Consider the following 249,802-nt stretch of genomic DNA (forward strand, 5'->3'; position numbering starts at 1 on the left):
ATGGTGTTCATATGCTTGCCTTTTCTGCAGTAATGCAATATGTCCAGATTGGTATCAATGTCGGTGTAATTATGGTTTGTGTCTATCAGATGGTTTGCGAATGCAGATTTGGTAGATTTTTTTGACAGGTGTTCCTTGAATCTTTGCGTAAACGAGCGAGCTGTTTGTCCAATGTAGTAGCTGGGACAGTCATTGCATTTAATTTTATAAATTCCTGTCTTATCAAAATTAGCAGTGTTTTGTACAATTTGTAGTTTTAGGAGATAAGATCATTTATTTGACGTCTTAAATGACATTTTAAAATTGTTTTAGTCATTTCAGATTTAAGGCTGTTGTTCAATACTGTGCCATATTCAGTGGAGACGTATTTCTGCTTCTCTTTTGACACCTTAGGCCTACTTTCATTTTTATGTTTAATTACTATCTTGTCTATGATGGAGCTTTTATATCCATTAGATACTGCTATGTGTTTTATGATGTTAAGTTCCTCGTTATAACTATCTTCATTAAGAGGTAGAGAAATAAGTTGGCGAACAAAGCTATTGTATGCGGCCATTTTATGACTGTACGGGTGATGAGATGAAGAATGGATCGTTTGGTCAGTTGTGGTTGGTTTCCTGTAAATATTGAAAGTGAAATTGTTGGGATGTTTTGTTATTGTTACGTCCAGGAAATTAAGCTTGTTGTTGTTCTCTTCCTCTAAAGTAAACTTTAAATTCTTATGGATGGAATTGAGATATGAGTTGAGGATATTAAGCTGTCTTATGTTACCATTAAAGAGAAGGAACGTGTCGTCGACGTAGCGGCAATAGAATATTATCTTATCTTTCTGGCGGTTCTTATCAGACCAAAGGTGTTCTACTTCGATTTTGTTTAAAAATAGCTCAGTTAGTACGCTGGACAAAGGAGATCCCATGGCCATGCCTTCGTTCTGGATGTAATATTCATGATCAAACATAAAATAGTTCTGTTTTAATACTGCTTCGGTTAAGATTAACAATTCTTCTTTAGCGTGATCTGATAACGTGGAGTTTTTATCAAGATTATTCCTTAGAATATTTATTGTTTCGTTGATTGGAACATTAGTGAACAGGTTAACAATATCAAATGAGGCCATGCTGTATCGTGGATTGTAATTGATTTTTGACAACTTGTCGACTAACTCTAAGGTGTTTTTAATGGAATGGCTATTCTCTAACTTAGTTTCTCTACGAATGATTTTGTCGAGAGTCTTAGCTATTTTATAAGCGGGCGAAGGGGTGAAGTTAACTAAAGGCCTGATCGGGATATTAGTCTTATGGATCTTCGGCAAACCACGTAAAATTGGTGCTTGTGGTTTTGTCACTTTTAAGTATTTAATTTCGTCTGCAGTTAAAAGGTTGGTGCTGAGTGAAATAGTTTTGTTTATGTCCTTTGAAAACGAGGAAGTTGGGTCATGGCTTAAAAGTTCAATGTTGTTATCGTTAATGAAATTGTGGACTTTGTTGACATAATCATCCTTGTTTAAGATAACAATACAAATTCCCTTTATCCGCTTTGGTGATAACTGCGTTGTTTTCTTGTAGTTTATTTCTGATTGAAGTAGCCGTGAATGACAAGTTCTTATATTTTGCGGCATATTTATTTCTTGGAACAAGGTTTTTTAAAACATTCTTAATTTTATTTGAAATGACAACTCGTGAGATGTCACGGGCCTCAGTGGATTCAAGGTGTTTTATTGTTGTTTTGGCATTAAGGAGCTCAGTTATTAAACTGTAATCAAACTTAATCAAACTGTAATCAAACTTAATCAAACTGTAATCAACTTGTAATCAATAGTTCCATGATGTATTAATATTATGTTTGTTGTTAGATTCATGACCAATTTCTCTTGTACAATATTTAATAATGAATACGGTTATTCATAGCCTATAGTTTATAACAGTTTATTTTGGTTTTAAATTAAATACAAGTATTGAAGAACTTAAAAGCAAATCAAATTTTATCACCAATAAAATAATTTGACACAAAAGTACAAAAGGTTCTATTTAAATATATTAAATTGGTAGTCTACAATGTTCAAAATAAATTACATAAAATTTATACATATGTATAATTCATAAATGTAAATGACAAAGCAATGCTTCTAAATGATCTGAATTTTTATGTGTATATATAAACTAGAAGTAAGTGGTTTATCGTACAGCAGCAAACAGAAAAAGTGAATGAATAACAAAACTACTAATTTATGTAAACTCAAAATGTGCTATCTAAGACAATAAAACAATAATAATTTTTGTTTGAAATTACTGTACAAGAATATGCAGATTTTTGTCTGCTGTGCTTTTTAGGATTTGACAGGAGAAAATATTTGTATATTGGCTGGTACAGCATATTTTTTTCTCTAGCCCAGGATCCAGGGGGGGCAAATGCTCCCCTGCTCCCCAAAATGACGCCCCTGATTCAAGCGCACAGCTGATTTCTAGCGTTGAACGTCGATGCCTCCATAGAGGTATATTTTTTCAAGTTAAGCACTCAATGTTATTTAAATGGGTTTCATTACATCACCGAATGAGTTTTTTTCAACTTTACATCACTCAAGAAGTATGGAAGTTGTATACATCACGCTTGGGATAGGGAAGTTTAACATGGCGGGTTAGGTAAATTATATTTATTTGTAAACATTGTAGTTCAAAAAGTCTGACATTGGCCCACTTAACACCCTCTGGGGTGGAGCCCTTTTGACGGATCTGCACCAAACTTCACTCAAACCATCCTTAAAAGATTCATAGTAACGCCTGAAAGTTTCATTACAATCTGTTGAGCGGTTTCAGAGTCCATAACGTATATACATATATACACACATACATAGTTCCTCTTTTATAGATATAGATTTTGATCAAACTTGGCAAATTTATTTTTGTCAAGGACAATCAATTATCCCTTTAAGCTAGAAGTCAATGTCTGTTGATAAATGGTTTATATTGTTGTATAATTACAGTTTGACTTTGGTGCACCGCTAAGCAGGAAACTGACAGTAGTTGGTTTATACCAAGGCTCCGTGGACTGCACTCAGCCAGAAACTTACCCTGCCCTTTATGTGGATGTGTTTTTTTACAAGGACTGGATAAAAGAAACCATAAGTAACTGAAAGTTGCAAAAAATATTACCATATTTTTTACTGTTTGTAAATAAAAATAATTTACCTATTTATAAGTTTGTTTTCATTTGCCTAATACTGTATTTTATCAGGCAATAGAGTTAATCCTAATTTAAACCTAGTTTAATCCAGGCCCGCTTTTATAAACGGGCAGACTGGGCATATGCCCAGGTGCGCCGGTGGTTTAGGGGCGCCCGCTGGGTGCCCCCAAACCACCGCCAGCCAGTAATAGGAAATAAGGGGGCGCTACTCTTGGGTTTGCCCAGGGCTCGATTGACCCTTAACGCGGCCCTGGTTTAATCCTTCCAGTAGACAACTTGGGTAAACTCCTGGTTTGGATCTGTTTATTTTTCACTTCGGGTGGTTTAGAATTATTAACTTATATGGCTGTGTTTGTACCACCCAAACACTCACACTTTTTTTTAGCTTTCTTAATTTGCTCCCTGTTTGTATATCACTGTTTAGTAAGTTATGCAGCGCTGTTATTGATTTTTCTTGATTATTATGCACAATCTTAATGGAAGAGACTCTCCTGTAGGTATATATAGTCAATGCTGACATATACTTTCTCCAATAAGCTTGTAAAAAACCTTTACCACGTGTAAGCAGCGGGAGTAGGCCTAACTATGATATTGTATAGGAATGAATCACAAAAGTTGCAATAGCTTTTCAACAGTAAATTTTACAGCAATGCACTATTTTTGTTTAGTACTATAAGGACCATAACACATTAACTTTAATCAAAGCCGGTTTTTTTCCTAAAATCTGACAATACCTTTGGAACAGTAAATTTGACGGGAATGGAAATTGTACCATTAGGTTCAGATTTTAAAGGACTTACTAATTTTGATCAAAATCGTTCGGCCGTTTTTGAGAAAATCTGATTTTTCCATTATTTTATATATTAGATTACCACTCAAAATAAAAAGTTTGAAAAATGAAAAAAAAATGCCTGTAGATATAATTGATTAGTACATTATGTACCAAATTTCATCAAAATCGGATAACAGTTGTGGTTTGTTGTAGTTCTGTACACTTACAGACATCACTTTGAAAACCACTTTTTTGGGTTCAGTATACACTCAAAACTCAAAAATTTTGATGAAAACAATACCGTACTTTCTCCATGGCATATACTGTGGATAAGGGAGAAAGAAAAAATCAATCACTTGAACATTATACTTCTTTCTTCCTGTGTACAGTGTGAGCATTTTACTATAAATTTGACCCTACCTTATATTGGAAACCGCTGTATACTGCCAGTTTCAAAATGTGCCCATCCAAGGCACTGCTGTGCACAGCCACGGGTCTAGAGCAAGGAATAGTTTTTGCACTGTCCAACACCGAACAGCTGCATTTGAGAAACTTCCTTCTCAAGTAGGTGTCAGGCTCCTTAACTGTCTTCCTGAAAGGCTTAAAAGTTCTTATCTATTCTAAACGAAACTGAAAAATCAGGCGTTCTATTTGGTGTATGAGTACAATGCGCACTGTTGGAGATAAGGGCACAGTATTACATTCCCCATGGGTTAATAAGAGTTAAATGTTTTAAGGCTTTCCTGATAAATGTACAATGTTTTGTAGTTTTCCTCCGTTTCTTTAATATATTGTTTTATTTGTTAAAAGTTAACTTTTATTTAAAGTGTAATTTAATAAAAAAAACCTCTATGTAACTATAAGTATTAGAATAACTATGCTACACAATGTAAAAATTGCCAAGAGCAATAAATTTAAATAAATATCCATCTTACAGTGGCGGCGATAAGAGCCCGCGGGCCCCCCCCGCAAGTTTGTTCACCGGGCCCCCTCCCAATAATCTTAAAAAATATTATATCACATGTATTACCGCCTAAACTTGCACTTTAGCTTGGTACGGCGTCTCCCGAGGCGTCATCATCGTCTTCCATGATCGCGGCAAAATTACCTATGACATCATCAGATAACAAACAACATTATCGTCTCCTACTATCCAAATTTTACATGATTACGATCAGCGACCTTTGAGTTATGCCTCCCTGAAGGCAGCGATGTCGGTGAGGATTGAGTTGAATGTGCGCTAGCTCCCTGCCACATGTACGCCAAGTAGGTATACAGCGCGCTGCAGCTGTTATGTTAGGTTGCGTTATCATAAATATGTTTGTAGGACTTTCCTAGTTTCATTGTGAATCGAAGGATACTAGATAAGTTCTCACTTAGGACACTGGACCAGAAACAGGAGGTGGACAGGTTATGCACACTTCGGTCAAAGACCTGACCTTGGCCTACTTGGAGGGGATTTGGCGGGCAAAAGTATGTCTCATTTGGTATTGTTTGATTCATAACAAAACTAGGAAATTCCTACAAACATATTTATGATAATTGATAACCTAACGTAACCGCTGCAGCGTGCTGTATAAGGGTGGCATCCGTATAATACAAAAGTACCCAAAAAGCTTTCACATGAGACTTTATTTTGCTTTTGAATATAAATCTAGTTAGGAGACTAGATTTTAATTTGAGCAAATCCCATGATGCTCTATATGAGTGAAATTACTGGAATAGTTTTAATTATTCAAAATTATATTTTTTTACTTTTATATTCATTTTATTTTATACACAGCTACAATTTGGTTCCTTGTAATGGTGTTAGAGACGACGCCAAGTTTTGTGCAGCTTCTTAGATATTTCAACAGTGTCTCCTAAAACACAGCAATAATACCAAAATACATAATAGATTAAAATATTTATTTATAATTTTTTTATTCAGTGGTGGACGAAATAAGAATCAATCAGACACAGACTAAGACTAAGGCTACGATCACATTGCTCGCACGTGCATTAAGTGACTCGAGCTCGCACAACTTGCTTGCACGAGTTCACATAACTTGCACCTACTAACATATAGCTGGCTGATGCAAAAGATGGAGTCATGTGATGGTGGAAAGTAGTGTTTTCAAGTTCTTGGTAGTGGATAGCAAACGATTTAGGGGAGAATAGGTAAACGATTACTTCGTTGACAGAGAAGTAGCACGAGAATACCACCGCATTTTACCAGACATTTTGAGGCATCCGGAAAAATGTTAAACTTCTATTTCTCTGTTGGAATGTTTTCATCACTTTTATATTGGTCTTTTAGCACGGACTAACTCAAATGAAAGTTTATCCATCTATAAGAAAGCAGAAACTAGAGATAAATAACCCTGCCGCAGCAAACCTGCCGACTAAGCGAATTTCCACTTGTCTGAATTGATTTTCAATTAAATCTATGTAAATAACATTAGGTTTAATGAGTAAATAGGTTTGCTGCTACAAGAAAACTAATAAAGTGTATTTTTTAGTAAAATAATAATAGCTTAGTATAAAATAAATCAATTTGCCAAGTTTGATCAAAATATATCCATAAATAAGCAAACTACAACATTTTACAGTATTCTCCATAAGAATAAGATGGGAATTTTAAATTTACAATTTTTAGAATTTTCTCCATTGCCAATAACAATTAAAAACACTTTGATATATTAATTTTTTTTGAAGCTCTCTAAAATGGTTTAGTTGTTTTCCTAGAAATTGGAAAATGTGTTTTGAGGGTCAAAAATGAGAAAAACTGTTTTTTACCCCATAAAACCCCCCGTAAAATCCCGTTCCCATGGTCCGATCATGCTGGTTCACGAACTCATTTAAGTTTATCCCACCTTACTCCTTTGAACCAAATTTCATCAAAATCGGACAAAAATTACTTAAGTTATCGTGTTCATGGACGTATATATATATATACATATACAAATTTTAACGAATAGTGTTTTTGGCCTCTGGGGACATTAAAATGAAAAAGTAAATCGGTCCCGGTCCTAGGTCTTACTGTGCCACCTACGGTAATAGCTTTTTCCCTATAGGGAAATTCGCTAAAACATGTGATATGTTATATACTAAACGTAGCATGAACGTACTCGCTTAAAAAACAAATAAAATTGGTGTATGTAGTATGATCACCCTGTACGGGTTTTAATTTGTTTCCTTGTTTTTCTGAGCTATTTTCTTTTCTCTTGCACGCAATCGCGAGCTAGCGCAACCACTATACTCGCACGATCCTGCATGCAATGTGATCGCACCCTAACACTTCAGTTGGATGAAATAATCAGGTGAAATTAAGCCTTACCTATCATACATTTATCTTGACTATAGTTGCTCTGCCCGTACGTCACAACGGAGTGAGATTTGCCTGTATTATTTGCATTTTAAGTGTGTGAAACTGTTTTTACAGTAGATTTTGACACTCACATTATTCTCTTAAGTATCCTTACCCAGTTGCATACCTTGAACTGAACGAATAGTAAGAATCAATAGCTTAAAGGTCGATTCACACACATCAGTTACGGCACGTCACAGTAAAGTCACTTCAGGCACGTCACAGTTAACAAAAATATTCTTTAATGGATTTTCTATTGCGCTATCTACACTTATCCGTTGCAGTCCCGTCAGTCGCTCTACCGGCATCCGTCAGTCAATTTCAGATTTCTTTCCAACGATACTTTTTGATTGGTCGGACGCCTGACGGAACTGTTTGAGGTTAGAAAATAGTGTTATTGTTATTTAAATGGTTGCGTTTGTATTTTGAGTACTGTTTGTAACAATCAACAAGATGGACGATGATAATTTGATAGAATATAGGTTTATAAATTTAAAATTTGGACTATAAATTACTGTGAATTTTAGAGACGGAAGACTGACTGAAACCAACTGACGGACAATTGACTGAGAAATTGCGGATGCAACTGTGACTGGACTGTAACTGGACTGTAACGGAACTGTGACTGGACTGATGTGTGTGAATCGACCTTAAATCAGGAAAAATATAAACAAACAATTAATTATAAAAAAAAAACTGACCATATCTAATATTTTTTAAACTGATTAAATTTAACCTTTAAATTAAAGTTCGTGCCCTTGCAAGAGGGTTAATCAAGGCCTAACATTAAATCATGCGGTTGATAGCATACTTTATTATAAAGATGAAGTTGAACTTAAGTCTAACTCCATATGCGAGGCATAATTAAATGGCTATTATTAGGTTAGTATAGACAATTGTTTTATAGTTGACCAAATGCAATCAGTAACCATTAGACTTATTTAAAATCTGTTGTTTCGATGATATAAAAAGGAAAAAAACTTGTTTACACGTTCATTTACACCTATTTTAAAACTGTAAAATTATGTTTTTAACAAAGACACTGTCAAAAGCACTAACAATCAAACTGTCAATAATTTTATAATAAGTCATTAAAAATTTAACTTACCTATTTCAAATGTTGGATAGAGGTCTTTTCTGAAAGTAAATGGTTGCTCGATTTCATTAAAAATGTAAGTACTGACTGACTTCTGGTTGAAGGGACTTTTTTCCGCAACTGCCTTTTCTAGGGCTTCGAAGAAATACTTCCACCGAGGAATGTAATAATTTTCCATAAGATCTAAAATTGTAAAACCATTAGTAGTTTTATTTTAGTTTAAAATTATCTCAAACAAAACTATATAAAGGCTATTTTTATGTTTTTTTTTGTCTCGTTAGAGTACACCCTGACCAGCCATATGAAATTCACTCAAATATAAATGGCCTTTGTAAATAACTTACATCAAAATCGAAAAACAGAAAAAATTAATAAATTTAATGATTTGAGGAAACATAGGTATTAGTCCTGTAGTATTCATCTTGAATATGGATTTAAGTTAATACATTTAACATATCTTCTGAATTTCAACTCCAGAAATATTGAAAGTCACCAATCTTGGGCCAATTTTCCAATTAAACTTCCTAAAACTTTTTTTTCATAAATCATAAATATTTATTGGTCATTCAATTGAGTTACATAGACCTCGTCAACAATGAAAAAGGTGCTAAAAAGGGCCATAGATTCTAGATAGTTTTTATAAACACAGCCATTAAAACCTCAAGACTGACTCAGGTACAGAAATCTAATGTCACTGACTTAGCCTGAAATGTATGATACGTAAATAACATAGAAATCCATATATTATTATACCCAAAGTACCGAAATTATGCATCAAAGTAGTTAACTTCTGAGAAAACTAAAAGTCACACCCCCATAAACCATATACTTAAAATATTCGTCATGACGAGAAACCTTGCGCAAAACTATCCATTATTGCCCTATAAGGTTGTAATGTTAAAAATACCTCAGCTGTACTTTTTTGGACGTTATTCTTTCAATTATTTATTACCTTATTAAAATCAGGTGTGATTATTTGTTTGTACAGTATTACTATATTCTGTTTTGTTTATTTCAGCTTAACTTAAATAATCAAGAGTATTATTAATACCTATGAAGTCAAACCGTGGGTAACAGCTTGTTAACATTTAATTTTAATTACTTACGAGCCCACTGCTTGCATGCATAGTCTCTAATTTCTCCATTTGGACCCCACAAAGTAATTTGGTTCCGAGCCATTTCTTCAAATTGCTCCCTTTCCTATAAATTCAAATAGATTGAAAAATATTTTCTGCAGAATAAACAGTAATGGTTATTTGAAAAAGTTTTAATCTATTGAAAATTTAAAAAAATCATTTCATCACACTTTTTTATTGTTTGATAGCAGCATTAATCTTTGAACAAGTTTGTTGAGGGACCTCCGTAGTTTAACAGTTTCCCCTTAAAAGAACCTCTCAATAATAAAAGAAACAAAAGTAATAAATCAACACTTGCAAGACAAAGGGACATATGTCCCTCCTTCTTCCAAGCAATGAGATGTACTCCAAATATTGTATGTTTAAAACTTCTCAAACGAAAAAATACCTTATTTAAACTATATGCAGCTCCAATTAGACTAAAAATAAAAGTTTTGAAATATACAATCGCACCATTATTTGCTGGTTTACTTGGTTTTTATGAGCCTATATTATAGTTTGTGCGTTTCTTCGTGAAGCCTGGGTGTGAGGGGCTGTAGTGGCAAGTGGGGAGCCGAGCGCGAGAGGGGAAGTTAACGTCATCTTCATATTCTGCTTCTAGTCTGACTAAAGACATTTTTTGGAGTTCGGACCACGATGCAGAGACGGTTCAGGCTGCTCGCATGAGTTGTGTGATCAAATTAATGTCTGCTAACTAAGGGTTCCATAACAAAAACGCGCATTTTCAATAAATATCTAATTTCTTACCTCATTAAGAGGAATATAAAAATGTTTTAGAACAGAGAATAGCATATTTTATAAAATTCTCGACATCAAAATTTAGAGTTGGCTATTTTTAATACTCCAAAAATTACTCTTTAACGAGCCAGAGATTTTTGGTGGGCAAAAACAAGTACAAATAATGCATTACTAATATACGAAACTATGGCTTAAACATACCTAAAAAAATTTATTTTCAAACCACTGTATACTTAAAAATAAACAATTCAAGTTTTAAGATAATCGAACTGACATCCCGAATGTTTTTGAAAAAGAGTGTATCCGCTATGTAGCTCGGACAGGATGAGAGCGCAGATTGATTTTCGACGTACCCCCACCCCTACAAAAACGGTCAAGAGCCACTATAACCCCCTACCCCCAGGCTTCACCAGGAAACGCACGAGCTATAGCATATTTGAGGGAAAAGTCTCTTCTGTTCTGTTGCGCTTTTTATAAGAGAACGTTCAAAACACAGGTCTTTTGGCAATCTAACGTTGACCTTTCGACCTTATGACATTGGGCACCATTGATTGAATTGCTTCTGGATGTACAATTAATCCCACTCTGCGTTAAACCGTAGCAACCTTCAGATTTTAAAGTGAGCATTTAACTACCCAGACAAGAGCTTATATGCACAAGAGGTTCTGCATGGTCCACTCACTCAATTCTTTGCTTATCCACTATAGCTATTAAACTGTCAAAGAAAAAATCAATTGATAAATTTGTGTGATATTAATCCTGCTTCTACCTGAGGACTTGATGCTCTTTCTTTAGCTGACTCAAGCCAAGGGCCCAATAGAAACCACTTGTTTGAGGCCAACAGAGAGTTCAGGTCGTCCATAACAGCAAGAAACGTTCCAGTTGCATTTCTGAAAAAAGAAAATGGACCATTTACATTTAGGAGAATGACAAAATGTAGTTAGGTCTTGTTGAGTATTTGAACCTAAATATGAGAATATGAGTGTAGAATGAAGTGATAATGTTTGAGGCTTTGTTAACAAACTAAGATCAGCTGTTGAAACAAATCCAATGATTAACAAAAGTTGGGTTCAGTTTTTAAAAAGGACTTTTTTACTTGTTTTGACTACTTTATTACTGTATACCGTTCCTTCTTTGGGGTTTCTTTTGAAATTTTCCAGCTTTGGCTAGGTTTGTATTTAATAGTGTTTTATTAGAGGTGCTTTCTCACGGATGCAATCAAATTCCAGATCACTAACTGTTATGATAATTTGTTTAGTCGTGACGAAAAATTTCAGCAACAATCCTTTAAATTTAAATACCAAAGCACCTGAGGTATGCAAGATCCTTCTTGTAATATGCCTTGAGAACTTGACTGTACATGAAGTCGACCTTTAGTTGTAGAGCTTGTCTGGTTAGGTCTGTTAGGTCGTGTTTGAATGTTGGCGACTCCGCCAGTGATTGAGCGGACTGTACAGCCATCAGAGCTTCGTCCCATGCCTCCATCACATCAGTAGTGTTGTACCACACCTGTGAAGTGAGAAGAACAATCAGCCATCGGTGGGGAAAGAAAAGAAGTACCTATATCACTTCACTAAGACATCGACATAAGTAAGCTGAGTACAAATGCTAAGAGTGCAAATGTTAGTGTAGAATTGAGTGGATGATCTGTGCGTTGTTACTGACTAAAATCAGGTTTTTACTAAGCCAGGACAATTTATCGAAAGCTTCATGATGAATGACTGCTGAGTAGGAAGAGTCAATGACATTGTAAGATATGTGAGAGGCTGAAGTTAGGGCCCGAGGAGATAATGGTTGAAGGTATGCTCTAGAAGAAAGTTCCCAGATTTCCATGACCACCTTAGAATATGACAATCCTTTCCCAAAAAAATATGTAATGCAAAAACTATGAAGCACAAGAAAAACACATTTGTCCCTGGACCCAGCACAGTTAATAATTAAAAAAAAGTAAAATAATTAAGTTCAAAATAAAATAACACCTTACGTTTGGTTGAAGTCGCAGGGAAGGGTTTCTTACAACAATGTATCGTCCGTGATTCTGCCATACTGACTTGTAGTCGTACACGCTATCCTGTTAAAAGACAACAAATACTTATATCAAAACGTGAGATATTTTGTTCTATAACTTGTCAAAATTTAGGAGGGACGACTATAATCAGAGAAATACTGAGTACAATTCGGTTTGTCGCAAATTGTCTTGAAAATGAACTCATAGGAACAATTAATTTTGTACTAGTGGCTTGTTTGACAATGTCTATTGCACAACTGTGTCTAATGACAATAAATGATTCTTATTCTTATTCTTAGGTACCTATTTATAACAATTCCAATACCAGTTGTTAAAAGTTACTAGAACTTATAAACTAAATAAAGCAAAAAAATTATAATAATTGTTGACTTTTGATAACACTTTTGCTATCACACAAGAAGACTATGCTTTTTTCAAAAGAAATACTTTCTGACATTCAAACAAGTGTACCTTGAGTAGTTGCCACATAGTATCCAGATGTTTATTGTCCAGACCATAGCGGCGAGAGGAATAGTTTCTGAACCTAGACAACATTATCTTTATCAATCTCAGAGAGAAAAAAATCATATTAGTTTTTAGAACGTTGTTTCAGCCCCTAGATTATCAATGTATTTATAGTTAGCTTATAGTATAGCTAATAGTTAGCTTATGGCAATCATTTGCTGTGGTGGTTTTGGCTCCTAACACCAAATCCATCTTCCAAGGCATGAGGAGTTGATAATAACTACTTCAACTGATTATCGTTATTGTTGGTCGTAAAACACCATATACAACCTCAACACAATTTATTTGCGTACTTCAAGAAACATGCACACAATTAACAAAACCCCAAAAAAGTAAAAAAATCCAAATAATAAAAACAATATAACCATCAGGCTATGAATGATGATTCACTAACCACTGAGAGAGGTCGGTTGGTTCTACTCTCCATCCCATCTCCATCATAAGGTCGTACATGACATAGTTCTGTTGTATCCCCTCCATAGTCAGGCCAATACCAACCATTGAACTGTTAGCTGCAGCTCTAGCTTTGAACACATTCTGAAAAATAAGGACAGTGTGTAGATTCAAGCAGTTTTTAGGGAAAAATTGCAATATTTTATAAGCTTTATCCCTTGAAAGGCAAACAGCCTAAGAAGGTTCTAACCGCAGACAAAGAATACGGTAAGCACTTATTCCTTTGTCTGTGGTTCTGACACAGCATTACCAGATAACTCAAATCATTGGTGAATGTTAGTACAGTATTTTATTCCAGGCTTCATGACGATTGTATCAAACACATCTATAACCTTGTACACCAGTTTTTCAACAGTTACCCCTTTTATTGCAATGTTAAAAATATGACATAATTCTGCTTAGGGCTTGTTACCAACAGCTTGGTTAGCTTATATGTCATTCTCTCCTAATTAAGTTACAGACATTTTTAATACAATTAAAAGATAACTAGTGTACCTGTTGCTCGAATTCGAGCAATTGCGAAGCATTAAAGGCGTTATTTTAAAACGAATAACAGTCATAATTTCCGATGACTTTATAAGAGTGGACTCAAAGATTATGGAAATACTCACGATGTGTACAGTTAGACATAATCAAATTTTTTTGTAAATATCTTATCTTTTTTCAATAGTTGATCTTGCTTTTTAGTGTTTTCTACAAATGTTACCCACTCATAGCCGCTTAGCCCGCATTAGGTTGTCTGTAATAACGATTATAAATATAAAAAAAACATTTGTATTTCTTGTACTTGGTTGTGTTCTATGACTTTTCTATGTTTCCATTGTTTGCAAATCGGCTCTTTCAATGATTGATCAAGAAATGTAGCACAGTGTTAATTCAGTTTTATTTTTAGTAGGCTATACAGTATCAAATTGTCCAGAATTTCTCGCTTTTTTTCCATTGTAATAATTACACCAACCCAATTATAGTCTACAGATGCAATACGCCAAAGAATATCACCTACGTACAATCTCCAAGAAGTGGTAAAAAAGGCAGAAACCAACCCATACAATAAAGTTAACTTCATAAGAAATAATCTTAAGAGTTACTGTGATATTTTCCACTGATTTGGTAATAGAACATTATATAGTATTGCAAAACATGACACGATGCAAAATAAAATCGATTTTAAAATCTGAATAAAACATTGCAAATATTTCATTTTGACAGATTCAGTAAATCACAATTTAAATATTAACAGCTGTTTCATTAAAGAGTAGTGAAAATTTATGCATATGGTCGTAATGTAAACAAATCTGAAGAGGGAACTTTAAAGGCCTCTGGGGCAGAGCCCCAAGGGAATTTAACTCGTTTCTCTTTTGATGGCTCATCTACAGACCAAGACCTTTCTTAAGAGACCCCTACCAAGTTTCTACACCCAGCCGTTCTCTGAAATTAGCTGTGACAAAAGCCCGTTTTTCCTCCATAAGAATAACATGGGATGGGAATTTAAAGGCCACTGGGGCAGAGCCCCAAGGGAGTTTACCACGTTTCTCTTTTGATGGCTCATCTACAGACCAAGACCTTTCTTTAGAGACCCCTACTGAGTTTCTACGCCGAGCCGTTCTCTCAAATTAGCTGTCACAAAGAAAAACAGTTTCAAATTAATATATAGATTGCAAAATTTAGTTTCAAAATTCCATAGTGAGAAAAGTGAGTAGTGTGAAATTGTATTTGCTTACCTCATTCACTCTTCTGGCTGTACCATGCATGCCCAAAGTCCCTCCAAAGTTGTGAAGCATGCACCAAATATAAGGCTGTCCAAAGTATGACTCAAGCCTTTCAAACTGTGGATTCAACTCGGACATCAAGTCCAAAACCAGCATTCTACCCTGAAATGTTAATGATATTAAAAAAACCATAAAAATAGTAGATGGTACATGCATAGATAAAGTAATATAATATTATAGAAGAGGTTCTACCCGCGAATTCACGGGTGAACAGAATCCACCATTCAAATAATTTAATCAACTTTGACTTTATATTTCATTTAAAGGGCCCAATTTCGAGAAATTGTCATCTGAAAGGATGTTAAAAGCAGTGGAACCTTCATACCTTACGTGTTAAGGTTGGCCGAGGTTGTACCTGAACACGCAGCTCTCTTTCACGACATCTTTAATACTTATACTGGGAAGTTACCACATTATAAATCGCAGAGACTTTATCATTGTCTCCTTGCGATAGTAGCAAAATTGTATTTTTCATTGCAATCTTCTCTATCTTGGCAGACTCTTTTGATGAATGCGGGAATAAAGACTCATTCCAAAAATCAAACCCCCTAACAGATTGTTAGGGAAAATAATTTTTTAAGAGGGGCCCTTTACCAGGCTGAGGCCTCTAGTAATAAATAAATAGTAAACTTGAAAACCCACAGACAGAAATAAACCATTAAAATTGTTTTTAGCTGATCCATAAGATGATAAACCTACAAAGGAGTAGGGTTAATTCATAAAACCCACTTTTGGTTTTTAAAGGATGTGTTTCTATTTCTACTTTCTCCCCCTAAACCACAGAGAAGTAAGGTACAGAGGAAACATGGACACTAACAATACATACAGTACACTTAAGTGGTGTCTAGCACTAGTGGTGTATACTTGAATGATTCTGACTAAAATTTTGTTTGTTATAGTCCTTTTAACCTTAAGCCAAATGGAACAACCACACCTTTAATAAAAAATTACGGTTAAAAGTTATTACAAATTTGTAATATTTCCCAAAATCATCGTTACTCCTACCGCATGATAAGCAATTTTAAGCTATTGGGAGAGGTATGTGTCAGATTGCTGATAGGTACCATTTATTTATCCATACCATAGTAAATTGTTTGGAAACTTACTTTTGGGACTGACGTTAGTAAAGCTTTAGTTCTCTCTTTGGTCCAAAATAATATTTCATGAAAAAACAGCCACCCTTGCATCATCCTGACAACAATGAAACAAAATTACTCACAATTGGAACACTCTTTAACAAGGCCTCTGCTCGATCCATGGTCCAAAATGCCTTCTCATTGTAGAAAAGCCATCCTTGCATCATCCTGACAACAATGAAACAAAATTACTCACAATTGGAACACTCTTTAACAAGGCCTCTGCTCGATCCATGGTCCAAAATGTCTTCTCATTGTAGAAAAGCCATCCTTGCATCATCCTGACAACAATGAAACAAAATTACTCACAATCGGAACACTCTTTAACAAGGCCTCTGCTCGATCCATGGTCCAAAATGTCTTCTCATTGTAGAAAAGCCATCCTTGCATCATCCTGACAACAATGAAACAAAATTACTCACAATTGGAACACTCTTTAGCAAGGCCTCTGCTCGATCCATGGTCCAAAATGTCTTCTCATTGTAGAAAAGCCATCCTTGCATCATCCTGACAACAATGAAACAAAATTACTCACAATTGGAACACTCTTTAGCAAGGCCTCTGCTCGATCCATGGTCCAAAATGTCTTCTCATTGTAGAAAAGCCATCCTTGCATCATCCTGACAACAATGAAACAAAATTACTCACAATCGGAACACTCTTTAACAAGGCCTCTGCTCGATCGTTGGTCCGAAATGTCTTCTTATTGTAGAAAAGCCATCCTGACAACAATGAAACAAAATTACTCACAATCGGAACACTCTTTAACAAGGCCTCTGCTCGATCTTTGGTCCAAAATGTCTCCTCATTGTAGAAAAGCCATCCTTGCATCATCCTGACAACAATGAAACAAAATTACTCACAATCGGAACACTCTTTAACAAGGCCTCTGCTCGATCGTTGGTCCGAAATGTCTTCTTATTGTAGAAAAGCCATCCTGACAACAATGAAACAAAATTACTCACAATCGGAACACTCTTTAACAAGGCCTCTGCTCGATCCTTGGTCCAAAATGTCTCCTCATTGTAGAAAAGCCATCCTTGCATCATCCTGACAACAATGAAACAAAATTACTCACAATCGGAACACTCTTTATCAAGGCCTCTGCTCGATCGTTGGTCCAAAATGTCTTCTCATTGTAGAAAAGCCATCCTTGCATCATCCTGTATTTAGTTTTAAGAATTTCAATTATTCCACAAGAACTATGGACTAGAAAATCAATTTCACTAAACATAATTATTGTGAAAAAAAAACTATGTCTATAACTTATATTTTGCCAAATAGTTTATTCACCAAAATTATTGAAAATGTTCAACTATTACTGTGTTGAGTAGGATGTTTTGTAAAGGGCGTTTTTAGCGAATTTCCCTATAGGGAAGTAGCTATTACCATAGGTGGCACGGTAAGACCTAGGCCCAGGACCGATTTACTTTTTCATTTTGATGTCCCCAGAGGCCAAAAACACAATTCGTTCAAATTTTTATAGATATATAGATTTGTGTATGTGATTGCGATAACTTGAGTAATTTTTGTCAGATTTTGATGAAATTTGGTTTAAAGGTGTAAGGCAGGATAAACTTGAATGAGTTTGGGAACCAGCATGATCGGACCATGGGAACGGGGTTTTACGGGGGTAAAAATTGGGTTTTCTCATTTTTGACCCTCAAAACACAAAATTTCCCAATTTATCTCTAGACCTTACTAAAGAGCTTAAAAAAATATTTAGTATATCACAGTGTTTTTGTATGGTTATTGGTAACAGAGAAAATTCAAAAAATTGTAAATTTAAAATTCCCATTTTATTCTTATGGAGAATATTTAAAATGTTGTAGTTTGCTTGTTTATGGATATATTTTGATCAAACTTGGCAAATTTATTTATTTTATACTAAGCTATTCATATTTTACTAAAACTCAATTTATTAGTTTAAGTTTCCTTGTAGCAGCAAACCTAGGTACTCACCTAATGTTATTTAAATATATTTAATTGGAAATCATTCAGAGAAATTAAAATTCGCTTAGTCGGCAGGTTTGCTGCGGATCTTTAACAGCCATAAAACTTTCTATTAATATTATAAGAAATCACCTATATAACAATTATTATAATTAGGTTTAAACAGACTTGCAAAATTTCATGTAATATTATTCTTTGTTCTACAGCAGACTACAATGTGTAGTATGATTTCAATTTTTTAAATAAATTTGAATTTATATATATTGACATGTGATGTGTATGTTTAATACGTAAGTAATAACAGTTGTAATAATTTTTAACGAATAACTAACTCATTTCATTACCAAACAGCGTCTTTGTCCACTTGAGTCATAGAATCAAAAACAGACTCTCCGACTTTCCTGAGAAAGTCTAGATCCCCCTGGGCTGGTGGCATCTCATTGAATGTGTCACAGTTGTAGATGTGGTTGGTTCCAAACTCTTTGATCATCTGGAACATATATTCAAGGTCTAGGTATGTATGACTGTACGAGGATGCATCCCTACTTCTGTTGAAGCTCCGACTCCTCCTGGAGTCATGACTTCTGGAAGGCTCTTGTCCTGGCAGCTCTAGTCTTGAATTAAAATGATTTTAGAATATTGATATGAACCATTTTCAATCACTACTGTGGAAAGCGACCTTTAGAGCAAGTAGTACATTGGTTCCAGAGGTCCTGAGTTTAAATTATATCATGCCTATCATCAAAGGATGTTATCAAAGTGATGACACCTTCTAGTAGACTTAGCCTGAAACAGTGTTTAAAATGGTTCCTGACTTGTGCCTTGCGTCCAAGTTGTGAAGATGGAACATAAAAAAAATCTGGGAAACTGATACTTTGCTTATGTCATAGATAAAACATACCTTATAGGCTATTATGTCCTGTCTTTAATTCTATAGTTGACATTCAATAACTTCAATACTGACCAGAAGTCTATATCAAGGCATTTTTCATCTAATTCATATGAATTTAAAACTGTTCATAAGTTTTGTCGTGTCGTCCTATCACAATAAATTTTTGACTCATTTTTATTTTTATTGTGTAAACAAAATTTTGGTATCGTATTGTAAATCATCACCTTTGAAGTATAGTCCAGTTAGATAAAAAAGTACAAGGGAAAATGTGTACAGGTCTTCACGCAGTTGTATCACAGAGAAGTAAGGTAAAGAGGATACACGCTCATGAGATGACCGTGGACTTCCAGTTTCTGGTATGTTGACCTGGAAATATACTTATGTGATAAGCGAGGAAGAGCCCAAGCAGTGAGCACTGAGCAGAAATTCCTATCGCACAAGGTGAGGAGCTTACCACACCATCTCCTCACCATGAGAGATGTAGTAAATGAAGGGGAGGGGGCAGACCCGCTTTTATAAACAGGCATAGACTGAGCATTCTCTGTGGCTGTACATCAATAACTAAGTTACCATCATGATTAATTGGTAGTATATTTATGTTATTCTTAGGTTGTCGGCTACTCATCACTAAAATAAATTAATCACAATTTACTAAAAAATGTGGAGGTATATTTCAAGTTTACATCAAAACTCATCTTCAGCCTCTCTGTTTTGATGTAAACTTGAAATATACCTCCACATTTTTTAGTAAATTGTGATTAATTTATTTTAGTGATGAGTAGCCGACAACCTAAGAATAACATTAATAATGCCATCACGAAGGAAAAAACATACCGGAATGAAATAGTATATTTATGGCATAAGCCTCTAGTGTCTTTCCAACCCTCTCTCTCATTTTCCGACACTTCAAATTATTGCTAAACAACTCACTTTAGGGAATAGTGATGAAAATACTATTTATCTGGGTTCCTTTTTAACCTAACTTGACATGCCTTACCTCTTGTAAAAACATGGATCCAATATCCTTGAATAAGGGGTCTTCAGGAGATAACAGGTAAGGACTGAAACATAAAGTATGTCAAAACACTCCATTATAGTTCATTATCCTGATAGATTAGCTAAAAAAAATGTTAGGGTAGATTTCTTTCTCGCATATTCGGACTCGTAGCCTTTATAGCAAATTTATCCTAAAGAGAAGAGGCGTAAGGTGACAGTGTAAGGACCTACACCTGGGATCGATTTACTTTTTCATTTTGGTGTCACCAGAGACCAAAAATACTATTTGTTAAAATGTAAATATATATTTGAAAAGGGGTGCTATGAAGTGTTAGATTGTTTCAAAAATTGGGTTTATAACATTTTTACCCTTAAAACCTGTAATGCAAAATTTACATTACTGCCATTGGGTTTAAAAAACAAAATTTTCTAGCTAACAATTGAAGTGTTGTTTATTTGTTATTAATTGTTACGGATAAAACTTCAAAACACATTTTAATTTCCCATAATCTTCTCATGGCGAAAAAGTATCTTGTTAGTTTGCTTGTTTATGGATTTATTTTTGCAATAAAAAACTAATTTAAGATAAAAAATTTAATTTAAACATTAAAAAAAAAATTCCTTCCCTGTAGCAGAGAACTTACATATTGCTGGTCGGTTAAGTAGGATGGGTGAAAAAGGGATGTTAGAGAGAAACCCCTTATTGTACTAAAAGTTAGATGTTAACTCATAGGGATGGTAACCATTTAATATACGGTAACATATAGAATACAGTAAAGAGAAACTAAACTATCACAGATTCATTCTAACACAGTAGAAACTCACCAACAATACTTGTCTTCAAAATTGTTCCATCGTGTAGCCAAAGTGAAATTTACATTTGGGTACAGCCTGCAATAAAAAGGTCTTCTAATTTACTGTTCAAATTTACTTCTTAACATTAGTAGTTTTCATCACTAGGAGTGAAAGTGGGTATTTGGTATGCAATCGTGTTTTACAAGCAAGGTGAAAAAACTATTAGGAAATACAAAAAGGCACTTTAGCTTCGTGTGATGAACAACTATTTTTATCATACTTTAGAAATAACCTTCTAATTGTTTCATAATTAGATCACAGAATTTTAGGTTACAAGAAGTCGTCATCAATGCATACATTTTGTTGTTTACAAACATGATATTTTAATCATGTGATTAGCAGCGTTTTCAAACAAATTTTGAGGTTAGCGAAGCGACCTGAAAAACTTACCATATGTGATGATTTTGCAGACGATTTAGAGAACTAAAAACTGGAGTTTTTCGGACCGTATGATGAAAAATAATTCTCAATATTCTGAGTACTAATAAAAAAATAAAGTTTTCAATCTAAAATCTTTTGTGTGCAAATTGTAGCAAATAATAGGTAGATTTTAGAACTCAGCTGTACTGTAATAAAAATATTGGAAAACTTTCTTTGGAATTGAAGACAACATTTTTAGAGATAGTTGAATTCCTTATTGGGTCTGACAGTTATCTGAGAAAAAACTGAGTTGAGATAAGTGTAACAAATTTATTAAAGCTATTTTTTCATTAGTCGAATATTTGTGTCTTTACACGATCATTATAAGTTGCAAACATTTCATGTTTTGGATTCTGTCCTGTCTTATAGATTAGACCACCGATAAATGGGCACAAAGTTGAGTTTGCTGGAAGAGTTACCCGCCAGGTTACTGGTAGTACACAATAAAAGAACACAAAACATAATGGATGTCACTGATATTTCGTCCTGATGTAGGATTTCTTCAGAGTACAGAACAACAACACAACACAAGAGTAACATTTCTCTTCAATCTACTCTCTGATGCGTTTTATACATCAGGACGAAACATCATATTGTCGTCATTATTCTTTTACTGTGTACATTGATGTCGTCACTGATACGCGATTCACAATTAATAGTGATATCACGGACAATATTATATTAGGAAATGACAAAATGCTAGATTAAATTTAGCAGAATAAAACTGAGCTTGTGTTCAATGCAGAACAAAACAACAAACTAAACTTTATTTACCTTTCAAACAATTCAACATATGACTATACATTTAAATATCAAGACAAAACAGTCTTTTAGAAATAAATAAAACCAGTCCTTTAGCAAAGGTTAATTTAAATGGATATTGAAGTTTTAAAAATAATAGTCAGTTAGGCACAATACGACAATTATCCCCCCTAAAACCTTCAATATCGATTTGAAAAATCTTTAGCCTAGACCGTTTTTACACTTGGTCTTCTTCTCCTTCTTCTTTTTCTTCTGGGGACTTGTGTATTTCTCTGCGAAAGTTTTTTTCCTTCCTCTCCCACTACCTTTCTCATTTCTATCAGATTGGTTGATCTGCTGCTCTATCTTCCAACTTCTGAGCTGACTGAAAATGTCTTCAGTTTCTTTGGCCTTCTCTTCATCTCTTACATTTTGTCCGTTGTGGTCAGGAATCATCTTGCTCCTGCGCGTGATCTTCTCCTCCTGTTCCTTCCCACCTTGCCTGTCCTTGACATTCTTGAAGCAATCAAAGCACGCAACATTGATTGCAGAAAACAGTTCCTCACAAGCGGTGGTTGTCGTTTTCCCAGAAGTCTCCAAACGACGCGGGATCTCGTCCAGATCACATATCGTCTCCTCGTCATCATCCCCTTCGTCCACACCACAAGTCGTCTCCTCATCGGTATCTCCTTCATTCACACCACAGGTCGTCTCCTCGTCAGTATCAGCCTCGGCCACATCACATGTCGTCTCCTCATCATCATCCCCTTCGTCCACACCACAAGTCGTCTCCTCGCTAGTATTCTTCTCGTCTATGAATAGTTTTTCAGTCCTAAACCTGTACATCGCACTCACTTTCTCGTTGAAGGGCGTAGAGCCAGAGATTGGCCCAATGTCCAACACGGTTTGCTCCGTGGAATCCATTCGGTGATCCGCCAAGTGGTCCAAGACCATACTGTCCTTCTCCACGTCATCCTGCCTGCTGCTCAGCATCGTTCCAATGACATCGATTCTGATCTCCAAACCACTTGATTCATCAGTCACTCCATCTTCCAGCTTAGGATCTTTGATAGTTTCAATGACAGCATCTGACTCTAATGGTCCAACTCTTGTATTTAATTTTGAATCTTTTTGAGTAAATTTTCTTATTGAGGACGTAATTTTATTGTCAATATCTGCCAAATAAGTATCCATTTTTTCTGACTGAGTCTGTACTTGTGTTAAAATCTTCTCTAGAAAGAAACTCACCGGGTCCGCTGCTCGTGGTTGCTGTACCAACTGCGTAGTTCCTCCTACCAGTTGTGGCAACTCGCAGGTGTCACGGTCTTCACCTTCATCTTTAAGGTCCAGACGAAGGCGCCTCTCCAAGTCACCTCCGCCTCCCGAAGCCGTTAGCCTACGTCCTTCCAGAGCTTTCCCCTGCATTGCCGTTGAATCTACTAGTTGATCTTCTAGTTTTGTCATTTCTTATGTCCTGTCACGGTCGCCAATTGATGTCGTCACTGATACGCGATTCACAATTAATAGTGATATCACGGACGATATTATATTAGGAAATGACAAAATGCTAGATTAAATTTAGCAGAATAAAACTGAGCTTGTGTTCAATGCAGAACAAAACAACAAACTAAACTTTATTTACCTTTCAAACAATTCAACATATGACTATACATTTAAATATCAAGACAAAACAGTCTTTTAGAAATAAATAAAACCAGTCCTTTAGCAAAGGTTAATTTAAATGGATATTGAAGTTTTAAAAATAATAGTCAGTTAGGCACAATACGACAACATTAGCCCATGGACTCTAATTTTCTGAAAAATACCATATTAGTCACTTTGGTTGTTCCAGGGCTATTAATGCATTCAATACTTTTACACTACTAGCTTACCATTACCATAATTAACTTAAAGAAATAATTCAAGCTACAACACTTCATGATTCTGAAGTACCTTTTCAAAGCGTGTGGAACATGTCCTGCAAATGCTGGCAGCACAGGGACTATGCCCAAGGACCTCATCCTCTCCAGGATCATCTTCTGTAGAGTGAGTGAGCTGTCATGCCAATCCTGACTGAGAGGTCCTGCCCACCCTCGGATATTCCCCATTCGTCCCCTGGAATATATCACTCAATTTGGTGCAATGTACTATCAATTAGTTATCACTATAACAGTTTAAAATGCAAATAAGCCGTGTAATCCCAATATGTGTATAAAATATGCGTGTGAGAAATGAAATGACACCTTTGTTACTGACTAAAGATCAGCAGTTTTTGTAGCCAGGCGATTTATTTACTACAGCAATCTGCACCCGAGAGAGAGGCGAAACCAGTCAACCACATTAATTACCGTAATCAATCAATCAAATCCTTTACTGTCATAGGCATTTTACAATTATTGACGATGTCAATGAGCAGAACATGGTTCATTGTCTTAATAAATAAATCAGTAAATTATTAATACATAATAATACAGGGTGCGGCAAAAAAATTATACATTTTCTGCAGAGCACTGTTCAGTGGCAGGTCGTCTGAGAGTGGTGGGAGTAGGCTCGTTGGAAAGTCTAACACAATGCCTTTTTTTGTAGTCATAGAGCAGTGGTCGCCTGAGCTACGTGCTGTTGTTATGGTTTTTAAAAGTATTGAATTCATTCGTTGCAAATCAGCGGCATTGGCAGTTTCATGCATTCTTTCAATTCAGGCGACATGGAGAAGTTCCGTTGCGTATCACAATATAATGCGGTGGGCTACTAACTTTAGGACAACGGCTTCTGCGTTAAAAAGAAAGCTGAAAGACCGTCCAAAGTCAGATCGGATGCCAGTCAACTAACATTCGATAGAGTTCGTGCTGCTGTGAAAGACAGTTCTCATAGGACCGCCCGAAAACAAGCGGCTGCCCGAACATGTCTCACTGCTCAGTTAAACGAATTTTGAGGTAAATTTTCATCCCTACAGATTAATTAGAATAATAATCTGTTTAATTGTGTTATCCATACAGATAATCTCGACGGAACCTCTCCATGTCGACCTAATAGAATAAAAGCACGAATTGCCACTGATAGCTGCAATGACTGATTTACTACTTTTTAAAAACGACTGGATAACAACCGCACGTAGCTCAGGCGACCACTGCTCTATGACTACAAGAAATGGCATTGTATAGGCCATCCAACGAGCCTACACCAACCGCCCTCAGACGGCCTAGTAATCGAATCCATTAGTAATTTAATCCATCGGTATTTTTGCCGCACCCTGTATTATTTTTGCTACACTACTGTGAAATGAACTGTTTTAATTACATGTTTATCCCCTGCGAAAATGCATTATTATTGTTTACTACATGGCAAAAGAATTTACTATGCAAAAGTAATGTAAACTACTATATCTTTTAGCAAATTTTCCATATAGGGAATAAGCTACTACTGTAGTACTAAATAAACTCATGTAGTAAATATTACTCACGGTAAGACATAGACCTGGACCGATTTACTTTTTCGTTTTGAGGTCCCTAGAGGCCAAAAACACCATCCGTTAAAATTCATATATATATGTGTCCGTTAGCACGATAACTCGATCCGATTTTGATGAAATTTGGTATAAACGTGTAAACCTACATTTATTCAAACGAGTTCGCGAATCAGCATGATGATATGGGAACGGGGGTTTATGGGGAGTTTTATGGGGAAAAATTAGTTTTACCCATTTTTGACCCAAAAAACATAAAATTTACCAATTTCTTTCCAAACCATTTTAAAGAGCTCAAAAAAAAATGATTTAGTATATTGAAGCATTCTTATGCGTCTAATGGTTACGGAGAAAATTAAAAAAAAATGTAAATTTAAAATTCCCATGTTATTCTTATGGAAAATAAGGAAACTGTTGTAGTTTGTTTGTTTATGGTCATATTTTGATCAAATTTGGAAAATGCATTTATTTATTACTAAACTATTACCTTTTACAAAAAAAAATACACTTACCCTCCCTGTAGAAGCAAACCTAAGTACTCGTTAAACTAATTCTATTCAAATAGGGAATAAATGTGATATTTTTAAGAAGACATTTTTAGTTCCAATATTAGTTCCATTATTAGTAAATTCAATCAGGAAAATGGAAATTCGTTTAGTTTGCAGGTTTGCTGCGGCGGGGGTATTTTGCCGACATAAATACAAACAAAGATTTGTTATTGTTTTGTCAACTGTTAACTTGTTAACCAAAGTAAATATTAACTTTTAATTGAAGGCATAACTATAAAACGCTATGAGTCTTGTCATATGTTCCTAATTATTGTCATGAAGAAATATCCAATGTCTGTATTATTTAAGAAAATAATATTAGTATTTGTAGTGTAGCGAAAACCAACGTTCAAAACACGAGTAAAAGTATGGGTCCTATACATATTCTCGACCATTTAAAGTTTTCAGTAAATCTCGCACTTCAAACATGGTCTCAAAAATGTAATGACTCACTTTCCACTCTTGTTATGAAATATACTATTCTTGTATTTTATACATACAAAAATTCACATGTGCCTACTTCAAATTTGGTATAAAAATTCAGGAGCAGGATACAAAAATTAATTTCTACATCCTGAATTTTATATTTTTCTTCAATTACAAAAGTTTGCACGGAGATAGTGGAGTTTAAATTACAACTTGCTGACCCTTTTTGCTAATCCAGTTTGTTCAATAAATCAATAAAATTCTTAAGAATAAAAGAATCTTATCAATAAAATCAGTAAATTAATAATTTTTTATGTGGACCAGAACAAACATATACTGTACCCAGAAATCTTTCATAATATGTCAAAGATAAAAGCGTACCAAGAAAAGAACGCAGGTCCAGTAAAGTGCTCATCAATCTCTTCCTTGGTCAAGTCAAGTCGTTTGTAAACCCTTTGCCAGATTGCCTCTTGACCATTGAATGCCAACGCCAGGTTTATACCGTTGAGCGCCATCCAGTCTATGTGGCGCTCCCAGTGGCGCCAGTCCCACCAAACAAAACTGTAACTTGGTGTGCAGACGTTCTGGTAGTAGCGGAACCTGTCCATGTAAATATTAGGCTTCTTGTACAGTATTTTTCAAAATATTTAAGAAATGTATGAGTTAGAGTTCATCGAGCAAAGTAAGAGAGAAATACGTTGTTGGAATTCAACTACCAACAAGACGTTTTGGGAATGTTGCTGAAAGTCAACAGTCCCGGAAGATCAAATAATTTATACCTGTGCCGCTAGGTCAAAAACTACAATGTTTGCAGTGTCTGTAGATCAAAAGTCCCAGTAAGTCAAATAGTACAGTCCGAGCTAAAAACGTGGTCTATGTTAAAGCAATTGACTTATTGGGAATTTGACCTAATGCAACAGCAGTTTTAATATAACGAAATACGGTAAAATACAAGTTCAGTTTCGCTGAGTCAACAGTGCCGGAAGATCAAAAGCAATAAAAGTGAACGTCGATTCAGTGTAAAGTAGACCTCCTGCAACGCATACTACACCAACAAAACCTGCTTTTAGTTACTTCGTGTTTTGTCATAATTAGAATAGAGCTAAAATTATCATATTTGGTACATAGCTTATCTATTAATGCTTCTTGCCAACTGTTTGGTCAACACTGTAAATAGGTATAGTTTATGTAATGAAAAGCCTTTCGTCAAAATTTGTGGCATAAAATACACGCAAGGACGATCTGAAAATTTCTGGTTATTATATACGTTTGTAAAAGGAGATCCATTTAATTGTAGAACTATTTTATGAGTTATAATGTAGTCTACATATAAACTGTGTAAATGTATTACGCCTCGGAAGGGTTGAAACCTGTCCAAACTATCATATATATTATTAAAACGTAAATGGGGTTTTTTCACGATTCTGAATAAACCAGACGATGGATTTTCATTAGTTTTGTGTTGAAAGAAAGACAATTTTGAGAACTAGGGAATGTTTAAGCCATAATTATAATTAATGGTCCCAGTTTTTTTAGAAATTAAGTTTTAATTTTTAAAAACTCTAGCAGCCGACGCTAACCTTCTAAGCTAGCTTTTAGTACAATATAATTTGCTTAACATAACAGCTGTAAACATTCAGCATTTGTGACACAAATTCAGCATTTGGAAACAAATTTAAAGACATATTTAGAGTTGACTTATTTATACTATGTGTAATGCTGACCATTGATACATTCAATTACTAGGTATGAGGATGGCAGATTATTTAAATTTGCATAGAAAAATAGTAGGATGTTCAAATTATTTTTTAAAGGAATCTTTGTAATCATCAATTTGTTTTAGTCCCATATAATTTGTTTTAACTAACAGCTGGTTGAATGTAATATTGTTCTATATAACTATTAGGTTTTTGGCGAATTTCCCATATAGGGAATAAGCTATTACCGTAGTACTTATGGTAACACTTGGACCCGGGACCGATTTAATTTTTCGTTTTTAGGTCCCTAGAGGCCAAAAACACCATCCGTTCAAATTCATATATACAGGGTGATCAACTCAAGGAGGCCACCATTGGGAAGTCGGAAACGGTAAGAATTAGAGAAAACATTAAATGGGGGACATTCCTTTATTTTTTGTGGCATTTAAAAATATGATTTTAGTTTTTTTATCATGTTTTCGGATAGAATATGCAATTTAAAAACTTTTTTAGCCTTGACACTTTTTCGATAAACCCACTCGTTTAGGAGTACAGCCTATGGAAAAATGACTTCCGGTGTACATTTTACATCATGTAGCTCCTAAACGAGTAAGTTTAGAGCAAAATTGCAAAAAGTAAATTAGTCTTAGAATTGCATCTTCATTCATTAAAGACTATAAAATAAAAAGTTTTCCACTTTTCAAGTTTGCCGCCATTTTTTTAAATAATATAATTTATATTTTTAATTAATTTTATGGTCTTTTTGGAATGTGGATGCAATTGTAAGACTTTTTTACTCCTCGTATTTTTGCTTTAAACTTACTTGTTTAGGAGCTACATGATTTAATATGTACACCGGAAGTCATTTTTCCATAGGCTGTAACTCCTAAACGAGTGGGTTTATCGAAAAAATGTCAAGGATAAAAAAGTTTTAAAATTGCCTATTATGTCCGAAAACATGATAAAATATAGGGTGTTCGATAAGAAATTTCAAATTTGGTCGCCATTTTGGGAAATGGCGGCTGAATTTCAAACGACTAAAATCATATTTTAAACTGCCACAAAAAATAAAGGAATGTCTTCCATTTTAAGTTCTCTCTAGTTTTTACCGTTTCCGATATCCCAATGGTGGCCTCCTTGAGTTGATCACCCTGTATAGCCTATATTTATTTATTTATATATTTTTCCTGGGGGGAACCCCAAGACCCCCTCCTTTTTGGGGGGTATTCCATACCCCCCAGGCCCCCGGTGACCCCCCCCCCCAAAATATATGTCTAGGCCCTTGTCTTCTTTACCTATAAAACACATGGGATCCCTACAGCCTTTTCTTCACTGATCACGTAATGCGTGATTTTCTATAAAGTCTTGGAAAAATAAAAGGTAAAATAGATAGAATAAAGGTGTACTGTATGTGGTTTACACACAAATATTCATCAAACTGTGTGATATTTTGTTATTGCAATGAACAATTTGGGAGTATCGTATTGTTTAAGTCGATGGAAAATCTCTGTTGATCCTGTTTTACAAGCAAACCAAAAAGATACATTAGTCACCACTCTATGCGACATATTCTAACCAGAAAATTGTAATCGTATGATTCTATAAGCATTGATAGGATTGCAAAGTACTTCACAAACATTTCAAGGGTAATAACAGTCACAATTTCCGCCGACTTTAAAAGAGTCAACTAAACTACTATACTAATGGACACACAACTAAATGAAACAACTAATGGAACAACTCACGATGTACATATAACAGTTCGATATAAGCATTGAGTATACACGTCAGTGGATACGTGTATACCGTACCCAATGATATAAGCAACGGTTCTTGCAATTTATTGCTTATTGTTTTTTAGAGTTGTTTTCGGACTTACTCTGTTTCGGACGTACTCACACTGGTATAAGGTTGTCCACGTTTGTCATTGATAATGTAGCCATGTTACATGGTTACACCCGTTGTCAAGAATATGGTTACAAGTTTTCCGTCTGTTTTTGAATAGCGATACATATTTTCACATACTTAAGAACCACCTGATTTCGTGCATTACATGTTCGTCTCAATTTTAATTGCTTTAGTAGGCATTATGATGAGGACTTCAATCGGTCCTTTCAATGATAGCTCATGAAATATAGTACTTTGTCCATTAATTTTATTGTTTGGTAAAATGGATTAAATTATCCTGCAAACCCAAATAGAAATAGTAAATATAGTATTTGAAACAAATCAGTAACATGTTAATAATGTAACCTACATTATTTCCTTGAATTGCATAACAGCAATTAACTGGGCTGATCCTAATATAAATAAATCGATATGTTCTTCATAGGCATAACATGGGTTCATATCATGAGCCGCTGGGGCTGAGCCCAAGGGATTTAAAAATGTAAGGTTGGTTTGCAAATGTACGTGACACGCTCTTTCTAATGAGACATGAATGGTCAAAATCACCTAAGAAATTCGGAGGAGTTCAACGGAAAAATTTCGTGTTGGCGTTATACAGTATGGTTGAAAAGTCCTGGATTGGCTATATTTTTTTAACAATATAGATAAAGTAGTGAGACTTGGTATATCAATAATATAATAGCCATAAATATCTACTAACTGTCTTAAGCTATTATCACTGTTTAATCCCTTAAGGGGGATGGACCACAAAGACTAAGACAAAATTCTTATATAATTTTAATACAATTTTACCTGTTTTTGAAATGGCGACCATACAAATGTATGCATTTTAATCCAAGTATGAATGGAGTTGAGTGTGTGATGAGTGGAGCGATCTTGTTGTCCTGTTAGTGACTAAGGCCGACGTAATCCTTAGACACAGCTGTTAATTAATAGTCCATACAGTCAATTAATAGCAGCAGAGGTCAAGTTTGGTATGTATCAAATTAAAGGTTTTAATTATAAAAATACATTGCCGCAAACCCAAACTCAAACGATGATGATGATAATAATGTTAATGATGTAGCTAAAACGTATCGTTTGAAATTTAACAGCTGAAAATAAGTTAAATAGAAAAGGTTTTGGTTAAATCCATCAAATTGTTATTGGACACTAGTAAGTACTAGTGCACTTTTTTATATTGATTATATGATTATATTGATTTACTTTGGATTTTTAAAATGTGAACGTTTTATTTTATTTAAGATTTATGGTGATACGTAAATATTGTGGTGTAGTAAAGTATATTTTATAGTAGTTAAGTGTTAAATTTTGAAATTTTAGGGTGAATCGAGATGAATCTTTTTTTATAACATGGGTCTCTCCTACCTACATACCAAGTTGGATACATACCAAGTTTCATAAACATCGGTTGGAAAAGTGTAAAGATAAATATTTGTATGTAAAAAATACAAAATGGCGGATATCTGGTTAACGAAACGATTTTGGAAAAAATTGTATCCTTCATTTTCTGTTTATTTTGACCCAAGGAATTACTAGGTAAAGTATCTCCACGCTTATTTTTAACACCCTGTTTATGATGTATTCTTATAAGTGAAAAATGTAAGCTGGTAATACAGAAAGATGTTTTATAAATAATATGAATGTAATGGTGATCTGTATATTCATCTTTTTCTTGTTCTTAGAACTGTAAATTAAAAGTCCACTCAGCAGTCGCATCGTACGATGTAGTTCTTTCCATGCGTTGCGAAATGTTAAATTTGCCGTCCTCTTCAACCCAAGTTATCTATTGAACCACTGATTGTAAAAAATTCAAAAAAATATATTTTGCGCATCACACTTTTGGCTACAACTTTGCCACAGACCAAACCTCCTTAACCCAAAAACAAAAAAAAATCTCGCATGCTAACTTTTTCATGCTAGAAATCACGATTTAAAACTATTTCACCATACATATCAATTTTTATTAATTAGATCGGTAAATGGTTTAAAGTTCCAACAAAATAGTCATCGAGTAGGACTAACCAAGAAGCTCTGTGCCAATTTTCAAAATTTTAGCACAACTTTAAGTACACCAAAACACGAAATTATTGAAGTCATGCGTCGAGAGGACTATCGCTGTTTTTAACAGATTATACTTTTGACCTTCCGGCACTGTTGACTTAGCGAAACTGAACTTATATTTTATCTTATTTCGTTATATTAAAACTGCTGTTGCATTAGGTCAAATTCCCAATAAGTCAATTGCTTTTACATAGACCACGTTTTTAGCTCGGACTGTACTATTTGACTTACTGGGATTTTTGATCTACAGACACTGCAAACATTGTAGTTTTTGACCTAGCGGCACAGGTATAAATTATTTGACCTTCCTGGACTGTTGACTTTCTGCAACGCGTCCGATGTTTTAACTCTAGAAATATTTATACTGAAGAAGTTTATATTCTAACCAACAGGATTACTTCATGCGATTATATAAATTGATGGTTGTAAACGGTGAACAATATCTTATCTTACTAATATTATAAATGTGAAAGTTTGTGTGTTTGTTTGTTTGTTTGTGTGTTTGAAGTTCAATCCCGCATAAACCACAGGAAGGATTGGGCTGAAATTTGGCATGATGATAGCTTACATTCCCGATTAACATATAGGCATATTCTTATCTCAAAAATCCTTTCGGGCTCCGCCCCAGTGGCTCTGTAATTCCCCATGTCAACCTTATGAGTATTCATATTTAAAGGGAATTAAAGAATTTAGTCAGCTGTTTCAACTAAAAAAGTTGGTTCTATGATATGGAAGAGCATTAAAATGTTATACGATTTACCAACAGGGTGCAGCACTATATTTTTTTTGCATTTATGAAAACAGCTAATTTGAACTAAGCAGCAACAAAAAACTGTGATCCGCAATGAGAACTGTCAAAGTAGGATTGTTTACAGTTATGTTTATGTTTTTCATTTCATGGATAATTTGTGATATTTTGCGAATTGTTGATTATTTATTTTCTCTATTGTTTAGGTGAAGTGGTAGAACATTATGGCTATGGTAGATGTGTAATACTATAGATACTGTAAATTTAAAAAAGCAAATTTTATCAAACTGTGTCCTCTCCTCCCTTATTGCAAACGCAAAGCTTGAGCATAACTGCAATAAGCATTTTATACTTATATTCCAACCCCGTACAGGACGGGGTACTCTGCTAGTTAAGCCATATATTAAACAGAAAAGAATGAGTATAAGTTTTCTATGGTTTGTTGGAGAGCAATTAGGATAAAAACGGTAGTTAAATTTACCACGCTAGAGTTTACTGATAATTTAGAAACGTATGAACAGCACACAACAGAATGTTGTAACCTAAAGTCGTGACCACATAAGTTTGCAGTTGAGGGAGGAGCCTATTTACCACATGGTTTTGAATGAACCAATGAGAACGGTGCACTGTTGCCAAATCTAATAATTGAGCGGAGCGAGCGAAGCTCTTATACGTCGACTTTTATGCATTTCGTAATACGCAAACTCCTCCTAGACGGCTGAATCAATCGTTTTCAAATTTTGGATGGTGGTAAAGACCATATCGGTGAGTGCCAACATCTATATGGCGTTAAAAATAACTCTCAGGAGCCCCACTGGGTCTCAAAGTTTCAATGTAATCCTTATGGAAGCAGTATTTGACACATAAACAAAGACATATGATCAGCTGTTGACTTTTGAATGCAGTAGATAAAGAAATAGATGATAGCATTATTCCACAGATATTAGAATTGAAACGGTGTGAATCACAAATATAATCAAATGACGACACTAGCTTGAGGTCCGTGACGTAGGAAGTGCTAAAGGATGTACTAAAGGTGAGCAGTCTGGAGTGTGGAAACTAATTATGACGATTAGATTTAGGTATTTGCATTCCAAAAACTAAAAGGGAAAGGAGGAAAACGGGTCCGCGACGTAGGAAGGGATGATGGCAGTAGTCAAGGCGAGCTGTCCGGAGTGTGGGATCTGCTTATGACCATTATATTAAGGTATTTGCAATCCTATGATGCTATGGGAAGGGAGGAAAACAGGTCCGTGACGTAGGAAGTGGTGAAGGAAGTAGTAAAGACGAGCAGTCCGGAGTGTGGGAACTGTTTATGACGATTAGATTAGGGTATCTGCAATCATAAAATGCTATGGGAAGGGAGGATAATGGGTCCGCGGCGTAAGAAGAGACAAAGAAAGTAGTAAAGGCAAGCAGTCCGGAGTTTGGGAACTATTTATGACGATTAGATTAAGGTAACTGCAATCATAAAATGCTGTGGGAAGGGAGGAAAACAGGTCCGTGGCGTAGGAAGTGGTGAAGAAAGTAGTAAAGGCGAAGTGTCCGGAGTGGGGGAACTGTTTATGACGATTAGATCAAGGTATCTGCAATCCTAAAATGCTATGGGAAGGGAGGTAAACACTAAACAGGTCCGTGACGTAGGAAGTGGTGAAGAAAGTAGTAAAGGCGAGCTGTCTGGAGTGTGGGAACCGTTCATGACGATTAGATTAAGATATCAACAAACATGAAATGCTATGGAAAGGGAGGTAAACAGGTCCGTGATGTAGGAAGTGGTGAAGAAAGTAGAAAAGCCAGCAGCCTGGAGTGTGGGAACCGTTCTTGACGATTAGATTAAGATATCAACAAACTTAAAATGCTATGGGAAGGGAGGAAAACGGGTCCGCGATGTAGGAATGATGAAGGAAGTAGTCAAGGCGAGCTGTCCGGAGTGTGGGAACTGTTTATGACGATTAGATTAAGATATCAACAAACATAAAATGCTATGGGAAGGGAGGAAAACGGGTCCGCGACGGAGGAAGTGATGAAGGAAGTAGTCAAGGTGAGCTGTCCGGAATGTGGGAACTGTTTATGACAAATAGATTAAGGTATCTGCATTCATAAAATGCTGTGGGAAGGGAGGTAAACAGGTCCATGACGTAGAAAGTGGTGAAGGAAGTAGTCAAGGCGAGCTGTCCGGAGTGTGGGAACTGTTTATGACGATTAGATCAAGGTATCTGCAATCCTAAAATGCTATGGGAAGGGAGGTAAACAGGTCCGTGACGTAGAAAGTGGTGAAGGAAGTAGTCAAGGCGAGCTGTCCGGAGTGTGGGAACTGTTTATGACGATTAGATCAAGGTATCTGCAATCCTAAAATGCTATGGGAAGGGAGGTAAACAGGTCCCTGACGTAGGAAGTGGTGAAAAAAGTAGTTAATGCGAGCAGTCTGGAGTGTGGGAACTGTTCATGACGATTAGATTAAGATATCAACAAACATAAAATGCTATGGGAAGGGAGGAAAACGGGTCCGCGACTTAGGAATGATGAAGGAAGTAGTCAAGGCGAGCTGTCCGGAGTGTGGGAACTGTTTATGACGATTAGATTAAGGCATCTGCAATCATAAAATGCTATGGAAAGGGAGGGAAACAGGTCCATAGCGTAGGAAGTGGCGAAGGAAGTAGTCAAGGCAAGCTGTCCGGTGTGTGGGAACTGTTTATGACGATAAGATTAAGGTATCTGCAATCATAAAATGATGTGGGAAGGGAGGAAAACAGGTCCACGACGTAGGAAGTGGTGAAGGAAGTAGTCAAGGCGAGCTGTCTGGAGTGTGGGAACCGTTCATGACGATTAGATTAAGATATCAACAAACATAAAATGCTATGGGAAGGGAGGAAAACGGGTCCGCGATGTAGGAATGATGAAGGAAGTAGTCAAGATGAGCTGTCGGGAGTGTGGGAACTGTTTATGACGATTAGATCAAGGTATATGCAATCCTAAAATGCTATGGGAAGGGAGGTAAACAGGTCCTTGACGTAGGAAGTGGTGAAGGAAGTAGTAAAGGCGAGCAGTCTGGAATGTGGGAGCTGTTCATGACGATTAGATTAAGGTATCAACAAACATAAAATACTATGGGAAGGGAGGAAAACGGGTCCGCGACGTAGGAAGTGATGAAGGAAGTGGTCAAGGCGAGCTGTCCGGAGTGTAGGAACTGTTTATGACGATTAAATTAAGGTATCTGTAATCATAAAATGCTATGGGAAGGGAGGAAAACGGGTCTGCGACGTAGGAAGTGATAAAGGAAGTAGTCACGGTGAGCTGTCTGGAGTGTGGGAACCTTTTATGACGATTAAGGTATCTGCAATGACGTAGGAAGTGGTAAAGGAAGTAGTAAATGCGAGCAGTCTGGAGCAGTCTGGGAACTGTTTATGACGATTAGATTATGGGATCTGCAATCAGTGCCGGATTTAGGGTACTTGTGGCCCTAGGCCAAATTACTTGAGCGGCCCTCCCTCTGTGGTGGAAATTCCTTGCGATCGCGGAAGTAATAGTGAATATCTCCTATGCATCAAGGAGATATCATCATCAACACCCGTGATCGTGGATGAAATCGTGGACATCTTTCTTAAACCAAGTCAAAGCCATCATAGGTATCCGTGACCGCGGCAAAATCGTAAACATCCCCCGTGGGCTGCAACAAAGGGACATCATCCTCAGCACTCGCAACCGCGGCGAAATCGTCATCATATTCTGTGAGCTGTGACCTTGAGGACATCATTACCGTCACCCGCAACCGCAGTAAAATCGTGAACATCTCCCGCGGTCCGCAATCACGGGGACATCATCATCGACACTCGCGACCATGGCAAAATCGTAAACACCACCCGCGAAGCAGCAGTCACGGGGACATCATCATCGACACTTACGAATGCGGCAAAGTCGTATTGAAAACATCTCTTGAAAACTGAGATCATGAGGACATCATCATTGTTACCCGCGGCCGTGCCAAAACGTAAACATCCCACTCGGGATTGACACCTTTAGCCGCGGCGAAATCGTTAACATCTCCCGTGAGCCGCAATCACGGGGACATCATCATCAACGTTTAAAGTTTCTGTATCCATGATTTAAATTTTGTTTTGTTGTATATTGATGTAATTGTTAAAATATATGTGTTATATTTATGATAGGTTAAGTGTAAGAAAGGTCCATGTGGCCCTAACTTTTACAATAAATAATAATAATAAATCTTTATTGTCGTTTAGTAATATAAACATTAAAATAGACAAGGTCAACATGTTTTGTTACATATGTTATATAAAATATGAAATATTCTACAGAAAATGTTAAATAAAGTTAAAAGAATCGACACTCGTGACAGCGGCTAATTCTTGAACGTCTCCCGCGGTCTTCGATCATGAGGACACATTACCGTCACCCTCGGCCACGGCTAAATCGTGAAAGTCTCCCGCGGGCCGCAATCACGGGGAAATCATCATTGACAACTCGCGACAGCGGCTAATTCTTGAACGTCTCCCGTAGGCTGCGATCATGAGGACACATCACCGTCACCCGCGGCCCGTGAACGTTTCCCGCGGGCCGCAATCACGGGGAAATCATCATTGACAACTCGCGACAGCGGCTAATTCTTGAACGTCTCCCGTGGGCTGCGATCATGAGGACACATCACCGTCACCCGCGGCCCGTGAACGTTTCCCGCGGGCTGCAATCACTGGGACATCATCACCGTCACCCGCGGCCACGGCAAAATTGTGATCATCTCCCTCGGTCCGCGGAGACATCATTATGGTCACCTGTGATTGCGGCAAACTAGTGGTTTAAATTAAATAATTTTTTTATGAAAAAAATGTTTTTCTCAATCCTCTGCGGCCCCTTTTTGCTTGCGGCCCTAGGCCGGGGCCTAATCGGCCTAGTGGTAAATCCGGCACTGTCTGCAATCTTAAAATGCTATGGGAAGGGAGAGAAAAGGTCCGAGACGTATGAAGTGGTGAAGGAAGTAGTCAAGGTGAGCTGTCTGGAGAGTGGGATCTGTTTATGACGATTAGATTAAGGTATCTACAATCTTAAAATTCTATGGGAAGAGAGGGAAACATGTCCGCGACGTAAGAAGAGGTGAAGGAAGTAGTAAGGTGAGCAGTGTGGAGTGTGGGAACTGGAAACCGTTTGTAGCGGTTAGTAATGTATCTGCAATGCTGAAATGCTATGAGAAGGGATGGAAGCATCCCCACGACATAGAATATGGTGAAAGAAGTAGTAAAGGCTAGCAGTGCGGAGTGTGGGGAATGTGTGTGGCAATTAGATTAATGTATCTAAAATACTAAATTTTTATGGAAAGTGATGAAAACAGGTCCACGATGTAGGAAATGGCTTAGAAAGTAGTAAAGTATGATCATAGTGTGAAAACCGTCTATGGCAGTTAGATTGATTTATCTTTAATCCAAAAATGCTATGAGAAGGGAAGGAAACAAGTCTATGACGTAGGAAATGGCGAAGGAAGTAGTAATGCTTGCATTGCAGAGTGTGGGAACTGTCTTTGGCAATTACATTAATGTATCTGCAATCCTAAAATGCTATGGGAAGAGAGGGAAATATGTCCACGACGTAGGGGGTGGTGAGGAAGTAGTAAAGGTGAGCGTGTTGAGTGTGGGAATGGATTAATGTATCTGCAATGCTAAAACACTATGGGAAGAGACTGTAGACTGTAAATTAAAATAATTACGAAGCACGAATCGATACTTATTTCGATACATGCAATCGTTTATAATAGTAATTTACAACTGAGTTGACAACAGCTGATTTTTACTCCATAGAGGATAAAAACTATTTTTACTTCCTAAAGAGTAAAAATGCTACTTTAGACCCGCAACGCATGCATGAAAAACGACTGGTATTTCTGCAGTATGACCAAAACAATATAATATAAACCCTTGATAACTCCGCTCAATTTTGTGGATGCCTCTGCAAACGCCACCTAGTACCAGCTGATTTGAAAATATTGCTTTGTATATTCTAGTTAGTGTTGTCAATGGGCGATGTGGCAACGTCGCACTAGCCTTGTCTTGTGATTGGCTGCCACCAACTGCAAACTTACGTGGTCCCGACAATATATATTTAGTTTATTTGATCAAACCTGTCATTGGAGGTGATATGAACATCTACAGAAGGCAGTTCTGTCGGAAGGTTAATTTGATTGTCATTCCAAGACACATGAGAGTTGCAGAAGTATTTGAGGTAGTGATGGAAACCCCAAGCTGCTGCTACTCCTGTAGAACCCTCAATGTCCACTGTCTTACTGCTTGCCGATTTGAAAATCTGTTTATAAATAAGTTTACCAAAATACTTTATGGTTTACAAAAAGTGTTTATGAGGATATAAATTAAGTATGTACCTTCATGTTTATCTCCACAACCATTAGCCATTCAATGCTATTTTATGTTCATGGTATTAATACAAGTAGGTTCATTTCACCAATTCAAAAATAATTTTTGGCAGTAACAGAAAGATAATACTATTAATTTTGCAAGGAAATATAGCCTACATATAAATAAAACATTGAGTATACCGAGTGTCCAAAAGCACCCGAACACCCCTTTATACAAACTAAGGGAAACCTTTTCTTAAAACAACAAATAATACAGAACTAAATAAATTAGGCCCAAGGACTTTTATTACAGGAACTGGTGAAAGGGGGCGTCTACACAAAAAATACTTAATGTTGACACATTGTTTGTAAAAATCAGTCCATTATTAACGGAGTAGTGTTTTGTAGAAATCTCCCTCATTATAGGTATAGGATTATAGGTAATTCATCTGCCAAAGTTACTTGAAACCGTATTAGAGAAAAATACCCTCGCCGCAGCAAACCTGCTGACTAATCGAATTTCCGAAATTACCTGGCTGGATTTCTACTAAAATATTCCCTAACAATTGTCAGATTTATTTCCTAATTAACATAGCTAACATTAGTTTTAGTTACATTTTATTTTCAACTTACTACGGTAGAAAAATTTATTCTTACCTTAAAAACATCTTTACCCTCTTTTGATAGCTGTGTATTAACTATTACGTTAAACTCTTCACTTCGATTCCCAATAACTCTATTAATTAAACCTTTGACTGCTTCTTGCTGTGTTCTCTGTTCAGTGGAACATTTTATTTTTGACAGGAACTCTTCATTTTTGCACCTAACTGGAATATAATGCAATAATTTAACATTTTTTCACCAATGTTAACAGAAATAACTTACTCTCAATCTATGAACTGGGATGGGTGGCATCGTCCTGTAATCCAGCTACTAGGAGGTTAAGAATTGTGGATATTTATAGGCGTGCACTGTGGATGCATTACTCCCTGGTATGGATTAACGTCCGCACGAGTGAGTACTACGACTATCCGCAGTGCTATCCAGAAATTTAGACCAATTCGTATATACCAAGGCAAAAATGTGGTTTGGATTCCACTATAAACTGTAGGTCCCTTAGTTACCATTAGCTGTATGGGCTATTAATTAACAGCTGTGTCTAAGTCGACCTCAGTCACTAACAAGACAACAAGGTCGCGCCACTCATCCTACACTCATCTCCATTCATACTTGGCTTAAAATACCTACTTTGTATGGTCGCCATTTCATTGTAAAGTATAAAGTACGGTATATGTTTTATTATATTGTTATTTATAGGAATTTGTCACTACATAAACAAACCAGATTAGGTTAATGAAGGCACAATGAAGGTATCTGGTGAGACAGTTGGTCCGTCAGAAACAGGACAGAGTACAGGGGTTTGCTTGCGATTATGTTGGTTCGAATACTGGTGTTTGCCACAAAACAGAACAGTTCAACTCTTGTACGGTATAAGCTCACCCCACACCTTGTTTTGCTGGATAAGTTCCACCCACAGGCCTAACGACTATGTGGACGGGGAAGTATAAAGTTAAAAGAAGCCATCAACTTCTTTAAACAAAATAGATGTAGTGGCATACCTGCAATGCAAATGAGAGAAAAGTTCTCTTTGTTAACGACACCAATCCTTTCTTTATTTGTAACCATTAATAATTTCAAATCAACCATGGAACAGAACTAATGGTTTACCGTCTACTACTATAACAATATTGGTAAACACAACGCTTATGCATGTAGTAGTTCTAAGAAATGCTTCCAGGTTGCAGAAAATGTCAGAATAATCAGTTTTCAGCATATTTATTTTGGCTGTGCTTGCATAGACAGCTTGAAGGGAAGGTTTGATTTGTAACTCTTTTTGGCTGATTGAACAGTATTTGTGACTCAAAGAGTTATATAAGACTTGCAAATATACGACTGTTCCCTTTCCCCCAAAAAAGACAAAAATATACTCTAGATGGACAACTTTAAAGAGCCATAGTTTCACCAACTTCATCATCAGTAGAAAACTTTGTAATGTTTACTAGCAGCCTGCGTCACTTCGTGACTTCATAATCCGTGATATATATAGTGATAAGGGTGAAAACGATTATTTCTCATCAAATCCCTATTATTTTCATTGTGTGTGCGATCCCTTCAAATGCTAATGAAACATTAGTATGAAAACCCAAAATCCTATCAGAACACAAAATCCAACTTGTAATTTTCTTCTTTACATTTTATATAAAAAGCATTACATTATTTGACTTAAATTGACTGAAACATCACCAACTCCAGATAACCCCATATTTTCGTATTGATATTTACAAAATTGTATTATGGCCATCTGTTTTGATGTAAACAAATGTAAAGTTGAAACAGTTCAGATGATTGATGCCAGAATTCAGCAAAAACTTAGCAGCTATTTTTAATCCTCAAAAGTTACTTTGTTGTGGCATGAACCAAGGCCCCACTAGAAAAAGCAGGCCATGCTGCAGGATCCATGACGTCACACTAGTGGATAGATTTCATTGATAAATTCATTGCCATCACCAATCCCATATGTTTTAGGTAAATAAACAAGCTGACTGTACAATTTTAATGGTAAGAGTTTAGTACAACTATCCACCACTGTGTCGTAGTGTTGCGCTACCCGCGCTGCAGCATGGCCTGTTTTTTCCAGTGGGGCCTTGCATGAACATATTTATAGAACAGATTGTAACCTAAAGTAAAAAAAATATGATGGATAACCCCATTTTTTTAAGGATGTAAACAAAATTGTATTATGACCATCTGTTTTGATGTAAACAAATGTAAAGAAGAAAAATTTCAGATGATTGACAACAGAATTCAGCACAAACTATGAAATTGTAAAAGCCTGTAGGAAAGGGCTTTCACGAGATATCATCCAAACCCGCAAAGGCACATCTAGAGGATAAGAGCTTTCAATTGATACCAAATATGCACATAAAAATAAAATATTAAGGGGTCGATTTGTTGCAAACAAAAATCCAATAAATTCTTTTAATAATATAGATTTCTGTACCTAGCTTCCAACATTTACTGTTGTTAGAATTTAGTAGCCGAATCCTCAATGACAATACATATATTGTCAGCTTTGGCAGGATCAGATTTTTTTAAATGGTTTGATTGCCGCAGAATATGCTTTTTGAAAGTACCGTGTATCTCAAATGACTTGTTTGTTCCCTATTGTGTTTTTTATTGTTTTGTTTTATGTAAGTCCATTAACAACTGAATGTAGAGGTTTGCACGCTTTGTGATCTGCCATTGACTCATTAAGTACATGTAAATGATGTGAAAGTAAACGATAAATAGGTTTACATTCTCTTTCCAGTTTCTAATTTCTTTTATCCAACAAGCTTTTTTTAAAAAACACCCCACAGATTGGCTGCTAGAGAGACCATTCTACACCGAAAAAGAATTCATCGCATGACCTTAAAATATGAAATAATTCTGTAACTCACCTGTAAATATGACGCTGTACTATTCTCAACGAATATGTTAATAAGGAATATTGTCTTTTGTCTAACATTTTCGATTGTCATTTAAAAATTTTAACAACATTTGAGTAAGACCGTATACACGTTATACTCAAAATGGTAAGACGGAATACCAGCAATTTATAATATGATAATGACATGACCAATAAGTTTAGATGCTACTTTGTATTGGGAATTTCCCTCTACAAAACCACATATAGGTTTAAAATCCAGTCAAATAAAAGGCAATACACTGTCATTTGATGTCAAGCAGCACCAGTATAACCACTCAATATTATAATTACACAGTAAATTACTATTACAAATCATAAATAAAACTATATGAATAAATGCATTTAAGTGGTATCATAGATTATTGGATTAATACACAATAGAAATTTAATGCCATAAATTGCTTGACAATTTGTTTCAGTATATTAAAAATAAAATTTGTTATTTTTTGTAAAAAGTTTAACAACTAAATGGAAAATGTACAAAATCAAACTCATTTCTCACAAAATTCAATAAACTCACCTGAGTCCAATGCTAACAGAAAACATAAAATATTAAAAGTTTTTAATAAACAGGACCTCTCCATCTTATCACTGCCACAGCACTAGAGAACACAGGAAGTAGTTGATAACATGATGTTAGCAGACAAATGGTCAAGATGACAACCAAACAGAGATAGCAATTCAAGGCCAGTTCTCCTACTTCCAGACCTATGGAGGGGGCTACAAAAACGGGGGGGGGGGAAGTAATCAGCTGTGGACATCCAAATATGGTCATGTTGTACCATCAACTTTTGGACTCTGAAGTACCTATCTCTGGACCCCCAATTTCCAATTAAATAGAAGATAAATTCATTTTCCTACAGTTACCTAACAATGTACATGTTCTCTCACTGATTTGAGAAAGCAAAGTGGCCAATTCGCTCATCAGTGAGACAATGTTAACATTGTCTCACTCCAGATTTGCAACGTGAAGGCACGAAATAGTGAGCGCGTAACATGCAGGCAACGTCGTATGCGCGCGAAATACGTTGGCAGCACTGGCAGTAAATCAGCTGGTCAGCTGTTGTACTGTTGTATTTGTCACTTCACATTAAATGTTATATTAAAAGTTCACTTCTGTGTAAAAATAGGTTATGTTTCTTCACAAATTTATTTGTTTTATGGTAACTGTAGGAAAAGTATAATTTGCAACTCGAGTTCAAAGTACAATTGCCTCACTCGAGAAACCATTCCTCACTCGCCTACGGCTCGTGAGTAAGGATTTCTCTCGAGTGAGTCAATTGCTCACTTTTCTCACTAGTTGCACAAATAACTATTCAATAAATTTGGTTAATATTTATCCCTTAGTTTAGTTTTCACTTTATCAATCTACCTACTTTTGATTGTTACAGTAAAGTGGCATGAATTATGCTTTAAAGTTTACAAAAAAATTGATCTTTCGGTTTGGCCTTTTTTAAGTTGGTGTATACAGTATACTTGAGTAATTGACACCGGGACAATATTGGCGGCTAAATACAACGTAAATAAATTTTAATCTACAATTGGTTACAACGTTAACATGGGAATAGGATGTCTAGTAGTTCTATCCAGCATGCTCAAAGGTTGTAATTTACCTTATTTGTCAGAAGCAAAATAAGTAATCAATTGTTGATGATAAAATGGAAGGTTCCGTTTTAAATACCGTAGTTTAAATTCATAGCCATTTTAATAGGTATGTATTTATGTATGTGAGTGGTAGAGAGCGCAGGATTTCGGTCCCTGGCGTCCTGGGTTCATATGTCATCAGAACACAAAAATGGATTTTATCTAATTGATAATGCAACTCCTAGGTAACGTAAAAAACAATCCAGAGCTAGAACTCATGCATCATAGGACAAAAAAGTAAGTACCTACCTATTTGTTTTTGGATTTGGTCTCAAAGTTTAACAATCTATATATTAATTTGAAACTGTTTTTCTTTGTCACAGCTATTTTGAGAGAACGGCTGGGCGTAGAAACTCGGTAGAGGTGTGTAAAGAAAGGTATTGGTCTGTAGATGAGCCATCAAAAGAGAAACATGGTGAATTCCCTTGGGGCTCTGCCCCAGTGGCCTTTGAATTCCCATCCCATGTTATTCTTATGGAGGAAAACAGGGGTTTTTTCACGGCTAATTTGAGAGAACGGCTGGGCGTAGAAACTTGGTATGGGTCTCTAAAGAAAGGGGTAGGTCTGTAGATGAGCCATCAAAAGAGGAACGAGGTCAATTCCCTTAGGGCTCTGCCCCAGAAGCCTTTAAAGTTGCCTCTTCAGATTTGTTTACATTACGACAATATGCATAATTCTACACTACTTTTTAATAAAACAGCTGTTAATGTTTAAATTGTAATTTATTGAATTTGTCAAAATGAAGTACAGTATTTGCAATAGGTTTTTCTGATTTTAAAATGGATTTTTTTCTGCATCGTGTCATGTTTTGCATATTAATTTGAAACTGTTTTTCTTTGTCACAGCTATTTTGAGAGAACGGCTGGGCGTAGAAACTCGGTAGAGGTGTGTAAAGAAAGGTATTGGTCTGTAGATGAGCCATCAAAAGAGAAACATGGTGAATTCCCTTGGGGCTCTGCCCCAGTGGCCTTTGAATTCCCATCCCATGTTATTCTTATGGAGGAAAACAGGGGTTTTTTCACGGCTAATTTGAGAGAACGGCTGGGCGTAGAAACTTGGTATGGGTCTCTAAAGAAAGGGGTAGGTCTGTAGATGAGCCATCAAAAGAGGAACGAGGTCAATTCCCTTAGGGCTCTGCCCCAGAAGCCTTTAAAGTTGCCTCTTCAGATTTGTTTACATTACGACAATATGCATAATTCTACACTACTTTTTAATAAAACAGCTGTTAATGTTTAAATTGTAATTTATTGAATTTGTCAAAATGAAGTACAGTATTTGCAATAGGTTTTTCTGATTTTAAAATGGATTTTTTACTGCATCGTGTCATGTTTTGCAATATAATGTTCTATTACCAAATCAGTGGAAAATCCTATTATCAAAGTAACTCTTCTCTTTCATGGAGTTAACTTATATCTATTGTATGGGTTGGTTTCTGCCTTTTAGCATTTTTAGCGAATTTCCCATATAGGGAATAGGCTATTACCGTAGGTCTCATGGTAAGACCTGGACCCGAGACCGATTTAGTTTTTCATTTTGAGGTCCCCAGAGACCAAAAACACCATCCGTTCAAATTCATATATATATATAATATATATATATATATGTGTCCGTTAGCACAATAACTCGAGCAAAAATGATCCGATTTTGATGAAATTTGGTACAAACGTGTAAACCTACATTTATTCGAACGAGTTCGCGAACCAATTTTACAATTTATTTTCACACCATTTTGTAGAGCATAAAAAAACAAATAATTTAGTATATTGAATTATACTGTGTGTATTATATTGAATTATTAAATTCTACTGAATTATACTAAATTGAATTAATTTGAATTACTTTGGCTAATTTGTCCCAAGTATTTGTGTTTACCCACAGGCTAACAGTAGAATTTTTTTGGGGAACATGATAGTTTCTGTCTAAATTTATACTATTCAGGTTTCATTCATGACGCAGAAGCGACTAGAATAGGTCTATAATTGAGGCTGAAGAGGCCCCCCTCGACAGTCCCATCTATGTTGTGACTGTAGTAACATGGTAGCAGTCTCTAGCCACCCTTGTCACTGTCTCATGTGTGTAGGATTTGATGCACACAAGCAGCCGGCATTACACTTTTTCACTTACTGAGTACCTGGCCAGAACCATAAAGACTCTTGTCAGCAGTTCGGCCACAGAGACGTAATTAAGGAAAAGAGGGTACACTCAATGGTACACATAAGTGGTGTCCAGCACTTCGAGACTTCGGTCTCCCACCTGCCTGTAGCTGTGGTTGTGACTGGAGTTCTTCGGGCTCGTCCTGCCTGTTGTGTACGACTGACTTTTTGTGAGGCATATCCTCGGCTCTGGAAGTAGCCTCGTCCTGGGAGGTGAAAAATTGGGTGAGTTAGCCCCCAAAGGGGAGGTAACTGCTCGGTGTCGGAATCGGCATTGCAAGTAGGTCATAGTTATGGACGACTGGACAAGCCAGCCTCTTTGGGTTTACCCAAAGTGAGAGTACCCAGTGACATTTCCCCATCCAGGTTATGGGGGGTGTTCAGCTCTGCAAGAGGTGGAAGTGCGCCACCAATCTATCATCTGCCTGTAGCTATGATCCTTTGGGCTCCGGCCCTCTTGTTGATGTGCGACCGGCATTCAGTGTGGCAAATCCTCGACTTTGGAAGTAGCCTTCCTGGAGGTGAAATCGGGCAAGTACCCGTCAGTTCACGGGGACACTCTAGGGGAACGTAACTTTCCGCAGTGTGAGGGCAACGGCTGGGCGCACTCCATCAGCCAATCCCTGTCTCTGAGACCGGAAGGTATGGTTATCTAGAGTGTGGGGGGTTCTCCCTGGAACCTCAATTGAGCAAAGGGTGTCGCCACCTTTGGTGGATAGGTTCATCCGGGTGGGACCCACTTCTATTCCTGCCTCCTTTTGGAAAACCCTGACGGCCTGGCAGTGATGTTGGGCTTGATGGGCAAATGAAGTAGATCGGGTGCTGGGTTCAAGCCCGCTGGGGGTGTTCAGGGATCTATCGCCTTGGTCACCTCTGGTTTCCCAGCAACTGGGTAAGGCCTCGATCGGGTAGTGGTGTAAATGGGTGGTTGGGGTTCCCCCCATCAGCTTGCTGGTGGTCCCCTTCTTCCTGGCTTTGATGGCGGGTTTTGCCTGTCAGGGATTGGATAGGTCCCGAGTGTTGCTTGCACTAAATGCGTCAGGGCATTTCACTATGGTCCTTCTGGGTTCCGTACCTGGGGGAACCCAGGTGAAGTGACGCTTAAACAAGTAGCCGGTATCCCTGGTTAGGATTGAGGGGCAACCCTCTTTCCGAAGGGTTGCTTCGGCAGCCGGTGAGCTTGATGACCTTAAGTCATCCTCCCATGGTGTACCAAAGGTCGGTGCGAAAGCTTCGGCCTACATCATGGGGCCCGGGTATGTTTAATTATAGGTACCGGGTTAGCAGTCAGGGAGTTTCTTGCTCTCATGACAAAACGAAATGGAATGGTGTCCAGCACTTGTGCTTGATGAGCCTAGGGCAAACTCCAACACCACTCCTGGGAGGAAGACCCTGTGCCTTGTGCGATAGGAACCAGGCTTAATGATGGTTGGCCACTGGATCGTTAAAATTAGCACTAATAAGGTTTATGTTACCTGGCTTCTGTCTCCGATCCACGGTAGTTTTAAGAATAACAACAACAACAAAACCGGAATCTATAGATTAAAATGTGACAACTGTCCCAGTTTTTATATAGGACAAACTGCCAGATCTTTCACAACCCAATTTAAAGAGCACCTACCGAAAAAGAACTCTAAATCAGCTTCTTCCAACCACCTAACAGCCACAAACCATAACTATACAGACATTCACAATAATCTAGATATTTTACGCTTTTGCAATAAAGGACGCCATACGATAGAAGAATACGAAATATATAGGGCATCAAAAGAACAAGCACATCATATTTTGAACGAAAAACAGTCCTTTGAGTCTAATATAATTTACAACACAGCCATCCTGATATCTGATTACCAAACAAAAGAAAGAATAGATAAGGATAGAACAGGGGTAGGGGTCAGCGCTGCCGACACGTGACAGTCGCGACTTACACTTCACCGGCGCCGTATCACGTTTCGCAGTCGTTCCTTAATTTAGTGTTTAAATGTTTCGTGCGTGTTTTCGTGTGTGTAAATGTCTACATGTATTTCGTAAAACCATGACGAACTCAACACCGAGGGATATTTTATAGAAAAGCTGGTGTTCACCAAACCTGAGGATGTGCCAGTAGAAGGCACGAAACAGCTGTAGTTTCTTAAAACTACCGTGGATCGGAGACAGAAGCCAGGGAACATAAACCTTATTAGGAACCAGGCTCTTCCTTGCTCATCACAAGTATTTTTCTGGCACAACACACCAGGGCTGAAAGCAAACGGTTGTTCCATAAGCACGTTGCCTTACTTTTCTGTGGTACTGCAAACCAATTTTTGTTGACAGAATTTTTTTCCTTTTGAAAAAACTAAGCTTTTAATGTTTGAGGTGAGAAACAGCTAGTCCCAAGGTATGGTTTGTACACAAACGTTTTTAATATTTTTGACAAAACTTAAGCCGTCTTCAAAGTTTTTAATATTCCTGCATCTTGTCAGACACCAAAGAAATGAAGAATTTGTTTTCTTTAATTTTTGTCTGTCACCATAGACTATTGACCTGTGAAGTGATCTAAGACAGCAAATTACCATTTACAACAAGCCAGTGGTCACCTCAGTAATAAGATAATGTTAACAGCTGGTATTGAACCAGCAATGTGTCTTATCAGCTGAAGCTGCTACACTGAGCAATGTTCATTAAATGTAAAGAAATTTTATGTCCGTTGAAGTAAATTAGTGGTATTTATAACCGCGCCAAAGAGTTTAGACCGCTTTCCCTAAAATTTAAATTCTGCCATTAAAAATTCCACTTATTAGACACTAATCCCCTTTTTTTGTCTAGCTGGGCTAAAGTCGGGTCTCGAGCCGAAATTGGGTCTGACCAAAATCGGCATGCAATCTTTGAAAGTATTTCCTTTAAAATCTAGCAGCACACACATCTCTAATACCAATGACCCGACCGAGCTTGGCCCAAAAATTATTTCTGTTCCGGACCAATCTATAAGTCAACAGTTGGCCCGGCATGACCCATAATTTTCTCCATGAATCCTACAGACCCGTAGTGGACAGTTAATGGTATATCCAGGTTCTCCTGCCTAGCTATCCTTATCCCTATTCATCCGAAATTTGACCTCAAAGAGAAATAATTCAACTACTCTGTTAACATTATCTTGAAAACACTTTATTTATAGACTACAGTATTTGATACAATTTAAAGAATGAAACAAGATTAACATACCATGTATTTCACATGCATGTACTTAACATAAAATAACATCTATACCCAAATTGGTTTCACAGTACAGGAAATCTTCATTCTACTAGACTTACATAAAACATTAACGAGCAGCAAGATGCCGAAATACATAATTACAACAAGAAATTACACCTAAAAATTATTTTACTAAACATAAGTTATTTTTATAAATCACTCTTTTTGGTTGTGTGTATGATAGTTTATATTTACAAGGGTTGTGGTTGAAAGAGCTCACACTTTTATCTTTGTTTGAATATTGATGATACTTTTTAAAATTTCCAAACATGAATAAGATAGTATTTAGTATTTGGGTAATATTTATTGACCAAAACACAATCATTTTTAAGTACTTTACAATTTTTTTGCGGTTGAAATCTATTGGAAATTTCCCTAAAAACAGAGAATAGACAAATAACTGGATATTAAATGTCGTGAATCTATTGCTACCCCATATTAAGAGTTTTACAACAAATTTTACCAAACAATTTTTGTCAAATTCACTTTTGAGATCTATCAAATGTTAGCAGGGAAACAAATAAATATGTCATTTGATGCTAAATAACGGTTTGAAATGTCATGGCAGATTTTTTAACATGCCTTAAAACCATAATATGCCAACTAGCTTCTAAAATGAAAACTAAATTGTAAATTTAAAGCTAATGATTTCAAACAGAAAAAACAGTGTATTTTGATTCCAATAAACTGTTTCTATTCTGTTCTATGTTCCTTAATGGTGCTGTTGGACTAAAAATCGGATAATTTTTTTAAAATTTATATTTTAATTGATATATAATATTAATTTGTATTTTGCAATTATAAAGTATATACCTAATATTTCTCTAGTTATAGTAAAATATTATAATTTTATGATTATAAATTATTTTTTCAACTAACTGCACTTTTTTTTTGTTTTAAAATGTAGTTACGATAATTACAACGCCTACAGTAAACAGAAACATTTTTAAATCAATTCATATTTCTACACTACATTTTAAACCAAGCTTACTAATTTATAAATCTTAAAATATTTAACCATATAACATCTAAAAGCTAATGACAATTAACTACAGGTAAAGCATGTCAAACATTTAAATTTTATTAATTTATATTTTTTTGAACACCGCATAACATCAACATACAGTAACAAACAGTTTGTTTGGATGCATGAATGCATCAAAACGCATATTGCAAAGCTAAACATAGTTTAGTCATTGTCAAATGTTCAGAGGGGAAATAAGAGTGGAAACATTGACAGACATAGCTAGGAGTCTACTGATCTACAGCATATGGTAGATGATGTAGCGCACAACGCAAGGTAACTCTAAACTGCACGTTTAGCACAACATATATTGCGTCAAAAACATATAATATTCGATCAAAAAATATTACGCGGTGATAAAAATTAATATCCATCTAAGTATAATCTATTGCAATGTTATGTTATCACATGTCTAACTCACTTAAAACATTATAATGTACAAGGTAACAGAATGACCTAGAAAAGGCATTCAAAATATATTTGACCATTTCCATCAAACCGTTGTAAGAGGCAGAGTAACACCTCAGAAGCTACGACATGTTCCAACACAGTCAGCTAGAGTAGGTAGGCTACCTACGCCTCTAACACTAACGGCTCTAAAATACTTCCCATCCCGATTAATCCCCAAAATATACCTCCAGGAATATTGTTTATACAAATCCAAAAATGTGATGCAACTCCTGAGTTTTAGATGAAAAAATAAAACTATGTGGTTTATATACAACATCTTTTTGTTATAAATATACAAAACAAGAACCTCAGAAATATTTAAATCAAAGTAAATATTTCTGACTAAAACATAACAAAATCTATAAAACTACTGTACTACTTAATCAGATTTGTATATAGTAATAATTAAAATATCTTATATAAAATTAAGTAACTAACAAAGGGATCAAAAATTAATTTAGTCTGAAGATGTGCTCAGAAAAAATTGATGGTAAACATATATATAATAGCTGATAACTGTGATGTTAACTAATAATTGTGCAGCGTCTAGGTCTGACTGGGTAATAGCAATAAAATATAAAATTTACAACTATATATCTCGTAATTGGCTTATCTTTGAGGACACTTAATTCACAGCTGAAAGAGAGAAATCTGCGGGTGAAGAGCTCAGCACCAGAGAGTTTTCCACAATGAATTTCCGCAGCCGAGGCTGGTTACGGTCCCCGACGGAGACACTGCGTCTGAGATTCTGTCGTCTGCTGGTTAGTCGTAGCACGCTACATCCTCAGCTGCCTAAATCTCCGTCGTGTACTTGGACAACCTGTCCCGTAACGTCATGTTTTCTTTCTTGAGTCGTTCCATCTCCTGCCGAAGCCCAAGGTTCTAAACATAAACCACAAGGTATTAAATCCATGGAAAAGAAATTTTCACCAATTCATTTAATGGTATTTAAATAATTAGGTCTATGTGTACCCGTCTCTAATATGCTATTACTAAATTATAGTAGTTAGTATTTTCTTCCTGCGTCCTCTCTGAAACTGTGGTCTTCTATCTGACCAAACGTAATGTCGTTATGACAATAATCCGTGATCGAGGCCCTATCAAGATCATCTCCTGCGATCACGGCACAATTTTTAACATCCACGGTGATCACAGCAAATGAGAGCATCTACCACTCCCACAATCAAGAAAGACACCACCATTGCCTCAGTCACACGCAAGAATGGCTTAATTAAGAGCATATCTCACGGTTGCGAAGACTTTGTGCTTTTTCGTTGAGCAAAGCTATCACAGCAATTTGTTTACATTCCCTGCTTTCTTCCCTTATCTTGACATTTCTCTGTGGTCAGGGCAAAATCTTGACAATCCCCAATGTTCGCAAAGACATTATCATCATATCCCACGATCATTGCTTAATCAGCAATTCTCGCAATCGAGAAGTTATTGTGCTGTTGCAACAAGCAAATCTTAATTACAAGTGTTGCTACAGTGTATGAATTTAGAAAAAATACTTATTATAAAAACTTTATAATTTACCAATATGAATGTGTATTGTAAAACCCCCAAAAATCCCAGTAACACAAGTACACCACTATTCCCTCTCTGGGCACCCCTGGTAAAAATAGAAAACCATTTTTGTGCCCCTGTAAAACTTCACCAATGATATGATGGACGTTATGATTGCTCATACACACCTCTTTCTCTAAGAAGCCTGCGCGGAGAGCTATTTGGTTTTCTTTAAGCCTGCGAGCGTCGCGTGATCGCTTGGCGGCCATGTTGTTCTTACGTCGTCTCGCCCAGTACTTCTCATCCTTTAGCCCATCAGGAACAAACTGTGAACAAATGTTAAAATTAGTCTAATAGATTAACTACATACTCTAAAGTATCACTAAAGCTACCTACTCTATGTACAGATAATTTATGTGGGAGTTACTTCAATAGGGTTTTATGAAAACTTAAATTAAAACCAACACTAATCTGTATATATCGAAAGGGACTAAGGCCTGTGACTAAATTACTCAAATGTTTACTTCTATTAATATAGTTTCCAATGTTTAGAAAATAAGGCACTACTTTATTCATTTAACTTTTGTGCTTTGATAAACATAACAAAATATACTATGGAAGAATGTTAATTACGTGTTAATTAAATTAAATTAATTAATCATTTACATCAGAATCTTGAGAAGCCGGCCCGAGTCCCTGCCATGAAAAGGTGCTTGAAGCTTCGTCCGACCCCCCTCCCATTTCAACCTGCATCATACAAATTTTGGACGGCTTAAAAATTTTACATTTTAGTCACAGTTTTATGTTTTAATTTTAGAAATAGTAAAATATTTTCCTGAACAAGATCTGTTGTAAAATAACAACAGTTTTTATTCATAACTAAATACAAACAATTAAATACCAATATTCTTCAACAAATTAAAGGTGCCCTAAATCAAGATAACATCCTCTTTCTAAATTTGTCTTTAACACTATCAACAATTAGATTTTTGCAATAGCAATATCGTTTGGAACGAAAATGATGCATTTTGGAACGGAAACTACAAAAAACATTGTGTATAGCAACTTTATAATAAACTATATGCATTTTGATATGACTTTTTTGTATTATAGTTGTATTTTAAACTATATATGCATCAGAGGATAGTCAAATCTAAACATTTTAACGAACCACTACTTAACCACACCTTCAAAAGTTTCCAAATGTGCATCACTATAAATAAAACAGATGTATACAATTGAGATTGAAATTCTTAAAATATCTGATATTTTACCAATTCTTTCTTAAATATCAAGATTAATATTAAATAACTTCTTGATCAGCATTGTACGTGTTATTAAATTTACAGAAAGTAAATAAAAAGTAATGTCTTTTAGCACTAAAAACATATATTTATGCTTATACTGTTACTCACAAGACGGTAAATATACTAAAAAGATGGTAAGTGGTAATCATAAATGGTAACCACTTAATATCTTTTTTGTATATTTACCGGCTTGTGAGTAACAGTATAAGCGTAAATATATGTTTTAAGTGCTATAAAACGTTTATTTTATTTACTTTCCGATTAATATTAGTAAAATCAATGCAATCTGAGTGTAGGGGGTAAATGAATTTAATTGTTTTTTTTGCATTTGTCATTATGGAGATCAATTAGTTATAAGCTAACAAATAAATATAATTTAAGAGCATTTTATGAACGATTGTTTACGAGGGTTGTTTATCAATTAATGGCAAGTGAGCTAGTTCATATCTGAGACCAACGTCTAACTGGTAGTAGACAATAATTTACAGACAACCTTCATACAAAAATTTATTATTCATAATAACTTTTCTTTTTTACTACACTAAAGGATATTTTTAACTAAGCTTGAATACTAACGGATTTAGATATGTCTGTAAAATAGAAAACTTTGTGTGTGGACTATGTCCCATTTTAAAATAGTTTAAACATTCAGGTAATTGTTTTACTAATACTTCCTCAAAATTAGGCAAAGTTTTTTGGTAAACAAATTTTAAAGGTGTGGAATAGTAGTGTACTATTGTACGCATCTATTTTACAGCTAAGCCTTAAGTCTAATGGGAATTAAATGTAAGTGAAAAACCCCATAACCGTACACCGTACATGCAATGACTACATGAAATGAAATACCGTCTCCTCTAAGCTAGCAGGAGCTGTTTAGAACTACCTGCTTCTTGTAGGAGGTCGTGGACGAACCAACGGAACTGTAAGACTCAAAGGCTACAATGTTAAGGTTATACTCCAGGAGTAAGGGGGCGCTCTACCTCAAGTTACTTGTTTTCAAACTGAATTTCGGATATGTTGATTGTTAACTAAAATTTTCGCTTGTTTCAGAAAATGTTGTTGTGGGGTATTTAGCAATGAATTATTTCCCTTATTTTTTACTTTTGGGTTACCGGTAACAAAAATACTAAATCTCTTTTATTCACTGGGATACTGAAAAATAATTTGCAATTTCACAACTTTATTGGATGACCTGATTGTTGATTCAACAGCATAAATTTTTATTTGAAACTTACTTTGATAGTTAAACTTAGCCATGAGAAAGTTATCATATGAGTTTTGCAAATTTAGTATTTGCAAGGCATGTCAGAGGTAGAGCGGAGCCTTAAGGTTTAAACCCAGCTCACATATGAAAATAACAATGATATAATATAATGAAAATGTTAAAAAAATGATTGGGATTAAGTTGATAGTATGAGCTAAATCAAATAACTAATCGAAGATGTTCTTTCAATGAACAGAAATTGCTTTTAACTTTACATTTGAATTACTAAAACGAAACTGAAAATAGACTACCACAACCGTATATAAAAATTAATAAAATACAAAGTCCTCAAAAATATTTGTTACTATACAATTAAATTAAATTTGTTCATAAACCATAATTTACCAGCAATGTTTTTATTATTTTGAAATATTTTGGATAATGGATACTTTGGAAAATATCCTCCAAAAAGGTGGATGATTTATTTCTAAGATTAGTTACAAATTATTTGCTCCTTTTCAGATTGTATTGATTCTGAATTTGTCTCAAATGTTGATTGGTTCTTCTATGTACTTTCTTCACAAAGGTTTTGACATGATATAAGTAGTTTTGTAAAGTGTTCACATGAAATGCAATGAAATGAAACAGTTATCATATTAAGTTTTGATACATGACAGAGATTTGAATGCATTTTGAGACTTTCAAGTATGATTTTATTTGTTACATACCTGCTTTCTTGACTTTTTCACCATAGGTTGTGGCTTAAGTTCCTCGTCTGAAAACGCTCTTGTTCTCGGGTCAAAATCCCTACTGGACGATGCGAATGAGAGTGCTGTAAAATAATGTTGTGCATTAGACAAAGCAAGTCAAAATTACAAGTTTTTATTATTTAACCTTAATTGGTAAGGCTCGTAAAAAAGTTTTTTTTTGCCCTGGGAGGCTGTATTGTATTAGAATATGTACATTATGTTTAATTTTTCTTCTGGATGTAAGGTTTTATCACAATATGAGTCATAATGAAATTAGTAAAAAAATTCTTGTAGAACTGCAATACAACCAAAACATGTTGCTAACAGAACCATTTAAAAGCTTCTCAAAATCATTCCACCATATGAGGTATGGCTTATATGTTAATACTTCTTTCTAATTGTATTTTCTTTTTTTGATCCAGTACTAAGAATCCAACTTACAAACTAAGCTATATAGGAATATGACTTTTATCTTTATCAAATATGAATAGAGATATGTCTATCCTCCCTCCACCAATTAATATCTGGTGTGGGTTCCTAACAGATGATCTAGACATTAACTAATTAATTGAAGAAAAAAACCATAAATTACCACAGATATTCTTTCTTTGTTATGTTACATCAATATTTTTATTTTTGTATCCTATAATCTTTCTTCAATTAATTATGAGACTTTTAATTGTTACAGCAAAAGTTAGGTTTGTTAATATTAGTTACCAATGCTTTTAAACTGTACAACTTCCTTTCATTTACTTCATTGTTCATGCACTTGCAGCCTTTTTTAACATGCAGATCTGTTATATTAGAACCGTGAGTGTTATGGTGTCGCACAAAATGAATTAATTCTATTCAGCGACACTAACTTCTGAAAATTTTAATGGTAAAGAATTTTAACTAAATTCATTCATAAACTCAGGGAATTACAAAGAGATAGTGACAGTGATAGTAGAAGGCTTGGCCAGGTGTTAGTTGAAAGTGAAGCTGGGGATTTCCTGCTAGCCTTGCTCTTTGAAACCTGTTTGTATACCAGAAGTTCTATCCTTGGCTAAGACTCAAGTAATGTGACTTTCACTAACATTTTGGATGAGCTTGAACAAATAATCATCAGGACAAATTTTATTTGAAAATTTTCACTAAACGTTAGTGTGATTTGAAATGTTGACTATTCAAGGAAAATCGCAAGACTCGGCAACTTTTATTTTATTAAAAGGAATTAGAATTGTACTAACCTATTATTAATATACTTTTATATCCAAATGTAGTACAACCTTTGACTATTGATACAACTAGACATTCCATCACCATGTTTAAGTTGTCGCCAGTTTTTAAAATCCAAATAGTCCTAGTTGTGAGCCACCACCACCAGATGCTATTTAAATTACTGATTTCTGTCGAATACACAAACACTTTTACCAAGTTAAACTGATGGAACAACTGATTGTTAGCTTTAGCAACTTTTTATAACCCATTAACTATTTCAGGAACAATAGATAAGGTAGAAATAAATATAACCATAGACTAACCAACACAAGTAGACTTCTCATCCCATTGTAAATTTTGAAGCACGTTTTTCGTGTCTAGTTCATGTACGTGACACATGGGCGCTAGTGTCGACGAAACTTTGTTTCTATTATTTTAGGGTTAATTTCTTGATTTGTGCTTTACTGTTTGGTTATATAACTAGGGGACAGGTTATTGTTTATGATTAGATCATATTATTTGGTTAAACGAGGTTTTAAATGGCTATAATAACGGGAAACAAATTGTAAACAAAACACGACCTCTACATAAACCGTACAGAACTAACAATAAAATTGTCTTCAGCTGTTCCATAAGGATGAGAAATCTACTAAGGGAGTATGTTTTATCTATGATATAACTTTAGAGACTAGCAAATTCTGTGACTGGCAAACACAATTTCTTTTTTAAATTGGCGACAGCTGGTCCACATAGATGGGATGTCTGCAACAGTATCTATCAGTCAATGGTACCGGTACAACCTAACAAGATAAAATAATACTTTTAATAGGCTTTCAAATACTACTGATTAAAGTTCAAGAGGGATTTTACAGAACACAGCACCAAAACCAACAAGCAAATCATTATAGTCATTGAAGATGTAAGGACTCAAATGGACACTTATTATAATGAGGTGATAGTAAAAACATTAACACCAAAACCATGCATTACTAATACAACTTGACATTGACATCCAGGCAATATTACATCGTTTATATGTATATTGTCTTTTAAATAGTTATAGAGTAAGTATATATGCACTGAGTATTTTTGGGAAACTTTTATTTTATCTGGTGTAATTGTGCAATGGTGTAAGTTAAGCTATCTTCAGCTGGTTAATGGTCATGGTTAAATTTAATAATATCAAGGTACCATTCATAAAAATGGTCAACACAGTCAATGTTGGTTGCTACATTTTGATGGTTCAGCTCTTTTAGCAGAACTTTTTTGTCAAATGTTCATATTTCTACATTGCATGTCCATTTTTATCTTTTAATCCCCAATGATATTGCCTACAAGCATCCCAACCCCAAGTGGTGGTCCAGAACTAAGATATTTGTAAGACGCAACAATAATCTTTAACTACCAGTAAATTTGTATTTCAACCTGTGTTAATTTCAAATTTAGTTAACATTTTAAAGCATAACGTGATCGTGACTCGGTGGCGAGCCAAGTCAGACTATTCTCAGACTTCGGTCCCCTTAAATTAACATTTTTGGACAAAATGCGTATGATTAATAAGTATAAAATTGTAACCAAACCAACAATTTTAGCTTATTGTACATGGTCCAAACTTACTACGCTTCTTTACGTATACCAAAGAGTATTCACATAGATAAATATATTTTAAACCAAACGTTGCGTCTTATGTTAGCTCTGCACCGATTTCATGTGCCATGAAATCACATTCATGAAATCATTCCACGAACATTCAAAAGATTGTCCAATGCTGTCCGTCAAACTATACTGACTGGAGTCGGCGGGCGAGGGGGGATTGATGGTGAGGGGGCTCATGGGCTCCGAGGGCGACGGCGACCGCTCCCTCTTCGGCAGCATGCCCGGGGGCTGTGACGTGTTGGGAGGTGATATCCTGCCACAGGATGTGTCCTTTACCACCGGATTGCCACCCCCACCTACCCCCACGCCTCCTCCCTCCACCGGGATCCCGTTCTCCGAGAGGAACTCGTCCAGGTCCACATACTAGAAAAGACAGAGTAGTGAATTAGCTAAGTTAGACATAAGATTATTAGGGTATGGATGATATGTAGTGATAGGAGGAAGGGTGGACTTGTTGAATTACTGAAAAATAGATGGAATAAGGAGGAAGGTTGGGTATTCAGGACTTCAAGAGCACAAGTTGAATATTATTACAGTAAAATAGGAACGATCCTGTGACCTTTTCATTGTTAGGCGAGTACTATAACCACTCACTCTGCTACACAGCCAGCTATAAACAATGTTAGTACTGGAGTCGTTATTAACTGACAGAGAAAAAGTGAACTGTTTAAATAAATGAAAATCAGATAGCGTAAGCAAGGTGGTTTGGGTTAGAACTACATATTAGAGCTGGATGGAGAAGTAATGAACATAAAAATATGAGAGAATAAAAGAATTTCTGGATGTCTTTAAGAATTCCAATCAATTAATTATGTCCTCTAGGATGCAGCAAAAAAGTGTTGTTGGCCTTATTAAGTGCAAGTCTTACTTTAATTCGTAACAATAATAAAATGTCGCCAAGGCCTCATACAAGGACATTCTTGATAAAAAAATCAACTAGGTAGGGCCTACTTTGTCTACAAAAGAATTTATTCAAATATTTTGATTTGATTTAGTCTATAATTTGTGAATATTTATGTCTCCTAGAAGCAGAGCAGTAGCCAATGTAAAGGAATATACTTTTCAGCTTAAACACTATGATGATAGCGGCAATTTTGTCCATACACATGATGGACCGACTTATTGTGAGCTATAGCAACTGTTGTGACCCATCAACTACTACATATGTCAGCAACAATAAAAATGATAAAAAAAAATTGACTCTACAGTAGTGACTATCTCACTCAACTACGTTCTTTTTCTAGAAATAATTTGGCGACAGTTGGTCCATATCTAGACAGGATGTCTGCTTCAGTATCCAATAGTCAATGCTACTATCAAATGCAATGAACAGAGATTACAACAGAGAAGAATGATACGTAGGATACAAGCTTATGGAACAACCAAGCGCTTTCAGCTCTGGTAAGTTGGGGCGAAAATATACTTGTGACGAATGAGGAAGAGCCCAAACGGTGAGCATTGTGCGGAAATTCCTATGGCACAGGGACTTCCTCAACCGTGAGCATTGTAGTACATGATGGCGAGGGGGTTGGAAGGATGTTTTGCCCTAGACACCAGCGCTAGACACCACTTAAGTGTACCATTGAATGATTCCTCTATATCCTACTTCTCTGTGAGTATTACTTGGTCTTTTGGACAATTTGCTGTGGTTCATGATCTTAAGATGTAAGTCTTATGAAACTGTTCTTGCTTAAAGTAGGATACTTACTTTAAGATCTGAGTCGTATGAGAGTGTCTTCTCCCACAGGTTGGGTCCGAGGAAGGCCGCTTGTGCCTCCACATTGCTCCACAGCTCACTGTCATCTTTCTTGTCTGGGCTTTCTTTTCCACAAGATTTTCCTGAAACAAGCAAAATAGTTGTTAAAACTATACACAACATCTGACTGAAACAGCCAAATATTTTAGAAAGAGATCAGTAACCTTTAGGGGAAAGATTGAGTATAGTGCTCACTCGTTTAGTATTCGCTCGCCGTTTCGATACTGGAACAACTGGGCTTAGGAACAAATGGTAATGGTCTTAGACTGTAACAAAGCTACAATCATCTCACAAATCCTCCGACTTCCCCATTGGCCATTATGATTGTAAAAATGTAGACTGTTGTGCTTGGATATACTAGTAAAACAGTTGTCAAACCAACCCACAGAAGTAGCTAATCACTACGATTGGTCACGGACCATCTTCAAACAAAATTTGTAATTGATGGACGAGGACGATGGATCTGGGGCAGTTTGGTTGGTGGATCAAGGCAAGTCTAGCCTCGGTCCTCGGTTCGCCGCCTCGGACCTTGGACCTTGACTGTGACTGTGGCTACAGCGACCTTCCTCGACGGGAACGTCAGACAAATGCAGGAAACTGATAATGGACTTGGGACTTGGGACCATGGTTGTCAACCAGCGAAACTGGAGGGACGTTTTGGTACTGGTTTCTCAACAGCGATTGTTAGAATAGGAAGTACTGTAATATTTTTGCTTTCTACACTCTACTCGTTACTTCCAAGCACTTTGAGCTCTAAGCACTTGTGATCAAATTTCTCTACTTGATACCTACGCCAAACAGCGGAAAAAGTTGTAGTGAATATGATTTGTACTAGGCTATATTACTGAGAAATTAAATAATGCTCTGTTTTTTAAGACTGTCGTAACTCAAAACCAACTAACTTTATTTATTTTTTACAAACAATAACAAATAAACACTGGATTATAAATAAGCAGGTATTGTGATATAAAATGTTCATACAATAATGTCTACACCAAAACTTATTTGGCTGTACACCCAATAAAATGTGTAGACTTTAAGATGTCAGCAAAAAAGAGATCTTTTAACTTAAGTCAAGTCTGTGATGAAATATTTTTTTGCATCTTAAATTTGATTTTTCTTCCATACAAGCCAAATTGTTTTAAAAGACGCATGGCGAAGTTCATCCTAGGAATCAGTATATTTGAAATACACTGAAAAAAACGGGAAGAGGAAAGCGTCTATACAATATCATTTAACTTTGGTCACTGAACGTAGGTTTCACATACTGCGGTAAAATTGGAAGTACTTTGAAGTAATTGAAGTAATTTTGAAGAGATTCCAATTAGGCTTGGTGGGCTGATATCGAATATAACATAGTTTGTATTCTGTATAGCTGATCCATAAGACGATAAGTTTAAAACAGTCGTACAATTTTATAAGTTGTCAACAATTAGCTAATGTATCAGGGCAATTCAGTTTCAAAACTTTGTTTACTTCAACAGAATGATATAAGTGTATTAAAGTTTTATGACCCGGAATGTTTTCAGACCCATGTATTCATAAAATTTATGAATTCACCTTGAATAATGCAGTATCCAGACGAACACGATAAATTTCAATGGAATTATGAATAATTTATACTTTGAGTTAAACTGAAGGCGTGAGTTTAGTGAATGGAATGTTTTGTGCCATTGTTTAAACAGTAGGAAAGGTATATTATTTTGCTATAAAAATATTATGTTTCATAAACCTTTCACGATACCGGTAATCATGTTTACGTTGTTAGAGCTCACCTCACAAATCATTACGAGTTAGGTTAAAACCCGCCAAAACTGTAACCACGAACATATTTATTTTTAAATTGTTTTGTTTGGTGACATTCTTTCCCGTTTCTCCAACTTTTTCGATAATTGAATAAGTGATTGAAGTTTTTCTTTACCAAGGAATGCTCTCTACTTAGCATAGGATTTCTGATCCAATCACGTAAATTTATAGTATATACCTGAAGTCAAAAAGTATTGTGAATTCATCGTATTTTATTTAAAAGTGACAGATCGCGACCCACAAAGTTTTCATAGTTATTGTAGTTTTGCGTGTAAAAATAGACTCGACTCAATCCACGAAGTTTTTATAGTTATTGTAGTTTTGCGTGTAAAAATAGACTCGACTCAATCCACGAAGTTTTTATAGTTATTGTAGTTTTGCGTGTAAAAATAGACTCGACTCAATCCACGAAGTTTTTATAGTTATTGTAGTTTTGCGTGTAAAAATAGACTCGACTCAATCCACGAAGTTTTCATAGTTATTGTAGTTTTGCGTGTAAAAATAGACTCGACTCAATCCACGAAGTTTTTATAGTTATTGTAGTTTTGCGTGTAAAAATAGACTCGACTCAATCCACGAAGTTTTTATAGTTATTGTAGTTTTGCGTGTAAAAATAGACTCGACTCAATCTATTTTTCTGTTCTGTATAATTTGTTTTATTCCAATTTACAAAAACGTAAGCTTCAAATAATTGATGTTGTAGCAACTTTGTTCTGCGGTTACATTTTATAGGATGATGAAGTTTTATTTTGTAGAATAAATCCTAATTTCATTATTGTTCCATAATCAATTTGGCGTGTTTAAAAAGTTCAAAATATATAATACATTTGTGTTTATATTTTAATATTTTTTCGTCATATTGCAGCAAAAACTGCCGTTTTTCATACTCGTGTTGCGGGTCTAAAAGTAGCTATTTTACTCCCTAGGGAGTAGAAACATTTTTTGTCCATGTCCATAGCTAAGACAGCTGCGAGCTGGTCAGCTGAAGTAAATTCAGCTGAGGTAAATTTTTCGTTCGTAAGCAATCGCATTATATAAAAATTACTAGCTGTACCCGCGGGCTTCGCCCCGTTTAACTTCATAAGTATTCGCATGACTCATTCACGTCCTGGTTGAAGTTCGTTCGCTACGCTCACTCACCTTTAGGTTGGAGCTCGTTCGCTGCGCTCACTTGCCTTCAGGTTAGCTCGTTCGCTACGCTAACTCGCCTACAGGTTGAAGTTCGTTCGCTACGCTCACTCACCTTTTGGTTGGAAATTAGCTGTTGTCATAAATAAAAAAAAATAATAATAGTGCTGCACCCTGTTGGTAATCCTTGTAACTTTTATGCTATTGAATATCATAGAACAGAACCAACTTGTATAATTGAAACAGCTGTTAAGTTTCATTAATTCCTTTTAAATATGAAAAATCATAAGATTAACATGGGGAACTACAGAGCCACTGGGGCGGAGCCCGAAAGGGTTTTTGAGATAAGAATATGCTTTAATGTTAATCGGGAATGTGAGCTATCATCATGCCAAATTTCAGCCCAATCCGTCCAGTAGTTTATGCGTGATTGAGCAACAAACACACACACAAACACACACACAAACATACACACAAACATACACACAAACTCACAAACTTTCAGATTTATAATATTAGTAAGATGTATATATTGATTTAATGGGTTCTAATGGTTCTAGCTTATTGTGGCATTCTTGTCAATAGTTCGACATATTGGTGGTATAATGCACACATACACAATATGAATAGACGAAATTATTGAATCACTTACTAAACAGCTGATTGTTTTTTTGGGGTTATCTTTACAATTTATCTTTACATCTACAAGTAATTTTCGTTTTCTATCTTAAATTATGTTGCAGCATGACAAAAAATGTTGTTATTATGTTTCACGAACTAAATATGGAAATCTTTTCATAACACAATTACCATGGCGCAACATAATTGCGATTTTACCTTGATCGTTTCGCCACTTTAGTTACTCAGTGATTCACTTAACAAGGTTTAGATCTGTGATCTTTTCAGGTTTGATTAGTCGAGCGAATGCGGCGCAACGATCAATGAGCAGCTACCAAGGTTGGTTTGCGTAAGGGACTGATAACAATTGATAACAGGCAGCAGGGAATGAATGAAGCCTAGCCTTGTACTTGCAGCAAATGAGAAAATGGCTGTCAGCGTGGTTTGCTTTGAAACTGGCACAGTGGTGTTTTGTACATGTTATAGTATAGCACCCTATGTGATATTTTTTGGCTACGAGTTAGCAAATAGGAAGGATGGTTCGTGGTTTTTGGGCAGATGTCTCGAAATTTATATCAGCTGCATTTGATCGTTACGGGTTAAGTAGGATAAGTTTCAGATTTCGTCTAACAGTTTGCCCTTTTATGTATGAAAAACTTTTACAAAGTCAGTTGCTTTAAGGTAAAATTTTCAAATTGAGACCATACTTAACAAAATAGTTGAATAGTGAATGGTTATATTCTCGTCTGAAACTACCAATACAGTAGACTGCAGATTCAACCTCAAGAAAATCGCTAGTTTTTTCTCTAGCTAGCTGTCCTTGCTCATTGGACTGTTAATAATGGCCCTGGATATAGAAACAGCTGATCTTCGTCGGAAACTAAAGCTTATAATCAATTCTCACCTAGCTAGTAATCTCATATTCTACACACTCTGCATTCATAGCTAGCTTAAAATACTCACTGAGTGAGCATCACTTAACAAGTGACTTAAAATACAGACCTAAGTTAGCATCACTATATGAATAAGCGAACGAGTGATTTAGGGCCTTCTTTTCTCAACCCGTTAAAATAGAAGAGATTACGTATGGATACAATAAATAAATCAGCAAAACCCGCAGTAGGCCTAACAGTAATGTCAAAGATGAGCAGAGAACCTTGATCCGAAGGTTCGCCAGAGTTGGACCAGTCAGCCGTTACCTGGCAATCAGCCCTGTGACCATGAGATCTACAGGCTCTAGTAGACACTAGACACTGGTGATGTATAATGTCTACAGCGATATACACGTGAGTTGGGATCCACATCAACATAGCTGAAGACATCCTTGACAAAACTCAACCGGTACCTTTACCGTGGCCAAACACCTTAACACAGTACAGAAGATTCACAAAGGACATAGGATCAGAGATCACACAGGACTGTGATCATCATAGAGGATGGCTTTTATCCTGTTAAGGACTTAATTATCAACATTCGCTAACGAATCCATCACAGAGAAATCTTTCAGGTATATGCCGAGTGATATATTTGAACCCTTACCAGAAAAAGGTCTTGTTTGTTAATTTTCACATCTCAGAAATCTCTTCACATGGTATTCTTCTAGGCAACAACTATACTTAGTGATATGCCAAATATTTTATCCTGTAAGAGAGCTGAGCTAATTCTTAATAAAAACCAACATAGACAATTCATTACACTTGGCACTAGATAGGGTAAAATAGTTTTCGCAAGGAAGACGTTTTAGGAATGTACCAAACATTTTATTGATGCGTATAAAGAATCAGGATGAACTTTAACATGTTAAATTTACAAGTAATATTTGGATGCACAATGTAAAATTGCACCAAGGCAATTACATCTAGAGGTCATATTGTCAACTCACTGTTGCAGCCATACAACTACCAATAAACCATAATGTGTCCTGGAAGAAAGCAGTAGCACATGTCATGCCAAGTAGCCACCTGGTGCTGGCAATAATGCAATGACTTGCATGCATCATAACCATGATATCCTACCGTGATCTAGATTGCAACATGGAGGAAGTAGGAAGAGGTTTTGGTTCGCTGCTTTTTCTGCTCTCCAACTTTCGATTTCAGGAGAGAGAGGGGGAGAAAGGAGAGGTACGGAACTGACGGTCCGCTCTATAGGCAGTCCTGACTAGGAAACTGGGCTAGAGGAATTGATAATACAGGATAATGACTAGGATAGCTGCAACTGTGGTTTGAATGTCCGGAGCGCATCGTGGTAGACATTGCATAATTGGATTATGTATTGCCGAAAGTAACAATAATGCTATTCTCGATTGTCCACCCTAAAACGCGCAAAGGTAGATAACACGAAAAATAATCAGTTTGTAAAAATCTTTTGTGTCAACAACATAACATTAGTAACCGTGGAGCTGCGAAACCAATAAAAGATGTTGACTTTGTGTAAGTAGACTTTATGACTTGTGGTAAAATATAAAACTAGTAGCAAATAGACTTTTCAACCTGGTTTAAAATATAAAACCCTGTTTAGATGTGCATCATGTTGATGACGTTTGAGCTCGCTTAAATCGACTAAATGTGTCTATAATATAAAGATGTTGCGAATTGTGCTTTACTCTCTGGTTATCATACAGACGAAAAAATGGTGTAGATAAATTTTAAAATTACGTTCAAATAATATAGATTCATACAAGAACGGGAAGAAATTAAAAATAAACCCAACAAAAATGTCCTTCACATGAATCGGTCAGAACTAACCTTAAAAGTATGTCATGACTCACTATTACGTAGGTAATTTATTTTTCTGCGTATTTTTCGTGAGTAGCTGATTGTTTGAACGGATGAATATTTTTGAAAACTGAATTTTACTTATCATACATATTCATGCTAAACATACGCCAAAAAATGTGTCAAAGTCATTTTCACCAAACATACTTTAAATTACTTATAATAATCCTTGAAACATTACAACTACTAACAAAATATTTTCCAACTACTGTACCAGCCACCAGCTAACAGTAGCTAGGTAGTGACGCAACAGCCACCAGCCTACTTTCGTCTCTTCCGACAGTGAAAGTGTATGATGCAATGATGCAGCGGCCTGCATTCTGCACTAGACTGCATCTGGTGCACTCGGTTACCTCCTTACCTAGACACTAGACACTGCGACCTCAGGGCAACCTCAGTGTGTGGCCTCTAGGCAACCTCCGTGCAATACGTGTCTTTCTCCAATATATGTATGTATTGAATATGTTGCAGCGGCATTCTGCACTAGACTGCATCTGGTGCACTCGGTTACCTCCTTACCTAGACACTAGACACTGCGACCTCAGGGCAACCTCCGTGTGTGGCCTCAGTGCAATACGTGTCTTTCTCCTATATACGCATGTATTGAATATATTGCAGCAGCATTCTGCACTAGACTGCACCTGGTGCACTCGGTTACCTCCTTACCTAGACACTAGACACTGCGACCTCAGGGCAACCTTCGTGTGTGGCCTCAGTGCAATACGTGTCTTTCTCCTATATATGCATGTATTGAATATGTTGCAGCGGCCTGCATTCTGCACTAGACTGCATCTGGTGCACTCGGTTACCTCCCTTACCTAGACACTAGACACTGCGACCTCAGGGCAACCTTCGTGTGTGGCCTCAGTGCAATACGTGTCTTTCTCCTATATACACATGTATTGAATATATTGCAGCAGCATTCTGCACTAGACTGAATCTGGTGCACTCGGTTACCTCCTTACCTAGACACTAGACACTGCGACCTCAAGGCAACCTTCGTGTGTGGCCTCAGTGCAATACGTGTCTTTCTCCTATATACACACACATGTATTGAATATATTGCAGCAGCATTCTGCACTAGACTGCATCTGGTGCATTCGGTTACCTCCTTACCTAGACACTAGACACTGCGACCTCAGGGCAACCTCCGTGTGTGGCCTCTAGGCAACCTCCGTGCAATACGTGTCTTTCTCCTATATACGCATGTATTGAATGTTGCAGCGGCCTGCATTCTGCACTAGACTGCATCTGGTGCACTCGGTTACCTCCTTACCTAGACACTAGACAATGCGACCTCAGGGCAACCTTCGTGTGTGGCCTCTAGGCAACCTCCGTGCAATACGTGTCTTTCTCCTATATATGCATGTATTGAATATGTTGCAGCGGCCTGCATTCTGCACTAGACTGAATCTGGTGCACTCGGTTACCTCCTTACCTAGACACTAGACACTGCGACCTCAGGGCAACCTTCGTGTGTGGCCTCTAGGCAACACCAGTGCAATACGTGTCTTTCTCCTATATATGCATGTATTGTATATGTTGCAGCGGCCTGCATTCTGCACTAGACTGCATCTGGTGCACTCGGTTACCTCCTTACCCAGACACTAGACACTGTGACCTCAGGGCAACCTCCGAGTGTGGCCTCTAGGCAACCTCCGTGCAATACGTGTCTTTCTCCTATATATGCATGTATTGTATATGTTGCAGCGGCCTGCATTCTGCACTAGACTGCATCTGGTGCACTCGGTTACCTCCTTACCCAGACACTAGACACTGTGACCTCAGGGCAACCTTCGTGTGTGGCCTCTAGGCAACCTCCGTGCAATACGTGTCTTTCTCCTATATACGCATGTATTGAATATGTTGCAGCGGCCTGCATTCTGCACTAGACTGCATCTGGTGCACTCGGTTACCTCCTTACCTAGACACTAGACACTGCGACCTCAGGGCAACCTTCGTGTGTGTCCTCAGTGCTACCTCTTATATTTGTATTAGTAAGATACAGCGTCCATCATACGACGACCATCTAAAAATACTTGATTAGGGAGTTCTTGTAGTTACCTTAGCAAAAGACATCTTTTTTACCTAGCTCATTGTTCAACCAGAGTTATGGAAAAGATTGTAGCGATGAAATCTACAATGTTTAACTACGACATTGAGTAACTTCAATACACAAAATAGTAATTTTTCACCACACTACGATGCTTTTAGCTTTTTTACATTACTTCAATTGGTGGCTGAAAGTTACGTTTTGCTGGCCATGCCAGCTGTCATCGTCATTTGGGGACCGAGCAGGGGTTTACTTCCCTGGGCTGCAAAATCAGCTGCCCGCTTACTTTCTTAAAACATGAATGCATATTAAATAGACAATCAGTATCCATAGCATTGTAATAGAATTGTTTCATTGTCACTGCTGCCTAGCAACTATCTCATATACTGTATTAATACGTGAGGGCTGTTTTTTGTGAACACTACTCCTCCCTTATTTGTGGACCAATTTCAACGTTTAAGGGGTCAAAAGATTCGGCCAAATTCGTAGTTTTGCATTAAGGTTATAAAGGTTATTACCCTTAAAGGCGTGAGACCTTTTCAAAGGTCGGGTTTTCACCACAAGAATTACATTGAACAAATTAATTATAAAAACAAAAAACAGCTATGAAACTCGCCAGCTTCTTGAGAGCAAAAATATTAATGTTTGTAATATTCAGGAGGTTATAAACCAATCCAAACAGTTAATCAGTTTTGTTGGAAGAACAGAAAATTTCTTGAGTTTAAATCTTCACATAACCTTACAGTTGTAGTTCTGTGGACTATCATGTGCATTATTATCGTGGTGAATGGTGGTAATAGGGTATAGTGTGGTGAAAAATAGCGTTCGTACCACGGACCGAAATGGTTTTACAGCTCTCGATCGTTTCAAGTCCTCGACTTCGTCTCGAACTTAAAAACTATCTCGATCCGGCAAAACCTCATTTTCGGCCCTAGGTATGAAATATACTATTTCAGATACGTTGTTAAATTTTATTTTCACCCACTGGAAAATAAACTTGAGAACATAAATTACTAATTAAAATACTATTGTTACTGTTCTATAAGAAAATACAACCTAGCACAAGACCTTACAATATACATCTTTTCAAAATAGTTTAAAAAACAACTATGGAAATTTAGAAGACTTTGCCCACTAAGTGATTTTAATCTAGTAAATTATAGTGTTTTTGTAAATTTTGTATGAACTTAAACAAATTATCCAAAAAATGATTATTAAAATGCTATTTCACTTTAAAAATATGTTATCTATATACACTAAAAAGGAAAATTTTCAGTAAAGCTGTTTTCTCCAGATTTTTATTATGAGCAAAAAATTATAAAATTTAAAGTAGCCTACTAGTTTGTAAAACCACTATTGATCTCCAATGCACTTACAGTACACTCTTGTTTAGAAAGTATACTATATAGCTGTTCCACATTATTTATGAAAGTTATACCGTTAACATTCAAACACAGAAAAGTAGTTCATATAATAAAGAGATGCTTTTAAAGCTGCTTTTGGTAGTTTATTGTGTCTGCTGTGGGTTGTACAGGGGGGTTGAGGGGGGGGCAGCCCGGAAGGGAAAGTTACTTTCACTTTCAGTTTCAGGACCTCTGCTACACGTGTACCCGCCGACGGCAAACCACGTCTGGGAATGAAACATTACAATTAAAACGTCATTAATTATACTTTATTGTCATAGGCATTGCTTTTTGGTTATTGGAGTAGATTCATCCATTGTCCAGTAATAGCCATTTCTTTTGCAAAAAAGAACTTGAACAGAACAGTTAGAGCTTGAAAAGTTCAGTTGAATGAGCCATTCACAGTGGTATATTGTGCTATATTATACACTTTATATCCGTTATGTGGTTTATGTGGCGTAGAAGATGCTATGGTTTGCAATAAGTTGTTCTTTTTCAGTACCGTTCGTACCTTCAGTTATGAGCGTCCTCTGTTCGTAAGTACATTCAACTGTGTCCCTTTAAATTTGAAAACTGACGACAACTTTGAAACTGGAATGAAATAACAAATTCTATACACTATCAGAACTAGGCCTATAGGACAAAATCAAACTTTCTTTACAAGTATTTGAGTTTTAAATCAACCTGCTAAACATAGAAGTGCTTTCGTCGTACAAACTATTTTAACTGATATTGAGAAAACTTTGTTGACCATAACAGTAAATAATTATCATTCCGGACTTTAACACAGGTTTCCGGATCAAAGAAAGTCCGGATACAATAATACAAACATCAAGAGTGGCAATGCTATCCTAGAACCTTTTGGACACCCTTTGTGTATAACAAATCATATGTTTTTTATTTAAAAGTTTTTATTTTAAAATGTAAACGGTTATCAATAGACGATTATACACTACTACTAAAGTAGCACTAAAACTGCCTTATTTATTAGTAGTGCATGTACTAACTGGCTGTATGAAATAAAATCAGAGCTGTAAAAAGCAGCTTTTGGCTACAGATTGTGATTATTCGAAATATAATGCTCATGATGTATGTAAATAACTAGAGTCTAGGGTTTATTTATTAACATAAAATCGAAAATACAATGTCAATTATTAAAATGTATATCAAAATAATTCAGTATATAAATTTATGCTACGTTTCTATAGAAAGACTCATTGCCAAGAACTTTATATGAAGTTGAAGATTTTTCTTCACATGTAACAATTACATTGTCAAATTCAATAACATGCTCGAAATAATTAAAACGTCCAAATATAACGAAAACAATATTAGTTTGCTACAAAAAAAAGTGAAAGGCAAAATATTTGAGCTGTTTTTTTATTTGGATTCCCCTAATTCATGAACTGTCAAAAGTTACAAATTAGGACACTTGTACATTGGTCCACGATAAGACAAGAGAAGGCCTCATCTCAGCCTATGAGATAAGAACGAACATTCATTAAGATAAAAATAACGTTTGTCATGAGTAACGGCTTGAACTTGAACAAATACTCGATCAATCGTCACAGTTCGGCGAAAACGGATTTTTTTTAATGCTTTGAGGAGCTCAAAAATATTTTTTTTTAAATAGTAGAAATGAATTTGCTATAACCGAGGACAAACGCAGTATGTCTCAGTTCTGATCAATTCATTCGCTAATTTTCTGAAGTAAACAAGTTAAACTGATAAAGAAAAAAAAGTACGTGTATTGAAATGTACTCATATTTATTATTGTTTAACTTTAAATAATTCATTAGAATACTATGTACTGACATTTCTACTATAGGCTAAAGATTTAAAAAAGTCAGTGTTCAACATTAGCAGTGTTCTGATGCTTCAAATCTGTTTAACAGTTGTTTAACTTAAGCAATTCGGTAATCTTGATTATAATAATGAACAGTATACGATTTTTTATAATAAGCAACCTTAAAGATAGTGAGGAGTGACGGAAATATAGTTAATTCTACTTACAAAAGGGTGCATTTTTAGTTTAAACCTTATTGTAAAAAATGTCTTTTAAGGCCATAGAGATGAAACATACTACTATATTCCTAATCAACAGTTTTTCAACGTTACTTAATTTCTGTAATAGGCAATACAAATCAATAGGATTTAAAACTTGGACCTATTACCCAAAGAATCTCAAAATATAATTAATTACTTTGCTAAGAATCTGGCAATGTTTCTACGATTACGATAGATCCGAGTAACATTAACATGATAATGCCAGTAATTAATCATAATTAAATAACTATACATTTTTGGTCCTAAGACGCTTGGCACGAGCCCGGGATAGTTTTTCACATTAATTCAGGTTAGACCTAGGGGTTGCACCATTATGTCTTGGATAAAATCCATTGGTGATTTGGCGGGACTCAAACCCGAGACCTCAGGGATAAAAATCCCGCGTTCTACCATCAGACCCCACAAATCCCCCGGCTCACTTCCCCAAAAATATCTATACGTAATTACATTACTATAGTTAAGTTCGAAAGGTGGACGCGAAGCGGAATAAACATACATCACATTTTAACATCTACACAATAACTTCCACTCAACTGACTCCTGGAGAAAGCTGCCATTTGCTTCACAACTTCGGTTTACTGCCTCGGATGGTCACTCGGGTTTCCGATTGTCTCTCAAATGGACTCCCGTGATTGTTTATTTTATGAGGTTTGGTGTCAGTCACACGATCCTATAATTCTTCACTTCAACTGCTTACAGTTATTTGAAACCATAAAATTACAGAGTCCACAAGACTATAAAGTTTTTTGCCAGATGAAAGTCGACCCAAGACAATAACTGAGACTCACCTTGTATTATTTGTCATATCCGGGAAAAGTGTTGCAAATTTTCTATTTATATTGTAATGGTAATAGTAACAAATGTAAAAGATGAACGAAAACTTGTTAAATTGGATAACAATAGGAAATGAATCGAGTAACAAGCTAAACATGTACAGTACATTATTTAGGTTTGAAAGAGTTTACAAAATATTAAAAACTACGGAAAACACATGAATATATCTTTTTATAAGTAATTGTAATTGTATTCATTTTAGCGTACCGGTACATATTTTTATCAGATAAACATGCAGTATATGACATAGTATAGTGATGTTTCTTCTAATTACTAGTTTAAAACATTGGATATTGTATTCAGGAAACACCATTGTTCAGTTAAAAAAAAAAACGTAATTCTTAAGTGTCATATATCTACACAATATTATAGCATAAAAATATACATGTTTTTCTCTCAAGGGAGATTGATTTGAGTGCAGAACTTCAGTCCAAAGTTTGAGTTCTAATCATAAAACCTCCTTTCGTTTTTTAGAAACGTGATAATGCTTTGTTTCGAGGTTTGGGATCATCTTAATCTACAACCAATCTACTGAATTAAAATATAGGTGACCTGAAGGGGGTGGGAGCTTACTCCGTCTATATTTGATGTATTCCTACCAAACAAGATTTCCTCATATGCATTTCCTCCCCATAAGATATTTAAATACAATTTTCCATAGATTTTAAGATCTATCAGACAATTGTTTTCAAGTTTGGCGGCATTAAATCTTGTCCACCACGACATTGTGACTTCATTCTCATAAATAAACAGTATAAAATCAGGGTCACTTTCTACACCCAGTTCTGCCCGCTGTATCTACTGACACGACGACAGACTTAACTTATTCCACAATGAGTTATTGATTCGTGAGAGCCTTTCTCCAGGCAGACCTCGTATATTCCAGGATAGACTCCATATTGTCCAGCCTCGCCAACTTCCAACAGAACCGGTCTCAAGTGTGGACATGGGAGAAAGTGGTTGGTGAATCAACCAGGTACTTCCGGCCCTGGCTGTTCACGTGTTGGAGGCTGGATGTTGGATGTTGGATGTTTGGTGAGAAGATATACCACGTTGGGATGTTGATGTTGGGATTCCTACATTTAAACCTCGACGTAACGGATATCTACTGTGAACACCTTATATGATCGTTACAAGACTTTCCATCTATTTGTAAAATCCTTATGTTTTAATTTGTTTCACAACCGGATAAACTTCTTTGCGATGCCCACTTGGTTAGGCCTATCTCTTTTGAGGCAATGGCAACATATATTAGTAGGTGTCATGTTGTCAAATTTATAATGAGTTTGCTGTCCAGTGTATGGGAAGTACAGTATTCAATATAGATGTTAAGAGTACCAATAGCTATAATCTTTGACTAGAGTATCCAGAAGTCAATGCTGTAATTGAAATGTCTATACAATTTCGTAAAGTAGTATTATTAGTATTTCATACTTGTTAAAATATTTAATTATTGATCGCACTAACTATCAATCTCAACTCAACTCTCCTGTAAAATGGCGTTTGCCGTGTATGCAATAAATAAATAAATAAAAAGTGAGTTTTACAAAAGTAATAAATCTTGCTTCATGGTTTAAATACATTGATGTGTCTAAAAAATCTTTATTACCTACTGTTAAGCAATTATATAGTACAGTATAGTAACTATCGACAGTCCCATGGATCCTATAATCCTGCTGGTCAATCCTCTCATCCACTTGGTCATTTAGTCAGAGAAACAATTGATTGGTTAACTCAGTCCAGGAAATTAAGCAGTTTTCCACTATTTAGCCATTACGTTATATTGTATTATGTATATTAATAGTCAATGGTTGTTGGCCTATTTAGTAAATTTGTAGCTGTACGATCAAATTTTACTTTACCTCGAATAAAAGAAGAAAATATTATGAATCGGACCCTGATCGATTATATGGTTTTTCAAAACGATTAAATGCTATTTTGTTTTGAACTAGAATATGACAAAAATACAACGTATTGAAGAAGCTAACACCACTGATGGTAGTGTATAATCCCATCCACATTAGGGGGTTTAGGAGATAAAGGGGGGGGGGGTTAAGTCCCCCTTCACTTTGTGGGGCTTCCATACAACACGCGTGCTAACATTCAACTGTGGCGAAACTAAATTTAAAAACGAAGTAGCCTACAGTATCTGTATCGTTGGCTCAAAATACGAACAAAATATCTTTGACCAATGCTTTTCAACGACATTAAAGCTTATTGTGCGAATTCTAAATTACCTTTAAGCACCTAAACGTTCGGATTATGAAGAAGTGTAGGTATGTTTTTTGTAGCTGCACCCTATGGCGGTTGCTCAATAGTTAAACAGAGTTATGTACTAAAACTGCCTTGTGTTTAACATCGGGTATACTTCTTGGTGGTGTATACCCAATAATACAGTATACCCAACACAGACAATGATCTTGCACGCATCTAGTTTCTTTTAACACGTCCTCTGAGCTCTTTATCCAAATTTCATATAAACAGTATTGCAATAAACATTTAAATACGTTTCCACGGTGGATAAAAATGACAACATTATATTCCAACCGTAACCAATGAAAAATTCGATACCTTGAAGCAGTAGGAATCTCTTATTAGATTTAAGTATTTAAAGTGGTTTAAGCTAGTTCCAGGATTAATTGAATATATTAAATCTAATGAAAGCAATTGTACATATAGAATACATATCCCAAAACCTATATTTGAAATGCATTGCTTAACTGTACTTAAGAGAATGAACCTTAGAGAAGTCACAGAGAAGTAAGATATATCACATATATCTACTATTGTTACTTCACTATATCTTACTTATCTGTGCTAAAGTTTCCATTAAGGTTTTTTCTAATGTTTTCTGCTACTCTTAACGTGCAACCCTTACAACAGTCAATGGTCATTTTGTGTGAAAAACGTGATATAAGGTATTGGAAGTGGCGTGACGAATTCACTGTTACTTAAAAATATTAATTAGGCTATCCGCAGTAAAATTGCTACAAATTGTATCAACGTGCTTCAATATAATTGCAATTGTAGTTACAATACATCTAAGATAGTTACAATGGTAGTTACAGTATATCTATGTGTAATTGGCCAAGGAGAGAGTTAACAGTAACTAATGACAAAACTGTAACTATAAACATGTTCCGGATCGTTTAATGTGCAGTCATTATCTCAATTCCGTGGCTGTGACATAATCAACATTTCAACAAAACTGGGTAATTTCTTCGATTTATTATTTTATTTTATTATTTACATGATGAAACTATCTTTACCAATAGTCTCAGATATTGAAAACTTGAAAACATAATGCGTTCTTGTGATTTTTGAGTCCATTGAGGGCATTTTATGAAATAATGGACAGTTTTTCGCAAGGTTTCTCGTCATGACGAACAAGGGTATATGATGTAATGTTTTATGGGGGTGTGACTTTTAGTTTTCTCAAAAGTTCATGGGTACTTTGGGATTCATATATGGATGATGTACAATGTACATAGAACAAAGCAATGAAAAAAATGTGGTGAGAATGTTAGTTTTAGGTTCGTCATTCCTATGGATAAACTAACTGTTAGTTTTAGGTTCGTCATCCCTATGGATAAACTAACAACATTTTAACACTCGTTTTTGTTTCGGTACCCTACGATGAACGGACGAATCAAAATTAAAAACATATGTATCGGTAACTAACCTCTTTGGATTTAATACTATTTAATTACTATTTAAAAGTCATATTCATATATAAGTAATATTATCGGTAAAAGTCTTTGTTAAACTTACATTTCATCGATATCTTTTATTTTTCAACCCAATTTAGTTGTCAAATGACAGAGTAGTTGACGAGATCACTTTCCTTCACGTACCACCAATCAAAAGACAGTTGGACTGTCTTTCACACTAGTTTCTCTATCATTTTTTTCAAGCCAGAGAATTTCACGATTTAGTAATTTTCAGCAATAAGGCTTTTTGTGGGTTAAAATGTTAGATTCTTTTCCTAATAAAATGTATTTTCTAACGTTTTTGCAAAATTGTTGTCATGTTGAAATTTAGAATCGTTAAAGTATTGAACACTAATTTTCTTCAAACGTTTCGCATTAAAGTTGTTTTTTCTTTTCTTTTCTTCAGGAAATCATTGGTATTTTGAGTTCATTGTAGGTTGTTAAGTTAACAACTGTTATACTTTTTTAATGAGCTTAAATATTACTAATCAGTGTACAGCCCTGATTATACAATTTTGATTTTAGTGACAGTAGATGTTCTATATTTCTTAGTTTTAGTTGCTTACTTACTATCACGTACGTTTTATCGGGTTACTATTGCAAGTGAGGAGGACTCTTTGTGAGGATTACTTTAATATTTTTCTTTCGTTTTCGCATCGTTGCGTATAAATTTTGGGAAGTTAACTTAATTGTCTTCCATTGTTATATTTTCTATAGAGATGCCGCAAATATTTTATATTCCTTCGAAATATATAAACTCACCAATTTTTCTAGTAGAAAACAAAAATAGAATAACTATATATTATGAATAGCGTTGAATAGAAAGGATTCAAATGAAGATTAAATTATTTCTAATCGAACTAATAATAAATCGGTGTGAATTGGAACGTAAATAAATTAAACACGTTTTTTACTAGACTTGCTAGGACCTTGCAGGTCTTTCTCAAAGTTAACTTATGAACAAGTGAAAACGGCACATATACAAATCTAATCGTAGCCTCTAAACTTCTTCAGGTAAATTCTATCTGTGGAAAAAGCATTAAAGAAAAAAATCTAAATTAGACAAACTCCAGATTGCAATCACAGAATGAGAGATCCCAAGTGCTAAGATTTGATTTGCTATAGATTACAAAGTAACGTACTGTAATGAAATTAAATCAAAGATTTTATATTTAGCTAAAATAACGATCTCAAGGTCCTATCTTACAGTTAACTTTTGAAAACAAAAAGGAATTTGAAAAAAACCAATCTTAGTCCTTACTTTAGAATATTCTAAGGTAGGTTCTATCCTTGACAAACACCTGATAGTAAAATCAGATAAGACTCCAGGATCCCAGGATTAGAGGATCCAAGGACGTGTCCATGGATGATCTGATTTCATCTGGTCTGTCGTAACACGATCCTAGGCGGCGTCCTGTAAGAAACTAGGGAGTAGCACCTTGTCTCTGGTGGACAATACCTGACTAGTGTTTCGTCTCTTGAGGGATAACGAGTGTGAATAAGTATTAATAATTTACATGCTCAGAAGGTAAATTTGGCGTGCAAAATTAAATCGTCCGAGACTCAAATTGAAGCGGCCTTTGTATAATTAATATGCATACTTTGAAGTCCTACACAAATTAAAGTCCTATTGTACGAACAAATAGGAGAAAGGGTGAAAAATTACAGAAATAGTAGCCAATTACATCATTTTACCGAAGCGTTACCTTGCCACACTGTCTCCAGACTATCAAGACAAATGTTGTAAGGGGTAGTTGACGTATTGTAAAATGGCGAAACTGTAGATGTAATCTATTTAGATTTTAAGTGAAAGAAGTGTCTATTTGTTTGAAATATGATAATATAATACAAATTTAGAAGCCTGCCTAAACCCTTGAGGGCAGATATAGGTTTGAACATGAAAGATTGTACCTAACAAACACGTATTTTTGCATGTAAACAGACACAAGACTAAAAAAAAACCGAAAACAGTTTTTCTAATGTATAAAAAACATTTAACGTAACCTTGTTTTCATGTATTCCTAGTTTAAATTCAACAATGTAACACTTTCTCAAATGTTGAAAATGCTTTTCAAATGCTTAACCCGCTACAATTAATTTACTTCTCATAGTTGAGAGCTATTGAAGTTATATTCTTTTTTATTTTTTATTGCACGAATCTATAGTTGATTAACAGATGCTGTAAATGCAGATTGGCCTGATTAAAAACTTTGTGTGCAAGCAAGAAAACGACATTTTACACAAGTGAACTATGCAGCTTAAGTAAAAACATTTAAACTATTTACAACTTTACGATGAAATTGAACGTTGATTCCCTGGTTCGGCGTGGTAAAAAAATTACACTAGGTGAAAATAACTAATTCGTGAAGCTGGTTATAAAAAGTGATACGAGTGTGACATTTGCAGCTAGGAAGTGTGGACGACGTGCGCTTTACAGAGTGAAATGTCAAGGAATGGCTTTTAGCACCTGCCAATGGCTATGTATGAGCAATTGCACTTGTATGAGCAGCTAGTCTCTGCAGTGGCGGCTAGTTTAATCATCGCAGCTGACTTTAGCCGCTTCCTGGTACGCTGTAGAAGCGGTTGCTGATAGTGAACAAGGCTTTCACAGGAACTTCAGCGCACCTTCATCAAAGTAAAGTTCGCAGAACTACAGAACGTGCTGTCTGGGTAAAACTTGTGAGGAAAAATTGTGTGATAGCAACATTTGTGGTCTGTATATTTTCTAAGATAACAAAGATAGGACCTATTTTATGAATATCCTTTGTTCGTGGGTTATCTGTATTTTAATTACTGATCAGCTGTTATTTAAACAGGGTAATGAATAAAATCCCAATAAAAAAAAGAGAGTACGGTTTAGTTTTTGATCACCAAAAAGTTCCTCACTTTTCTCACGATCGTAACGTCGATCTTCCGATTATTGTATGAGGTAATATTTATGTAGTCAAAGGTCTATAATATTCAAGCCTCGCCTATCAAGTGCCAGAAGCTATTTCCAGCTACAATAATTCTTCTTTGGGAACATCACAATATCCTCCTAGGTGAAATCACTTATATATTTCAACTAAGTGTTTTTCTCAAAAGTATTTTATCGCATCTATAAAAATTTCTAGGCTATGGCGTTACTCTAGTATTGTCAACTGAAAATTTAAACCATTAAGATGAAAATTAAAGCAAAATACGTTGGTGCTTGAGTAGCCACCATTGACTGTACACAGAATGACAGAATAGACTTCCCATGTAATGTAAAAATTTGAAGCCAAGAAAATGGTAAGTTTAGGACCATCTCACTAGAGGGTACTAGTGTATTGAGTTAATGGTTAAATATTAATTAAAATCAATGCAGTATCATAGCAAACGGCTGATTGATTTGTCACTTGACACAGACTATTGTCATTACCTAGTTGGTAGACCATCTCAACAGTTTACAACACTTCTGTTGTACTTTTATATCACGACAAGAAGTAAAATTTACAACATCTTTTGCGCATGAACATCCAAATCAAGTGAGATGAAGTAGTACAATAAATGTTATCTCTTACAAGCTACACTCTTGATTGATTATCTCAGAGTGGTACTTAACGTATTATGGTTAGGTTTACGAGTCCGTGAGAGAGGTTAGTGAAAAGACCAGAGGTCACGCAATATCGTAAATATCGTGTACTTGTGATATTGGTCAGATCAATAAATATCGGATACTTGAATCGATAAATTACCATATAAAGAATATCGTGTATTTGTTATATCCAGAAATAAGTAGTGACATCATTAAACATCTTGTACTTGTGCCATCAATCGATAGACATTAAGTATGATAAACATCGTATGCTTGTGAAATATATCGATAGACATTAGTATGGTAAGTATTGATTGATAAATAACGATACAATGGATATCGTATACTTCAATTATCGATTGGTGGTTGGGATCTAGAAGTTTTTTCAGGGTGTTTAAAGGTGTACCAACAAAAGCTTGTTTAACTTTTGCACCCAACTATCAATAAACTATGGTTATTGTATGAAATATGATTTTTCTCCTCACCACGATGTTTTTGGCCGTTTTACAAACGTTTATTGGAGATCGAAAGCTACGTATCGCTGTCTATGCTTGCTTTCATCGTCATTTGGGGATCAAGCAGGTTTTTACATCCCTAGTGCCGAAAATCAGCTGTTCGCTTAGGTAGGTACTTTCTTAAAACATAAATCCATATTAAATACAGTACTCAATCCGTATCCATGCATAGACTTGTTTTTTTTTCTCACCACTGCCTAGGAACTATTTGTTTTTATTTATTCTGATACCTCAAATTATTTGTTCATATAACCTTTCTTCTTTAAAGTTTTAGTTGTGTTGATTAGTGTGCATTCAACATTATTGTTGTGAATAGTGGTGAGAGGGTATAGTGTGGTGAAAATAGCATTCGTACCACGGACCGAAATGGTTTTGCAGCTCTGACGAAGTTGAGAACTTAAAAACTATCTCGAACCGGCAAACCTCATTTTAGGCCCTAGGTACGAAATATACTTTTACATCAGTAATCCACCAATGTCTGTCTTCATTTCAAACTTGTGCATATTAATATAAGTTAAAAGTGCGAAAAAGAAAGAAGCAAGAAGAATAAAAATGAAGAAAAAGAGAGAATTAGTTCTTGAGGACACAGCACTACAAGATGCTGCAGTTTTATTTGCAGATAACCAACAACACGAGTCTAGTAGATACGGTAGTCACACGTGATCAAACAAAACCTGTAATAAACTGAGAAAACCTCTCACTGCTACGTTGAATAATTTAAAACCGGTGGGAACATAGCAAAATTGTTTAATTTTGTAGAACCTAACTAAAAGCTAAAAGGCTGTAGAGTAGGAATGGATATAATTGTACATAAAACCAATTCTACGTTTTTTAATTTTCTTGGGTATAGAAACACTTTTATCGGTACTGTATTATAGTAGCTTCCCTTATCCAACCATTGATCTGATTTCGAAAGGCAACAATATCTTCAGAATTTAAGCAGAGGAAGAGATATTTCTTGACGCACTGTGTATAAGTAATAGTTCTTAATCTGTCGCAAAAAAATACACAATACCTTGTCTATTTAACCTATCTATGAGTGGGCTGGGAAAGTACAATACATTTACCATACACCCTGTTTAATTAATAGGACCAGCTGTTTGCTTAGTTCGAATATTCTATTTAATGTTAAAAGACAGCTGGGTTCAATTCCTAATTACGACAAATCTACTTTACGCATGATAAAATCGACAACCCCTCAGAGCTTATAAACATGTTATAAATTTCATTTCACACATCCAAACCTAGAGACAGCAAGCTCTCTGATTAGAAAAATATCACACCATTAGCATTAGCTATTGACACATTTGGGTACTTATGGTTAAAGATTGCTGTTTTAAAATTTAGTGTAACAAAATAAAATACAATAATAATTTATTACCAAATATTATTAGTATCAATTGATAAGGGGACGCCACCTAGGTACGTATTTTAACCCAAATATGAGTGAAGGACGAGTGTAGAATGGTGTGAGATGATCCGTGTAACTTTGTTACTCCGATCAGCTGTTTCATTACCCACCCAACAAACCCATCATCAGTGATCATAATCTTGTCTGATCACCCCCGACACTGGTAATTCAAGGTAATGTAAACACTGAGACTGTGATATCAACAGATCAACAGGGGGTCGGACAGACACGAGTCGGACAAAGAGCAGCAACAGATTAAACTTTCACCCACTCGATCTTGGCTGACATTTATATGAGGGCGGGGTGAAAGTTGGACCACGCCTGACACCCTGTATCTGACTATCTTTCTCACTCCGCCAGCCTACCGTATCCTCTCTCTCTCTCTGTGTCCTCACTTGTCGGCCCTTTGTCAATTGAGGCGTTTGAGTAGACATTCATTCCTAATATTTTGCCTACGATTGTTCGTGATAGTTTGGTAAAGGTTTTTGATATCAGATCTATTTTTTGACAGTTTGTGAAGATGCAGTTGACTATTGGCAACAAAATAAAGATGTTTCGTTAAAATATAGTAGATATTTTACTGTTAATACAAATATGAAATTTTATTGTGTAAATAAAGTAAGGATTAATCTACTAAATTGAATTCTGCGTTCGTAGAATAATAGAATAGGTTTGACGCAATGTAAACGTGAAAATGTAGTAGAGGTTTGGTTTGACGCAAAAATATCATAGATAGTTAGTGAAAATATAGGAGATGGTTAACTACAAAAAATGTGCAAAACAATACTTGGAGAATAAGAAGTTTGACACTAAATAAATGAGTGAGATAGTTTGTGAAAATATAAAAAAGATTTAAACAAAATAAAAATTTACAATTCTGCTCGTGATGTAGAGGAAACCAGAGTAAAAAATTGCTTATGATTGTTCGTTTAAGGCAGGACATATCTGTCTAAAAATTAAGAAATACCACATTGTTTATGAAACTGTTGGTAGTGAGTTATGATGAGTTTTGTGGAAGTTAAAATTTTATTACTTTCTATTTTTTCAAGAATCCGGTTTGTTTAAATCCTTAGAATCTACGTCGTATAACCTTTGTTTTGTCGTAGCATAGGCCTAAATCCCTATATTTATCATCCTTGTGGAACAGTTTAAGAAAGTTTTTCCATCGTACATCAAATAGAATTGTAACTCGTTTCGTACGATTTTTAACCAACGACATGACGACAATTCAATTCTTTCAACAGTGGCAGACCATATGTTATCGTTTACTGGCATCAATTAGAAATATGTTTCAAATTACAAATTAAACAGTCGCTACAGTGGAAAACTGTTAATGACGTTCAAATTGTTCGTGTTGTGAGGTCTCAATAATTGTTAATCTCCCATTTCTAGTATTTAAAAGTAAAGTGAATTAAACTCCATTTTGATTACTTATAGCTGATTATCTAAAGCAGATTATATTAAATCAAAAAGCTGAGTGGTTACAGTGCTCGCAATGTTTAACGCAACCAAAAGTATTCCGGATCGATCCTGAGAAAACTCAGTAGCTTTTTTGACGGTTTGAAACTGGACCCAGCTGTTCCCGATCATTGGGATTTAAATAAATAATCCTGGCTAATGAAACAGCTGTTCTTAGTCAGTAACAAAGCTACACAGGTCATCACACAACATTCTACACCAATTCTTCACTCATATTTTGGTCGAATACGCACCCAGGTGGCGTCCCCTTATTAATTGATACTAATAATAATATATGTTAATAAGTTATTATTGTTTTTTTATTTTGTAAAACTAAATTTTAAAACAACAATCTTTAATTATAAGTACCAAAATGTGTTTCTGGGACCTCTCCTCCCAATGTAAAAATTTTAAACTTTCTATTCATTTATTGATTATGATTTTTCTATAATTTTTGCTCGTAAAAATCTGCGATATGACAAATACTCCTATCAACCTTTAAGTTACACCCCTTATCCTCCATATTTATCAGTGTACAGAATACAACATGCAAAGAACACATGTTATCCATACAGCGACTGCTGTACTGATGATAAGATGACAAGGAGGCAGGGGGGATGCTGTGTGTTGTGTGCTCAACGATAAGCCTTGGGGAAGGCACCAAGGCACCTGCTGTTATCAGCAAGGTCGCCTACTGATATGGAAAAGGGAACATTATTGTTTCGAATAATTGTCGCACAAAGTGTTTTTAATTTTTAATATTATGGCACTTGCTCTTTTTTATTCTGCACACTTGAGCTTATGTTGGAAAAAAGGTTCAGATTTGATCCCCCTTTTTCTGTGAATTTATTCTATATGGGACCAATGGACATTTACTCGGATTTTTATCATGTCATATTAATAAGCAGGTAGCTTTAAACAAAAAATGAACTTCTTTAAGGATTACATATAGTGTATACCAATAAATACCTTGCTGATAAGTATCTTCATCGTAGTACTCACCTGAAAAAGAACAAATTTATTAGTAAAAGAAACTAGCAAAAAATCACAAAACATCAATTTAAGAAAAATATCAACCACTTTTCGTTATGTTTTATATTAATACACCCCCATTTTTGACGCATATACGTACTTCGATAGTTTACATAGTCTATTTCGATAAAACTAGAATTCTAAGTTGACAACAGATTTTCATTTTCTTATTTAAATTAACGCCAGTGACTGCACATAACTAAACAGTGTATGCTGCAACGATATTGGAAATGTGCTTAATCTATAGGAACACTTAAAATATTGTTTCATGCTCATGGCTTGGAATTTAGCAGAGACAAACCATCACAAGTGAGTATGTTTTATCTATGATATTAAGTGTTGTAACGAGTGTAGGGGTTCCGGCCACCGGTCGTGAATTCAGGGGCCATATTTATATAATCTAACCTAACCTAACCTAACCAAACTTCTATATGGGGATTACGGCCAGAGGTGGCCGGTTCTCCGTTTCCCGTATTGGACACGTTCAGCTAAATTGTTTGAATCCAAAAATTCATATAATGAATTAAAAGCAATGTTTTCTGGACTGGGAAATTCCCATATTTTGAAAATACGGTATTGTCTATAGTAATGAAGAGTTAAATCAATATCCAACTCATTCCATTAAGTTTGTTGGTGTGCCCGGACAATTTACAACGACCAATGCCATATACATTTAAACCATTCATATTGACAGTAGAACAATTATAACTTTTCCTCTATCACTGAATTTGGATACTCGAACAGACATCATACGCATGATTAAGTAAAGACCCCACATGTACGTTCCGGCTGAAGAAAATTTTCTTCAATTAAAGAAATGCACTCTGTTGAATTAAAATTTCCCAGATTTCGCTGCTGCCGACATATGTTTTAACACGAATACTAGAAAAAATACTGGTATGGATCATAAACATAAACAAATGAAAGTTGGCCCGAATCCTATACTATTAGCAGTGGACATATGTTTGGAAGTTCCATTTAAGCAATGTTAAATTATGTTTATTTACGGGACAAAATGTCAATGTTTATGATCCATACCGGTATTTTCTAGTATTAGTGTTTTTTAACTTACATTTCAAAAGCGTGATAGCTCAATAAGAGGCTATAGTTTAGGTTATCCTTCCAGTTTGACTTGACAAAAAACTTACAAGAGAACACTTTTATCAGAAATACAATAATTACATTCATTTGTAATACTGGGTGATTTTTCAACATGGGAATACCATGTCTTCACGTGCATCTATAGTCAAAGCTTTATCAAAGGAAGTCTACACTCTGTCAAGTCAACAATTAATTTACTAATCACAAGTGATAAGAGCCACGCGAACCCCACAATCACTTATCCCGATTGCCTTGTGGTGCTTGGTGTCTACTAAGTCATGTGATTGTTTTCTTTATTAGAACATTAGTCTGTCAAAGAAATCTAATAAATCACCTAGCTTATTGATACATTTAAAGTCATAAGCCCGACTGTAACTAAGCAAATTTGAACGATCAATGAGATACGGACGTGTTTACTTTGTTTGGACGTTCTAAAATTAGAAGAGCAGATTTTATCTGTTGTTTTTTATAAATTGTTATGATTTTAATTGTCAAACTCAGTTGGATTATTTTATTCTTTAAGTTATGCGAAAAGAGTGCATTAAGCAGTGAATTGACGATTAATGATAATCGATGAACCCGTAGTAAAGATTGGCGTAATTTTAAGTGAGAGTTAAAATACTACTGAATATCTGTCTTTATGAAACAATGTTTCTGAAATTTTGTATCATAAGTTTAGGCAAAATGTAACTAAATGATTAGGAACGTGTGAACAAAAATGGTTTTATAATACATTAGCGTTATATAATGAAATAGACCCATTCCATCTACGTGTGAAGAGCTGTAATATGTTTTATATCTCTAATAGAATATGGCTGAATGTATATTGTTTCATATTATTTGTAATATCATTTATTTAAGTTGTATTGTTACCGTTTCCCTAATAAAAAAATATTGATAAAGACATTTTATAGATACCATAACAATATTTTGCCCATTCAGTTTGAATAAAAAGTAATTATTACCATAGATTAAAGGGGGTATTACGAACGAAGGAATGCGCTATTTTAAAGCAGCATAGCTTGTTGATTTCTCAATTGAACTGTATTTAACAAAAATGAAAAGATCTTTTAAAAGTAATGTAATTAACTGCTTATAATATTTTCAGTCAAAGACACCAAGGAAAATATGCAATGGAGAACAGTAAACATTTTGAGCACCAGACAAGGACTTCCAGAAACAAAAAAGCGAGACGAAGCTGAAGTCCTTCGCTGTTTCGACAACCAGTTCTCTGTCGTCATTAGCGTGTTGTTTACATGAAACTGGTTTCTTGAACTGGCTTTACTTCTTACTGCAAACTTCAGCGGTAAAAAGTTGAGGAAATTGAACTTTTTATCCTGTTGGGCCAAATTAGTCATCGGGTAAATAACCTCAAAGTTACTAAGATGTAAACAACATTAGAGCGTTTACCTAGAAACGGAGACCAAATTTAGACGTAATAGAGAATGAAAAAGATGGATAAAAATGTACCACGATATTAGCGTGTCAGCGCATGAAAAATTAGACTCGGTTTATTCGATGGTACAATATCAGTCAAAGTGTGCCACTAATGAGTTTTGAGTTCAAATTTGCTGAAAACACTTATAATAATACACCAAGTGGCAAGGGATAGGCAAATTAAATATTTTTCTATCAGACAGGAGCACTAATAACTCTACATTCGCAATCAATTATGCCATAAAATGCTAGACAAGTTTTAAAACTTGTGAGAAGACGAAAACTGAGTGAAAATTTGTATTAGTAAAAAAAAAACAGAAAAACTTAAATGGGAATACAAATGCAGTTGTGTAGCTAACACGCACGCATGTTACATGCATATTGTGTAACAGAAATAATCCAATAAAGAAAATAATATAAATGCACATACAAAATAACATTCGAAGTCTAATTTCGGTAGTAAAGTTTAGTGACCAATCCTTTCTAAGATTGTGTGCCAAAGTCATTTGATTAACACCACTTATTGAATTCCATGATAAAATGTCTTCATGACTTCAATAAAATCCAGTAAAACTCCCATAACATCTTGTAAAAAGTAAGTCACGTGAACACAGTTTGACAAGATCACTTGAAACTATAGATTAGTTTACTACAGCGACGACTATCAAGTATCTAGAAACCAATAGAGTGCCGCGATCATTGTGGCTGTGGCTGGAGGGGTAACTGGATAGAGGAAGCCGTGGACACGAGGTCTGTGGCCAAGCCTGGGTCTGGCTATGGTTACTTTGGGGGGGGAGGGGGGGGGTGAAAATGTTGATAATTACTGGTCGTGTACAGTAAAGTGTAACGCAAACGCTAAACAGATTCCATGCGTTTAGGTGTGCAAGTTCACGGAGTGCCACAAGGTTCTGTTTTAGGGCCACTTATATTTATTTTACAATATTGTACTTAATTGTAAGGTACGTTTTAGAATTTTGACCATTTTTTTGTTTATTTTTTTATGGTAAGTTTATGTCAAGTGAGGAATCATTGAGGACATTTTTCATTACGATTGGTAAAAAAAGTAGGTATTCACGACGTTTCGGGATAATGTCATCTGGTAAAATGACAATAATCTTTTTGTTTAATACACAAACAAAGTCGAAGGTAATCACAAATGAAAACCATGCAAGATAACTGTATGGTAAACATAACAAGACATTTAACATAAACATCATCCTGCTATACCAATTTAACGACTTGGGAAATCCATGAAATATCTCTTTCAAACGAATGCCCCCAAAGAAGCAGCAGAGAACTTCGCCAGATGGAATTAAAAACGCGACTGATTCTTTCAAGATAACAGTTATTTCTCCAGATTATGCTTCCAAAAAACTTAAAACGAACACTTAAGTGAAGTAAGAAATGTAAATTTAAACTGTCACATTGCTGAACATTGCTCCACGCTTACTTCCCACCATACATCTTTCTACTCAAGCAAATATCGAAGATCACAGCTTCAAGCACACCCCTGACGCAGAACCTAATGACTTTGAAAGTCCATGAAAAATCTCTTTTACAGAAAACTTTCTAAGACGATTCAAACCTCCAACCAAACCAAAAGGAACTTCCAGGATAGTTCCATGCCAGCAAGATTGACTAGTCAGCCTGACTAGACTGATAGCGGAAGGGACGACACACGAGCAGACCCAGGAAGAGGATGGAGAAAGTTGTTGCGTAGTCCACATATTCCTCACGATGGTGTGACAAGACTCAGGATTGTGGGAGTCTTTAGCAGTTCCTGGAGTCTGTTCCCACTGCAACATGGCTAACGTTCGTTAAGGAAAGTTAATTAAGCTTGGGAATTACTTAGAATTCGTGAAACAGCTTTGGGAAATGCTCGATTTATTTTAACCATTTTAGCTGAATTCATACAGTTTTCACTAAGGTCTTTGCTAGTATTATTTTCAACAAAGGAATCAAAACCGCTTTACTGTTCAAACTTTGGAATCTTGTGAATATCGAATATGCAGGGACATAGCCTGTCCCTCTTGTACTATAATATTATACTCTTGTACCTATTTTGACTTCTGACTTATGTGTACGCATTTAATTTAAGATTAAGGTAGAGGGTTTACATATACTTTTTACGTTCTGTAATTGTTGGCGTCGTAAAGCTGGGAAGGGGAAAACATTTTATAGTATATGAAGTATTGATCTGTAATAATTACTACTAGAGGTCGTCCAGTGGTCGAAACTCGACCAAAAATATGCAATGTACAGACTTCTCTATTTTCACACCACACTGTGAATAAAACATGTGATTGGAGTTTCTTCCATTTGTTTTTATTTCTGTTTATATTTCGTTGTTAATTCGTCACCAGCATGGCAACCCATAAGATCAATGTAATTTTTTTCAAAATTTAAAATTCATTTTCTGTGCTTATTTTTGAGCCCATTTTAATTTATAAAGGTATTCTGCACATCTGCAGGAAAATATCTTTCCAACAGTATGCGTAGATTTTCCCTGCGATGCACACGAGCCAAGAAAAAAAGGTTTTAAAGAAACATGCTTGCCTATTAATATACCCTATAGATAGATGTCAGGAAGCTTTGGCACTTTGAGAACGTAAGTTTAAAACAGATTGGTTTACCAAGACTTTAAAAATAACTCTTACTGATTCATCTATTAGTGTAAAATCTCTGATTTATGTCTATTTAGTTTACTTTCTAATGATGTTCCCGAAGACATTGGGTGACTTAGTGCCATTAGTGACTTAAATTTAAAAATTTAATATTATTATTGTATATTGCCTCTTTAAATGCTACACAAAATATTTGCCAATAACATGTCGTGTTAGGACATTATTGCAATGGTTTAGGATATTAGGTAAACATTAATTTCCTGGAAAAAATTTTTAACACTAGTATCACAGTTAACAGTATTAACAAAAATTCGTAAGGAAACTCAGTCATCACATGATCACTTGTTGAACCAAAGTAGGTTTTTGCAAATTTTTAGGGATAATTAAGTAAGTTAACATAAACTTAAGACAGTGATTATTAATGCACAATGTAATATTCTCACTATATGCCTACAGTTAAATATCCATCATTCTATTTATTAGCAGACGTTCCTCAATAATCCGTAAGCTAGGTCTCAATAAATTAGAGATAGCTAGAATAACAAGTCTTAAAAGCCAAAGAGAAACGAAGTAGAAATGATGCAAGGTTAAACAAGCCTTGGCATTGAACGAGGTGCTAGTTACTGGGGTCCTCGTGACACTATAGTGCGATTCTTATGACTTAACATGTCAAAAGATACACTCAACTGGTTAGTATGCATGCATACAAGTAAACATATCTCGAGTGTAGTGTGGCGGCTTCGATTCAAACTGTCATTAGTTCTATGATTTCTTATTATAATTAGTTTGTTCTTACCTATGCCAAATGTCAATTGTGTTGATACCACGTGTGATGAAGAATATATTTGCTAGCTTTACTGATCTGAAGAAGATTTTAAGGCTTGTTTCTGTTCGGTTGTGTCGTTTACTATTTGATACTTTTGTTATTCATTCAATCGATTTTAAACTAATCAAACAACGCATTTGTGAAATATTGCTTGCTCTCTGCTACTATAGCATATCATTATAACATAAAGTGGGAGAAAGAAAATCAGTCTATGCCTACATTAACATACTCAAATGTAATCGCAAGCCAACATCAAACCGGACTTCAAATTTCACAACTGAATGAGAAGGCTACTCACATTATCTGGTTAACATCCTGTTATTCTTGTTCACTTCGTTCTAATAGATTACATAAAAAGTATGCTTTACCTTTAGGGATTTATAGGAAAGTTTCTTAAAACAACAACTACACATGAAATTATCAATCTGTGAGAATCCACAATCAGTTTAAACACTTATTCCGAGGACGACTTCTATGGCGTCTCTTCTATCAGTTTTACTGAGGTCTCAACGTTCGGTTCAATGACACGCTGATATGCATTATCTTGTTAATTAATCTTTGTTTGGTCTTCTACTTGATACCAAAATTTGTATGATTCAGTTTGTACTTTTATTGTGAACATGTAAACACAATTGCTTTACATTTTTTATACAATAATCGTTTTAAGTTTCAAAAGTTTTCTGTTTATTTTTCATAGGTTATTTTATTGCCAATAGTTTCTCAATTTGTTTAGAATAATATCAAACATAGTTTACAAAGCAGCTGTGTAGTTGGTAATATTAATTAGGAACGTTTCAACTACGAGTACAATGAAGACAATCAACGAATTAATTTTAAACATGACAAATGGGCCCCTAATAACACAAGTCCAAACCCTTGATATTTTACTATACCTAATCACATGTTAAGCCTCGATAAGAGGTAAACCTTGACTACTATACGTATAACAATTCTTATAAGGGACTTGTTATCGAGGTTTTACTGTACTTGAAATTGGGATGGAATATCTACGTTAGGTACTAGTATCTGGACTCTGAAGACATTTTTACGAGTTATCAAATCACCTATTGCGGTTGGCAATGTAGCTATTTATGAATAACCAAATAAACGAGTCATGATTAGACAGGAAGTGATCAAACATTAAGTCGCCTTTGTCCATGACTCAAAAGACAGCAACAGTACAAGGCTCTTAGAACTGGTTGGAGGAAGGAAACCAAATGTGAAGACTAGAACTGGATCTGGTTGTATCTAACTTGGTGTTGGTGTGCATTTAATTGGGAGGAAATCAATTAAGTATGAACAAGCAATTATAGATTGTATACGCTATAATTATTATAGTATGAGAATATAATTGCTATATTTAAGGAGTAACTTTGCGATGTCGTTCTTTATTTTGAACAACTAATGAAAGACTTTTATTTAATGATACTGGTGTTCAAAGTAAAAAAAATCATTTTAACATTATGACGAAACGTTAGATTACGTACAGTAGATTCAACCAGATGTTTAAAAAAAACAAGCTAACGGCAGTAAAGACATATATTCCAATAATTTGCTTTAAAAAATCAATTAAAGAATGATTATTCACTGTTGTATTTATACCAACCCAATCTCCAAGTGTCAACGTCTACACAGAAATACATACTTACCAAGTTGATACAAGTGTCTTATGGGGAATTTGAAATACGACTTGTAATCAAGGTTTACTTCTTATCGAGGCTTTCAATAACGTGTGATTAGGTATAGTATCCTCCTATATATTAATAGGTAAGCGTGTTTCTTGTAAACCTTTTTTCTCAGCTCCTGTGCATCGCAGGACAAATTTACGCATCCTGTTAGGAAGATATATTCCTGTAGATATTCAGAATCCTTTATTTAAAAAAATATAAACATGGACCTTATGGGTTGCCATGCTGGTGACGAAATAACAACGAAATATAAACAGAATGTCAACAGAACAGAAGAAACAGGAAGAAATTTTAATCACATGTTTTTTTTTACAGCATGGGGTGAAAATCCGTACATTTAAATGCACATTTACATTTTTGGTCGAATACTGGACCACCACCAGTAATTTTAGGGTTTAAAAGTGACACTTGTTATCAAGGGCGTTTTTTTATCTAGGGTCTTGCCACAAAGGTACCACTGTACCACATTTTATCACAGAACAATGGTGCGACTGACCCATATAAGTAAGATCCGGGCTCGCCGTGTAATCAAAATCCAAACTCGCCACGTGGGGGTGAAAACAGAAAACGGAGACCTTGAGGTGCTTTCACTAAACCCAAGGCTACTTCAAGGTGGCTTTCTCTGAACACGACAAACCTTCACCAGAGTACGGCGTGTACTTTGTATAAACACTATGTGGACAATCACCTTTCAATCAAGTGGGTAAGCAATGAGACAATATGAATATAGTGACTGGAGTATGAACTTTGCTCGGAGAAAACTTGTTAGTAAACAATCAAAATGGGCTTTAATTATCTCTCTGTAAACTATTAAAATAGTAATGTATTTTCTTAGTTATCATTCTTATGTCTACATTGTTGTAACCAATATGAGATGGGGCAAATATTGAGATTTTAAACATTTCAAGATAACGGGAAAGATTACGTACTTTAGACATTGTAAAAGGCACATAGGTTATTTACTTATGTAAGGCACCTTAGTTATTATCCCACTTAGTAATACGAATAACAATTTTCTTAAAATAGCGAGTATTTCACGGACACGCAGCTTTGAAATCTTACAAATTGACTTACGTCGAGCTTTTGTAAATGTGCTAAGCGGCAGTTGTGTGCAAATAATTTACCCAAGTCACCTGATGCACTGTATGCAACGAAACTTTTTTTTATTTTAAGTCTACAAAAATCATGAATACCTCTTCCGCAGCAAACCTGCAGACTAATCAAATTTCCAATTGCCTAATTGGATTTCCACTCAAATATATCCTTGAAAATTTTAGATTTTTCCCTGTTTATTTCTCTATTACAAGAGGTGGTGTTTGGTCCTAGTAAAAAATTAGCTCCTTTGCCGTTGCCATGCATGTATTGAAAACAAACGTTTTGAAACTACAAAAATAGTTATAACGCTGTACAAACAATGACATGGGTAGTAAAAAACAATGGATCATTCAGTTAATTACAAATCACAGTTTATTATTCACACACATGTTTTGGGTTTTAAATTAACATGTCTTTGATGATAATTTTTTGTTTTGTTTACGGCTTGTCTTCTTGTTAGTTTCTTAGTAAATTAATTTGTATGCCGAAGAGGGCACAGGCACTCAGAATCTTTAAGCACAGACAATGGAAACGGTATTAAAGTATTAAAGTTATTAAGTATTAAACAGTAGTTATTAGAGTATTATATTGTCTGTGCTCTAAGTATACAATATCACATTTTTACCACAGTCCCAACAGTGCATGGCCAAAATGTATGAATAAAACTTGTTTGGTTACGAAACACAAAATCCTCTCGTGTCCCATTTGTAAGCGAAATGGATTATTATTTCAACGTCCGTATCACTGTCAGAAACTATTGGATACAAGTAGTTTCGATCTCCTGTTGTGAATTTCTACTTCGTAGTAACTGACCAGCGGCACGCGCTATAGTTAGTCGCGGATTTCCGGAGCCGCGGCAAGCAATTAACATATGAAGAAGTAGTTATACCTTCCAAGGCCACTACGCTGACCGTCACAACTGTACAGGAATGCTGGTGAATCATTTTGCGATTAGTAAATTTACCACTTTGCTTTATTTTCTTTTGTATATTACCACTAAATACTATAACCTAAACAATCAATCTATTCAATATAACCTTTAGGTTTTCATTGAACAACCTAGATGTAAAATTCAAAATCTTTTTAGCATTCTCGGTTACTTTTGAATGCACTGAGGTCAAACAAATCTTGTTCCCCTGTTTTTGGTCAAATCATGCAGTTAGAACTTTACTCCTTCATTACAATACGTTGAAGATGGTTGAAGAACGAACGCGCCACCATTTGGCAACACGTAGGCCTATATAGCTTCAGTACTTTTTGCTAAGTTCCCCAACCTTCATGATGACAATATACGAGACAAAACAGATGTGATTTACTCAAGACAAAAAAAAACACAAGCCATGTATCGAGAAACTACTATCAACCTCCCTTTTGATTTCCAATAAACACTATGATGACTATTTTATGATGAAATATTTTGCTCTCAGCAAGAAGAACACTCATTCACCGAGTGTCCTCTTAAAGCAATGCGCAGAACACTTAATAACCATTATCACTAAAGTTAGCGCTGATAAGCTGTGTCCACGCGGCGCGCGGTGTTGCTGATAAGGCATGACGTCACCAATGATAACAGCTGATAGCCTTGACTGTACAGCACCTGTGATTTAACATGAACGCTAGGAAATGCTATATCATGAAACTGCTACCTAGACTCTAGCTTGAGCGAATTATAAACGGCAAAAACAAAAATAGTTTGTAGAAAGATCGATGAACATCGTCAATTTAACATACGATCACAACCACAGTCTGAAACCTCTAGAATCTTACCAATCGGTGATGCAAAATCACTTCAATAATCCTCTAACCACAGAATATAAAGACCTTTATTCGGTGTTTTAACCAAACACACTTACTATCAACAAATATGCACCTAAACACACAAAGAGTAAATGACACAAATAAAACAAACATCTGTTTAAATGGAATTTTTTTCTTAAATTGTTAATAAAAAATTATTACTGTTTAATCTAAAATAAAAGCCGATTATCTTAGATTTGTCTAAAATACTATGAAAGATTTCCTATATACTTAGATAGTTCCAAAACAACAAAACCCCCACTGATTTGATATCCCATATAGAAGTCAAAATAATTCCAAAGACTTACCTATTGCCGAAGATGCTAGTAGAAGCAAATTAGAAAACTCCATAGCTCGCACAGCACAATAAAAGATTAAACTCGAGTTCAAAATACAATAAAATGATCTAGTTTGCGAGGCCACCTAGGATGAGCCAGTTGTTACAATGCAGCTGCGTAAACAATATTGTAGTTGATAGGTACATCGATGTTAATATATTAATCGAACCTGTTGTGCTTCTTTTCAGTTATTTTGCGGCGCATTTTCATAAATTAGGTGGAATCTAAATAAAATATTTTCAGTGTGTAATATATGTTTACGTCTATTTTTCTTCATTTTAATTTTTTTTTAGCTATAACAATCTCAGACATTTATTTTTCAAACAATTTTTGTGCTCATTTCTCGAATTAAACCTTCAATTTTAGGAATTTTTAACAAAGAGATTTTTATCGACAATGTAGTCTACTTACAAAATTTTAGATGCAATAAAAATAATCTATTTAAATACCGTTACTTTTATATAGTACAAATATTTTTTATATAGACTATAAATGAATTAACAATACGTGTATGGTTTTAAGGTTCCTCGTATAACTAATTTAAATTAATTTACATCAAAAGATAGATAGTAAATAAAAGTTTTGTGTGACTAATTACTAAGTTTTTATAAAAACGTAAAACAAATATCTTTAACTCATTATTCAAAATCGTAAACTCCTTCTTTAAAGTCCATGTTATTATAAAAAAAAAAACTGAAAACAAACACAGTCTGTATACTAAAAACACTCTTGTATCCAAAGTTCTGATGAGCAAAATTTATCTAATCTCGACCTAATAAAGATAGTCTGAATCAACAATCAACTTAAAGCCAAGTCTAGCAAGCCATGGATGAGAACCCTTCTCTGTTCTCTAATTTCAACTCGTGATGAACAACTTAAAAATGATTTGATAAAAAGAGTAAAAAATAATTTCTTTACTTGGTAATATAATTTCTATAGTTAAAAAGGACATTTAAACTCAGTTAACCTTGCAACATTAAACACACATAAAAGACTCTAAGGTGGTAATAATCCATAAAATCTGTTTCTTTATGAATTATACTACACGACAAAATTTGAATTTATCATCGTAATTATACTATGAGGAATGTTCCCATACACTCCACGCATCCAAAGTATGTGTCCAAAATAAGTTTGCCAATGAGTTTTTAAATAATTGTTAATTGTTTAAATAATTGTACAATGATTGTACTCTTTCATTACTATACAGGGTGTCCCGGAACTCTCTACCAATATTTTTGGGCATTGATCCTGGGTAACAAACGTACCTAAATATCATATTTAAACTGTCCGGAAGTCCTTAGTTACTCACACAGCCGCCATTTTGTTTTTTTCAGTTATTAATTTTTTTCTAAAGAATGGTTAAACATACGAAATGGAAACTTTGCACAAACATTTATGACAAGTTTCCATTTCGTATGTTTGACCATTCTTTAGAAAAAAAATTAATAACTGAAAAAAAAAAACAAAATGGTGGCTGTGTGAGTAACTAAGGACTTCCGGACAGTTTAAATATGATATTTAGTTATGTTTCTTACCCAGGAGCAATGCCCTAAAATATTGGTAGAGAGTTCCGGGACACCCTGTAGAATAAGTTTTGAATGAATAATACAAAACTTAATTTACTCCATTAAAACACAGTTTAACATATGTAAGACAATTCGACGAAGCCATAGCAAAACAAAACACAATACATAAAAAAAACTCATTTGTATTCTGCTGCTTTTAAGCTTTTTTAAATGAACAAGATATCATTTGAATCTTGTAAACTCAAACATGTTGTCAACACTTTCATTCCGAGTTTAATCCTCAATTACATGTAAAACCTGTGGTTTTATAATAATCGCGGTTTTACCTAGCTCAAGCAATCTGACGTCAAACCTCTAATACGATAAACACCTGATAGTCAGAAGGTCGTGTTGCCGTGTACAACAGTGATAACTGCTGAAGACATTATCTACAGAGCGGCGGCTCTTGCAAGGTCAACACCACGGTGTACATGGGGTAATGGTAATAATTATGCTTTTACCACTGCAAAAAGCAATAAAATATTGAGTGACGTCAGGAGGTTAGAAATTAGAAAAGCTCTGGTTTATCTAGGTTGTTTTGGGTTTAACTAGGTTGTTGGGGTTTTAACGTGGTGTTTGGGGGTTTACCGTGGTGGTTGGGGGTTTAACGTGGTAGTTGGGGGGATGACGTAATGGTTGGGGGGTTTAACTAGGTGGTTGGGGGGTTAACTAGGTTGTTTGGGGTTTAACGAGGTTGTTTGGGTTTTACTAGGTTGTGGGGTTTAACGTGGTGGTTGGGGGTTTAACGAGGTTGTTGGGGGTTTACTAGGTTGTTGGGGTTTTACTAGGTTGTTGGGGGTTTAACGTGATGGAGGGGGTTGGGGGTTTAACGTGATTGAGGGGGTTTAACTAGGTTGTTGAAGGTTTAAATAGATTGTTGGGGGTTTGACCTGGTTGTTTGGGGTTTAACGTGGTGGTTGGGGGTTTAACGTGGTTGTTAATGGTTTAATTAATGGTTATAGTATGTATGGTCTAACACACGTCTCATCACTATTCGTCCCCCTGAAGACTGGTCCGGGGCATAAACCAGAATTCCGACTGAGCAGAAACCAAAACTGACCAGTCCCCAGATAAACAGAGAGTCAGGTTAGAGGTTCCATCATACCATATAGTAGTTTGGTGTTTTGAGTTTGACTTAAAGGTGATGGTTTAGGTTCAGTGGTTCAAATTGGTCGTATACAGCTTGGTAGGGATTCAACAATGTTTGACGGTTTATGTCTGAAGTCAATGTTTCAAATTGGAGGTATAACTTAGCAGTAGAGATTTAACTCGATGTTAGGTAGTTTATATTGGAAGTTACTGGTTTAAAATGTTAGTCTAGCGTGTCTAACATAATGGTTAGAGTTTAGAATTTTCCGGCTAGCTTTATAGTGATTGACAAATAACTGTTACCACCTTAGTAGATAAGGAGTTTTAGTAGCTATGAAGATAACTGTAAATTGACCGACTAAACATTATGTAAATTTGGATAGCTTTCAAATCAGCTGACCAAGGTGTTACAAAAATCTGTACAAACAAACCCCGCATACGCCTCAACTGCACTAATGCATCGTTTGCCACCATACACTTCAACAATGCACAATCGTTCTCATAACCTTGCAAGGTCAGTTGCCAGTGGACACAAGTTCTGGAAGGTTCCTGTGCACGTTGCGACCAGCCTCGCGGCCCTGCTCTATGTTGTTATCACCAATGTTCGAAGGGCAACGCTCGTCTTATCAATGACCTCTGACCATCGCTGCGTCTCCACAATCCACCAACGCCGCCACGCGTCCGTCTGGCGTCATCCGATTGTTTTATGGCCTGATTGTAAACGTATGTTTAGTAAATAGTTGAATCAAACAGGGAAACTTTGAAGTAAAAAGAAGGTGAGTGGTTTCCTCAAGAAATGTGATAAGGCAGATACTACGTAGGTTGGTTCATATTTTATACAGCGATTGTAATTGCAATTAGTGTTAGAAAGGCTAAAAATCTAATATTTTTCACAATGTTTACGGTAAACACACAAACGGACTAATTCGGGTTTCGAGTCGTTCGGATTAGTGATTATTGAATAGAATAAACTTGTTTTGAAGAAAGGCAGCGTTTTCCCGGAATGTTTTGGTGCTCTTTCTTTATAAGAAATCACTTTTTACAGAAAGAAAGTAAAATAAATAATTCTGAATTTAAGTAGCTTTGTAAAAACGGCTGTAAAATTGTAACTGTACAGATTGAACGAAATGAATATTAAAGTTGATTAAAGGAGGTTTACGCATACAGATGATACGAGGGAAAAATAACCTGTGGATATTAACTAAGGCATAAAACTAGATTTGACACCTTTAGAACCGTGTCGAATTTGTGTTCAGGCACATTGACATTGACTAGATTACTGCAATCATATAATATACAGTACAAGTATATTTCATCTTCATAATAATCTATATTTAACTCTTTTTGTGACCAACATTGAAAATCTACAACCGACCTATTATTGCCACTTTTCCACAATGAAAGTTGTCCGAACTGAATATAAGACAGCAAGAATGTTTCCCAAACGTTCTGTTGACAGCGATTTTATCGAGTTCGCCGATGAGCACGAAGACTTGAAACAAATTTGCCTGAGACAAACTTCGGCAAGGACATCTCCCAATCTAGAGCAAACGGCAAAACCGAGGACAAAGGTCGGTAGAAGGCCGCCTTGTCGGAAGCATGAGAGGGAAGAAAACTGGCTGTTTGCGATAGAAGATAGAAGAACGAGAAGAACCTTATTCATGGGTGATCTACAGCTGATTCGTCAATGGAATGTTTCCAAAGTCAAGAGGGTTGAGAAGTTTGGCAACTTGTGAAATGTGTTGTGGAACAGCAACCGATTACCTACAACTTTGTCAAATGAGGATGTAGCATCTGAGCTGAAGGATTATATTTGGTAAAACAATGAACCAGATGATAAATATTTCGGAGACGTTTCTAGAGTGTAGAATCTAGAGTGTACGGTAATCGATTTTTATATCATACTGTATTGGAAAAATGAACTTCTCTGTAGTATCTTAAGCTATTTTTATATGTAGACTACATTTTACCTCGACATACACCAGTTTATATATGTATAAGAGACTATAATTTTATTCAATGATTGTTCAGTGCTAGTTTTTAAACTTTAACTTTTTGACTTCGAATGTTTTTTAATAAAACCAATACAATCCTAGGTGCTTTCCAATTCTAAACGTTCTTTATGTATTTTTTAAACTATGAATAAAAACAGTCTACCTAAAGATAAAGTCTTCCTCTAACAAAAAATATTGGTTAAATTCGTACTTGGGATATACTACAAAATAATTTTATTCAAAACCATTACTCTTAACAAATGGGCTATTTTCAATAAATAAATGATTAAAAATAACAATGGAAATATAAATTATTTTTTTCAAATTATTAAACAACATTTTCCCGATGAATATAGAATAGTTACGAGCTATAGCTATACTGAAGTTAGTTAGTAGTCCGATGAATGTGGTATTGTTTTTCATTATAGTATTAGGATATATAAATAACACTGGTAAGTATAATAGCTCAGTTCAAGATATTCACCAAACTACGTTTATGAGCCCAAAACAGATTGTTTAATTTGAAACTAATGTTCAAAACTGCCATTGAGACTGATTCACTGTCTTATCATTTCTTCATCAACGCGATCTTAAAGATTAAGTAATAGCAGCTCGTTTGATGTATTAAACCTCGAAAAGGGTTTGTTGGCAAAACAAATGAATTAAAGTTTTGTCAATGTTGCAGTTTTATATTGATATACTTTTGTAAATATTTTATGGGTTGACATTCTATCACAAATTTTGTTTGTGATTTTGTCCAAAATCGTTATTAGTTTAGTTATTGTTGCTTTCGATTGATTATTTGGCCACTTCTCCATTACTTCCACCCAACGTATGATTACGTTTCCTCAGGGTTAGGTTGACTTTGACATACTTTCCTATCACAATACGTTCTTGGAATAAATCGTAGTGTATTCCCGTACAACATCCGTATGGCCATGTTATATTTCGATGTATTTTTGTACAACTTAGAGGAAATTTACAACTCAAGCAAAACATTGGAATGAATGGAAACACCCCCGGAATATTTCATGGTGGTGCTTTGAACCTAGAGATAACCTAACTGTCAAGAGAAACAGATAACGGAGACACAAAATAGTATCACAACGTTTATACACAGACTACATAATTACATTTACTACAACAATATCAATAATAATACTGTAGTGCTATTAAGATGTAGGTGTATGACTGAACAATGCATGATGACACCACTATGTTAAATAGTATAAAATAACTTAGGAACTGTATTGGCTGCACAGAATTCAGGATGTAAGTGAATTAAGTAATTTAGGCTTATTCTTTTGCCAAGAGAGAAAGATCCTTTTGATCGTTGTGTTTTCTTGTAGTGATTTCTGTAGGGCTTTAGGTGCAGGATGTATATCAAGTAATTTACCAGACCATGTGTGCGTTAGTATATCAAGTCAACGGTGTTTCAACCAAGTTTTTTTTTACTTTGAACACTTGTTTTCATTTTTTTTTTTTTTTTGCATTCTTGCTCACGCCAATAATATTTTGTGATGCAGAATGTACAACCAACGCTTCTTGATATATTATTTCCCAAATTGAGATGTGGGAGTAAATGGACTTATTGTAACGATTGTAACCCAAAGATGAGTGGAGAATGGAGTGAGATACCTTATGTAGCTTTGTTAAGAACAGCTGTTTCTTTACAGAACCTTTGACTATTGATAGATAGAACTAGACAATCCATCTCCATGTTAAAGTTGTCACCAATTTTTTAATTCAACACGTACATAGTTGATGTGAACCACCGTCAGATTGCGCTGATGTAAATTACTATTTTGAAGAACACGCGGGGTCTTTAACCAAGAAAAAACGATAGGACGACTAATTGTTTATGTCCCATGTCCCATTAACTATGTTAGTAACAAAGAATAAATACGAAAATAGGATTTCAGGCACTTGCGTAATCTGTGAATAGCTCAGAGAACTACGTTCTTTTTTTAGTACAAATTTTGCGAAAGCTTGTCCATATAGATGAGATGTCTACTTCCGTATCCAAAAGTCAATGGCTAGAACTATTTACTAAAATCCCGATCAAGAACAGCTGGGTCCACTTTCCAACCACTGACTTTCCTGACCACCTAATTCCCCCTTGTCTACATACCATTGATGAACATATGATGTTGCCTCCATAGCTGCTGGTACTGGGTCCACCTAGAGCTGGTGTCGGGTGCCAGAGGGTGCAGCTGGTGGAACTGATGGTGTATCTGCGGGGGTGGTTGTGTTGCCGTGGGTGCCGCGTGGTTAGTATAGTCCATCACTAGACACTTGGCCTCGTACATGTCCGTCACTATATCACGATACCACTGGCAATAGCATACCACTCCGACACTTCACTAGCCCGCCGGGCGCTACGATACCGCAACACTCGGGCGATGACTGAGACTGAGGTGTGATAGGACGATAGCGCGTCCCCCTCCGCCCGCCCCTCCTCACTACTTTCGCTTTCTTTCATGACCCGTGCGTTTCCTGGTCGCCGATTCTTCCTAGTGTTCTATTAGGTTAAGAGGGCTTTGTAAATTGGGTGGGCTTAAGTGTGTTCAAATTTTGGCGCGTGTAACTTATTTTACGGTTAGCCTTGGCCTCAGAGAATACTGAAAAAAGAGGGAAAACGTAGATTTTTTTATATTTGATTCAAGAGCACTTCGAAAAGCGATTAAATTACCCCTTACACATCCCATCAATGTTTAGAGAGTTTAATTCTGAAGAAAATTATTTATTGGGATACGCGTATCTAAATGTAACAAATTAAATTTATATTAATGTAGATATGCATTTATGAAATGGGTTTAACTATCTCTTCTGCTTTCTTCCATCATGTTCTGAGAACACTTTTAGTGGATGATAATCCTAACCGAAAACCAAACGTTTTTTCGTTTAGTTTGGCGTAATCTGTAATTTTTATACGGGTAAAAAAATATCACTGGCAAAAATATGTTAATTGCTTGGATTCCATTCCTTGTTAATTAAAGGATTATGTTGAAGAGTTTTGATCTAATAGAAAAGCTGCGGGTTGGTTTTATATAGTATCAATGCGTATATTGAAAGCAATAGTTAATTTCGTGGACATACACTTCTCAAAAAAGGTTTGAAGATATAATTTTTTACGAGACAGTCGAAATGTCGAAATGCATTATGAATACTATTAGTATTTTCTTCTGTGTTTCAAAAAACTACGGATCCCGATTAAAATAGAAGTATTGGCCAATAAGTCACATGAAAATTTACTAAAACCATAGACTAAGGATGCTAAACTAAGAGACCCGTCAAACCCCACTTAATTAAGACCGAGCTATTTGAATTATAAGTTTGGCTCGACGATTATTTTTGGTCGAAATAATATTAAATGAAAACTTGCATAGATAATTTGTAAATCTAATTATTATAGTGTTGCCATTACATTTTAATAGGCTAAAAGGCCATCGTTAACTTAGAAAATTTTTGATTATGAACTACCTCGCAAGGTTACAATTAAGTACAACATTGTCCCATATAAGAAACAATGGTCATCTTCATATTATAAAATGATTTTTTTGCAAAGTTAGTAATTGCAATCCAATTCCTCAATTCGCCGAACAGTGAAAACCCGCCAAAAGCACTGCCAAATGAACAAAACAATTTCCAAAGCGGCGGGAACGAAGAGAGAGCAGCAGCTAATTGCTTTTTGGGAGTTTATATGAGAGAAAGTGGCGTGGAGATCTGTTCTAATCTTATGGCTATTTTTATGGAAACCCACACTGAATCCAAGGACATTAGAAACTTACTGTTTAATTATTTACACGAAAAAATAGATGTGGGGATGTGAGACAAAGCGTAAAGAGCAAGACTATTTTGTAAGATTCACTTTAAACTGGCTTAAGTATTCAGTATTATTATTAAAGAAACCAGTATTCATTATTTTAACTCCGGTTGAAATTAAGTGTTGTAAATTAAACTGATTGAATTCCCTCCAAAACACTAGAGGAAAACTGAAGACCCACGCATCACCCAACTACAGAAATAAATTTGACAAATATAAGGTTTTATTATTTTATATACCGGTACTCTTTTCGTTTTAGAAGATATATTTTACATGGACCATCAACGAAAATCTTTGGCAAAAAACAGGTTCGGACGTAAAACAAATAATACTTTTAGATAATCAAAATCTAAAGTTTATACTGGGTAAAAGGGAAATATTGGAGAAAAGTTTTAAATAGCTGATTCCTATGCTTAGACAACAAAGTTAACTGAATAAAAATTAAATATAGAATTGGTGTTCTAGATTAATAGAAGTACAGTTTATACAATTACTGTATATCAAAATTAATGTTTTGATTTTGAGACACCATGATCAGTCGTCGGGCTAAATGAGTGAACAATATTTTTTTCAATGGGTAATGTAATAACAAATATTAAGATTTTTGTGTTTTTCATGATAAATTTATGAAAGGTACGACCCAATGCGATTTGTTTCCAACTATATTATCACATTTTTCAAAAGACCAATTATCAGAAACAGTTTGGTCGTTTGGTCCAGTTTCGAGCAGCTATAAAATTGCTTTTACCTGTTCTAAGAATCCAAACCTTAAAATTACATAGCAACGCAACTTGCCTCGCTTTCGTTGCGAAGCTGGGTAGCGTCATCAGGCCTTGACGATGGAGCCGAAAGTTCGATCAGTTAGTTCTATTTTTGACCCGATTAAACTACAAGTTGTCCAAGTGCGTGTTGTCAAGTTCATGACCACCACACTCGGCTACAACTTTGCAAAGCCTCGACTTTAGAAGCGTTCCAACAGAAACCTCTCTGCCACGGAAGACTTAAACTACTAGGAAGCAGGAAGTGATCCAGTGCAAGGGTGCGTGCTAAGGGATCCATCCCAATTATAAGACTCATCAAATCTGCATTAATTACTCCAAGTGGGTGAGAAAATCGAGTTATGCAATCCGTGGAAAAGCCGCGAAGAATAGGAGTAGGGCTGGACTATATATTTCACTCTCACTTTCAGCCCACGTAATCTGCCCTGATGGTGAGGGGGGGGGGGTGGAGAAAGTCGGGCTTCCTCGGTCCAACATTTGGTCGGCTACCCAGGTAGATCTGTAGGTTTGGGTTTGGGTATGGCCTTTCACTGGCTACAGTCTGTCTGTCGAGGGAGAACTTTCACTGCCGGTACAGGCTGTTCGGCGGAGGAAGACCAATACTGGATTGGAACAGCTGAAGGATTTCAAAGAGTATCAAGGCTTTATGCTGAAATGAAGACATCTTTCAAGCGATTGTATCAGCAACGATACCTCCTGAAGGATAATTTTTAGAATGAACGTCCCAATAAGAGTCAAACATACAAACAGTGATCAAATTGTAAAATACACTGTTCTGTTCTTCGTGACGTTCCAATCCAGAGAGCTGAAACCCTACTGGACTGAGGCTGTTTTAGGAATAGTCCTCTTGAGAATGAGAATCTAAATTGCGAATAACGCGAGTTGAATGCATAAAAACTGAGATAGATTAGGAATCAAAATACTTAGGGACACAATAAATAAAGTAATGTTGAAGATTCTGAATATGCCAGAGAACAAATTAGGCCTAATTAACAGGTACTTTTAAAAATAAAATAAGTTACAACATTATACATACATTATCAAGTCAGAATATTAATGGATTCAAGAGGTGAAGTAGAGTGGGTTGATATAGAAGTTCTACTTACTTTGATTATGCAGGGTAATGTTGCTTAGCTTAAGCTTTGAAGCTATATAAAACTCGTCAATATGTTTTTGTTGTTTTTGTTGATATATAAAGTCCAAGCTTCATACCGTTCAGGAGGAATACAAATTGTCATAAGAAGTAGATTACTGCAGCCAACAGTATGTCAAAAATAAAGCAATCATTGATGCATAAAATATTTATTATAAACCATGATAAGTGTTATTTTCCTACGATTGTTTTTTCCAATGTTCAACTTATAGAACAAATGGAAATATTAAAATAACAAGTAAGAGCGTTTGCCTATTTTCGTACTGTAGCTTCACGTTCAACGTAAGATTAACATTTTAAATCAACTTGTAAACGTGAACAAACATTGTATATCTACTAAACTGTAGCCAAAGACAGTGATTAGAAACGAAGGATACATTTTCTGGGAAAAGGTTCAATAATATCGAAAGGCCACGCTTTAACAACTATAACCTTTCGGTTCGGACGTTTCAGCTTTCCCTTTCCTGAGATTGAATTACTCAGAGATGCTAAACGAAAACCCGATTTCACACAGGAGACTTGGAAAAGGATAGGAAGAATACTGTGGGAGTTTAGAACTCCGTTACCGCAACCAAAAATAAAATTATTGATCAATTATATGTTTGTTTAACTTCAGAACAGTTTATTTATTTCAGAACGTACTTACACACATGTGATGTTAGTATCAAAAATAACGGCTTCATACAGTTATTTAAGAACGAGTTCACAGTTACATTGTTACCGCAGTAACTGGCGAAACTGGTAAGCTGCCAAATGGCAATCCCGATGATAGGTCTCTCGTCTGTACACCATAGATAAAACATACAGGAGTATGGTACTACTTATTGATGATTCCAACAGTTTCTACTAATGTAAAATATTTTTTGAGAATCAGGTAGTATAGGTTTGAGGGTAATATTGAAATTATGGTATTCTAGGGGATAAAACTCGTAGTATCCAACTTTTAATGCGATTCCCAAGACCCGAGTGAGCAAAGAATTCTAGTATATATACATAGTACTGTATATCTATATAATTAATACGCTACATGAAACTTTGTCGGTTGAACTCCTCCGCCATTTCTCAACCGATTTTATCCATTGACGTCTTATTGGAAAGAGCGTGACGCGTAGATTTGCAAACTGGCCTTACATTTTTGAAAAAGTCCCTTGGGCTCTGCCCCAGTGGCTTTGAAAGTTCCCATGTTATCCTTATGAAGAACATAATTGTTTACATTTTGATCAGCTGTATAATTTAACTGCTGTTATTTATTTTTCAATTCAATGTAACACATTGAGTACGTTTATTTACTATTTGAGTTTTTTTAAACATAACCCCCAAGACGGATCGTGTTAGTATGGTTGTATCTTAAATTTGTGTATTTATCGTTGTTTTGTGTCGCTATGACGGATCGTGTTAGCATGATTGTAACTTAAATTTGTGCATTTATCGTTGTTTTGTGTAGCTATAATTTGTTTATTTTTTTCTTCTTTTAAATGCCTCCGACGCGACGACAACGAAACATGGACAGGAGGCGTAATCGTGATAACGACCGTAGCTACAGAACAGTGGCGCGTAATAGGCTTAACTCATCACAGTCAGCACCTGACCCTGGACAATCTCAACTATTGGCTACAAATGCACCCTAACACTACCCCAAAACGACTTTTCGTTCTCAATTGGCCCTCTATCAATGACCTGTGTTGCCTGTACAGCGAGGCATTTTGAGAAGGAGAAAACCGGCCGGAATGATTTAGGTTTATCAATAACGAAGATAAACATGGTCTGAGTTACACACCGGTAATCTTGAGTTGACTCTTTTAAATTAATTGTAAATATGCCTGTTATTCGTTTTAAAATAAATCCTGTAACACTTTGCAATTGCTCGAATTCGAGCAACATGTACACTAGTGTAGTATTATAGTACAGAAAATGAGCAGTCTATTAAAATGCTTTCTATTGAACGAGGATCGTTGCGTGCCAAAATGTTTCTGGTTGGTCTAAAATAAATAAGAAGTAAAAGAAAATTGCAACACGACTAAAATTGCAGGTTCGAAATTTAATCGCAGGTTTACTTGAAAAAAAAAACAGTTTAATAAATAATGAACCAAAAAGAGCTTTAAAGCGAAAGTACCTAAACGTTCTAGCTGTATACCTAAAGAAGATATTAGTTTGGAAGCAAGACTCAATTTAAACTAATATCATTTTAAACTAGGCTAATAGCACTGAACATAAATGCTCTAGATCAAAACTTTGGAAACAGATAAGTTAAGAAGAATAGGAAATATAAAAAGAGCATTCTCGCAGTACCTAGAAGTTTCGGAACAGTTTGGAAGCAAGAACCAATTTAAGCTAATACGATTTCGAAAGCAAGACAGATCTAAACCGACCTTCATACTGTAACAAAAATATCGAGATTTAAAACATAAACGGACTGGTTTCAAAATATACAGATGAAATAGAGAACTGTATTAGTGTACCAAATTCAACACTAGAGAACCAATTGGTATCAAACCGGAAAAAATAAAAATAAATTTTACTGGAGCTAATTATTTCTATTCAATCCCTTAAAAACAGACTAATTTGAACACAATGGTCCAAGTTGAACATTTTGGGAAACGGTTTGGTCTCTGAGGAAGAAAAGAGCGAAGGGAAAGTGTTTGGCTGGGAGAGCTCACGACACTCATTTTACCAGTAACTCGAGCCCTCTACCTCTGTCTGAACCTGAACCTGTACCTGTACCTGTACCTGTACCTGTACGTGGACATGGCCAGGGTCACATTCCGTTCCCAGCCCAAGGGAAGGACCAACCGTGGCTGGAGGATTGACTAACGTTTTGAGTCGGAGTCCCCATAAAAATATCAACAGCCAGTTTCATATCGAAGACGAAGTTTTCTGAAGTTTCTGTATTTGACCAATTATGAAATTATCAATTGAGATGGGTGCGTATTTTAACCAAAATATGAGTAAAGTATGAGTGTTGAATGGTGTGAGATGATCTATTTAGCCTTGTTACTGTGTAAAATCAGCTGTTTCATTGGCCAGGATTATTTTAAGCCCTCAGGGACAGCTGGGTCCAGTTTCAAACCATCAAAAAGCAACTGACTTTTCTCAGGATCGATTCGGAATGTTTTTGATTGTTGGGCGAACACTAAGAACTAGCTACTCAGCAAGTTTCTGTTTGTCTGACACAATTAAGAGTGTCAAGTAGTCTTTAAGTTTTGTCAATGAAATATTAGTTTCGAACTAGTCAATTGAAAGTAACATTTTTGGTACAGATTTACACCCTTACATATTTATAGATAGGGTGGAGGGAGTGTAGCCATATGATGAGGGCAAATGATAACGGAAAATCCACTGGTAATTGGCAGGATTTATATTTTTCGGTGATTGAGTTTCGTGAATAAACCACTAGAGTATGGACAATTTATCGACAGAAAAACCCAGAAATCTGAAGAATATGTTAATGATAAGATGTTGATGTGAATGGCAAGACCAAGCGATTTCCTATTTAAACATTGGATGAACTCGATTCTCCAATGCATTGACATATGATCCTCATTTGCCAACAAATCTATAGCCATAGGAGGCCCTCACCAAGTGATCTGAAGGTCGGCATCGATTTCACAATGCCTTTCTCCTTTTAAAACAGCCGAAACTTGCACCAAGCTTCACTTTCAGATTAGTCAAGTTTTTATTGGCCTCTCACGAACAAGACATGCCTCTCAATGTTTTTGTATGTGATTTTGTGTAACCTTTAGTGGTTATAATACTTGAAAATTACTACGGATAAAAACTAAAATTGTTCCATTTTTTTGAATGGGTACAGCCTCTGGATTATCAAGATAAAATTAAAGTGTAACAATTAAAGTGTTACAATTAGTTATACAATTAAAGTGTTAAAATGTAATTAAAATTGTTCGTTTCTTGCATCAAGCTTTACTTTCCAGACATACAATTGGTTAGTCCAGACTTTCAGATTAGTCAAGTTTTTATTGGCCCCTCATGAACAAGACATGTTCCTTACTAGTATATAGCTTCCTTACTATGATCATTACATACAGGCTTCATCGTCAGTCAGGGCGATTACTTTGAAGATATGTCTTATGATCTGCATAGTGAGAACTATTAAAAAAATATTCGGTTCTCGTTCCTTGTTTGGTACAGATTTAACCATATATTTTAGTGCATCATTATTCAAAGGAGTAACACTATAAAAGGTACTTAAAAACTTATGTAGTATACATATTAAAATTCTAGGTACTTATCAGCTTTGCGTTCACCAAAAAACCGCAAACATACCTGAAAATAAAAGAATACTACATTAGTTTGTACTTTATGTTCATATTAGTGCATATAGAATCTCAGAGAAATAAATCTACAGCATCACTTGTCTTTAAGCGACATTATTGGTCTAGTGTGGTTAAAATGCTGGATAAATCGTCTATCTTTATTGTTCTTTAAAACCTTTGAAAATGTCAATGATGCTAATGCAATCCCAAGGATTGAAACTTGTCCATGTAATGAAATCGAAACCAAGGCCGAAAATGCATCTCTTGGGAACTACGCGACCCAGGTGAAAGAAGATAAGCCTACGCAAAGTTCTAAGCAGTGAAGTACCTAGTCAAACAAGTGCTTTTAAATGTTGCGAAGAAACTGGTGTCTAGGACTACAACGTACAGTAATGGCTGTGTAATAACTGACCTTTAGATGGTTCAATAAACTTCCCATCATACTTTAAATTCTGAAACCGAGTTTTGATGTGTGGTTAATATCTGGTAAGAAAAGCGTGTGAAGTAAAAATGATTTTCTACATTGTTGCGACTTTATATCCTTTTACTTTGTTTTTCCCTTATAACATTAAAAGACAAGCACCAGGGTACAATTTGAGTTTTTAAGTATGATAAATAAACGATAAACACACAAAATCACCAAATATACCTCTAAAGAATCAAGATAGAGACAATAATCTTCCCATTCATTCTTAAACCAGATGAAAACGTCTGAGTACCTTTGAATCTTCAGCTGATCGATAAAGATTATAAATCTATGACGGAGTGTATTTGATCCATCGCAACATTAACATCACACTTTAAAAACACCGATCAGTCCTTTGGAGTTGAGCAGCTCATGTCTTTTCGTTTTGAGATCGTGGGAGTCAGTGAAGCAGTCTAGGAACGATAAGACGACCAGAGTTCACCAGTTCAATGGCCAGAATATGCTCGGTATAATGGAATCTTCTGGTGACTCAAAAGTATAATAAGGGGACGTCTGAATCAATCACGTCTGGACAGAAGACTAGAGGCTCAGAACTCGTGTTCTGTACTGTAATGTACCAGTGTTGTCATACCTGCAGATGTGATCTTACATGTGTATGTAAATAGGCTATACGCAACTAGTAGTAAAGTGCTCTAACACACGGGAAAATAAATTCACATTTAAAATGTCTATAAACGCCGATTAGATTATTTGATGTAAATTATGGAAAACTCACAACCAACAAAGAATTCTACATATTGATTTGTGTTTGAGAGGAAAAAATATTCTAATTTAATCTTGCAGCACCAAGATTACATAAGTATTTGTAACGTATTTTTGCATTACGTGTAATGTTGAAAGCTCTTTTTATGGTTGACTGTATATCTACCATATACGTGGATGTCAATTATGGTGCATAGTGGAACTCACATTTTGACCAAAGGTTCAATACAAAAATATAAATTGTTATAAAGTTCAGAAAAAAATGAAAAAAGTATTTAATCAAAAGGGGAAAATGTAAAGATTACCGGTTCAACGTTATACCACGTGTTATACCGTCAATACAAACTTGTTTGTCATAATGGGGTGGAGATAGATAATATGAATTCTCTCTAAACAGGTGGGCAAATGAAATGAAAAGTTCCTAATATGAACCATACTAAGTCTACCACTTTGGAAGATTTGCGTGCTTGCAGCAAACCCCCATTTATTTATGCATTTCGAACCATCAGTGTCGGAAAGTTTTTCTAGGTTGTAGGTCAGAGGGTCCCAGGGTTACCCAGACAAGGGTCGGTCGTAAAATATTTGAGCGAGTGCGGTCAGAGGGTCCCAGGGTTACCCCTCATTAGAGATGGGACTCTCTGGCAACGCCAGCCAAGAGAGGATTAACGCGCAAGTCACTGAAATACCCAACATGTGGGGTTACTGTTGGAAATAAATTATTTTGCGTTTCAGTTGCATTACAACCTTTATTATATGCTCAATTTACTATGGAGGTAAAACTCGATGTACTACTAGTTTCAAGGAATATAGCTCTGGTTTATGTATTTTAATCAGCCTTGTTGAAATATCATAATTAATAACTTCATTGAGATTTAACTCTATTTTCCAATGAAAATGTATTAAACAAATGGAAAAATGCAAAAGAGAAAAATAAACAATCAACTATAAATAAAAGACCAATGTAACAACTGACACACTGTACTACGCAATAATATCATACAAAAATCTAAAGGGGTCTGCTGTGGGTATGCTAATCAAGTACGTAAAAACTAACAAAAATAAAATTACCATACCTCGGATCTATTTAGGACTGTTCATGCTTCGATATCGTCCGATGGCTTTGCTTGCTGATTGTTAATGAAATATTTATTTAGTTTTTTATCCATCTATCTATCTAAAATACTAATGTTCGGGTAAACACTGTTATGTATAAAACCATTGACTTTTTTATTGTTTACTCGGGTGCATTAACCTCTACATAAAACGTTTAGATCATATAGAGTACAATAATAAAGTCGTGAAAGCCTAATTTATTAAAAAATATATAATGATTACATAAGTTTAGATGGATTATTAGTACCACTTAATAATCATAAAAAGACGTCAAACAGTAAAACTAAAAAATACAACTATTTACAGTTATTGACATGAAAACAGAGAAAAAAACTACTGATATACTGTTTGTAAACAAATAATGAAGATTTGAAGGAATTCTATTTATTTTTAACGGTATAAGGATATGAATAATAATTATCAGTGTCAACCCGTTTTGATGACACTTGCATAACTATATTAAAACAATTTAACTATATGTGAAGTATGTATAGGGCCTACATGTGAAGTTCTAAACTGCTGCATGTCTTAAAAAACTAGAATGTTTTGGAATTAACATTATACGAGAGTTTATACTGTTTAAAGTTATTTGGCAAAACTGTTAATCATATAATATATTAGAAAGCTATTTACGTAGTGTAATCCCCAGCTAAGTTAAATTAATATTACCACGAACAAATAAAATACATCAAACAGTAAAACTAGAAATATACATCCTTGTGGAATTTATGTTTATATTCTACCCTCGGCACGGGCAAAATAATAGCGTAAATAAAGTTAGTTTTAAAGAGTGTTTAGTTTTGCTGCTACGAAGGTAAAATGAGAAACATGTAAACTACATCTCCACAACAATAACAAAGATATTTCAAATGTCGTCTTTTTTATTTTCAAGCTTTCTTCGTTACCTTTAGCATTATACAACAAGTACCTAGGTTAGCTGCTACAGGGAGGGCAATAAAGTGTGTTTTTTTATATCATGAAAATTGTTTTTAACTCACGCCCGTTCATCCCACCTTACACCTTCAAGCCAAATGCCATCATAATCGGACCAAAATTACCCAAGTTCTCGTGTTCACGGACACCGTTAAAAGTATATCGGCCCCGGATGTAGGATTTTAATGTGTCACCTACTCACATACTAAATGAATAGAACACTTCTATATTTTGAGGTTAAACACGATCATATGCCTAAAAATGGAACGCCGAGTGACTTGTCACCTAATTACTGGAATCTAAGAAATTCGAACGGATTAACGGAGCTTGTTTTTGCATTGTTCACTCATATTCCATTTTCCTTTCCAAGTGCTGACCTATGTTTCTGAATTAGCTTGAATTCAACAATAAGTCGAATACTTTGTTATAAACGGACCAAACAACATTCTACAATAGGCATTTCCATCACCTTTCCCAGTACTAGCTATTGATGGCATTTTCCTGAATACACATTAAGGCTACCGGATTTATTGTTTGAATACAGTCAAAAGAAATAATTCAGTTATTTTTCAATGTTCGTATAGTTAATTATATTTAAAAGATGTGTTAAAAGTTATAATTGCTATAACCTAATTTATGGGTAGGCCTACAACTTAGCTTGCTTACATAGGGTAGATTTATTATACACGCATTTATACTAAAAAGTAAATTAGGTAGTAGTTAATATTACAAAAACTGCTTGAATAAAAATATTTTTTTAAAGGCCTTTAACTATAAAATTTGTCATACCTTGGTGTTTGAGAATGTAGAGTGTTCAACCCCTTTTTAATCTTATAGTTGGGGATTTTTCAAAATTAAAAATTAACACAAAATGCCCTTACTGCAAGTTGTCTTAAAGAGTAGCTAAAAATATGCTTTATAATAAATTTGGCGCTGTTTCGTTCAGTATACGGCATTTGACTTCAAAGTCCTTTTATAAACGTTTTGGCCCACCCTGTAAATACTGTTAGAGACAATTTATTTTCATTAGCACCAAAATTATTAGGGTGATTAGATCTTTAAATTAATATATCACACTACACATATGCATTTGAATACCTTTCAAAAAGCGCCTGTACGAATTGGGCCTTTTTGGTCCATTTTTCTGTATTGAAAATAATTGTATTGAATTCGGCATGGCAGAATTAGGGAGTAATGAGAACATAACAAGTGCAAACAACAGATATGGGACGTTTTAAAATTTTAAGTGACAATTCTTTGTTAAATAATTAGTGACTAAATTTACTAAGTTGATCGTGAAAGATAGAAATACGCTGCCCCTTGTCAACATTTATCAAACCCGAACCTAATCCTTTCCAGGCGACTGCGGTCTGAGGGTCCCAGGATTAATGAGGGGTCGGCCCGGGACCCTGTGGCAACGCTCACCAAAGCAGGCAAAGGATTTTTAGGTAGATTTTGAGGCTGGGACCCTCTGACCGTCTCCCGTTTTGCTAATAGTGGCACCCACATGCCACTAATGGGAGACAGAGGAACAGGTTGCGGCACGGAAATGTCAGCACTTTCACGCCAATGCCTCCATCGTCGTCGTCGTCGTCGTCGTCGTCGTGATTGTGGTGGCAGTGGTCATGCCCCAGCACACGTAATGTACATTCATACGGAACACGAACATTAGGATGGAAAGTAAGGTAGCATGTGACTATTTCCTTGCTTTCTGTATACATATAAGATGCTTGCGTTCTTTTCTGTCTTCTACTATCTAGGAAAGTGAGAAAGGTTGATTTGGAAAGACATATTTCTACAAAAGTAGTGATATTGTATACGTTAAAAATAAGACCCCTCTCGTGGTCACAAAATTGTGTCTTATAACGATTTTTCATCTTGTTTGTAAGATAATTGTCAAAACCCTAATGCAACGTCAATATTTCGATCATTAGCAACACCAGTGATAACTAAATGACAAATGGTGTCTAGGTCCAGATTAGTCATGTTCAGGATATTATTGTAAGGTTGAATAATTTATAAATAAAAATACTTTTTAAAAATGCCACGTTTTTAAACGCACTAAAAAGTATAAAATAATTTATAAAATGTTGAGAGAATAAATACTTGTAAGATTTAAAACGAAAAACGTGGGGCGCTTGCTGATTTACAATTAACTTCACCTATTGAACTATTATGATCTATTGCATGCGCCCCACGTTTTTCGTTTTAAATCTTACAAGTATTTATTCTCTCAACATTTTATAAATTATTTTATACTTTTAGTGCGTTTAAAAACGTGGCATTTTTAAAAAGTATTTTTATTTATAAATTATTATCTAGTTTTTAGTCTTTAATGTGTAAATACGTTAAATCTATTTTATATAGCCTCTTAATACATAACCAAAACCCAAAACCTTATTATCTATAATCAGATGTTTTATCTTTACTTAGAAATGATTGTTTTATATTTGTAGAATATCTCGGAAGCAGAACCTGTACCTCTTAACCTCTGATCTTCTAACTGTAAAGTTTAAGTATTTACAGCTGACTTAAATTAATTTATATGTTTACATTCTTTTAAAATGTAAACATGGACAATTTGGAAGCCAAAGGGGCGTAGCCCAAGGGAAGTATGAAAATTAAATGATATAATATTGCATTGTCATCCATTTGTGAGCTATGTTTCAAGTTTCAAGTCTCTAGCTCATCGGGAACTTCGTTTAAAATTGATATCAAAATTTGTAGGAAAGCGAGCTAATAAAAACAAGCCCATGGGGCGTAGTCCAAGGAAAATATGAAAATTAAATGATATAATATTGCACTGTCATCCATTTATGAGCTATGTTTCGAATTTCAAGTCTCTAGCTCATCGGGAAGTATCAAAATTTGCAAGAAAGCGATTTAATAAAAACAAGCCCATGGGGCGTAGCCCAAGGGAAATATGAAAATTAAATTATATAATATTGCATTGTCTTCCATTTGTGAGCTATGTTTCAAGTTTCAAGTCTCTAGCTCGTCGGGAAGTTAGTATAAAATTGATTTCAAAATTTGTACCGGACAAGAAAGCGAGCTAATAAAAACGTTTTAATAAAAAGGATACTCATTGTTGAAACTAAATATTTAAGAAGAAGAAAATGAATATTTTTTTCAGATACCTTCTTCGCCATTTCAAGTATACGTCTTTATTAACATTGAGGTTGTCGTTGTTAAGGCAAATCTATTTCAATGAATGTTTAACTGTCAGGATATAGAAAACCCGTATCGAAGTAAGAAAGTTTTACCTCTGTACCACCAACAATTTAAACAATCGATTACGACAAACTTCAATGTCATTTATTTATGTTTTACCAAAAAACAAAATCAATTTTATAAGGCTATACTATGATCTTAGAGTTCTACACATTTATATACATTGAGCACGATCTAATAAGAATACCATTTACAAATATAGGTGCCTATTAAAAAACCGTGAATTGAAGCTGCAGAGTTGTTTCAAAGCGAGCAACGCAGATGAGACAAAACAGGAGAATGCCGTTTTAAAATTGTTTCACGGAATATAATAACTCAGTCGGACGTAGTTAGCAAGTCACGTGGCGGTCCACGTGGAAAGTATTGACTGAGCGAGGCTCAGCGACTGTCCCATGTAGCATTGTAGCCCATCTCAGGAGTACAACCATTGATTATATACATACAAATATACATACGGTCCAATGGTCAAACACGGTGTTGTTTTTAACTAGCAGCATTGTACGTGCTTTGTTACTGTATACAAGCAACAATAATTCCCATAAGTTCTACAAAGTAAAAAAAAAAAAAAAATTGCTGGTGTATTCTTATTTACTGATGATTAAAGAGTTTTAGTTTTGTATAACCAATGGCATAGTTGTGAATATAGAAGCTTACCATATGGTTTCACCCTTGAATTTCGAGCAAGCAGCCTTTCTATAATCTTACTCTACATTTTACACAGTGTAGACATTCGTGCAATTTTTGGTTATATTTTACAGTAATGAAAAAGAAGAAGCAATTCCTAGTAAATATATCATTATATTTAGCTTTTAAACAAGAAACTTATACAAGTAAACGCCTTCTGCATCAACCAAGAGTTTGAAAATAACTTGGATATAAAGACTATTGTTTGAGTTTTAAATGTTTGACCTTATAGGGTTTGTTGGTGTAACTTATACGCTTTCTCAGAAGCTCACACAATTTTAGTTTACCCATCCACCCTTATTTAAAAACAGCATAACGTCATTTTGTTAACCTGTAGGGAAGGATACTGATTTATTTTAGTTTTTTATTTTATTCATTACTTTTTACAACTATTACATTGTGTAGCATAGTTATTCTAAGGTTTAAAATATAGTATGTTAAATAGAAGTTTTTATAAAATGACAATGTAAATAAAAGTTAACTTTTAACAAATAAATAAATAAATAAGAGAAACGGAAGAAAAATACAAAACATTATAAATTATCAGGAAAGACTTAAACATATTTAACACCTGATTCCATTATAGTCTGGACAAAGACAACCTACATTACACTCTTTCCAAATACAATTTCAAGGTTAATATTTACAAAATGTGTACCAATTTGTTTCAATTTTTAGCTGATTAGTCTGCTATCTTGTTTATACATATTTAACTGGAAGGTGCAGCACCTTCAGGGATCTTATTAATTAATCAATACAATAGCATCACTGTCTATAACCTAACCTGTGCTCATGTATACAAATAGAATAGTAGAATAACTCAACCCCTGACTGAGACCATTGAGACCAACAAGGTAATACATTTTAATCATACTTAGCTCTGTAAAAATTAGAAATGCATTCAATTTACGATTAACGTTCAAAATTCTATATCCGTGTCTTGTAATGAACATCATGAGTGAAAACAAGGACAATTTAGACTTCAAAACCCCAATTAACTGTTAATTGACCAAATTACCCGCCAAAATCTGTAATCACCCGGGTTTCGGCGCGGACAGCAGGCTCCGGTGAATACCAATTAGACACAAATAACTTGTCCAGGGATTCGGCACTTTCTATATAGGCACTTCCGTGCCTGTAAATGCCTCCGTGCAGTTATACTTTTCTGCTCGAAAGCACTGCAGAATTTAAAGCAGTTATTAGACATGCAAAATTGTTGTGTTTAGCATAGTGTTATTCCAGTAAATGTACCAAAAAACTGGAATTCGTGTTCTATGAGGGATCGCAATAAAATTAAAATTTTGGGAGTAACAAAGGACTTATGATTATTTCTGACTATTCCAACCTTGAAAATAAAATAGCATACCATACAAATAAAATATAATTTGCCAACAAGGGCCACAACTGCAGTTTTCCAAACACTGATTTAATTTCGTTACAGTTTATAAAAGATGTACGAACGTGAACACACGATAGGTTTTGGATAAGAATAAACTTATATTTCTTTCATCGTGTCCAACGTAGAATCATATCATGTCAATAACACAAGATTTACCCTACCAAGATTACCTAAGAGGCCTCAATTTTATTCTAGTGTTAGGAAAACTAAATATTTATTTCAGTTTAGAACAATTAAATAAAAACGCTATGAAATTAGCTGACATGGGTCGAAACCGATCAGAACCAAGCAGATGTACCAAAATAACTAGTGGCACAAAATTCAGATTTGGTTGAAAGTATAATAAAATCATAAATAATTCGCCAAATAAATTCACGACAAATAAAAATACCTACAGTAATTTTCTTCAACATTCAGGGAGTTCAAATTAAAATTTACAACTAAGGACTCAAAAAGCGTTAGAACAGTGGGATTCGTCGGGTTTTAAGGGTATAAGCTACGCACCCTTGAAATAACAATAACATGAATGGAATGTTTATCTATGAAAAGGAAATGACACATTTATTTAATTCAAAAATAGTTGTGGAAGTGTACGAAAAAAATTTTAATCGCTCTCTACTTTATAGTAATGCATGGAATAATGTTTGTATGGTCCTGAAACTCTTTCTGAATGATCACAAATTACTCATCTCCTCGTTTCATAAGACCTATGATCAAAATAGAAGGTTCATTATCTCAAGAAATGAGGGTTTTTAAATACCATATCCCGCATTTTAAATAAGAGAGGCCAGTTTGTTGTAAAATGAGACCTACAACAATTTGCTTTAATAGTTAATAAGAAAAACAAACGATTAGACCTATTTAGAAGTGTTGAAAAACAATCTTTCAAATATATTGCTTAGTAAAATCGAAGCCAAAGAAACGTATGCAACTAATACTGTATAATCATGACTGAAATTACATTGATTTAAATATTTTTCCTATTTATATATTTTAAAATATAGCAATACGAATGTTCTCTATCCCTCTATGAAATGTATTTATTTTTTCCCTCTGCCCATCACCCTATTTGATCCTCACAGATTTCTCGTTTGGAATCTATTCTCCAAGATGATTAACTTCTTCTGAAATCACAAAACCTGATTTTCATAATTTGAACCTTTTCCGTAATTCAGAGGTTAACTTCATTTGAAAGAATAAGTAAACAGACGATTACCTGATTTGTGTTGTAGATATCAATCTTTGGAATGATATAATCCCAGAAACAGAAGGTGAGAATAATCAATAAAACCTTGAAAATCTACGTTTATTCGTAGAAATATAAAAGTTTATGATGAAATTAATTTTAATACGTGATTGAGAAGAATTGATTAAACATGTAACACACCTTTTGGAAATCTAAGACTGATCTTATCCATTTAGATTGGCTCCATCTGAATGTCTTATAGTTCAAGATGTAGAGATGTTCAAAATTATTCTGTTTAGAAGTACTCAAACATTGCTCATTTAACAAATACGTTTTCAACTTATCAAGGAAACATAAAGAACTATGTTTCCACAAAACCACATCAACATGTGTCTATATGTCAAAACATATAGAAACCCAGGGTTTATACTTTAAAATACATCTGCAAACAATTAGACATACGATGTAAATGAAATAAGTCTGAAGTAAGTTCCTGGTCCTAGTTGGTTTTTTGAAGTATGGGAAAATGCTTAACGTTTAAAAAAAACCTATTTTACTGGTAAAACTTACTTTTTTTCTCCAATAATGCATTTAGTATTAATAGTTGTGCTAAAAAGACAACAACCAATCAATAATACAGGTTTTAAGTTTACAATAAAAATCGAATAACTCCCCAATACAATAAAATAAGCTTTGGCGGCAATTTTATTCTAACAAAGGAATTAAAAAATAATTTTAGCAATGATTGTCGGTTGAAATTTTCCTTTACCCGATAATAATACGTGCACGGATTGGAAAAACTAATTGCAACGCACTAGAGTGCAATTTGTTTGAAAATAATTGCAAAAGTAAAGCTACTACTGGATAATTTCTTCATCTGTGTTCTAGGTGTTGGTTGGTGGTTGGTTCAGACCACATAATGACTGTATTGGCTGAACTCATTTGAGCCAGATGGAAAACAGCAATCTCTTTTTTAGAAATTGCAATACAATAATAATATCTCGACTGTAGAAACAGATAATGTAGAATGTTATAGATTAAAATAGGAACGCTGACTGTAAATTAATCTAAATATGGATTAAGCATATTTTTGGAATCTTTTGGCTTTTCTTCCTTTGAAAAAAAAAACTGAACTATTTTTGTATTACAACGTCGAAGAATTTGGGGTTAAACTGTAGAATACTTCATGTTCATATCGTTCTACATCGTTCCATATTGTTGTGATTTAAGCTATCATAAATTTAAGAAAAACATTGTTATATCTAATCTACATAGATGGTATAAGAAGTACAACTGTATAATAAGGAGTGCAATAATATATGCTTCACTATCCAACGCAAATAACTTAGCAGTGTTCACGCGCATGTGGTTTTCACATTAACACATTACATTGTTTCCACGTTAACATTCCATTGTTTGTGAATTATTTCCGATCAGAATGCGTATTTACTTGGATTTTAAGTCCCGTTAGATTATTCTTAACCTCCAATAAGTGTCCTTCAACCGTCAAAGTGCAGTGATACGCCTAAACATTTGAAACTTGCAGCTGATAATGTATACAGTGACGTTGTAACAACGTAGCAATGTGTCATACTATGTTTCCAGATTGATAAAACTATCCGGAGTGGCATAACAAAGGTATTGTGGAAATAATTATCTTATCCGTGTAAACCTAAAATTTCTTTGTCCAAGTTTCATTGTTGAATCTGTAGCATTTTATATTTTGTATTTTTTGTCAAAAGTTTATGAACAAATACCTTTTTTATCTGCTTTTTCAGTTGATGTTTTTAAAATCTCACATCTAATTTTGTCAGAACCAGAAGTTCAGACAGTTTGCAAGATCCTGTAAGGAAATGAGACAATATTTTTATCGACCAGAGTTGGAATTATTCCATATTTCAGTAAATTTTGTTAAAAAAGAAAGATGTTAAATTTTTTTTGTTTCATTTTAAAGAAAATATTAGTCTTTTCAATACATTTCTATCTTTACCTGCTTTTGACACTTCGTAAAATGCTTACATATGAAAAAAAATTTAACGTTCAAAAGCTACAACATTATGTCGTACGCTACAAATCGATGGCATAATTGTGTTGTTTGGACAATTACCGGACATTTCAAAATAAAAATTACAAATTTTAGGATTTGAACGTTTTGGTCAGGTGACGTATGAAAAGGGACTTAAATAATAAATTACAAGCCTGATTTGTACTAATCTTGTCTGTTCTAGTTGATTTATATGGAGTCATGGGGATGGATGGAGCTTCCCTTCCCAGTTAAGTTAGGTTAGGTCATACTGTATACCCTACAAATGGACTTTCGAAAGAAGTTTCGATTCCTAAATCTGTTTCTGCTTTATCATTGGCCAGCGATCCTCATCTTAAAATGCCACAATTACAATTATGAACCCCCAAAATCATTTTCGCTACAACCACTCCTTTTTTCCTTACAAAAAATTACGCAACGTTGACAGTTAAAATATAGAATCTTAATAGTTTTTGTCTCCTCATAAGAGTCCAGTCGGTAACTTAAGTAGCTCGCTAGAAATATTTTTGACTACAACCATAGTAATATCATTGACTTTAGATAAAGTCAATGGTAATATCCTTCAACACCACCAATTACGCAACCACGATAGGTTACACAGATCAAGTAGACAACCCTAATCTTAATCGACGAAAGCGAAATAAATCGTAGTGAATTTAACGTCCTGTATAAAAACATATAGCGGTTTGATGTAATTCGCTACAATAGCTAAACGCGACAATCAGCTGATATTTTTTGTGAGGAGGAATGTGTGCGAAGGAACCATTATTCGCGGACGGTAGTCTACTTCCGCAACATTTAGCATCAGTTCCGCCTCCGCAATTGTTGCGCAACGAAGATAGTAGTGGATGGTTGGGGGGGGGGGGGGGTAGAAATGTTGGGGGCGGCAGTAGTGGGATTAGCGGTTTTTAAGTCCCACCTTCATATCCTAAAATATATACTCTAGCCCGGAACCTTTTTACAAATACTGAAATACTGGCTAGGCCCAAAGGGTTCCGGTATTTTCACTTTGACAACATACATTGGTGATTGGCGGGACTTGAACCCTGGACTTCGTGACCGAAGTCCCACCCACCACAGGGTTCAGCGGGGGTAGACTAAATCACAAACTTCTATGTGCCTTGGCTGGTTGTTTTAATACGCCTACAGTAAAGTGGGTCGATGGAATTGTAGAAGTAGTAACTTGTGTTATCATTAAAAGGAAACTTGAAGCTTTACCTGGTTCGAATTATAGTGTAAACCATAACACACCATAACATTAGAAATAGTAAGGGGGTCAACCTCTAAAGTCACTGCTAAGTTGATGACATTACCGGCGATTGTAAAATTTCAAGTACCGTAGGTTGTATAATCAATGGCAACACCGTAGAATAAATATAAACACTACATAGTTTTCTTCGCTGGTAGTTTTTTGCAGTGGGTGTCAGAATTCAACGATTTTTTGAGGCGTCGACCACGTTATTTTCATAAAAAAAACATCATAAAACATCTTAACATCATAAAAAAAGTTAATTTTTGGGTCAAGTAGTTGTGACCCCAATAATCTTTGGGGCCACTTACTTAGTAAAAAATATTTATCTCGTTTAATATTTAGTAAGAGTGTAGTAACATGTTTTACTAAATGTTATGCTACAAACAGTCCTAGGCTACTTGTTTCAAGTTTTTGGAAGTAAGACGCTACTGTCTGAACAGATCCTTTCCAGTTTTGCACGACGAGAGAGATAGTCGTAGTGGTTAAAGTCATAGTTATAAAAAAACATGATAAAAATCATACTGAACGAAATACAGTACCTAGAACCCACTACACATAACAAATATTATTTTTATTTTGATGTAAATACATTATAAAATGAATGTTTCTACAAAACCACAATAGGAAAAAACATTTTAGAATAATAATACATGGAAATCATTCATATTAAACGGCATCACAGTAATATTCGTTTAAGTAATTTGATTCTGTAAAAAATAAGATAGTATTGATCATTAAAACATACAACTAATACACATATTATGTATACTAGTTCTAAATCTCTTCAATATGATGTTAAAAACAAAAAGTTCGTTTTAGTAAAACATAATCAACGTTAAAACGTACTAATTTACAATTGGATCAAAAAACAACGTTTAGTCGTCTTCAATTCTGATGTCAGTCACACTAATTATCTTGGAAAATAATTATTTTTAACTTCCAATTAATTCAATCAACCCTGATGTCGAATTTATACTTCGTTTATCGGAACATGCCAAAGGATTGGAATGCTGTTTAGTAAAAAAATTAATAACACGAAATACTATTTTGTTTATACTATTAATCAAGTGTACCGTAGTTTTTACAATACAGGCTAAAAATACAAAACAAAACAATTTTTTTTAAAAGGCTTTATAAAATTCGAACAAGCGAGATAAATAGCACGCCTTCAACAATACTACGCGTTATACTCAACTGTGTGTACGTTGCCTATGCTTGGGTTTCCAGGCACACCACTGTTTCCACACACAGCATACGTTTTAAAAATCAAACTGATATGTTCCAATTTAGTTTTACCATTGAGTATACATACACTACCATTAACATATTTTTATTTGAAATAACTGTTTAAGAACTTTTATCACTTCCAAAACATTTTCACCTTTTGTAAATATAATTGTAATTTATATTTCAATTAATTTAAGTTTACAAAACTAATCATGTAATATAGTTTATAGTAACAGTAAAATTAGTTTTAAGTTATACTGTATGTACAATTGAGTTTTGACCTTCTTATCTCTCAATTAAAGACTGAGCGGATTTGAACCCGAAACACCTGAACAGAGCTCACGCGCTTTAGGCAATAGACCAATCGTGCCCTTGTGTTATTCACTTAAAACAAAACATTACAATAACAGTTGAAATTAAAGTAATATCAGTGTTGAAGTAGATACTGAACTGAATTATTTAACTCAAGGGGTAGGGTAGGCAAAACTGCTACTGCAACCATATTGCATACCTTCTCTGTAAGGCGTTCTCACACACAGACACATCAGCATATGCATACGTATGTACACAGATAAATAAGCTGTAGTAAAAACAATAAAATGTTAAATATCAAGTTATAAAAGAGAACCAAAAATACAGGGTGACTGCAATCGGTTAAAAAAGGATGGTACCGTAACATGAATAATTATTATGATAAAATTTGTCTTAACAAAAACTGTTACTTAATTATAATTGCGTTGAACTTTTAATAAATAATTTCAAAACAAAAGTGAATTTTACCAAAAACTGGCATGACGCCCACATTATTCTTATTGCTGAAGCTACTGAAGTACCTGGTCTATAACTCGCCCGGGCTTATCGTGATCTGTAAGAGATTGAACCGTTGTTTACGAGTCATAACAATATCCCGTGGGGTCCAACCCCCCCCCCTCTCCCCCACCCCTTCAGCTGTATCATAACCATAACACTTATGTTTAGACTCACAAATACAGAAGTGGTAAACATTGTCCAATCCACTTACAAACTATTTTCTATGCGAAAAGGTTTTGTGAATAATTTGGTGTTCTTAAATGTTTAAGCGGGGTTGAAGAAAGTTTCAGGGAGTTGTTTGTTGAAAGCTTGTTGAAATGTTGGTTGACCATTAGAAAATATACATTTATCTGCCTTTGTATTTCATAATTCTGTAAATTTATTTTCTATTCTGTTACATAGCGGTTTATGATTTGACCGATCAAAAAATTGAGTTCCTTTTTAAAATGAAGATTGATGGATGGAGTGGCAATAAAATAAAATGCTACAAATTTTAATTTCAGTACTTATATTTTGTTTTGTTTACGTTTCAATAGAGCTATAAATTCGATTGTCACATAGCTTATAAAAATATACAGAAAGGAGTATAAAAAACCAAGTGGTACGTTTCAATTTCGTTTCAGTTATGAATACTACAAATATTTTTTGTTTTAGAGAACACAATATTCTGTTCTACGTCTTCGCCCCGTTGAAAATGACGTGTTCAGCTTTTCTAGTTTAAAGTGCATTATAATATTACTAAAAATCAACCTGTATCAAATTATAAGTTGTTATGTGTAATTTATAAAAAAGCAATAAGTGTCAAGCAAATACTAAAAGTTAGTATTTGGTATTAGTATAGGTCATCAGCTCAAAATAAAACGATAGTTTAATAGAGCAGCATGTATTATTCTGATTGTCTATAATCTATAGTATTTAATGACGAATTTACGCTATTGCGTAGGATTCCCAAAGGCTAAAAGATTTTCAATGAATGCCTTATGTATTGCATCAAAAAGTGTTTATGTGTCAACTACTTATTCTGGACCATCCCTAAACGCAGGGGAAACGGAGCGAGTGCCGTTCTATTCTTTGCCGTGGGGGCACAGAAAACATACTAGTATGTTTTCTGTGGTGGGGGTCATAAACTGTCAAAACCGTCGCATCAGAACAGGTAGGACCGAGTGCCGTTTTTCTCTCCAGAGCGTGATTCAGGGGAGGGGTATTATTGGAAGGGGGTGTATTGGACAGGATTTAATGGATACCGGGTACAGTTTCGTCGATTGAAAATGTCGATTCGATTGGTAAGCATTCATTCAATTTTTTCATTATCAGAAAGTTAGGTTAGGTTATAATAATTTCATTTCATCCCTTAAACATATTTTGCTCATCCTGACCCCTCTCCACTGGTCGATTTTTACATCCCCAAACCCGCCGCATTGTGGAACCGGTCACTGATACCATTCTGATACAAAATTACCCTCGTCAAAGTTTTTAGGCAAATGGCACTCGTACCTCCTGAACTCCTCTACACTCCTGAACGCAGATCGAAGGAATTATACTTATTCTTGAGACAAAAATTGGGACCACATTTTCTTCCAGTAAACCTCTAACAACCTACATAGGACAAAAACAATTATTTTTTCCGTTCAATTCAAATCGTACAAATAATTTACTTCCACGAAACTAACGTTGGAACTCAACTAAACCTCACAAATCAACATATTCTACACCAGCCCCAATAATGATACAATCCCCCAATGTAGGTCACCGTTGCATAATATATAGTATAAGCTGAACTCGCCGCGAGGATTACTCTATGACGGCAGCGGCTGATTGCTCTATGCAGTGACGTCACAAGGACGGAGCGTGCCGCGGAATCCTCCTAATCACGTGGTCCTCAACGTGCCCCCCTCCCCCACTAACCTCCCCTCGGCACCCACCCCTACACGTCAGTGTGCACATTGTTGTGAACGCTGTTATCTAATACGGAGTCATCGGAAGTAATAAGCTTATAAAACAAGGTCGCACCTAATAAAACTCACTCTGAATATGCAATTAGGTGCAGTGAATCATAAGTACTTTACTGTTGAGCAAAAATATGTGCGATGTATCTTTGTAATGAATAATAACACTCTTGATGAGAGTGAGGTAAAAAATTATGTATTGTTATTGACTTTGAATAGGAAATAGACTTTTCATCCTATTGCGAAATCTAGAGCCTGTTCTGATGGGTGCTTCTTGTTAAGGACGCTTGAGTGTGCTGATTTTGACTTATATTTCTCTCTTGTATTAGAGTAGATTTTACAGTTGTGGTTTACCCTCTAACTATGAAACCAGAGGACAGTCCATTGTTTACGAATGGATTGTTTTATTTTATTAAAACAGATCCCGAATTAATTATACGTCATAAAATAATAAATTACAAACCTCTTTTTAAACTGTTCATAAACATATTGTCTTTAGTCATATTAACACGTTGGGTGCTGATGACGGGAATTCCCGCAATTGCTTAACATTGAAATAAATGCAACTTTTATGTTCAAACATGTCGACAGCACGAATAGTGTTAATAAGGATTGTAAATATATAAGGAAGTACTAGTCTGTAGTGGCTAGTAGTACGTTTTCTGTGATGGTGGTCTATAAAACAAAAAACAATCCCTTATTGATTCATCTTCATGGCTTCATGAAGAAAATAAATTTTAAAACGCACTTACTTCTGCACGTCTGCCAGTTACATATAGAGTGAATTAAACGGTTGATTAAACGTTTATTAACCATTTTTTTCTACATTTGCAGCAATGTCGATCAAATAAAACGGTGCCTTTAAAAACGGGTGTTGCCCTATATATTATTTTAACGAAGAGGGTAAAATTTTACATCCAATATAAATATTGTAGTCAAAATGCAATTCTTTCCGAAGAAAAATAGGACACACTTTAAACCTACCCTTAAAAAATATGATTAAAGATCTTTCTACAGTGTATGAAATAAACGCATTAAAATAAACCTAATAATATAAATAAGGATAGATAGTCTACTTGAAACATTCAGGGTATCAAATCTAACAATTGTAACAAATAAGACTAAACCCAAGGGGAATAGAAGCCAAATAGTTACTTGACACAAATCGCAGAAATATTATCTTTTTAGTCCTGATTAAAACTAATTGAAGACAGCAGTGAGGTATGCAATGATGTTCATTCCCTATTGTAACTCTGTATCACATGTTCAGTGCGGTAGCCACAATACCACACAGCTTAACATGTGACCGTTCAACGTGTAACTCGTGGTATTCTCGGACATGGTTTTGGACCGTAGCGTCATTTATTATAGTGTATGCCTATTGTTTAGTTAAACAAAACAAGATACTTTGTTGAGTATAATTACACATGATGTTAAACAAAGGTTATTGAACATTATTTTCAGAGTAAATACGTTTTGAGATAAATTATAGTTGGGTAACGTATTTTACTACGTGTGGTTTTACGGTGCTGAGAAGAGAATAATAATATGATTTTTAGGGTAAAGAAAACAATACACACCCTTTCATTGATGATATAAGCTTAAATGTACCGCTTCGTTTTATCATAGATTAAACATACTTTTTGGAAATTTATCACTTAATTCAGTTCTCATGTTCTTCTATTTATTTCTTGTCATTTACCGCATTTAAAAACCGTTTAAACCCAACAAAATTTACGAACCATTGCGTGTCCCGTAGTATGATGGACACATCATAAAACTTACCTTAAAATAAGAGAAAAATGTTTAGTCGATGTCTACTCAAAATTCACCATCATGAAACACATGAAGCAGCGAGGTATTAGATTTCATAATAGTACGACAAGTCTACTTGGACTATTCAAAAACAAAATTGTGTTACTAAAAAGTCAATATAGCAGATAAAACGTTATATTACTATACAACGCCTTATTGGTGGCACAATTGAAGTTTTTGTAATTCCAAATTCCAAAACTTACTACGATGATTCATGGGACTAAAGCTAATGATATAACAATAGAATTAATGATACATAGGCCTAAATTGATTTGTAGTCAAAGCTGCCATTCAATTAACCGCACAAAAATTCACAAAAGTTAAACTGTTATTTAAACTGCTAATAAATAGCAGACATGTTTGCGTGCGTATGCGTATTTCTGTTGACAACAACATTTCAGTTTCCCGTCTGTGTTTTTGACACTTCTCCAGACCATAACAATGCGTGGGACTTCACTTGCATACAATTAGCTGTTTATTACAGTTTAATTATTTTTACCTGGTGTATAGTAGCCTCAGTTGTATAATTTAACTGCAATGTTTATCTGTAATATTTCAAGGTGATCTAATTGTTATCGTAGGTGGATGGAGTTACTTTCGGAGTTTTGGGCACAATTAGCTTTTTATAAGTTGCATAATAGTTTTTACCTGGTGTATAGGAATCTGTAATTTTAAATCCCTCCCTTTTTAAATGGAGAAATTTGTCAACATTTTCGAGTTCGAGTTTCGGGCGGTACTTAGACTTAAATTGCTAAGACTAGTTCTCTAAGGCAACCATTAAAGTGGTAATATTGGGGGGTATAGAATGGTTTATTCATATTATTGCGTACAGTTCAACCAAACATTTAAGTAAATACTATTGTTTACAAAAACTATTTAAAAACAATAAATCACAGATTTTTAACATCTCCTTAGAGCTCCCGTTTATAATTTATATCCTAATGAGCGTTGCTAAAACAAATAGTTTTACATAAATTGATTAGTGTAGTATAATAAGTAAAGTGCTGAATTAGATAAACTAATTATTAGCCAAATCCAAACCATATTACGTATAATTCGGAAGTTCAGTTAGCTTAGGAATATAACGCAGAATAGAATATTTTTATATAACATAGGACCTACGTCACGGCATCAAACGGTTGTGTAAGTCTAGGTTACGGGATTGTATAAAATATCAATTGTATGTTACAAGCTTTCATAACTCACATTTTCTTTGGATCAATGATTAAGCTAGATGAGTTACATATCATAGGTGTTTTGTACAGTATTTGGTTTTCATAGAGTTGCTTATAACACAGCTTGCATATCGACGTAATAAAGGATTACTACTACATAACTACAAAATATGTATTAACCAGCTTCCTTACAATATTTTAGAACAGACGTGTCTAAAGAAACGTGATTGATTTATTGATAGCTTCATGAGCTTTAATACAATCTTCAGGATGATAACTATAACCGTGTAGAATCGACAGAGATTTCAACCAAAAACTATTTCAACCATCAGTCTTCAAGAGATTTTTGAACCATGAGATTTCTTGTCCTTAAAATATTAAAATGATGGATTTCCCTGGATACTTTACATCATAAAGGATGTTTATGCATCACAAGCACTAAAAAAACTATTTTACCGCATTGACTAGTAGTAGGTCTATGGTAACGGGCAATTGGATTTGTTTGAGATTGAATAATGTTAGCAAACTTTATTTTATTGCTTTAGAGGTTTGTTTTTCCGTCAAATAAATAGACATTTTCTAACATTACCAATATCACAAGACTGACCTGCGATGAGGTATCGTTTGGGCGGCGGCGGCGGCGGCTGCGGCGTTTGGCTCGGCGCTTCATACATCTTATGCTGGGTCCAGCCCTGATGCTGGTGCCACTGGTAGGCGACCTGTTGCTGATGCTGGTGCTGGTTGTGTCCCATGCCGAACCGGAACTGACAATTGTCCGTGCCCATAGCCGCCCCGTACCGAGGCCACACAAGACCCGAAATTCTGACGGTTGAAGCTGCGGAGTTTTTGAACTTAACGATAGAACCGCACACAGTCTTGCTCGCGAAATGTTTGTGTTGGCTTGTGGAAGTCACAGATGATGACGATATTGAGAGGATACAGCACTCGGATCATATCCGTGGGTTGTCGTGATCGCGCCGGGCTGTTCGGACCTCAACAGATAGACAGGGGATGTAAGATATCCTACAACATGGGGTGTCTACTAGCTGGGGTATTTCATGGGTAAGGACTGATGTGGGGAGTTCAACCCATGCACTGACACTAGGCTACACCAACCTTATCTTTTACATCCCATGAGGAAAAAATCCTCAAATCCCTTAAATAAGGGAATCAAGTAATCTAACTTGAATAAACATGCACCTAACCCAGGGGTACACCAACATTAACCATTACACCCTACAACTCAAGATCACTACTACTTCCTGGATAACACATTCCAAGAGGCACCCCATCTAAAACAATTATTTCCCATAAACCGAAATCCCTAACACTTTCGGGTGAAAAAGCCTAAGGTACACCATATAAATTAAGGTAACAGCTGATATGTTAGGATACATTCACACAACAATGGAGTGTCCATATTAAGAGTTTTGCAGAGAAGAACGTTTTCGTTTTATGTTATGGCATGATTGACTATGGGGTTAATGAAGCTAATGCTTACTGTAAAATAATATTATTTACATTAATATTGTACAAACTACATCAATATGCAGCAAACATGCAATGATATGACGTAGTAGATATTACGTAAGACTACTGTATCCATTCATTGATCTCACATCCCCATATTGTACTAATACCTGAAGATCATTAGTTGATAGGGAAATTTTAGTTATCACGTGTTATTTTAAGAACCCACTTTGTCTAATAGATTTTTTCCCATCACACTGAATTTATCTACACTCTAAAGTTATTCCTTGTTTTATGACATTGTACTCATCAATATCCTACCTTAAAAAAAATGGGAGGCCAAAAGGGTATACTAATGAAATGTAAAGAATAAAGAACAAAGTGAAATCTATCTCTATTACACCATAAAATGCCTACCTCTAAAAAAAGGTCCTCGGGGTTTTTTTGGTAAGATGATCTGAAAATTAATCGCGATTTTGTGTGGAAAGGGTGGAGATTATTACACTATTCTCACAGCATACAACTACTCTACTCAATGTACGAAACAAACATCCTCCTTAATATTGTTGTCTCCAGAAATGATACTTGTACTAAGGGTCATTCCTGGAGACAAGTAAAACTTGTACAATAATTATTTTACTATATAGGTTATATACTTTTTGGCTTTTTCGTCAATCTACAGTGTAAAATACACTGTCATGTGACTTTTTCCGCAGAATAATTGCTCTACTTTCAAATAAAATAAGGTCTTCCAAATACATGTTATATAGTTAGTTAGTTTCGTGATATTTCAGTCCAGGGAGACGAAACTCCAACGGACTGAGGCTGTTCTAGGACCATGTCCTCTTCAGTGTCAACAATGTTATCAAAAGAAACATTTGACACAATATAAACATTGATAGAAACAGAAAAAGATGAAGATTAAATACAACAAGATTGACACTTTTGGCTTAGCTAGTCAAATTTAATGTAACGAAAAGATCTGGACACTTTACGAATGCAAGAAATGCAAGAAACCTGAGTTAGAATACAATGATGCTCCAAGAATAGTAATACATACATAGTTGATTAATATTAACGACAAAAAGTATGTAACCCAAAGTAAGTAAGTATATAAGTGTATAAGTAGTAAGTATGTAAGTATGTAAGTATGTTCTATGTGTTGTATATACTCCCTTATACTGTCAAACTATTTAAACTCTCCTTGATACAATTAGGTTTAGAATAAAGTTGATAACAATTCCTACCACCACTTGTAAAAAATGTGAATTACATGCAAACATAATGCATACCATTAGGTAGTTCGGATGAATTTCAAGGGGAAATTGTCTATATTGCGTCCAAATGTACACAAAACTAAACCTATCATCGAATCAGAGTATAGGTGTATGCTAATTTCTAAAGCAACTGTTTTAACTAAACCAATATGTGAACTTTCCCAACCAACAGTTGCATCATGTTGGTCAAATATGCTGTGTAGATGATTAATTAGAAATCTAATTAATTAAATATTTTTTATAAAGATTTTATGAAAAGATATAACTAATCGTGACTAATGCAGAATGTAATAAGTTTTGAGAGAATTCAAATGAATTCCTCCATTATAAAAAAACTAATTTTAGTTTATTTTTCATTTAAATTTCACCAAAATTACAACACATAAAATTAATTATGGGTAATTGTGCTGTAGTAGAATTGCAAATTAAATAAGCCTATGCAAAATAAATATTAGATTTTTACTGTATTAGGGTATTAAATATTATCATAGGGATTAAAATATCCGATAAGTTAGATCTATTGATCAGAAAATGTATTTTTGAATTGGTTTAGTTTTTTTTATGTACTAATATTATAAGAAATTACCTTATGTAAGATTATCTGATTAATTATATCGAATTAGTTCCATCGAGAATACGAAAATGTTTAGTGTTAATCCTGGAAACTTTACTCAAATTCAGAGAAGCTTTTTTATCTTTAGTTAATTTGTATTTTTATAATTATTATAAGTTGGATGAGTGAACGTAGATGAATGATCAAACAAATCATGCCACTCTAAATTATCAAATCACAAAAATTCATGCACTATTATTTTTCTGCATTGTCTTTCCAAACTCCAGTTAAACTTTTAAGAAATTGTTTCTTGGATGTATTTGTTTGTAAACGATTGCAATAATAACTAATTAAAGTTGTCTACAAATACATGTATTAAATTCGCCAAACGTGTGTATTTTATGAAGTTCATTTCGCAATGAAACATTGTAAATAATTACTTTTCAAAATGATTGCAATTTTTATTTTTATAATAATAATGTTTTTGACTAACACATTGAACTACAATATGATGATATATATATTTTCGATCCAAGAAACAGTTTCTTAAATCTCTAGTACTAATCTAGTACTACTACTAATACTAATACCACTGCAAGAATGACTATTATGGAGGAAAGTCTTTGAGGAGAACCAATTTAGACAGGCTATATAAATTGCGTATCAACAATTCACAACACTTCCTAAAAAAAACGAACATCTAGAGACCATTCTGCCACGGAGGTTAAAATTATCCAAACAATATAAATCGCTAGTGTGATAAACCTTTCTTTTAGAGACAATCAGAAAAATACGAGTTGCCCTTAAACGTTGATTTAGCTTGAGTTTAAACAGACTTCAACCCAAAAAGTGTAAACACTGTTTAAAAACAGTGATGATGAAAACAACTATCACAATGAAAATCCCCACTGGGATTTGAGCCCCTTATTTTTACCCCCCCCCCCCCGACATGACCCCACCACCCAAAGTAGCTTCTTAAACCTAAAGGCACATGGCCTCAAACGTGACCCCATTCAATCGTAGCTAAACAGTAAAATAAAGAATTTCTCTGAAGCTCAAAATACTTATTTAAGAGCTATTTAAATAAGGTAAATATTTAAGTTTGTTGTTTATTTTAAACTTAAGGGTATTACACAACACGATCAATTAATAAAACAAATTAATTATCACTCTATATCTTATTTTTTATTTGATAAATGTGAATAATTGATATTATTCATTAGCTATAATGACAGGTAATGTATAGGGCTAAGTTGAAATTGTGCGCTTGTCATATTAGTTACAAACAAAAATTTAAAATGTGTGTCAAGAGGAAGTAGATTAAAATATTGTTTCAACAGCTCATTGATATGGATATATACACGTGTTTTTATTGTTTGAGTTTAAACTGCAACAATGATATGTGAGCGTCGGTGATTCATGTTATTTTCAGTTTTCAAGGTTGGCAGCACGATTCACGTTTGACAACACGTGTCTTGGTCAGCTGATTACGCGAGAAAAACTATTCTCGTTTTTATTTCTTGGGAAAATACCAGTCTACTGGCTCACTGGCTGATCATTATTCAGATCGTCTAGCAATTAATTAGTCCTAACTAATTATGATATTTATTCGATTTGTCATAGGTTGATTGATTGATTGGACTGAAGTGATTATGCAGGTTAGTCTATGACAATTTCATCTTCTTCTTCATTCTATTAATTATTGCACTATAGAAAGTTAAAACCAATAACATTTTCTTTCCAAGCTATCTTTATGAACTTAAGAAAACGATTAATTAGAAAACGATTAATTATTCTTAGTTTTCATAAAACGACTACGATACTTTTAGCCGGATGGAAAGAGGATTATTCATAATACTGTACTAACTAAAATCGATAACAAATAACCTAGTTTGATATGTAGCATTATTTTAGATAACCTGCTTCAAAATATGAGCACGTTTTATTAGTAGAAGTGTTGGGCTGTGGTTAATAAATTATTTAGCCTACGTAATTGATTTATTTTATATATTGTAGAGTGTTTATTGTATTTTACCTACAAATCTCAACGTGAGCTATTGAACGTAAGTATGTATACATATAAACATAGCTATTAAAATGGACGATTTAATAAATTTTAGCAGTTAGAATTGTGTTTATTTTGCTGTTTTGTTACTATCGAAATGTCCAATAACACATGGAAATCCCATTAATTAGTTAACACTATCATATCGCTGGACGGATCCCTTACAAAATATTTTTGGCTGTACTCCCCCCCCCCCCTTTAAATTATTTACGACCAGTTGAATGCTCTGTAACAATAATTCCCTTCCCCTGATTCACATTATTTGGAAGCACACTTACAAATTACCCTCCAAAATAACCTAGGCTTAATCTAAACCAGTTACACATTCAATTTTATCCTTATCCCTCTACCCTTTCCTATGAAATAACCTACGTCTATCCAAACAAGCATCCCCAAAAAGGTAATAAATGACAAGCTTAACCTAGTAAAATCATTCCAATTACCCGAATTTCCCTCCCCAAAATATTGAGTCATTCACCCAAACTTACAAATGACGCGATGCGAGGGACGCGTAAGCGGTCCGCGGCTGTCGGTAGTCACTGATAAGCGATAACAGTAGCAGAATGGTCCTAGCGGCGGACGGCTGACGGCTAGCGGCGACGATGACGAGCGGCGCGGCACTGGCTGACGAGGCGACCAGCCACGTGATCACGTTGCCATACAACGTGACGACCTGGGACGCGACTTTCAGATTAACTTTGACACGACCCTCCTCCCCCCACCCCTTGTAGCATCCCTTCAAGCCAAGGAGAATAGGGCTATTCGCAAAGGTTTAAAAAAGGGAAACAGGTGTAATTTTAGTTTTTATATTGTAATTTTATTTCCTGAGCTTCTGTGCACTTCATTTACAATAAAGTAGCTTAAGGCACTTGACACTGTGACAAAGCTCGATTTTGAATTAAATATAAAAGTTGTACGAAAATGTTTGGTTGTAGACTAATTTTCTACGTTTTTGCTCTTTCGGTTGATAGGGGTTTCAATCGATAAATTGTAAAGTTATATTGTGCAATCAGGAATGTAAGGGCTACCTTTCTAAATAGTCTGAAGTTTGTTGGTAAAATTTTAGCGAATTTCCCTATTACATAATTAGTCATTGATTATTTTAGGGATATAGTCAGGAATGGATAAATAAACGACCTACAAAAATGTTAAACGGCCTTAAAAGCACATAACCTAATATATATGCTTAATTGCAATGGGATTACTTCAGCAATGGCTAAAATAATAAGTTTTTTTCTACCCAGGACCTATTATAAAGGGCTCATTCTGTAGCCCTCCCTACTTGTTTGTTCCATAAAGGCAAGGAATTGATTCAAAGGATTTTATATACTAGCCATATATAATAAGTTGTTTTGTTTAGACATTGCCACACGTAGATCCCGAGATATTTAATTCCGTGGAATAACAACTGTAAGCAAGATAGGAAGAATTTGGATGACTCTGATGCACTTAATAATAAAAATAATTAAATTTCACAAAGTCAGTGCAGTACTAATAAACTATGGAGCATTTTAATCTTAAATAATGTTTTCTGCTTCAACCAGAGTGACTCGCGCTTCCAATCGATCCAATAATTAGGCCTTGGCCCAAAGTTAAATTATAAATTATATATACGTTGTCTTATCTAGGAGAAAATCACATATTCCCATTTTGAAGATTGTACACTCCTGAGAACATTCTAGCAGCCTGACCCGTGACTCTAGGGAGGTCGTACAGGGCATTGGTTTAGTTTGTGGCCATCACCAGGTTGACCGTCCTACAGCTGCTTGGTCGTGGACCTCTAATCCTGACGTCCAAGGGGAATGGTATGGCCTCTCCATCACCTGGCCACGTGATTCCGAAACTCTTCAACTTTCAACCTCAAAGAGTCATTGTTGGTTTATACTTTCCTACCCTCAACCTGTTTCAGTTTTGTTTGACGTTGTATTTTCAAATGTTGACAAATATGTTTGTTTAAGGAGACCAGTGAACAAATTGAGCATTTTTTAGGGTTTGATTCCAAGGCAATGTACTTTTACTTCTCAAAGATTATAATTTGTTTGATACAGTTATTAAGTGTAAAAGTACTAATTTACAATAAATTCACTTTTTTGCAACTAGATGAAGAGGGAAAAAATTCACATTTAAAATCCATTTTCATAAATTAATTCGTCTCTTGTGCATTGTGTGCATTTGTCTTTTGACTGTACTTTAACATTCAACTAAAGGATCATGCAATGGCCAAAGCTGTTCGATTACAATCACATCATATTAATTATTTAAGATTTGAGGTGTAGGTGTAGAGGTTATCAAATAATAAATAATTTTACCGGTCGATCCCGGCATTTTATAGCTAATAAAACTCTTATATGTCTTCGTTTTGATAAAAATATGTATTAGAAAACTCTAAAGCAATATATTTTCTGTTGGAGCGTAAAAAGTCTAGCGAGTGAATTCTGTACTAGGGGTTTGGGTTCAAATCCCTCAGATCAACAATTACATTTACCTATGTGGCAATGTAAAAAAATTATGAAACATATACCTCTTGGGAAGGAAAAAATAATTAACATGTATTGGAAAACTCCTGAAGGCAAAGCGATATGAAAATTAATTAACTTACCATAATTCAGTAGGTAAAAATATATCTACAAATGTAGCAAAATTAATAGTTTGTAAACAATCTCATACTGAATTCCGAAGAATGATTTTGTTTTTTGAATCGCTATCCACACTGTATTGCAAATTTGCATAATTTCGTGTATGCACAATAAAAAAAACAAAAAAAACTATCAAATATGATAAGTCACAAAACACTGATTATTCCCCACAACAATAAAAATAAAGAAAGCCACAAGAAGTAGGAATGGTATATCAAAATTCAAATAGTTACTTAGATGACACATTTCCATAATCTCATGGTAGTTTCAAAAAATTTTCAGCATTATCTTTCTTTATTGTTTCAATGTGAATTGATATTTTCTTTCGTGTTACACTATGAGTATTCCTCATGAACTTTGTACAGTCGAATCCAATTTATTAATGAGTACCTATACTTAGTGCATGGTTTTTATGTGATAGATTTATGATTTAAAACATAATTGTGCAAGTATTTTATACGCTCAAAGGCTTTCTTTTATATAATTACGATTATGTTGAACAGGGACAAAATTGTCGCGTAAATTGGAAGTTGGAAATATTTACCTTAGAAAAATGTCTCACAAATATTGTTTTTTGTTAATAACAGGTTCCTTATGTTTTCTAATGATAGACTCACAATTCACATTAAGATACTGAGTAAGGTGGTCAGATAAACCATTTTGTACAACATAAGGCATACATATATTAGGGCTGAAATTAGTAATAATATTATCAAGACATGTACTGGAGAGAGTTGAAACCCGAGTGGGGACCTTTATTGTTGCGAAAAGTAACATTATTCTGCAAATAAAGTCGCCTTTTGCTATTTTAGTCTCCGACTAAGATCAGATTTTTCTTTAACCAAAATCACAATTCTGCTTCAACATTCCCGGGCGGACTAATTGCGCCAACTGACCTGAGTCAGGTAGTCGGGTATTCCTGAATTGCGCCAACTACTGCAGGGAGCCACCCGATGCTTTCCTTTAACTACACCAAGTGACGGCCCTCTTTGACTGTATAATCGAGTAGGTTAGGTTAGGTTGGGTTAGGTTAGGTTAGGTTAGGATGACATAGGTTAGGTTATAAACAAGGGCATTACTTCTGCCGGCAACCCACCCCTACCTGGCATGGGCTTGGCGCAACTAAGGAACTATTTGCCGCAATTAATGCACGACCGATGTTTCTATCCAAAATCATTGTTCTGCTTTAAACCCCATTCAGTGACACGGGGGCCCAGTTTCAAACAAACTGACAATCTAAATGGCATAATTTCTCAAAAGTGATTGGAACATTCTAACAGTCACAAGTAACGGGTTGGAGTTCGTTGGGTTTTCGCCCTTGTTTACCAAGTTGAATGAAATGTGCATGAGAAAACTGTGTACTGGGAACTGGTCAGGGCGACGCTAGCGCTGCGACGTGCGGTGGCGAGTTCATATATTATTGATAACAGTGGACGGTCAGAAACTCGCGGCCGGCCACGTGACTGCTACCGATAGTTACCGAATACACTGGGTCGACGAAGAAGTCGGTAATACAATGTATCGACGATTCGGTTGTGTTGTTTGTAATGGTAGAGAATATTTCTTCCGATCCAGGCCTAAAATTTGCAATTTCACATATTGTGAAAAAGTAAAACGTTGATGTAATTAGCTCGAATAGTGGGTACTTTCATATTATACCAACCACAGCGATAAATCAACTTCCAAATAAGATTTTAATTAGTTTAAATAACAAAATGTTCCTAACCTATCCTAAGGGTTTTATTTTACCTATTTCGGCGTGGTTTATGTGTGGTTGGTATAATACGAAATTAGGCTTACCAAATAGTGTTTCAGTTTATATAAAAATAAAAATAAAACAACACAAAGACACAAATACAGTAAAATATGAATTGCTAGTTTTCAGCCGAAATTGAAAGCATTCGATAAACGAGTGATTCATTGTTTTTAAATATTCAATTAACTTTACAGGAGAAAAAAGTTGTAAATATAACTTGTTTTACGAAATCCCTTTCTTATTTAGCAGATTTTTCATGTTGTAATTATTTGGTAACATTAGTCTTTGTACAGGGTAATTACAAATTACATTAGGCTAAGATATTAATATTGATCAAAATGAGATAGAGTAATTACGGTCAATCTGTTTAATTTCATTCATTTTTTGTATTCATTCCCACAAGCTGGGTTGTTACAATTATCAATTTAATACTATTTATAAAAAAATATAAGGTTCTTGGGCAAATTTTGTAGTTATTGGTCAATTTTGCACTCATCAATATCATTATCATTCTTAAAGTCAACTACAGTAGGATAACTAAAATAAACTTCATTGTAAGACATTCTATAAGACGCGCATTCAAACATATTCACATTGAACAAACGCAGATATTTGTTGTCCCTTCAAAATTCCTAGTTGATTATGATACCTATTAAGATAAACCCACTTTAGACTATTTATATAATCATTGTTTACTTTTAACGCAAACTTAAGTGTGCTTATATTTCTTCTCAAAGCTTGTTTTACTCCAAGAAGAACACAAACACACGCTCAGCGACTTAGCGTGATTGGAAACTTCTCAGGAAACTGGTTTGCAACTCAACCTGCGTCAAAGTAACGCCTGTCTTCATTTACAAGCTGTTTACTCTCGCAACAATCCAATGTTAAGATAGTGATTTATCTATTACATAATAATTGTCAGAGAATCTACTTGGATGTGTCTAATTACCAGAATACCTCCACGGAAAAGAATACTTCAGATCTACAGATTGCTACGTGATGGAACGTCTATCATTCTTTAATTCGACAACAATTAAATATAAGACTTAAGAAAAATCAACTCTCCCAGGGCTATTCACTCTTTAATATGCTAAGCTTCGTAGAAACATTGACTTTAGATACTGAAAGTAGACTTTTCTTTCCACTCTAAAGCCTGTTTTGATGAGTTACTTGTTTCAATTTTGAGAATCTGATGTTAACTAAATTCTATCAATCATCGATATTAGCTAATAAAAGTTCGAAGTCAGTTAGTAAAAACACCAGAGTTTGGAACGTTCCATTGCATAAAACATAAAAATCCAATGGGAATCAACACGAGCAGATAAATACTAGCCAACCCGTGAGAAATATTCGCTCTGTATCCTTCTCAAATTCCACCTATTTGGTACACAACATACAGTCAATACTGAGTAGTTAGTGCGTCGTGGATATATGTATGGGTCCTCACTTAAACAGTCTATACTGAGTACTGTAGTTAGTGCGTCGTGGATAAAGGGATGGGTCCTTACTTAAACAGTCTATACTGAGTACTGTAGTTAGTGCGTCGTGGATAAAGGGATGGGTCCTTACTTAAACAGTCTATACTGAGTACTGTAGTTAGTGCGTCGTGGATAAAGGGATGGGTCCTTACTTAAACAGTCTATACTGAGTACTGTAGTTAGTGCGCCTGAGTACTATAGTTAGTGCGTCGTGGATATAGGTATAGGTCCTTATGAAAGCAGTAACGGTAAACTTAACTTGTGCTCAATACTTTGACGACCTTTAAAGTTATTCATTGTTGGCAATAGGCTTTGGTTTATGTTGAGTGTATTCTGCGTATCAAGCAGGCTGGCGATGAGGAAAATGTAACTCAATTATACAGAGTGAGGAAATGATCAATGTTTCCTGAATCTTTCATTTTTCCTCTGGCTATCAATCTATGAATTTCAACAATGATCAGTTATAGGTCCGATAACTTTTATTTGTATAAAAGATTAAATTATTCACAGTTTGCCTTTTTTGATTGGCCGTATGTTATGTTTTTTCACTTTTTTGTTGATTATTTACTGGTTTTGCCATTGTTAATGTTTAAAAAACATTAGAGGTTTTCAATTAGTGTGTTTCCCGAGATGTACGGCTTGTGGAGATTAGTTTTCCTAGAATCAGTTTGTCATTTTCCGGGTTTCATTCTCCGAAGACGATGTCAGATTCCAGATCCTGAATCAGTTTAAAACTTGTGTCACATATCAGTGGTGATATTTAATTCAAAATTAGTTAGATGGTAAAAGCTTGCCACAACCAACAATGAACTTCAAAGAATTCTTTCAATCAAACAATTTAGAATCGTGAGGACAAAAAATATATTGTTAGTGGCTTTATAAATACATTAATATAAGTTACTCACAAAATATAGGACACAGATTACATCCAAGGAAAACCTTGGTATTATTTTAGGTAATTCTTAAGTGGTCATATATAAAAATTTTGACATCATATTTGTATACAGTAATGGTTTACAATACATGTGACAGCACTTAAAAACCTGACTGCGGTGTTAAACCAACTTCCAAAATGGCTTAATGCATACTTATTTTGCAATAGTGTATATAGTTAGTGTTTTTAATCTCTAGTAGGTAGTAGCAAAAATACATACTAAGTAAATTTCCAGTTGATTAACTTGAGTGTATTCACATGATTTAGAATGAAAAATAAATTAACGCGTATATTTATTCTCTGTATACACTAACTTGGCGTCTGAACCCTAGTCTATGTACCTGCGGACGGACCGGGGCCGAAACCTTTCTCGCCCCCGTTACCATAATTAGTCACCTAGTAGCCCCTCCACTGCAATTATGAACTTTTTTGTGCGGGACGGAATTTTATTTTTTTTTCTGCACAAGCAAAAAGTTCGTGAAATTTTAAGAAAAATGATACTAAACTTGACCATACCAACCCCCATGTCTTCCGGGAAATTAGTGATTCACGTCCTAAGACCTCTGACGATTCTGACGTGGGGGTATCGTCATTAGATTAATCGCGTATTGAAATGCTATTGATGAAATATGTATAATCTGCCGAAAAACTACGGTAGGCCCGTCGTAGGCCAACGCTTTATACAAAAATTTAATTAGCTTAAAAACATTTACTCAACACATACACATAATTCTGTAATTTTTTATCGACAATTGCCCTATCCTTAGAAACATGATGATTGTATGATTATTTTAAGTTTCATTTGGCCCGTACAAAATGACGCAATTTTGACTTTTCATGCCAAATGCTACTTTCGCTCGCATTTACGATTAGTTTTTTTTTACCTTTTAACACATAATTATTACGTATACTTAATGAAACGTACGGTTTAAAAGTGTTTCACGTTTACAATAGACTTAAATGTGATTGGTTAGATCTTTTTCACGTTTACAATATACTTAAATGTGATTGGTTAGATCTACTCAAAGAAACATAATATGAATTAGGTTGGGACAAACTACATCGCCTCAACACGTTTTACATGTTTTTACTTCTTAAACTTTATTCCCGTAACAATATTAGGAAATTTAAATATATAAATCACTATTCCTTTTTTGTGTTTGCAGATTCGCGGTGCACGTCTGATTTAATTAAAAATAATTCATACATAACTATATTACAGTTTTATTTCTATCCCTGATAAAGTTTCTATTCCTCAGTAGCTACTGTACTTATGCCTGTAGGTTCTACAAACGTAATAAGAATATGGTCAAGTTTGGTATCATTTTACTTATTTATTCATGGACTTTTTGCTCGTACAGATAAAAATGTAAATTTCCGCCCCGCACAAAAAAGTTAATAAGTGCATTAGGGGTGTGACTTGGTGACTAATTATGGAAACAGCTGCTCAAGAAGTGAGCGAGCAAGGGACGGTCCCGGCCCGGTCGCAGGTAGTCAAGGGTCCAGACGCCAAGTTAGTGTATACAGAGAATAAATTGTGTTTACGATTGACGTGATAAGAAATTCGGATTGCTGCTACGGAAAACAAACCATGTTGATTTTTATAGTATTATTTGTTAGGCATAACACAACAATAAATAGCAGCTAAATAATCTTTCATCGGTATTACACGGAAGGCTGCAACTGAATATTTTTAGCACTTGCAATATCTCGGTAACTAATGCAAAAGGAAATAATAATTAGGCTACTAATAAATAATAATAATAATACCTCCCAAGGATATTAGAACAAAAGTTCTTATAACCTTGACTTCACCAATTAAATCTCACTCAAAACATTTTAGCGTTAAGATGAGACAGAGAGGACGAATACTTTAGTATGTATTGTGAATTATCGTGAGCGAGTTTCCTGCAATAATACGACGGCAACAATGATACAGCTGTGTTGTCGTGTTGCCGTCTCTCAAACTCAGGCGCTACACAATCTGCTTTACCGACATAGTTACGATTGACACCGCTAGGTAGCATAGGCGTAGCGCTTCGGTCGAGGAACTCAGTTCAAAACATTATTCAGTACTTTTATTTACATTTGATATTTTTTTTATCCGGGATCTAAACACCTAATTTACTCAAGGTCCACCTACAGAGTAGAATCATTATTTTCATTTCAAAGCTAATTTATCTGTTTTCCTACACCATCCTTTGGTTTGCCAGGACCGGTTTGCGTCTAATAGATTCTAGATGTCAGAAACTTCGACAAAAAATATTTAAACACGAACTTCTCATTCCGAAAGGAATTTTTGTTTGTATTAGCATAAAACAGTGGATCTAATGTGAAACGTCACGTGGGCTTACTATTAATTGTGGAACTTCCGCAGCACTTCGTTACAAGAGGCATCAACGTCTAATATAATAAACATTAGTAAAAACCCTACATTTGTAATATTATTGTAGATTATATTATATTTACCTTATTACAATATTTTATGTAGCACCAAACGTACCTGTAACAGAAAGAAAACACATAAGAAAATACAATAATGAATTGACTGTTAATAAATTGACAGTACTGCATAATTAATTATTAATTCACCATCAATGCATTTTTTTATCTAAACTAAACTAACTCACAACTATATTTCAAATTTGTATAACCGAAGAATATTACAATGGACCGCGCATGTCCTTAAAGACATGCAGTTTATACGAACACAAGAAATAAAGCTGCATGTAATAGGGCTTATGATATGTAAATTATCCAAGCCTTCAAAACCAGTTCGCAATTCCACCATTTTTATGTATGTGTGTTAGTGCGTGCGTATGTTTGTTTGTCAGTATGCGGGTGAGTTGAAGCATAGATTAAAGGAGTAGACAAGGCATTAAGCATATACATTAAGCATAGATTAATAGGTTCACTCCTTTTTTAACTGAAGCTAATATACCTACGGGGTCTTAGCAATTATTACCGCCGTCTCAAGAATAAATCCTACTTCATTTTTTGTGTTAGCTTTTTGAAGTCAAAAACACCATATGTCAACATCATTGAATATGCATGGGCCATAGGATATGTAATCCTCATGGGAATGGTTAAATCTGTATTGAATTTGGATCAAAATAAACATCTAGTGGTAAGATATGCTTGTTATATCCTCGTGGATTGATATATTTCTATGTGGCTAACGTGTATATTTCATAGGTCCTTAAAATGTTGAAAAGGGATTGTATGTTCATTGTAACACCGAACCTCGAGTACTGTAAATGAATACTATCGATACTAAGCGTGGTCTTAAAGAAAATGTTTCAATAAAATAGAATTTTGCTTCACAGGTTTGCTGTGTTATTTTCCATGTGTGCGTGTATTTGCCATCTGCGTGTGAGCGTCAATGACAGCACTTGTTCCTCAACAAGATAATTATACTTTGTTCAAAGTCTTTCAACAAAGACCCCTTTTAGCAGGAAACCATAGAAATTACCACTGTACTTCTAGACTATTATGATAGTCACATTGTGTATTAAGGAAGAAATCAAATGTTTCAACAAGAATATGAATACCCATCTAGTTCTAATTGCGATAGTGCTTTATATGACAAAACTACAGGAAGAATCTTTATATTTTTTGTGTGTAAAGAACACAAACACCGCAAAGAGGGGTTTGATGTATTAATTGAGACCTTTTTGGTGGACAGCGGGGGCTGGAAGAAAGGTGCCTGAGGCCGTTTCGGGATTGGAGCCTAACCACAGGTCACAGGTAGGCAGGGTAAAAAATATACGGCAAAAACAAAACGGAAACTTGTTGTTTACAAAGCATTAATTTATGAATTTTGTAGCCCACCATTAAACGCACATCCATAAAATAAGTGAGTTTAAGTTGTATGCTTAAATGTTTACCCAAACAAGGAACACAATCAAGAAATTGTATTTGATCCAGAACGAATAATTAAACAAAATTGATACTGAGAAATTTTAATTGATCGGGGAGAAGTCTTTTACAACATTATTACAAAATAGCAATTAATTAAATGAAAGTATACTTACCAGGCTAAATTTCAGTATACCCAACTTAACGGTCTACCGAAAAGTAAACTTTTTTATCTTTTTTATAAGATGGCGTTTTAATTTGTATAAGTTGTTTTAAGCTATCAAGTATTGCTTAAAAACCTCCAAAAATGTGTAACCAATGGTCTATTAATCTTACTAATATTATAAATGTGAAAGTTTGTGTGTTTGTTTGTTTGTTTGTTTGAAGTTCAATCACGCATAAACCACTGGACGGATTGGGCTGAAATTTGGCATGATGATAGCTTACATTCCCGATTAACATATAGGCATATTCTTATCTCAAAAATCCTTTCGGGCTCCGCCCCAGTGGCTCTGTAATTCCCCATGTTAACCTTATGAGTATTCATATTTAAAGGGAATAAAAGAATTTAGTCAGCTGTTTCAACTAAAAAAGTTGGTTCTATGATATGGAAAAGCATTAAAAAGTTATAAGATTTACCAACAGGGTGCAGCACTATATTTTTTTGCATTTATGAAAACCGCTAATTATGAACTAAGCAGCAACAAAAAACTGTGATTCGCAATGAGAACTGTCAAAGTAGGATTGTTTACAGTTATGTATATGTTTTTCATTTCATGAATAATTTGTGATATTTTGCGAATTGTTAATTTATTTTTCTCTATTGTTTAGGTAAAATGGTAGAACATTATGGCTATGGTAGATGTGTAATACTGTAGAATACTGTAAATTTAAAAAAGCAAATTTTATCAAACTGTGTCCTCCACCCATTGCAATCGCAAAGCTTGAGTATAACTGCAATAAGCATTTTATACTTATATTCCAACCCCGTACGAAGGACGGGTACTCTGCTAGTGATTTATATTTATAAGTAAATATATGACTGCAATTTTATTCTAATAGTATTATTGAAGTAAGAAACTACAGAATGAAGATTGGTTTCTTGTAAAAACTACAATTCAGAATTAATTAATGTTTTAAAACTATTCGTTACAGCCTCACAGCCTATATATTACAGGCTTAATAGTAGGGTACAAACTTTCAATACAGTTATCTGATCAAAACGTAAATCACATAGAACAAATTTACAATCCATTGTTTACGTTCAGTGTCGGTTGGCGGTGCGGTGTTATACCCGTCGATTATAGTCAACAATGAACACATGTGAATGGAGTGACGTCATACAGTTACCTCGTTAACTCTGAGGGGGGAGAGGGGGGGCAAGGTCAAGCATTGTCGTCGTTATCTGCCGACCTCTGATGATAAAACATAGAGGTCGTGTACATTGTGGCCAAATCTCTAGTAGTAACTTGTGTTCAACATTGTGTGCTGTACCTAATTAGTACGACTTAATTAACATATGTTTCATATTATATTTCATAAGTAGAGTATGTGCCCCCTTTTTACACAAGCTTTAGTTTTAAAGTCGGCGAGGTTAGAAAATACACTTATGATAAACAATATTGCAAACATTTTTTCAGCCAACTAATTGAAAAACATATAAACTTAAAAAATAGTTCACCATCATAAGTCAGTTCACAAAATGGTTTATACCTCGTTTTTTTTCTTTACAAACGAACAACTCTTACTGAGGTTTTTAACTATTTGGTTGTAATGATTGTGATAGTGTTAGTATTCATATTAGTAAATAACTATACAAATGTTGATATGTTGAGAAACTTTCAATTGGTAGATTTACAATTTTCAAAAAACTAAAGGCAGTCCAGCCAACACAATGTAACAATAAACTAAACCTTAAACTTACACAAAGTATGTCATATTCAAATTAGAGGACGAACATTTTACAATTGCTTTAGGGCTCAAGTTTGAATATTCTATTATGCATTTTATTTCTTAGCCAAGATCATTATTGCCCCTTCTGTGTGGTGTTGAGATATGTGGTTGAGATATGTAAACTATTTTTTGTCCAAATTTCTGAGTTTTACACATCTCACAGGGCTTTGTGTGGGTATTTGGGTTTTACAGGAGTTTGAGAAGACTGTCTAACATTTAAGAAGATACACATTTAAGATTAAAATTTAAGATTACTACATAGTTCTATACATTGTAACTTTAAACCCCCCCCTTTGTGAACTTACAAAATCGTGGAGAAGATGCTACAAATCAAATAGATTCTGTCAATTTATTTGAGGTTTCTTTCTTTACCCTACAAAAAGGTAAGTTAAAATTAACCACGATACGCTTACTAAATTATCAATGTAAGTTTGGCTAGTTATACAGGTGTGTGGAGGTAAACATCTTTGAGAGCGTAGAACACATCACAAAAAAACAATTACAGTGTTAAAACGAAGTGATCAAACTAAATTTTGTAATGTTAAATAATCCATCGATTTACCACCACAAAGATTCGGAGAAGAATAAAAACTTAATTTCCACCACTATTTGTCGCCTATTGTAGCCTATTATTTCCTTTACTCACTATCCCACTATTATCAGTTTCAATCTACTTGTCAGACTACCAGCAAGATCGCGTGCAACGCCACAACAGCTGGTAAATAAGTTGTAAAATAATACTTAGCGAGAGCGTCAGTATACTAATTGGACGGTGTATTTCAGGAGCTGAATATACGGCTTGCCCCGAGGCTGTCGAGACGCTAATGAGGTTAGAAAGTGGTCACCATAAGTGGGAGGTGGACAACCCCCCCTCCCCCTGGTATTGCCCTCCTCCTGTGGATAAATTCCCAACTGGATTCGTCCGGATTTGCGCCTTAATTTGAACACTGTGGTCCGATTTAAGGCACAAGTGTGCACAGACAATAATAAATACAATCAATTACAGTCAGTGAGATTATGAGTAGTGTGGGAGTGTAAAAAAATTATTTCATTATGTGTTTGTTTAACGTCATTACTATATTTTCTTAAGATGTAGCCAATACTTTGGACTTATCATTTTCAACGCCGATATAAGTTAGATAGCATCTGAACTTCTAACAACAAACTACAAATGTCATTTCGGTCCAGAACTAGAAAAAAACCAGCAACCTTCAGTTTTGATACCACAAAATTGAGGTAACTGAGGTACTGAGGTAAACTTGAGGTTAACGGCGAGCACCAACCGGTTACAAAGATAGCACAACACACGATTCAATAGGAAGTCTGTTTTAAGAAAGAACATGTCCATAGAGTTGTTTGAAAAAGAAAAGCAAAGGCATACTTCGGTTTTAAATTAAAAACAATAACTAAAAGTGCTACTGAAGGTTAAATCTACGTGGAACAGTGGAGCACAATAGTACTTTGCACGCTTCTCGCAACCTGTCAACCTGTTATGAAAATTAAGCTGTGTTCTCTTGTAAATTTCCTCCTGTAATACGTGTTCTGTTTTTTCTCCAGTTACGCTCGATTTAATAATACCTGTCTTAACGATGCTGTAATCTAATTTATTGCTGTAATCTAATTTATTTATTAAACATACAGAATATGTTATGTAATAATGGGTTAATAGGACCTTCAGTTATTTCAGTTATTATTAAGCGTATCATTGTTCCAGTTGCCAACGTTAAGTTAACGATGCTTGCCAGTTGGTCCAAATTAAATGTTCAAGGATTGAAATGGTGATGGTGGGAGATTATAAAATAAATTTCTGTAGTACTTCTGAACGCAATAAACTATTGTAAATATCAAAACTTTGCACTGGACTAATCATGTCTAAACCACAAGTAATTTTTTTTTTAAAGAGTGGTTGTAGCGCTCGCTTTCGGATCTTAAGTTTGCTGGTTCAATTCAAAGCAGATTCTGGACCTAGATCACATTTGCCTAGGGTATCAATTAAGGTTGCTATCTGTTAAAATGCAAACTTTAGACAGTAAGAAGACGACACTTTGGGCCGTTCCCTTGGAAATAAATTAGAAAATCCCCATGTCGTATGAAAAAACATGAATATTTGAAAATAGACACTGGACCACAAGTCAAACAAATTCGCGTGTAAGCCACAAGTCAATTATCACGTCAGGAGACCCGAGTGTAGATTTAGACGGTTTTCATTGTTCGCATGTCCAGAACCCCCGCGGACACCCCTGCTGTGCTCTGATGGTGTCTTCAGCTCTCCACACACCACTGCGTGCGTGAGCTGTCCACGTCATGGTACTGGTGTTACTAGATAGTTATAGTCAATTTACAGTCTGTTAGTCTGTCACACACGGCACCACGCACCTCTTGTGGATCTTCCAAACTGTGGAATTGTCAGGTGAAAAACATGGTGGACCAAATAAACTACTATTTTGTGATTTAGATTACTTTGAATATTTATTGAAATCGAAACTTCGCATTTCCATTAAGTTGAAGCATTGGCTTTTGGATACTGAATTAGAAATCCTTTGTGGACCAGGTTTACATTTTTTTTTATTAAAGAATAACATAGTCGAATGAGCACCTTTATGAGTGAGCCTGCTGTCCAAATTACATTTCCTCAGGTTTTAGTCACTGTGTTTAGACACTGTTTTTGTCATGACGTGACTGATGCTATTTGCCTTTCAGTTTATATTGGTTAAAAGGTTAGCGTATTCGACAGATATCAGTGATTTGTATCACCGATCTCTGTCTAAGGATCAATTTTAACAACGTCAATTTTAATTCTAAAAGTGGTTGCAGCTTTAACTAGAATGGAATGTATAGTTCTTTCATAACCCCATATAGATTTACGGTATCTATACATAAGCCGAATGAAAGTTGAAAAATATAAAAATTTGTTGTCATGTTGGTTACAAAAGTGATAGTGTTACAAAATATGAATATCGTATTATTTTGACACATTACAAATATCTGAATTAAGACCATTTGACAAAGAACCTCTTAGAATATAAAAATTAGTAACGAAAATGATTCTGCAAATCAAAGATTAACAGGAAATTAAGGATTAAACGGAATTGACGAAATAGCTTCAAGTAAAACTTGAATGGATGTAATTATAATACCACAGCCCTAATATTAACTTCGTGGAAAGAACATATGATATACCTTTAGCAAAGCTCGGTCACCAGGTAATCAAACATAGTACAAAACAACACATAAAATTAACATTGGAACATTACCTTAGGCAAACAGCCGAGGCAAAAACTCCACAACACATGAATCATTCTGGATGCAGACTAATCACATTTTAACGTTCGTTATCATCATGACGCAGCGCAGCGCTGTACCTATTACTATCATAATTCTTTATCATCCTTGGCCTTTAGTTGCGAAATTGTACAAATTAAAAAGACAACTTCACAACTTAAACGAACGCTGAACGTGTCGGGCAAGACTTTCAAGGGCATACAATGTTTGTGATGGATGAGTGAGGTGTCTATAGTTAATGACCCTGCTGCAGAAAAGCTGCACAGTTGTTTTGTTGTCGGATAATAAACATTCGTGATAAACAAAATATTGTTTAATAAATAAGTAACCACAGAACAAAGACACAAACATTTCTTGTAAAATCCAAATTATTATGGTTAAGTCTTGAAAGAAAAAAATTAAATGCTAAATGTGGCGGCTTAATAATCCTCCGTTGCAGCAAACCTGCAGAATTATCATAGGATAACGTACATACATTTTATAGTGTGTTTTATCCACATTGTATTCAGACTGGGGTTTATGTACCAGTATATCCAAGAATACAGGTAGGCTATAGCACAGAGGTATGTTTAATCTATGGTAAGAGTATCTAACTAATTAACTAGCCTTCAACATGGTAATGGATAGGAAACAGATCCAGTACAGTAAATTTGTTTTCTTAAATTTCAGTGGCACAAAATTTAACGAATTACGCATACAATAGTAAATTCTCCATACTGAAAAGTAATTACTGCAAGTTTTTGCTGTAGAATATTTTAATCATTTGGATCGTTTCATCATAAACAACTTCCCATTCTGAAATACCTACTACCGCAAAATAAGTGAAAAGTATGGTCGAAAAATAAAACTGTAATGTAGCATGTCAAAAGTTTCACAGTGTGTACCTTTCAATAATAACCGTCTATTTTGAGCTCGTAAAACACAGCCGCGAGGTGTATGAGTCATTGAATGGCGCTACACCTACGAGACTACGAGCTAGAACGCCTACATACTCACTGTTCCTATACTGCAATGTGTCTACGTCTAGGCCCACCACTTCCTGGACTCACATCTAGAATTACCAAATAGTATTGTTGTTGTGAAGCCGAATATGGTGGCAGAGGAGTCAAAATATTGTCCAAAAGTTTCAAAACATATATCTCACAATGAATTTAAAATTAGTTGACATTTAAAAAATAAAAAGACTTTGTAAGGTTTTGTATGCACAATTTACTATGACTTTATGCCACAGTGTTATTAGTGCATGTCAATTGTTATAGTCTGTATGACGGAACCTGATCCTAAGATCTGATCCTCCGACTGCTTTGTACTCCAGTCCCCAGGTGGATACGATTATGATACAGGTGCCATTATACAGATTATAATGAAAGATTATACTATGGACCGTAATTATAAACAATTAAACGAAAACATTTGCATCACTGGAGTATGAGAACCTCGTTTACACTGGACCTCCGACTCAAGCTTGAAAACAGAAACAATTTAATCACTTGACAGAACTACAGGTATTTTAACCCAGTTTATTACCTCAGTTAACTCTCAAACAGCTGATCAGTTGACGACTTACATTTCCGCACTTAACACAAGGAAAAGCCTTAGCACAACTGGCAGATTTATTGACAATCTTAATTCAATAAAAACCGACAATAAAACAGTACCCAAGAAAATATTTGTCCACAAGAAATGTTGATTAATTCATACATTAACGATACTATAGGTTAAACGTACGAGCACTTGCCAATTATTGCGTGACATAGGTTGCAGTTGAGCAAAAAACTAGGAAATTCCATAAAACGACAGAAAAAAACCGCGGCGGTGCGATAGAGACATAAAAACTTGCCGTCCTCTTTCCCCGCCCGTCCCAGCGAGATCTAAAGGTAGCGTATAAATGACAATAATGTGAGTTGATGGGCTATAACCCGCCTCTCCCCTCCTCTTTATATCATAACTAGCCGTGGCTAATAGAGCATAGCATCGCGTCACAAGCTGTAGAGCGTGCTAAACAAGTAATTGATCTACCAGCTGGAAACATAAGATGTTAGGTTAGTAGCTTAATTACATGAGTGATTACAAATACGCTGTACACGCTGAAGTGTTTTGTAATACTGTTTCATGCTATAATTCCTATGTGCAGAAATTAAATAATACTTGGAGAAGTGGATCCCACCCACCAAAAGGAAGATTTTATGATTGTGGAAAATGTAAACGAGAAAAAACTAACGTTTGAGGTTTTTTCACGATTATCTAGAAAAATACCGGTATGGATCATAAACATAAACAAATACCTTTTTGGCCCGAAAATAAACATAATTTAACATTGCTTAAATGAAACTGCCAAAACATACTGTACTTTGGAGGTGACGAGGTTAGACGTAGAGGACGTCGCAGACTCATGATCTAATTCCTGATGGGGTTTCCGGAATTTACCGAATCTATCCGCTAACATATTCCGAGGGTGTGGCCAATTAGGTACAAGACGCATTTGTGATCATGATAATTGATATTGACAAACTGAGATAAACAACTTCTATCACTAACATGCCAAGAGTGTGTATAGAAGGCAACAATCAATAGCTAAACCTTTCTTAGCTCTTGAGGAATTAAAACTACCAGATCTATCTCAGTGGATAGCTTCGGAATAGTCCTTTACCTAAGGTAAAGGAAAAGTAGAAGAATAGCCTTTTGCTCAACAAATAAATAAAGTTCTAAATAATATAATAAAAGTAAGAAAGCAATTAGTATCTGGACATTGATTTGTATTCATAATTTCTTGGTCTACGTAAACTGTAAAGGTGCGTTGCTGAAAACATTATGTACTGCTTAAGGTATACAAACTTTAATCTGTGGTGGTACAAACAGCTTTATTGTATGTGTGGATACAAATACAGAGTACCCTTGAAAATTAATCCTGCTCTAGTTTATTAATGATTTATAGTTAATGACGGTACTGTGATGATACAGTGTTATATTATACACTAGTTTAGTTACCTATTGTACCGTTGGTAGTTAGTTTAAATTGAAATTAACAAAAAACAAAATCATATTATTTAACCATTGGGTAGATTAAGATTAAGAAAGAGTGTCCAGCAGTTTAAAAGATTTAGTTTGTAGGGTTGGTAGTGGTGATTGATAACCCATTTCAAGTTTTGTCAGTTAAGTTCACTGGAAATATGGTCTACAAATATGTGGTTGCTGTAGAAATTGTAAGTAGATTTAATATTGTTTAAAAATAAGATTTTAGGAGATTTATTGTATATAGCCTTTGTAGAAATCATTTTTGGGAAAAGATGTAAAGTAAAGAATAGTTTTCAAATCAATTTTAATGCATTTTACAAGAAAAGATAACAAGTAAAGTTTATACAGACCTGTCGAGTTTTGTTCTAGGAGAAGCACATTTTCACAAGGAGTTGTAAGGATCTTAAATCCACTTTTAATTATTAGAATTTGTAGAGAATAGTTTTTATTGGGTTTGTGTGATGTTTTCAGACAGAAATCAACCACATTGATATTGAGATTGACTTCTTGTTCACCTTCTTATGATTGGTCCAGTAGCTTTTGCACCACTTCTAGTTGCTTTGCATGGTTACTGCTAGTGCCAGTTCTGACCATTAAACCAGTGTCTCTGATTAAAGTAAGATCTTTCCACTATTTTATTATTTAGTACAAGATTTGGGAGTAATAAGACCATAATGGATTTTATTTGGAAAGTGTATTTGGTGTAATTTGAGAACCGTAAAATATATATGTATTTGGCCTACCTTGTCTTTTAATTTATCTCACTTCTACTACCAGCTTGAATTAGATTCATCCTAAATTGAAGTATACTACCTAATTGGCTACATGGTAGGGGTATACTATCTAGATGTTGATTTACGATTTCCAAAGGACAACAATGAAATCGATCCACTTGATTGAAACATTAGAATGTGGTACCATTGACTTTGGATACCACAAGAAGCCTTCTCAAATCATTGTGAAATTCGAAGCCTTCTTTGATGTGTCTTTCATGCCTGGTTACAGTTTTGAACCAATATATTTTAGAATATTTTCTGTAGAGTGTTGGATACAAATGCGTTTTTGCGGAAGATGTGTGTTGAATAGCGTTCACGTTTCAAAGACGTGACGGAAAATGTGTTGTATATATTAATTTTTCATTTCCCTGCGGGTTTTTTCATTAATAAATAGGGAGGGGAAAAATGTCCTTGCGTTTGTAATGATTTTGTTATACATTTTCAAACATTTTTGCCCTCTAAATCTTTTGAAAGGATTTCGTTCCAGTGTTGACTGATATATTGATAAAAAGAAATTTAATGTGTAATACTGTTTAGGAGTATCATAAACTTAAATAACTTTTGGCTTGACTTTCAGGTATGTATAAAAGAAAACTGTTCAATTGAGCCGACAGAGTATGCTACTGTAAGACTCCCTTTTCTCGTACCAAGTTTTAAATCCCGACTAACTAAACTATACTTCAACTTACTGTAGATTATAATGTGTTTATTCTATTAACAGAATATAAACAGAAAGAAGTAAAATAAAATATGAATAGTAGCACCATAGACATACCAACACAAGTAGACATTGTAAATTTTGAAGATCGTTCTAGTTTATGTCCGGTGACACTGATCGCCGACGAAATTTTGTTTATATAATTTTACTGTTAAATTAATGATTTGATTACACATTATAACTAAGGGACGAGTTTTTGCTCATTAACAGATCGTTCTATTTGGTTAAACGAGGTTCTTAACAATTATTACACTGAACTAACAGGAAACAAAATTTTAAATAAAACACGACCTCCACAGCGCACCGAACAGCACTATCAATAAAATTGTCTTCAGCCGATCCAAAAGGATGATAAATCTACTAAGGGAGGATGTCTTATCTATGGTAGGACTCACTACGACTGTGAGAGGCTCATTTACCTCCCTCCGTTCTCTTTGAGTAAAATGTTGACAAAAACTGGAGCTGGTTTATATTATTTAAGCGCTGACTTCAGTATCCAAAGTCAATGGTTCTAGGCTACACGTCAACAACAATGTTTACTTGATACAAGTGATGAGGAAGGAACCACGGTATCAAGGCACCGAGCGATCAACGGACCAAGAAATAGCTTCTCAACTACCACGCCCATATAATTCCCTTGGAGAATGGGTTAGGCTTTAGACTTGTCTTAGACCTTTAGACTTCATCCATTCAGAACTCAATCCTAGTTCTAAAGATTTGTCTAGTTTTCATCCCAAGTAACAAACGCGTTCCTAATCAAATATTAAATATCAAACAACCGGGAACTTAGGAAAATTTTGCATTCTCATCGAACCTTTTTACTCTAAATAGTTCAGAAAATCATTGTAAATGAACATGTTATCAATATTATTACCAAAAACTTTGTACCTGGTAAGTTCTCATTTCGTAGAAAATAGTCTGTTGTCAGCACCTAATAACATCATAATTTACAATTAAATATTTATCCCTTGTGTAAAGTAAATAATTTAAATCTTTGTTCTGCTAAGTGTAAGAATAGTTAAGTCAAATTTTAGAAAATGATCGTTCAAATTGGAAGTATTATTTTTATAGTCAGATGAAATACATGCAGAGATGAGCATCTTCTAACGTTACAGAACATGGAACGCACATGAAATTTGCATAACCGCATCCAATAAGGCAAGTGTATGAGGTATGTGAAGTCTATGGTTTTACCTATTCAGTAAATCTTACTATATTATTCAAGATGCACGACTATAGTGGCACCATGCATCATCTTGGCCATTCCAGTCCAGTATGGAAATGTGCAAGGGATTATTATCACCGCGAGCTTTTGAAATGGCAAATATAAATCAAGCCACCTACAAATCAAGTTTGATTACAACAATACTTTCAAAATGGCTGAGAGAGACTGGGCTCTTCTCCAAATCCTGATCAGTTAGTCTACCTCAAGGTTAATATCACTGGACCATTCTTGGACGCTGAGGTATACGACGGGATAGATTCAAAACAAGTTTCAGATCTGACATTTTAATGAGACATCGTTACACTATAATCCAAATCATTAAGAAGAATTATGCAAGAGAAATGCGATAAACGTACATAAAACTTGAACATAGTCAAAATGTACTGAAATAGGACTGAGTAGGCAAATATAAACTAAATAGGAACAAATTTCCTAAACGTAGATATTCCTCCGATTCGTTCTTACTCTTTAATACAGATTCTTCAGAAAATACCCATTTCTTAAACGATAATAGGATGAAATGTGTAGAACAGTATTCTAAGTTCGTAAAGTATTTAGTGTCTGCATTTAGTATACTGCAGAGGGTTTAGTGTATGCATTGGAAAGAATAATTTAAGTTAGTAATACTCGATTTCAAAAGCGCACAACTCTTTTTGTAACATATTTATTTTACACAAAAAGTTGGCAAAAAGCTGGTCCGTGGGAAGATTAATGAAAAATAATAGCATGGGAAGACTAATTCAGTACCCAACTTTATTGGCAGAAAACTACAGTATGGGATTTTGCTTTGAAAAATAAACCTCACTTCAAGAGCACCAGCAAACCTTATAAGTTAAGTACCAGCAGTTATAAGTCTATATTAGGACAAACTGGACTTTGTCATCAAATTTCTCTAACTAAACAGAGCTCGTGCTAAAACCCTAACAAAACACTTTGAATTTAACAAGCAGTCGAATGTATGATTATATGATGGTGGCACATTCTCCAAACCTCATTATAAAAGCGTGTACATAATTAATGACCTGATAAGATTGATATTGGATCAAGCAGGCTGTGGCCGCTGGCGAGTATAAAAACACGATAATTGGCTATTTTGGGTCGATCTCAGGGTCCGGTAATCACCATTGGGACCTTGTACGAGCGAATTTGGGGGACCTGTTGTCTTCTTGATTGCGTTGATTTGCTACATATAAAAAGTTGGAGGGATTGATGTCGTTATTTGTTTTTGTGCATGAATCGCGTAGCAAAACCCGCAGGACACCAGATTTCGGATCAATAAAAACTAGTTTTGAAATGTTCGAAATAAAGCATAGTATCAAAATATTTCAATAGTTTTTAACAGACTCATTTAAAACTGGTTTTAGCTCATTTAAAACCAACTTACAATCATGCTTACAGCAAGTGTAAACTATACCACTATTCATCCTCCATAGACAATCACAATATGAACCACTTTATAGGATAAAATGAAATAATACTTCAATACGAACACTCTTTACGAGACTCATTTAATCAAGTTCTCAAATTAAGTCACAAGCTGGTCCATAAACATAAGAAATGTACTTTATAATCTACAGTCAAAAGTTTAAACGTTAATTAACTTAAAATCTCGTTAACCAAAGGTACTTCGATCAAAATTCAAGGCCTGAGATCAACTCCACGGAATTTATTCATACCAAATTGATCAGTGATCAAAACACGCGGGACCGGCTCCTTGCGCAACGCGGCCAGCTGATAATTATTACAAATCTCCGGTTGGTTCTGATTGTAGGGAGGAGAGTTGGAGTATCTCGAAGCGACATCAAATTGATCACTTATCGGACGAAAGATTTATGGCTCAATTCCCTAATAACCTCAGTCTGACGGCGTTAACACATCGGTTAATAAATTTCACCTCGACGTCGACTACGTCATCACGGCTAGAGGGGTTTTCAATTTGGTAAATCCAATTGCTTTGAGTACAAGTGGACTCATCCAAATCTGAAGCCTCTTTAAGATGTGATTTATGTTGGAGGAGTTTGCGTTTGATGATTTAAATGTTTACCCAATTGGGTGATATTATTGTTTTTGTTTCGTTCATTTGTCAGAGGAAAAGAAATTGTTTACAAAAATATTGTTGTATTCATCTAAAAAGCATTTTTAAGGCATTTCATTGTTTTTGTATGAATTAAATTAAACTATTTATGGTTTGATTAAAACTAACAAATAGTGAACAACATAACTCCTAATGCATAAACAACCAAAAACTAACATTAAAATTGTCTTTAAGCTGATATGTGAGGTTTATAAATCCACAGTGTAAGTTTTACGATGCATTAACCTAATATTAACAGCAAATTTTACCTTATCTGCCCTTCCACAGTTGTTAAGAAAAATCATGATAAACCAAGTTATAGTAAATAATATTTTGGTAAAATAAAGTCTCACTCATTAATAGACATTATAAACTTAATGATTATAGATTTTTAACAAACTACAAACCTGATCATCGAGTATGGGACACGAGTACATACCTGAAATTAAAAAAAAAATATTAGATCTAAAACGAAATCTTTAAAATATATAGCACAGATTTAAACTTAGGCCTAATCTCTTTTCGATTAATTATTCTTACTAGTAAACACGTTGCTCGAAATCGAGCAATTGCAAAGAAGTAAAGTAGTTATTTAAAAACAAATAAAAGTCATCATAATTTCCTATGAGTTTAAAAGACTTTGAATTGAAAAATAAATAACAGCAAAATTAAATTATACAGCTGATCAAAATGTAAACAACTAAGTTCTCCATAAGGATAACATGGGAACTTTTAAAGCCACTGGGGCACATCCCAAGGGACCTTTTCAAAAATGTAAGGCCAGTTTGCAAATCTACGCGACACGCTCTTTCCAATGAGACGTCAATGGATAAAATCGGTTAAGAAATGGCGGAGGAGTTCAACCGACAAAGTTTCGTGTAGCGTATTAATTATATAGATTTCTAACCAATCTATTCTTATTGATTAACTAACCTGGATAAGATTTAACGTAATTTCAATGTCTGCTGGGAGATCATCTTGATGAACTTTTATTTCCTTTAATTTAAAATAGAAACTTCACCAATATTTTATAAATTTTAATTTGTATAAGGCCTTTCGCCAGCTATGCTAACATCATCAGACACATCACAAAAACTAAAGGTTATGTTTACAGCAATAAAATTAAAAAATATAAAACATATGGGTAGTTAAAATAAATATGAAAAGAATATTTTGTCAAGTACATATAGGTAAAATTATAAAAAATAAAATTATACATGTATAAAAATAAAATCTGAAGTAAGTACAGTATAACTTATGACTTGTAATTTTTGAATTTTTAGTACCTAATGTTAAATTTTGAATTGGACCATTATTTGTATGGTGCGTTTCTAAACATTGTTTTTTTGCCGATTTTTCTGGTCTGTTGTGTTTTATGTGAGAAGTGTGTTCTTTGAACCTAGTTTTATGTTCTTACTTTATTTCTTAATGTTGTTATTTCACCAACTTCAAAATAGCAGCAACGATAAGTTAAAAACTTTAAAATTAGTTCTTGTACTGATAAAAATACATTTGAAGGCATTTGAAGAGAATGAACATTTAGTCTAAAACCCTACCATTTTACACGGGAATGAAATTACTGCATGATAGCATATCTATAGTTGAGGATAGAACTGCCGTATTCCGAGTGCACTGAGCACGTAATGGCGATAAAGGATATCGGACATTTGCTTCAGGGAGGTCTACTCTGGGGGTCTTATCAAACAAAGGATACTTACGACACTTACGACCTAAGATACGTGCTAGCCATGTCGTGTTAGCAAAGAGAAGTCAGCTGTGAATTGAATTGAAAGTGAAAGAACAAATCGAATTTTCTAGCCTCATACGTTGTCTTTGGATACCAGGGTGGACTTTCCGTCTTTATGAACCACCTTGCTCAATTACTTAGAACATAGAGTAGTTGAATAAGTCTCTCACATACAGTAGTAAGTTGTTGAATACATTATAATTTCCTATCTCATTATTTGTGGGATACTATGACAGATTAAACTAAACACTAAATGCAAGGGGGCCTTTTAGTGAGGCTTGGTTAAAAGGTTGGTGTTTATAACAAAAATCAGTCACACTCTTCCGGAGGATAAATTGAACTGCATTCATTTTTTTCAAAGCTGTCCACACATTTAGCATGGTAACGGAATACTAATTCAAATTTTCTTTGTTTGAAGTTCATTGTTGGTGATGGTGAGATAATGTTGTTCAAAGATTTATTGCGGACATTTTCCATCACGAATGTAAAAAAACAATAACTTTTAACAACTAGTTAACCGCAAGACGCAACGACGCAATAAACCTTTGAACACCTAATTCAAAGTTAATACTTGGTAGCCAGTAATAGGGATTTACTATAAATTGGGTTGGTTCTCAACCTGCAGCTATGCAAGGTAATTTGCTCGTTGTATATTGACTTGTGATGGGGGTCCCTTACAAGTATTAGTTGTACAAACCAAAGTAGTCTAGTTTACCAATAAAAGTAGGAACTAAAGCGACAAAAGTCATAGTAAAGTCATAGTCGTCGTTTAGAGGCTAATCTAATATTGAACATGCAAAAGAAAATACTCCTAACTTTTATCTGTAAAAGTTCAAGCAAGATTTTCTATGAAAATTAAGCAATAGAAGGAATTTACTTCGTCTGCAGGATTGCTGCGATGAATTTTTAACTTTTGTGTGGATTTTGTTACTTTAAAAACAACAACATTATATTTTAGTGGATAAAGTAATTCAAAACCAGAACCAATGATCGATTTTCAATCGAATATAAAATTAGTTTGAAGTTTGAGATTGTTTTTAAAGTGTCAAATTGAATATCACCGCCAGAGCTATGAAACACGTCATTAGGGATTTTTTGCGAACAACATAACTACATTGAGTAACACCTGTTCGCAACAAAAAAAGACTAGAATTATTCCAAAATGTAAATCAGACATTCTGGAATGCGTGGTCAGGAGAAAAACATGTCAGGCAGATATGCAAATGCCTTAATAACCGCGATCAGCTTAGTCCCTGTTGAAGAAATCAAAGTGAAATCTATCAAGAGAAATCTATAGCGATTAAATGTATAAAATCGTCCGTCAGACTACATATAACCAGCGGAATAGATTGAATCGTTAGATTGTTTATTGCTTGTTAATTAGTAATGATTACCTGAAATGTTTGTTCTAGAGTTCTGATAATATTAGCATTCCCGACGATGTGCCGCAGGGCTCTGTTATTTCGCCACTGTTCTTTCCTAATCGGTCACGGTAGCGTGGAAGATTATATCTTTGGATTGGTATGATTACCAGTGTTGGACTATGTTTATAGACCGAAAATCTATTTTTAATAACTAGACATAACTAGTAGATTTGGCCGGGCTTCGTAACAGGGTTATTAACGCAAAAATGTGGCACTTTGCTCTTTTTTAAATCGGTACAGTTTGAATGTAGTTTAGTAAAACTGGTACTAGATCGAAATGTAAGAACAAGAAGAGTAATAACATAGACAAAAATAATTAAACATAGACTTGTCAGCCGTGCTGGGGTTACCATGGTTACCATAGATTCTGGCTCACACCGCTGGGAGCGACTTGTAGTTACGTTACGCTAAAGCCGTAACTACATGGCACTCTCAGCGGTGTGCGCAAGAACCTATGGTAACCGCAGCTCAGCTGACGGCCTAAGACTTTTTTGGACAAACTTAAGACAAAGATACTAAAACAGATGATGGTCGATGATATCTCTTTGTAAAACAATACAGCTGATTTTATCCAGCTGTTTTCCATATTGGAAAGAGAAATAGAAATAAAGATACTTCAAATTGCCAACTGTATGTCCTATTTAATTTGTTTGTTTCTACGCCAGTGGAAATGTTTACGTTTGAAAGTGAAAGGACCCTGGTCTTTTAAAGTAAGCTAAATAATACTAATACCTATATTAACTAGCTTTAAAATGATGTCTACTTCACTATCAAAGTACTGGTAGTAACACAAATTACAAACAATTGGCAACTTCGTAATGTAAGTGTGCATTGTTATTCGAGATGAGTCACTGCAATTGTGCTGATATCAATTGTAACAAAACAACAATGTGGTCAATTCACTCATCAAGACTATGTTGCAGCCGTTGCAGCAAACGATGGTATTTCAGTGCGTGAGTCATGTTTTCAAATTGACTTTAGTAGAATATAATCATGGAAGGTGATTACAGGCCTAGGTTTAGCGGCAATTGTCAGTTTCGAAACTGACAGCCGGACAGACGAGAGCAGCTTGTTAAACAAGTAAAGAAAATTGAGTGACACAACAGCGGTGTAGACAATTTACATTCACTTTCTTTTTATTTGAGAAAAACTGGAATTTTTAATAATGACTTTGATAAAGATCCTAAAATGGATCGAGCGGCTGTGTGGACGTAGTGTTCACCTGAGGGGAGAAGGATGCTAGTTCGATGCTGAGAAGTCAAAAACTTATGTTTATAAACTGGACCCAGCTGTCCTGGGCCGTTGGACTAAAATGGTCCTGGTGATAGAACCAGCTGATATTAGGCAGCTATAATTCCATTCATTACTAATATTCGCATTAAATAAATAAGCAACGTTTTGAGTGAGAGTAATATTAATCCATTTTACGAATTCGTATAATTTTGTTTCAAACTACAGCCCTACAAAATAAAATAAAACATCGAATCGAATTGTAAATAGTACACTATTTTGGGGCTAACATTTTGGTCAATTATTTAACTGATATTATTTAGCTAGCATAAACGCCCAAACTTTAAAAAATCAAAACTTTCAAAAATACCAGACACACTGTAACTATTTTCATGCTTATTCGCATTAAATTTAGCTGTGAGTTGTGCTTAACTCAAAAACAATTAATTAACGATAGAAGGAAACATTAATTTTACGAACAAAAAAACAACAAAAATATTTTCTCAACAACGATGCTATGTGCGACGGAAAATAATTAAATACAACATTCGTTTTGTTCCATTTTCAGGTAAAAAATCATGTTAAAGTAACTCTCTCAGTAGACTTGAATAATCAAAAGTACAATTTTACAAATTTATTGATAACGTTAAACTTATAATAGAATAAAATGCGAGATACAGTACAGAAGCCTATAGGTGGGGTGGTGAGCCGCCTTCTAAGGGTGTGAGCGGGTCAACGCTGTGACTTGCGCTCTGTGATAAGAGGGGCGATTGGGGTAAAATAGGGGGTGGAGATATCAACATCGCGGCGTTTGATAGGACGACATTGGCACATGCGGCATAGTAACGAATAAAATGTATCCAATGTATCAACTTCATGTTTTATAGTTACTAAAATACTCTACCCTCTTTAGGTCCAGGGACGGCATTTCTTTTGTTGAACCAATGCAGACAATGCAACTAAACTTTGCAAATAAGTGATATACATACATATATATATATATATATATATATATATATATATATATATATATATATATATAAAACTTTTTGAAGCTGATATTAATTCTTTCCATCACACCAGGGACAGTCTACAAGTAGTCAGATGAAGCCTTATGTGAGATAATAGATTTAAGTTGTACGTTTAATTAATTAAAAGTCTCTATTATGAGAACACGTTGCCGCAAACACAACCCAAAAAGTTGCAGCAAAAATAGCTGCAGTTTAAAATTACAAGAAATATCCACTTAGCTTTGTTCAACGAGTTTAATTTTCTAAATTACTACAGCATAATCGTAAAGTTATGGAAAGAATAATATCTGCCTAAAAAAAGTTAATTTTTACGCGTAGAACTAATAAATTTGAAAAGCTTTGTTGAATCATCTGCAAAAATTCCTTTCCCAGACTTTTTGAGAACGCTGCATTTTAGAGTCTTGTGATTATAACTCAATTTACAGTAAAACTAGATCTGACCAAACAGTTTTAATTGTTCTACAATCTTGAATGAGGATAAACTACAACAATAAGCAACATTACAAATTGAGCCACGTACTACAGCCTATAAATCTTGTTCACAATTGGAGTAATTCACACTATTTATAGAACAAGTTGGCTAAGTGTTCCGCTTTAGATCTTGTGTTAAATGCCAACACCATTTATATTGAAACTGCGGTTAATTTTTTGCTAATTGATTTACTTAAATGGTGGCAGGTTTTTACGAATTTATCTAGAAGGAATCAAGACTTGTTTCGTTGACTTTGACATTTAGAATAATGTAAACCACTTAGTAAGTGCAGTAAAGTGTTAAGTGTTATTGCGCGACGTACTTATAAAAACCCGATTTGTACTTTCAATGTTCAGGTATTTAACAGGAGAAATATTTGCTATGCTACGACTCAAACCAAAATAACTATGCATATTTTTACCAATAGCATTTACCTCAGCGAACACAGAATAAAATTGAGTTTTAATTTGTGTTCGCTGATTTACCTATGTTGAAATTTAAAAATTTAATAAAATTCCCTATTGAGATTTCGCCTAAGTTACTCGGCTCGTGCTGAAATTTAGGTTTGGTACAGCTGGACTTTTCCATTTTATCGTTTTTAGGACAATCATAACAATCAATTTATTCAAATTTGTAAATATCTTTTGCCAATTTTATAAAAATTCATTATTTCCTAACAAATTGGGAACAAACGGGTAAACCAACATCTATTAAGATAATTTCGCAATATAAATATAAAAAAACGTTATAATGGGGCGTTTAAGTGATTTCGCACCCCATAATTCATGGACTACTTTGTCGTATACAAATAAAAAAAAACACATTTTCTCACTATTTAATTTAGTTTGAAAATATAAGTTAAGCTTATCATAATTTTACTCAATAACTGGATGATAACGAAAAAGGCTAAACTCAGGACTCTTTTTAGGAAGAAATATGAACTACTGTATAGTAAATCGCTTAACACTAGATTAACTTCTTCATTTTAAACGTGCTTGTGTTCGCGAGATAGGTAATGATTTACTCAATCAGCCATTGGTTGTTTTTATACTAGGCGTGGTTCTATGTATCATGGTGAATAATCTATTACTACAAACCTGTTTGGATAGAAACTCAACGAGCTCTTAAACAGTTCTCGTAAACTTAGGATTTGAAAAACAAAAATATCATTTACGCCACACTACATTATTTTGACGAACTTTCCACGCATGGATTTAGTCCAGAAAACAGCTGTTTGCTGCCAGCTTATTTAAATGGGGTTTCATTGTGTACTACTGTACTGTAATGAGTTTTCCCGGACACCAATCAGCTGATTATACTGTATTTAGGTGGCAATGAATGGTTATAAACAAAAACATAGCCTCTCTTAGAGGTGACTAGTGACATAGACTAGTATGTTTTATCTATGCTAGAGATTTTTAGTCCTTTATTTGGTGGAAATATATAAGGGTTTGTACAGATTTATTAGTATAGCGTAAACTATCGTACGTAACTCGTCCAAAATGTGTCGTCTCGCACGGGAACGACCACACTTTTTTAAATGAAAGAAAACAGATGGTTAAAATAAAAAACGTTTATTCAGATGTATGTTATCAAAGGCTTGGCGTCCCTCAAGGGGGAGTGCTTGGCCCAATTTTATTCACAATTTATATTAATGACATGTTATCGATGGATTTAAAATCGAAGATATATGCTTTTGCTGATGATACATCTTTAGTATGCAGTGCTAACAATTATGATTTACTGAGGATGAAAATTAATATTGATTTGGACGTAATATCAAATTGGGTGATAAGAAACAAATTAATCGTCAATACTTCTAAATCTAATGCAATGATATTTACTTACAAACCTCATTTGACAGAGTCGTTGAAAGAAGAGATCGATCTACGTTGTCATTTAGTTACTTGTTTTCGTGATTGTTGCTGTACAAAAATTAATTTTGTTGATTCGGTCAAGTATCTTGGCCTTCATATAGATTCAGATTTAAAATGGCACACACATGTTAATCAACTATGTAAAAAACTTAGACAAATTAACTATAATTTCTTTCATTTGAGACAGTTTATTACTCCTAAACTTCTTAGAACGCTATATTTATCCTGGTTTGAATCTACTCTTAAGTATGGTTTAATTCATTGGGAAGGGACGTTTTCAACAATACCTAAACCAATTGTAATAATGCAAAAACTTACATTAAAAACTATTTGTGGTGTAAAGAAATTTGACTCAGCTACTCCACTGTTTCAGTACTTAGACGTAATGCAGCTAGAGAAGATATATTTATATTCAATTTTATGTTATTATAAAAAGTTTACTAGTTTATTTCAAACAGTTGTTATTAATAGGAATACGAGAAACTATACTGAGGGTATGCTTATGATACCACCTGTTATGAAAGACACAAGCAGGTTTCAGTGTTACCATAAAGTAGTAAAATGTTTTAACTTTAATTTTAGAGTACTCAAAAATATGCAGGATTTGAAAATTGAATTATATAAAAGTAAATTAAAGGAATTGATAAAAAACAACTCAATCAAACAAACAAAGTGAAATAATTAATTATCGAATGTAGCCTATACCGTTAAACGATTTGTAAATATAAACTAGTATGTAAGAGCGAATAGCCAGTGAAGGGATGAACCATAAGTGTTTGAGAAAAATCAAATTAGATATTAGGTATCAGTGACAGTGAATTTAAAGTTAAACAGAAAAAAAGACAGTTAAAATAAAATGAACCTACTCAAGACAGTGTTTATAGAATATAAGTATAGTTTTAAGTTTTTCAACCGCGCGTGTTTTACAACACATGGTTGAATATTTGTATAAAAAAATGTTTTTTATGTGAATAAAGATTTTTGAACTGAACTGAACTGAACTGAACACTTGTCCGGTAAACACTTATTTTCAGGACTAGTAACGTAATATACTATTTCAAGAACGTCCTGAAAACGTTCCTTCAAGGATGGAAACAATTATTAATAACGTCTCCAACTCATTAATTTTGAGTATTTTATATACATGGTTCTACTTAGAAACAACACCAGACGTTTTAATAAAGCCCTTTGAAATTTGATACATTTTCTGTACAAAAGTACAACCTTTAGAATAATTTAATGTTTTAATATCCTGTTTTGAATGTTACCAAACTCAAAATATTTTCACCTCTAATTTCTCCGGCCAAATGGAGCCACAGAACCACAAATGACAAGTGTTCTGGCGGGTAGCGGGCCTTCTGACACTTAACACTCAATCAATTATATCAGACAGCTGATCAGAGCCCTGGAACCACTTCAGTGAAATGTTAATTACCACCTTACAACCTACCTGGGTCCACACCAGGCACTCAAACTTTATAACTGGCACCTACTGGCCCTGGTCTGTCTACAGTCCAACTCGAAACTAAAATAATAACTATGCAGCTTGTTATTAAACTACAATATTCATTAAACTACAGAAGCAGAGCAAATTGTTTGGTGGTCTGTAAAGTATCGTTAAGTGTGTTAGAGAGTAGTGCTCAATATTAGCGTAGAACAAGTTGAAAAAATATTAAATAATTGTAAAAGGTTTTATGTACTAAATAATCTACAGCTCAAAAACATTTAAAATATGATCAGGTACCAGTGACAAAAATGTAATATTTATGTGTATGAACAGACATAGATTGTAAATCCCGCATAGAATAACTAACATTATCCTTATGGTTCAGAGGTGATTTTCCAGTATATTTGGAATGTATAGTGGGATTATGTTTTTACGAAAATTCATTTTTCTTTATATACAAAACTTTTAAAAATACTAAAGTACCACATTTTATTAGTCTCTTTACTCTTTTTACTAGAAAGATTTTATACGATGGAATATTACACTCTTTGAGGGGAAATCGGTCCAGACATAAAAAGTTCTTGCTGAATATGCTGAAGAACGGACTCAGATGTACATAATCTGATGTTCAAGGAGGTGTTAGATATTTTCAGAGTATTCATTAAAACTCATGCCTGTGAGAACTACAGCACGCACTACTCATTTGCCCTCATCACATTTTACAAATTAAGACCATTGCAACACTGCATTAGGCTTCGGCAACTATGGTAAAGAATGTTGTTAGGATCCTGTCTTTTTCCAGATAAGATAGGAACGTAGGTAACCTTCAAGATGAGTGGTAGAAATGCCAAGTAATTGAGCTTCTTTTATTTTATGGCCAGATACAGACGCCAGCTACGTCTTATCATTAACTTAAGACACTACGAGTGGATTATTATCCTATTGCAAAATCTGCAGTCTATTAGGATTTGTAATTCGTGTCCGGTGACCTTAGATTGTCCTCGAACGGATTTATACCCTCTTATTTTAGGTGTTTTTTTCAGCGTGTTTTTACCAATAACAATTAAGATAGTGACACACTTGGGCGTAATTAATAAAAAAAAGAAGATTGAGTGAAATTATTTGTGTAGCTTTGTTACTGACTAAGTTCAGCTGTTTCTTCAGCCAAGACCATTTATTGAAAGCCCAATAATCATAAAAGCTGGGTCCAGTTTCAAACCTTCGGCCAAACTCAAATTTCTTAGAAAAACAGTAACACTTCATGATGGTTGGCCACTGGATCGTTAAAATTAGCACTAATAAGGTTTAAATTACCTGGCTTCTGTCATCGATCCTCGGTATAGTTTTAAGAAACTACAGCTGTTTCATGCCTTACATTGGCACATCATCAGGTTTGGTGAACGCCAGCTCTTCTATAAAATATCCCTCGGAGATGAGATCGTTATGGTTTTACAAAACACATGTAGACACACACGAAAACACGCACGAAACATTTAAACACTAATAATTAATAAACTACTGCGAAACGTGATGCGGCGCCGGTGATGGATAAGTCGCGACTGTCACGTGTCGGCAGCGTTGACCCCTACCCCTGTTCTATCCTTATCTTCTCTTTCTTTGGTTTGACAATCAGATATCAGAATGGCCGTGTTGTAAATTATGTTAGACTCAAAGGACTGCTTTTCGTTCAAAATATGATGTGGTTGTTCTTTTGATGCCTTATATATTTCGTATTCTTCTATTGTGTCCATATGGCGTCCTTTGTTGCAAAAATGGAAAATATCTAGATTATTATGAATGTCTGTATAGTTATGGTTCGTGGCTGTTAGGTGGTTGGAAAAAGCTGATTTAGAGTTCTTTTTTGGTAGGTGTTCTTTAAATCGGGTTGTGAAAGATCTGGCAGTTTGTCCTATGTAAAAGCTGGGACAGTTGTCACATTTTAATCTATAGATTCCGGTTTTGTTGTTGTTGTCTGTGTGGGACTTGCTCTTGGCTCTGACCAATGACGACAGCTTGTTCGTAGTCTTGAACGATATTGCTATATCATTTTTTGCCAGTTCTTTTCGTAAAGTATCATTTAAAACTATACCGAATTCAGTACTAACGTATTTTTTATTATTTTCATTGGAGGTTACTTCAGTTCGGTTGCGGTGTTTTCTGATCAATTTGCCTATGAGGTTGCTACTGTATCCGTTTGACACTGCAATATGCTTTAGTGTCAAACGGATACAGTAGCAACCTCATAGGCAAATTGATCAGAAAACACCGCAACCGAACTGAAGTAACCTCCAATGAAAATAATAAAAAATACGTTAGTACTGAATTCGGTATAGTTTTAAATGATACTTTACGAAAAGAACTGGCAAAAAATGATATAGCAATATCGTTCAAGACTACGAACAAGCTGTCGTCATTGGTCAGAGCCAAGAGCAAGTCCCACACAGACAACAACAACAAAACCGGAATCTATAGATTAAAATGTGACAACTGTCCCAGCTTTTACATAGGACAAACTGCCAGATCTTTCACAACCCGATTTAAAGAACACCTACCAAAAAAGAACTCTAAATCAGCTTTTTCCAACCACCTAACAGCCACGAACCATAACTATACAGACATTCATAATAATCTAGATATTTTACATTTTTGCAACAAAGGACGCCATATGGACACAATAGAAGAATACGAAATATATAAGGCATCAAAAGAACAACCACATCATATTTTGAACGAAAAGCAGTCCTTTGAGTCTAACATAATTTACAACACGGCCATTCTGATATCTGATTGTCAAACCAAAGAAAGAGAAGATAAGGATAGAACAGGGGTAGGGGTCAACGCTGCCGACACGTGACAGTCGCGACTTATCCATCACCGGCGCCGCATCACGTTTCGCAGTAGTTTATTAATTATTAGTGTTTAAATGTTTCGTGCGTGTTTTCGTGTGTGTCTACATGTGTTTTGTAAAACCATAACGATCTCATCTCCGAGGGATATTTTATAGAAGAGCTGGCGTTCACCAAACCTGATGATGTGCCAATGTAAGGCATGAAACAGCTGTAGTTTCTTAAAACTATACCGAGGATCGATGACAGAAGCCAGGTAATTTAAACCTTATTAGTAGTAACACTTCGTCCCACTCGCTTTTACAGATGATTAAATAAGCTAATGGAGTAACATTTCGGCCCGACGAAAAATTGACAAGGGTTGAGGAACGCAGTTCAGGTAGTAAGAGGTACATGACCTGTATACTTTGCAACCACCCTCTGGTGGAATGTCGCCCAACCGTCACCCCTTGCATCCTCTGACCTCACATGACGGAGAATCGGTGGACTCTTACCTAACCTAACCTAACCTGTCAAATATTTTGTTGGGACGAAGTGTTACTAGTGGGCAGGTAGAGAGTTGGACCGTAGGCCACATCTGAGGGTTTCGGGCCGAAATGTTACTGGGCCGAAGTGTTACTTGGGCCGAAGTGTTACGACACGTTAAAAAGCCACTGACCTTTTCAGTAGGTATCAAAACCACGATGTTTTTAACATTAGAAGATTACTATAAGCATAGAAAAACAAAATTAAATTTAGACCGACAGCAGTGTTGCGGTTAGCTAAAGTTTTGACATCCACCACTTTTTTGACCTTGAACGAAGCTTTGATATAACCATTTAGCTAACCAGCTACCGAACGTGTAAGATTAGCGAGTATCTACTGCATCTATGAAACCGTATAGGTCTTACATACTAGTTTTTTTTCATGGCCACACGACTCGCACTTGGTATCTTGATCAATCCAACCGATTCTGATTCTCCTAGACAGCCTCCACAGGTCCCTAGTCCCGGCAGGACGCAGGGTCGCTCACAAGGTGTCCGGGCGCCACTCATCCTCCATCTCAAGGACGGTGGCAACGTACCATTAGCCTGTTTCTCCTCATTATAGGCGGCTATTTTGGGTGTAATCGCCCGCTGCGGCGAGGATGTGTTGCAATCCTGGAACTGAGGGCTCAGAGGAGTCTCAAACTTCTTCCGTATTCGGGAAAAGATCACAAGGCAAAATCGACTGATGATGTTATGGAAAAACCTACAACCCTTTGAGTTATCACCGCAAAACTCATTCTACTTCACCAAAATGTTTTTGATCGTTTTAAACTGTGGGGAGGGGGTCTCTAGTGTAAATTTCTTCTTGCCTTTGGAACTAACCTTTGTTTTTTGTTTGGCAAATAGATGACCCTACACCTGAAGGCGCTCCAAACTATCGGGTATTAAGTCATCATCTTCACTCTAACCACTAGACCAGCATCAAAACACTCTGTCCTTGCTATTACCAAAAGTAAATTCGTATTGGAAAGCTAAACCTAAACAACTTTTTTAAGATAGAAGATAGGTTTCGAAGAAAAAGACTGTCTAATAATTAAAGGTCTTCGGGGGATGACTGTCGTTGTGGCGTTTTTTCTAATTTAACAACGTGAAAAAATCATAAAAAGAGTCGTCAGTCAAATTGTCTCACTACTCATGTAATGATCATCAAATTGCAGCAACAACTGAAGATATGCTACTAAAAATTACATTACATTTTCACATTTTATGTCTTAAGCCTTAAGTATTTCCATGACTTCCTTACTTCTTCCATTCAACTGCATATATCAACTCCAGTCACGATCAGGAAGCCAAGAATTAGCATGAGCAAGGCTAGTGGCAGCAGCAAACTCCATCAATTACATCGATAAAAAATCAATTACAAAGTCAAACCTTCACGAGACTGTGGTTGAATATTAATGAATCACGTGACGTCGTGGCCAATCACAAGTCGAGGAATGGGCGGGCTGATCACTCAAGTGGAGATGCCCACTTTTTAGATTTAATGCATTTTATATGGGTAAACATCGTGTTGCTTAGGTACCATTTAAGAAAGAACCCTTTTAGCTATGCATATCAAATTTTAACTACTTATTTGTATTGACATTTAAGACAAACTGTACTAATTTAAATATGTTCTACCAAAAAAATCATATTTTATCAAAATTTTTAAAATATATAATTTTTTTTCACTATTTTACAAATATTAATTAATTTTATTGTTAATGTTTTTTTAAACATAGAAGCAAACTTTTAGTACACTTTGTGGGCCATGATGTCCTAAGTAACAGAAAAAAATTTGAAGTCAGTGGTACTTATAGTAGTCTGGTAAATGGTACCTAAACATTAAAAAACACAGTTTCGGAAAAACTCATTTAAAGTCAAGCCTAGGCCTACCCTATGCCACATTATTCCTCATCACAAACAGCACTATTATTATATACACATATGTTATGAAGAAAGAAAAACAAACAGAAAAAGATTTTTGTTGACTATTTAACCTAGCAACAACATTTATTCAGTGCAACCATTCAACAAAATTAAATTTCTAACATAAATTTAATTGACGCTAATTCAGCCCATTGTGACTAAAACCGAGTGTGTAGTACTATTTATATTATATTTTTTATGATTGTTAGACTGTAGTAAATATATTAAAATTATATATTTTCTGAATCAGGAAAAGATGAAGAATTTTTCAATGCAATAAACAAAAAATTAATTTTTTGACCGAAAAACTGGGCATCTCCCCTCAATGAGCAGTAGGTGAAGTTGAAGATGTAATACATGTAAACTTTAAAATTGCAATCTGCCTCCCGGAAGTCCCTTCACAAAAAAACCCAATTTAATCTTACTTAGTCAGCCTTCTACTTCGGAAAGAGTAATATTTTTCAAAGGGCAGATGGCGGTAATGATGTTATCAATTGGTACAGTTTCAAGTCACTAGTAGTAACAGTTTAGCATACTATGTTGATGATTAATATTGGTCATTGATAGTATCAGCATAAAGGAGTAGACTACTAGGTCTACTCTTTGATCTATGGTATCAGGTAATGATGGTGGTATGTGTAAATGGCAATACAACATTTTTTTTAAATCAGCTATCGACAGTATTATTAGTTATTATCAGTATTAGTTAGTCGTAGTATCAGTTAATGTTATTTTAATTTGTTGATATTGTCGGTTAATGACAGTTTCAGTAGGCCTAATGTTAGTGTTTGTTAAGATATACGTTGTTTATGGTGAGGGACGAAGTTGTACGTGGGGGTGACATACTGGGGGATCTTGTGACGCAAGAAAGAGAGGTGTCCGAGAACCCCTCTCTGAATAAAAAAAAGAAATTTTTAAACACGAAGTTTTAATGTATTTCTTTCAAGAGGCTACACATAAAAAGTAGCTAAGTCACTCATATCAATGACTACTATAACCTAGAGGTTTTAGTAGTGTTTGCACATATTCTTTTTGAGAGCAATTATTCTTTTTGGCCTAATATTTTATCTTCCTTGTCCAATTCCAGTGGCGCCCATTCTTTGATGACGCTTAGACTTGTTGATAGTATCAGTCATTGCTAGTATTACTTATTAGTCAAGTGATAGTATCAGTTGTTGATAGTATCACTTATTGATAGTATCAGATGCAGGTACACGACTCGTGATGTGTGTTAATAGAGCTACAGAGTCTATTTATACAGACGGAAGCTAACGAGTGAATGGAGCTTGCATTATGCAGCAAGACGTAAAATGCATTATGCAGCAAGCAGCGAATGCATTGTGCAGCAGGTGCATTCTAATGAGGGATTCTGCAGAAAACGCATCCGAGCTCTTGTGTATTCCTTAGAGGTTTTGTAAAACAATTACGTCTAACACAGGTTTATGCAAATGTCCTGAGACCGTGTTAGTTTTGCAACTATTATGAAATGTGGTATGTAAAATAAGCGAGGATTGTTTAAAAGACGGTTGGATTGCTATTTAGACACAGGTTTAACATTTAACCTCTGCCATTGCATGATTTAAAATATAAAGCTAACTGTAAAGGGAAATAAACTATTAATTTTTTACTGTAAAATAAATGGGTGGTAGAATACAACTAAAACTGCAACCTTTTGGTACCAAAAGCCGCTTTCTATGGTCCATGTAGTATGTCAACTAAACACAGTAGAGCAATAAATGCTCTTAAGTTAAACTAGACGTTGAATTGGATACAATTATTAATTATGGACACAGAATAAGACATTCCGTCTATATTGAACTTATTAGCCATTTTTTACTCAAAGAGAACACAGATTTCACCACAGTTGTATAGTACAGTTTTTTGCAATTAATTATAATCGTAAGCGTATGTATGGTTTAACTGAAATTACTGGTTAACTTTTAATGCCGTTTATGGAAAGAGTTCTTCTTACTGAGACAGTTACCGGGCCTAAGACACCTATTATTCTCCTGTAAAGCTTGTTCTAATAACGAAGGCTGTCAGGGATGGGATATACCTGTGGCCAATGATTATAAACCTTATTCATTGCCTGCAGGTACGCCCCAATATGAAAAAAAAACTAGACAAACCCCCAGAATTAGGAGGTTTCCGAACAACTCTGTCATGGTTTAATAACTTAACCAAACCCCATATGTAATCGACGGGATTCCGAGTCTCTTATATATAAATGAAAGATTCAATGAAATGAAATGAACCAATGCTTTATTTAAACTTTTTTTGTACTAGTTTTACAACATTTCCATATTATAGAAAAGCCCATGTTTCACACAAAAGACTCGCATTTTTCCAACTAAACATAAATTATTCGCGCTAAATACTCGTACTTCACTAGACACATTTAAATACATAATTCGGAAGATTAATATCTGTCTGAAGTTTCTAAAAAAATAATTTAATTAATAGGGCCTAGGCCTAGTAGCAAAACAATTCCCCATCCATTTTTCACATCAAGAATATTGCTTATTTGCATTTATTTGCTCAAGTGATGCCTTGTTATTCACATCAGCTGCTTCATACTTAATTGTTGCAAATAACATTCATATGACAGCGTGGATGGGATCCACTACTCCTGTGGGTTTTACCGGTTTTACAACAATATAAATTATTAACACCACATGGTTCCTAGACAAACAAGGAAATAGAAGACTAAAAATAGAATACTTTAAGCGATGGAAAACAAGATATCCAATTACTAAGTCGTAAAAAGGACAAATATCTTTTGTTGGGTTGATTTGGGTTTTACCGAATCATAGAAACATATTGTAGGTAAAAATGTTCAGCCTAAAAGTATTACAATTTTATTCATACGGTTTCAGTGAAGAAAACAAATTAGAAACGACGAAATTAGAAAGAAACGAAAGTGGAATTACTTTATCTTACTAAAGTAATTCCACTTTCGTTTCTTTAAACAAGTTCTATTTTTGTTTTATTGTTCACGAAACATTTTTCGTTTTTATCTTAAAGATTTGTTAGGGATAGTTTTACTGTCCGTGAACAAAATACAAGTGTTTTGGTTTTAACCGTAAAGTAAATGTAATGGTCATTTCAGAAATAGCTTAAACTACCAATAAAACGCTGGTTCTTCCCTTGTATTTAGCCGATGGTTTATTTAGAAAGTGTACGTTACTTAAAATGTTTGTCAATGTATTGAACAAATATAAATTAAGACTGTTATTTGTTGTATGGTTACAGATTGACTTTTAGCTAAGGTACATCAATGTTGCATTTGCGTATTTTTAGGTATGTTTGAATATAAAATGTCGATGGGGGATATTTTTTTATCCGTCATTTATATAGTTTCATAAGATGTTATCTTCGATTAGTTACCATTCTGTGTTCGTTTTATAAATAAACTTCTTCAATTTTCTATATATTAGAATAATTTAAAATTTAAACTTCTCAAAGCTTTTGTATTCAATACAACTTTAACCTTAGTACTAAACGGACGACCTATTGCCAGACCAGCTTATCCTTCTAATCTAACAGAAAGAACTAGACAGACATCTGGAAAACACAGTAATCTTCGTCTAGACGTCGAAATTTCCACAGTCTTCTCAAGGACTGATTCACACACATTCCCTAGTCATTGCAGATACCCGGGTTTCCGAGGTATTCTGGGCGTCGCCCGAGGGCACGCGGGGAAAGTGTTGTTGACACCAGGAGGGCGGAGGGGATGGAAGCCATAGCGAAGGAAGCCCAGGACACTTGATCCTGGAGTCTCCTGTAATGAGGACATGCTCAGAATGTGCTGAGATCATAGGCCTATTTTGCATTGATAACGAAACAAATAAAATTGATCCAAAGAGTTGACATTGGAGGAGGATATATAGAATTTTCAATTCGCCAACTAAAAAGTGACGGTACGGCTATGTGGCTCTTTAATGTGTACACGGTTTGGTATTATTTTTCAATTGAGTAAGACGAAAAAGGGATGGTGGTATTACATGAAAATAGCCATAGACTAACTTATGAGTCAACAATAAAAAATTGAGAGGTATCCTACAATTTTGTAGGATGAGAAGTAGAGCACTAACTTGTTTTTCTTTTAACACTACAGCAAAATAAATGTCGGCCTGGATTTTCGTCGTTTTTTCATGAACTAAAATTATTTAATCATGTTTTTTTTTTAGAATCAATGGCTTATTTTAAAGCTAAATTCCCAATACAGCTAAAATTTACCTATTTTGAAACGATAAACACAGAATAAAATCTTTTTGGTTCAGATGCAATAGGGTGAAAAATCTACTTCCTGTATTCAAGGTCAATAACCATTAAGCAGGTGAAAAGTGTAAGAATTCGAACATGACCATACCAAGATCACAAAAGATCACCGTAGTCGAGAATTGAGAAGTCTTTACAGTAGCAACAAACGCATTAGATCGTAGCCACGAAGTACATAAAATGTTATGTCCGATTAAAACACTACAGCGTTTTGCCGTTTATGAGCAATAAACGTGATTAGCCGAACGTTTCTGGAACACTTAGTTCTTTGGCGTTGTAACTGATATTCATCTTGTAACAGGTCCGATGTACCTTCAGAGAGTATCGAAAAGAAATCTTTTAACTTAGGTTTATGCACGATTCGTTTAGGTTTTCTTAGCTACATTTTATATGTTCCACTTTGTTTTAATAACCTTATCAAGTATTTATGTAGGATAGTTGACAACATTCACAATGATCTTCATAAGGAATCAACTTCTTATTTGCAAACGAACTTTGGTATCCAATTTTTAATTAAAATGTTCATTTGTTAATTTGTGATTACAGCAACACATGACAGTGTTTTGTCACGAGTTAAGAACACAAAATAGGAGAACGTAGTTTTTTTTTGCTAAATAGAATAAAAATACGTAACATTTTTTTTTTTTTTTGTCCTAGGACGCTAGGCACGAGCCTGGGATTGTTTTTCACATTACTTCAGGCTAGACCTAGGGGTTGCGGCATTATCACTTAGATAAAATCCATTGGTGACTTGGCGGGGATCGAACCCGGGACCTCAGGGACTGAAGTCCCGCTCTCTAACCACTACGCCAGCTCGCTCCCCATACATGGCCATAGAGTTTAATTAGTATCCATTTCTTTGAATAAATCCCCTTTCCTTTTATCTACTAACATGTGGTAATTCATAAATGTTCAGTAAGACATGGATGGCAGAGGGAGTATAACTAAAGTACTCTATATTAAATTATTATTTTCCTTTGAAGAAAAATCGATATACCACTCTTAAAGCCTAACCTTTGAACTTTGAATAAATGAAAGTGTAAAAGTACACTTCAAAAACCACATCGGTTGGTCCACAACCACAAACATATTACCGAGAATGATCAATGTGATCACTTCACCAGACCGCAAACAACCAGACAAGCTGAATATTATACATCATTTATCATATACCAATCAGCCAATCGTAACACTCCGCGGAGGTCCTCTATGGATCATTAGACGGTTAATTTGTCACGTGGACTGCTGGAATTGAACTGGCTGGGCGAGGAGTGGAGGATTCGAGTATTGGATCTGGGAAGATTGAATTAACACAGCTGATGATGATGATGTTACGCCAATTTTTTGTATTGATAATATTCTTTCTTTTACCTAACCTGCCATGTTAAACTTCCCTATCCCAAGCGTGATGTATACAACTTCTTTACTTCTCGAGTGATGTAAAGTTGAAAGTAGAAACTCACTCGGTGAGGTAATGAAACCCATTTTTAACTCAAAAAATATACCTCTATGGAGCCAACGACGTTCAACGCTAGAAATCAGCTGTGCGCTTGAATTTTATTGTTATGTTTTGAAGAATTTTCCTAACCTAGCTTTTGTTTGTAAATGAAGGTTACTGTTAGAAGATGAGTGAAATGGATAATGAAAAATATTGTTCGTAACCTCCTGTTTATTGTCGGGTCAGGTAAAATCTTGTACGTTACACGTTACGCCAGAGCGTGTTTACATCACTTATATCAATAGCTGCATGTATGCTCTAAAACAATTATAAACGAACTTTATGTACACCACGTGCAAAACAAAACTAATACAAAATTTACAACTGACTAAATACAATAAACTGAAATAACAAAATAAAAAATACAATATGCAAATTAATAAATGCCATAATTATATGTGTGTAATAAATGTTTTGTAGCAAAGTTTTGCGTTGCATTAGTATTTATCACGAAATTACTCAGTGGAGGAAGTTAACTATACAGAGAAAACTTTTCCTGCCTGCGGGCCTATTTTTCTCTATGTTAAAGGTAGGTACTATTAGCAATAGGTGGGTTTTAAATCACTGGCTTACGACATTACATAGATCACTCATTTGTGATTGTACGGACTTAATCCGATGACTCTAGGGCAGAAGTCCCACGCTCCAGTCACTGGATCAGCATCAACCCGGTTTGCCCACCAAACACAAAAGGTGTGCATTCATTAAAAAGAAATGCATTGTACATTGTTGAATGATAATATTTCTTAAACGAAGCTATAGTAAATGGTAGTGGACCTTAAATTTGTTTGCTATAAGAATACTTAAGACATTTAAAGTCCCTAGAGTTCTGCTACAATTTTGTTACTCCCAGAAAAACAATTCGTCAGGCGTTCTTAGCGACTCAACTTACAATATCCTATTCTACTATCTGCCACCGTTATGTTTACCCACTCAAAACTCTGATTGATTAACGTATTTTAGCTATCAAAGAAGCTGGGCATATTCAATTGATAATGTATTAAAAATGGGTTTCTGAAAAAAAGGAAAAATACCTGATTTTTTTGTGGACCTCGTCCGGTTTTTGGTCGTTCTTTTCACATTTTTAAAGGTTCTGAATTCATTGCCTTTTACCAATTAACCCCCTCAGGTCTGGGGCGGATTATTCCTGGCTTATTAAAAATCTGACACGTCTCTATAATAACAACGACAGGTGGTTCTAGTCTAAAGATGCTGGAATCAGCTGCTGATATCATCGCTAAGGACATCTAGCTCAGTCTAGTAGTCGGCTGGGTATTAAATTATGATAGTTATCTGACAAAATTCTCTAGCAACAAGCGGTTCTAACAGTTTATCTACGCTAATTTAATAGAACGTCGTAGGTTTTGAGTCCGACATTTAGTTGGAAAGTTTTTGGAATGTTGTTATTGTTAATGGTAGTTTTTAAACAACTAATCATTTAAGTTTGGATCAGTTAGGATGTGATCGGAGATAAAGTGTCAACTGAGGGATAAGATTAATATTAATCATCAAAGGTTAAGTATAGGAATGCCTGTTTAATCCAGATCCCCATAATACGGAATTTACCAATACGGATAGTTTTTTCACAGAAGTGTACAAAATATGCAGATAAGTAATACACCATTGTAGGAATACGCAGTTACTGCACGAATAGCGAATATGTTAGCAGATAACCTGCTGATTGTACTGTTTAAAATTCAAAATACAATATTCATATCCAAATCCTAGAGTAGCACTGCTTTTGTTCATAGCACAGTATAATGTTTTATTTTAACCCTGATTAATAAGGGTATACTGTCTAAACTCCCTATTGTTGTTCTGTAAATATTAATTATCTCCCATTATAATTGATAATATTGCATCGAACCTATCTCGTTAAATGTAGTAAGTTGATTGAGTTAATGGTTAAGTTAAGTAAGCTGTAGTGTCGATTATAAAATCCTAGTTAAAGAAACCCCAATCAAAAACCGATTAGAAGACACTTTGGTCTTATCAATGTATTTGGTATGGAAAATCAAAACCAGTTTTGTCTTCAACAACATTTAAATTGTAAAGCAGAAACTTTAATTGCAATTTTAATTAAAAATATTGATTTATAGTCAGACTCTCGCAGAAGCTCCTCCCCTCCAGCAAGTGACTCTACTTTCCCCCCTTTTTCCCCGCCTTCTCATTTATTTCACATTACTTATCACCTCCCACCATAATCATGGTTGATTGGAGCCTCGGCTGCATATTTTACCATGATTTAGCATGCGCTAACTGAGAACATTTCCATATGCGGCTTCCTGTGTTGCAGCTGTTCACGAAGAAATTGTGTTTTTAGCGAATTTCCCATTTCGGGAATAAGATATTACCGTAGGTCTCATGATAAAACATTGACATGGGACGGATTTACTTTTTTCGTTTTGAGGTCCATGACGTGAGAACCGAAAACACTATCCGTTCAAATTCATATAATACATCAGCATACACTCACAATGATCTTCACAGGGTGTACATGAAGATACACCTTAGTGGTGGCACATGGTATGTGTGTCTGTTTGCGGGATAACTTAAGCAAAATGTACCGACTTGTTTGTATAATGTATGAAATTTTTTACAAACTTGTAACATGTGTTTAACGCGTTCGCGAACCAGCAAGATCGTGCTATGGAAACTGGGGGGTTTTGGGGTAAAAATTGGGATTTCCCTCTTTTGATCCTAAAAAACATAACATTTTGCAATTTATTTCCAAAAAATTTGTCGAGCTTGAAAAACAATTAATTTAGTATTTTGGTGTTTTTTTATGCGCGTCGACACCATCAATGTTCTCAGGTTAATAATTGCAACTTAATACTTTTAAGTGAAATGGCAACCGTACGAAAGTATGTATTTTAAGCCAAGTATTAATGGAGGTGAGTGTAGAATGAGTCATACATTACAACTTGAAGTTATGTGAAATTGTAAACGTATGTAGAACCACATCGGAATAACAGTAAAAAGTGCTACATATTGTTGTTGTTTTCATTGTTAGCCGCTTTAGCTACCGAGGGCGTAACTCGAGAGGCAAAAAGTGGCGCAAGGTTTTGCAGATATTTGATCCTAACACGGAATAATCTTCACGCTTCATTGGTCAGCCAGATTTTTTATAAGATCAACTTTCCACTCACCAAAACTCGATGCAGGTCCAGTTTTTGTACCCGAATTGATTATGGGGGTTTTCGGCGTTAAGTTCCAAAAGTTGGCAATAATATGTGGATTCGCTATTTGTTATGGTAATTGTTGATAAAAAATTAGCTTTAATGTTTCAAATAATAAAACTTTTTTAGAGGTAAATTGATAGCAAACAACATAAGTTTTTTACAAGAATAATTATATGCTGCATGAATTAATGTAAAGAGGAAATATACAGAGTGATACTACATGTCTTGGAAAGTAACTTGTGAACTGAAATGAACTGTGAAACCTACTTTGTCTATTGAATTGTTTTGAAATCGACTCAATTTCATTGGCCCTATTATACTTGAAAGTTGACTATTGTAAAGTATAGGCTTGATGAGTACTGTGTATAATTTAGGAGAATTTAACATTCTCAATTAAGTGCTTAATATAACTTTGCCAGTAGAGGGTAAGGTAAATGTAATTCAAGTTTGATAAATTTTTATAATCGTATAATTAGGCTACAATATTAAAGAAAATTATTGTTCCAAGCAATATTTGTTGATAAAATTATTGCGTCTGTAGTTTTCCAAACAAATCGATTTTCGCTAAGAATCACGTTATATTCATTTTCAATCAATAGACTACTAACTGTTGAATACCTTTATGGTAAAAGTAGCTTCACTCAAATTACGAATTGTGGATATTTATAGGCATGCACTGTGGATGCGATACTCCCTGGTTTGGATTAACGTCCGCACGAGTGAGTAGGCCTACTACGAATGTGGTTCGGATTCCACTATAAACTGTATGCTTAAAGTATTAAATTTCCTGCACCTCGTGCTATAACAGCAAACAAGGAAATAACAAGTCAATTTTTCAGCTTTTTATCAGTATTGGGATACCTTACTCTGGTCACGTAGTCCAGATCATCTGTCTGTCTGTCTGATTGATGAAAGGGAAGTTTTCCCTAGAACTTGGCAAAGCACCAAACGACCAAGAGTTTCCAGTTTTCTACGGGATTGGCCGTGAAATGCTGGAGACTGATGAGTTTGGATGTTTAGGCCATTTGTATGCTGATTCTACTTTTTTACTTCGCGTGAGACAGATGTTCTCGAGTTCCAGAATGCAGTCCTTTTCATTTATATTACAAAAATGAGATGTCTGTCTGGCTTTCCATCACTTATCTGACATTTTGCGCGAATATTAAGCATTTACTTAAGATTGGCACTGGGCTAAACCGGTTTAGATACCGATGTGGTGCTCCGTGGGTGCTCCGGATTGCCAGGTTTTTAAGCTACAAAAATTAGGCTTTTCTAACCAAATATTTATTGGTCTCTATGATAAAAAAAGTATAACGGCAATATTTGCGCTTTATTTTATTATAATTTTCAATGCTAAGTAAAAAAAATATATATATGGTAAGTTTATTAATGCTTACTGCGAAGTCATTAACTATAAATCATATATATTTTGAAATCAATGTCATTAGTTGAATTTTGAAATGCGTATATTTGCACGGCTATTCCAACCCTCTTCGACCTGTGCTGAAATGTTTATAACGCGATGAACACAATTGTGTAGTCATGTGCAATATTGTGTCTTTGTATACTGCAAGTTAATTAAATCTTGTAAAACTGAAGCATACTTTTCATGTGTTTTTGGGGTAGTATGGTAACGCTTTATGTTGAATCGTGTCTCTCTCATTGGTCATTGGTAGATAATAGCATGGCGTATGCTTTGGATATAACGTGAGGGAAAGAAATAGCGTTATTAGGTTATTTGATTTGGTTAAATTGTCTGGTCTGGTTTTGGCAAATACTAAGAAGTAAATTGTAAATAGCAAAATACAATCTGTGTATTTGTACCTAATGAAATTGAAAAAAATATCTCCTGAATATGTTTCTCGGAGTATCTTTGATCTATTTTACTGTATATTTAAAAGTAAACACATGCATCAATGGTGAACGTTAATAAATAACTGTATGAATCAAAGAACACGATTCATACAGTGTGTTCAACACACCTTATGTAGAGAAAGAAGATTACAGTAAATAATCCTCATCTTGTAGTAAGTTTCCTATTCTAACTGAGGTCAATAAAACCTATAACTATAGCAATAAAACCTAACAATTAACATCCTAGCCAACAGATTTTCTCCTAATGACCCCAGTTAACTATTTATTTAACAGTATCGTTGAAGAATCCAACTACTAAAACGTTTCTCTTTGTAAATAAACTCCACGGCATTCCAATCCGTGCCGACGCGGTTACGTCTCTTATCTCTAGAACTGTGTAATCTTTCACCAACAGGTTTGATAACTCAAGGTCTCCCACTGGCCTTCACTATGTAACTAATTACACCATGTAACTCCCGCCCATCCGGCTCGACCAATCACACAGCAGATCTCCCCATTGTTGCAACGTCGACCAATCGCAGTTTGTTTTTACCCCCACTATTGCGTTTAATTATTGCACATCGACACAACTTATGCGCTTTTCAATTACCCGTTGCTCAATAGTGTTGCAGTTACTTGTGTAAAGAAGTTGTATTAAATGTCGTATTGAGAACGTCTCTTATCCTGCTATCGTTTAGATAAGTGACCTTGAAGCCATTGAATGTTGTATCGTGTTCTGGGGTCAGGTCGTATTTCTTATGTTGTAATTAATTAGTGATAATAAGACTGTTTATCTAGGATTCTTTGTGTTCCACTAATAACAGAAACTCTAGCATAAACATGCTACTATAGCATTGTGTTCTCGACTTTGGATGCTGCAAGATTATTTCTTATCACATTGCAACTTGTTATAATGTGTGTTCTTGTCGGGCTACGTTCTGAAAGTACAGGGATATTAAAAAAATGTTTTATCTAACATTTCACAAAGAATTAGCAGAGTTTTGAAAACTAGTTACCTACTTTTACTCTTGAATTCTTAGAGTAATAGTATTTTGAAACACACATCAGCACCACTTACACTCTGTAATGGCTGTATTGGAAATTTCAATCCCTAAGTGCCCTAACCTGAATTTTACAATACCAAATGGTGATATTATAAAATGAATAATAGATATGTAAATATTTCATACAACAGATCTAAGCACCGTATTATTCACTTCACGTCCTCATCCCGTTACGAATCCTTGGTATATCAGCCCCTATATTGTTTGATTTTATTGGAGTTCTAAAGATTATTATATGATAAAAATAAATAGTCAAGATCAGGAAACTCTCTACACATAACAGACTTCCTGCATTGTCTTCAGTGGATTCACAAGGATGACAAAATACATAAGGGAGTATGGTTAACTACGGTTGTGTACAAAACCCTCTTCACCATAGGCACTAAACATAAATTCTACGTAAATATTGCTTTATGGCGTAAATTATTCAAAAATATTATTACTACATTCAATAGTGAATCGCCGATTTTACAAAACATTGCATTGATATAATAGGCGAATGTGTGTAAAATACTTATTATCGAACTGTTAACTCAGGTACGTTAATTTATTATTTACCAAGTATCAAGCACGCAATTTACCCAAATTAAACAAATTTTATAGTATAGTAAATAGTTACCGGTACTAAGAATGATTTATGTTTACCGTTGATGAGTAGACATCACAAGCTCAACTAACCTGCAACACAAAAAAACAATTAAATACTCAGATAAAAGTTAAAAACAATTAATAATTGTAATTGAGTAAGTAAACTTATACGCTTATACAGTAGCCCAATATTTTCCATTCTTATAAATCATCTCAAATCAATGTCATACTATACTTTGTGAGCTAATCTATATACTATATATACTATATACTATGTACTATATAATCTATATACTAAGAGACACTATAGGCCTAATTGTGAATTTATGGAAGGGCAAATCATCATATTATCAAAACATTTTAAACTCTAAGCGAATTTCCCTATAATTGGGAAGTAGCTATTACCGTAGGTATCATGGTAAGACCTAGGCCCGGGACCGATTTACTTTTTCATTTTGATGTCCCCAGAGGCCAAAAACACTATTCGTTAAAAATGATATATATATATGTTAAATTATTATATATATAGGGCCTATGTGTGTGTACGTAAACACGATAACTTGAGTGATTTTTATCCGATTTTGATAAAATTTGGTTTGAAGGTGTAAGGCGGGATAAACTTGAATGATTTCGCAAACCAGCATGATCGGACCATGGGAACGGGGTTTAACGGGGGGTTTTATGGGGTAAAAATGGGAGGTTCTCATTTTTTACCCTTAAAACACAATATTTTTCTATTTTTCTCCAGATCTTTTTAAAGAACTTACAAAAACAAATAGTTCAGTATATCAAAGAGTTTTTGTACGGTTATTGGTTACGGATAAAATTAAACTAATTGTTCATTTAAAATCAATAGATTAATTGAAAATCAATCCAGGCAAATGGAAAGTCGGTAGGTTTGCTGCAGCGGGGGTATTATTTATTTATTTTGTTGTTGTAACATGTATACCTCACATAAAAACAAACTTTAAGAATCATAAATGTTTGTTAAATACAAAGGGTTTCATGTAAAATTCGTTCGATTATTCTATGATACCTGGTTTCAGGTTTCAGCCAGGTTTCAGCCACATCAGAAGCCAAGCAAACTAGTATATAAACATAACAGAATGAACGAAACATTACACAACTTGAAGTAACAAGGACAAACCTAACACCAGCGGTGGTCGAAGTGGTCGTTCACAGACTGGACCGGTTCATTCATTCTGTCTTGAATAAATCACACTGAGTTCACAAAATCACACTGAGTTCACAGGATCACTTGCATTCATAAAACACGCCAGTTTAAGGAACTGGAAATGAACATTTTTGAATAGAAGTATTTGTATTGTAGCCTATGTGGGCTTTTAGGTGTTAGAAAATTATCTGTAGTTTGAGAGAATCATTAACGTATAAAACAACTAGGTCTAGTGTTCATATTTTGCATATAGGTTTACGTTTATTGGCTACTTCAGAGAAAGTATTAATTCTGCAGGGAGAAGTATCAACGGTAGTGAATTGCTGTTTGCAATTTTAATGTAGCATGTTGCTGTTGTAAACAATAATCAATACAACGACATCCTAAGTAATTGAACTTGAATATGAACTTAGTTAAGGATACAGGTGTGTGTAGAATCGAGTGAGATGATTTTTGTGAATCTTCTTTTACAATCTCAGATCAGCTGTTTCATTAGGCAGGACAATTTAGTGATACGATTGTGTTAAATGCAAAGTCACAGCCTCCTCTAAAATAATACGAAGAAGCAGCGTTGGTGTTTGGCAACGTCGCACCGGCCGGCCTATGAATACAGTAATAACAATCGTGTAGACAACATTCCGCAGAGGCTTCATTATGAATTAGTGCAACAGCTGTTTCGGTAAGCCGGGTCTGCGGCGTTGCCAATTTGTTCTCGTCGCACCCTTTGTTTATAGGAGATCATGGTACCATTCATGCCTCCATTACCATGTTAATTCATTTTTTGCTAATGTAATGTAATAACATAGTCATTGCTATTTGTTAAGAATTGCATCTCTAATTATTTTTTAATGGTGTATTGTCATAGATAAAACATACTCCCTTGTGTTGGCTAGTCTATGGTATTGTCTACGCACATCTCGTAAAATGTATGCAATACATTTTCATGAATATATAAAAATGTTTCTCCACCCAGCCCCCCCCCCTCTTTCACAGAGTGCAAGGCAGGAAGGGGGATCTATTTTATCGGTTGTTCATATTCAACAAAACATAATCAAATTGACTTTAATGAAAGGAAATTAAGATTAAGTCTAGATGGGCCTATCTCTAAGTAAGCTAGATAAATTGAGCTACAAATTTATGGGAGACAATTAATTGGGCCAACAGGTAGGTATCTACCTCATATTTACATCGTCACAACGAGGAAGGAATATTCACAAAAATGTCTACTAGTTAGGTATGCAGTTTCAAATTGAATCAAAATGACCGAAACACGCTCATCACAACTACCAAAAATTTAGAAAGCCTAATTAAACACTGACACGCCAGAAAAGCTCTCTCTTAACACCAACAACAACAACAACAACACTCAACCTGATTACAAATAACATTGTTACCTAGATCCATATTTTGAAGGGTAATATACCTCTTGGAAGTCCCCTCGCCCGCAGTGGCATCACTGGAGGAATTCATCCTCAAAAACAACCACAATACGCAAACACTGTCTGATAAGTAAAAATACATCAACATCGCGTCACTAAACAACACAACAGGTCAACGGTTATCTTTTGGGATAGGGGAGATAGAATGAAAACATGTTTAGTTGAAGGAATTGGTGGAACGTAGGGTTGGAAGTATGGAAGTCAGTTCTCCTATCTGAGGGCTGGAAAAAGGAGCGAAGAAGAGTTCTACGAAGGACGTGGGATTGAAAGTAAAGTCAAAGGTAGGGTTTGAAAAGGGTTGAATTTAGGATTGCATTTCCAGCCGTATAAGAACGGTCGAACGAAGGGTGTGAGAAAGAGGTGAAAAAGCTTTGGAAGAAGGTAAATCTTACGGTTCAAATTAAAATAGAATGCAGGGTTTGATGAAAGATTGGAAATTTGGGTCAAGCACACGGCTGAAAATAGGGTTGAAAGTAGGTAATTTGGAAGAAGGGTTAAAGAATGATTGAAGAAGAGTTCAAGAGGGTTGAAGAAAATCCCAAGGAAGGACTGAAACAGGGTGTTCAAGCAAGGTTAGGAGAGGTACTGAAGAAGATTCCAGGAAGTGCTGAAGAAGAGTTAAGTGGAAGGATGAAGACAACCAGAAGATAGAACACTAACACACTACAGAAATAACGGCACCCTGCACTGGGGATGGTCCGAAAACAACTGAGGCAAACTTAAGATCTCCAACCCGCTGGCCTCGCCACGCGTGACATACACTGGCCAATTTTTACTGCATACACGTGCGACCAATGCCCAAGGTAGGTCTGATAGTAGGTCAACCAGGCACCACGCGCGCCCTCCTTCCAACAGTGCAGAACCGGTCAGTGCATTCGCATTGGGAAGGTGAAGGACTGCTGTGGGATAGATCAAGATCACTCATTGTTTACTGTTTGTCTAGCATTGAGCGAGTGGTTTCTGGACGATGAGAAGATTCTGGTTGACTCGAAAACTATGCGGAAATCTAGTTTAGCAAGTGTGTGTGAAATGTGGTGGAAGGTTTATTAGACAATAGGTTTGAATGTTGGAGAGGGGGGGGATTGAAAAAAACTGAAGGGGTTAGATGACTTTCACTTAAATATTGGCTAAATTCATCCATTTAAGGGGATATGCCACAGGTCAAGGTGACATTAGACATTTGACTATGTATGTTTGACCCAATAAATTGGCTGTATTATTTAATTGTCTTGTCCATAGTACCATTGTGATTTGTGCGCTTGCCTCAAGGCTGCTGATCGATCCCAAAGAAGATTACTTTTGGAAGTGTCTTTCATCTTTAGACTCTCTCAAGAGATTAAAATTATTATTGAAAAGAAAGATTGGAGAAGTCAAGATATTATTAGGTTTATTTCAAAACCAGGACTTGGAGACATTGCTAACTGTTAATAAATGATTAAGCTGTTACAAAACATTGCATTCTTTTGAACTTTAATGCCGGTGGAGTTTTTACGTGCTAAAGGAGAATGGCCAAAATCTGTCCTCTTTCCAACACTGACCTTCTGAGTGTTCAGAATCAAATTTAAATACTGAATTACTACTTTCTTTGAACTCATAACGTGGAATTACATGCGTTTTAAAGTATACCAACACGAGTATGTCAAACTACTAGCACAATTATATGCATAAACTGCGTTCTATTTCAATGGGAGGGATGTCTAATGTAAATGCAAATGCAATATAAATCGTTAGTGTTGGCAAAACAAACTGTAATACGATATATGTACGAGTATAAAATTATACAAAATTCAAATCTTCTGTCCAGCCAGCTCAGGATGGAAGCAGGTAGTGGACTTGGCGGTGCAGTGGTAGCCTGTTTGGGCGTTTGTTAGTCCATTAACGCAGTTTAGTGGGGATCGGTCGGATAGATTATGTCGGGTCTTCTCCACACATCACACAGACCGTCTTACATCACCTCACTAACGAGGATCCGTGAAAGACTTGTGAGGAAGAAAACCACTAGGTGCTTCCAAGGACAGAATACATCACAGAAGAAACCATTAGGAGGTGACACAATCAGAACAAGTTGGAAACAACTAATCAAGAACCAAGATAATATAACGTTCAGTACTCATAGGCTTACTAATTGTAACAAATTATTATTCTTGGGCTCTTCTTAGGTTAGAACACCATGAAGGAAAAAAGTGAAAGGTAGCGGGATAGCGGCTCCCGGAACAAGCAATCACGGATCTGGCCTTCAAGACGTTGGCGAATTTGGATCCTTAGAATTAGTGAGTTTGAATACGCCCAACTCATCCAAGTAGGAATACGGAATTGGGCGACACAAGAGGTTTGGGGTTATGCGTACCTATATTAGATTTATCGAGCTTTCAAGTAAAACTTATAATGGGACAAGTACCTTGCACAGGCCAAAATTTGCATAGTTGTCCAAAATTATTTGTTGAAGTGCCTAAAATAGCTTCAGTTTAATGGTGTGTGAGAGATAGTTTAACTAACCACCGTGAGTTAGCCATTCCATTCCTATACTAGAGTTACAGTCAGTTTTGGAATTCAAAAATTTGAGGTCAATTGAGCCCTTGGCATCATGCCAAACTGAAAATGCAACCAATTGCAAACCATAGTAGATTGTGTGTCTTCACCTACTCTCAAAGTATTATTACCTCAAGTGTAACCGGATTAGAGGTACACTACTAGTTGGAGAGAGGTTGTATTGACAATACCACAGAAAGGGAGATTGATGATGATGATGATTCCTCTCGTGATTTTGTGCTACTACAGATTAGAGGAACATTTAACCGATGTTCTCTTTGATAAAAAAAACTGACAACAGCTGGTCCATTTTGATGGTATACCTACTTCAGTATTCAAAGACAATGCGACGTACTACTGTAGAGTTAAGGTGACGTCGTAGGAGCAAAGAAGTGTAACGTGACGTTTAGATTGGCTGGCAGCTCGTTAATGTTACGTCGGTGAGACATATAATCAGATAGTGACCACTCATTATGCTTATTTTCCCTACCCGCATCCTTGTCACACTGTCGCCTGACTATCTTTTTTTGCTCTGAGTAGTGTGCATGCATGTGTATTCTCAAAACGTGAGATGTGAAGGTTATTACAAGAAAAGCGATGGCGAAGAATGTTTGCATCAATTATATTTTGAGAACTTTAGTCTTTCGGAAACCGCAGTAATTAAAGATAACCTATTACAACACTCTAGCTGTTCTTAACTTCCTACAACTTGCAGCAAGCTCACCTACCAAAACACCAGTATGCAGTATGAAATAACTAAAAGCATTTGCGAAATTGCAAGTTTTGATCTATGATTACTGAAGCTGATGGTAAGGATGGGTGAGTGCAAGTTGGACCGCTAATTATCAGCCAGACAGGGTGTTAAGCTTAAAAACCCCTTAAGTATTGCTTGTAGATTATCGAAGAAGATATACAACAGTAAAATTCATGTCCGCAAGTTAGAGTACCAACGTGCCCGACATTTATCACCTTGGACCACTTACAATCGTGTGTGGTCTTTGGAAGGTCGCCAAAAAACACAACCATTTGTATAAGAGTATGTTATCAAGAGTATTACTTAAACTATACCAGTACTAAAATCCGAAAGCCTAACTTGAAACAAAACACCATTGGCCTTGAACGTGTCAAATAAAAATACAAGATTAAGCCATTAAAATTCTAAATGAATCGTGAGATCGACAGCGGAGGCAGGGGAGCGTAAAATCGACTTAGCTTCACCGTCTTGGGCTAATGGAATAAACTTGTTTTTCTACTCCAAGGTCCTCCCATACAACGATGATCTTGTACACCTTTGGATCAATTATTTCACCCAGGCAGTAGTGGTCAAATAATATATCAAAGAAAATGGGTGATTTTACTTCTGTGTTTGTATTGGCCAGTGTCATTTTTTATGGAAGATACTGGAACGCTTTTAGGGAATAGGCAATACCTCACAGCTTTTTGTAGATATACCCTCCTCTAATTTATAGGGACTTAAACTAAATCACAGTTAAAATTAGTTATCTTCGGTGTGTAAAAAAAGGAATTTTACATCAACACACTCTTTAGGTAGCTTAATTGAGTTAGAACTTTTAAATCTAAGACTGGCTACATATTTTGTTAGCACTAATGTCAGTGGTTTATTAAATTAAAGGACTACAAACTCAAGGAAATGCAACAAAATGCACAGGATCAAGCCACAAGCCCGTCACTTTCCTGCTGAAGTCCTAGATACTAACCAATGGACTCGCATCCATCTCACAACATAACCAACATAGATGCTTGACTGGCAACATGAACGTGGAATTAGAATAGCTAGATCGTTGTTATTTATAGTGATTGCCTGGTGTTCAGATGTTTGTCAGTTCAATCCTGAGAGAAGACAGTAGCTTTTGATGATTCAAAACTAAACTCAACCGTTTGCGATCATTGGGCTTTTAATAAATGGTCCTGACAACAGAAACATCATCAGCCTATCTTCTTGATTTTAGTCGGTTACTAACCTACGCAAGGAATTTCACTTAATCCACTCATCCTTATTCCAATATAGATAAAAAATTAGCAGCATCGTGTTCGTGTCCCAATTGAATTATAATTCACGTTTTCTTCACAGTGGTGTTTTTAAATTGAAAAAAAAAAATCTAAACCAACTAAATATTATTCACATGACAATTTCATCAACTATTTTCCATATCACTAGAGTGACTTTGGCATAAATTAATATCCTACATGACCATTACTCTAGAACTAGATCACTAGTCCAATGATAGTGTGGAAGTCCATTACACACGGGAAGTCATGATGCTGTTTTGTCTCAGTAGGCAGTAAAACCTATTTAATATGTGCACTACGGTCTAGCGGCGCGCATGTAGAAATTCCAGCAGAGGAGATACGGAGGATTGTTGTTTGTACCTGTTGTATGACTGTACGTCAGTCGCTAACTGCTGAAGAAGTCTTCGTTTTATTCAAGACGTTTGTTATTCTTGGTATAGGAAATTATTCTAACATATACTTTAATGTACTCATATGTAATCTGGGTAATTGGCTGATTGAAATACTCGCCTGACAATTAAAGAGTTTTCTGTTCTTTGAGAAAAGTCCAAAATCTGATCTTGAGCTTGAGCATCTGATAGTTCAAAACATGGCCCATTGGGATTTGAAAAATGGTCTTGGCTTAAGAAATATCGTAGTATGTTAAACAGCTTCACATATCATCACACCCCATTATCCAAACACCCTGGACTGTATTGAAATTTAACTTTAGAATACGCACGTAGCTTGTTTTCTCAAAAGTAATGATAGTAATAACATAAAACAAATTATGAGTATGACTTTTCACAGTACAACATAAGTTGAAACGTTGCACAAAATTCACTTTGCAAAATTAATATAATCCCCCTACTACGAATACTATAAGCATTTTCACGCTTCGAAATCACAATGAATATAAATTTTAAATTTTTTTTTGGGAGTCAGCTTTAATCACAATTAATTAAACAATTAAAAATACGCCTTGTCTTCTGATTTGCAAAGGCAACACACATCAATTAGGTAGATTATTTGGGTACCATTTAGCTTGTGTTGGAATTCTTGTTTGAGTACTCAAATTTGTCATTTGACGATACACTCGAAAATCTACCTGACATCCTTTACCATTATGAAATCATCTAATTCTTCACAAGGAAAGCTTTGCTAGCCACAATTGGTATTTTGATCTTGGCCGTTTTATCATCTAATTCTTCACATGCTAGTTTTGCTATCCACAATTTGTATTTAGGTCTTGCCCAAATTTTCTATCTAATTCTTAACATGCTAGTTTTGCCAGCCACAATTGGTATTTCGATCTTTGCCAAAACTTTCATCCAATTCTTCACATGCTAGTTTTGCTAGCCACGATTGGTATTTCGATCTTGCCCAAATTGTTTATCTCATTCTTTACATACTAGTCTTGCTAACCACAATTTGTATTTAGGTCTTGCCCAAATTGTATCTTGGAGCCGTGTTATTTGGCTAAACCCACTAGCCTGATTGCTCGGTGTTTCCAGCCACGTTATCATCTTCTGGCCCGACTGAGAGTCACTCGTAACCAGTTGAAGGTCCGAGGAACGCGGTGCTATTAAAGCGTTACAGCATTGAGGCAAATTACAGGGTGTTCGGTAAGATGTAGTCGGCCTCGCCAGATGAAGTTTAAGTGTGGAATAGCGTGCTAGTGTGCAACAAATGTCTTTATCTGGAGATAAAATATCGGACCATTGCATCTGATATGGAAATGGCTAGGCCCTACATTGATCTTTAATGTACTTCTTCGAGATGCTTCTTGAGTTCTTAGGGAGCTAAATTTTTTTAAGTGCCACTAGTCATGTTTTTGTGGGGAGATAAGTGCCCTTGAGGAAAGGTACTGGAGGTTCTTTACGAATTCGGACACAATTTATATTATGATTTTATTAGTTTCACACTCAAGGGAAGAATGGTTGTTCAGAGTACATATACATTTTACTCAATCTGTTTTTTGTGTTTTTATTTTAGATCTATAGGCACGAGCCCGGAATTGTTTTTTCATTACTCAATCTGTTAACGACAAAAGATGAGACAATCTGTAGACAGTAGTTAAGAAAATGAGATCACCGTTATTATCTACTATTTCAACTTGAGAGACTAGGCAAGAAATGAGAAATTATCCCAAATCCATTTACATCACGAGGCATCATGATCACCTAATTTATAACTATCCAGCTTTAAAGAAGAGTTCTAGGGAAAATAACACGTTTTGTAGTTCTATGTTACCCAAAATGCGTGTCGTGCCTTCTTAATGTGCTTAAACAAATAAATACACACCTCCGTTTCCCAATAACAAATAATTGTTATATTTGGTAATTTTACATATAAAATTGTATATTCTCTCCTGTACTATTAAGAAACGTTAAGAAAACAGCCAAATCAGGCTATTATGATATTAGGCTATTATTAGGCTGATATTATATTATTATATTATATATATTATAGATATTATATTATATTATTAGGCTGATATTATTATTATTAGGCTGTTATTATATTAGGCTGATATTAGGCTATTATTATAAGACCTTTTGACCTGATAACTCTGTAACGGGAAATTGTGGATCGTTCACTCAGAATGGTTTTTTTTATTCATCTTTCTCAGACGAACAAAATGAGCCTTCGCATGATGCTCCAAGTCTTCAATGGTTCAATTTATGCAAATTGTAGTAGGACGCGGAATTTCTAGGAACAGCCTAGAAAGATTCAATATTGAAGACATGTCGTCTTCAAAATTGTCCGAGATAGCACCAATTATTAGTGTGTTTAATCAACTGTAAATATGCACTGGCCGAGATAGCACTCATTTCTTAGGAAATTAGGCTTTGGCCCAAATAGCACTTGGCCGAGATGGCACTACATCCCCAAAATGTATAGTGGGATCGTTAATCGTCTTTAAATGCTTAATAAAATTTTCCGCGTATAATTGCATGTTGTGACTTCTTGTAGAACCATTCAAATCCTTTCATGATTACTACCACAGTTGACCTCTTGTAAACACATTTGTACATGGCAAGTGTCCAAACTCAATCCTCAGATTTCATCAACTTCTATTCCTTGCAGAACCACCCGGTAACACATTAAACATGCATTTTCCAATTACTCCCAAGATAGGCTCCATGTAGGTAATCAATCTCGGAACCCAAGATGGATTAAATCTAGCGAAAAAAATTGTTCCGGCGCACCTTAACAAACTTATAAGGAAATTAAATTTCCATAAACTCGATTAAGTTTCTCGACAGGATCGTGCGGTGATGGCGGAAGGTCGACGTCTTCTGAAGGTCGCCGTAGTGTAGGAGGGATGGCAACCGACAACCGACAACCGACAACCGGTCCAAGATATACGGAGCTGACTTGCTGATGTACGACGTACGAACTTGGTCGCGGAATTTTAATAAGACTTGTTCTCTTGTTAAATGCTCAAATGTATCAGCATATTCACTGAGTTGTCTTTATTCTTGTTGAGCCACCGGACAAATTCCTCAACCATTCTCAGACCTCGGCTGCAAGTTATCGGATGCAATCTACCAGCTTGACTAGTTTTTATCAACTACGAGTTATGACTTAAGAGTGAATGTATGCAGGTTTTCAGCAGGTATTTCGGTTACGTTGAAAATAGTTTTCTATAGTTTAGCGAAATGTTAACTGATAGTTTATGATGGTTAAATGAAATTTTGAAGGTAAATAGTTAAATTAAAGTGATTGCACACAGGGCATGAGGATTTGTTTGAATTATCTCAATTATTGTCAACATGTTGATGTAACAACCATTGATTTATTTACACTTTGACAGATAAAAAAAACTCAAAAATATAATTCAAATAAGTGGAACTTACGAAGTAAATAACGAATATCACAGATTAAAGATTACACTCTTTACTCTGCCTATTCTTCATTCTGTGCTTATGATCAACTTTTTACTAATAACAATTAAGAGTCTGACTTTCATTAATTCAAAAACAAAATTGCAAAAAAAACTAAACAAACAGATAATCTAAGTGGTCAGCTCTTTAATTACTGTAGATATTCTCGTTTCGACATCGACCTAAAACTCTGCTTCTCGAATATCTAAATTTTTTAGGTAGAGCCTTAAAACATATCTTAAATATGTTTAAATAGTCTTAAATATGTCTTAAGTAGTCCCCTATATTACTCTGTCAGACAGGTGTTTCTTTATTACCAGCTTATACATTAAACAATTGATACATGTAATTTATAGTAGTTCTACGAATATTAATCTAAAGTAGCTTCGAAAACCTTTTACAGTATACATAGTCATCGACCTTTGCAAAACGGACAAATCTTACAACACAAATACGCATGTCTTCCACAAGCAATTGGCTCCTTTAACCTCTTCCTGTCCTTTCACTACTAAATCAATTAAGTTATAGCTAAGTAATTAACCTAACACAAAATCTGGGTGCAATACAGCAAAACATTCTCATTGTTCACATAATTTAAGCCACTTTAATTTTTTACTCCCCACTGCTATATCACACTAGAAAGTATAAACATTTTACTTAAATCCAAGCACAACCTATACCATTCCGTATAACATACCAAAACTATTTTTTGCAAGCAACCACGAAGTATATACAAAAACAGGATCATTTTAAACACTCTTTCACCATAGCTAAAGACAATCTAGTATTATCATAACCAGTAGTTTATTTATGCTTGAGATTCCAGAGTCCGCATTGCGTAAAGGAGAGAAGACAGGGAAAGCTGATATACCAGTGTACTTTCAAACGGCCTTGCATTGGTTGATGGACGTCGATGGACCCATCATAACTGAATGCGTAAGCATCTTTGACGATAGTTGATATTGTAAATGCTATTTAACAAAAGTTGACGTTAAATGGTAGAACCATTTCCTTAAAAATGCCAAAAATTGATTGACTTACGTTGGAACATAAAATATAAGTTACAGAAAGATTTTAAATAAACTTGGGTCATTCCTAATTTCTAAGTAAAACATGATAAGTAAAACTAATGTGTTGACCAAGATGGTATAAATCGATACAATGAAGAACGTCCAAACTAGGTTTTGGAACCTATTTTAGTTTTGTTTGCGCTTTCCGATTAACGACGTAAATTTCCATATTTTTAACCTTAAATTGTCAAACACTTTATACTCTCACTTCTCATTTTTTGAAGAAGAAACCACTATTGTAGTGAACTCAAACTGAAGTGTTGTAACCTATTTATTTACGGATTGTTTGTTATGAAATTGCATTTGCCGCCTTAAAGATACGTAAAAGATACTGCATAAAAACAACGGTAATCGAGCAGTTTCAGTGGACGTAAATTGCCATGATACATTTGAGACAATATCTATGAAATCTATAAGGGTTTTTGAGAGGATTTCAACATAATTTAATTAGGCTTAGTATTCTTAAACTTTAATTGTCTTAAATAGAAGTTTAAAAATAAATAAATAGCAATAGATTAATTCGCACCAACTATTTAAAGTAAACAATCATCGAAAACCATTTGAAGTTATGTTTGAAAACATATTTGCTTATGCTTTGTAAACGTTGGTGCCAACTGATAAGAGATGTAAAGCAAATCAAAAAGTGTAATTCTTAATTTTGAGTTTGAGTTGTAAAATAATATAAAGAGGATAAAAATATGTCATCATTTTAAGTTAGGTCATACTACAAATCATGAAATCTTCCTATAGATGTGCAGAATCCCTTTATAAATGAAAATAGGCTAAAAATAAGCATAAAATATGAATTGAAAATGATTAACCTTATTGGTTGCCATGCTGGTGACGAAATAACAACGAAATGTAAACAGAATTAACACATGGAAGAAATTCAAATAACATGTTTCATATACAGCGTGGGGTGAAAATAGAGAAGCCTGTACAGTGTACATTACACATTTTTGGTTGAGTTTTCGACCACTGGTCGACCTCTAGTTGTAATGAAAAGTCAAGCAAATATAGCTTTCAGTATTTCTAGGCTTACTATTTGTTCAGGAAGATTGTTCTTGGGCTCATAGGCTGGAATAGCATGAAGGAAAAAGTGAAATGTAGCGGCTCCCGGAACCAGCAATTGCGTATCCGGCCTTCACGGCGTTGGCGAATTTGGATCCTATGACATTATTGAATTTTTATATTAGATTTGACCCTATAAAGTGAGTGAATTTGGATACGCTCAACTCGTCCAAGCAAGAATGAGGAAATGAGTGAAACGAAAGGATTAGGGAAGCCTGGAATTATCTTAAGTCGATACATTACTGAGTTCTTGGGGTTTTCCCGGTTTTCCGGATGATAAAGATTTCTCAAGCTTTCAAATCAAACAGCTTAGCTTTAAAGTAAGACCTTGCCAAAGACTAATAGCATAAACTATTGTAAAATAAATTTCATAATAAAATCAAGATTAAAGTTCTAATGTTTGGTTTTGTTCTATTGCGTAGTCTACTTCTTTATACCTATTTACACTACGAATAAAAGAAAATCACCACTTAAAATTTGTTTTCAATCGCAAAGGGATTCTTGAATGACAACAATGCAACAGCTGTTTGATTTTTGTCTGCAATAGTAAGGAACAATTACCACACAATGAATACGTTTAGATAGAGGTGTCACTTATTGTGTTATATTATTGTTGTTTGTTCAACGACAACAATGCAAACATATGATTAGGTATACAGTTGATAATAGGACAACTATCACAAAATTGCTGTATGAATAACTTGTTTGAAGACACTGGATACGAAGCATTGACTTTGCATATTGAAAGTAAATACATTTGTTATCCTACAGTAGTAACAGTAATTCTAAACCTCTCTTTTGGTATAAAGCAAATTGTGCAGTGTGTACTTTTCTTTTTGCTTATAATTCCAGAGCAGTAGTTTAGATTGTTTGAAAACAGATTAATCTATTTAGATTAATAGTTTTAAGCTTTGTGAAAAATTAAGTTTCTGAAATACAGAAAACTCATCGAAGCGTTACTGAAATAATCGTACCTTAAAACAGCATTTAACTGATCTATAAGGATAACAAGTAAAATTAATTATATGTATGTTAAATCTATTATTGCATGATAATAAACAAAATAGTTACGAGATAGAATTTAACACCGAAATAACAACTCATATAGCAACTAGTTTCGATTAAATTAATTGTTAGCATACACAAGTACTAGAAGAAAAATCAGTCTGTAGAAAATAGCACCATTAAATATCTCAGGAAGTAAATATCCGCACGAACCTCATAATTATCTTGTTAACTTTTCTGCCGCTAGATCAAAGCACGAGAAGTCCGAAGTATGTATAATTGCTTGGATAAAAAGCTCTGAAAAACTCTAAACAATTAACAGAATGCAATTTGAAACTCGGGGAAGTATAAGAAGGCTACAATTAAATACAGTGTACACAACTAAGGCAATGTTGTAGTATTAAACATAAATATAGTATATGGTGATATTAAGATGTGCTACAAATTGTGAATACTATTAAGTCATAAGCATAATTCATTGACATCATAAACTAACCTTGCATGGGCAGAGAGCAATACATCTCGACTGTTATGATGCATAATAGCATCTTGCGGCTTATTAAAGTCATTCCGCTTCAAATTACGAAACGTCCCACAAATTGTGCGCCGACATTGAAATATCGCGGAACAACTAACACCTATTATTACATAAAGTAGATTGTTAATGGTTGAATTAACAAATAAATATTAAATTCTTAGTCACTAGCTATAAATACTTTTTAGTAAAATTCCCATGGTTATCACTTTATTTCTTCTCTTCATTTCGATTTCATATTGGCTTAACGTAAAATTTCTAAAAATTTTTCAAATAACCAGTATTTTTACCAAAATGTTACCATTACTTCGTTTGAACCTTTCTATTTCAAGATAAAATGGAAGTCTTTTTTTTATATAATTTAAGATAAACAATACACACAGTATTTATTGTTAAGACAAACAATTTAGTTAATCACACGGTAAATCTAACCTCAACTTGCAGTTAAATACATCTTTTGTGAAAGAGTCATTGTAGTAAGAGCCCACATGATGGAATATATCATTATTTTCAGCTCTTCGTTTGTCATTTAAAAAATAATGCCAGCGTTTTGTGACGCTCTGCTAATACAAAAATGCCACGAAGGAAACTAGAAATATTATCATAAAATTATGGCAAAACCCAGATGCCTGTGGTTTATGGTGCCGGGAAAAAGCTACTGGATCTCCAGATATGAATTATGTATTGAACCGAGGCAGAGAAACATGACCCTAATTGCTATATGTGTTAGCAATATATGTTATGATTTAGAATTGATTGGTTTTGTAGGACCGAATACTAACTGACACTATTGGCTTTGAATACTGATGTAGATGTTTCAACTGCCGTAAGTGGTGTAGCTCTGTGTTTTCCAACCTTTTTCGTGGCGTACCACTTCACAAGACAACACGTTTTTGCGTATCATATGTCATAATTATGGAGGAGAATAGGGATGGAAATGCTTTTTGATAATTTTCCCACGATATCACTCAAATTTTACTCACGGGTTATTCACGGGTTTTACGATCGTATTTGCATATTTTTGTGACGTTGATTTTGATTGATGTGAAGTTTGATTCTTTCACTAACGAAATTCACGCTTTTGAATGTAAGATATGACCATAGATTAAAAGAAGTCTATACTCCTTTTATCTATGCTATGACGGAATTGCAGAGCGTTTTGTAAGGCCTCAGAGAAAATCAGAGAAATGAGGGATAAATTATGTTCCCAATGTTGTTGCGTGTATTCTAGACACCGGCATGATCGGAATCGGATGTGATTCCGATTCATAGGCTGTTCTGATCGAGCGTAAAATCAGAAAATCGAGACAAGCCTTTACCACTCTCGCCGCGGTCGCAGTAAGCATCTGCGAAGATTGAGCTGTCAAATATTCCGAAGTAGCCGTATTTGTAGAAGACAATTCCGATCTTGATTATTGCAACGTTTTAAAAATGTATTTTGCTCGACAAACCTACAATCAAACCATACTACACGAAAAATAGAATTAGTCGTCAGTCAGTATGTACTTGTAGATTGAACTTTATTAACTAGTTTATCCCTAAATCGATTCCTTTGTTAACCACTTGATACATCACTGACCTCCACTGTTGCCCGCTAATCCTTCCAACTATCACATTACACTTCCGGTCGAGGAAGTTCCGGCGAGAAGCCCTGCAAGCGGATACGGATGCAGCCGGACATCGTACATGCAGCAAGAGTGAAGGTAGGCACGTGTCCAATGTAATGAAGCTTTATGAATGCAAACCTGCTTCATATGAAGGAATATTCATCGTCCACAGGAAGAATGTCATTTCACGTCCCGAAAACCGCCTTTGGGAACTCCCAGGTTCAGGAGATGTATTTCTCTAGAGGTGATCAGTCTTCATCCTATGAGTCTTCCCAGCGTCTAAAACGCCACACAGAAAGTAAGATATTCCTTACACCTCTGTGAAACAGCTTACTGCTTATACCCAGACCATTACAAGGGTAGGTTTGATAAATCTGGAAAACTCGACCAAAAATATGTAATGTACAGTCATCTCTTTTTCACCCCACGCTGTAAATAAAACATGTGATTGGAATTTTTTTTATTTGTTTTGATTTTCTGTTTATATTTTGTTGTTATTTCGTCACCAACATGGCAACCCATAAGGCCCATGTTAGTTTTTTTTTTTATTTTAAATTTATTTGTTGTGCTTATTTTTACACATATTTTAATTTATAAAGCTATTCTGCACATCTACAGGCAAATATCTTTCCAACAGTATGCGTATATTTTCCCTGCGATGCACATGAGCTGAGAAAATGGTTATTTCAGCTAAGCCGCCACTTGTTAGTCAACAATGTAACATATAGACTACAGAGGACACTGTCAGTGATATTGTGACGTATTGTCTATTAATAGTCCCTCTACGGGGGAGAGACAGTCAATTGATTAGCGATTGACTGTCTGATGTCTGATGTAATGGTTATCTAAGCTAAGCCGCCACTTGTTAGTCAACAATGTAACATATAGACTACAGAGGACACTGTCAGTGATATTGTGACGTATTATCTATTAATAGTTCCTCTACGGAAGAGGGACAGTCAATTGAGGAGCGATTGACTGTCTGATGTCTGATATAATAGTTATCTAAGCTAAGCCGCCACTTGTTAGTCAACAATGTAACGTATAGACTCTAGAGGACACTGGTAGTGATATTGTGACGTATTGTCTATTAATAGTTCCTCTACGGAGGAGAGACAGTCAATTGAGGAGCGATTGACTGTCTGATGTAATGGTTATCTAAGCTAAGCCGCCACTTGTTAGGTTTCGGCTCACTGATTTCATCGCTCGTTTACAGGCTGTTACCCTTGGTCGTAATTATTAGAGACATAATACACGAAAGGATTGAACTGGTTTATACTCAGGGTTAACACAGGTAATCATTTGTTCAACTTGTGCAACAAACTTGAATGACTAAATGGCTTGAATGAGAAATGACCTTGCAATGCGGTTGGCTAAACTGTGTGTTTAGTTGGTGTTGAGAACTGGTTGTTCTAAAATATTTCCATTTCGTACATAAAAGAGTTCGTGTTTTTCTCTTTATCGTCCATAACATATACTGCCAAATCTTACAATTATTCTTGCCCATCTTTATCAGAACTAAGAAGAACTGTATTCACACATTTTGCGATAGCAACAGCCAGATTATCTATCTACTATATACCAATATGCTTGTTTTCGTTGAAAGATACTTTTCTCTCTCTAAAAACCCGAACCATGAACATAACCGATGCACTGATTCATCCATAATCCCGCTTATTTGTTGTCCTGCATGGGAATTTCAAATAAAACGAAAAAGGCTGTTTATCAGAAAATTGATAGCACAGCATTTGGCTTTGGGAAACATTATAACGACATACAACGGCCATGCGCCTAGATCTTGTGCAATAAAGGTTCCATGATCTTAGTACTAAAGTTATGTGGTAGGTACTATGAATACTACCTGTAAAATAATCTCTACGATTATTAGGAAAATCAGCCAGAACTGCTGAATCATCAAATTACTCTTCCAGTTTTCAGGCAACCCACGTCAAAACCTGCCCAGTCTGTTGGACTAAGGACATATTTCCGCAGACTGTTTTTACCCTGCAAAAACTAGCATTTAGCACAGCCAGTGCTAACGAGGAACCGGTTGTAGACCTGAGACTCAGACTTGCAGAATTTGTTAATTGCGGCTGCAGGAGCAGGATCTGGCAGGATACTGAGCAGACAAGGCGTGGCCCTTGGAAATAATTGCGATTTCGAAGGTCGGGAAACAATTTACACGCCATTAGTTATGCATTTTTCCACAATCTCGGGTGTAAATTATAAAATATAAGTTCAGTTTTGTCCTGGGTAAACGTCCGTCCACACAGGTTTGTCAATAAGGTAAATCACCATCATCATACACATCTAATCATATTTTGAAATTGTAGTGGATTCCCAGTAGGGGGCAGCTCTTACTTAATGGGTAATGGCGTACTTTTAATGTTTGGTGAATTTCGAGACAAACTTATTGTTTCAAGATCCCCAGAAGCCAAAGACTGTTCGATCGAATTGCAAATCGCTCACAATTCTTTAGTCGTAATGTTAGGCATACGTTTTAAGCGTAGCTATGGTTAAAGCTTATCATGAATGCTTTTACCTTAGCCTTCAAGGCATTTTTAGAGTCCCCCGACGTCAAAACACAGTGCGATTAAACTGCAGATCATTCTTTTGATCACAATTAACAGAAACTAATCCAAACCAATTACACTAACAATAATTAAAACAAAAATGGTCGCGTGAATGGAAAATCTTCGGAAGACGCAGTGTGAGATATTTCATTGGGTTTCAGCTTCGCACCTGGCAGATTTCGAGAGTATCACACACTAGGTAAACATTGACTTTAGATGTTTACTGAGGGACCACCAGAAAAAGAGGGAGATGGATGGGGGGACAAATACTCGTACCTATCTACTATTGATACATAAAGTCAAGGTCTTGCACTCACTGAATGTTTGCATAGGCAAGATGTCATCGTTACATCTTTGATAAGAAAAAAATCACCCAATTTAGTTCGCATTCCTACTAGGACTAGGGGACTTTCTCTGAAGTATTTTAAATTCCAAAACAATTTTTTTCTGAAATTGTAGGTTAGATTATCCATTATCAGTTAGTTGGTAAAGTTGTATTATGATAAATTTGCCAAATTTATCATTTCATCCTATGCTATTAAAGTTTGGTCAAAAAACACTTTTTATCTTCCCCGTGGCAGGAAACCTAAGCACTCGTTAAATCTAATGCTATTTAAATTGGGAATAATTATTTCTTAATGATGGAAATATTTGAGTAAAAATGTAACCAGACAAGTTGAAATTCGCTTAGTCTTCAAGCTTGCTGCGAGGGTACTTTAATTAGGAATTGAAAATAAAACAAAATTGTTTAATAATTGTGTTGTTGAAAGATATTCTGTGGTTGTAGGAATCAGTCTTGATTATTTAGATTGTGCAATGTTTAAATAACGTTATTAGGAATTAATTTGAAAATACTGCATGTTTCACATTTCCAGACATTACAGGCAAAATTTTAAAGATTCCACCAAAGAAATCTTTTAAATATGTTAGCTTATCATCTGGAGGAAGAAAATTATTCTTTTTCAGATTAGATTTACTTTCTGAGTGGTTCAAGCTTGAGGTAAGTCATTAAAATTTAAATAAAAAGCTGTCAAACAGAAACAAATCAACTCACTATTTTACTCGTCCTTCACTCATACTTAAATAAAAATATTTAACATTTTGTCACTACTTTAATGAAATGGTAATGATTAAAAAAAGTCAAACAAAATAATCCGTACAAATTATTCTATACTACAGTACTAAAACATCATTTTAATCTTGTCAAAGCATAAATTTACTTCCTATGTATCTTGTGAAACGCACGATTTTAATACGATTTCAAAATATTATTGCTTTCATACGATAAAAGTAGTATTTTAGTTAGACTATGTTCTTACCTTTAGTAAATAAGCGGTCTTAGTGACATGTTCATGATTCCATACAGGTTCTATGCTATGTCATTTTATGAAATATTTATCGTTGCAAACTGTAGTAAAATCTGACATGTTAAGCAATTAAGTATAAGTGCAGCAATACACACATGCAGTTAATTTAGAATAATTACCAAGTGGCAAATGCAGTATTAACCTCTGCTAGGCCATTTAAACCGACATGCATGTACAATGTACACTTGAACCAGCTTTCAATAGCAGGATTAATAGCCCTGATCCATGAAATTTATAGCTTCTTGTTAACTCTAGAAACCAGTAACTAATAAATAAAAGTGACATCAGCTTCGATATTGGCAGAAGGTTGCGTTATAATGATTAAGTGCTAAAATCTTTAATAGAGTCACTTGATGGTATTGTAATCAGTGTTTCTTTAATACATTCCGAAACGAAAACTACACCATCGTACAAGATGTACAGATTAAGTTTTCAATTCATTCGCTGAATGTTTTTTCAGACAGGTTTATTGTAAAAGTTAGATGTGTATTTAACTTTGCCCACTGAATTTAACTTTGCCTAAATGAGATATTGCAGTTGCTGTGAACACAAAAAACAGTTGTTTGGAATGAATTTCAAACGTGTGCAACGAAGTAAAAAAATTCGAAACATAATAAAAAGAAATAAGTAGTACAGTAGTTGATTTATACCTCAATGTAATAACGTGGAAATGGCCTACTTAGTTTGGCAAAATACCGTTTTATTTCCCCAAAGCATTTATTTTATATTTTTACCGTTTTTTTAAACATTCATATTTATCTATAAGTACCTGAATAACTTCCGTATTAGTCATTACATGGTCATTGCCATTACGTATAAAGTTGATTGTAGCTATTTTTTTTAACTAAATCAACTATAAATTATTTTTGAAATGTCGCAAACAATAGTGTTTTATTCGCAGTTTAATTTGTAAACCAATGATTCATTACAAATAGATAGGGAAAGAATTGAGGGAAAACTTAATTATGTCGTAATATCACCATTATGGCCGTACCACAAATTGGGACCAATTTGCGATGGGAACACCACCCAAATTTGAGTGAAGAGAAGAATGACTGTAAGTGTATAATGGTGTGAGATGCCTTGTGTAGCTTTGTTACTGACTATAGATCAGCTGTTTCAGCCAGCACTCTTAATTAAAAGCACAATGATCAAGAACAGCTGGGTCCTGTTTTGAACAATCAAAAAAGTACAAACCTATCACAGAATCGATTCGGCGACCTTTTGACCAGACGAGCACTATAACCAGTCAGCTATCTAGCTACATAAATAACAAAAGCAAGATAATGAAGAAGATTAAATAAATCCACAAAACAAAAATACAAAGGTTTAATTGGAACGAAATAAACCAATAACCCCTTACATCACAAAAAAACACTGATGAACTTCAATATTTTCCAACGATGATACAAGAGTCAAGCTATTACATCAGCGGCCATGTAAAACAACAAGATTATCATTACGTAAATATTTCTCGGCTTCAAAAGTCAAAGGGCTTGGCTTCCTTCCAAAGCGGTTTAATTATTTAACCACTCAATTATACTCAAAGATGTATTTATTACAAATGCATTTTCTGTCGAAAAAATAACTACATGTATACTATAGTATATTAATAATATAGAGAAATTAATAATTCAAATACCTACCTTCGTATGGTCGTCATTTCAAAGTAAAGTATTAAAGTTTAAGAAATTAAAATCGAGGAATGGAGAAATTGAGTTAACGTGTTGAGTTGAAGTAGTTTAAATTGAGGAATGGAGTATATAACGGATCGAAATGACACCACGAGTATATGAACGGAGGAGCAGAGAAAAATAAACACAAATCCAAACAAATAAAATTTGATTATGATAACAGAGGGGAATGGAGTTTAAAATTAGGCTATATAGGATTGGAGTTGTATCAGAATGCAGTATGACTACAGAGATACTAAAAAAAGGAAGGAGTCCCAAGGAACTCACGTAAAGGACGAGTATAGGATTTTAGCGGAGGGGGATTGAGGTAAATAGGATTTGAGTACCGTAGTTCGGGAACTTGGGATACCTATATGGTTTTAGTGATTATTAAGAAATATAGAAATTGAACGGTATAAGAACTAGCTGTTACCCGCGGGCTTCACCCCGTTTGACTTCATAAGTATTAAAACTATTGATTGGTTAAGTTAAACTGAAATAAACAAAACAGAATACAGTAATACAAACAAATAATCACACCTGATTTTAATAAGGTAATAAATAATTGAAAGAATAACATACAAATAAGTACAGCTGAGGTATTTTTAACATTAGGTATATGGAAAGTTCCCTTTAGAAAGGAATTACGACCTTAAAGGGCAATATATGAAATAATGGATAGTTTTGCGCAAGGGTTCTCGTCATGACGAACATTTTAAGTACATACGGTTTATGGGGGTGTGACTTGTAGTTTTCTCAAAAGTTCATGGGTACTTTAGGATTTATTATGGATTTCATACGAATTGAGTGATATAGGAATTTAGGGTTGTTGGAGTTGAGTGAGAAATTTAAGGATGCAGAAATTGAGCGATTCAGGAATTGAGAGGATTAGGATCCAAAATATTGAAGAATTGACAAACGGAATAATTCTGCGAGAGAGGAGTGGAGAAGTAGACGAGACCCTATTTGTGTGTTTTCTTGCTTGACGAAAACATCGTCAGGTTTGCTGAGTCACACAGCTGATCAACAGTCTTATCATTATCAAACAGCTTGTCATGTCTTATCTTCTGGCGACTATTAGCTAACCTCTACAGATCCGCCTCCTGTCAGCCTAAGTCAATCCACAGTGGAGCTAAAGTTTTTGCCTATGAAGAAAACTTGGCGAATTACAAAAAAAAAATAATACAAACGTGATGTATTATGTATGTCCATTGTAAACTATCATCTAAGGAAAAGATTTTGAAACGTCATGAAAACCTTTCCTAACATTAAAATAGTAAAAAATGTTTGCAATAGCCCAACAAACAAAATTAACTTACTTCAGTATCACCAAAAATAAAGTTCAAGCTAAGTACGTGCTCGCTGCTAAACTACTTTTAAATTACGAAAATGCAATATTTCAAAAATCACTCAAAATTCTGTTTTACCAATAAGAGACATATCCTATCCCCAAATGTTTCGTAATTTTGACAAATAGTTTTCATTTTTCATAAAAGAACAAAAATAAATTGGTAGAGATTGTATATTTTTCGGCCTTAAGTAACAATTTGCGCTTCTTATTGTAGGCCTATGTTCACATTCGAGGTAGCTGACGACGAAAATGTTATCTTATTGTTTAGAGCAGATGTGCGTACATTCATCCATGGTTTAATTACTAGAGGATAAGAATTGCTAATTAATAAATATAATTTATTATATTATGTTGGTAAAAAAAGAACCTAATGGTCAACATTAACTACGCAAGTTGTAAGAGAATCGCTCTAAATCGTATTCCGCCCATGAATTAGTGCTATAATCCTATGGCATAACGCTTCAGTTGATCCAAAATGATGACGAGTCTGTCTATAAGTGTGTATGTTTAATCTGGGATTTTATCGTTGTTGGTTGATCCAATCGCATTTCAACAATGAAACACTATTGTTTTATAGCCTGAACGTGCGCCACCGCCCACTCGATTCAGCCATCTCATTAGCTCAAGATTTTATTTATGAAGCCTATTCAGCCAATAGGTTCTCACGTTTTCACATCTTCGCGGCTCGGGTTTAAATTATTCAGTCAAATTATAACACGTACAGTGGAAATTTAGATTTATGTTCGTTGAATTGATATGTGTCACACAATTTTTATGATGAAATTTAACAAAAAATCCTTGGTTTTAGTATTTTTCATTCGTCCAAGCGGATTTATCCGTACGATGAAGGTTGAAAAATCGAGAACATACTTTACTCATGTACGTTTTAAGTCGAAATAAACATTAATTCCCAAAAAATTGAACAACAGAAAACATAAACATGCACTTCCAGTGAAACAAACAAATATAATGTTACTTACTATTGTCCAAAATAAAAGAATGCACATAAACTTAGAAAAAATATAGGTTACGAGTTAAAGGTTCCACAGAAAGCAATGTTCATTTGGGAAATAAGTCTACATGGGATGGAAGCCGGTGGTGCGTGGGCTCAGTCACTATCAGTGGTTTTAGCGAACCAAGAATATAGTTAGGGCTTATGTGTATTGCGAAACTAAAAAAAAATATTGTAATAAATTTGTGAATAGTGAGCGAATTTAGGCAATTTTCGAGAATCAAAATGTATATAAATCCGATTTAAAAATCGTCAACACAATTAATATAGGTATTCAAAGACAGCATCCGGCTGACAGCATCCTTGAGGGTACCCCGTAAAAGCATTGTTGTTATTATTCCTTTGTTGTTGATTTTTCTCATGTTAATATTTGTGATCTATTTTGTTTGTATTCTTGTTATTGATATATTCATTGTTATGTTTTGTTATTGTTATATTTTTTATACATTGTTATATTTTTTTATACATTGTTATATTTTTTCTAAATATTGTTTTCTACTCCTCTGTTAATTATTAAATCTTTATAATATTTGTAACTACTTAATGTAAAATGGTGTTTGCCGTTGGTGTTTAATAAATAAATAAAACAGCTCGCCCCGTGGTCGAAAACTCGACCAAAATTATGTATTGTGCAAACTTCTCCATTTTCACCCCACGCAATATCTTATATAGTTCTGAAATATCATAACCGTAGTTACAATTGATCAGAACTTACAATTTTGCACAAAGTTTATTCAAGCATTTCCATAGACACGCCATTACAATAACTTTGTAGTTCCTCGACGACAGCTGAAAGTATTCGCTGACGATCGCCAAGTCGTAAGACAACCAGTTGTCTAGAAACTTCTAGCTAATAGTCTGGTTCAAGGGTCTTCAGCAAACAGACCCCAACAGCAATAAAACCAGGTAAGCTACAACCGTAGTCCGAGGGACTGCAGTTTGTTTATTCATTACCGATAGTTTATTTTCTTGCTTCCGATACTCGTTGCTTAAGAGTATGTAAAATAGCCACACACTACGCCTTATAAGTGGTGCTTTAGTGTTGCATGCTAAACATTAGACGTGGGAAGTGATGTGAGGTTTACAGCTTAGTAATGTTTACTGGTTTATATTGATTTCAATTAGGTAATAGCATTGCTAAATCCTATCTACTTTATTCAAATATTTCCTGTTTTACTGAGAGAGATTATAGTTGTATAAGTTCTATTTTATCGTAACTTTGAGTGTCTTAGGTTTAGTGTTTATTTTTTTATGGTTGATGGGGACGCTAGAGATACAGCTTTATAACCAAACGGTTAAGACACAGTAACAGTATAAGCTACCTGAAATGAGTTATTTTTCATTTCCTCTTGCAAAGAGATTTTAAGATGTTTCAAAACTTAAAATATTTATACACTCTTATGTTAGTAGTTTTAAATTGTTTATATTTTCCCTTTAAAGATTTTTTTATGAGGATTTTTTTTCGTTTTGGGATTTTTTATTTAAACAATTATTTTCACGAGACGTTTAATTAAAATGTGTCTTGCGAGGGTTTCCTTTCAAGACTTTCTTTTTAATAATTTAATTTCTAACAAAACTCTTGTCCTAGCTCTAAACCCCCTTATACCAAGTTATTTTTCTAATCTTTACATGCATGCAGCTTGAACATCCTAGCACAGTAACATCCTATCACAAGAACGTCCTAACACAGGAACATCCTAACACATAAACAGCCTAACACAAGAAAATCCTATCACAAGAACATCCTAACACAGGAACATCCTAACACATAAACATCCTAACACATAAACATCCTAACACAAGAAAACATGGAGGATTTCTAAATCAATTAATTACAAAACGAACACATGATCAACAGATAAGATCTATGACACACGTCACAATATCCAAGGAGCAAAACAGGTCTGGGAACATTCTTGGGCCATTTTGGAAGCCATTCTCCACACTTCTCCACAACGTGCAATGAGAAACAATGTTGAAATAAATATTAATATAACTCTCTATAAGGCAGCCCGTAATTGTTGACAGTAAATAATTCAATAGGTCGCCTCATAAGGGAAATGTTTCCCGGCATATCATACCAGTCTCTGGACAATTATTTTGTAAAACTCAAATTTTCTATAGAGTGAAAAATCAGAGTTCATCATTATCCGTAGACTTAAAATGTATTAAATTGTATTATTTATATGAACACTAAATAACGCCACTGATTTTAGATTCTTAATAGGCCTAGTAGTTCTTATCGTTGACAGTAAATAATTCAATAGGTCGCCTCATAAGGGGAATATTTCCCGGTATATCATACCAGTCTCTAGACAATTATTTTGTAAAACTCAATTTTTCTATAGACTGAAAAATCAGAGTTCATCATTATCCGTAGACTTAAAATGTATTAAATTGTATTATTTATATGAACACTAAATAACGCCACTGATTTTAGATTTGTAATAGGCCTAGTAGTTCTTATCTATAAGAACCTCCTGAAGCTTTTTTTTTTTTTTTTTTTTTTTTTTTTCAATAAGACAGTAGAAAGAACCTCTTATTTAGTTAGTGTGTTCCACTGCCTAAACTGTTTTTCTCCAATATTTTAATAATTCGCTAGTTGAATGAGACATACAAAGCGCTACGATGCAATAAGTTGTCCTTTTAGTTTGGATTAGTAGGTTTGGTTGGGTTAGTGTATTTGAAATGAATCAGTGATTTATATTAGCAAACTCTGTCAGTGGCCAAAATTAACTTCGTCAGTTTTTTTTTTTATAACAATTGCTTTTTATGTGATGTGGGAATATGGTATGTCTACTTCCAACAATTTTTGTCAAAGGCCATGATGAACCAGATGAACAGTTCATAAAACAAACTTAGTGTAAATTCAAGGTAGTGAATCAAAATACCAGATTCATCAGGCAAGACTGTATAAGGGAATCGAGTCCAAAAACCACGAGTTTACCAAGGAAATCTTAAAACTTTAACTTTATTGCACCACAATGTAAATTTAAAAAAAAAAATGTGCTACTTACGAGTCCTATTAATGTTGTTTCGGTTTCAAAGGGGGGTTTACTGCTTCGGTGGACCCAGAAAGGGTATAATACGAGATGCTAAGTGGTCGGAACCTTTCCGCAGAAACCCCAGGGCTCAGAAACCCGGTCGAATAAAAGGTTTTAATCGCCCAAAAAGCCCTAAACCTTTACGTAGGGTTTGAATTTCATCAGACTCTTTAAATTCCAACAGTATTAAGATCCTTATCTGTAGGAGAGGTAGGGTCAGGTGCAACATTTTTTTAGATTAATCTCAGAAAGGGATACAGCGCTCTCTGCGTGGATAAGCTAAATTGAAAAATGTTAGAAACTGAATAGGAATATCGTTCTCTAAAGAATTCTATTAGTAAAATTTAGAAGGCTCTCTTTTTCAAATAGATTGTTTTGATACATCTTTAAAAGTTGGTAAGGCCTATAGATAGCCTAGACATTAGCCTAAGTAAATTCTCTGCGGGAAAGAAATTCTAATCTTACAGTCTGTACTTCAAATTTTGTTTGAAGAGAATTCCAAACATCCTACTGAATGTGCCATTGGAAATTAATTGTCCATAGGATTAGTGTGTAATGGTGTTTATGTACAGCATAGTAGCTCCATTAAACATTATTTCAAAGTTCCTCTGGTTTTTATCTATTAAATTTTTTATAAGTCAAGTGTTTGGACCAGTGTTGCTATAAAATATTAACCAACAGGTAGTTAAGACTTACCATTAATTAAAAGAACAAAACAATGACCAACGAAAAAAGGATCATTCTCGCTATCAAACTTGGAGTTACACGTTGATGTCCGAATTTTATTGAATTAAACCAAAGAGAATTACTGTATATACAACCACGGGGTAGGCCTACAAGAGGGTTTCTGTAATCAAATCTAGGGTAGTAAAGAAGTGTGACGACTGCACAGTTTTCTCTGTGTGATTTTTCATTTGTAATTTTCCTTCCATCTTATGTCGAGATTGTACGGATCGTGGTATGTTATAGATGCATTCTCACCTGAGGAAGGTGTCAGATTTCAGATCCCGAAACGTCATGAAACCTTTTCTTCTACTAACCTTGATGGAAAATTACCATTGTAATTCCTCAATTAAAATAGACACATCATTGTCAAAATGAACAACATTTTGCTCTTCTTCGTTCTCACCCCGTTGTAAAGCACGCGTAAAACACTAGTATACAACATTCAAATACAATATGGAGACCATTTTCCCTCTTAACCTTTACCAATCCATGCACACACTACGCCACCCCCTGTTCCGCCCCGTCACGCAGGCGTGAAGAAGACAAGAGCAACAGGACGAAACTTCCTGCCACTCTGTATGAAGGCGATGTGAGAGGGAAGGCCTGGTACATATTAAATGGCCTGCTCACCACACCTGAATGTTAAGGCTCAATTAACCACTTATCTCGTCAACGATCTAGTTACGTAAGTCAAAATACTGGCCTCACGACTTCCTAAAGTAGAAAGTATTCGTTAATTTTTTTGTAGCTAAAATTGAAATCAATGAATGCATTTTTCACATCAGATTACGTATTTAAACGATTACGTAGCAGAGAAATTCAATTGTACAGCCAAATAGCAAATACTTAAATTTAATCCTGAAATCAATATCATCTAGTTGATATCATAACACTCAGACAACCAGACTTTGAATATTCGCCGAATCAGAATTCAGAAAAATAGCTTGATTTTAGGACGTGAAGAGGTTAACTATTCCAGAATCTGAATCCAAAGATGATCAGTACAATAGCTGTAAGTAAGTATTCTGTTGCTTTTATTTAACAGTGTTACCTACAACTATTTAATTTCAAGAAACTACTATCCCAATGATCAATCAAACCTTTTGAGTAGGCCTAGATGGAAATTTTTTAACAGGCCTTCATTATATGGTCGATTTTATCTACCATCCATCATCTATCATCCATCAAACAAGAGAGCTTCTATGAGTCAAAATATATTAGTTGAAATCGAAATCATTTACATAAGTTTACAATTCCGAAAATGAAGATCCAGTAAAAAACGCCAATACTTTAATAATGCGATAATTTCGAACACGGTTGGATTATTTTTCTTAAAGAATTATTTTAATATGCAGCATAAGTAATAGTTGGCCTAACTCTAATTATTTTTAAGTCAGACTTATGTAAGACACCAAACACGAGATTGAATAACATAAGCTTATATAATTTGTTTAAGCCTCACAGGAAGGGTCCTAAGTTTAGTTTCCAGTTATGTAATTCCATGTTAAGAATCATCACATAACAACGTAGATTGTTTAGGCCTATCGCCTAAGGGGGCAAAACTAAGTCAACAACTTCGAGGATGACACACTATAATATACAAATATTGACAGATCTGAACCACTTATTATATAACACGTTTGTTCTAATGAATATATAACTAGACAAAGTCAACTTTGAGTCTGTACACATATCTAAAATTTTACCATATTTTTGATCGTTTTCGTATTTTAAAACATTAATCCGGTTTCTATGTAGTAAAAACTTCAAGAAAAGAGGAAGGAATATTAAATCACTAGCTGTACCAGCGGGCTTTGCCCCGTTTAACTTCATATGTGAGCTCGTCCGCATGAATCAATCACGTCCTGGTTGAAGTTCGTTCGCTACGCTCACTCACCTTTAGGTTGGAGCTCGTTCGCTGCGCTCACACGTCCTGGTTGAAGTTCATTCGCTACGCTCACTCACCTTTACGGTTGGAGCTCGTTCGCTGCGCTCACTTGCCTTCAGGTTAGCTCGTTCGCTACGCTAACTCGCCTCCGGGTTGAAGTTCGTTCGCTGCGCTCACTCACCTTTTGGTTGCAAATTAGCTGTTGTCATAAATTTAAATAAACGGTGTCAGCATTCTGACACATACTTTCTCCCATAAGTTTGTCAACAACCTTTATTATGTGTAAGCGGTGAGAGTAAATATACGAAAATGGATTTTGTACTATTTTGTTCAGAATTTAAAGGACCATAACATACCAAATTTTTATCAAAATCGTTCGGGCTATTTTTGAAAAATCCGATTTTTCCGTCATTTTATGGGGTTTTTATAGGAAAATAACATAATTTAAAATTACTTTTAAACCGTAATTTTTATAGAAATGGGATTTGCACCATTTTGTTTAGAACATGAAAGACTAACGGACACATATATATATAAATATATATATATATATATATATATATATATGTGAATTTGAACGGATGCTATTTTTGGCCTCTAGGGACCTCAAAACGAAAAAAAAATCGGTCCCGGGTCCAGGTCTTACCATGAGTACTACGGTAATAGCTTATTCCCTATATGGGAAATTCGCTAAAATAATAGTGCTGCACCCTGTTAGTATCCTTGTAACTTTAATGCTATTGAACATCACAGAACAGAACAAACTTGTTTAATTGAAACAGCTGTTATGATTCATTAATTCCATTTAAATATGAGTACTCATTAGGTTAACATGGGAAACTCCAGAGCCACTGGGGCGGAGCCCGAGAGTCCGATCAGAATAAAAACCACTCAGTTTTCCTATTTAATGCCTAAAGAATCAGTGTACCAAATTTCAGCCTCCTAGGTAAGTGGGAAGTGGGAGAATTAGTGATGAGTGAGTCAGTCAGTGAGGGCTTTGCCTTTTATATATATAGATTCCCACGCACGGATCTAGATCTGTGGGAAATAATGAGGAATTATGATTTTAATCAGCTGTTTAGTGCGTTTCAACGAATACATTATTTGAAACTTGAATAATACAACACCTTGTTAAATTTCGAACACTTGACTGCATTAATTTGTCCGTGAATAAGCTACGCAAACAAAAGACTTACGACATTGGATTTTGTGTCAATCAGTGTTTTGGTTTTGTCTAACAAACAGTCTCTGATTAGCATTTTGATTTGTATCTGATTCGATCAAACATTTAAAACATTGACGCGACCGTCAGTTTCGTTTCCCTCAATCTTGCGTTTAATCAAGTTCATATTACCATGCCGACGTAACTTCAACTGCTTACTTATGGAAATCACTGAAACCTCAAGAAAATTTGAATTTTGAATGTATTAGAAGAAGTTTTTGTTACAAAGTTGATTAAGATCTCAACCTATTTGGTCGGCAGGGAATCGAGGATGGATTGTGTGAATGTAAATGTATCAGCTTACAGGACTGCATTGACAGATTTATTTGTTTACATGTAGATTCGTTATTTCCTTAGCCTGGGATAATGAGTGAAAATATGCTAAAATATATCGGTTTCTCTCTTCAAAACAGACCACACACGAATAAATACTACTGCTTGGAAGGGAAGGAATTTCAATTACTATTTATCAATTTAAAAATTAGGGTTTCTGTAAAATGTCAGAATAACATATTCGGTTAATAATCGTGCTCTTATGATTCGTTCAATAGATTGCAATATAGTATAGTCACCCGACAAAGTGTGATTCCTTGCACAGATTGAGATTATAGTACAGTAAGCCTTTTAGGCGCACAGTTTTCACTTTAGCGTACACCAGTAATCCAACCAAACACAAACCCACGTGCTTTTATTATGCACGTAATCCGTGTACGCATGAAAATAAGTTGGCAAAACTTAAAGATATTACGACTACGATCAGCTGGTGCAGCGTTTCCCCATTTCGTTAAATGTATTAACCTAACCTAAAAACGTGTTGTGCAGTGTTTGAAAGTCTCATTATTTCTATGATTTATTAGTCCAGGCGCTAAACGGGTTGAGTATGCACTGAAAGTCTGACAAAATTTGACTTTTGATTATTGTTGGGGACATCTAGTAGATGAACAAAATCGATGATGTCGCATTTCTAGGGTGGTCACAACTCGGGGGGGAGGGGGGGAAGTTGCGCGGGTCATCGGTTTACGTTTCCGCGTCTAACTCACAAACGGTTAATGATAGAAAGGTGAATTAAGCGTCTATCTACGCCTAAATATATTGTCTTTTAAAAAGGTTATTACAACCTTTCTTCTATCTCTTATACTTTAGGCGCTAATCAACATGTAAATGAAATATCGGAAATATTGCGCTTGTTTAGGGCATGTTACAAACTATTTATGGTTAGAAAAACTAACAAGTAGTACAACAACACCAAGTTTAAAGAAATCTGTGCAAAAACAACAGAGCTACGTTGATTTCAGTAAGAGTAAACGTGGAAAATTCGTAGTAGTACCGAGGCGCGCATGGACGGTACGTAGCCCACAGTCGATATAGGTTTGATGTTGTATGTAACTATGGGAAAGCTGAATTTTTCTATGCTGTTAGACCTTGTTGAGATGAGCATTTTCCCAAAAGTCCCCACTCCTACCCCTTTGTGCTTTCCTCTACCCCCCCCCCTTTTAGATAAATTTACAGTCTCTTACAAATTAAGCTATAACTTAAAAACGGGTAAGGATAATAACGCAATCTTTTATTAATCATTTTGCGTTACGATAATCTACAAAAAGAATTATTAGATGAATAAATGATGAAGAAGATAGATGATGAAGAAGAAGAAAATGTGTTCATTGTAATAAAATATCAATACAGTGTTTTGTATTTAAATGCTAAGAACAATGGTCAAAGACCGTCTGTTTTGTGTAAGACACACTGATTTTAAAATATTTTAAAACCGTTTAAAAAAATACCATGAATCACATACAATTATTCATAAAATAAACTGATTTCCACTACAGAACATACACAAATAGCACTACATACTAATAAAGATCAGATAACAATTGAATGAATAATAAAATTTAAATGTAGCCTACTGAGAATCTGAATTTTTCCTACAAACAGTTAATAATTCATAAAACAAACCTGTTACTTTTATAATTTACTTTGATAGATACTTAACAAACAATACTTTATAAATTTTTTAAATTCATAGATTTTTCCAATTTTTGTATCGATATCTCAATTCCTTAATTTAATAATTATACTCCATTATCAATTCCCACCCTTTACTCCACGCCTCTTTAAGATAATTTCCAAGTGCCCGCCAATCTTTGCCATTTAAAAATTCAAAAAAACTCATATTCATTTAAACTTAACTTGTTAGACCAAAATTGACGTATCTTTTTTTAAATTGGAGATTCTGCTATAAAAGGGTACACGTTTCATCCCGGTTGAGATTACATAGTGAACATACACAAATTTTATTTTCCATATAGTGTTAACTTTTTATTAGACGGCCCCTTTTAATAATTGTAAAAAATGTTTTTAGGGATGGTTACGAATAAAAAATATATATCCACAATTTTCCAATATGGCCAACAACTTTGTTATTTCTTGTGGAATACGCTGTATTTTAGTATTCTTTTACAATTTAAAAGCTATTTTCTTATTCGTGACATTTTTTCTCTAAACCTACCCCATTTAGGAGTTACAGCGTGTTATATCTAAAAGAAAGGCTTGTGGTGTACATTCGGCATCCTGTAGCTCATAAACGAGTAAGTTGAGGGAGAAAGTGCAAAGAATAAATAAGTCACATATAAGTCCTCGTTCAAAAAAATATATAAAATACGTTAAAAAATACTGATTTTGTTGTTTTAAAAATGGCCACCATTTTCAAAAATGCTAGCTTACTTTGATATTGGAACAATTTATTTTATGGTTTTTTTAATGTAGATGTGATTTGAAAACTTGTTTATTCTTTGTATTTCCGCTCTTAAACTTATATTACGTTTATGAGCTGTGAGGATGCAGGATGTACTCACAAACCATTTCTTTTTCGATGTAACTCCTAAACAAGTAGCTTTAGAGAAAAATGTCAAGAATAAAAAGGTTTAAAAGTTGTGCGTTCACATTCTAAAACAATCATAAAATACAGGGTATTCCATATGACTAACAAAGTTGTCAGCCATACTGGAAAATGGCGAACATATTTTTTAAATTCGAAACCACTAAAAAAATCTAAAAATAAAGGGTAGTGTCCCATAAGAAGTTAACTCTATATCTCATAATAAAAAAGTTATCTATTGGTTCACTTTAGGTGAGACACCCTGTATAATAAAATGAGGCTCTGACGTACAGCAGCAAATGCACGATATTCATTCATATGTATCCACTACAGTCTGTATATGTACTGAATGAGCTACATAACGTTAATATAATCTATATAAAGCGCCAAATTCAAATACAAAAACCATAATATACGTAATTTTTTTTCATTGTTGCGGTGCACAAAAAAGCCTGAGTCCTGTAAAATCAATATACTGTACTATCTATAACTACTATATGCAAACAAACTGTTAATAACTATGTATCATTTTAAAATGTAAACTATGCACCCCAATTTTGTATCAAACATTTTGTTGTGCGACCTCGTATAAAACATCTACAAAGAAAAGTTTCATAAATTAATCCGTAAACAATATTTTTTTATGTTTATGATATTTTTTAACTATGAATATTTAGGATACCATGGTAAACACCTTTTGTAGAATATCGTAACGCAAAATGATTAATAAAAGATTGCGTTATTATCCTTACCCGTTTTAAAGTTATAGCTTAATTTCTAAGAGACTGTAAATTTATCTAAAAGGGGGGGGGGTAGAGGAAAGCACAAAGGGGTAGGAGTGGGGACTTTTGGGAAAATGCTCATCTCAACATGGTCTAACAGCATAGAAAAATTCAGCTTTCCCATAGTTACATACAACATCAAACCTATATCGACTGTGGGCTACGTACCGTCCATGCGCGCCTCGGTACTACTACGAATTTTCCACGTTTACTCTTACTGAAATCAACGTAGCTCTGTTGTTTTTGCACGGATTTCTTTAAACTTGGTGTTGTTGTACTACTTGTTAGTTTTTCTAACCATAAATAGTTTGTAACATGCCCTAAACAAGCGCAATATTTCCGATATTTCATTTTAAAGTATTTTTAAATTTTATTTTTTGCAATAGGCCTACATGTTGATTAGCGCCTAAAGTATAAGAGATAGAAGAAAGGTTGTAATAACCTTTTTAAAAGACAATATATTTAGGCGTAGATAGACGCTTAATTCACCTTTCTATCATTAACCGTTTGTGTGTTAGACGCGGAAACGTAAACCGATGTCCCGCGCAACTTCCCCCCCCCCCCCCCGAGTTGTGACCACCCTAGAAATGCGACATCATCGATTTTGTTCATCTACTAGATGTCCCCAACAATAATCAAAAGTAAAATTTTGTCAGACTTTCAGTGCATACTCAACCCGTTTAGCGCCTGGACTATATAGGTAGTGACTGTATGACAAATATTCTGTTCACATTTATTTGTATTGTTGAACAAAAACAGATGATCTCAATAATTGAATTAAATTATGAACAAATACTAGCGCGCAAGAAGGCAAATGAAGAACTGATTGAGAGCAAGGAGTAAATCTATAGCGAGGGAAAATCAGTTCATCGTTTTCCCTTGCTCTAAATTAAGCTTGAATTAATTAATTGCTGTCTTTGACATCAGCTGTTATCGAAAATAGCTACTTTTTGTGAGTAATTATAAATCTGTTTTAAATCAAAAAATGGTTTCTATTTTCAAAAAAGATTGACAGAAAATTGACAAACTCATTCGCTTTTGTGTAGCACCAAACGAGAAATTACAGTTAGTCTCTAGGCGATGAAGGTCTACGACAATAGCTATTCGCAACGCAACAAATAGCCTAAGCTAAAAAATAATTACGGACTTGTATGTATAGGGTAAGTAACAAGATGACAAACAAAGCACAACGTAGGCTACTATCAACAAACACAACCTAAGCACATCTTGGAGTAGGCTAATATCCACTTCAAACAGAGCGCGAGTCTTCTCTGATTGCTTTAGTAATTAACATGTAAAAACCATCTTTAACCTTTTTTTACACAGCAAAACTGCTATACTCCCACCTAACTCAAAACAAGTTTTAAACTACTAAATATTTATAAGAGAATTGTAAACAAAGCTAACTAGCAACATTCCATGGGGATTTGTTTCGTGGCTCATTTGAGTATTATTGATGTCAGCGAGGTTTGAAATTGATAGAGAATGCGTTTAAGCAGGCCATAAATTGAATTGGGTGCAATAAAACTAATGACAACACGTTTGCTCGCCCGGCGCCGGTGTTTGTGATCAGTGGTCGGTTTGGCTTTCATGACCGGGCCCAAACTGGTCCCACCGCTTATATTGGGGGTCCAGAAGTCCTGTGGTTACTTTCCATCTGCTCGTAAAAATCTCATCCGAAAGTGTAGACATTTTAAACCCTTTAAAATAGATGACAAAGCCTAGAGTAGGCCGTTGGATGTCGCAAATTAATTGGGTATAAGACAAAAGCACTGACTTTAGGATAGGTAGTCTTTTCATCCTGTAATTTTAAATGTAGCTTCTTTTGTGTGTGTTTCATGTACGATAAGGCTTTGATGAGTGTTCATTGTGTGTGTTAGTGTTCCAATCTTGTTTTAGGTTTAAACTTTTCTTTAGGATTTAGGCTTTACTCTTTTTCGTTATATGTAATGCCTTGTTCCTGTATATATATATTACCCTGCCCTATAAAAGCAGAAGTTTAGGAACAGGTCCATCTATTTAAACTTAAGTACCTAGTATAAATGAAAAAGTCGGATCGTAATATTTCAACAGTTAAATCTGTGGTGAAGGAGAATTCATCAACGCATTTCAATCGTATAGAACCTAACAAACATTAAAATTGCTTAGGCTTACCTTACGATCCAATTTGTTTTATTTTGGAGACCTAGGGTTCCACACCGTAACGTTATCGTCGCTCCTTTGTCTTCTAGGTTAAGCTAAATACTTTAGTTTTCCATCTCTTGAGATTATTGTTGAATTGAAAGAATTTGCACAAACACTTGACACACATATTCACAAACACATAGATAAAAAGAACTCAGATGCATGGCCATGATTTTCTTTTTCAATCCTCGAAAGTGGGAAGTGGTGACTTAATATTTATTTTTAGCATGATCGTTGTCACTCCATGTATTTTTGCAATCAGGTGTTCGATAATATTTTATTGCATTTGTTTTTTTATTTCAATAATTAATGAATCAAACAAGATGTTTGCGGCAAAGTTTCTTTGCTCGTTTAGTATGAGCGATGGGTCGGTTTTGGTAGCGTTATATATATATGACAATTTTCTATTGTATTTAGGTTGTTGCTTTTTGGGGCCCTATGTGATCTTTCTAAGTTGGCATCTATTGAGGTGTTGGAATGGTTTTCTGAGAGTAGATCTTGGGAATATGTTGATGGTTGGGTTCTTTTTGGGGAGATCTTAAAAAACGCTGGTAGAAACTTCTGCCCGTTTGCCCAATTTAAAATTTAGAAAAAGAGCCGCCATGTTTGTAGACTTGAAATAACTCTTAGCTTTAATTTTAAATTGGATCGTAAGGTAAGCTTAAGACTTTAACAGTGTCCAATAACGATCCAGAGGCTATATCATCAAATTAATATTACCGCAAACTTATCCATTCTGGAGCGGGGTCAATCCATGGTTTCGTCTGAGATAAGAGATGGACAATTGTTTTGTGGTCAAGACTCTGTACATAGACCGTAGCGTGTACTTTTATCATAAAAACGTCAATATTCCATTACTGGACTTCCTAAGCATCTTAGGCGTAACGTAAAACCAGAATGTGGGATGAGTAAAATGATGTAGTCATGCAAGATTTGTTAGTAACTCAAACTTGCATATTCTTTAGACAGAATCATTTATCAAAGCCTGATGATCAAGCACAGCTAGAGCCATTTTTCATCAAGAAACCCCCTTCACCATTATTTTAAACTATTCAAAAGAGTTTTTATTTTAAATCATAAGGAATGAAACAAGTGGTCGTGCGTATGGACCCAACAATAAACAAAGCCCGCACATTATAATTCTGTAGCTAATAGGAAGACCCCCAATTTCCAGCATAGATGATTTATTAAAACCCACGATCAAGGATAACCGGGTTAGGTTTCTAGCCTTCGAAAAATGCTTTAATTTTATCTTTGAATCGTAACCTTCAAACTACAGACCTCACGAACTACTTGGCTACTCAACCACACATTTACAATCTTTGACCTTAGATTATCTAGAAATTGTTGCGTTAAAATTGGCTCCGAAAAGGCAATGAGAATTTCGAGATTTGTCTGCCATGAAACAAAGATATTTAGTAAACCACTACTTTGACTCTGGATATTTCAACTACAACAGTTCTTATCAAGATACAACACGTGAACCCGCGACCAGTTTGTTTAAGTTCGCTGATGAAATGTTTTCCCGTTTATTTAAAAGGAATTTTAGTCCATTGTGTGCTCATTGTTTTGTTACCCTTTTACACAATAAGCAATAATCAATCGATTTTTGGTTAAGGTTGTTGGTGAACTTATTAGAAATAATTGTGTAGCAAAAATCAGGCACTTTATGATGGACAGAAACATTAGTTGGCACTGTTTTCCTCTGCTACATTAGGACGAGAGATTAATAATGGAGTTAGATTCTTCGTCTATGAAAAATCTGACTAAACACCAAAGTTCTTAAATAAACTGAAAGATTTGTAAAGCTCTAAAAATACCCTGTTTATTTCCCAACAAAGATCAAACTGAGCCAATGTAGAGGAATGTTATTCATTTTGGTTACAAAGATTGAGAATTTATCAACGTAGGGAATCAGCGCACCTAGTCCCAAGCCAAGGTAAGATTGCCGTGTCGATTTGGCACAATAACAGTCGTCTTCTTGTACCAGTTTCATCAGCTATTTAGAATAAACAAAAACAACGTTCCGAACATTATTTGTATGTTCCTTCATAACGATGACGAAACTAGACTTTTCAAACTGATTTCTGATCTAAATCGTAATATTAAACTCTAGTATGTAAATACTCATACTTATATACTTGATCTTTACCGACTGTACGCGGGAAACAAAAATTTAGTGGAAGACTTGTCACTCCACTAGTGGACGACAGAAAAAGTCGCTGTAATATGTAGAAAAACAACTAGTTTCCGCAACTATTGGAAAACTTAGTAGACTTTGGAACGCGGCTGAAAAAATACAGCAACCTTTTCTGTCTTCCACTAAATTTTGGTTTCCAGCAAGTATCGGTAAAGATCAAAGGAGGTTGACAACTAAAAATGGAAGATTTGTTTAAGGGACCTCTTGTACAATGGAAGGCTATTGCTAGTATGACACCGGCAGCAACGGGAATGGATGTGTCTTCTTCGTCCGACATCATTGACACTATTTCCCGCCAATTCTTTGGCAACAAGTTTTCCGTTAGAGCAACTTTTAGTTTTGCACAATCATTTTCCACTAGTTGCTTTAATTTTTCAACAGCAACTTTAAGTAGTCAACTTTTAGTTGCAAACTTGTAGTAGTCAACTTTAGTGTAAACGCGCCTTTATAAAAGTTTCATTAAACTATGTTTCCTTTGGGTATGATTACAGATGATCCTTTTAGATTAGATGTCTCTTTCGGCATCTAAGTCGGTGCAAATTTAATTCCACTTGGAAAGAATGATTTGCCCTGTGGTAAAAATTGCCTCAATGTCACATCATGAACCAGACTTTACATTTAATTTATGCAAATTATTCCGTCGTTTCCCACGCGTGGTTTACTCAAGTCGTGTAGTGTTTAGATAGCCAATTACAACACAAGCTGGCATTGAGCCGTCAGTCAAGTTGTAAAGATTATTAACTTGTTACGGCTTCAAGTTTTAGCGAATTTCCCATATAGGGAATAAGCTATTACCGTAGGTCTCATGGTAAGACCTAGACCCGGGACCGATTTACTTTTTCGTTTTAAGGTCCCCAGAGGCCAAAAACACCATCCGTTCAAATTCATATATATATATATATATATATATATATATATATATTTATTTATTTATGTGTCCGTTAGCGCGATAACTCGAGCAAAATTGATCCGATTTTGATGAAATTTGGTACAAACGTGTAAACCTACATTTATTCGAACGAGTTCGCGAACCAGCATAATCGGACCATGGGAGCAGGGGTTTATGGGGGGTTTTATGGGGTAAAAATGGGTTTTTCTCATTTTTGACCCTAAAAACTTTAAATTTCTAAATTTCTCTCTAGACCATTTTGAAGAGCTTAAAAAAATAAATAATTTAGTATATTGAAGTTTTTTTGAATGTTCATTGACTACGGAGAAAATTTAAAAAATTGTAAATTTAAAATTCCCATGTTATTCTTATGGAGAATAAATAAACTGTTCTAGTTTGCTTGTTTATGGATATAGTTTAATCAAATTTGGCAATTTGGCTTATTTCATACTAAACTATCAATATTTCAATTGAAAAAACACATCTCAACATCTTCCCTGTAGCAGCAAACCTAACTACTCACTAAAATTAATGTTATTTAAATAGGAAATAAATCTGAAAATTTATAGGGAATATTTTAGTAGAAATCAAGCCGGGTAAATGGAAATTCGCTTAGTATGCAGGTTTGCTGCGACGGGGGTATTATTTATTTGATTAAGCATTCCATTTCGTCATAATTTTAACTCTTTATTTTAAATCTTACTAAGTAAGATCAGCTGTTTCTTTAGACAAGACCATTGATTAAAATCTCATAATTACTAAGAACAGCTGAGTTTAGTTTGGAAACTTTGGAAGCAGTACTGACTTTTCTCATGATCGAACCGTCAGCCTTATGATTTTTAAGAAAGTACCATAGCCACTTAGCTATACCTAGTTATCCAAACTCCATAGATAAATGTCTACGCAGGTTTGTTGCAAGGGGGGTATTTTGCGGGTACAATTTGTGCAGGAGAATGTCAGCGAGCAGCTGTTAGAGTTTTGGCTCCGAGTGCTCAGTTCCATGCCAAGTATTGTGATGAAAATACGCGGGACCTCGCTACGCTAAGTCATCTCCGTGTTTCTTTCATTTCGATTTCAGTTTAGGCAAAAACGAAAGTAACTGTTAACACTTGCAATGTGTAAATAGTTGGGTACGTTAGAGATCAATATGAAACGTGACCACACTTTGTAACTTTGTAAGAATTTAATTTTGGAATATTGTGTCAGTATACAACTGTAATCACAGGGCAATAAAAAACATACCTAAACCCTGTGTTTGATATGCGGTCAAATGATTTTCATGAATATACTAGCTGTTGTACCCGTGCTTTGCAACGGGAAGAGGACACAAAATAGAAACATTTTTATCTTTACATCTGTTGCATATAATATAGTTACACATCCACCAACGCTTTTAGAAACAAAATTCAACTTTTATGGCCCTAATAGAAACGTTTAAGTTATGACTTTTAAATCTAGTAAGTAGTGGATACCACCATTTTGGGTTTGATTAATTTTAAATCTTGTGTAGGCTGATATGAGAAAAACTGACCAAATCTTAAAACTTTCACATACATGATTTACCTTCATCTCCCTTGGTAACATATTCTTTTCTTTATTTTTGACATTTTAAATTTCAATTTTGAAGTTGCAAAAATGCTAATTTTTAAATATAAATGAACATTTTTTTTAATTTCCCTCTTCTCTATATTAAATCACAAATCCTTCCATATTCAGTTTCTTCACTCACAATAAATCATTAGCAACACTAAGTCAGCTGTTATAATCTTTAGAAATATTGTTGTGCCTTATCAATAGTCTTTTGAAATATTAAAGATATCTGTACTATAAAAAATGTTAAACAGATAAATTAGCATTAACGACAGCAGACAAAACTAATATGATTATCAAAGCAATCAAGGACCAAGGCCAAAAAAATGTAATAGCAAATACAGTATAAAATGCTTCATTGCATCTCTGATTCTACTCTACAAAAATATCCACAAACAACTTAATATCATACCAGTTCTTTTAATCAGTTCCATCGTCTATTGTCTTTACATTTTCACACTTTAAGTAAACATAGTAACAGATATTTCATTGATTTTAGAAACAAAAGAAAACTGCGTACTGCTTAGTTTTATTATATTTTCCTTGGTTTAATTTAATCAGTGATGTGACAAAACACATATAATAAATTTATCAAATAAAGTAAATGTGAACTGAAAGCTATGTTAAGATAAAATAAGAGTATTTAAATCAACAATATACAATTCAGTTATTGATGATATTATTTGGTTTAATTTAAGCATAGGTTTAGAAAAACACAATAACTAAATTTACCTAAATATACATATAAAAAAACAATGGGATGTGAAAGTTATGTTAAGTTAATCTAACACATGTCAAGCAGTTCGAATTTATTTAAAGTAGACTCCAAACTCATATAAAAAATCTATACATTGTAATTTTCTTATTGTTTCCATGAAATTATATCAATAACATTATTTTCACAACACTTAAGACACCTTAAAAATCTAAAGTAGAGCCTGAGTTGATGCAGCAATGCTTTTAGAATATTTTTTATTTCTATAATCATTGACATAGTTTTTGAATAAATGATCTTTGATAAATCTTTAGATTAAATAAACCAACCACATAATTGTATGAAATATTATATTAAATTCCATTGGGGATCAGCTGTCTTAAAATGTGAAATATGCAATTTGGCAGTTCTTCTTGTTTACATTGAAATGTCAAAGCAAATGTAAACATTGCGAGTATTCTCATTGCAGCCATGGAGACCAATCAATATTTACTTTTAAAATCTTCACCCCACAACTTTTAAAGCCAAAGGGGCAAAGCCCACGGTCAGTATCGAAGTGTGAATAGTCCTATAATGGTCCTTGGTATGGTAACTATATTTTTGTAAAATTTAAGCCCAGTTGGTTCAGTAGTTTTTGCACCTATTAGTAATACACATACAGACGGACACCATTAGATTTTTATATAATAGTATAGATGAAATTAAAATGCAGATACCTGAAATGAAAATTACTGCTAGCTTGGTGAACAATAATGTATTGAATTGAACAAATTTTACACAAATTAATAATGAAAATGTACACGTTGTTAGTTACATACAGGGTGAATTTTAAATGAGTTCCCCCCCTACTTTTTTCTACATTTCTTAAGATATCATCTCCGGACCACGTCAGATCATTGTTGAGTAGTAAGTACTTCATTTTGACTGGGTATACATTTTTGGCCGCCATCTTGGATCCGCCATATTGGATACAAAGTTTTTTTTCAAATGTAAAGGTAGGGTTGTGACCCATTATTTCAAACTAAAATTTTACGCTGATAACAATGCCGCAATTATTTTTTAAAAATCTTGATCCGTTCTAAAGTTATGAGGACTTTTTATAACTTTATTTTTAGCGCATTTTAACATTGTGCATTTACAAACTAAGACCATAATCTCAAAATAGTGCTAGATAAAGATAAGTGTACACCACCATTCATTACCGACATATTTTCACTTGGTTATGACGGATGTAGTTTTTTCAGCCGCCATCTTGGATCCGCCATTTTGAAATGTGATCAATTAATTATTTAAATATGAAGGTGGTGTTGTGACCCATCATTTTGAGCTACCTTTTTTATCCTGAACTCAATGCCGCAATCCGTTTTTCTTTTGCATCTTTGGTTTTTGAATAATTGAAATTTTAAATAAGACTATTTTAATATTTCATCAAGACAGCTTGATAACCAAAAACGGATTGCAGCATTGAGTCCAGTATAAAAAAGTAGTTCAAAATGATCGGTCACAACACCACCTTCATATTTAAATTAATTGATCACATTTCAAAATGGCGGATCCAAGATGGCGGCTGAAAAAACTACATCCGTCATAACCAAGTGAAAATATGTCGGTAATGAATGGTGGTGTACACTTATCTTTATCTAGCACTATTTTGAGATTATGGTCTTAGTTTGTAAATGCACAATGTTAAAATGCGCTAAAAATAAAGTTATAAAAAGTCCTCATAACTTTAGAACGGATCAAGATTTTTAAAAACTAATTGCGGCATTATAATCAGCGTAAAATTCTGGTTTGAAATAATGGGTCACAACCCTACCTTTTCATAAAAAAAAAACTTTGTATCCAATATGGCGGATCCAAGATGGCGGCCAAAAATGTATACCCAGTCAAAATGAAGTACTTACTACTCAACAATGATCTGACGTGGTCCGGAGATGATATCTTATGAAATGCAGAAAAAAGTAGGGGGGGGAACTCATTTAAAATTCACCCTGTATAACAAAGTACTAGAGGAAAAGAGGAATTTTAAATGCTGGCAACAAAAACATCCTATTGTTAAAACAGGGGGACTTAGATAAAACTACGAAAAACTATAAGTTTGAAGGTTTGTATTTATGATGCGTGTGCTGTGTGTATGACAAAAACTATTACCTCCACTTAATAATTGAGAATTACGAAGAATCTATACAATTAATTATGTAAGTGGGCACTGGGCAATAGTTTACATTGGAAGAGGAATTAAAATATTCTCTATTAACTTGTGTACTTAAATAAATAGCTTGTGTTAATTGTGTAATAAATAGCTTCTTCATTGAGATCCTGACTTAGTTTAAAATCGTAGCTAACAAAAGGAAGGTTATCATTTACTTTCGGAATTATTGATAAAATCGTGTTATAAATTGTATATTGGGTTAGCATAATCAAAGATGTTTTATTACCAAATTGTTAGTTTTTGTGCATCCTCAGTCCCTCTAAAATGATCTTATGTGGACCCTATTTCCATATATCTATGGTACCTTTATAATTTTCATCGTCGTTCGCGCATTTAATGTCATTTTAGTTAGACATTATTACGTTTAGAATTACATCTCATTTTCATTTTAGGAACGCTATTTAATTCTTGAGTTTTGGTACAACTTCAATGCTTTTGGTCATTTTTTTAGTTTTTTGTCAATTTCTTGTTGTACGTAAATTAGCTTATATAATTTGGATATATCAGGTCTTAGGTCTTAGTGAGAATATCGAACTAACACAGCCAATTAGTATTAGGGGTCCCGAGTTCTATTTAGAATTTTCGCTGATTGTAGGATAAGGATTCACTAACAATGGCGTAAATGATTGGACGCATGACTCACATGCTTTAAAATAGCCATGTCCGAATTTAATCTAAAAATAAATTTATAGTACAAGGCACTAGTTTCTAAAGTAACGGATGTTTGATTACAAATCGTTACCTATCCCGAGATATTGTACATTATTTTATTTTTGACACATGTTTAAAAACTGAGCACAGTACCGGTTACCTATTTGGGTCATTTTTATTAGGCTACAACCACTACAACTAATAGTGTCGAACACGATGTATGAACATAATTAACTTTAACTAATTATCAAGAGCATTCCATTATCTTTCGGTATTATTGCACTTGCATGTAACCTAAAATATTATTATCAAACTGCAAAGTCTTGTTTGTAAATAGATTGTAGTTGTAATTTTGTTATTAATTGATTGTATATATTGTTCATTATTTAAGTCATTTGAAATCTAGCTGTCTTGATTGTTAATATTAATCAACATTGTAAAATGGTGGAACCGTTGAATAATAAATAAATAAATAAACATAATAATTCATGTTAAAAACTAAATTAATTGTCAGTTTGTTGAATTGAATGTTTGACTTAATTTTTGTTTGTAATTTACTTATTGTCCTATAACTTATCTTCATATTTAAGTTTTTTCTGTTGATCATTCTTTAAATATACATCATGAAACGTTAGGCCTACAAAGATCAAGCCAATGTACAAAGCTTATTGTATAAACTTAATGGCCAAAATAAATCTTAAATCTTGGATATTCAATTCAATCCATTAATCCCCACGGTAAACCATTTTACAAAAGGGTTACAATAAAGCTATATATAGCCTATCGAACCTAAATTAACAACAAATAAATGCTATAACTAGACAATAACAATAACAACAAATTAACGATGAAAAGAGAAACTTTTGTGAATCCAACAACAAACAAACATTGTGGAAATCCCGAACATAACAAAAATAATCTAAATCGATGTTTACAACAGTAGTTGACAAAATATCAGCATTTTTTCATGATGCAGTGAAGAGGAAGATGCGTCAAATTTGTTAAACGTAGTTAGATAAAAAGTATTTAAATTCATAAATTATTCCTTTGCAAGCTGAGCAATCTTTGTTAAGTAGACTTTTGAAAATATTTTTCACCATAATATTCTAAACAAGTTTAAAAAAATAAATGTTAAGCCGAGACGATAAGGTGCTCTTCAACAATTATTTACTCCGTCTCAACCTTAACAAAATGTTTTACATGTTTCTTATACTCAACTTGTATGCATGGTTATTTATTTATTACAAAATCTGTTTTCACAAATTCATTAGTTACAAAATATTAAAATATATAGACGTATAGATCTGATTGGGAACCAAAACTATACTATCGTAAAGTTGTATTTTATACCATCACCAATACAACAGTGTGTATTTGTGGTGTCTATAGTGATGTTACATTCTGCATAGAGAGCGCCAACAACAACCCTAAATGGTATGTTTTTGTGTAATTGCTACCCCTCAAAACTGTTTGTCTGTTGATGAGAAATAAAATGCGGTGCCGTCAAAACTTGAGTATGATTATGAATTAGAAAATCCTCAGGTAAGACTAATAATTGGGTTTAGTCAGCAACACGTATTTACTCACAGATTCTTTTTATGTGGCAAAATTAAAGTAATAACTTTATTAAGTTAAAATAAAATACTAGAAATAAATAACGCCTTTAAGATATTCATAAACATGATTTTGGACTTGGCATGTTTAGTCATTTCGGTATCCTAACCATATAAATAGCGTATTATTAAAAAGTACCTAATTGAATTCTTATATCCACCTTGATTGAGATAGGCCTATAAGAAAGTAAGAATCTCACGAGTAAGAAACTTTGCGTATAGGAAATTGTATTTTGTGTACGTTCAATGAGAGAAAATTATGATATAATTAAGCGTAATTACAGTAAATCAAATAATAAAATTGTTTGAGCTCAAAGTATACACCTACTACCTACCAGTGTATAGTCAATGGTAGTACACATAAAATAGAAGAAAAATACCTAGTAAATTTCACTGATACGGTGTTTTTTAGACAATATCGATATTTTTTCGTACAAGGATCCCCATAATAAAACATACAACAATCATTTTAAACATAACATTCACTTTTTCCACTTATTTACAATCACAAACTCACCTAACAGAGGAAATAGGCTGACTTGTTGTTCAAGAAGACTTTTAAGGCTGCAATCCAACTCTATGGGTGATGGTGGATCCTTATCATTCATCTCACTAAGACACAAGACACAAAAACACGAACACGGGTCTATAACACGCCAACACACGCACGACACGGCCGGCTGCTACACTACGCACGCACGCTACCTACACAAACACGAAAACGAACTAGGCACCGGCACGACACGACCTTGACTGTGGCGACGCTGGCGCTGACTGCGGGGGAAGCTGGAACTACGCGTGACTGCAGCGTCGGTAGTGCAGATTGTTGTTATTGTTGAATTCATCTGAATACACACCAAACTCAACCATATAGGCCCTACTCCTTTAATTTATGATAGAAATAGTAATCTTTAACCGTTGTCTTTAAAGATTGTGAGGGAACAGGGTGTTGTATATGTATATATATATTATCTATTAAGGTTTCAGTTATTACGTTTGGCTCAGATGGCAACACTGCGCTGTTGCACAAAATAAAGACTTCCGTTTCATAATGTATCAGATTGAGACCAGAAGAGAAGATGTAAGTATGTTGGATTGAAGGTTTAACCACCATGTTGTGTTAATAAGTGTTGTGTTTTTAATAAACGTGTACAACTTTAATAGTGTTTTAATTATTCACCTACTAAGTGAACAAATAAAGTAACATTCATGAAGACTCTGAACACAGAGAATTTTCATCCGTCAAATCTAATGAATGATGTATTCTGACTAAATCATCATGGTCTAACATAAGTGTGGTTCATGTGCATTTATGTTTTGAATGGTGTAAATTTAATATTCTTGTATTTTCGGACCACAACTTTAATTATTACTTGACACCTCAATATTTATTTAATAATCTGGTGGGATAAACCGTCCCTGGATCAGCGGGGAATATACTTGTCAGACCAAAAACAAAACATTTCACTAACTACATAATTTAGATTATATACCTTTAACACAGACTATAGATGGACTAACGTTGTAACGTTAAACGTGTGCGCATTTCCTTTATAAACAAGTCCTGGATTGTGTGTACACCGAGACTACACTGCCCTGCTAAGCACAGTTGTGGTAACTGACATCTGGGTAAAATTGAGAAAACGAGGGTAGTATATTTAAAACTATGCCCTACAGTCAAAAATTGACTCAAAACAATTGTTTTGGTCATATCTTATGTATTTTTTAACGCTAAATCTTTTTCCAAAATTATTTTTAACATGAAAACATTCTAAATACTTAAGAAATTAGATAATGCTTTACTTCTTATCAATTACAATCAAATATACTTGGCCATATAGTGGCAAATTAATTTTCCTAAGCCAATATGTTGTATCTCTGCAGATGCCACAAACTGGTCCAGCAAAATCATGGTTATTGTTTCAAATGCAACAAAATATAAGTATCCCAAAATAAACAAAATTTCTGGATTAAAATATTTTTGATACTATGATTCTGTTTTGGCAACAAGTTGTTGAATTGTTTTTAATGGGGGGTTGGAGAGGATACTGGTATTTAAATATATATGAATTATATTATTTATTATATATGAATTAAGTGATGTTATTATAATTGTTATATGATTAATTAATCTCTCCCCTTAAATTGTTCAACTACCTACTAAAAATTTTCTCAAATAAGTTAGAAAATTGAAATATAAAAAAAATATTTGTATTTATTATTAATTATTATATGTTAAGCAGGTGTTCCACCACTGTATCTAGTATCGCAACTATCACAACGTTATCGGTAACTTATCACAAAAGTCGGTAACTTATGCATTAAGAATTTACCTATTTAAATAATTATTTATAATATAGAAGCACATGACACTACATCTATGTATGTTAATTCATGTAGGTTCGCACATCACTGGTATAAAATTATAAACAATTGTATTATATTTTCCAAAAAAATTCTTTATAAGAAGAATTAATTAATTACCATGCTTTAACTGTACAATAATGTTAAACATATTTTATTTTATTTTAATACTTTTCCAAGTACTGCATTGCGTTTTAAAACAAAAAAATTTAAGCATTAAGCTGTTATATAAACATGAATGATAAAACATATTTAGCTAGTATATATAATCCAAATTAAATGCATGTAACTTAAAAAATGGCCTAAACAGGGATAAAACCCATTAATTAAGATTAAACATCTCATATTTAATCAATCATCAATAATCAAACAAATTAAACATTTATTTCAACATTGTTGAAACTTGTTTTTTAAGAACTACACAAACTATTGTCTAATAGTTTTGTAAACAATTTAAATATTGTAAAAAAATTGATTTTAAAATTGTTGAAACTTGTTTTTTTAAGAACTAGACCCACACAAACAATTGTTAAATACTTTTGTAAAAATTTTAATATGGTTTGGAAAATTGTTTTAAAATTCTTTATAACAAAACTAAGAATAAAACCATTTTTAAATTGTTTTAAAATAGTTACAACTTGTATTAAAACTTATTTTGTATACTGCATAAAACATTCAGCTTGCAACTGAATTTTAAACTGATTGTTAAACAATTCAAAGATAATTTCAATCTTATATTAAAATTGTTGTAATGTGAAGTTTAAATCAAAATGCTTTTTAATGGTTGTAAAACAATTATTGTAATACAACTTTTGAAATTTTTTTAACAATTTGTATGGTAATTGGGGATCAGCAATCGACGATCTGTCAATCTTGTTATCCTTTCCTCCCATCAGTTTTTGGTGAGACACCATTTTCTTTAGACATATCTTGAATAATCCTATCATTGGTTTTGTTATACTGTAGCACAAGGTTGTAAAAAAAATGTTACCAACTTTTTGAGACTTTTTGGTATGAGTAATTTCCATAAGTAGGTACATCTTCATTAAGATCGTCAGATTGATCTGTTAAAATCTCAATTTCATTTATCAAGCCTACATTATCTGAACCAGAAACCCCTTCACTCAAGTCATAATTTATTTCATCAGATTGGCCTGTAAAAACTTAACTTACAGCTTAATTTATTATGCTTACATTATTGGCAGAATAAATTACCTCTTCTAAAGAAAGGCCCATCATTTAATAGGCCTACAGGATACTCTGTTAAAATTTTGCCGTCAAAAATGATACTATTATCAATATCACCAAGTGGAATGTCAATATAAAGGAAATTAAATTCATTATATGATAATAATCGGTCGCCTCAATTCAAAGAGACAAAAGCTTTGATTCCAACAACACGGCACTTATATAGGAATACTCGGCCAATAATGGGGATGATGCTAAACTAAATTGCCGTAACTGATGGATTGCTAAAGCATTTTGTGGTAACATATCATTCCTAAGGGAAATCGTTGTATCTGTTGTTGGATACAACTTAAATACCCTAGTAAATGTAAGTTACAACAACTGCGCTTAGTAAAACACTCCTAAACTGCAGATACGGCAAAGAAAATAAGCATTTTATAAATAAATAAAACAACATATACGGCATTTAAGGCTATTTATATGATCCTAAGTATGTGTAGAATCACATGGAAGCCATATCTCATTTTCCCCAAAAATGTCAGTTACCACAACTGTGCTTAGCAGGGCAGTACAGTACGGGGTTTTTTGCAAGGACATTTTTACTGTATGTTGGAAATTAAGTTGTTTTTTTGTATAATACAAATTTCAATATTAATCAACATCAGATATAATAATTTGTTAGTCTTTGTTTTTATGAACAGATGGTTTATTTTAATTTATTCAAACAATTGAGAAGTGTTGTAGTAAGAATTTAAGAAAGTGATCAAGAACATAACAATTTAGTTCAAGAGAAATGTTATAAAATATTTGTTCTTTATCAGAATTAAATCAGTTCTTTATTAGATAATATTTTGTAAAAGTTCTTTATTTCACGCGAGTTCTAACATAGTGGCGACCGTGACAGGACATTATTAGTTAAAATTCAGAGTAGGACCAAGCTTATATTTTACTTACAATGGATAAGCTAAGGTCAATAAAGACTGAAAGGACTCGACTAAGAAGATCTTTTACAAAGTGCAGAAATGAAATGGACAAATTACTAAATGAAGATAGTAAAGATGAAGTAACAATTAAAAGTAATCTAAACAAGTTGCAAGATAAAGCTGAAAGGCTTTTTAAGCTAGATGAAGACATCAAGGAAGCCTTGTTTGAAAATCCTGCAACAAAAGAAGAGGACTTAGAAGATGAGTTTGATACTACAGAATCTTACAGAGACATGTTATCTTCAATGAGAGCTAAGTATGACCATTTCTTTATTCAGGTTGGCCTAAGCCAACAGTCAAGAAGTGAAGTCGGGGATACCGTTCACAGTCTTAAATTAGTATCTAAGAAGGGCTTAAGTCTACCTAAATTACAATTAAACCAGTTTGATAGAGATGTAAAAAATTGGATAAGGTTTTGGGGGCAGTTTAAGAAGGTCCATGAGGATCCTGATCTAGAACCTGAGGATAAGTTCCAATACCTAATCCAATCTTTAAAACCAGGATCATCCCCTAGGGAATTAGTAGAAAGTTTTCCCCCATCCGGAACTAATTATGTAAAGGCCCTAGAACAATTAAAAGCAAGATTTGGTAGGGATGACTTTTTAATAGAAGTATATATGTGAGGGAACTGCTCAGTCTAGTGCTCTAACAAGTAACGCTAGGTCCTAATACCGTAAAATGGGGTGAATAGAAACAACAGGGTGAATAGAAACAAAACTTCAATGAATGATTCACATTTTTATAACTTTGTTATACATTGACTTTATATAAGGGAATTATTTTCCCCCATTATAGCCATATCCTATCTACCTGGGAAAAATTATTTCAGCATATTGGTATCACTGCTTAGGATGTTGGATGATGCGAAACCTCATTTGAAAATTTTGGCGAAAAACATTCTTTTCAAAACTTTCTCTCTAAGTATGAACCTATTACATGTATTTATGTTAATAACCATTTTTTATATTGTCTTAGGTATCTTAAAACCAAGTGTGTTAATAGATTAGCCTTAGAATAAACTATATTTTTTTACTTTATTTTTATTTTAGGTTATGTCATGATTTTGCAAAACCAGGGTAAATAGAAACACTTTTTTTAACCAGTGGTGCAAATAAAGGTAGACCTGAAAACCCCCCAAAAAAGAAAAAAAATTACCAGAGATGAAGATGATTCCACATCAGTCACACTTCTCACTGGAAGAAAGTGACAAAGACGAACAATTTGATGAAGAAGAACCAGCATACCTAGCTCAAGACATCAGTGAGTCTTCAAAGTTGTCCCTTCATGATCATGTAATTGTCAAAGTAATGGGGAAAAACAAAACTTGCTATCGTTTATATGTTGCAAAAGTTATTGAATTTGACAAGGAAGGATAAACAGGAAGATTTATCAAGAAAATTGCGCAAACCAAAAAGTTCTGAGAGACAGATTAAGGAGGCCCTCTTCAAAGTCGATGACGTAGTACGTTGGCTTCCAACTCCCAAGCCGTGTACAACTTGTAGATTTAAGGGAGTGTTGTATTTTGAGGAAGATTTGTCTGATTTTACTCTTCATTTAGTTGGTTTCTATGTAAGATTTTGTAACTCTGATTTCACCCATTGTCATTTATGTTCTCCGATTTGTTTGGATAAGGGGTATGAAAACGATGTTTTTATACTTCGTACTTATATATAAATGTGTTAAATTAACTTTAAATATTTTTATTTACAACAACCTAAGCTAACAAGCATAAATTTCATGTTTCTATTGCCCCTGGTAAGTGGGGAAAAGCAACAATCATCAATTTAACACAGTGTTTCTATTCACCCCAAAGTGCAGGGTGAATAGAAACAGCCATATTTTATTTTTTTTCTGCTTAATGATTAAAAAGAAAAAAAAATTAATTACTGGTTTGAGTAGAGGAGTCCAAGACCGGAAATATGAGCTAGTGTTGAAAATTTAAAAATTAAAAATATCGTTTTTACAGAAGCTTAAATGTCAAAAAGTGTTTCTATTCACCCCATTCTACGGTACTAAACTGTGCCGACTGTATGACAAATTAGAAACACAGTTGAGGGCACTTGAAACTTTAGGAGTCACTTCAGACAAGTATGCTTCAATACTGTATCCTCTTGTAGAATCTGCTTTGCCCGAAGAAATATTACGAGCCTGGGAGCGGCATCGTTCAGGTAGGTTACTACACATACCCTCAACTTCTACATCGTCAGACCTAGTAATTTCTAGTAATTTTCTAGAAGAACTTCTTGATTTTCTAAAGGCTGAGGTGGAGAGTGAAGAGAGGCTGGCGCTTGTTCGTTCGAGTTTTAAATCTGCCACTCCAGGAGACAGCAGCAAATGCAGCAGCCAAAAGAAAATGTCAACTGTACATGAAACTCGTCAGAGTGAACCCACGGTAGCAGCTCTGTTGACAACTAGTACAGAGGGTCCTAGAAGGTTGGTGAGTAACTGCACTTATTGTTATAAAGGAGGGCACAATGCTCAAGATTGTTCCTATTTTCAACAATTAACTTTAGATGGAAGAAAGGAGCATCTGAAAAAGAAAAACTGCTGCTTTGTGTGCTTGAAGCAAGGTCACACAGCAAAAAAGTGCAAGGTAGCCTATTTGTCAAATGTCTCTTCTGTGGTAAAAGGCATTATGGGATCATGTGTAGGGACTTATATGAAAGTAGGCCTCGATCTAAAATTGATGTTGACAAACCAGACTTACTGCAGCAAAGTATAACTAAGCCTAAGTCAGAGGTTCTCAGTAATTTTGGAAACGGTACAGGAGAAACTCTATTACATAGGTACTCTATTAGTCAAGGTTGCAGATGAGAAAGGTAAAGAGTATTTGGGAAGAGTACTTTTAGATCCAGGTTCACAGAGGTCCTACATTACTAAGGACTGTGTCACTAAATTAGGTCTACAAGAAACAGGCAGTGAAGTCATAAATCATAGTTTGTTTGGTGACGTAAATCTAAAACAAAAATCTCACAAAAATTACCTTGTTACTCTTCAAAATGTAAATAATTCTTTCAAGATCTCTATTCCTGTGACGGACCAAGAAACAATTTGCAACCATATACCTAGGCTTAAGAGTGAAGAGTATTTTGACATCTTGAAAGAAAAGAACATTATTTTAACTGATGTAGGTGAAATTGTACCAGATGTAAAAATGTTACTTGGTGCAGATGTATTAGTGGATTTGTATACAGGAACTATCCAGAGGATTGACGACAAATTAGTTGCTATTGAAACGTACCTTGGATGGACCGTGATGGGGAAACAACCACTCAGTGGAAGTCGTAATACGTCTCTTCTAACTTTATTTTGCCAGAGTAAACCAGAATTCAGAGATCTAGGGAGCTTGGAGACAATCAGAATCAAGGGCCCTATTGAGGTGAAGCAGAGAGACTCCATTGATGCAGAAGTATTCCAACATTTTAAAGAAAATGTAAGAGTGAATGTTGAGAATAGGTACGAAGTATGTTTGCCGTGGTTGGAGGGTCATCCTGAACTCCTAGACAATCATGAAATTGCAGAGAGACGTTTAATGTCATCAACTAGAAGATTAAATACCCTTAACAAATTCAACAACTGTGATCAAGTCTTCAAAGAATGGTTAGAAGAAGGGATTATAAAAAATGTTCCAGAATCAGTAGAGTCAACAAAGATACATTACCTGCCGCATCACCCAGTCATAAAAGAGAGTAGCTTAACTACTAAAATACGTCCAGTCTTTGATGGGTCTACAAAGAACAGAAGATGTAATTCTTTAAACGAATGTTTTGCTCCAGGACCAAATTTGGTAAATTTAATTCCATCTAGTGTAATGAAATCCAGGAAGCAGTTGGATCGGAAAACCATGAAACATACATTGGAGATCAATCAAATATCCTGGAAGCTCGATCCTCCGAGCACTCCATGGTGGGGAGGTATGTGGAAACAACTTGAGAGAATGATGAAAACATCAAAGAGATCAAGATTTAAGAAAAGGTATCTTGCAATGCTCGTATATGTTGAAACGCAAGATAATTCCTCTTCCTCAACCTCTACAGAAACAAGAAGAGGGAAGAAGATCAAAATTCCCGAGGAAAATGGACTTGTGAACTTGAAAAATGTATATAGTTTTGTTTGAAATTTTGATGACGTAAAGCAAAATTCCAAGGTGGGGAGGATGTTGGAAATTAAGTTGTTTTTTATATAATACAAATTTCAATATTAATCAACATCAGATATAATAATTTGTTAGTCTTTGTTTTTATGAACAGATGGTTTATTTTAATTTATTCAAACAATTGAGAAGTGTTGTAGTAAGAATTTAAGAAAGTGATCAAGAACATAACAATTTAGTTCAAGAGAAATGTTATAAAATATTTGTTCTTTATCAGAATTAAGAGTCTTCCTTAGTGGTAGCCATTTTCTAGTGGATTTCTTCCCCATAAGAACAATGTTAAACATTACATCATTTGTGGACACGTAACGGCGTTATTTGTTAAGATATAGCTTTGACATTTATAATTTGTATTTTTAACATAATAGACTCGTGACTGAGGTTTTTGATTTTCGAAAATCCATTTTCATTTCCTTTCAATAATTGGATTAATTTTAAGCTAATTAATAATCAATTATTCATTATAAAAATTAAAAATTGTGAAATAAAAAACATCAATCTCTAGAGGGCCGCAATTCCTTAAATTTAACTCCTTATCCATAATTATATGACAATTTGCTGATGAGATATTTGGACCCAAAGTTAACATTGTTCTTATGGGGAAGAAATCCAACATGGTTTTTACTAAGGAAGACTCTTAAATCAGTTCTTTATTAGATAATATTTTGTAAAAGTTCTTTATTTCACGCGAGTTCTAACATAGTGGCGACAACTCCTAAACAAGCGAGTGAGGTATCTTCAAAGCTTAAGACAAAATTTGAGATCAAGATTTAAGAAAGAATACCTGTATTAATTGTATACAGTAATTAGTAGTTCTAACACTGTATTTGATTTCAAACCCTTAAAATAGTGATGGTCCTAAAGAACTTCTTGGGTTGTATGAACACTTCAGTACGGGTTTTTTGCAAGGGCAATTTTACTGCTTTTTTATTAAAAACATTAAAATAGGTCCTTAAGAACTCATAATTGATTAGTTTAAGAGTCGACTAAACCAGAGGCACACACAACATTAGGAAATATATGTAATAGCTAGAATGTGCTGTAATTGTTTTACAGAGTTTTATAATTTGTAACGCTGGCATAAAAAACTATGACTTGCCCTCCTTGTTGCACAATATACTATTTTTATTTGGTAGCTTCTATTAGTTACTACATAGCGTAAATATTTGTTTTAAATTCCATTTTTAAACAATTTTTTTATTTGTTTGGTACAGTACTGAGGACCGCTGGCTGTAGCTAGGGTTCTCCACAACAACAAAACAACAGAACAGCTGTTTGGTAAGCTATTGTTCATCTATGTTGTGTCAATTATATTACCAGATATGCTGAACTATTGATACCTATATCAATAGTTCAGTTGTCTTGAATTGCTTGGAATTTCAGTGCTATGAACTGCTTCTCTGCGTCATCCATCTTCTTAGATTCAATGTAAACAAATTTGAAGCCCATTCGACAACAAATATGCAACAATGAACTACAATTGAATTAATTGAAAACAATCAATACAGCTAAAACTTTTGATACCATAGATTGCTTGGATTAAGGTTTACAAGTGAACCAAATGTAGAGCTGCTGGTGTCCTGTGGTGTCATCGAAAAAATGTCCAGCTAAATTTTCTTTACTGTCAACGAGAGAGAAAAATAGCTACTTTATGCATGTATTGAAAACAGCTGTTTTGCTGCAGTTTAATGAAAAAGGTTGTATTTACCAGATTTAAATTATTTAATGTGAGTCAGCTGTTACGTTTTGTTTCTATTTATTATTGTTTGTTTACATTTAGCAAATTTCCCATACATAGGGAATAAGCTATTACCGTAGTACTCATGGTAAGACCTAGACCCGAGATCGATTTAATTTTTCATTTTGAGGTCCCTAAAGGCCAAAAACACCATTCGTTCAAATATATATATATATATATGTGTGTGTGTCCGTTGGCGCGATAACTCGAGCAACAATGATCCGATTTTGATGAAATTTGGCACACACGTGTAAACCTACGTTTATTCTAACAAGTTCGCGAACCAGCATGATCGGAGACTATGGGAACAGGTGTTTATGAGGGGTTTTATGGGGTACAAATAGGTTTTTCCTATTTTTGGCCCTGAAAACACAACATTTCACCTTTCCAAACCATTTTGTAGAGCTTAAAAAAAAAAAACAATTTAGTATATATTGAAGTGTTACTATGCGCCTATGGTTACGGGGAAAATAAAAAAAAAAAATTAATTTAAAATTCCCATGTTATTCTTATACTGTATAAGTCAACTTTTGTAGTTGTAGTTGTGAACATATTTTGATCAAATTTGGAAAATACATTCATTTCTTACTTCTTCCTAAACTATTAACATTAAAAAAAAAAAATACTTTTTTAACCTCCCTGTTGCAGCAAACCTAGGTACTTGTTAAAATTATTCTATTTAAATAGTGAATAAATGTGATATTTTTAAGGAGGCATTTTTAGTGCAAGTCCAATCAGGCTAATGGAAATTCGCTTAGTCTGCAGGTTTGCTGGTTTATTTTTTAATTATTGACATTTTGATTCTTCTATACTATTATAAAAAAGAGGTGGTGTCTGTGTGTGTGTATGGGAAAAGTAAACGCGAAAACTACTGGTCGGATCGGGCTGAAATTTGGCATGATGATAGCTCACATTCCCGATTAACATATAGGCATATTTTTATCCCAAAAATCCTTTCGGGCTCCGCCCCAGTGGCTCTGGAGTTTCCCATGTAACCTTATGAGAAATGAAATTATTGAATCTTAACAGCTGTTTCAATTAAACAAGTTGGTTCTGTTCTGTGATGTTCAATAGCATTAAAGTTACAAGGATTACCAACAGGGTGCAGCACTAGCACTATTATTTCTTTTACATTTATGACAACAGCAAAAGGTGAGTGAGCGTAGCGAACAAACTTCAACCTGGAGGCGAGTGAGCGTAGCGAACGAGCTAACCTGAAGGCAAGTGAGCGTAGCGAACGAGCTAACCTGAAGGAAAGTGAGCGCAGCGAACGAGCTCCAACCTAAAGGTGAGTGAGCGTAGCAAACAAACTTCAAAAAGAACCGAAATTTCTTAAACCATGTCCTCACTCATAACTGCTATAAGCATTTGATACTTATATGCCAACCCCGTACGAAGGACGGGTACTCTGCTAGTATCTTATATTTTCATTGTTCACATTAAAAAAAAAATTATTAGTGTTTATAAGGTAAGGGTACTAGGCCTAAAAAATCAATATTTTGGTTTATTTTGAATACATATTTTACTCGTTTTCTAGATGAAATATGTTTGTAAAATAATAATAGACAGCAGGAAATTGAAATAACATACAAAATCAATTACTGTACTGACTGAATATAAAATCTATTTCAGCGTGTTAACAAAAAATATTGTTACAATAGGAATTGTGACCCGAAAGTAAAATTATAATAGGATTGTTTTTCAAATTACTTATAAATTATTTTTATAAATACCTTATATGTTAAAAGAATTACATTTGCCTAGCCCACTCAAATAATCTGTTTTTTTACACAATACAATTCATTGTGAACTTTTAAAAAATTACACAATATTATCAAATGGATATAATTTTTTAAAGTTTTTTGCTACCTACCAATTTTTAAAAATCATGTTCCTTTAGTTAAAGAAGCCGAATGTTAATTTCCAGAACAAAAAATATATTTCACATTAAGTTTTGATTATGTTTGGCATATAAAATTCATTTTACTCTAGTTTCAAAAAAAATAAAATAAATAATAATTATAATTATATTTTAAATCAATAATTTGATTATTAATTAGTTTTTCACTTTTGTATTCAACTAAACCATTGACTATAATATATCATAAAAAAACATACCGGTAACAATATTAACATTTAAAATCCACAAAGATAATGTAAGATTTTTTTTAGAATTAAGTAATCCAAACATAACCTTCCAACTTCATTCTACTGTCCATTTTTCATCTGAAAATTTTGAATTGAATTCAATTCAATTTATTCAACAAAAAAAAAATAATAAAATCAGAGTCCTCAATACTCTTCTCCATAACTTACTTGTCACCATCAATTTCTTGCTTGAACTCAATATTCTTCATGTCTTCCTTAAGTTCATTATGCTTAGTGGCCCAGGATCACTTAATAAAATGGTTTATATTACCTGTCCGTCAGTGATCCTATTGTTGTCGTCTTAGGCGACCGGTTTCAGGATAAAAATCCCATCATCAGGCTGTCAAAAATGTCATGTCACTCAAATTGAGGTCGTCGGTAAACATATAAACACACACATACAACACGAAACACGAAAATACGACACACGAAAACACGAAAATAGCAATGTTAATCCGTATTTTCGTGTTTCGTGTTGTATGTGTGTGTTTATATGTTTACCGACGACCTCAATTTGAGTGACATGACATTTTTGACAGCCTGATGATGGGATTTTTATCCTGAAACCGGTCGCCTAAGACGACAACAATAGGATCACTGACGGACAGGTAATATAAACCATTTTATTCCTTAAGTTACCATCCTCCTCTTGCTCTGACTCTGCCACTGCTCCAGTACACAAATCCCAATTTACCCATTAATAGATAGGTACTGAAATTATCACCTAGAGAGCTATACTAACACAATGGATGGAATACATTTTGACATATCAATTATTTTAATAATACATTAATTTTAGAGTCAAAGGTACTTTTATAGTTTAGTCCAATGAATCTTATCTTTATATGAATTACCAAATATCCTTTTAGAGAGATGCAACTTGTTCTAACGACGAAAGTGTAATAACATTTCCATTTTCCTCCTTCCGAAGAAGAATTTTTCCGTTTCTCACCCACAAATATTTAAATCCCTTTTTTCTCTTGACGTCCCTCGCAGCATTCAAAATTTTCCGGTTTTCTTCACTCAAACTCTCATTTACATAAATGAACGTATTCCCGGGCAAATCAATGTCTTTGGTTGTAAGAATCTTTCGCAATTTTCTTTTCTGCAGAAATTCCTCTTTATGTTTTCTTTTTGCAAAGTTGACGACAATGCTTCTTGTTTTATCTTCAGGTCCTTTTTTCTCTCCGAATCGTTGGCATCCTACAAGCATGTTTTGGGTTACTTCAATTCCTAGTCCTTTACCAACTTTCTCTATAACTTGAAACACATCTTCGTCAGACACTTCCGGCACTCCGGTTATTTCTACTGAATTTTTCCGTATAAACTGCTCCTCTTCTTCCACAGCCGACCCCATGGCCAAAGACCATAAAAACTTCAAATACCTGACACTCAGAAACACAGGAAACTGAACTATACAAGTTAGGTTACAGAATGTACACTAGAATGAGTCAGTCATATCAGTTATCCAGTGTGATTTTATTTGTCTAGTTTAGATAATAAGTAAAATAATGATCTCAATAGTCTTTATCATGGATTAGGAAACACCAATATCTGGTTTATAACTATTTAATCTCTTTAATGGTTAAATATGGACTTATAACGTTATTTATTTTTAAGTCCTTCTATGCTTCAGTTTGTTTATTTATACAAAATTCTATATATTAAAGGCAAGAGGCAAGCATGTTTCTTAAAAACCTTTTTTTCTCAGCTTGTGTTTACAACAGGGAAAATGTATGCCTACTGTTAGAAAGATATTTTCCTGTAGATGTGCAGAATACCTACCTTTATAAATTAAAATAACCTAAAAATTAAACACAAAAAATCATTTTAAAATTAAAAAAAATTAACATGGGCCCTATGGGTTGGCATGCTGGTGACGAAATAACAACATAATATAAATAGAAAATCAAAACAAATGAAAGAAATTTCAATTACATGTTTTATTTACAACATGGGGTGAAAATAGAGAAGTCTATACATTACATAATATTTTTGGTGTTTATGTAAATGTACCATATACCAGAATTTAATACATGAATCAATGTTTAAGTTCACCTAAAATATTTAACATTGGCAGTAAAAATGTCTTAATTTGTTGCACTTTTATTATTGTCCCTTAAGAACATATAGTTTTAATTGTTAGAAATGTGTATTTTATTTTTAAAGAAATTGTTCAAAAAACCATCAACATGAAACTAAAAGCCCCATAACATTTAATTCTGAGAGTAATTTGATCTATTCCATATCTACATTATGCGGGGTGTCCCACGAGAGGTGTCTCAAATTAAATTGATTACGGAAGAACGGATTAATGTACAAAGATGAAATAAAATTATTTCCCACTAAATCGACCCCAAGGAATAACGTAAAAATATTTTCAACTTTTTCCCGATACAGGGAGTGCTAAAATCTGAGGGTCACTAGTTCGAATCTCGGAATTTTCAAAAGTAAACATGTGTTATGTTATACATAATTTTAAAGGTATTTAATAGGTAAATATTTTGACAAAAACAGAAATTAATTATCGTATTCCGTTTCAAAATAGCAGCAGTTTTTGTGGGAAAAATCAATACGTTTTTAATACTCTTGTGTTTCCTATACCAATGCACTTAGCACGGATGACTGAGGATTTGACTACAGCTTTGTTACTGAATTTAGCTGGGAGTTCTCGAGTAATGGTCCCAAATATAGTAGTTTAGTGTATGAATACTTAAGCCCAATGATTATGGTATCAAAGCAGTTCAAAACGATCAAAAAGCGCCTGTCTTTTAATCTAAATGGTGACTGATTATTAGGCGAGCTCTGCAATCACAGCTATCCAGTTCATCAAAAGTTTCTACATCGCTTGTCAGAGTAAAATAACAAAGCTAAATGAAATTACGAAAATTATTTTTTGCTAAAATATATTTAAATAACACTGAGTGGTGGTTTGCTGCTACAGGGAGAGTAATAAGTGTGTTTTAGTAAAAAATATTAAAAGCTCTTTAAGGCGGCTCCAGACATGCGCCATTCGCCGAGCACCAAGAAATGATTCGCCGAATTGCGATTAGTGTGGATAGGTGTTTGTCAATGGGACAAGCAGCAAATATTCGTGCTCGTGATTTCCCGTTCATTGTCGGTATTTTTGCACACATCAAAGTAAGCGAATATTTCCTATTCCCGAAACGAACAGTTGTTCGGAACGCAACACATGTGTGTAGACGTCCACTCGTTAATCGGCAAATAGCAAGACAACTAGATCACCAAACATAAAATATTTCGTGTTTGGGGACTGGTGCATGTCTGAAGCCGCCTTTAATTCACTTGGTGTAAAATGAATAAATTTGCCAAGTTTGATCAAAATATTATCCATAAACAAGCAAACTACAACAGCTTACTTATTCTCCATAAAAACAAGGGAATTTTAAATTTATAATGTTTTGGATTTTCTCCATAACCAATAACCGCAAAGAACCACTTCAATATACTAAATTATTTGATTTTTAAGCTCTTCAAAATGATGGCTACATCATTAATTTTTAGTTTTATGTAATGTGTCTACAGAATATTTCCCACTATTTTTATTTTTCTCAGCTTTTCAAATGAATCTACATTTTAATGTTTTCACCTTTCACTTCAAATAGATACAAAAACAAGTTTGTGTTCTGCTTTTATTATTACCTTTTTTACTATATTAAA

General features: G+C 34.7%; 3 protein-coding genes across 13 annotated transcripts; all 3 read right to left on the reverse strand.

Annotated features, from left to right (window-relative positions):
• Positions 1–5,687: 5,687 nt before the first annotated feature.
• LOC128995851 (alpha-N-acetylglucosaminidase) lies at positions 5,688–43,411 on the reverse strand. 3 transcript variants are annotated; one of them, XM_054420873.1, is made up of 18 exons: positions 43,281–43,411; positions 39,889–40,058; positions 39,001–39,182; positions 26,838–27,056; positions 23,973–24,134; positions 20,829–20,894; positions 20,005–20,068; positions 18,460–18,605; positions 16,133–16,217; positions 14,979–15,128; positions 13,199–13,341; positions 12,751–12,823; positions 12,256–12,342; positions 11,581–11,780; positions 11,041–11,161; positions 9,504–9,597; positions 8,410–8,580; positions 5,688–5,814 (listed from the first exon to the last, which is right to left on the reverse strand). In XM_054420873.1, the coding sequence occupies exons 1-18, from the start codon at positions 43,342–43,344 to the stop codon at positions 5,762–5,764; spliced, it is 2,250 nt and encodes a 749-aa protein (XP_054276848.1). In that variant the 5' UTR covers positions 43,345–43,411; the 3' UTR covers positions 5,688–5,761. The 3 variants fall into 3 exon arrangements, with proteins under 3 accessions (XP_054276848.1, XP_054276850.1, XP_054276849.1); XM_054420875.1 differs by lacking the exon at positions 16,133–16,217 and adding an exon at positions 16,246–16,330; XM_054420874.1 differs by lacking the exon at positions 16,133–16,217 and adding an exon at positions 17,241–17,325.
• A 6,271-nt stretch (positions 43,412–49,682) lies between these two features.
• Positions 49,683–234,268, reverse strand: LOC128994167 (hepatic leukemia factor-like). Of its 9 annotated transcripts, none has more exons than XM_054418515.1 (8): positions 136,455–136,574; positions 131,209–131,593; positions 60,599–60,729; positions 58,983–59,253; positions 56,014–56,117; positions 53,441–53,521; positions 52,963–53,100; positions 49,683–52,150 (listed from the first exon to the last, which is right to left on the reverse strand). In XM_054418515.1, the coding sequence occupies exons 2-8, from the start codon at positions 131,384–131,386 to the stop codon at positions 52,061–52,063; spliced, it is 993 nt and encodes a 330-aa protein (XP_054274490.1). In that variant the 5' UTR covers positions 131,387–131,593; positions 136,455–136,574; the 3' UTR covers positions 49,683–52,060. The 9 variants fall into 9 exon arrangements, with proteins under 9 accessions (XP_054274490.1, XP_054274493.1, XP_054274494.1 ...); XM_054418518.1 differs by having other exon boundaries at positions 131,209–131,624; XM_054418519.1 differs by lacking the exon at positions 136,455–136,574 and adding an exon at positions 136,410–136,425.
• A 12,718-nt stretch (positions 234,269–246,986) lies between these two features.
• LOC128995675 (uncharacterized) lies at positions 246,987–247,478 on the reverse strand. The gene has a single exon (XM_054420693.1). The coding sequence runs from the start codon at positions 247,476–247,478 to the stop codon at positions 246,987–246,989; it is 492 nt and encodes a 163-aa protein (XP_054276668.1).
• Between the last annotated feature and the right edge of the window lie 2,324 nt (positions 247,479–249,802).

This window comes from Macrosteles quadrilineatus, unplaced genomic scaffold (genome assembly GCF_028750875.1).
Source record: "Macrosteles quadrilineatus isolate MER2022 unplaced genomic scaffold, UCM_ALF_1.0 Scaffold_5__1_contigs__length_97177068, whole genome shotgun sequence".
Classification (NCBI taxonomy): domain Eukaryota; kingdom Metazoa; phylum Arthropoda; class Insecta; order Hemiptera; family Cicadellidae; genus Macrosteles; species Macrosteles quadrilineatus.

Coding starts and splice junctions, on each gene's coding strand:
- LOC128995851 (XM_054420873.1), bottom strand. CDS start 43,344: ATGGAGAGGTCCTGTTTATTAAAAACTTTTAATATTTTATGTTTTCTG. Junction 24,135..26,837: donor GGACCTGCGTTCTTTTCTTG/GTACGCTTTTAT, acceptor GATATATTCCAG/GGGACGAATGGGGAATATCC. Junction 11,162..11,580: donor AAGGATCTTGCATACCTCAG/GTGCTTTGGTAT, acceptor TTCTTTTTTCAG/AAATGCAACTGGAACGTTTC.
- LOC128994167 (XM_054418515.1), bottom strand. CDS start 131,386: ATGGGCACGGACAATTGTCAGTTCCGGTTCGGCATGGGACACAACCAG. Junction 60,730..131,208: donor CAAACGATACCTCATCGCAG/GTCAGTCTTGTG, acceptor TGCTTGTTTCAG/GAAAATCTTGTGGAAAAGAA. Junction 52,151..52,962: donor CAGGCTTCTTAGAGAAAGAG/GTGTGTATGAGC, acceptor GTTTATGTTTAG/AACCTTGGGCTTCGGCAGGA.
- LOC128995675 (XM_054420693.1), bottom strand. CDS start 247,478: ATGGGGTCGGCTGTGGAAGAAGAGGAGCAGTTTATACGGAAAAATTCA.